Here is a 288358-nt window from a genome sequence, read left to right as displayed (position 1 = left end):
TATTTTGCTGAAGCAGAGGTGGGTGTTGTAGTTCCTGGTATGGCTCCTTTCAGAAAGTCCCTGGTAATTCACTTGAATATAATCAAAACACACACAGTCTGAATCAAATGTGTTTATTTAAAACACGAGGACTGGAATACCCACTCTGAGAATGGTATTATTTAATGCAGAACCTACCTCACACAATAGACAAGAACAGTGGTCGGTGACCATTTCAGGGGTTTTTTTTCACACTGACACATCGCATTCAATGAAGATTTGATTTGATTTAACTCCACATCTCTGATCTTGGAAAGACTTAAGCACTTGCCTGACATTAGACACCTGTTCTCTGAGCATCCAGGTACTGTGGTCTTGGGGGCCCTTCTGTTACCTACCTACGCTTACTTCAATAAGACCACTCATGTAGGTAAAGTTAAGCAGAGGCAATCCCATGTTGGTGCCTGTCCTAATAAAGCACACATCCTATCCCCAAATTCTGCTGTTGTATTTATGTTGATTCAAGTTCAAAACAAAACCAAAAATAACCCAACCCAGCAACCTTGATTCTAGGGGCTGTTATTTCAAATTACAATCTATGAACCAAGAAAACCATGCAACCTACCATAATGTTTAAATAAATTTCTGGCCAGTGATTTTAACAGCCCAATACACACACACACACACACACCATCCCACCCAACCACTCAGCTGTCCCCAAACCTCCAACACCTGCTACCCACAGCCAGTTTGTGTTCTGTACGTTTATAATTGAGACTGAAGCCAGGACATATTTGCTCAACTGGATAAGATGCTGGTATGGAACAGTGACCTCTACCATGCAGTGCTCAAGGTCACCTCTGAAAATTAGGGGCCTATGTTTATTTTAGGTTTCAGTTTGTGTGGGAGATCTGGGAATAAATGGGTGTTCCGTTGAAAGCATTAGAGGGCATCTTTAAATGTAAACCATTGCTTTTAAAAATAGCAACAGACTCATCTGACAAGGAAGGGCCCGATCTTGTGAACACACCTGAGTCCACTCGTCCAAGGGCATGACTCAGGTGTGTACAGTTAACTAGGTGCTTATGTGATTGTGGAGGGGGGGTGACTCTTGAATAGCGCCCCCCCCCCCGGGGCGGGTGGGGGGAGTTAAATAAGGACTCCAAAAGCCATTTCAGTGAAAGTGCTATCATTTTGCATAATGAACTTTGCTGCTGCAGGAGAGTGAAATGTCGGGTAATTACAGGGCTGGTTTAAGTGAGTTTGTTGCACACCTGGGTTCAAGCAGCGAATTACCCTCCGCTCATTCTGTGATGACCTTTTGCTCAGCAGAAATTTACACACATGAAAAGGAAAAAAAGCATCGTCATGAAAATGCAGCTTCTCAGGACTTTACTGCCTGGCTCAGGGTTTTTGCCTATCCTGCTCTTTGGCAGGAGGCTGTTTTTACCAGACTTCTTCTTGTTGTCGTCGGGGGTGGGGGGCTGCAGAAGAGATTTCATGCAGAGCCGAACAGCGAGGGGCCTGCCTGACATTCCCTTTGGGCTAAGAGCTAATCCCGCGGTGCTTGGGGTCGCTGCAGGCAATGGGACCAGCCCTGCTGACAGCTAGACCGGCTCCCAAGCCGGCTGAGGGCGAGGGCGTTGAGCCGGGCTGGCTGTAAAATCAAGCCCGAGCCCTGTTAAGCCCCGGGGGGAAGGACGGGTCCCTCCCAGATCAGCTGAAGCACCCAGACTCTGCCAGGCGGCTGTGAGCTCGCTCCCCCCTTGGAGCCGGAGGAAAACGCGTGTGGGCTCTTGCGGGAGCCTCGCTCCAGGCTGGCAGAGAGCGGCTGGAGCAGGAGTTTGCGGGGGACTCAGACTCGCCCAGCCCGGGGCAGAGAGGAGGGGCTGCGGGCGGGCGGGCTCCGCGGTTCTTTGTTCCCGCTCCCTGCTGCCAGGGACGGGGAAAGGGAGAGAAACGGACCCAGCCGAGCCCGTTGTTTTCGGGCAAAGGGGTGAAACCCGTAGGCTTCCTAGCGGCTGCAATTTGCATGCTGGGTGAGCCCAGGCTCTGACTCCGCCGCGCCGGGGGTAGCCCCGGGGAGCAGGGCGGGAGGGGGCCGGGCTAGTGACACGCTGTGTCAACCCCCTTTTCCCGGTGTGATTTCGGGGTTTCGGATTCTGCCGCCCCCGCGGCTCGAGCTAGAAAGTCGCTGCCGGCGCCTGCGAGGACGCGGGGCTCGCTCCAGGGACCAGGTGCTCGGCGCGGTCCAGGCCAGCGGGGAGCCCTGCCCGGGAGGCGGGAGTCCCGCGCGCGGATGCTCTAGGACCTTCCCGCGGCTGCCGCTGCGCGGAGCGGGGCCGATGGCTGCCCGGGGGCTGCTGCTGCTGCTGCTGCTTCTCCGGGGGACCCAGGCGGCGCCCCCGCAGGTAGGGTAGCTGCCCCGGGGCTCCTGCCGGGCGTGGGGCTGTGCCGGGGGGGGGCGTGGGGCTGTGCCGGGGGGGGGTTGGGGGGTTCCGGTCTCCCCCCGAACCAATAGCGCTGGGCCGGGGGGCACGGGGGACCCAGCGCGCCTATAGGCTCAGAGAAGCTGGGGGCAACTCACGGGGCTGCTTCCCCAGGGGGATCACGCCCCGGGGTGGGGTGGGCTCTCCCCGTTGGAGAGGAAGGTGCTACGGACGGGCGGGAAGCGTGGGGGGCCCGCCCCGGAGCGGCCTGATGCCTGCCCCGGAGAGCTGGCAGACAAGAGCAAAGGATCCGGATTTATTTATCGGTTGGCTTCTTGCGTTATTAACTTCAAACCACAGACGCCCTTGGCTCGTCAGCTGGCACCCGATGTTCTGGGGAAAGCAAGCTCGCCCCGGGTCCTCCTTATGCCGTCCCAAGAAGCCTTGCCACGTACCCGGGGATTGTGGGGAATCTGTCTGGCCCAGGCTCGGTTGCAAGCTGAGAAACTCGGGCTTGACTTAGATCTCCCCAAAGTGTAAAAAGAAAACTGCTCCTTCATTGGACCATCCATCCCCTTTCTGCAGTAACTTATTCATGAATGGGCTGTGGCTTCTGCATTGAATGAAATTCAAAAAGATATCATCTGTGTCTCTGCCCCCCCCAACTGATCCGTGGTTTCAGACTGTTAAAGCTCTTGATTTCAGCCCAGGAGACCTAGACTCTCTGCTCAGTTAATATTGGTCCTGGGTACCATGTTATAATGGGATAACAGGTATCTGGGTACAGGGTTCGCTTGGTGCAATTCCCAACAATTGCCCTCATCCTGTGCACGCTTATAAATGTGTGTCATGCATGGGAGTAAGATCATGGAGGCTGTGCACCGCTTTGCCTGGGTGAAGTCAAGCCTATGGGTGATTGCATTGCAGGAATGAGGGCCCCAAGTTGACCTCCTAATGATTTTCCCCTGCCAATGGAAATATTAGAGAAACCCAAACAGTCCCATGTGAATGAGTCATTTGTATGTATGCTGTGCCTGTCATTGCAAATTACGGAGAAATGTTTCAGCAGAACTTTGTGGGCCTGGAGATCTTTAAAGAGAGATCAAAGCCAGATCTAAAGCCTGTGGGCCTTCTGGATCAGACCTTTAAGAACACTTATTCCTGCCTATTGTGCACTGATGTTAGCAGATCCTCAGGGCCCTTTTGATAAAAGTAGGGGTTTGCCCTGTGGCCCTGAGCTGTAATTTCCCCTCCCACACTCACACAACTTACTGTACCATGGTGATCTGGCTCCCATCCTCTCATCCTTAAGGTGGAGTGATTCCTATACATATAGGTCCTGATCCTACAATCCCTACTCACCCGGGCAATCTTTGGGGCTACTCACCTAAGGATTGCAGGATTGGCCTGATGGTCTGCAGTCTGATTTGGGGGGGAGGGGGGGTGCAAGGTGCTATATCAGTGCACAATGATTATTTTATTGCAAGAGAGAGAGAGTGCATTTGCTTTTCTAATATTCAGTATCAATATTCAGACTTAGGTCCCAGCCATTACTTATCCCATGCCTGTTAAAACCTGGAGTCACAGAGCTTATGGTTGCTTTGGTCCAAGAATAGTCTTTTTACTGTGTTTCTGTGTGATGACTCTTGCTGGCAGCCTGAGGCACTACTGGAATTCATATGCTCCTGTTTAGTGTCTGGCAGTTCATAGCCTATTTATATTTTAAATTGTTTTTCTGGTCTTTAGTTTACATCCAGTTAACAGTTATTATTGATCTTTTTTTCCACATGCCCCATGAGACAGATGAAGTTTATCTGGTTGCACTCGTAGGCTTGGGCAGGATTCTTTTCGGTGTTCTCAGCCTTTGGGTAGGAGCCCAAGAAGGAGGCAGTTGTGTTGCTGGAATGGTTCTGTAGACAGTTCCAGAGCAGCTAGTGCTGGTAGATGATCATTTTTTGTATTTTTTTTTTTACTGTAATATACTTTTCGTTCTGATGTACTACTCATCTGTAGCAAACTGATTTCTCATCTCCCTGATTCACCACCACACTTTTTTTTTTCTGTGAGCTCAAATGAATGTTAACTAATGAGTTCAGTCAGCGCAAGACGCAAATGCAGCATAACCCCCTGAGATCTGCTCTACCTCGGGAAGGAGCCTCGCTTCCACGGGATAGCTCACGTGCCTGCAGGCATTGGAAGAGTGAAGGCGAGGAACAAACCTTGATGCTCTCGAACAAACGTATTATCCACCTGATATCCAAAGGGCTCGGTCTTCCCAGGCAGAAGATGTGCTCGTTTTCAAAGAGTCATAGAAATGTGGGTCCGGAAGGGTTCGCTAGTCCATCCCCTGCCACTGTCCCCCCCCTCCCCTCTCCCAGCAGAGGCAGGATTAAATAAATCTAGACCACCCCGACAGGTGTTTGTCTAATCCAGTGGTTCCCAAACTTTAACAATCCGCGAACCCTTTTCACGAAAATGTCAAGTCTGGTGAACCCCCTCCTAAAAATGAATATTTCCAAGGATTTTCTCCCTGACCTCAGCATAAATTATAAAAGCAGTAATCCTGGAAATATAAAATGTGTTTTTTATGACATGCTTATTACACACTATTTATTCATTATGATTTATCATCACCATATTTTTATTACATTATGAAAACAGCAACACTCTTCCAAGATCTCACTTGTGGAGCTTGTATCACTTTTGATTAAGCCTGTTAGAAGACAAGGCTCCTATCAGAGGTGCCAGTAGAAAAAACAGGGTGTAGAGGCAAAGCCCCTGTGTACCCCAGGGCCTGGGAGGGCACTGCCAGAAATGTGGGGGGGCCCTGCTGGGGAAAAAAGGGGAGGGACCTGTGGGGGGGGCGTGCTAATGGGGGGGACAGCATGTGACCCTCATCACCCCCCTTACTGGTGCTTCTGGCTCCTATGTTTCATCAAGGAGTATCAGATGTGGAACAGTAGGAAGGGATGTAAGAAGCCAACTCAGAGTTCTCCTACACAAGCATTCAGGTCTTGAGCAGTCCAGGCAAACAACCCACATTACAACAAAGCTTCAACTTGTTCTTCATAATAATTTAAAAACAACACCAGCCGCCCATTTAATTTTAAAAGCAGCAGAAAATATCCACCTCCCTTTCCATTTCGTATACGGAAGCTTGAAGTTTCAATCTCCTCAGTGTGATAGATATGCTTGCTTTGATCTGCTTAGCTCTTGGAAGTCCCCAAAGCTCTGGGCTACTGGCTTCCCAGGGACCCTAGAGACAGCTCTTTCTGCCATTAGGGAATTTTTTTCCGTGAACCCCCAGGGATTCACAAACCCCAGTTTGGGAACCACTGGTCTAATCTGTTCTGAACCTCCAGTAGAAGGGGTTCCTGCTGAGGGTTAGGGTTAGCCTAACCCTGCTGCAGTAATCTGTGTCAGGGCTTAATTATCCTCATTGCTACAGAGTTTGTCCTAATATCCAACTGTGAGGCTTTGGGGCTCAACCCAGACCAGAAAGGGGCTCTGTCACCCCTTGACCTGCAACTCTGGGTGCCTTAAATGCTATGCTGCTGTGACTCACAGCCCAGACATCAACAGCCTGCATACAAGCCTGTAGGTCCCGCCCTGGCTTCCACCACCCACTTATTGTTTGCGGAGTCACCCCACAGCGCCTCCTCCCGAATTTCCTTCAAACCAGCTAACAGTGTGACAGGCTGCTGGGGTTCCTAGAACTGAGTCACCACCTTACCCCTCTCTGCTTCAGTGATGGAGGGTTTTGCTGCTGTTAAACTGTGTGGCAGCTTCTGACACATCAGCTTGTCTGTCTTGCCAGCAAACCCTTCAGGACTGGGCCAGTCCAGTCCTTGTCTTGCAGGTAAGAGACACTGAAGCCTGACTCCCGAGTTCCCCAGAGCCATCTTCCTGCAGTGCCCAGCCCTGTCACTGAACACTCTCAGAGGTTATTATGTTCATTGCTACTTTAAAGAGATAATACACTGCAGCTCATTAATTTAACTGGGGCTTGACAAACGCGCTCTTATTTGAATCACAGCCCTGAACTGGTTTACAGTAAAAGTAGAACAAATTTATTAAACAGAAAGTTTAAGTGATACCGAACCTTAGGAGTAAAGATAGAAGGGGTTACAAAGAAACAAAAGCAAAAATACGCTTATAAGATTAAAACTTAATTTTAGCGAGTTACAATCTTTGCCTAAGTTCAGCCTCCCTGGTTGAAGGACGCAGCGTTCTGTGATTTCAAGAGCTCTGGCCCCTTGAATCCTCCAAGTGAGGGACAACTATGGGGAGTTGTCCAGTTGGAGTCCAGTAAACCTCAGAAATTTCTTCTTTGAAAAAAGAAAAGGAGTACTTGTGGCACCTTAGAGACAAACCAATTTATTTGAGTTAGTCTCTAAGGTGCCACAAGTACTCCTTTTCTTTTTGCGAATACAGACTAACACGGCTGTTACTCTGAAACCTTCTTTGAAAAGTCAGCCCTGCCTCTCCTGCCTGGTGGGGAGGGGGGATGCAGATACCAGGCTGTCTTCTCAAAATTCATTGATCCTGTTTCAAGAAGCAGGAAGGTCTCCTGCTGTACCTCCCATCTTCCTGCTGATTTGTATGTAAATGGGGCTTCCATTGTTTTGATTCCACAATGCTTAATTTACATTGGAGAGAGGAAGACAGCTGCCTTCCCTTCTCACTGGGAGAAAATCTGTTTCTCCCTGTGTTGGTTACAGACTTTAAAGCATAACGTCAGTGAGATTCCGTAATTCCTCATGTAGCGTTAATGCATACGTTGCACCATAATCTTAACCACCAGCAGGCTACAGGCTATCATAAAAGATCTTACTGGATACACTTTTATAGTAGCGTCCGTTGATTCCGTTGTTTGTGTGGGGTACAAATCTCTGTCTTTATAATTAAGAGGCTATCTCCCTCACTCCCTAGACTGAGGGCTTTGTTTACCTTTTTATATAGATGTACATCAGGTGAAGACAAAGATGATACAAGACAAGCAAATACATCTCCCTTTGTCTAAGGCTCACTGGGCTTAAGCATCTCTTGCCAAGCACATTTTAAGACCATAATTCTAGCACATATCCATAACTCTTTGTATCTACATACACCACACAAGAATATTAATGATCAGTGAAAAGAAAAGGAGGACTTGTGGCACCTTAGAGACTAACCAATTTATTTGAGCATAAGCTTTCATGAGCTACAGCTCACTTCATCGGATGCATACTGTTGAAGTGAGCTGTAGCTCATGAAAGCTTATGCTCAAATAAATTGGTTAGTCTCTAAGGTGCCACAAGTACTCCTGTTCTTTTTGCGAATACAGACTAACACAGCTGTTACTCTGAAAAATGATCAGTGAGTTATTAGTTTTCCAGTGATGTATTGCATGCCACCTTGTGGGTATATATTGTGATGACAGTGTGTTAGTATGTCAGGCCTGAGGAGTTGCTGACACAGAATAGTGCACCTCTGTGTCATACCAACCTAAATCTCCCTTGCTGCAGATTAAACCCATTACTGCTTGTCCTGCTCTTGGTGGACATGGAGAACAGTTGATTGCTGTCCTCTTTATGACAACCTCTAACGTATTTGAAGACAGTTATGTCCTCCCTCAGCTTTCTCTTCTCTAGATTAAACATGCCCAGTTCCTTCAACCTTTCCTTCTAGGGCAGGTTTTCTAAACCATTTAGCATTTTTGTTGCTCTCCTCTGGACTCTTCAGCTTGTTCACATCTTGCTTATAGTGTGGTGCCCAAAACTGGATGCCGTACCCCAGCTGAGGGCCCACCACTGCTGATCAGAGTGAGACGGTTACCTCCCCTGTCTTACATGTGACAACACATCCCAGAGTGACCTTTGCCTTTTTCACAATACCGGCACACTGTTGGTTTAGATTCAGTCTGTGACCCCCAGTACTGCTGCCTCCCCTGTTATTCCCCATTTTGTATTGGTGCATTTTGATTTTTCCCTCCATTTTATTTCATTGGTCTTTATTATCTTGCCGCTGAAAATAGGATCTGGTTCTGTTTACAAGGGAGGTAATCTTCAAGATCCATCAAACTTACTGCCCAGGGGAACCGCTGAGTTCTGGGTACCCTCTAATATTCAGGATGGTCTCAAATTTATTAGGGAATTGTGGGTTCTATTGCTCTACTGGGGCCTCATCCTGCTCCCACTGAAGTGATAAAACTTTCTTTGGCTACACTGGGGGCGGGATTGGGCCCTACGCGCAGTGGTCCACTAGCTGAGTCCAGTCTCTGTGTGCTCTCTGCTAGTCCACTGGGTGGGGAAAAACCACCTCCATCCTGCTCACAACCCCATCCAGAGATAAGGAAGAGCCACTATTCAGACTCCTCCCAGCTTCTGACCCTAAAACATGGTGGTGGCATGTGTATACTTGAACTTTTAGTCATGCTGTAACATGACTAACACAATGGCATATTCTGCCCACACGAGAATTTACAAAGTGTTGTTAGTTGTGTTTAACCCTAGGCTGCGGTTGAAGAATACTGGAAACTGTATAACTTAATATATTTTTCTCTTTCGGAGTTGGTCAGTCTTGTTTGTCACTGAGATAAAATTGGAACTTTTTCATTTGGATTGGCTGGCCCTTTGGCTAGGGAAATGCACAATTTAATTCTCCTCCTCCCTCTTCCTGCCTTCAGGAACAGCTGTGATACCCAAGCTTGGGTGATGGTTGCTACTGATGTTGACTTGCCTGCAGGAATTGGAACGGCTCTTTGGATTCACCTGACCAAAGATGCTGAGTTCAATTTGCTCCCAGTTGAGGTTCAGAGATGGCAATGGGGGAAGGAAACACAGTCAAAAGACGAAAGGGGAGAGATGCGCTGGAGATTAAAAAGAGTCTGAGGTTACCATGTTTTCATTCTGTACCTTTCACAGATGAGGGAAGCAGCTGCATTTGGCTTTTGAGGCTCACAAGAGGTTTCCCTGATAAAGCCAGCCCACATGCTGTGTTGAAAATGAATACTAATTATGTTACACTGCACTCTTAAATGTGTCTAGATATTCACAGGCGAGAAGGGGGGAGTGGGGCAGAAGTGAAAGTTCTCATACAGAGGTTGTTCTTTATGACCTAAGCAACAAAGGGTAAAAATTATGAAGTGAATCTTCTCCAGCTGACTAATCAACAACCAAAGTCTGCAAGATCATTTGGTCCATGAAGAATGAATGATCCAAGTTTGGGGAGAGATGGAGTGGTTCCCTGGAATGTTTTTGCAGTCCTAGCTTTCTTCTTAGGGGTCCCCTAAACAGAGGTTCTAGAGTAACAGGAGTGTGTGAGGGGTAGATCCCCCTGCATCGATGGCAGCAGCTGCTTTGCAAGAAGGTGATAGTTTTGAGGTTTGTAGAGTTTGGCTGACACCTTAGATTTCCCCTCCCTCCCCACCCCATTCACTTCATTTCAAGAGCTAAATATGAGCAATGGGGCCAGCTAAGTCAAATCTTTACCTTCAGTTTTTGGCTAACAAAGCGTCTTTATTGAATGAGACCATCTTCGTTCTGAAATAATCGTTATTCGTGATATTAATAACATCCGATGAAGTGAGCTGTAGCTCACGAAAGCTTATGCTCAAATAAATTGGTTAATCTCTAAGGTGCCACAAGTCCTCCTTTTCTTTTTGCGAATACAGACTAACACGGCTGCTACTCTGAAACCTGTCATTAATAACAGTGAGTCAGGACTGGATGAAACCCATCTCAGAACAGAATCTGTATTTGATGGTTCCCACACTCATTGTGTGACTTGTTTGTAAAGAGCTCTCTTTGACTTAAGGACAATATAACAAATGGGGAAATCCTCCTCCTCAGCAGACTTGGAAAGGGGAATGAGAGAAGGACCAACGTATCTCCAGAAAGAATAATTGGCAAAGGGCCTTTTTTCCTTTCTGTGATCATAACTAGCTCTTATAAAGTGATTGTCATCTGTTAGTCTCAAAGTGCCTTGCAAAGGAGGTCAGTGCCATTACCAGTGTCCCCATTACAGATGTGGAAACTGAGGCACAGAGCAATGGCGTGACTTGACCAAGCTCTCTAGATCAACTGCCTTCTGCTATGCTGTAATTAAATCTTCTTATCCTACTCTGCCAAGTCATAGAATTCAAGACCACAAGGGATGACCAGATCATCCGGTCCAACTTCCTGTATATCAGCACCCGTGCACTCAACCCAACAATGAAATAGACCCAAGTATTTCAGCTCACAGGAGACTGAACTATTATATGACAGGCAGAGAATGTGAGGGACTGAAGTGCACCAATGGCAGGGAATTGATTAAGTGAGACTCACCCAGGTGAACCTGGAGGTGACTGCCTGAAGCATGAGATTTTAGGGATATCTGACATGAACCAGAAGGGACCCTCAGGGCTGCCGAGCCTTGTCAGCCACCATCACAAGCCACTCTATCATACAATCCCATTCATCAATTTGTTCAGCTTGCTCTTAAAACTAATTAAGTTGTTTGCCTCCACAACTTCTGTTGGGCAGCTGTTACAGGACTTTAGTCCTCTGATGGTTAGAAACCTTCTACTTTCCATCTTGAATTTTTTCACGGCCAATTTATCCCCATTTGTTCTTGCGTCAACATTGTCCTTTAGCTTAAATAGCTTCACTGTCCCTGGTGTTTACCACCTGTTGTAGTTCTAGAGGGCAATCGGATCCTCTCTCAGCCTTCACTGTGCTAAGCTAAACCCACCAAGCTCTTCCAGTTTCCTCTCATAAGAGAGGCCCTCCATTCCCCTGATCATCTAAGTAGCTCTTCTCTGCACTTGTTCCAGTTTGAACTCCTCTTTCTTCAAAATGGGAGGCCAGAATTATACAGTTTACCACATGAGGTCCTACCAGTAGCTTGTACAATGGCATTAATACTTCCCTATCTCTGCTAGAAATGTCTCGCCTGATAACAGCAAATGCAAACCTAGGCTGTTTCGTAGACGCATCACATTGGTGGTTCATAGTCCTCCTATGATCAACGCTAACATGCAGGTTGGTCTCTCCTCCTCTCACTCTCAACTGATGAGCTCATAGCTTATAGCAACAATTCTTCTGCTTAGACTGTAGGTACGTGACTTTACACTTTGTACTGTTGAATTGTATTGCATTTCTGTCACACCAATCTTCAAGCTCATCCAGATCTTCCAGTGTAATATTCTGACCCTCCTCTGTATCATCAGCAAATTTCATGAGCGCACGCTGACTTTTTGTGCCAAGGTCATTAATAAAAGTACTGAATAAGATTGGTCCCAAGACAAGTCCGTGAGGAACTCCACTAGTAACCTCCCTTCAGGCTGGTAATTCACCTTTCAGCACAAACCCAGTGCCTTCTCCCCTTTAGCCGGTTTCTGACCCACCTTGCCATTGTTATACTAATCCCCATCTTCTCTAATTTAGCTAAGTTCCTACTATGTCCAATGCTTTGCTGAGGTCCAAGTATATTAGATCTACTGCATTTCCCAAGTTTCTTACTAACTATTTTACAAGATGCATGTTTCCCCCCATGTTTGGACCCTTTAATACCTATAAGGACATGAGGGATTATTTGCCTTGAGATCCTACCTGCAATGGATGCATTAGAAACTTGTGTAACTAGGGTATTCATTTGCACTGTCGATCGCTCTTCCCCCTGCAGGAATTATTTTTCTTTAGCCCTTGTACAAATAGGGCCTTAGCTTGCATGTGAATGATCACCTGTGATTCCCTCCCCTCTGGCAGATGATCATTGAGCTGTCTAGGACTTAGCTCACATTAGTGCGGGGGGGGGCAGGGGAATCCTACTGTTGGTTCCCAGTGATGCCACTGAACAGGTCTTAGGGAAAGCAGACAGGGCTCCCGCGGCTGCGACCGCTGTCAACACATCTCACGTAACCTAGCTCAGACCAGTTCTAAGTGACACAGTGTATCCAGGACGATCAATGATGCTGCTATTGGGGGGAAATTTGCCCTGTCTACATGAGGAAAATTCTGAGAAGAGTGATGCAATCCACCGCCAGACAGTCACAAAGCCGTAAATTATTACCTTGGCCCCTGGTATCTTTGGCCAAGGATACCATATTAGCACCCCTTTAGCAGGTTGGGCTTAGATCTGGTAGGGTTTTTTTTTCTTTTTGTTTTTTTTTTTCCTGGCAAGGTGCTAAAACAGCTTCCCTGGACAAAGTTCCTGTCTGCTTTAGGAAATTGACCCTTTGCTGACCGTGGATGCTCCCCCTGCACTGGTGCTGAAAAATTTTACTGCTAGTGCAGACAAGACCCAAGCATCTCCAGTGCCCGCTGTCAAAACTTTATCAAGACTCGGTGGAACCAAGCAATCTGTTCTTCGTGGAGCAGAGAGAAGAGGTCCTTTTTAGCTGTTGCATGTATCGGCACAGTGCAGCTGTATTTGCAGGTGATTGCCCTCTGTGCCAGAGGAGTAGCTTGGCTTCACACGATCAGTAAGAAGGCCAGAAACGTGTACAGGGATAAAATAATTTTGTAATGGGTATTTTGGCTATACGGGCAACATGTGCCATGCCCTGATATCATAAGCTTTAACACACATGCAATGCTTGTTAACTTCAAAACGCTGTAGAAACACTAAGTAATGAATCCTTACCACTGCCCCAGGGGGAAGCAATTGCCACCATACAAATAAAAATAAGAAGACACTTCTTTTTTAAGGGGTAAACTGAATCACAGAGCTCTTAAGTTACTCGCCTATTGTCACAAAGTGATAGAACCAAGAGGGTGGATTGATTTAAATCACCCTTTTTTATCATGATTTATATAAGGAAACAGGAAACCTTGGTTTAAGACTTTGATTTTAATCTTGTTTTGCATTTGTACTTTTTGGTTATTTTTCCTAAAGAAAGGTTGTTTCTTATGGGTTGGTATAGTTTGGTAATTCTTTTTGCTAAGCAGGAGGATCTACTATATTTATTTAAGTAAATATAATGCCTTAACATATGTATGTCATATTTTTTATTTTTTTTGAATTACATTAGGAAATGGTGAATGATGCATTTCTTATTTAGTAGGCAATGATTAATTTTTAAACTGTAATTTGTCACAAACTGCATTTGGATGGAAGTTAGAATTTGATTAAAAATGCTCAAAAATGGCATTTAAAAATTATTTAAATAAAACTACATTTGTGCTGAATACATAAGCAAAGAAAGTAAGTATGTCAAAACATGTTTGCATTTAAAATTAACTTCATTAAACAAAAGAAGTATTATCTGTAGTTAGTGAACTGAACTGATCATGACTGATCGCCATGGCCTTCAAGATTTAGAACCCGTAGATCTCATCCTCTCACACTTTGTTTTTATTCGAAAAGGAAAACAAGCTTTCCTGCTTTTTCAACTCCCAATCAGTTTCTCAACTTTGCACAAACTAGCTGAATAAACTGAAATGAAGAAAATTCTCTCTGTACCAGCAGTCAAAAGGCTACTGCAGGCTATAGCTGGTTGTTTAGCACGTCAGCAAACTCTGGTTCCACTCTTTCCCAGTGATTTCCCCTAGTTCATGGGCTGACTTTTTTTAAAACTTTGGCAGTGCATGTGGGCTGCTTGAGTGTTTGGTTTTTTTTAATCTAAATTTAATTTAAATGATTTTTAAATGTTTAGGCCTTAAAGTAGGTTGTCATAAATTCACATTTAATTTTAAATAGGTTTAATTTTTTATCAAGAAAAATGTATTTAAATAAAGAAATCTAACTTATTTAGAAACGCCCCTTTTTAATTTATTAAAAAATAAATAAAATAGCCAGGAATAGAACTTACAAGACATGGGGGATAGAAATCACAGGCCTTTTATGCCCCCACACCTGTGCAGTTTGCACTATGAAAGTAACAGTTGTGTGTGGATGGTACGAGAAGGAGTCGAAGGAGTTCAGTTCTCTGCTGGAACTGCTAGATTGCATAGCCCTCTCCTCCCCAGTGATTCAAAATTGACTTGTGGAATTAACCTTTTGCATTGTTATTATGTCCCACTCATTATCTGGGCAGGGATTCCTCTTCACCCCCACATTTTGACTGCAGTATTTAGGCAGCCACTTTGCAAAACACTCATGCTTGCTAGTGAGAACAGAGATGGCCTCAGACAAAGTTATTTTCCGAAGAAGTCACTCAAAACAGCTTTATAATCTTCTTTGTGATTCCATGAAGCCTGGAGGCTGCGGCCAGCATTTTGAAATATCTCTGCTGTTTTAAATAAGTCTTTCTTAATCTGCATTGCAAACATTTCATGATTCAGGGTCTGGCATGAGACACTCCATCCCAGGGCAGCAGAGGAGCTGGGGACATTATGCAAGAAAATGCCTTGCAGTCCCAAGGCTGCACTGGAGGGATCCTGCAGGAGCAGTGTCCAGCCTTCCTTAATCAGAAAGTGAGGGGCTGCTACCTGGCCCTCAGGATAAAAGGGAAAAAGTAGTACCGGGGGTAGTCTCCAGAAAACCCACCTTGGAATAGGGGAAATAACATACAAGTTGACTATTTGCATATAATGGACAATGGTCCAATATAATAGTCAAATCAGGAGAGCACATGAAATGTCACTTGATTATATTGGTATTAGAATTTTGATTTTATTTTTTTTAACTGGGGGTTAGGCTAAAAGGTAGAATTGTCAGCACTACCCTCCATGATGCTCTCTAATAGGCATTGTGATGCAGTGGGCAGACCATGGGGCTGGGAGTCAGGAAATCTGAGTTCTACACCTGGCTCTGTCATTGGCTTGCTCACCTCTCTGTGCCTCAGTTTCCCCACTTATAAAATGAGGGTAATGATGCTAAATCACCAAAGTAAAATGCTTTGAGATCCACAGGTGAAAAGTACGGTGTGAGAGCAAAGTATTATTGTTAACCTGAAACTTATCCTTCCGCACAAACACACCCATGATCTATAAAACTGATTGGATTAGAAAAGCCAGAAAGGTGGCTCCTTAACTAGCATTTTCTGAGCTGCAGTGAGGATATGAATTTTCCCACCTGTATCGTGTTGCCTCTCTCTTTCTTCCATGCATAAGTTCTCATGAAAGGATGGTAAAAATTAGAGCTGTTTGGAATTTGTTTCTTTCTCTGAAGAAAATTTTGACGACAAATGGAAAAAAAAAAACATTTTTGTGCGTGGAGAACTTTGACTTTTCCTCAAAAACTCAAATATATTTTTTTGCCAGATACTGTTCGATTTTTAGTTTTTACAACAAAACAATCAAACATTTTTTGACGAAAGCCGTCATTTTCGATGAACATTAGTTCAGTTGAAAACCCAATTTTCTGCCAAAAATAAGTCTTGATGGAAAATTTTTGACCAGCCCTTATGAACACGTAACTTATAGGCAGTACTTGTGCTAGAATAGCTTCAGAACAGAGTCTGAGAGTGGCACTGGGAGGGGTGAGGGTGGCTAAGAAATAAGGTATGATGAATTCTGCCCTCTGATGTGGGACTGCACCTTCCATTGATATTGATGGAAATCTGGCTTCTAGTTTTGCTTGGAAAGCAGAAGTTTAAACACTGGCCTTGATTTCATTTGCGGAGCCAGTGCTTTCAATTTACAGCTTTGGAAACGTCCGAGTCAATGAGAGACGTTGGTTTACTATCTATGACTATTAACACCAACAAATCTTTGCTCTGTTCCTTTGGCAGGTGTAGCAGGGCCTCAGTAGGTTTCTGGGCCATGTTTCAAATTATACGGACTAAGGGGGTTGGGCTTTAAAACCTAGAACAGCGATACTCAGACTGAGGCTCACGAGCTGCAGGTGGCTCTTTACTGTGTCTCTTGCGACTTTTTGCCACACGTGATATTAAAACACTGTGTGATTTTAATTATTAACCAGTCAGGATGTGTTTGCTATGTTAACCGATTATAGTTGATAAAATAATACTTGGCCAGTCACTTTGCTTTGAAAATAGTAGTTCTATAATTTCCCATCGTAGTGTTTAAGTATGAATAGTACTATAGTAAATGAAACAATGGATTCACGCAACTGTGACTCTTTTGCATAATGCTGATCGCTAATTTGGCTCCTGAACCACTGAGCTCTGAGTATCACTGACCTCGAGAGAGCATTTCTAGCAGCACCTTGGATCCTGCCTCCTCTGCTCTTTGGATTCCCCCAGAGAATCACTTCCCTTTAAACTGGTTGGGCAAAGTAATTCAGCTTCATTGTCTGTTCTCTGTGATCTATCTCTCTTCTGCTCTCTCAAAGCACTGAGGTTTATTTCTAGGCCACTCACCCTGGCTGAAAACACTGAACTCGTTTTAAAAAAAAAAAAAAAAAAATCAAACCAACCAAGCCTTTAATGTACAGTAGAATCCGGTCCGTAATCAGAGCAAATGCATAGGGGGGTTGAAAGTGACACATGGGTATGCCTGGTTAAAGGCGGCTAAAATGAGGTAATTCACACTTTCTGTCCCTGAGTGTGTTACATCAGTTAGATCCTCTTATACGCCATCCTTCCTGCCTGTAATTCCCATGTATAACTTTGAGCCCCACATTCCCCAAGCATTCAGTTCGCACATGTACCCAGTTGGCCTTATAATTTTTAACATGCCGCTCTCAACCCCAAATGCCTTCACGCTACGCGGCCCGCCAGTCGGTTTTGGATACACTTTTGCCTTCGTGCCACACAACCTTGTGGTTGTCACTTTACATTTTTGACATCAGAAGTGTGAAATTCTGAAACCGAGGTTATAGAAAACCTGGTACATATTAAAGAAGCGAAGCCCACATCATTTCCCTGCTGTCAGTTGTGCTTATATAATTCATTTTCGGCCTTGATCAGGCATTAATGGTTTGCTGCTACTGCAGGGTCTGCGGATGTGGGGCAAAATGCACAGCTAATTCTAGTGCCCCATTTGTCACTTCTCAAGAGCCCTTGTTCATTCATCACAGGTCACAGAACTCGACCGTCCTGCACTGCTGTTGACTGATTGAGCTAGGAACGAATAGTTGAGGGAATGAAAAGGGGAGGCTGACAAAGGCCCCAGTCAGAAATGTGGTATCTGCTGCCACTGAGCGGACAGTGGAAAGAGCTTGATGAGTAAAGTTCATCCTCATGACACAGCGTAAGTGATAAACTCTCAGTGAGGCTTGGTGGATGGCCAAGAAACAGGAAAGCTGGGTCAGCAGAAGGAGACGTTCCACGGTTGAGAAACCGTGCCTTGATTTTAAGGAAGCATTTTACAAAGTTTTCTACGGGCTCGGAGCACTTCGGGATTTTGCTTAGAGGATAATAAAGGCAGTAACGCTACTATGCCAGCTGCAGTGTGGTAATGGTGAGTGGAGTGCGTGTTACTGCTGTGTCATTTTCAGACCTGGCCTTGGCAGCGGATCAATCTGCCAGGCTGTGGATTTCAAGCAGTGAATAAGTGATAAGCTGGCAGGCAGCTGCCCTCTTGTGGGAAAATGATGCATTAAGTAATTGAGTCACATTTTGTTTGCAGATGTGCAATAATTTATCACGGGTTTCAGAGTAACAGCCGTGTTAGTCTGTATTTGCAAAAAGAACAGGAGGACTTGTGGCACCTTAGAGACTAACCAATTTATTTGAGCATAAGCTTTTGTGAGCTACAACTCACTTCATCGGAGGCATTCAGTGGAAAATACAATGGGGAGATTTATATACATAGAGAACACGAAACAATGGGTGTTACCATACACAACAAGTGATCAAGTGATCACTGGTTACAGTCTGTATGGTAACGCGCATTGTTTCATGTTCTCTATGTATATAAATCTCCCCACTGTATTTTCCACTGAATGCCTCCGATGAAGTGAGTTGTAGCTCACAAAAGCTTATGCTCAAATAAATTGGTTAGTCTCTAAGGTGCCACAAGTCCTCCTTTTAATTTATCACAGTCGTTATTTGGCTGTGGGCCAGATTCTTCTCTCAGTCAAATCTGGAATAAGTCCACACTGCAGATTTATGTAATGGTAACTATGAGCCAAATCTGGTCCTGTATGTTCAATATGTTAAACTTTGTAAAAACCCTTGCATTTAATTAAATGATGAAAATCTCCTATGTTTTTTCCAGAAAATTCAGTGGAAGAAGCTGAATGTTGTATCAATCATTTAAAGCGACATAGCTCAACTTGATCTCATGCTGACCATCCCTTACAGCCCAAAGTCGGATCTCATCGGAGAGCCAGGAAAGAAGCGCTGCCCTTGTCAGTGACTTTCCAGAGAAGTTACAGAAAAGCTGGCCCAGCAGGACTTAGATATGGCCACTGACTGTGGTTTCTAAATTTGTCTTTTTAAAACTGGGTAGAAAAACTGGGCTTAGTTCTAATCCCCTTCACAGTACAATGTCTTAGTTGAAACAGTCTAGGGTGACCTCTGAGGGACCTGTCTCTCTAAATGACTGATTTAATAACGTCACCTCCTGCTGCTTAAATGAGTCTTAGAACGGTTGGCTAGTTAAGGTGCTTCTGCAGGAGAGACGAGGAGATCCCCCTTCCTCAGGTAGCCTCTTGAGTCTGTTTGAAGTGTCAGGATCCTTGGTTCGATTACTGTCTCTAGAAGGTAGTGTGTGCTAGTGGTTAGAGAGGTTCTATTTCCAATTCTGATACTAATTTGCCATTTGACTCCATTCCAGTGGGTGTGTCTATCCTGCAACTAGTCACCCGCAGCTGCATGATTCAGGCTCATGAAGTCCACCCATTTGGGCTTGGGCTGCAGCCCGAGCTCTGTGACCCTCCCAGAGCCTAGGTTCCAGCTAGATCCGCAGTTAAATGGCCCCTTAGCCCGAGCCCCTTGAGCCCGAGTCAGCTGGCATGGACCAGCCACGGGTTTTAAATTGCAGGGCAGACATACCCTTCCAGGCTTTCCTATCGTTCTGCTGTAGGGCACCAGATTCCTCATCCATAGAAAAGAGAGAGAGCTTCAGAGGCTGGGTGTGAAGTTAGTGGATGAATGCTGGTAAAGCTCAGTGAGACTCTGCACTGTCTACAGAAGGCATTGTAGAAAGGTGAAGCGTTATGCTGAAGGACTGGGGGAAATTCTCCCGCAGAAGCCAAGAGGATGCTGATCTGCTGTGGATTTCCTGAGGTCCTTGTTACCTGTCAAAGCGCTAACAAGAGGCATGGTCTATGGTGGATCTCCTGGTTCCATCTCTTTCTGAGACAAGTTGCTGTTTCAGACAATTTTACACTTTCCACCAGTTGCTGAAAATGGAATTCGGAGAACGGGGTGGGGAGCGGTTTTAATGGGAGACTGCCAAGTTCAAATGATCTCATCAGAAAACTTGTACAAGTGAAATTTCCCAGTATGTGCTTCAGATTGCTCTAAGCAAGGCGCTGAAGCTGCTGAGCAGAGGTGCCTGCCGGTTTATTTCCTTCTTGAGACAATTCCCAACTGAGTCTTTTTATCTAAGGAAGGTCAGAGCAGAGGCCACTCCTGAAAACCTTTTACGCACAAGAGAAGCTTCACTGAAGACAGTGGGACTGGGCATGGGAGTAAGGGTTTGCAGGCTCTCCCCTTGGGCCAAACTGCTACTGATGTTGCTGCAGGTTCTGTCCCCATGTTACCAGTGAAACAATTGAATCGCAAGCAGGTCTTTGGGTTGGATTATATCCAGTTACACAATTGAACACGGCTATATATTTACTACACTGATACATGGGAGAGGAGACTGCTGGACCCCGTTAACAAACAGGAGCTTAACAAAATGGCAGAACTGCAACAAGGTAGTTTCAAGCATCTTTGAGAAGGATGGCATGCACCTGTTGCGAGTGGCCCAGGTCACCGGATGCCTGGAAATAACGCACAAAACTGATGATTAATGTAGAGAGTTTTATTTATCATGTCCATTCTGGCTGGATAGCTACATAGCCCTGACTATGACCCAAAGTCTAGCATCCTTTGCATAGTTTTAGCATATACTTGTATATGCTAAAGGGTTATACTCTTAGCATAGTCCGGTCTAAAACCTGATATGGATTCCTTCGGGAGTCTACGTTGGTTATTCCCAAGTTCTGGTCTGGAGTGGACAGGGGGTCATTCTAGGACAGTACTGCAGTCCATGGAGTTGCGTTTGTCACCGTAGGCTTTTGAGCACTGAAATGGCAGATGGGCGGGTTGCAATGCAGCTTCCCATTCCCACGCGCCACTCGTCTACTCGCGCACAGGGAAGAGCTGCACAAAGCTGGGCTTTTCTGCGGTTTGGACGGGGGGCATAGTGGGTAATTACGACGTGCTGTACATTGAATGCTGCTGCTTCACTCCTGAGCTTTACTGCGATCTTTGGTCTCTTTGATTTTCTAGACATCGATTCCCTCACCTCAGTCCTGTGATGTGCGAGAGAACTGGCTCTATGATGAAACTTCACAACGCTGCTGCTACCAATGTCCCTCAGGTCTGTATGTTTGTAACGCGGTAACAGTTAACAGGCAAACATGACGGCGCATCTTACTGGTGCAAATGAACTAGGCAACGTGCAGTGGTGGGGGGAGTTCTTTCTGTTCCCTGCATAGGTGTGCAGTGCGCGGTTTTATGAATGAGCAACAGGTCTGGATCCAGATCCCCTCCCCTCAAACGTCCCAGTGATCTGCAGGATGAAGGGCATAACCCCCTGCTCGTTTTTAGGCATTGACCATTTAGGCCTGGTCTACACTTAAAATTTAGGTCAAAGTAGCTATGTTGGTTGGGGGTGACAAATCCAAACCACCGCTGCCCCCTCCTCCACACCCCCCCCCCCAATAAGTGTAGCTTTGCAGACCTAACCCTCAGCACAGAGGCAGCTATGCTGACGGAAGGATGCTTCCATCGACCTAGCTACTGTCGTTGGGGGAGGTGTTGGTTCCTACACTGATGCAACAACCCCTTCCATCAGTGTAGGCAGTGTCTCTATTACGGGGTTATGCCAGCATAGCTACAATGGAATAGCAATGCCAATATGGTCTCCAGGGTGTAAACATACCCTGTGGACTTGGTCTGGCAAGGAGTTGTGCCTCTAGCAATAAGGCCCTCAGCACCTCATTGGAGGTGCTCAGAGCCTCGCAAAATTGGGTCCTTAATTTGCATCCCGCTGAATTTGAGTCTGCACGGCCCTGCACTTTGCGTCGTCACGTCCATCTGTGTGCAGCGTGTGGACAGAAGGTGTAAAACGCTGCCATAGTGATTTGCGGGTGTTTTGCACTCACTCTGCACTGCTGCGAGTGACTGCCCAAGAATCGGACCCACAGATTTGCTGCTGCAGGGTTTCAGACTGTCCAGTAAAACTGTGAAGCTCAATTTGCATCCGATCGCAGGCCATAAAAATAGCAAACGGCACAGGGGAAACTCTGTTGCTTTCTTCAGAGTCAAAACAGTTCAGAAAGTGTTCCAGAGGAGATGGAGGTGGGCAGCTTGTTTTCAGCGCCGGCAGCAGGCCGCTCGGAAGCTAGCCATGACTCATAAAGACTAACGAGCCTTGTGGTCAGAAACAGGAAATGGCTTAGTGAGACTGAGTCCTGGAAATGCCTGAAGCTAGCCCCATTGGCCAGAGTAGTTCAGTGGGCGGGGCATTTTGTGGCATTTCCCTCTTTGTAAAAACATTTTTCTTTTTTTTTTTCCTCAAAAGGAAATTTTTGACATTTATTTGTTAGGCTGATAGCGCGCGGGGGTACTGTGCTTGGCTGAGAGTATTTGCATGAAGTTGGATTGGGTCAGTAGCAGGGCATCCTTCCTGAGCTGTGGCCATGTGATGTCACGACTATGCCGGGGCTCGTGAGAGACCCACCCTGGTGTGTGTGGCCAGCTGAGACCTTACAAATTAGGAAGAAGGGGACTGCTTCCAGTAAAACAAGAAATTAGGGCTGAGGAAGCTGCTTTTACCCAGTTTGGAACCTACTCAAATGGATGGATAGCCATCTGTCTTGTTGTGTCTATACCATCCAAATCCTGCATCTTGGCAGGGGATTAGACTAGTGACCCTTGTGGTCCCTTCTAACCCCATGGTTCTATGATCCTCAACTGGTGTACGTCAGAGTGGCTTCATTGCCTTCAGAGGGGCTTCCCCATTTTTATAGAGGCTGGGAGTTGTACCAGAAGGATGTTGGCTTATTGTTCTGCTTAAGGAAGACTGTGGGTTAAAGAGGAGCAGAGAGAGAGAGAGAGAGGAGAAAAGGGGAGGGGGGAAATCTAGGGGGAGAAGAGCATTAAAAAAGGATCAGGGAGAGGAACATTCCCTGGACAAATAGATACTATACTACATTAAAAGAATATTCAGGTTGCAAAATCAAGCCCTCAAAAGTTAGGAAATGGCAGAATTAAGGTTGTCTGTGCCGTCCTCCCTTAGCTGCTCACCCTAGTCCCACTCCACCAACCACAGCTGCACACCTGCATCCCTGAACCTGTCCACTAGACTAGACCATCATTCCTCCGAGCACAATCCCAGAGAAGGCCAGCAGTGTTTACTCCATGGGCTGCCAGTCATCTGATCCACAGCCACACTCAGCCGGCTCTCTGCAGGGCATTATTTCAGCCTCAGTTCCTGACACAGCTGGTTGCTAAAGGAAATAGCTTTTTTTTTTTTTTTTTTTAAAGGACCGTGTGGCAGGCCTGAGCACGGGCATTGCAGCAGTCCCCGCCCTAGTGAGCCTGGCTCCAGACAGTGGGAGGTGGGAGCCACGTAGCTGGGAGATGTCTGGTGGCCTTTAGTCACCTAAATATAGCACTGATGCTGTCACCTGCACCGCCCACGCTGGGCTTGCCAGAATGGTTAGCGAGTGTGTCGTTTTCCTCCGAGGCGTTGGCATTGTGCAGAAAGAGGTGGGCCGTGTCCCTGGATTCTTTCTCTCCCACCCTGTGCCCCATTCCCGGGCTGCTGCTGGGATTTCTCCTTGAGTGCATGATGCTGCTACTGTGCCTTCCTCGCTGGTCGTGGTTAGACCGCGTACCCAGCTGCTTAGACTACTGACCTTTTAGAGGTGCCTCTGGCCCAGCCACCCCTGCTCCCCACAGGAGCTGCCCCAGAGAGGCTCCAGCCTGGCCTCCTTCCACTCCCCTGCACAGCTTTTGAGGGTGCAGCTCTGCCCCTTCGAGCTCCCATTTGCACCAGCCTCCCCGAGATGCTGGCAGCAGTTGAGAGGAAAGCGGATATCTAGGGCAGTAAAATGTTTAGCACCAGCCCTGCGTGTTGCTACCAGAGACCTGAAGGAGCCAGTGAGGAGCAATTGTCTGAGGAATCTGCCTGGCAATGGGGCACTGCCCTGCAGACCTGCCAGCCCCCTCTATCTTCCCATTTGTAACCTCCCGGCGGCATTTGTGGAGAGAAGATCCATCCTAGTGTTGTGTGGGAGGTGGTCTGAGGAGCCTTCAGACATATAACGGGGCGACTGTCCCCTAAAGGCTAGTAATCACCAGTGGTCAGTCAACACCTGCTCTGTGGTGTGTCCTTTGAAGTGCTGGGGCTTTTTAAGCATGGATGAAGACCCAGGGAAGGCAGTTTCTTTAAGGCCCTGGGATCAGGAGTTTTGTGGAGTGGGCGGGGCAGGATTCCTCTCTCAGCTAATCAGGACAAGCTCTAGGAGGGAAACATTATATATATAATAATAGATATATAGACATACACTCTCTCCTCCCTCAAAAGCAATGGAGACAGTGGCTGGAGGAATCCTCCTGGCAGGAGAGTGAAAGGACTGACTGGAGGAAGGAGCTAGCAGAGGCCCTACAGCAGGCCTCAATTACACCCCCAGCCCCAAGGAGGAGAGCCAGGGGCTGGAGCAGAAAGCAGGCTGCAGTGCAGTAGAAGACGACTCCGGCCAAGGAGGGCTGGGCAGGATGAAATTTGGACTCGGAGAACTTTGTTTTGATGGGAACCGTTTATGGTGAGGATAAAGCAGGGTGTTGCTGGAAGAGAAAAGCCTATTTGAAAAAGAAACTGAGACTTGGCCAGTAGAGGATGCTACCGGGCAGCACAGCATTTGACAGGATGGTTCTCGCCCTTGGCTTCTCTCCGAGCCCTTGGTAAGAGGCTTCTTATTGATTTTTGCTTCTCTCTTTCAGGCTACCATAAACAGAAAGAGTGTCCCACAGATCCAGGCCGGGACTGTGGGCAGTGTGAGCCTGAGCACTTCCTGAACAGGGAGCAAGGGAAGCCACACTGCAAGGCCTGCGTGTCATGCAAGCCAGGTATTTGTTTTGCTTATCTCCGGCACTTACATCATGCCGACACCTTCTCTGGGTTTGAGCTGGGCCAGTTTCATTGTATCTTGATTTCTTGCCTTTCCACTCCCTGTCTGGACTGGCGAGGGAAGCCGCCTCGTCTTAGTCCTTGATCCATCAGCTGCAGCACCGGGCTGATGTGAGTCCCCTTTCAGGTTAAGATGCACTGCAGTAAGGTATCCCCATTATGTGAAATGGGTCCCGTTTGTATATTTGGGTATCTCAGTAGGACATCCAAAGGCTGCATTTGGGGCCTGATCCAAATCCCACGGAAGTCAATGGAAAGACTCCACTGTCTTCGGTGGAATTTGAATCAGGCCCTTGGAGAGTGCATGTCTGGATATTTTACTTTCCCACTTTGTGCGCCTGCTTGAGCATCCAAATACTTGGCTTGGATGTTGGGTTCAGTTTCGAAAAGTCATCCCACCCTGTGACATAATGTTAGAGAGAGGAACGAACCAGGGAGCTTGGATCTGAATTCAGATTTGCATCTTGGTTCTTCCCATCTCTTGTGTCTTTCACCCCAGTGGATCCCAAAGAGTTTTGCAGATGCAGAACTGAAGTGCAAGCCTTACTGGGATTGCAGCTACCTCTGGGGTGACGCCCAGAGATGTTTATCAATGCACAACAACGCTACCCACCAGGTTAGAACAGGGAGGCTAGTGCCATGTTTAAGAGATGCTACCAGGAAAATTTAGGGGGATGGAACACAATTGCCTGAGCTAAAATTTAGCTCAGGCGGGAGAGTTAACACCCCGATCTTGCAGTGAGATCGTGACAGCCCACAAGTGGTTGGACCCCAGTAATGACATTTCATTCAGAATGGCATTTCCAGCAGCAAAATGGCCCCCTGTGCTGGCTCAGTACTTAGTGAGGTGGAATGCCACCTACTACCTCACAGTGCCACTTCCTAGGGGACCTGGGATTTCCCCAGAGGTCTCCCATTCAGCTATTGACCAAGCCTGATCCCTGCTTGGTTGATAAGACTCCAGCCCATTGGTCTGCAGACTTCTCCTGCTATTGTGACTTAAGTTGTCGCTGAACAGAACTCTCATTATCTCGTGTCCCGCCCTGCTTTCCAGGACACCTGGATTGAAATAGCTCAACTCTTCTCCTCTCCTGCATCTCCTCCATGCTAATTTTTTCTCACTCCCCCTTTCAGAATTCGACCTTGTGGAGAAAGTCCCTTGCTCCTTCAGTTCCAGAAGGGTGTGTGAGTGCCGAGCAGGGCTGTTTTGTAAGGTTGCAGTTCTGAACAGCTGTGCGAGATGCATTTCCCACACTGTCTGCAAGCCAGGATTTGGAGTCCTAGCCAGAGGTAAGCATCCCACCCATGCCAGCCAGTCTCCTCTGTCTTTGGCCATGGGATGGTGCTGGTGATACGGCTCACTCTGTCACGTATGGCTTGACGATCTTTTTTTTTTTCTGCAGGCACCTCAGAAGTTGATGTCTCCTGCAAAGAATGCCCTTCGGGTACCTTCTCTGAGCGGCACTCCAGCACCGAACACTGCAAGCCTCACACAGAGTAAGCCCAGCTTTTTGCTAGTGAGCAGAGATTTGAGAGCATCTCTATTTCTCTTATTGTTTGCACCAGACGCCATGGCCAGGGGGCGTTTTGAGTGGGGATGGACGAACCCCTCTAACCTCGAGCTCACTTGACTGGAGTGGGTTAGACTTGAACATGAATGTTAGATTTGTATCTGGCTTAAAGAGGGCAGGGGGAAGAGTAATGGGAAGGGATGAGCTTCTGGCTAAGGGCAGATGACACAAAAATGAGCAAGGGGGTGGTTATCATTCAGGTAACCTCTCTCCTGTCTTCCATTCCCCCAAGGATTCCTCATGCATTTTACTCTGTGACCCATAACCTCCGTGTTCTCCTTCCCCTTCCCAGCTGTGCCAAGCTAAACAAGATAGCAGTGGGCAGCGGAAATTCCACACACGACCAAGTCTGCATAGATCCGCCTCCCATGCACCTCACACCTGCCACTTTGTCTGGGAAATTCAGCAACGAGCCAAAGGATTCCAGCAAGGCAAGACCACCGCACCTGAGTGAGCAGCCAACTACCGTGGGAGGCCAGCATTCCCACACTGCCACAAAGCCAGTGACCAGGGCCAGCATCCTCACAAGTGACGCAGCCTCTGGCGATGCCAACTGGACCGCTACGGGAACCATCGATGGATCGGATACAAAACAGGCAGCTGGCACATCCCCTACCTCAGATATAGCTACAGAAAAGACCGCCAAGACAGGTAACAGCGCTGATAATGCACGTGATGAGTGCAGCCCAGGAAGGTGGGCTTGGGTCTGCGTGCGTGTTCTGGTGTGGGAACATCTTTCTCTCTCATAGTGCCTGTGGACCCCCCCCATACCTTTTAAAAAAAACCCCAAACCCAAGCTGGAGAACATGCAGCTTCATTAACGATACCCCTTATGCCCGCTCTGTGTTGCAGGTGATGGGAGCTTTGTTCCCTGGGGTGCGGTGGTTCTCTGCAGCATGGTGCTACTCGTTGGTATGCTGGCGGTTTGGCAAAGGAAGGTTTGCAAGCGGCGGATCTTCACTCTGAGTAGGAAGAGTGAGTTTCCTGAGCCCTCTAGCTGTTCATTAACCCGTAGCATGCTGGTAGTGTCACCTGTTCTCCCAGAGGTTTGGGTGGCCGCTGCATGTGTCGGGAAGAAGGGCCAAACCACCAGCCCTTGGGAGGCAGGCAGGGCTGGGTGAGGGTTCCAGGCAGATCCTGACCTCCCGGTTTTAAAGGTTCGAATTCTATAACAATTCGTGGAGGAAGAAAGAGATGGTGCTGCCATGAAACAAACGGGAGCTCACAGGCTGCGTGGGGAGTTTCTCAGAGGCTGTGGGAGAAATGGTAACAAAACGTCTCTCTACCCAGCACAGACCGGTGTCGTCCGGGGTCTGTTTTGTGCAGGAAGTGTGTTAGCTGGTATAGCCCCAAGTGGAGAGAGGGGAAGGGTAATCTTCATTGGTAATGATCAAATCTAGTTCTCCAGATGTTCCAGAGCTACTCTGGTGCTGAACATGGTGTCTCTTTATTTTCTCAGCTCCTGATCTGTATCCAGTCACTACAGCTAGACCCAGATCTGTACGTCAGGGTAGGTGACCGATAGAGGCTGGAGCCATCGTTCTGGTCTGTCTTGGAAGGTTTTCTAGCTGAATTTCAATCCATTTTTGTATTGATTCGGACAACTGTTACCGAGAAACGTTTTTACATTAGGAGACTTCTATGGCGGGTGCCCGTGAAAAGACATGGCATTGCTCTCTCCAGCACTATTAGAACGGTGCAACAGATGGCGCTCTTCCACCTGAATTGATGCCCTTGTGTAGTAAGTGGGGCCCAATGCTGCTGGAGGTGTGCTGTTTTTTAGATGCAACTTAAAACCACAGTCCCTGACCACTGAAGGCCTTGTGGCATGTGTTACAAGAGCGGAGAGGGCATTAACCACAGTACCCTAACCAAACTCGAGCCTGAGTCATTATTGTCATGCTGTCTGGAGTGGTTCAGGACCATGAGTGCCGACAGCAGGGCAGACGCTCCAAACTGGTGGTGTATTCTAGACAGGGGCTCTGGATTGGGGGGGGCCAGGTGGCCAGGGCCTTCTCACTTATTACCTGCAGTACGGACAAGTGACTGGGAGGGGTGAAGAGAAGTGAGCAGGGGGCGATGCCTTGGGGGAAGGGGCGCCGTTGGGGGTGTGTTTGTGTCGTGGTTCAGGTGCCTGGGGGGCGCCCCCTCCCCGTGCTTTTAGGGTACTTCCAACGCTCCTGGTTCTAGAAGTGGATTTCACCAAGCCAGTAACAAGGAATTCGCATTTGATCACCATACTAGCCTTACCACGGAGTTGCAGACGCTCTCCTTAGACTCTGCAGTCTGTCTTGCCATCCAGACAAACTGGACATTTGTTATAAATGATCACTTACACCAAAAAAATCACACCACATTCAGGTTGCTTCCAGTCCCAAGAGACCAGTCATTACCCCCAGATCAGTTAGCCCCCTAGCTCTTGCACCAACGACAACGCCTGTAGCTAATCCTGTAATAAACTAGCTAAAGGCTTATTAACTAGGAAAAAGAAATTGGAGAGTTATTTACGGATTAAAGTAAGCAAACCTATACACATGCATGAGTTACCTTCTAAATCGTCAGAGTGACAGTTGTAGTGTTTCAGAGTAGCAGCCGTGTTAGTCTGTATTCGCAAAAAGAAAAGGAGTACTTGTGGCACCTTAGAGACTACCCAATTTATTTGAGCATGAACTTTCGTGAGCTACAGTTGTAGTGATCGGTCAGTTCCAAGCGTCTTTCAGGGCAGACCCAGGAGGAAGCCCTTGGGGATCTCTGGCTTCAGTATAGGCTGTGTCTACACTTGCAGAGTTTTTGCGCTGTCAGTTTCACTGGTGATAGTGAACGGGTGAAAGAAAAGCACTGGTTTGTGTACTCACTTCCACAGGGCTCAGAGAGTGTTTACGTTTGCAGCACTTCCATTGCGGATCAAGGTAGCTATCCCACAGGGCAGCTCCTTGTGGGAAGGGGAGGGAGGGATGATCATGGGGCACCCTGGGTCCCTGCACGGCCCTCTCTCCCCAAACATTGATCAGCTCTAGTAGCTCAGCCTTGCTCCAAGCAGGGGATCGTTTGCTCCGTGGAGCAGTCAGCATCACCTGGCCAGCTGATAAGTGAGCACTTGCCAAGAAAACAGGAAGGGGAGTTTCAAAGTTCCCGGGCTTTACATGGGGAGGGGCGGACGTCTGTTTACCTGGCGTCAGAGCAACAGAGCTACTGGCCAGAGCGGCCACCTAGGCACTGTGGGGATCCTGCGGAGGCTAAAAGCTCTGTAAACAGGAAAAACGTGTCTTCACTTGCACATCCCCACAAAAGCATCACCGGTAAGGGCTGTACGTCTCTCGTGGAGGCGGTTTTCTTTTTGCGGTGAAACTTCTGAGTTTCACCGCAAAAAGTCATTGGCGAGTGTAGACGCTCCCACAGTCTTTGCGCAAAAAAGGGAATTTTCCCGCTTTAAATGGCAAGTGTAGACATGCCCTTCGAGTCTCTGGCACTTCAGAGTGCAAACAGCTAAAAAGTTGAACATTTTTCCTGTGGCTTTGTTTTATTTCCTTCATTCAGCTTCCAAGCCCACAGGAGGAGCTTCCTTCCACATAGCCTTTCACTCATGGATAGAGCCATTAACCAGTCCTTTGTATTGCAATGATTCTTGATGGCCCATCTGACCTTGAATTGATCGATGAAGTGAGCTGTAGCTCACGAAAGCTCATGATCAAATAAATTGGTTAGCCGCTAAGGTGCCACAAGTCCTCCTTTTCTTTTTGCGAATACAGACTAACACGGCTGCTACTGTGACATCTGACCTTGATAGCCCTTCTGAATGGGCGGAGGGAATGGGGGATGGTTCCCATGCTTGAGTTCACAAGTTCAGGGCAAACCTTTTTAAAGTTATAAAGCACAACTTACATATTGTCTTATAGACTGGAATACAGACATTACAAGTGAGATTCATGCAGGCAGCAACTTACAAGCATTTCATAAAATCTAAACACTAAATACATTCTGATAATAACCATCAGAGGAGTGAAGTTTTGGAAAAGCCTTCCAAGGGAAGCAGTGGGGGCAAAAGATCTATCTGGCTTTAAGATTAAACTCGATAAGTTTATGAAGCAGATGGTATGATGGGATAACATGGTTTTGGTAATTAAATATTCATGGTAAATAGGCCCAATAGCCTGTGATGGGATATTAGATGGGGTGGGATCTGAGTTACTACAGAGAATTCTTTCCTGGGTATCTGATTGGTGAATCTTGCCCATATGCTCAGCGTTTAGCTGATCGCCAGATTTGGGGTCGGGAAGGAATTTTCCTCCAGGGCAGATTGGAAGAGGCCCTGGAGGTTTTTCGCCTTCCTCTGTAGCATGGGGCCCGGGTCACTTGCTGGAGGATTCTCTGCTCCAAGTCTTTGAACCATGATTTGAGGACTTCAGTAGTGCAGCCATAGGTGAGAGGTTTATCGCAGGAGTGGGTGGGTGAGATTCTGTGGCCTGCGTTGTGCAGGAGGTCAGACTAGATGACCATAATGGTCCCTTCTGACCTTAATATCTATGAATAAGACTAAGCAAAACTACCTATTCTGAGCAAAACTAATGTACTGTTGACCTGGTCTGGTCTCCAGCTATGAGGTTGTCTGCTCCTAGCCAGTTCCTGCAGCCTGGGCAAGAGCGGCCATCTGGCCTGCCAGCCTCACAATTACATTTTGCCCAGCTAACCTCCCCTTGCGATTTCAATTGGATAGTCTGTTCTATCCGGCTTTTCTTCTGTTCTCGTTGCCCTCGTATCTAAATACATTCAGCGGGGCGTTAATCAACGTGACTAACATCTGGCATGTGTGGTTCATTCTTTATTGAATATGGGGTTCTCCTTTACTACTCTGCTTAAACTATTGGTTATATAAACAGCAGCTGCATTCGCTCCAAATGTGCCCGCATTTTAGTAGTAGGGAAGGAATGCAAAAGGTACGTCAGTTTGTAAAATAACTTAAAATCCCTCAGGGTAAAGGCTGCTGTACAAATACAAGACGAGGCATTGATAATTGATAATAACAATCTTGTGATTGTTAAATTAATATAAACTCACCCATGATATGTGATTTCCCCCCCCCCCCGCTTCTCATTGTAGGTTCTGATCTGATGAAGAACTGTGCCGTAAGTATGAAATAGATTCCCCAAATCACTCCTGTTTTCCCTGAAAGGGGCACAAATAATTAGTGGTATTTTATAATGTCCTTTTAAACCATCAGTGACAACCTTCTCAGGTCTACAGAACAGCCTTATATCAGTGTAACTACGTCACTCAGGGGTGTGAAAAATCCACACCCTTGAGCGAGGCAGTTTACCAACCTAACCCCCGTGTAGACAGTACTATGTCGGCAGGAGAGCTTCTTCCATCAACATGGCTACTCCCTCTTGCAGAGGTGGATTAACTACACCGACAGGAGACAGTCTCCCATCAGTATCTTCACCAAAGCATTTTAAGTGTAAACCTGCCCTTCAGTTTGCCCCTTCCCATTGTAACCTCTGATGTAAATGCACGTGGGGATGTATCCGTACTTATTTGGGGCCTGATCTTGGAAGCCTTCCGCTGGCAAAATTCCCATCTATGTCCTGCTGCTAATGGGGGTTTTGCTTTAGTGGGGAGTGCAGGCTCTGACCTGTTGTCATTAGATTGGGGGGGAACCGAAATCACAGATGCGAACGTGCCTGATCTTTTGGGAGCAGTTTGGATCTGAACTTTGCAGTTTCATCCCATCTCCACTTGTCACCCCCAATGAAATCATTGGGATTGAGCCCCCTCTGGTCTCCCCTTCCCTTTTCTGCAGGTGTGGGCAAGAGCACTTGTCCTAAAATGGGTGTTAAGAGGATATTATTTGCCGGGTGTGCCAGGCCTGGTGTAACAACGCCGACTGAAGCTGGTTAGCCAACATGACCCTCAGGAAATCATGCCCCCCCCATCTACAGTGTGGGGATATTCCCAGTTAATACAAAACAATGGTAATGATAAAGTAAGAATATCCCGGGCTGGAGGTGAATAAATCAAACGTAAACAAACACAGTAACATTAGAGCACAGATCCTGAGCTGCAGTAAATTGTCATGGCTCCATTGAAGTAAATGTCTTTTGTTGTAAATTTATTTGTCTGTCATCATTGAAGCCAACATGTATGCCGGGCTAGTGAGCTACGTCTTGCGATTGAGCTCTGTATTTTTAAAAGCATTTCATTCCACCTGTTAAAATGTTTTGAAACCTCCAATTGTAAAGAAACGTGGTTTTACAAACTTCTACCATCAGTTCAATATTTCACGGACAGCTGCTGCCGTCCATGAAGCTTCCTTTCGTACTTTTTCGTAGAAAATGAGTCAGACAGGTGCCAAGTGCTGGGAACTTCACACTTCAAACCCCTTGCTTGGTTTTTGCAGATCTAATCGTGTGCAAATAGCAGCAGAGCTAGGAACCATCAGCAGAATTTGGCTTTGTGACCCGAGAGCTATATAGCTTTGGTTAATTGGATCTGAGTTTCCTCTTTAAATAAATGAATAATAATTAACCCTGCCGGGGGAGCTCTTCTGACACAGGATTGCAGTGACTCCATGCGGCAGTTCTGTAATACCAATTCAAATCCTGTGCTTGCTTGACCTTCCACAAGAGGGCAAGAAATCAGAGGAAATGTGCATGCATTTGTTTTCCTTTCAATTCATTGCCCCTTGATCACCCAGCACTCCATAAGTTCATGCTGTGCTATTTGCTTAGCTTACTACTAAATACAGAGCAAGACCATCTTAACACCTGTCTAGCTTGAAGTTCTGCCTGAATACATCCATTAAAACAAAGTTCTTTGCCCTGGGATTTCTGTTTATTACATGTACAACACTCCCCTTGAGCAGGGGGTTCTCAAACTGTGGGTTGCGACCCCATTTTAATGGGGTCGCCATGGCTCGCGTTAGACTTGCTAGGGCCCGGGGCTAAAGCCCAAGCCCAAGCCCCACCGCCTGGGGCTGAAGCTGAAGCCCAAGGGTTTTAGTCCTGAGTGGCAGGGCTCAGGCTTCAGCTCCCGCCCTGGGTGGCGGGGCCCAGCTCACAGGCCTCCCCTGCCCAGGGTGGTGGGGCTTGGGCGGGCTCAGGCTTCGGTCCCCCATCCTAAGGTCATGTAGTAATTTTTGTTGTCCGAAGGGGGTCACGGTGCAACGAAGTTTGAGAACTGCGGCCCTAGAGCTTTGCAAATTCTATACTCCACCGCTGGAGTGCAGCTACCTCTAGGACAGCAACCACGGGTGCACAGCATGCCGTGCTACAGCTGGGGAGAGGACAGTTGTGGCCATGGATGCTACTTCCATGAAAATGCCACCAGACCATGCAGAGCAGAAACATCCATATGCTTAGACAGTGGAGGTCTGTAGCGCTGAATGTCCATGACCGCACTGTGCAGTATCTCGTAATGCCCCAGGATCATTACTGATCTGCTGCAGCCAGGTTAATCGCGGGCGACCACATGACCGCTGCCAGTCTGTGACTGGGCAGTGACCCTCCTGACCTCATAGTTGATCTTCAGAGTTCGATGTGCAGGGACTTTGCCTCTGAGTCCGGCAACGTGACCAAAAAGGGCAAGCTGGTGGAGGCCAATGATAACTTCTGTCCTCTTGAGGCCAGTTCTCAGTGATATATCCCCATTGCTGATTGTGTCATGCAGAGCAGGCAGGAGATATATATTTTTTAGGTCTCGTGTCACAAAGTTCATTGTATCCAATTTCTGTAGGACAGATGGTCTGTGTTTATGGGACAGGCCTGGGAATTTAGATTCTATCACTGGCTCTGCCAAAGACGCTCGCTTTCTCAGTTTGTGCCCTTGGACGAGTCATTTAACTTCCCCCTGCTTCAGTTTACTCCTCGATCAGATGAGGAGTGCTATGAGACTTAATTCACCTCTGTATTTCAAGTGCTTTAAGACAGAGTAAAATTTTCAAAAGCAGCTAGGGTCCCAACGTGCAAAGATATTTAGGGCCTAAAATTGCAGGTAGGAGTTTAACCTGCTTAGGCACTTTATAAATCCTGGTAAACACCTATCAGCATCATTAGTCACCTTCGTATCTTTGTAAATCTGGCCCTAAGGAACTAAGGTTCCTTTGAATTAGGCTCCTAAGCTCGGAAGTCATTTAGGCCCTCTTGAAAATTGTACCTCAACTGATGGAAGGTGTTCTGTGAATACGACTATTATTCTCCCTGATTCAGAGGGATGCGGTTGCTTCCAAAGCTACTGCGGTCCCTCCCTGTTTTGTTTCTCGTCATGTGAGCTATAGGTTCACTGCCCTATTCGTCTCCTCTTTATGTCGACAGAAGAGGTTCAGTATGCTGAAAGCTGACAAAGAGTCAGAAGAGAGGGAGTTACTAAACAGACTCCCCAACCCCATTGTGGAAACCAACAACAACTTCGTCTCCAGCTCAGAAAAAAATCCCAGTCCCGACTCAAGCCTGGCTGAGATGATCCAGAGCACTGGGAATGCCACCGACTACCCTGCTGATTCCCGAGTGAGGGACCACACTAATAACCGAATCGGTGAGTCTCGTGCACCTTTGTAGAATAGTGTGTGTGTTGGGGAGGAGGGAAGGAATTCATCCCATTTGTCTCATTACTGGAAGCTTTTTAAAGTTTTCATTTACTGTCAGTTGCATGACTTTGGCTCCAGACAGTTCCTCTAACAATCAACCAAGCAGCACAGACTCCTAACCCGGAGTGACTGCTGCCAAAGAAAACTGCTTAAAGGGAAATCAAGAGCTGCTGATATGGAGCAAAGGAGAAAATGAGCAAAGGCCATTTCCTGTGCAGCTGGGAGCATGCCCAGGGTGGGATTAAGCAGTACAGTGGGTGAAGCTTTAATGACTGAATATATTTTTTAAAAATATATTCAATCGCAACTCTTCTCCAGCCTGGCAAACTGTTTTAAAACGATGGTAATATTTTTCCCAGTGACATGTTTCACAGGCAGTTTCTGCAATGAGGCTGGAAGGGAAGATGCATTTGAGGGCCTCCTCTCCTCTGCAGAAAATCTTGAGTGATGGTCCAGATCCTCTGCTGGAGTAAATTGGCAGAAACTCCACTGGACCTAGGCAAATTGACACCAGCTGAGATCTGGCCCTATGTGTATATCTGAAGGAAGGACAAATCTCCACTGGAACTTGCTCTCAGTTACAGGGAGACAGATGAGTGAGCAGATTTGAGTTTGATGTTACGAAATGATTTGGTTTGAGAGCTTCCCTTTATTTAAGCACATTAGTGTAACGAGGAAGGGTCTTCCTTAGTGACCGGTGTCATTTCAAAGCCTGGTTGTCAGATGAACTGCAGAGTGACGAGATGAGGCGTGCTGCAGATTCTGTATTGCAGTGGCTCTCAACATTTCCCGACGACTGTACCCCTTTCAGGAGGCTGATTTGTCTTGCGTACCCCCAAGTTTCACCGCACTTAAAAACTACTTGCTTACAAAATCGGACATAAAAATACAAAAATAAAAATACACTTCACAGCACATTACTGAAAATTTGCTGACTTTCTCATTTTTACCATTTAATTATAGAATAAATCCATTGGAATATAAATATTATATATTTCAGTGTATAATATATAGAGCAGTATAAACAAGCCATTGTCTGCATGAAATTTTAGTTTGTACTGACTTCGCTAGCCCTTTTTATGTAGCTTGTTGTAAAACTAGGCGAATATCTAGATGAGTTGATGTAACCCCTGGAAGGCCTCTGCGTACTCCTAGTTGAGAACCACTGCTGTATTGTATGCAATCCACGCTCTCTTCATGCCTGGTGCAAATGCTGAGAAACACTTTTAAGTGAAGTTGACTAGAGGGCATGGTGTGGTCACGGCAGTAGGGTTTTTGGAACAGAGCTCCTGTACTGTGCTCCACCAGGAAAGGTTATCGTTAAAGTGCGGGCTTGTTGTGTGCCAGTTTTCAAACTGATTGTATGTTTGGACGTCATGGCATCCTGGCTTAGTTCTTCAAACAGTCTGAATTAACATTCCCCAGAGATCTTGGCTGCCTGGCCTATTTTACTTTTTCCAGTAGCATCTGCCAGGTCATGGTGTATGGTATTCCATGGAAGTCAGCTCCCAATCTGGGCTACCCTGTTCTCGTTAGTGCTGATCTTTCGGAACTAAGTGCCTTTCATAGGTCCTGCAAATGCACCAGAACCCTCCCACCCTGTGAGTGATGGACTTGTAACTTCTGCAGAAAAGGACCTGGAGATTACAGTGGATGAGAAGCTGGACATGAGTTAGCAGTGTGCCCTTGTTGCCAAGAAGGCAAACGGCATATTGGGCCGCATTAGTAGGAGAATTGCCAGCAGATCGAGGGAAGTGATTATTCCCCTCTATTAGGCATTGGTGAGGCCACATCTGGAGTATTGCTGTATTGGGCCCCCACTACAGCAAGGATGTGGACAAATTGGAGAGAGTCCAGCGAAGGGCAATGAAAATGACCATGACTTGGTCACATGACTTGCAAGGCACATGACTTGCAAGGCAAGGCTGAGGGAAATGGGCTTGTTTAGTCTGCGGAAGAGAAGAGTGAGGGGGGATTTGATAGCAGCCTTCAACTACCTGAAGGGGGGGTTCCAAAGAGGATGGAGTTCGACTGTTCTCAGTGGTGGCAGATGACGGAACAAGGAGCAATGGTCTCAAGTTGCAGTGGGGGAGGTCTAGGTTGGATATTAGGAAACACTTTTTCACTAGGAGGGTGGTGAAGCACTGGAATGCGTTACCTAGGGAGGTGGTGGAATCTCCATCATTAGAGGTTTTTAAGGCCTGGCTTGACAAAGCCCTGGCTGGGATGATTTAGTTGGTGTTGGTAGTGCTTTGAGCAGTGGGTTGGGCTAGATGACCTCCTGAGGTCTCTTCCAACCCTAATCTTCTGTGATTCTGTGATAACAATGTAAAGTCTGTCATCCCCAGGTACCGGCCCCTACCCACAGTACCACTGAACTTCAGTGACCTCTGGGGTGGAGTGTACCATTCAAGTCCTAATGAAGGCCTTGAATGACCTTTCCCATCAGGGCCAGGTTTAACGTGTTGGATACTACATTCATGTCCTACAAATCTGTCCTAAAATACCCTTTCCAGTGTAGCTGATCCTGCATTGCCTGATCCCAAGTCTCCTGTGCAAGACCTAAAAACAGAGTTCAGTTATCCCTCTTGTCACAGCTATCTGAGTTTCCTCTCAATTGAAAACTTTGCTTAAAGGCAGCCTTTTCGTGCCGCTATTGGTGTCGCTGTAGACTGAAGCAAAAACCACCTAGAGCGTATTCCCTATGGTCGTAGAAGACTCTGGCATTCTGGTAGCTGGTGTTATTAATTTCTCTGGTCCTTGCAGAAGGGCCAGAGCCTTGATCATTGTTAAGCAGCAAACACATCTTTCTGTTAGAGAAGAACTTCAAGCATAGTTTATGCTGCTGGGTGAAGGGAAGGTGGTTCAGTAATCACAGATGAGATTTGCAGGAGAAGTGAACAAATATTGACCCCAAACATTTTATATGATCCAAAAAAATTGGAAATTTTATAGTATGAAATATCCAGATCTCTCTTGCACGTGGCCTTTCCGTGCCCTCCCTTTCATTCACTGTGTTCAGTACTTAGATTCCAAATGAAAGGTGCCTTATGAATATCCAAGACTGACTATTCAGAACTAGTGGGACGCATATCAAAGGCCGGCACGGCTGTAACCATTTATTATAGAGGGGAATTATGCTCGAGATGGGCCAGATCTGCACACCTCTGAACTTTGGGAAACCTCAGCTTGGCATCCAAGCGTTGCAACAGAGGAAACAGTCTCTGTCTAGCACCAGAAATGATCATTAGTAATGCTCAGGATTGATTCCTATCTGCTTCCTTTCGCAGACAAAATATACATAATGAAAGCCGACACTGTGATTGTGGGGTCCATTTCAGAAGTGCCCGTCAGCAAGAACTGCGCGGTTAGAGGATATGAAAATGATGCCGAGCCCCAAGAAAACACGGAGGAAAAAGAACTTGTAATGCATTATCCGCAGCAGGAGACAGAATCGTTTCCAGGAGGTGATGTAATGATTCCAGTAGAGGAGGAGGGCAAGGAATTTCATCACCCTACCACTGCCACTGAGAAGTGATGTCTTGCAGAGCAGATCTTGAAGACTAAAGCTACAGAGATGCCCATAGTGCGAGTGATATCCAGTGCACTGGGGAGCCATGAATGCCTTATTGTCTCAGGTGCTGGAAGAATGGTTGGGGGGTCATGGGAGAACTTTGGTATAAGGTGTCATAGAATTGATTTCATCCAGGAAACAAGAGAATCGTCAATAGTAACAAGAAGAATTTGCAATTATGGATCACATCAAATATTTTTCTCCACTCCTCCTCTCCACATCCAGTTACAGATGGGACTGAATCAAAACCCCGGGTTTGAACACTCCAAAACTCTGAGGACTTTTGGATCCTGATCCAAACCCCACAGTTGCCCCATCTTCATAACTGAATGGAATAAAATCTATTTCCAAGCACCTCCATTGTGAAAATTCAAGTCAGGATCCAAAGACTGAATATTGGAGCCTATATCTATATTACAGTAGTTGTCCCATTCCTATCATTGTTACCAACTCTTGGGATTTTATTGCTATACTCACATGTTTTTTTCTGAAAGTACCAGCTCCTGGAGTCATGTGATCACATGGGAATCTCAGCATTGTTTTTTTTCATTTTTAAATAAAAGTTTCTAGCCCTGATGATTGAGGAGAAAAGCTTGGAAACATGACTTAAGTGTGCCCTCAAGGCACAGAAACTAGACTGTAAATAAAAACAAATCCGACATTTATTCAAGATTTTTTTTTTTAAGCCAATCTCATGAATAGTTTGAAGCTGGACTCAAGGAGGATTTCCATGATTTACTTTTTTAAAATGATTTTGATAATGAAAACAGACAATGAAAAGATCAAAAAGGTAAACGACTTATAGCTTGTATATATTTCCCAATACTGCATGCTTCACGGGACCTTCAATGCAGTTATGCCGTTTTATAACCCATCAAAGCTGCAAGATCGTACAATACAAAACCAGGCACTACGAGATAGACATAACATGCTAGAAATAAAATAGGAGAAGACGTACATAAATAGGGAGAAGAGGGACGAGGCGTCCAAGAGGAAGGGAAAAAGAGAATGGAGGTCCGGCATTCTTTGAGCCCTTTCTACAGCTGTTTTATCCAAATGTATCAAAAAAAAAAGTATCATGTTTCTTTCAATTCAGACTCCAAGATTTTGATGTTTGGGATTGGCAGTGCTGCTACATCATGGCCTTCTCCAGAAAAAGCCAAAGGCTTTTGAATATTTAGATGTTGTACAGAAAGTGAACTTTGCCTCCGAGTCTGAATTAAGCAGGCCTGGTGAATATGGATATAGTCTTATAAGGAAAACAAAGGAAAAACACTGATTTCACAAAACAAAGAGAGGGTTTTTTTTATTTTTATTTTTTTTAAATATAAAGGCCACATTGCTCATTTTCATTTTGTCAGTTTCTGCTGCTTTTGGAAGAAGTGCAGGAGGTGATCTCGGAAGCACTTATTTACATATTGTTTAAAAAAAAAAAAACCTCTCGATTTGTCATCAAATTATACAAGATGCTAACCTCTCACGCTGCTAAATCTATAACTGTAAATGTAATGCATCCATGCTGACTGCGCTTTTGCACGATTATGGAAAATGAGCTACATGACATACCGATCAAAATCTTGATAGGTTTTTTTTTAAGAGGAACCACAGAATTACTACCGGCTCAGTAGTTTTTATATTGGACAGAATACAGTGACGGATAATTATGCTTCTCTAGTGTATTCATAAGAACAGTCATACTGCATGAGACAAATGGTCCAGCTAATCCAGTATCCTGTCTCTGATAGTGGCCAGTGCTGGATGCTTCAGAGGGAATGAGCAGAACAGGGTAACTTCAAATGATCCATCCCCTGTCAGCCAGTCCCAGCTTCTGGAAGTTAGAGGTTTAGGGATACCCGGAGGTTGGGGTTGCATCCCTGATCATCTTGACTAACAGCCATTTATGGACCTATCTCCCATGAACTTACCCAAGTCTTTTTTGAACCCAGTTATACTTTTGGCCTTCACAACATCCCCCCGCAATGCATTCCCTCGGCTGACTGTGCATTGTGTGGAGAAGTACTTCCTTATGCAGGGCTTAATTTGTGCCAGGGCTGAGCCCCAACCCCTCTCGGCTCGGCAGTTCAGAGCCGTATCACCTCTGGGCTTGCCGTGTCAGTTATGAAAGTAAAAAATTTGCTTGAGACTCTGGCATCTCGTTTGTTACACAAGCCCTGCCCTGATGTTAGTTTTCAACTGGCCTTTTATCTGAGACTCTCAGTGCACTTTACAAACCTCAGTGAAGCCTGATGGAGGGAAGAACTATGTTATGGGGTGGGACCAGAGGCACAGAGTGTGACATTCCGAGGATGCAGTAAGGCAGAGCAAGCCGGAGAATCCCAGCAGCCAGACTCGCTGTCTCTAATTCGTTTGCAAAACGATGCTGGGTCCAACGTGGGCACTCCCTTCACTCATTCCTTCTTGAATTCTCCTTTCCTCTCCATAAAGCTTCTGAGCTGCTCAGCACGCAGTTTCTACTGCTGCTGCATGTGTCTTTGGCTCCTCTGCAGTGTTAAAGAAACCTCTTGTGTGTGCCTTCTCTGTTGTACTTGTTTGTTACATGCAGAAGACCTGCTGCTCCTAAAACCAAAAGGCAACAGTCTGGATCTCTATTATTGTCTGTGCTCTTCAGTGGAAGTTGCACGTGGTAAAGACGGAAGCAAATTGAAATAACGTTTCTCACTAAAACTTCTTGATATTGTGCAGCAGAAGGTCAGCTCACCGAATACTGTCTTTAACTAAGAAGGAAGTGAAACCACAAAGGACAAATTTGCCCAGACTTTCTTCATGTTAACCACGGGTGCCTCGTTGTTTCCCAGGGCTCAGCATGGGTTATGGAGAAATGACTCTTCTTTCAGCTATGAACACCAACGCGGTTTTGTGAATAACAATGCTCATGTGATTGTGATTGTAAGGGTTTTCCACAATAATGGAATTAGTTATAGAGGTGTGTGCCCTGTGCATATATGAATCTTGTTAAAACAACAGTTTTTTCAAGGGGGATCAAATGCATTTTCTTGCGAGATCTAATGTAGTTGGTTAAAATTACAATTTTGCTAACTTTTACGATGAAAAAATTAAATGTGGTTTAGCCTGTGGGCACACTTTTTTTCTTTTTGATATTCTTGAAACTTTGTATAAAGTGCCCTGTAATTATGCAAGTGTTAGAGAATCAGATCGGTCCCAGGAAAATGAAAAGGTGGGTTTTTTTTTTCTTATTTCAAAGACCAAACAATTTTAACATTTAAGAAAGCAGTTTAGCACCTGCAGGTTCCCTCTTCACCAGGGAATGCAATTCACGGTCCAAAGGGTCCAATTCTCATTCCCATTAAGGCTTATTTACAGCATTCGGCAATGTGGAAAGAAGCCTTCATCTGGGTGTCAATAAACTTCAGTGTAAATTAAATTCAGGCTCAGAACTGAAAGTTCCTATTTCTAATTAGAACAGAAGAGCAGAAATATCCACAGAGATGATACATGTGCTAAAATGTATTGCTTGCCGCAGAGCTGATGTATAAAATATAGCTAGTGTTGGGAGAGGAGGGAGTAAAGGTAAATTCTGGGCACCATAATCATCTTCTTCACAAGGGCTGAGATATTAGATTGAGGGAAATTACCTATTTCCTCCCCCCGCCCCCAAGTTCAAACCTGTGTATGTGTGTGCCTAAGAAAAAAGAGAGCAAGGCTGGCCCTGGGTTAATGCTATGTTTTATTATAATTAGGGTGAGATGGAGAAAGGACAAAGGCCACTGCAGCCACTGGGAGTCTTTCTATTGACTGGACTTGGCTTTGGATCAGGCACACCCATTCCTTCTTCCCCCTTCCCTTTGGCAGGTGTTTATATAAACTTTCATTCTCTCCTTCCCCTATAGCAGGTCCTCCATTCTAGCTCTGTGGCAGGTGCTCTGTGTGAACCTTCGTTTCCTCCTTGTCCACCATGCCAGCAATCCCCTTTCCCCCCATACAGGGAGACCCCGATATGCCTCCTTGTCAGGGGCTGTGCACAGTTCCCTGAGATAGGAGTGCTGGATTGAAGAGCTGTGGCCTGGAGCCCAGATACTCAAATGAGTTCTGAAGTTGGAACCAAATTTAACCTTCATGGAGTATGAGATTACATCATAGGTTAAGATGATCAGTCCTCACCTTGACTCCACTGGAATGTGTGGAGGAAAGAGGGCTGGATAATAGCTGATTTATTAGCCTGCAAGCAACCCCTGAAGCAGTTTCACAGATGTTTGTACAGTGACTGTGTGGGTTGCTTGGAGTGTGATTTCCATCCCCCCTAATATCACGCGTTTAGAAAGCGTATTTGGTGGAGGATGAAGCTGTAGAAGGGACTGGAAAAAGCTGAAGTGTTAACAAAGGCAAAATAGCAGCTCAGAGAAATAAATAATGAAGGGGAAACAGAAAAGGAACCACCTAGATAGAAACGTTCCTGCTGAGACTACACTACCCATCCCCACTCCACCCTGCTGTGTAGTTCCTGTCTTCCCCCCTCCCTCTAATTGGTGTTGCCCTAATCTATCCAGATACTTTTATGGTTCACATCATTGCTGCATCTGAACCCCCACCTTCTCTCCCTTCCCAAGAGTTGACTTGAAGCCAGTGGGACTATTTCCACAAGTAAGGGAAGTAGTGTTTGGCCCATAAAACATGACAGTTTTTGCTACAGAGTAAATTCAGACAAGGAAACTTTTTTTATAGTCATAGTCTGTGTCTACAATGGGAAAACGTATCTTGATGTCAAACATGACAGCAGCCAATGTAGAGCAGGACAAGCCTGTGTAAAAACTTCTTAGCTGGTCATGGTTTTCCCCATTCCCACACAGGGATCATGTTACTCAGTCATGGTTAACTCTGGAGAGGACCAGGGCATTAACCACAATCCGCTAACATGTTTTTAAACAAGCCTTGTCCCTGTCTACACTAGGTGCTAAGTCATGTTTACTATCATATTTTAAAGCCAGTTAGCTGGTCATAGTTAACCTTGGAAAGGTACCCTAGGGTTAATCACAAGTAGCAGACCTGTTCTTAAACACAATTTTCTTTGTCTGCACTAAAGACATGAGTCACGTCCCAGTGTACACAAGGCCTCAGGGAATAGATTCCAATTGGACAGGTGCAGCTGCTTGTACTGCAGGCCATGGGTGCAGTGCAGGAAGGGGAAAAACGTGTCATTTGCCCTGGAGGAATATGTCTAATCCATCACACTTGGATCAGCCCCGCCGGGCAGTAGTGACGCTAGGTATGAGCAAAGGAAGGGCTTGTCTACACTTACAGCACAGCAGATGCACCACTGTAGTGCTTAGTGAAGATCCTACCTACTCCCAACGGGGGAGCTTCTCCCATTAGCATAAATCAGGGGTTCTCAAACTGGGGGTTGGGACCCCTCAGGGGGTCGCAAGGTTATTACATGGGGGGGGTCACAAACTGTCAGCCTCCACCACAAACCCCGCTTTGCCTCCTGCATTTATAATTGAGTTAAATATATGTAAAAGTGTTTTTAATTTATAAGAGGGGGTCGCACTCAGAGGCTTGTTATGTGAAAGGGGTCACCAGTACAAAAGTTTGAGAATCACTGGCGTAGTTAATCCACCTTCCTGAGAGGTGGTAGCTATATCAACGGGAGAAGGCTTCTTGTCGACCAGGAGTTTGGTCCACTCGGGCTAACTGTGTCGCTGAGCAAACCGGAGTTATAGCCACATAGGTTTGTAGTGTAGAGCAGGGCGCGTAAGGCATTTCTCAGGGCCCCAAGCGGGGGAAAGGGCCTCAGTTTAGTATTGCCCTCCAAATCCCCTTCATCTCATTGAATGAGGCCTTTTTACCCCCTGCATTAGTGGAGCTTGGGGTGGGATATTTTTGGTTTGTGGAAACAAGGCCAGGCAAGCAGTCGCCCTTAGCGGCCGCAAAAATATTCTTGCCTCGGGCCCCCAGCGGGGGGAGCTCCTGGGGGGAGCCCCCTTTGCCCTGTCCCAAGCCCAAGGCACGTGCGACCCATCCTGCGCCGTGCACAGCTGGGACTGACCTTTGGGGGTGGGGACTGGATCCGCCTCCCGCAAGCTGCCTTATTCCCTGGGATCCCTCCCCTCGGATATTTGTTTCCCACCCTGCAGGGCCACACTCCAGGCGAGGCAAGGAGAGCTGTGGGGGGGGGCAGCAGCCGCCCCCACGCCTTAGCCGGCGGCCCGGGACAGAGGGCGGGCAGCGGCCGGCTTCCGCTCAGCCCTGCGCGGGGCGGGGGGACGTCCCGGAGCCGGCGCCGCCCCGCTCCACCCCTCGGCCGGCTCCGGGTTTCAGTCTCGGCGCCGCGGGGTCTGCTGGGCGAGCGGCGCGGCAGGATGGGGCCCGGCTGGCTGGTGGGCGCGCTGCTGCTGCTGCTGCTGCACGTGGGGGGCTCGCTGCCCGGCAAGGTGGGTGAGCGCGGCCCGGGCCCCCGCCGCTGGACCCGGGCCCCCGCCGCTGGACCCGGGCCCGGCCGGGCTCCGGCCCTTTCCCGGAACGGCTCCCACGGACTCCGGACGGGGCGGCCGCTGGGAACCCGCGGGTGCGGGGAGCCGGCTGGGCGCCCATTCTCTGATCTAACCCGTGTGTGTGTGTGTGGGGGGGGGCCCGCTCCCCCGATTGCTTCTGCCTTAGCCCCCCGCCGCCGCCGCCTCCTCTCCTTAGGGCTTGATTCAGTTCACCGCTTCCCCTCCCCTGCCTTCACCCCGCGAGCCCAGTTTCCAGAGGTGGGGAGACCCTACGAGGAAGCCCAGATTCCGCAGCTGGGTGCCGTCATCCGTGGCACAAAAGCGGCCCCCGCCCGCCCCTCTTCAGCGCGCCGAGGTTTGGGTGCCTGCAGCCGATTCTGATTGTGTTGATTATGTGCGTTGCGGTGCGGCCCAGAGGTTGCGTGCTGAGCAGAGCCCGTGTCTGCGCCCGAGAGACGATGACATCTGGTGCCTCTGCTCTGAATGAGAGAGAGAACGAATTGCTCATTGGTTTCCTGCTAGGACTACTTGTCATTCCCCAGCGGCCTCTGCTTGTGCCCTCTGAGTTCTGCAGACCCTCCGATCCCAGCCAAGTGTTAACCCTTCGCAGCCTTACAAATTTCACTACTTTAAAAAAAAAAAAAAACGTTCGCCAAAAGACCAGGAGGACTTGTGGCACCTTAGAGACTAACCAGTTTAATTGAGCAGGAGTTTTCGTGAGCTACAGCTCACGTCATCGGACGCATTCAGACATTGTCACGCTCCATGGGTTCCCTCTTTGTGGAATCCGCTTTAGCCCTACAGTATATCCGCTTCCTTAGCCTGTTCGCGTGTTTTGTACAGGCTAATTGCACCCTGGCAAGTGCAGAATAAAAATCTGTGTGCATTAAACAGGAACCTTTGGTTGTTCTTGATAAGACTTGAAAATCTGCCCTTATATACATAGAAAAGTCCTTTGATTTAGATCTACAGCATGATTTGGAGCTACAGCTGGGACCCTTCCACTATGTTTCTGTCTAACAGAGCACATACCTTGTCAAGTGAGAGAGGCCATTTTGGAAAGGCCATTTTTGACTTTGAATGTTGTGTTTACGCACTGTATTGATTTATTCGTGGAGTGGATTTTTGCAAGGATAAATACAATAAAGGTGGTGACTACTCAACTACTGTGCAAGGGAGACCATATAAATACTTTAGATAAGTGATACTCAGATCTCAGTGGTTCAGGAGTGAAATTAACAATCAACATTACCCAAAAGAGCTGGAGTAGTGTGAATTTGTTGTTTCATTTACTGTAGTACTATTCATATTTAAACCGTATGACGGGAAATATTTTAGTGTTTATATATATATATATATATACACACACACAATTCCTATAGCAAATAAGTTGTTAATTTAACTTAATTAGTTAATAACATACTAAAAGCATCCTGACTGGTTAATGATTTAATTAAATTACCCAGTGTTTTAATATCAGGTACTGCAAAGAGCCACTTGTGGCTCATGAATTTCATTCTGAGCATCACTGCTTTAGAAAGAGAGTTTCAGTGAAGCTTTGTATGGACCTCGTCTTGTGTTCCTTGCACACCCCGATCTCCCATAGCCTGGGATGTGCAGAGAATCCAAGATTTTGCTCATTGATGCTTGTTTATAGCAAATGTAGAAGTCTGGAGACCAGAATGACGTTAGTGAACAGGACTAGGAATCTGGAGAAAAGAACACCAGAAAAATTGAGATATTCAAAGAGCTGAAAATAGCTTTCAAGTAAATGAATGTAGTAGGGGAGGGACCTGGATAACAGGTGAGATAGTGAAGGTGAGATAGTCAGGGGTGAGCCACAGTAAAGATGAAATAGTCAGGGGTGAGCCACAGGACCTTGACACTGATCTGCATGCTCAGTACAGTAATGAGGGATCTGAGGTGTCATTTGCCTTTCTGATATTTAGGGCGAAGTGATTTTGTAATAGTTTGTGACCACATGTTTAAAATATCTGTACACTGTAACAAACACTTTATATAGGCTAAAGCATCTTGGGTGATGTTATCTGAGTAGGTACAGAATTGGAAATTCATAATTTACCTCCATCATACTGATATGTACATTTGTCTTATTTATTTCAAGATCTAAAATATTTCCCATGTAGGGGAAGCTTTGCTAGCATGTGCAATTTATTTATGTATTTATTTAGGGTTTACAGGATGAAAAGCTAAAGTGACCAGACAATCTGTGTGTGTGTGTATATATATGTATGTGTGTGTGTGTGTATAGATAAAAACACACATGGAGTTACACAGTGGTATTTTAGAGGGACTGGATACCTTGGTGGATTGGTAACAGTTTAGCAAGCTTTTCAGCTATAGTCTTCCAGTTTGAGTCTAGCCCAGGTAAGTAGTGGCTAAAAGCTGTTAGCATTTGTTTGCCTGCTTTGTGTCTTAGTCTCGTGGTGCGTCTCATCACCCAAACCCTCACAATTAGCCCTGCTTGTGCCCCTTGCTGGCAGCTTCAGCGAGGCCAAAGATTGACCGGGTTGTGGACAGTGAACTCCTTTCTCACTCCTACACGTGGTCCCATACTGGTGGCGGAGAACTGGGGAAGCTTTCACCATCACTGTCCATGCTGTACCCATTCTGTTGACAAATAGGGGTATTTGGTCTTTTGGGGCTGTGAATCTTGCACCTTTCACCAGCAAAAAAAAAAAAAAAAAAAAAATCATGTGCAGATTGAAAAACAAAATGGTCGCTTCAAAAATGTTGCAGCCACCGTAGTGATGTGGAAAAAAGAGATCTCCTGCCCATTATTGCAAAATGTGATCAGTTTAAAGAACCGGCGCATAGTGGGTCTAATGAAAGCTCAGCATTTTATTTGCTGGCAGGAGTGTTCAGTCAGGGGAAACTAGCAAAGCAAATCGCTCTTGAATGACACACTTTTTCTTGGTTTGTTTTTCTCATTCATTCTGAGTGACTTGAAAGATTCTTGTCAAAGTCGGCACTTACCCACAGGAACTGAGCCTAAATCTTGCCATTTAGAACATTTCAGTCACCCAGAATATTTCGGTGTTTTTAATAAAAGTGGTTTCAGCAGCCCACAAGGGCTCATGTCTTTCATTTGCAAACTGAGTGCCTCTGGTCTCTCCCCGGTGACCCATCCTGTAAATAATAACTGGTTTCCAAGGAGTTTCAATCTAGATCTTGGCAGGATGAGTGATGACCATGATACAAGGCCTGGGCTGCTGAGGGATGGGAATGGGGGAGAGGTTGTTAAAAACCCAAAGCAAGAGGCTTAGGATAACAGTGCTGATTTCCCCAGCTCGTCTCACCATTAGGTCTAGGGGCTATGTGCCAGTTCTATCTGGTTGTTGCACACATTTTCATTTGTGCTGCGATGATGAAGGAGTTCTGTGGCTAAGAGACTGTAAACAGAGCTGTGCAAAGCCATTAGTGACACAGGGAAAACAGGAGGGTCATGCTAGAGGGCAATACAAGAGACAATGGGTTCAAACTGCAGCATAGCAAATTTAGATTAAATTTCAGGAAAAACCTCCTAGGAGAATGGCACAGACTGCCTGGGGAGGTTGTGGAAGTTCCTTCACTGGAGGTTTTCAAAAGGAGGCTGGAGAGCCATCTGTCTTGGGTGGTTTAGACACAACAAATCCTGCATCTTGGCAGGGGGTTAGACTGACCCTTGTGGTCTCTCTTCTAACCCTGTGATTCTGTGTTCAACATACTGGCAAAAAATGTCACTCTATAATGTTTGCAGTTTGTTTGGTCCATAAGTCATTTTTTTTCCAGTGGCAGGTATGGGAATGTTGAGAATACCAGGCCTGCTGTTAGTTGGGTTCTTTGTACAGCGTCATTTTCGGAATTCCTTGCATCTAGAGATGGGCCCAAGTTTGGAACCGTCTCTGAATTTTTCCCAGGGCCATGGACACAGGGTTTGGGTATGTCTAGATTACAATTAAAACCCTGTGGCTGGCCCATGCCAGCTGACTCAGGCTTCTGAGGCTTGGGCTAATCATCATCATGTTCCTATTACGCCTCTGACGTTTAGGGCAGTGACTTCCTTCGCTCCTGTCTGTTTCTGGTAGATCTTTCAGTGGTTCCCCAGCTGTGCCCCAGGTTTTTCAGCTCGGCTTCCACAGCTCTTCGCCATGTTGTTTTCTGGCGGCCTCGTTTTCATTTGCCTTCAGGTGTCCATCATCTTGCTACTCTGGTGATGGAATTAGTTTCCATCCGAAGCACATGACTGATCCATCTCCAACGCCTCCTGGCAGTGGTGGTTCTCATATCCTCTTGGCTGCACTGTGTCAATAGATCTTGGTTTGAGATTGTTCTGGGCCAAAAGATACGGAGGGTTTTTCTGAGGCAGGTTGTGTGGAATGAAGACAGTTTGGACATGTCAGACTTTCTCATTCCCCAGCATTCTGCACTCTAAAGTAGTGTTGTAAGTATGCAGCTCTGATAAATCTTGAGTTTGGTTTTGGCATTGTGTTTATGATTTCCAGACTGTATTTAAGCTCCTGAAGGCGTACCTGGCTTTACTGATTTTGTTCAGGATGTCCTGGCTTGTTCCACTGTCCTGGCTGAAGGTGCTGCCCAAGTATGTGACTGTTTCTACGTTGGTGAGAACATAATCCTCTCTCCATACTGGTGATGGTGAGGCAATATTAAAGGTTATGGTATCTGTCTTATTGCGGTTGATTTTCAGTCCAATTTGCTGGCTGAATGCATTGATTTGAGTTGTTTTTTCTTGTATATGGTGTTGGGTATGTGATAGGAAAGCGACATCGTCTGCGAAGTCCAGGTCTTCAAGGGATGAGAAGAGCGTTCATTTAATGCCTCTTGGCATGTCTTCTGTTGTACGCTGCATTGCAGTGTTAAAGAGGATTGCAGACATGGCACACCCCAACATACTCCTGTTTTGACTTCAAAACTGAGCTCTCTTTGATCAACACTGCATGTAAAGTTGAAATAGAAGCTTTTGATGACATTGATTATACGGAAAGGAGTTCCATAGGCTCGCAGAATGCGCCATAGGCTGGTCCCGTGAATGCTATCAAAAGCCTTCTCAAAGTCCATGAAGTTTATGTAGAGTTGCTGTTGCCATTCTAAGCACTATTCTATTATGTTTCATAGAGTGAAGATCTGGTCTGTGCATCCACGCCCTTTCCAAAAACCAGCTTGCTCTTTTCTGAGAATGCTATCAATTGCCTCTGATATAAGATGGACTATGATCTTACACACTACTTTGGTTGGCGCAGTTAAAAGTGTGATACCATGCCAGTTATTACAGTCACTGAGAGTTCCTTGTGAGCTGTAGCTCACGAAAGCTTAGGCTCAAATAAATTGGTTAGTCTCTAAGGTGCCACAAGTCCTCCTTTTCTTTTTTTGGTAATTTCATTATAACCCCATTGGTCCACTCATCTGGCACTCTTCCCCTTTCCCAGACTGATGTAAATAGAGGGGCCAGGATAGATGCTGGCTGCTTGTTTAGGATTTACCTTGAACAATTCTGCGTTCAAGTTATCCTTGCCAGGAGCTTTCCCATATTTTAGATGTGTGGGCTTGGTGTGGCACTCGGGCTCTAGGGGGAGGGGAGGGATAGGATACAGAAGGACCTAGACAAATTGGAGGATTGGGCCAAAAGAAATCTGATGAGGTTCAATAAGGACAAGTGCAGGGTCCTGCACTTAGGATGGAAGAACCCAATGCACAGCTACAGACTAGGGACCGAATGGCTCGGCAGCAGTTCTGCGGAAAAGGACCTAGGGGTGACAGTGGACGAGAAGCTGGATATGAGTCAGCAGTGTGCCCTTGTTGCCAAGAAGGCCAATGGCATTTTGGGATGTATAAGTAGGGGTATAGCCAGCAAATCGAGGGACGTGATCGTTCCCCTCTATTTGACATTGGTGAGGCCTCATCTGGAGTGCTGTGTCCAGTTTTGGGCCCCACACTACAAGAAGGATGTGGATAAATTGGAGAGAGTCCAGCGAAGGGCAACAAAAATGATTAGGGGTCTAGAACACATGAGTTATGAGGAGAGGCTGAGGGAGCTGGGATTGTTTAGTCTGCAGAAGAGAAGAATGAGGGGGGATTTGATAGCTGCTTTCAACTACCTGAAAGGGGGTTCCAAAGAGGATGGCTCTAGACTGTTCTCAATGGTAGCAGATGACAGAACGAGGAGTAATGGTCTCAAGTTGCAGTGGGGGAGGTTTAGATTGGATATTCGGAAAAACTTTTTCACTAAGAGGGTGGTGAAACACTGGAATGCGTTACCTAGGAGGTGGTAGAATCTCCTTCCTTAGAGGTTTTTAAGGTCAGGCTTGACAAAGCCCTGGCTGGGATGATTTAACTGGGAATTGGTCCTGCTTCGAGCAGGGGGTTGGACTAGATGACCTTCAGGGGTCCCTTCCAACCCTGATTTTCTATGATTCTATGACCCTGTGTAGTGCAGCCTGAGCCCAAATATCTGTACCACAATTCAACAGCCCCTTAGCTTGAGTCCCTTAGCTCGAACAACTGGCACAGATCACCTGAGGTTGTCTAATTGCAGTGTAGACATACCCTTAGAGAGAACCAGCTGCAAAATTCAGATCCAGATCCCATTTTCCCCAAAGGACAGGACTATTAGGATCTGGGTTTTACTTTTGGCCCATCTCTTCTTATATTATTTCCTCTTAGTTTCCTTGGTTGACATCAGGGTGTGGGTATTATGCAGAGAAACTGTAGTCTCAGAAGGAGCACAGTGCAGAAAATGCAAGAGGAAGGAGACCAGGCAATGACGGAGAATTATGCACAAATGCCCTTTGTATGATTCACAATCCAGATTATATTAAGCAGGAGTTAAGGTTGTAAGGGAGAAAATCTAAATAGGACATTGTAGTTTAAAATACACAAACACTGCAGAGCCAGGAAATTCTATATTAGAAATCCCCCAAATGCCACATTTCAAGAAGCCTTTACAAATATTTCCCCTTAATTTTATATAACCAGAACTTCTCCTTTTACGCCCTCTCTCAGAGTGATCTCGTCTCCTCACATGATTCCGTCTGCTATCTTTATGCGGGTGACTTTCCCGTTGTCTTTTCCACTCCCACTCTGCCCCTCTTCATCCAGTTTTACATCTCCGCCTGTCTCAGATACCTCTTCCTGGATGTCTCATAAACAATTTATACTTAATATGCGCAAATCTGCTTCCTTGTTTTTTTTCCCTCTGGAACTTTCTCCGACCTTCTCTGCCAGTGTTGACACCACCATTCTCCATGTGCTTCATGCTTTTTAATCTGATGGTCATCTCTGATTTCTCCCTCTCCCTTACTCTGCACAAAATGGCAACTTTGTATAATATCTACCCTCTTTTCTCATGACCCTTGTTGTCTTACGTTGTAAGATTCTAGATGAGGGACCATGTCTCCATATTTGTTTGTACAGTTCCTGTCATCTTGGGTTCCAGATCTTGGTCCAGGCCTCTGGACACCTAGTATAAAATATTAAATAATAAAAGACAAGAAAACTTGATGGGTTGATTACTCGGGGCGTGTCTACATTGAGGGCATGGCTACAGTGGAAACGAAGTGCGAGTGTGGTTGAGCACGAGCGCTGGGAGCGAGCTCTCCCAGCGCTCCTGGTAATCCACCTCCAGGAGGGGATTGGCTCCCAGTGCTCGGAGCCTGTCTACACTCGCGCTTTAAAGCGCTCTGGCTTGCTGCGCTCAGGGGGGTGATTTTTCACGCCCCTGAGCCAGCAAGTTAGAGCGCTATAAAATGTAAGAGTAGCCAAGCCTTTAGAGTGCTGCTGTACCGCTTAGGGAAGACGCTACCTACGCCGATGAGAGAGCTTCTCCCATCGGCACAGTAACTGCCTACGGGAGAAGGTGGCAGCTATGTCGCAGGAGAAGCCCTCCTGTTGACACAGCGCTGTCTATGCCGGGAGTTCGGTCGGCATAACTGCTTCATTCAGGGGTGTGGATTTTCCACGCCTGAGCGACATAGTTATACTAGCCTGAGTTTGTAGTGTAGACCGGGGCCTGGTCAGTGAAATACTGTTATATCAGCACATGCACAGATATCTCCCCATCGGAGAGTCGTGAAACTTTAAGGTGCCCACTAGTATCAGAATTAGAGGAAAAGTAATACAATTTCATAACTGTTCTTATAAAATTCCACATAGGTGGTGGTAATGTTTGCTGTGAGCCTGCATATACCAACTTTCTGTGTATGTATGCCCTAAAGCAGTATAAGTCTTAGTTAATATACACCAGTGATGGTTAGCAGAGCAAAGTCATAGAAAATGAACAGGATATGTGACTAAAATCTCAAAAGTATGATTCTCACCTTCAACATATTGTTGAATGTTGGTATTAGAAGATGTATCATCAAAAGTAAACCAAAGTAGCTATCAGCAACAAATCAGAAAGCCACTGACAGCTGTGGTCTCTTAAGCATCTGTCTCTGGATCTGATACTACATGCTAGATTAAGGTACAGTATTCTAGACAAGGACCAGTAAAGAAAATGAGATGGCTCATAGGATTTATTAAGTATTGTTGACTGGATTCTGATTTTGTCTGTCAGAATAGCTCTACCCATTTGGGGTTACATCAGATTTACATCAGCATGGCAGCGATCAGATTCTGGCCCTGTATCTTCAAGCCAGAGTGTGGGCCAGATATTGTTGGACACTTACGTTATTTTTGTGCATTATAAATGAGTTCCGTGCATAATAAAGTTTCCTGCTTTCCCAGTTTATGCTGGGAAAAATGTGCTCGGATACTATGGTGATGGGTGGCAGTATAAAACTCTAAGATAAGCTAGGAAAAAAAAATCCATAGTCATAAGAAAGGAAATACAGAAGATTTTGAGGTTTGGGGGGCTGATGATCAGGGAAGGAGAGTTGTACTGTCCATTGCTATCAGAATATGCCAAGCTCCTAGCTTATAGGGTGAAATTCACCCTTGTGCAGAAGACCCACATTATATAGTTGACAGGCCTTGTTCTGGCCCTCTTTACTTCTAGAGAGTACAAGATAGGTGAACTATTCATACAGTGGACCCATAAACTTGTCTTTGGGCAATGATGGCAGTAAGTGATTTTGAAGAGCTCAATGCTTTGAGTGTAGGTCTTAGGGCCTGGTTCTGATCTCAGGTACACGGGCATAGCACCCCTTGACTTCAGTGACAGTTGCCAGCATCTGAGGGCAGCATTTGCCCCTGACAGTATTTGTCCTCCAAATGACCAGATCAGGTATTTTAAATAAAGCTCTGTATTTTCCCCTCTTGCAGTAGATCTTGCTGCTGAACAAATTGCATCTCTGAACCACATAAGTCTTTTCCATAGCAACAGGTTCTGATGTCAGAGGGTTCGATGACTTCGTTGTGGTTAACAAACAGGAGGCAGTTCCTGTTTAAAATCCTCCGCTTGACCCCTTGAATTTGGAGATGGCATTTTAGTGAAATGTTACCAGCTTGTGCTGTGTAATCACCCCAAGGGCTGCAGTGTAGAAGTTCCTGGCTAGCCGCAGAGCGAAAAGGGACACTTGCCTGTCGGGCAGGATTTAGAGAAAGTCAGCATCATGCTAGTAATACCTAGTACCTGTGAAGTGCTTCACCTTGTCGCAGCACAGTGCAAATCTGGCAGTGGCCTGGGGGCAACCCCCCCCCCGAATGTTGGGGAGGACCCTTCTCTGAACTTCTGAGCTGGTCAGTCCTTTCTGTTACATGGAGCCCACTCGGTGCCTCTGTCCCAAGCCCCTCATGCTTTGGGGAAGTGTGATTCCCAATCTGGATTTGAACTTTATGAGCCAGGTCCACCTCTAATATGAACATTAGGGGCTGGATTGTGATTGGGCGTGTGGGGAGAGTGAGTCTCTTCCCATCGGGCCCAGCAGAGAGGACAAGCGCAGTTGCAGTCCCTGCACGCCATGGAAGGCAGAGAAGCTCTGTACGAATGTATCCCCCCTGGGGTGCTAATCCCCCAAAACGGGCAGGGAGGAGGTGGCTCAGCTCCATTCTGGGAATCGTTGAGCACAGGTGTGTTGTAGATGTGTGTTTTGATGAGCTACCAGCTGCGGCCCTGGTTTGTTACAGAGGCTCCCTCATAAGCATGCGATAGGTTAGACCAGGGGCCGCCAACCTGAGCCTGAGAAGGAGCCAGAATTTACCCAGGCACATTGCCAAAGAGCCCCCGTAATACGTCATCAGCCCCCCATCCGCTCCCTCCACTCCAACCTGCAGCGCCTCCTGCCCACCAGCAGCCCCACCAATCGGTGCCTGCCGCTCCCTCCCCACGCCTCTCGCCCGCCGCGATCAGCTGTTTCACGGTGTGCAGGAGGCTCCGGGGGGGAGCGAGGGCATGGCAGGCTTGGGGGCAGGGTCTGGGGCAGAGCCAGAGGTTGAGCAGTGAGCACCACCCCCCTCCCCGCCCCCCGACACATTGGAAAGTTGGCACCTGTAGCTCCAGCCCCGGAGTCGGTGCCTCGACAAGGAGCCGCAGGTTGGCCACCCCTGGGTTAGACCATCTGGTTGCTGGGAGTCTGTAATACACCTTGCAGAGTGGGATGCGCTGTAAACGTTTGCGTTTTTAACGCCATAGGGGTAGAGTCCTGGGTGTCTGCCTTGCGTGTAACCTCTCGTGCACTGCCTAATGTCCTGGGCATTGCCGACTATGCTTCCCATCCCTGAGCTGCCCTGTGTGCTAGGCTTGTTCCCGTTTGTCCTGCTGATATCCCAGCACAAAGTAGCAATATGCCAAAGTATGCTCAGGTAATGTACAGAGGTTACAGTAGAAAACCGTTATAAAAGGGTGAATCCAAATCTCTGGTGTAAGTGTCTCTGCCTGCTCTTGGGAAATGAGTTTGCTTCCATTGACATCATTCAGATGTTTCCATTCTGTTTGTACAAATCTCTGAAAAGTCTTTCCTCCTTACATGCTACTGTCTAGTCTGAGCAATTCTGAAGTTGACCCTAAGTTTTCGGTGCAAGGTTCTTCTCAGATTTGTTTTGTGACTCTGGGTTATGTTTACCTTTAATCTGGGATCAGATTTTATTCCTGAGTGATGGTATGAGTCACATCAGCCCATAAAAGGGTTTCAGATTTACAGCATTCTTTTTCAAGTGAAGAGTTTATTTTCATAATACGAGTTAGGTGCCGTAATTAGAGGTACAAATTAAAGCAGAGGGAGAGATGAGTTGCACAGAAAATCGGGTAGAATTGAAAAATTTTAGGCCAGATGCTGGCCCCTGCTGCACCTGTGTTCTGTCACTATCCCAGACGTCCAGTGGATCTGGATGTCTGAGGATTCGCCTGGCATAACAGCTTCTGTGCTCATCCTCTTCTGGCCCCTGGCATAGGGGGCAGGAGTGGGAAAAGGGGAATCATCCTGTGGCCAAGTAAGTTAGCTTTAGGACAGCTGTCGTTCTGCCCTTGCATAGCAGATCTGACTGACTGACTTTGACTGCACTCTTGCTTACTCCAGGGTAAATAAGAATTAATTCCATGGAAGTTTTAACAGTGAGTTTAGAATCCGGGCCATTGTATCCAGCCGAGAATTCAAGTCCAAAGTGGTAAGATTCTTTTTTAGTGTCTTATAATGCACTTTAGTTTCGGATTAATTGACAATTTCTTAACAGTTAGTCAGCAACAGCCACCAGTAATCAGATCAACTTGGTGTGATCGTATCAGTCAATAGACGCGCCCTGTCAAGCAAAATTTCTGAAAGGCGGATGTGAACCCATTGAGCAAGAGGTTTTCCTGTCTCTTCAACGCTTCCAGGACAGTATTTGCAACATCTAAAAGACAGTGCAGAAAATGAGACAAGAATGTATCTTGCCGGGAAGCCTCACCAGCAGGATAATTTATGATGTGGTTTGTTTCATCTGTGTGTGTGTGTGTGTGTTTTTGAAGTGAAGGTTTAAGATTTAAAAGTTCCTTAGGTCTGTTTGACTTAATGCTGTTCAACATGACCTGGCTGGAGAACTGCAGCTACTGCATTTGATCAGCCTCCTCTTAATAAACAGGCGAAGAGTTTTGACTAAAAATAATTTGGCCAGCAGCAGAGCCTTCAGAAACTATTTTATTTTGTTAGCTTTTGCAGCAGAAGTGCTGTCAGCGCACATTTGCAAATGCTGTGGTTTCTCTATTACTTGTTACTCTTCCTGTGAGACTACTATAGCAAGCCCAGCATGAACAATGATCACTGAACCTAGAAGTTTTTGAAAATATTTTTTTCCTTTTTATATAAACTAGAATCATGATAAATAAGAATTAATCAAACCTCCTGCTGGTGAATAGGACTGCATTGTCTGCCTGAGAGTGCCCAGCCCTTGACTGTAGTACGGTAAAGGGAACGTGCTCAGGAGCTGCAGACCATGCTGGCTTTCGGAGCCTATTATAGCTGGAATGTGTCTCCTTTAAAACCGGCTTTGTTCTCCTAGAATATCAGGTTTGGAAGGGACCCCAGAAGGTCCTCTAGTCCAACCCCCTACTCAAAGCAGGACCAATCCCCAATTTTTGCCCCAGATCCCTAAATGGTCCCCTCAAGGATTGAACTCACAACCCTGGGTTAAGCAGGCCAATGCTCAAACCGCTGAGTTATCCCTCCCCCAATGCACCTTACCCCGGGGTAAGCTACAAAACTTGAAAAATATTCTGTGCACCCAGCAGCCAGGCCTGACCAAACCTATTGTCCAGGAACTGAGAGATATGAAGTGCAATATCCTAGTGAAAAACCCAGCGCTCTCAGCTGCTGAGAAGGTGAGATTCCTACCAGAGCACTGCTCAGGAACTCCACTTCTGTATCAGCCTCTGGGGTGTAAGTATCTAATACATTTGAAGACCTTCTGTGGCTACTGAAAGGGAGAAAGGGGCTTCCTGTCTGCCTTCTCCACCCAATCCTGGAGCCTCGAGGATGTTGAAGGGTCTATGCTATTCTATGCTTCCCCCGAGAAGCCTGTGTGCTGTAAGCTGTATTTGTACATGGTTGGGTGCTGTTATAGGGGTGGGGACAGTGCTTCTCTATTCGTCCTTCAGCCTCTAGTTTTGGATCCCCACTGCTCCCAGTGAATGTGCACGTTGGTTCAAAGGTGCCACAAGTAACTGGAGATTGAAAGTGTCTTGATTCTGGTCAGTTTCACAGTGACCCACAAGGTCCACAGTATTTTGGAGAGCAGGTGTGAAACTGACCAGAGTTTTGTCAATGTCACTTTCCGGTGGACCCAGGAAGGCCTTGTACTGTTGGTTTACATTCAGTAGATTTTCTTCACAACCACCATAAGTAAGCTACGATTTAGTCATGGGTATTTTTTGTAAAAGCCATGGACAGATCATGGGCAGTAACCAAAAATTCATGGCCTGTGACCTGTCCATTACTTGTACTGTATACCTCTGACTAAATCTTAGCTGGGGGGCAGGGCAGGGGCCGACTCTCTGGGGGGGCAGGAGGGGGTGGTGCTTGGGGGGAGGGGCTGCGGCCAGGGGGCCATCAAGACCAGCTGCCGGGGTCCCCCAGAGCCGCCCACCTGCTGTTGCTCCCGCCGCCCTTAGGGCCGCTGCTCAGGTGGTCCCAGAGCCAGCCACACCAGTGGCTGCTCCGGTGGTCCCTAGGGCCCGCTACCCGGGGCCACCCAAGCAGCTGCCACGGGGCTGACGGAGCGCTTCCACAACCGGCTGCACCAGCTGGTGCAGAAGTCATGGAAAGTCACAGAATCTGTGACTTCCGAGATAGACATGGAGCCCTAATCATTAGTGTCAGAAACTCTTTTTTTTTTTTAAGTGAATGCTTACATTTGACCCACCTTCACTTGACAGGGAAAGTTCTTCCAGTGGCTCGCGTATTCCTACTTAGGGATATTGCACTGTCTAATGGTGCTGAACTGTCTCCAAGCAGCGTCTTGAGGATGGGGCTATATAAGGGGGGGGGGGCGCAGTGCCCTCTACCACTGCGGTTCCTTCCAACTGCTGTGCCAGATGGAAGAGAACCACTCCAGTCTGTTCGGATCCGGGGCTTTCTCCATTCCTGGGGCTTGTCTATGTGCGTGCGTGTGTGTGTGTGTGTGTGAATGCGAAGCTCGTTGCGCTGCATCTGGTAAAGCGCTGTAGGTGAGTGGCACCGATAGTGTGCACGTGGGACTCCTGTTTCTCGGTTTGTGTCATGTGTATGCACAGTGGTGGCTTGCTGTGAACCAAAGGGGTTGCCTTCTCGGTGTGATCCTTAGCTTCACTGCACCACACTGGACCTCCTGGGATGCTATGAATTGTGGGAAGCCAGGGGGCTTCGGATTTTTGAGAAATCCCAGGCCTCTGCCCTCCTGTGCCGGCTAGCGCCATTTTTGAATTGCTGTCGGCCAGTGTGGGCCCAGCAATGCTCTGCTCCGCTGTGGTGGCAGCTGTGATCACACAGAGTCTCTTTGGGGTGTATTTCAGCACTCACAGCTGGACAGATTTGGCTTTGGAGACCACCTGTCGCATTGCCAAACAAATGATGTGGCCGTAGCAGCAGGAGACTGAGCAGTGGTGGAAGCAGGATGGGAGCGTGGAGAAAGAGAGCAATGGGGGAAGCAGTTGGTACTAGAGGACCGATTCCTGGATCAGTTACAGACCATGCAGCGCTATTTCTGGGCCCAGGAGACCAGTGTGGATTGGTGCGAAGGGACTGTTCTCCGGGCCTGGGATGACCGGCACTGGCGAGAGAATTTCAGGATGGGATTTTTTAACTTTTTTTCTGACTGCAGAGTTGCAGAGCCAGTATGCCAATCTGTGCTCCCCCATACCTGGGTGGTCATTGTCATCTGGAAGCTAGCTACTCCGGAGTGCCACCAGTACGTGGCCAACCAATTTGGTGTGGGGAGATCGACTGTTGGGGCCACTGTCATACAGGTCTGTCATGCCTTGGAAAAGATACTGTTGCACCAGGTTATAAAGCTGGGTAATGCTTGGAAAATTATTGAGGTTTTGACCACTGGGGTTCCCAAACTGTATTAGGCGCATGGGTTCCCTCAGTTGCCCCCTGTACTAGGGCATAGAAAGGGGCATTTCCGCAATGGTGTTCCTAGGACTGGCTGACTGCCGTGGCAGGTTTACAGACATAAATGTAGGGTGGCCAGGAAGGGGCTGTGGTGATACAGCTGAGCTCTGAGAGATCCTATTTCAGGGGCGGCCAACCTGAGCCTGAGAAGGAGCCAGAATTTACCAATGTACATTGCCAAAGAACCACAGTAATACATCAGCAACCCCCCATCCGCTCCCCCCAGCACCTCCCGCCCACCGGCAGCCTCGCTGATCAGCGCCTCCCTCCCCGCCCCTCCCAATCAGCTGTTTTGGGGCATGCAAGAGGCTCAGAGGGGGAGAGGGAGGAGCGAGGGCATAGCAGGTTCAGGGGAAGGGGTGGAGTGGGGACAAAGCCAGGGATTGAGCAGTGAGCAGCCCCTGGCACATCGGAAAGTTGGTGCCTGTACAAAGAGCCACATATTTACTTCTGAAGAGCCGCGTGTGGCTTCGGAGACTCAGGTTGACCACCCCCTATTTGCATTAGTGGAGAAAGGATGTTTACCCTCAGGAACCCTAAGGACACTAATGGTGGTAAGGTTTCTTTGGTTATTCCCTGACTTATCCCCTGGTTAACGACACCATTCATTGGCCTAGTGGACAAAAGGAAGGAATTTGCAGAATGGAAGTGGAGAGCACAGTTGGCCAGTGGAAAGGGCGAGGGTGCTATTTGTGGAATAGGTTAAAAAGCTGCTGAAAAAAACTGGCACTGCTCATTTATAGCAGTAGGTTGCATTCTGCGCGATATTTGTTGGACGAAGGGAGAAACCCTGCAAGATGAGTGGGAGTCCGAGGTGCAGACATTTGCTTGGCACTTTAAGCAGCCACTGAAAATAGAAAATGGAAACACCTAGGGGATGTTGTTAGGGATGCCTGTCGTTCTCAAGTCTCATGCCTGAAAATGTTTCAGCGTGGCAGCCGTGTTAGTCTGTATCAGCAAAAAGAACGAGGAGGACTGGTGGCACCTCAGAGACTAACACATTTATTTGAGCATAAGCTTTCGTGGGCTAAACCCCACTTCATCGGATGCATGCAGTGGAAAATACAGTAGAAAGAGATATATATATATATATATATATATATATATAGACACACAGAGAACATGAAACAATGGGTGTTGCCATACCACTATAACAAGAGTGATCAGTTAAGGTGAGCTATTATCAGCAGGAGAAAAAAAAACCTTTTGTACTGATAATCAGGGTGGCCCATTTCCAACAGTTGACAAGAACAGTGGGGAAGGGGGGAATAAACATGGGGAAATAGTTTTACTTCGTGTAATGACCCATCCATTCCCAGCCTTTATTCAAGCCTAATTTAATGGTGTCCAGGCACAGGCAGGGTCCAATACAGCCATGACAGGATACCATCTTGTTGCCCGGACAAATTTCCTGTTTCTTCTCCTGGCTTAAATAGCATGGTTGGACCAATTGGTGGAGCCGGGCGATCCTCCAATCCGCTCCCGTGGGTGGTGCCTTGGCTGGGGTTACAGTCCTAGTAGTTTCTCAGCCCACCAGATTTTAGTAGGCTTTGGGTGTTGGCCAGGCTATCTTGAGACTCCTAAGCCTGGGTTCAAGACCAGGGATGTTGCGTAGTGGACATCTGCTTGGCAGTGTCTACAAACAGGTTTTTATGCTGGTGGCAGGCCACAAGAGCTTACTACACTGATTACTTCTTCCCAGATGGCAATGAGCTCCAGGATCTTAATATGGCTCCAAGCAGCAGGCCCAGGTGTGTTGTGGGAGTTGTAGAGTAGAATTGCTGTAGTATCGCAAGAATGCTGATACACTTGAATCCAGGAGCAAATGGGCAAAATCTGGCTCCGTGCCAGCTTTTAAATGGGGGAGGGTTTGTCCTGGGAACTTTGACACCAGAGCAGGGGAGGGCACAGGATGTAAGCAGGTGAATAATGGTCGACTGAAAAGCCATGTGGGATAGCTATTGGAGGCACGCAGTGATGCCAGCTGTTGCTTGCACACGAACAACAGTGCAAACGAATTCAGTTCTCCACAAACGTAGTCCACTTTGCAAGAGGACTCCAGATTTCAGGTTAAGTGCAGAGTTAATGCACTGCGATGCGTTGCATCATGGGTAGGGCTCGTGTTTTAGAAGCGGATTAACTCTATTTGTATGGTTCAAAACCCCCATGTAGACAAGCCCTTAGTGTCTTGATATTGTTTAGTGTAGTTACAGTTGAGCGATCCGTACAGGTAGTTAAGTGAGGTAGTTAGCTCGGTTCCATGTTATGGTGGCACTGAAGAAAAGGAAGTAGTCGGGATTCAAGAGATGTGCTTTGTGTATGTTAAGTGCCTTCCGGATGTTCTGTCCGCTGGACTTTTTGCGCCCAGAGCTCCCGAGGAGAGGCAGAATGGATTGCCGGTGCTTTTCCTTAAGAGGCCCTTGAGGCTAAATCTACCCAGTTCTGGGCACAGGCTGGATCCAAGGTCCAAGAAGTCAGTCTTGCTGGTGATTGCCACTGGCTGAGTGGATTTTCCGAGCCGTATTCTCAAACACTGCTAAAAATAAGGGCAAAACATTTCTACCAGCTAGAAGAAAAACAGTGGGGTTCCCTTTAAATGAAAGTGGGAAGTGGATATCTCTGTCAGACCCTGAAGAGGAGACACAATGGAATGTGAACGCTGTTTTTTGGCAAGGAGGAAGGATATTCTCGTTGCCGGTCTTCAAACAGCTTGTTCCTGCTTTGATTTCTCTTTTTATCCATATTTTAAGGCACGTCTCCAAGTTTATATACATCTTACAATAACAATTGTGTTAATGAGGTTTCTGAGTCTGATGGAGAGGTCTTTTTTACTCTTCACTGAATTAATGATTGTTAAGTGCTTTCTGAGCTGTGCCCTGTTAATGAATCAGGAAACTCCTACGCTTTTGCTGCCCAATGAAAAGCTTTCCTTTATTATTATTTTTAAAGGCACAGTGAACTTCTTGTGGTTGCTTTGAGAATAAAGGGCCATATTTTCAGACATTTGTCCTTTGAAGTAACTGACCTATGCCAATTTATGCCAGCTGAAGATCTGGTCCAGAGTGTTTTGTGATTGTTCTGTATTCATCTGACCTGCCATATAGGCTTTAAAAAAGAAAGAGACTCACAGCCAGCCGCTTTCTGTTAGAAGAGGCATCAGTGTTGTAAGAGGCATCATTTCTGAATTTTATTTTGATCAGGTTTTAAACCAAGAGGTTTCTGAAGTCCGCAATGGTATCACAAAGTACTGACAATGATAAAACCAGTTCCTGCTTTCATCTGGCAGCATGGGTTTGATGGCACCGGTTCTTTGCCAGGAGGGACAGAGTCTCTTGCCTGCACTGGTGTTGCTTGGATGTAATTAAGGGCTGCAGAGGAGTGAATGAGACCCTAAATTCCTATGTCTGTTGAAATCGATGGAAAGATTCCTATCCATTTCAGTGGTGCTGGAGCAGGCCCACAGTTAATTCTGTTGACGATGTACGGGCGAGAACATAATCCGTCTCCCTCTCCCCCCCGCAGTGATGGCTCACAAAGCCTGATAGGAGTAAAAAGTTGTAAAATCGTACCTTTGTTTTAAAAAAAAATAAACGAAGTTGGGGGTTATGACTCTGAATGCATACAGGGAGCAGAACTGCGGAGTAAGAAGGTGCCGTCGTCACATAATTCGCTTTTAAACACTAGAACCACGTGTCAGGTGGTGCTTAGGGCCTGCTGCTTGGGGCTGGATTTTATTCCCTGAACTGCAATTAAGGTCATTTGGATCACAGCTGATTTTGATGGACTGCAGGTTTTTGACCAGGAGTGTTGATGATCAGATGGTTTGTTGTGCTATGAAATTACAAGGGAAAAATTGCAGAGCAGTGGCTTACAAGCTACAGAATTTATTTTTGTGTGTAGTGATTTGTCACTAGAAAGTGAACGGTCCACAAACTGCAGGTCTAGTTAAATGCAAAGTCGTCATGAAAATAAGGAAGAAGGCCCAGTTCCTTCAATCTATAAATGTACTGTGGTTTTGTTGAGTGTCCCTCACCAGTCTGATGATGAAAATGTTAGAACTGTAACATGCAAAACACGTTCTCCTTTTGATTACGCAGCGTTGCCAATGCTTACGATTTTTATTGCCAGTCTTGTGATTTTTGTTGAAACCCCAGGTACTGGACTCAAGAGACTGCGTGTGAATCTCAGATCTCATTTTTTAAAGAATTACATTTCTAGCCTTCTTGGATATGAAGGTAGTTAGATAATATGAAGCAAGTGCAGCTCAAAGGCTTAGAAATCAGAAGGCAATTGAAAAGAACTCCCAAAATGTGTATTGTAAAAAATCTCTTGATTTGTATTTTATGATTTTTTGGGTGTCTGATTCCTGATATTTGAATGCTTGCAATTGGTAATACTGATTGTTAAACAGAAGAGATGGGGTCAAACTGTAAAGTTTGGAACTGGATTCAGATCAAATCTCAAACTTTCCCAGTGTTTGTGGTTGTTTTATATTTTTGTTTCCGGTTTGAGGCATTACAGAGATAGTCCTGACTTATGATGTTTGGATTACCCAAATCTGAACTTTCCCAACATCTAGGATGGGAGGTGTGGATGTTTGCAGCCTTTTGCCATAACATGGAGGGCGTAAACATTGATGTTAATTGGGTCAGGATTTGACCAGGAAATTTCAGTGGCATTTGGAGCCTCTTTTGCAAAGGTTTTGAGGTTTAGTGGGGGAAAAAAATCTCTCTCTCTTTTACAAATAGCCTCTACTGTAATATTACTTTTTAGCAACCCATAAGAGAAAGCAAGTTGTTATTAATATACACAAGGGCAAGGGATAATGAGGATACAGAGATAAGATACGTAAACATGCCTGAAATGACTGGATTTAACTTCTGTTCAAGAACTACAACATGCATCTGCTAAAACGTAGGACAAGTTTCTGCCCTGGCTGCAACTCAGTGGGATGTAAGTCAGGGCAAACTTTGGCCCATGCTACTCCACAGACAGAGATGGCCTCAGCTTCCTCTCTTTACTGGGTCATGCATACAACAGCAGATTGAAAAGAAAGCTGGCTGCAAAGACGTTGATTCTCTAGGACTATCTCTTCAATTTCTACTTTATTATTTATTTGTTTTGAGCTTCCAGCTAGAAGCCCCAGTTAGGGGTCTGTACACACATACAATGAAATGACATTCCCTGTCTCAAACAGCTGTTAAATAAAGGAAAAATAAAAGGTTAAACCCAAAACACACCAGCAACATTAAGGGTCATAGTATGCTTGCCTCTGATAACTTTACCTTTCTTTTTCCTAGGGCTCTTCGTTGACTTATGCGCAGAAGATCGCGGCGTGCAAAGACCCACACGCTGAATACTTTGAAGAAAACATTAATAAATGTTGTAGCAAATGCCCTCCAGGTAATGGATTTAGGTTATTTCTGACTGTTACGGTGCAAGGCTAAATCCATCTGGTTTCTGAATAAATGTAGTGTGCCTGCATTATTGAGAGAGCCAGAGGAGCCGCCGATTTTTCAGGCTTTAATGTACTCCCAGCCATGAGACCGTGTATTGTTGATCCTGGGACCGTAAGAAAGGTTTACCGCAGGGCCTGGAGCCAGTTGCCTGAATTACTTGTGGCCAGGGCTTACCAAAGGGTGCTCCTGGTTGGCTGAACCTTCGAAGGAGTCTGGCGCCAAAGTCTTATCTGGCAGGATTTGGATCCTGTGCCAGGTGCAGTGTGGCCGATTCATCTGTTTCGTGGTGAGGCTTTGGGGTTTCTTGGGAATTTGCTGGGTTCTTAAAAGTGAACAGATGCAGCTTTACCTGCCAATTTTTTGAGCATAATCCTTTTATTTTAAATATTTGTAAAAATGTATTTCCATACAAGGAAAATAACATATAAAACTAATTTAAACCGCCAGCACCGAATCCTTGCCTCCAGTGTAACATTATTATCCAATGTCAGCCTGAGTACAGTAATAGCAAAACCACTGTTTTTTTGTACCCCACTGGTCTGGGGTACAATTTAGTATTTACACAATCTTATTAGGTACAATCTAGCTCTAGGTAGATTCAGTTATTCTGTAATTGTTCATTATGGAGTCAAGTGCCTTTTTCCTATGAAGCATCTGGTGCTGACTGCTTTCAAAACCAGAATGCTAGTCCAGTGGTTCTCAAAGCAGGGCCGCTGCTTGTGCAGGGAAAGCCCCGGGCGCGCCGGGCCGGTTTGTTTACCTGCCGCGTCTGCAGGTTCGGCCGATCGCAGCTCCCACTGGCCGCGGTTCGCTGCTCCAAGCCAATGTGGGCTGCAGAAAGGGCAGCCAACACATCCCTCGGCCCGCGCTGCTTCCCGCAGCCCCCATTGGCCTGGAGCGGTGAACCGCGGCCAGCGGGAGCCGCGATTGGCCGAACCTGCAGACGCGGCAGGTAAAAAAATTGGCCTGGCTCGCCAGGGGCTGTCCCTGAACAAGCGGCTGCCCTAGTTTGAGAACCACTGTGCTAGACTACATGGACCACTGATCTGATTTGCAATGGCATTTCCTACTGTTTCCAGTAATGCCTACTAACAAATGAGGCAAGTTACTAATGTCAGGCCAGGCCTACACCTATTCTCCAATGATATCTAGTAGTGACATCTTCTTGGTAAGTATTTATTGAGCACAGAAAGCTTTCTTTTGGTTGCAGGTGAAGACATTTTAGTTGCTGGTTGTTGTAATTACCCACCAAGTATTTGGATCATATAGATATAAAGCCCAGAAAGAGCTCAGAACTTTGGCGGGTACATTGTCATCAAGGAGACAAGCCATCAGAGTTGTTATTACTCCCCTGGCATTTACCTCACAACTTGCTGAGCAAATGCTCTTTGTCTCTGTAAGTGCAAAGTTCCTGTCACAGAGATTTGGATGATTAAGCAGGAAACAAGCCTCTGCTGAAGCAGCCTGAGTGGCTCGAGTTGACCAAAAATGTCAAGACCGAACGTTTGGGTTTCCGGTGTTAGAAATGCAATGGAGGCAAATGTAATGATTCATAATTAAACCTTCACACTCGGGCAGTAATAGCGATCAAGCTTCAGTGCCACCCTCTCCCCTTTTATTATAATATTTCACAATAACAAGCCCAGGATTTGAACCTATGCAGAGGAAACTGAAAGTCTCTGTAGTTGTTGATATTTGTGAAGTTGAACAGAAGGGTTTTTCATGTTGATGTATAAAAAAGCCCAGCTTTTTAAAGGTCTTATAGTCACTTTTGCCACCCGCATTGCAAAGCCTAGGTGATTTAGGACCCCAGGCCACTTTTTTTCCAAAAGGGATTGAGGCACTTAGGAGTCAAAATCCCATGAGTTGTCAATGAGATGTAGGTTCCTAAATCAGTAAGGTGTTACAACCCTGAGTGCAGTGGTGTCTCTAAATACCTTTTAAAAATCGGGGCTTAAATCATCAACAGGATGCATGGAGCTGAATTAGAAATTGTAGAGAAAATATATTTGAAAACCAAATATTTGGAAATCATTTCCTGTGTTACTTAACTGCCGGGGCTTGACTTCATGGTTCCCTGTGTCTCCAGTACATGACTAATCCCTAAAATGGAGATTCTCAAAGGTGGGGCCACAACTTGCTATGAAGGCTTTCTTGGCAGGGCCTCATTGTTCCTCTCGTTGAGCAACCATGTCCTCCAGCGTGTTCCTGTATGTCGTGCTCCTATGCCAGATATGGACCGGCTACAGAGCTTCCTTGTGAGCGATACACACCATATGTGTTCAGTGTCAAATCCTTCAGTCCTCTGCCTGTATGGCTGAGTTTAGCTGAAGTAAGGTACCCTAGAGCCTCGAACTGCCCAGTCAACCACACGCCTCATATGGAACCAGAAGTACACATTCAGGCAGCAGCTGAGAGAACAAAGCAAATACAGCAGGGTACAGCGTTAAACGTAAATTACTAAAAAAAAAAAAAATAAAGGGAAAGCTTAAAACAGAGATTTGACACAGAAAGGAAACGTTCTGTGCTTGTTTCATTTTAATTAAGACGGTTAAAAGCAGCATTTTTCTTCTGCCTAAACAAGGAGGAGGCCTTGTGGCACCTTAGAGACTGACGCATTTATTTGGGCATAAGCTTTTGTGGGCTAAAGCCCACTTCATCGAGTGAAAAATAAAGTTTCAAAGCTGTATTAAATCAATGCTCAGTCTTACCACCTCCATTCCTGAGGCGGTGGTAATACTGCGGGTCTACTGTGTGTCACACACAGCGCCACCTAGTGGCTGACTGGTATAATGCAACTTAGCGTTTCATTTCATCTCCCTTTAAGTTCTACATTCCTACCATTTTACAAAATTTACACTATCCTACTGGTTTTGAAGTTCAATATGGAACAACTTGTTAAGTGTCTCTGAGTTGTTCTGGGTTTCTAATTACTGGTCCTGAACGCATGGCAACTTTGTCATCTGGCGATTCATTAGCTGCAATGACTGGCTGCGGTCTGTTCGGAGTCCTTGAGTCGTCTTGTTCTGCATCTGCCATCTGTAGAGTTGGCTCTGTTGATGGTTCTTTCTGAGGAACAGACTGTAGATGTCAACAGTTTCTGTTGAACTCTCCACTGTTGGACGGTCTTGATTACATGTGATCTGACCTGATTTTTTTTTCTTTTCGACAGCTGGAGTTGTCCATTCCCCCTCCCCCACCGTCCTCCCAGTTTGACGGGAATGCGGTTTCCAGGTTCTAGACTTGGCAGCTCTCTAATGAGAGACATCTGTTATAAAAGTGTTTGCAAGCTCTCTTAGCCTTTTGTTTCCAATTTCACTACCTCTTCATGTCTGGCCACTTTGGAGATGGATTCTTTCCCAAAGTTGGAACAGTAGTTCTGAGCTGTCTTCCCATCAGGAGTTGTGCTGGACTATATGCAGTAGCAGCTCTTGGTGTTGATCTGTAGCTCAGAAAAGCAAGGAATGAATCTTCCCGCTGTAGGATTTTTTTGGCCATCTGTACAGCTCTCTCAGCCTCTCCATTTGTTTGTGGGTAATGTGGGCTGCTAGTAATATGATCAAAATCCTATTTTGTTTGGAATGACTTACATTCTGCTGCAGCGAATTGTGATCCGTTTCCCATGACGAGTTGTTCTGGACTACCAAAGTGAGCAAAAGTGCCCTTTAGTTTTCTCAACAGCACTGCAACATGTTATGTCTTTCAAGTACGTTATTTCTATTGGAAAAATAGTCCATGATGACCAGGTCATGATGTCCTCTGAATTCACATAAATCTGCAGCTAGTCTCTTCCAAGATCTCTCTGGTAGAGGTTGTGTTGTTAAAGGTTCTTTGTGCTGTGTTGGTGTGTGTGTTCTACAATGTTCGCATGCACATACTTCTTTCTTTATCCTTGCTAATGCCCAACCACCGTACCATGTGGTTAGCTGGTTACAGTATTGAATCTAATTACCTGTCCTGAATCCGTAATGTCCTTCATGGATGAGATGTAGGATTTCTCCTTTAATATCGTTTAGAATTATGATGCAATTGCCTTTATTCATGTGTCCATTTGACTTGCTTAATTGTCTATGCACTGCAATGTAGTCTCTCTTGTCATTTCTTTAGCGTCCTTTAGATACTTGGGCGAGCCAGCTGTGATGTAACTTAGAACTTCCTAAACTTGCAGGTCTGCCAAGGTTGGTTTTTGTAGCTGGTGTAGTCTCTTTTCTGATGCTGGTCTGTATGTGTCCATAGCTTCCATGTACGCCATTACAACATCTTTAAACTCATGGGTAGTTGAGTGCAATGATGCATTCCATGACGAAGCGTTCTGCAACTACCAGATTTTTCTCCAGAACTTATTAGCAATTGGGTTAAATCTCATTAACCTTATCAAAAGACGTTAGCATCTTAATGGTGCTTGATCCAGGACTTTTCCGCTGGTGAGGGTTACAGCAGTTTGGATTTGTTTACACTGATGACGAACCATAATCCACACCGGTATCTGCAAAAGTTCTCACGTGTCCATACATTTCCCAGGCACTCCTTTTCAATTGGGGCATATTTTTTCTGCTTCTGTAAGCGTGCAAGAGTAAAATGCAACTGGCTTCCACTCAGAGCCATGTTGTTGCAACAATACTGCACCTAGGCCATGCTGCCTGCATTGGCACTGACCCCCATTGTGTGTTTGTACTCTTTGTAGTACTTGAGAACTGGAGCTGTTGAGATCATTTCTCTTACCTTGTTGAAGGCAATGTCTTGATTTTTTTTTTTCCCCCCCTCCTCCTTCCGGTACCAAGATGCGTTGGACTTTAACAGTTCATTCAGTGGCTTTGTCACCGTAGAAAGGTCTTGCAGGTTTTGACTAAGGTAATTTACCACCCCCGGTACATGTTTCTTTCTGGTATGTTCACAGGTGCATTCAGTTCTTGAATTGCTTGTACTTTCTCAGGGCTAGGACTGATTCCATCTTTGTTTGTTGTCTGTCCCGAAAACTCCATTTAGGGTAGGTGGAAAACATGTGTCCAGACTGACTTATTAGTCCATAGGACTTTGTTGATGGTTTTGTTGTATTCTTCCATCGAAGAGCCATACATCGAAATATCATCCATGAAAACTACAACTCCATTTGTGTTCCTTAACTGTTCTGCCATCTTTCTTTGGAAAATGTCAGGTGCACTGGTAATCCCCAAAGGTCATCTTTTGAAAGCAAAATCTCCCAAAGGGTATGCTAAATGTAGTTGGTTTAGCACTTTCTCTGGCTAAAGGGATTTGCCAGAATCCTCTCAAGGCATCCAGCTTGGAGAGTATTGTAGTTCCTTTCACTTTGGAGAGAGAGACATCCAGTGTTGAGAGGATATGTTCTCCCACAACTGCTCCATTAAGTCTTTTAAGTTCCACGCAGATTTGTATTCTCCCATTTTTCTTTATAACTGGTTCCACTGGGGCACACCTTGCTGTTGGCTCAGAGATTGTCTCCATTATGCCAATCTGCTGCGTTCTCATTAACTCAGTTTCCGCTTTATGAAGTAATGGGCTAGGAATCCTGCGAGGTGTATGTACACGCTGTATGGTTCAGCATTGTCTCTTACGGTTATTTGTACTGGATCTCCTTTCAGAAGTCCAGTGTCACCAAATATTCCATCAAGTTCTTCCACCTCTCTCACATGGATGCCATGCTACAGCTGAGAAGGCTGTTGGTCTGTGATCTTTTTGATCACACGCACTCTGAATGCAAAGCTTTTGTCTTGGCTTAAATTCTTTGCTAAATCAGTGCCTTCATATTTTTAAGGTGTTCTGAGATCCTTAAAAGGTACCAAATATTTGTGTTACACAGCATAGATCATCAAACTCTGCCCTGGAGTAAATGTTTGCAACTCCTACTTAAATCAATGGGACTTGAGTACATATATACCTGTGAATCTGTGGTAATTCTAAGATACTTATCAGCTTGGTATCCAAGTGCCATACAAAAATAAGAAGTATCGTAGGTCAGAATTTGGTACAATATATATTGCAATATTTAGGAACAAGAGGATGAGGAGTTGAGGTTGCTGTGGCATTTCTTCGCCTATATTCTTTAATGTCTCAGTCTCACCATTATTTTAACATCTATGTTGTGGTTATCAAAACTTCATGTTTCCTTTAATCAACCAGCAAACAGGATGATGATGAAGGGAAATCGGTACCACAGCTATGAACGAAACTTACCAGATGCAATTCCTACTGAGTCATTCCAAGCAGACCTTTTCTTTGCTTGTTTTGTAGGTTACCATGTGCTTCAAAGCTGCAATCGCAGTTCTGACACCGAATGCGCGCCGTGCGAGAGAAACACGTATACAGCGCTCTGGAACAGAGCTCGGCGCTGCCTTGGCTGCTCACCCCGCTGCGAAGCCGGTATGCCAGAGTCCTTGCCTGGGAGGCTTATCCCTTTGCCAGCTCTGTTTTGTTTTAGTGATGCTGCGAAGGAAAAGATAGATCTAAATTATGCTCCAGAGGTGAAACTTGCCTCTGTGTTGAGAGCCTACCCAGAGATGCCTGTGCACCTCTTTAAGTCTCACTTCAGCTCTGTTGTGAAGACAGCAGTGGTGCGTGGGCAGCTGCTCAGGGGTGAAGTTCATTCTAGATGAATACCACAATCCAGAAGGAATTTATTGCCTGGAAACGGTACTAGTGGTCTGCTCCTAGGTTTGGTTTGGTTTAACGTGCTTTTCTATCTTCTGAATAATATGGTGGGTTTTGTCTTTCTGTCACCTGGCTATATTCCCAGTGCAAATTTTCATTATACGACAGTTTAAATATAAATAGCATCCTAGAAATCAGCGAGGGAAAAGATTTCTAGGTCACTTATTTATCCCTGTCAGATTTTTTATTCTTAATAATTTGGCATCAGACTGAGATTCCTGGAGACTGAACTTCTCTGCTAGCCACAAAATTGGTACCACATGGTAGCAGCGTCACTTTCTCCTTACACTGCTCAGTCAATATTGCTAGAACCCTGACTTGAAGGGGCCGCCTGAGCAGGTGAGGGGATACTTCAGGTCCCATGGTCCATTCATTTCTTGGCCTCCAATAATTAGCACCAGCTGTGGGGGTGACTTGTGATGTTCTTGTATTGTTTTTGTTAGTTTCATTTGCTCTGTAGTTCAGGCACCAGAAGGATATTCACAGAATCATAGAATATCAGGGTTGGAAGGGACCTCAGGAGGTCATCTAGTCCAACCCCCTGCTCAAAGCAGGACCGATCCCCAACTAAATCATCCCAGCCAGGGCTTTGTCAAGCCTGACCTTAAAAACTTCTAAGGAAGGAGATTCCGCCACCTCCCTAGGCAACGCATTCCAGTGTTTCACCACCCTCCTAGTGAAAAAGTTTTTCCTAATATCTAACCTAAACCTCCCCCACTGCAACTTGAGACCATTACTCCTTGTCCTGTCCTCTTCTACCACTGAGAATAGTCTAGAATCATCCTCTCTGGAACCACCTCTCAGGTAGTTGAAAGCAGCTATCAAATCCCCCCTCATTCTTCTCTTCTGCAGACTAAACAATCCCAGTTCCCTCAGTCTCTCCTCATACATCATGTGTTCCAGTCCCCTAATCATTTTTGTTGCCCTCCACTGGACTCTTTCCAATTTTTCCACATCCTCCTTGTAGTGTGGGGCCCAATATTGGCTCAATCCATCACAGGGTGCAGTGTGTAACACAACGTAATCGCTGGTGACTGTAGATTGGAACAACAGAGTCTGTTCTCCTATTGCATGTGACCCCTAGTAGGGGTAGTGGGAAAAAGTAATGTTCTCATTCACTTCCCTCACAATTAGGAGGGAGGGGAAGCATCCTAAAGAATAAAGGGCCTGGTGCAAAGCTTATGTCAATGGGAGTCATTGATGTCCGTGAGCTTTGGATTAAAGGGGGCAGACAAAACTGGCTAATTGCAGATGTCTGCAGTGTGATCTGTGATCAGGCTCACGTTCAGTCTAGATGGATTGTCCTGTGAGGCTCCAGGTCCCAGCATAGCTCTCAGATACCGTAGTGATGGGCAGGTAGATAGAGACTGATGGGATGCAGTGCTGCTTCGCGATCCACTTGGATGCAGATGAAGCATTGTGTTTTGGGAGCTATAGTCTACATAGGCCTCATCTCCATAATAAAAAATGAGGGCATTTGCAATTTGCTTCATATTATGTGAATGAAGTGCAGCTCTTGGGTCCCTGGCAAGTGGCCAGTATGATCCTTGGGCAAAATGTGGGCAGCCCCTGGCCTGAGCCGATGTCCATAGGACCAAAGCACGAGTGGTGCCCGCAGCTGTTTGCACATTACGCACAGCACGTACCACTGGCAGGGGCGCCCAGGGGTCGGGCTGCTGGAAGTATGGCGAGCCCTCGTGCTGCACTAGGATCATCGGAGCAGAGCCTCGAGGCCCCTCCTGAACAGCACTGTGACCCCCAGTGCCACAGGTTTCAAGGCCCCTCACTCAGTCCCCGCCTCCCCCCTACCTCCCAACTCCTGCCCCGGCTGCTCAATGGCGGTGCTGAGGAGAAGCAGCACTGCCCACTCAGGTTTGGCTCCACGGCCCCTCCATCATGATCGGCGGGGCCAAAACCGAGTGAGTGGCATTGCCACCTGGTGCACAGGGGTTGCGGTGCTGATCAGGAAGGGCGGTGGGGCCGTGTGCCCGCTCCCAACCCGAGTGGGCCGTGGGGCAGCCGGCGCTTCTCCTCCTTGCCGCTGCTGGGAGGCCAGCTCCTACACCAGGGCTCCTCGCTGCGGGCCTGCCCCGCCTCGTCCCACTCCCACAACTGCCGAACCCTCAGGACTTGCTCAGTGCAACCTCAAGACCTGCTACAACTATGGGGAGCTGTGGTGAGGTCCCACGCAGGGGAGCCAGCCAGGAGAGGGGTGGTGGGGAGCCCTGGTGAAGGATGGGGGGAAGGACATGAGGGGGTTCAGCCGTGTGTACCATGTGAAAAATGTCTGGGGGCTCCCATTCAAAGTACCATGTTAAATGGTATATTTTCCTCTCACTGTGAGGTATATTTTCAGCTATTCTGGGTCCTATCCTCTCTTTGTATTGAAAACTGGGTAATCAGAGGCACAAGAGCTTAGGTTTATGGCTGCAGTTCAACTGTGGGAATCCAAATCTAAGTGCAAATTTTGCAAATGCAAATTGTGCCTGTACAAGAGAGGTCACTCTTCAGAAAATGTGTGCGCAAAGGCAAAACCCATTGCAAAACCTTTCCCTTTGAAGAGGAATCTAAGCCTGCTAGTCACCTGCTGCAAAATAATTGACCTTCACTTCCATTCTGTACTAACAGTAGTGAGGACTGTCGCTTTAATTCTTCCTTATGTCGTGACAACTTTCTTTCTTGTTTTTTGGAATTAGGATTAGTGCAGACTCAAGAATGCACAGGAACCCATGACAGAATCTGCAGCTGCTCAGCCAACACTTACTGTACTACAAAACAAAGTCACGGTCGCTGCCTGTTTTGTAAAGCACACAAGACGTGTAGAAAAGGCTATGGCGTTTCCAAACTAGGTAAATTAAGTTTGAGGTGAGCAGGTTCCATGTACAAAGAATTATGGGATGAAGTGTGAGTATTTTTGCGACTTGTCTGCCCATAAAAATAATGGCTGATCCACCCTGCACACTATACATTACAGAAATGTTTTCCTCTGATCTCCTAAATTACTTTCTTAGGTATTTCTAGGGCACCCAACATAACAGTATCTATGCACCAAATACAGCATAAAGAGTCACAATAGAGTTGTCTGGGGGGTGGGGAAAGGATATATGGTCCCCTCTTCGCACAGTTGCGTGTTTCAGTAAAGCTCTCCTTATCTCTCTCCACTCTTTTTGCTTTATTATTTTGCTCTGTTTTGCGATTTGTTCCATATGTGTCACTCATAGAACCATAGAACTGGAAGGGACCTCGAGAGGTCATCTAGCCCAGTCCCCTGCACTCAAGGCAGGACTAAGTACTATCTAGACCATCTCTGACAGGTGTTCGTTTAACCTGCTCTTAAAAATCCCAATGATGGAGATTCCACAACCTCCCTAGGCAGTTTATTCCAGTGCTTAACCACCCTGACAGCTAGGAAGTTTTTCCTAATGTCCATCCTAAACCTCCTTTGCTGCAATTTAAGCCCATTGCTTCTTGTCCTATCCTCAGAGGTTAAGAAAAACAATTTTTCTTCCTCTTCCTAGTAACAACCTTTTATCGTGTCCCCCCTGTCTTCTTTTCTAGACTAAACAAACCCAATATTTTCAATCTTCCCTCACAGGTCATGTTTTCTAGACCTTTAATATTTTCATTGCTCTCCTCTGGACTTTTGCCAATTTGTCCACATCCTTCCTGAAATGTGGCGCCCAGAACTGGACACAATACTCCAGTTGAGGCCTAATCAGCACGGAATAGAGTGGAAGAATACTTCTTGTGTCTTGCTTACAATACTCCTGCTAATACATCCCAGAATGATGTTTGCTTTTTTTGCAACAGCGTCACACTGTTGACTCATATTTAGCTTGTGGTCCACTATGACCCCCAGTTCCCTTTCCTCAGTACTCCTTCCTAGGCAGTCATTTCTCATTTTGTATGTGGGCAACTGATTGTTCCTTCCTAAGTGGAGTACTTTGCATTTGTCCTTATTTAATTTCATCCTCTTTACTTCAGACCATTTCTCCAGTTTGTCCAGATCATTTTGAATTTTAATCGTCTCCTTCAAAGCATTTGCAACCCCTCCCAGCTTAATATTATCCACAGACTTTGTAAGTGTACTCTATATGCCATTCTCTAAGTCATTGATGAAGACATTGAACAGAACCGGACCCAGAACTGATTCCTGCGGGACCCCACTCGTTATGCCCTTTCAGCATGACTGTGAACCACTGATAACTACTCTCTGGGAACGGTTTTCCAAACCAGTTTTGCACCCACCTTATAGTAGCTCCATCTAGATTGCATTTCCCTAATTTGTTTATGAGAAGGTCATGCGAGACAGTATCAAAAGCTTTACTAAAGTCAAGATATACCACGTCTACCGCTTCCTCCCCCCCCTCCCCAAGGCTTGTTACCCAGTCAAAGAAAGCTATTAGGTTGGTTTGACACGATTTGTTTTTGACAAATCCATGCTGACTGTTACTTATCACCTTCTTCTTATCTTCTAGATGTTTGCAAATTGATTGCTTAATTATTTGTTCAATTATCTTTCCAGTTACAGAAGTTAAGCTGACGGGGCTGTAATTCCCAGGGTTGTTCTTATTTCCATTTGTATAGATGGGCACTATATTTGCCCTTTTCCAGTCTTCTGGAATCTCTTCTGTCTTCCATGACTTTTCAAAGATAATTGCTAATGGCTCAGATATATCTCCTCAGTCAGCTCCTTGAGTAATCTAGGATTTCATCAGGCCCTGGTGACTTGAAGACATCTAACTTGTCTAAGTAATTTTCAACTTGTTCTTTCCCTATTTTAGTCTTTTCTAATCCTACCTCATTTTCACTGGTATTCACTATGTTACACATCCAGTCGCCACAAACCTTCTTGGTGGAAACCGAAACCTGTCCACATTTTCTGTTATCATAGTGTGCAGTGGGCCACCACAAGTGAATTTCACCCTGCTGTAGATGGTACTGCGTTTTCCAAGGACCCTATGACAGTGTAGCTGTCTCAGGATGGCTTAAAAATCTCAGAACAGGTGGATTTATTTCTGCAGTCCTGTTTTCAGTGGGAGTTCTTCCTGAATAAGGGTGGAGTAAAAATGACAATATTGTCACCCATCAGTAAAATGCAGCCACATCTTGAGTGGAAGATGGCAGTCACAACAGTTGTTACCATGGTAATGTGCACTTTATAAATAAATGTATCTGCAAAGCAACCCTACCCTGTGGTTCAGGACAAAAGGTGACGAATACCTAACATGATGATAAATTCAGGGGAAATTTTAGATGAGCAGACTGTAATTACTGAGGAGAAGTAATATGGCCAGGACTCTGGGGCTAACACACTTTATTTTGTCAAAGCTTCTGTGGGATCTTTAATGAACCCAACCTGAGAGATGGCACATCCAACAGCATAGTGCCCCTAAAACCATATTGGATATTTTATTTTTCTTTTAGGGTGAAGTTCATCGCTATGCAGAGGGCCAGCTTAAGGCCTATTAATTACTTAAGTCCTGTTTTGAATGATTAAGTGATATGTGAGCCTTGTGCTGTCTCTGCCCAGGGAAGAAATTTCATTCTTAATGATCGAAACATTTAATGTTTCTAGAATGGAGACATTCATTATTTTTAATAGTGGCTTGAACTATGGTGCCTTCGGTGTCTGCTGTGTATTGCTGCGGGCTGTATTGTTTTAAGTGGCCTTGAAGTGTGACTGTGGGATGTAGTATGACTCTTAAAGTGTACGTTCCCCAGCAGCTTTGTGTTGCAGAGCTTTCGTTTCATTCTGTAATCTTCCTTCCTCATGCCACGCAGTGGAAAAGGCTTGTTGTTATGATCCTGTCTCTACTTGCGAAATACGCGTTCTCCGTTTCGGTCATTCATGCTTGCTGAACGTTGTTCGGATTGCATCAAGGTTTAGACTGTATTTTAAATTTTGTGCCTACCTCAATTGGCCCCAGAATGGTGGTGAATGTACTGATGTGAAGAAAAAGCATCATACCCAGAGGCTGCTGGGGAAGGGGGACTAATTTTTTATGGCTGCCAAATGCTGCAGTCCTTACTCAAGTAAAACTCTGTTGACTGGGTTAGGAGTTTTGCCTGATTAAGGTTTGGCAAAGACTGCAGGGTTTGGCTTTTAATGACGTGTTTTAACTGTTCCAGTTGATTCTAAGTAACCCTTTGAAAAATACCATAGCCCTCAAGGGCATAGAGATGACAGCCCAGTTAATCTTTCCTTCTGTATCTGGGATTCTGTCTTTTTTTTCTTTTTGTCCTTATCAAGAGCAGCATGTGGGATGCTTGGCTGGGAGGCTGTCAAAGCTTGCGCTTTTGTTTACTGTCTTCGTAACATTTCCAGGATCTGTATGACCAACTAGAACTTTATGATTCATTTGGCGTTTCTCAACAAGTGACTAACTGGCAACATTTGGAAATATATATTTAAAGGAACGGACGTTACGAATACAGACTGTTCCCCCTGCCCCCCCGGCACTTTTTCAGATGAAGACTCCTCAACTGCCTCCTGCAAACCACACAGAGTGTAAGTCACCGATTTGCCCTTTCTAATTTAACAAGACATCAGGCTGTAATTGTGTCCGGGGGGTGGTTTTGTTTTTAAACCCTCCTCTTGTTTCTTGCAGCTGTCAGTCAGTGTCTGTTGAAGGAAGTAGCACAAGTGACACAGTCTGCAGTGATTCCGAGGTAGACGTTGCTGTCATAGCAACATCTCCTCCTCATGCCACCATGCCCAGCACTGGCCAGCTTACAGCAGAAAGCTCCGTTTTTGGAACCAAAGAAATAAAAACCAAAGCTGTCCATCAAGTCCCTTCTCCTGATGTCTCTCAGACCATTGGTGAGCTATTGATTAAGTTCACTTTTTTTTTTTTTTCTGTTCAGGAAGTGAGGGGATGCATAGGTGTTTCTTTGCTGATCGCTTATGAAATCATTTGCAAATGCAAACTCACAATGCTTGCATTCCATTGGATGAGTTCAAAAAGCCTTGCTTGGACTGGTTTGTACCCCCCCCCCCCAAAAAAGTACCCAGCTCTAGTACATGGCAAATTTCCTCCGGGGCCCAGGGCCAGATTATGAGAGATGCAGCCCAGGAGGAGCAAGTGCAAAGGTATAATGTCTAGAATCTGGGCTGCTATAGGGCCAAAATGGCCTCTGGCTCAACAAGCCTCCTGGGAGTCATTCTGATGTATGGCAGTCTTAGCCAGGTTGCCTCTGAGCAGCACAGCATCTCCATAGTATTGAACACTGTGGGGATGCTATCTCCTTCTCCTGGCATACGTTTTATGCTGAGGCCTGTGTGTGTATAAGGGGCAACATAGGGTTCCTTATGTCAGCCCTATGCTTCTCCTGCACCTGGGGAATTTTCCTCTTGGCCGGCCTAGTGTGGCTCTCTGATGGGTGGTGTGTGGGCCAGAATCGATCCCGCCACAGTGTGTGGGCCAGAATCCATTCCATAGTTTTCAAAACTATGGGAAAGTCCAATTTAATGAGACAAGTGAGATCAAAATAAGATCTTTTGTATCTATCAACCAAAACCAACGCTCACTGTTAAACTTAGATGCATAACTGATTTGTGTGATATTTAAATTTATAGCAAAGGAGAACAAAAAAAAATAAAAATCACCAGTTTTTACCAGTACAGCTTAGTTCTGTCGGCCAAATTATTTCTCTTTTGTTTTCTGTAGGTATAATAGTAGGATTGACGTTTCTAGCACTCATCGTATTTGCAGGGGTTGCCTGTTTCATTGTTTATAGAAAAAAAGGTAAGATTCATGGAGTGAAAATAACACATGAAATTAAATGAATAATAAACTTAGATATAGAAATGCTAGTCTCCTATCCACAATATTCAATATGTATTTGGGGTGAAATTCTTCCCTGCATGGAAGGCTGGCATGAGACCTGTGCACCGCTGAAGCCTCATATAATCCCTCGTATCTGAGACACGGGCCTATAAGCCTCCAGCGTTCCCATGAAGTCAAGCACCTGTGCAACAAAAACTCCCACTGCAGTTTGTAAAGTGTTTTGTGCTTCATAATAGAATTACACAACATTATTAATTGTTGTTTTACTTAATTATTATGGCCATGATTTTGATTGTGATCAGCACTCTTTGTCCTTTCCGCTAGAGTGCGCTGATTATTTAATTCAATTGATTTTTGAGAATCCCCTTTGTCCACTGCATCTGTCCCAGACTCTAGGCACATTGCAGAGTGAATATAAAGCAAATGTTTGATAACATTTTAAAACAGGGTACACAGCCAGGTCTGCTCCACCCACAGATGATACAAGAACAAAATAAAATGCAGACTCTTGCAGACCACATCTCCCCGTTCAGTTAAAGTGCAGCTCTTTGTAATTGCTAGTACTTGGTGTTTTTGTTTTTAATTGTCACTTTCTTTTCTCACTTGCAACATGATTTGGTTCTTGTCCAATTGAAGCTCCAGATTTGGTGAGTATCCGTTCTTTCCTTCTTCCCTGCCGCCTCTTTTCATTCATTAATGTTATATAAATTCATGCAAGATCAATATCTGTTAAAAATATAATAAAAATGAATAGCTGAAAAATATAGCTGGAGAGATAAGGGGGATGGGTTGCCCCCTGAACAAGTTAGAGCCTCAGATGCAACAGTTTGCAATGGCCTCGTAGTGGTCAGTATGCCAGTGGGGTCACCAGGAGACCGTTAAAGGTTTCTTCCGGCCCCTAAGTACAGACCTAGGACATAAAGGGTCAGACCATTACCTGGTGTAAATTGTTGTGGCTCCATTGACATCAGTGAAACTATGCCAGTCAACAACAGTTGCAGATCTGACCCAACCAGTGAAATAAAGCCCCAGGCTTTATTTCAACCTAATATCTTCTTTTCTTGTTAAAAGTCTCACAAAGTTTGACCTTTTTGCCATTTACTGTAACCGTCCCAACCCTTCTTGTGTCCTCAGAAGCAGCCTGACAAAAGGCAACGAGATGCAGGAGCACAGAGCACCAGTGGTCCTCAGCAGGAGGAGCAGCACCTCTTAGAAACTCCTGGGTCAAGCAGCAGCTCTTTGGACAACACAGCTTCAAGAATCAGTGGAATAAGTATTAAGAACACAGAAAAGAAAGAAACAGAGAGAACTCAGCAGAGACGTATGACCTCAGAAGGTTGTAATCATCACGGTGGAGCCAGGCCCAGCTCTGCAAGCTCAGGTAAGAGTCTATCGAAAGGTGAACACCAGAGCCCTCCAGGATTTTATTATCATTATTTCTTTGACATAGAGCGTGCCACAAATGTCAATAGAATGTTAAGTTACAAGACAAGTGGTGGGAGTGTGTGGAGACAGCTGATGAGAAGGAGGGAGGAGTGACTGCTTGAAGAAATAGGAAAAATCATGGAGCATGTCCTCAAGGAATCAATTCTGAAGCACTTAGAGGAGAGGAAAGTGATCAGGAACAGTAGGCATGGATTCACCAAGGGAAAGTCATGCCTGACTAACCTAATTGCCTTCTATGATGAGATAACTAGTTCTGTGGACGAAGGGAAAGCAGTGGACATGTTATTCCTCGACTTTAGCAAAGCTTTTGACACGGTCTCCCACAGTATTCTTGTCAGCAAGTTAAAGAAGTATGGGCTGGATGGATGCACTACAAGGTGGGTAGAAAGTTGGCTAAATTGTCGGGCTCAACGGGTAGTGATCAATGGATCCATGTCTAGTTGGCAGCCGGTATCTAGCGGAGTGCCCCAAGGGTCGGTCCTGGGGCCGGTTTTGTTCAATATCTTCATAAATGATCTGGAGGATGGTGTGGATTGCACTCTCAGCAAATTTGCGGATGATACTAAACTGGGAGGAGTGGTAGATACGCTGGAGGGGAGGGATAGAATACAGAGGGACCTAGACAAATTGGAGGATTGGGCCAAAAGAAATCTGATGAGGTTCAATAAGGATAAGTGCAGGGTCCTGCACTTAGGACGGAAGAACCCAATGCACAGCTACAGACTAGGGACCGAATGGCTAGGCAGCAGTTCTGCAGAGAAGGACCTAGGGGTGACAGTGGACGAGAAGCTGGATATGAGTCAACAGTGTGCCCTTGTTGCCAAGAAGGCCAATGGCATTTTGGGGTGTATAAGTAGGGGCATTGCCAGCAGATTGAGGGACGTGATCGTTCCCCTCTATTCGACATTGGTGAAGCCTCATCTGGAGTACTGTGTCCAGTTTTGGGCCCCACACTACAAGAAGGATGTGGAGACATTGGAAAGAGTCCAGCGGAGGGCAACAAAAATGATTAGGGGTCTGGAACACATGACTTATGAGGAGAGGCTGAGGGGACTGGGATTGTTTAGTCTACGGAAGAGAAGAATGAGGGGGGATTTGATAGCTGCTTTCAACTATCTGAAAGGTGGATCCAAAGAGGATGGATCTAGACTATTCTCAGTGATAGCAGATGACAGGACAAGGAGTAATGGTCTCAAGTTGCAGTGGGGGAGATTTAGGTTGGATATTAGGAAAAACGTTTTCACTAGGAGGGTGGTGAAACACTGGAATGCGTTACCTAGGGAGGTGGTGGAATCCCCTTCCTTAGAAGTTTTTAAGGTCAGGCTTGACAAAGCTCCGGCTGGGATGATTTAGTTGGGATTGGTCCTGCTCTGGGCAGGGGGTTGGACTAGATGACCTCCAGAGGTCCCTTCCAACTCTGATATTTTATGATTCTATGATTGGGAGAGTAGCGATGCTGGACGGGTGTGGACACAATGTTGTAGGCTGTTGCCCCTTTGGCCTGAGCAGTTAGCCAATATCTGGGGCCCTTGCAGGGTTGTTTCTGTTAGGAAGAGAAATTGATGATATGAGCCAGTGTTTTCTTTGATGCAATCCTGTTTGTTGACGAAGAATGTACATAAAGTCCTGTCTCCCTGAACACACTAGGACCAAACAATAGGCAGTTTCCTTGTTCACTATTTCAAGTCTGCCCCTTCAGCCATTTCCGTGCCCAACAAGTTCTGTCCCTGTTCCCTCTCAGGGCCATGCTCACAGCCGCTTCCCTCACTGTCTGAAGCTGTGTGTGTGTATGTATGTATGTATGTATTTAGGAGAAAGCCAGCAATCAATATTCTAGCAGGGAACCCCTCAGATCACATGGCTTAGCTAAGAGACTAACCAATTTATTTGAGCATAAGCTTTCGTGAGCTACAGCTCACTTCATCGGATGCATACTGTGGAAACTGCAGAAGACATTATGTACACAGAGACCATGAAACAATACCTCCTCCCACCCCACTCTCCTGCTGGCAATAGCTCATCCAAACTGACCACTCTCCTTACAATGTGCATGATAATCAAGGTGGGCCATTTCCAGCATAAATCCAAGTTTAACCAGAACATCTGGGGGGGGAGGGGGGAGTAGGAAAAAACAAGGGGAAATAGGCCTATTTCCCCTTGTTTTTTCCTACTCCCCCCTCCCACCCCAGACGTTCTGGTTAAACTTGGATTTATGCTGGAAATGGCCCACCTTGATTATCATGCACATTGTAAGGAGATTGGTCAGTTTGGATGAGCTATTGCCAGCAGGAGAGTGAGTTTGTGTGTGTGGTTTTTGGAAGGAAAAAAAAAAGGGGGGGGGGGTGAGAGAACCTGGATTTGTGCTGGAAATGGCCCACCTTGATTATCATACACATTGTAAGGAGAGTGATCACTTTAGATAAGCTATTACCAGCAGGAGAGTGGGGTGGGAGGAGGTATTGTTTCATGGTCTCTGTGTATATAATGTCTTCTGCAGTTTCCCCAGTATGCATCCGATGAAGTGAGCTGTAGCTCACGAAAGCTTATGCTCAAATAAATTGGTTAGTCTCTAAGGTGCCACAAATACTCCTTTTCTTTTTGCGAATACAGACTAACACGGCTGTTACTCTGAAACATGGCTTAGCTAATCAGGCTTTGCCATGTGGCCTAGTGCCTTGGGTGGTAACCTCCTATTGTTTCCAGCTATCACTACATAAAGAGACATTTAATTGCTCCTTCCATTTAGCTTGAAAGAAGGGGGCCCATTAGCTTTTAACCATGTCCTTGGTTGTTTATATGTCAAAGTGCGGCTTTTTGGCAGCCGTTAACATCTTCCAGAAAAAACACGGGCAAAGGGGGCAGCATAATTATAAGTATTAAACTAAGAGTGGGAAAAGGAGACAAGGGGGCAATAAAGCAAGAAAACTGGGAAGAGTGTAGGGAATGAGATGGGGAGTAAGGAGAAAAAAAAAAGTCAACAAATATCCAGGGAGTCAAAAATGATCCAATGACTCGGAATGGTTTTTGTTGCCCCAATGTCTTTACGGATTACATCCAAAGAATCCATGTTAAAAGAATGTTAAGGTTGCAAGGGCAAGCACTCAACAGTTAGAAAATTCCAGAATTAAGGTTGCTTGTGCAGAATTAAGGTTTCTGTAACCTAATTATTGAAAACAGCTGGACTTTCTTAGCTGAAATTTTCCCCAAAAATTCAGCCTGGGGCAGACACTTGGCATAAAAATTTTAGTCCAGACAGGTCGAGTTTGGCAAAGCTATAAGCCACTGAAAACAGGCGCTTATAGTGGAAAGTGTTTTGGTAACCTTAACTCTAGGGGTATGTCTACACAGCAATTTAACACTCTCGGCTGATCTGTGCCAGCTGACTTGGGTTTAGGAACGGTTTAACTGCTGTGTAGCTGTACAGGCTGGGACTGCAGCCCGGGCTCTAGGACCCTGCAAGGTGGGAAGGTCCCAGAGCTCGGGTGGAGCCTGAACATCTCCACTGCAATTAAGCAGACTCTTAGCTTGAGCCCTGCAAGTCTAATTCAACTGGCTTGGGCCAGCCTCGGGTATTTAGTTGCAGTGTAGATGTACCCTAACTGGTGCTACCAACTCTGCCTATAGTAAGAGAAGGAAGGAGATTTCATCTACTTAGTTTGTTTTACAACTTATAATTGTTTCTTAAGTCATTAAACTGGATAAAGAATCTTATCATCCTGCTGTAGGTTTCACTCTTCCACTTTTAATTTGTTTTGTTTTCTGTTTGTTTCACAGAGCATTCTGGTAGTGGAGGAACGCAGGTGAATGTAACTTGTATTGTTAACGTGTGTAATTCAAACCACAACCCACAATTTCCAGAACCGACCACTTCAACCACTACGGATTATGAAAATGTTCCCTACTGCACTCCAACAGAGGAAGAAATTCCCCTTTCTAAAGAAGAAAGCCCCTTGAAAAGAGAATCTGAAATTCAAATCTCAGTGGAAGCTGCAGATAGTTTGCCTCCAAGCTTACCATTTCCAGAAGAAAAGCCATTTCCTCTTAGTGTTCAAGATGCAGGGATGAAAAATAGCTAAAGAAGATGACAGATCAGATACTGACCAATAAAACTCTAAGCAGCTTCTGATCTGCTAAAATAAACAATGCGTGAAGAATAGCATTCTTATGGAGACTTAAAATCTAAAATGTATCTAGTTATGGAGGGATGCAGAGCCTTTTAAAAATGTTTTAACCCTCTGATATGTAATGGCTTTAAAAGTTGAAGGAAGATCTTTGCAGAAGTCGGTGTTATTTTTAAAAGCATTCTTTTTCTTTTCAATTTAGTAGTTTGTTTATCCATCAGATTGTCACATGCAAGCTTCCTTCTGTCATGTATTTACCACGTGTCTTGATCCTGGCCAAGAGGGATCTCCTCTGCAGCTGAAAAGGAAGTGTATTCAGTCTTCGTGCTTGTTCAGTCATTGACCTATCTGCTGAGTCTGCCTCCAGGATGCCATTTAGGGATAATGATGGGATTTTTGATTCACGCATCCCATTGGCTAAGAACTGGACTAAGACCAGCGTTCCATGAGAAATGAGTTGATGACCAGCCATCCAATGCTATTGATTTAGCCACATGTTTTTATGGCATCAAATTATACCATTTCCCATCTGATCCACCCACCTCTCAAAATATTCACTTTTTTTTAAGGGAGGTATGCTTCAGATCTTTCCTTCTGTCCTTGATATTTTTTGCTGCTGTTTTCTCTTTTTCTCTCTCATACCGTGGAGGCATATCTGTTCTCTAAGATTTGTGTGTATTGGAGGGTAAAATCTTCTACATGAGCTTTTATACTAGATTACAACTATTCCATTCAACAATAGCAAAAAATGCACTTATTTTTGTCAGCTGTACATATTTAATATATTTTTTAAAAAAGAAAATATATATAAGTAGAACTTGTTACATTGAAGTAGGTAATTGTCCTCTTTGTGCCATGGTTGATTCTTACGTCGTTTCTTGAGGTCTGTCAGAGAGAACTACGTGTGCCAAATGTTTTCCTCTACGTTTCAGTTAATAATGGTGAAGACCCAGGCAAATAGGTGTCTCATACAGCTCATCCTGGTTGACCCCAGGAAACGGTGAAAGGCTGAATGAAATGAAACCTCAGAACCACAAAATCAGCTGTTTGGGATTATGTTATCCTCTAGTAGATTGTACTCCCTACTGACAATTAATGGAGACTTTTCTTTAGCGCTGGTGACAGAAGTCTGTGCTTTTGAAGCTCAGGTTCTGGGATTGTACTTTTCATGATCATGTTGCACATGTGTGCCTTCACCAGCAACTGTGGTGTCTGCATTCAAACAAATTTGTTACAAAATGCCTGAGTAAGATTCAGGCAAAGTCAAACTGGAGTCTGAATTCTGTCCTTATTAAAACACCTGCAAATCCTATTGGAGCTGCTCAAGAGTAACAGAAAGCCAAATTTATTCCGGAGGCTTTAGGCTGAAGAAGAATGCCTTTACGTAGCATTCATTCAACAGCTGCTGAAGAGCAAGTATGCTTTACACTTTCACCTAAACTTTCAGGATTATCCTTTGTGGCTGTGGAGGTTAGAGGTGAAACATGCTGAAGTATATTTTAACTTGTATTTGAGAGTATGCTCTGAAATGACTTAGCGTATAGAAACTCTGAAATTTATCCAAAACCACAGAATTTACGCTTACATAGGACTTGATTGTACAGCAGGCTGTTTCCAGCAATGTGCTGAACATCTGTATCTGTTGCTCAACACTTCCAAGAACTGGGTCCGTATTGAAACAGCAGCCCAAAGGAAAAATCAGGGGTTCAACCATGGCAGTTAATTTTATGGGCTCTTCATATTATTCAGCTGCATGGTGGAAGAAAAATCCTATGTATTCATGTAGATAATAGTGAAGCATTTTTAAAATCTGTTCATAGATGTGTATAAAAAAGTAAAAATCTGTTTTTATTTTTATAATTTATGTATGACTTGAACTTTCCTGTTCTTTGTATTAAACAAAATGCCTTTGCATTTTCTTTGTTTTAAAAAAATTAAAAAACCTACCATTTGTTGATTTCATTTGCATCCCCTTAATTTCTGTATCCAAAACATTACTTTGGGCTCTTTTTTATCATTATTGCCTAATTCAAGCAGGTTTGATCAGGTTCAGTCTCATGTACCACTTTCTAAATGTTGGCACTAGTTTAAAATTAAGTTAGGATGTAGTAAAAAGCCATTCATCTTGAATTTCAGAGAAGATGAGTGAAGCCGCGATCCTACAATCTGCTCTGTGCCCTATTCCTATGAATTCCCATTGACTTCAGTGGTGTAGGTGGGTGGAACTCATTTCAGGATGAGGGGCCTTAGTGATTATATAAAAAGATACAGTGTATGGAGTGGTACACAAAAATCCCAGTGTCCTGTACTGCATGTAAACAGGCCTATATAAATATTTATTACATCCAACCCTTGATGACTGACCTACAAAGAGGCTGCAAACCCTTATGCTACTGCCACCTAGTGGAGGATCTCCTTTTATCGCAGTGGTTCTCAAACTTTTGTACTGGTGACCCCTTTTACATAGCAAGCCTCTGTGTGTGTGGACTCCCCCCATAAGTTGAAAATGCATTTTGATATATTTAACACCATTATAAATGCTGGAGGTGAAGCGGAGTTTGGAGTGGAGGCTGACAGTCTGCAACCCATGTAATAACCTCGTGACCCCCTGAAGGCTCCCGCCCCCAGTTTGAGAACCTGTTTTATCTCCTGTTGGAGAGGTCTGTGGTTTTACAGGTTGAAGAACCAGAATTCTATTTCCTTCTTCTCACAACACTGATATACAGAAAGTTGTCCCTCTGTATATGGCCACAACAGAGTGCTACAAAGGGTCACTGCACCTGTAAGACTGATTTATCTGTAAATTACTTAAGAGTGTCATAAAGAGTGACTTACTGTATTTTATCTGAAATTGAAATTTATTTTCAGGAGTTACCAGTCAGGCTATGGGTTACTCTTTTAAGATTCAGTCCTGCAAAGTGCGGAGCAATATTGCCTGATTCAGTAAAGTACGTTTAACTATAGGCTCACGAGCAGTCTCACTGAAAATAGTGGGAGTGTCTGTTGTCTTCAGCAGGCATTGAATAATTCCCTTAGTGTCTGGGGGATGATGGAGGAAATATCCTTTCACCATGAAGCCATGCTAAAGTAGGGTTTCAACCATTATTAGATACTAACTTTTTGTTTCCTTGAGGAAACATTTATTATGTCTAAAACACGTGCTTTATGTGGCATCTATTAGCTCATGACCATTATCAAATCAAAAGCTATTAAGGAACATTTTATCATACTGAAAATGTTTTGAAGCAAAAAGCATAGTTTCACACACTTTTTAAATTGTATCACATTGTGTGGTGGCCTCCCTTACAAATAAAATGTACCTTGCATTTTCCATAGGTATCCTTTGTCCTTGAAATGTAGGTGGTTCCGCTGGTACACTCATTGATGAACATTTCTATTACACACACAATGATATACTCACGTGATATGGGTATATGCCTCTGGTACATACTTAGTGGTTGTACTGGGTGTGTTCCTATTGTGTGGGTGTGCAGCTCCTACCAGAGTTGCTGCCTCCTGATTTAATCACAAGTCTTGCAATATTTATTAATTTTCTCTAATGTGCCAGCTGCTGGAGTCATAGAACTGGAAGGGACCTCGAGAAGTCATCTAGTCCAGTCCTTGCACTCAAGGCAGGACTAAGTACTATCTAGACCATCTCTGACAGGTGTTCGTTTAACCTGCTCTTAAAAATCCCCGATGATGGAGATTCCACAACCTCCTTATGCAATTTATTCCAGTGTTTAGCCACCCTGACAGGAAGTTTTCACTAATGTCCACCCTAAACCACCCTTGCTTCAATTTAAGCCCATTGCTGCTTGTCCTATCCTCAGAGGTTAAGAACAATTTTTTTCCCTTCTTGTAACAACCTTTTATGTACTTGAAAACTGTTATCATGTTTCCTCTCAGTCTTCTCTTCTCCAGACTAAGCAAACTCAATTTTGTCAATCTTCCCTCAGACGTCATGTTTTCTAGACCTTTTATCATTTTTGTTGCTGTTCTCTGGACTTTCTCCAATTTGTCCACACCTTTCCTGAAATGTGGTGCCCAGAACTGGACACAATACTCCAGTTGAGGCTTAATCAGCAGGGAGTAGAGCGGAAGAATTACTTCTTGTGTCATGTTTACAATACTCCTGCTAACACATCCCAGAGTGATGTTTGCTTTTTTTGCAACAGTGTCACACTGTTGACTCTCATTTAGCCTATGATCCACTATGACCCCGAGATCCCTTTCCACCGTACTCCTTCCTAGGCAGTCATTTCCCATTTTCATGTGATAACATCAGACTCTTGAGCTTTCACTTAAAAATAAGAGCATTGTTACCCTTCTGGTTGGGAGACAAGCTTGAAAATGGGAAACGGTAGGGCTCAAAACCCAAAGAGAAAATAAATCAACCACCCACGCTATTATGGTCTAAAGTCTCATTATTTTGAAGCCAGTCTGATGATGAGGGTGGTGGTGGGGGGGGGGGGGTGTGGTTGACTCTATGATGTCTGAATGCTTGGTGGTGGCACTGTAGTGGGTGCCCACCTGTGGGCTGCACCCCCCCCCCCCCCACCCTTGCTGCAGTGCAGGGTGGTGTGTGGCCAGGGCGAGGCAGGAGGCTCATTGGAAAGCTGCTTGGCTCCAAGGTGTTTCTTTACTGGGCCCTACCTGGGCTCAAAAGGGGGGAGGGATAGCTCAGTGGTTTGAGCATTGCCCTGCTAAACGCAGCGTTGCCAGTTCAATCCTTGAGGGGGCCATTTAGGGATCTGAGGCAAAAATTGGGGACTGGTCCTGCTTTGAGCGGGGGTGGGCCTAGATGACCTCCTGAGGTGCCTCCCAACCCTGATCTTCTATGCAAAGTTCTGCCCGGCCCGGGGGTGGGGACGACGATCGATTGCTCGGCACTCTACAGGCAGGCGGCCCCATCCGTTAGCTCCGGCTCGATTGGCGCAGGCTCCGGCTCGCTCACTCGCAGGCCCTGCCCCGAGAGCGCCATTGAGGGGACAGGGAGCGAGGCAGGTACTTGGGGGGAGGCGCCGCTAACGGCTTCGGGGAGCGGGTCGCGGGGGCCGCTGCCTGCCTGGGCTCCTGTCCCTGTGAGTGACCCCCCCCAGGCTCCTGGTCCTCAGAGCGTGACCCCGCCTAACCCGGGTCCCCGCCCTCAGAGCGTGACCCCCCCACACCCCGGGGGCCTGGCCCTCACAGAGTGACCCCCCCACCCCTGCTCCCCGGGGGCCTGGCCCTCACAGAGTGACCTCCCCGGGGGCTTGGCCCTCACAGAGTGACCCCCTTCCCCCACCCCTCCCCCCCGCGGGGTCTGGCCCTGGCTGTGATTTTCTGGCTCCCTTGCTAGGGCCCTGGCACCCCTGCCCCCTCTTACACCCTCCCTCCAGCTGCCCCCCCCTCACCCCCAAGCGCCCTTACGGGGACCCCCGCCTCCTGGGGCAGCCCCAGCTGTGCTCTTAGCAAGGTGACCTTTCCCTGCCTCCTGCCAGTAGCGCCCCTCTTTTCCTAGGGGTTTACTTCTGCCTGCTCCCCAGGCAATGACCCCACCCACCATCCCCCTCGGACTGTATGGCCGGAGTCCAGCAAGGTGTCAGCCCCCCCCCCCGGTAATCCCTGGACCCTGCACTAAGACCACCTTTCCCGTGGGCCTGCTTTACCGGGGGGCCGGCTCTGCCAGCCCACTCACGACAGTCATCCTCCCCTGCAGGGCCTGTGGCACTGGTTTAAAAGCCCCCTTCTCTCCAAAGAGTCATCGTGAGGTTTATGAGATTTCTTGACACCTCCTCCCATCCTTTCTTAGTCCAGCCCTTCCTGATAAATGTTTACTCACTCTTGTTTATACAAGTAAGATTGTATATCTCCCACAGGGTAATTTAAACTAAGGTCAGAATTTACTTGAGTTAAACTCAAGTATGATGCCTTGCAGAAATGTGTCTTTTCCTTTTCATGTGATCCTGTTTTTTTTGATAACATATCCAGTTCATCTTACTGCTGTCTCAAGGTTTTCATCTTGATTTTGCATCCACAATTCCCTCTGAAGGGTGGGGTGGAAAGGACAGGGATATTGTTTACATGTTGGTTCAAACTTTTACTTTGTTAGTCGTAGCTGCAATTTCAATCTCAACTAAAAGTGAAAGGTGGATGCCAGTATCTGCTGTGTGAAAGACAAGACTTAAGTTTGTGGAGTGTAGCTAGCATTCCCTGTGGAAACTATTAAAGGCACTTTAAGTCAAAAGATCAGATAATTTTAAATAATGAACTGCTTGACTTTTAATATTTTTCATTTTAATAGTTTGTTACTTTGCATTATTTTAAGATGTTTTGTGTTTAACTTTTAGTTCTAGTCAGTTTCACTTTTCAGCCTTAGCACAACTCTGTGTTTGGGTTTTTAATGCTCAAGAGAAATTGAATCTTTGGGGACACAGTTTAATAGAAGAAAGGTTTCATTGATATTTTAAAAATGGAAACATTCCTGTTGCAACCATCAGTCAAGTAAAACTCATATTAGCTATGGAAAAACCCTGAATTTTAATATAAAAATTACAATATGGTCCTCAAATTAATCATTTCCTTTTATTGTCCTGCTTTTTTATGAAAAGTATCTTTTTCACTTTCTACCACCTGCAACTCCATGTTTTAAAAAATTGATTCATGTTGCCTTGAGGAAAATGATGTGCCCCCAGACACCCAATTAATAAAGCAGGGGTATGTATAGTATTTTTCCACATCACACTGTGTATTCACCCTTTGTTTGCCAATGTTTAGGTAAGTGTTTGGTCCTGCTCCCATTGAAGTTAATGAGAGTTCTACAGTTGACTTCAATGACAGCACAGTGAGGCATAAATTACAATTTGCCTTTTTATTTTCTGGCAACAGCACGGATTGAAATAGAAATGTTTGGTAAAGATTGTGAGGGTAAAAAATGTAAGTGGCAAAGAGTCCTCTGGCACCTTATAGACTAACAGATGTATTGGAGCATAAACTTTTGTGGGTGAATACGACATGCATCAGATGAAGTGGGTATTCACCCACGAAAGCTTATGCTCCAATACGTCTATTAGTCTGGATCGGTAAAAGCAGCAAAGAGTCCTGTGGCACCTTATAGACTAACATGGCTACCCCTTTGATAATTGTCAAAGTATGTGTATTTTATCTTTAGAATCTTGACAGTATCCCTTTAAAAACTGTAAAATCATGCTAGCTGTCAGTATTATCTGAGCTTATGGAACCTGAGCAGACAAGAAATTAAAACTAAGTAACTTGTTTTGCAAGTATTTATAAGAGTGCCACAAAGAAATAGAATTAAAGGCCCTGTCCTGGAAGCTGATCCACAGAGGTAGATCTCTACTGGTTCATTGTACCCATTGACTTCACGGGGTGTGAGGATCCTCCGACATGAATCAACTTGTAGAATTGGGGCCTTTGTTAGCAAAAGTTGAGTTAAGCTTTCCATGCATACACACTACTCTTTCAATTCACGTCCAATGGCACTAGATTCTTTTCAGCAATGGCTGCTGGCATCCCAGCATGGTCAAGTGGCTTCTTATTTTATGACCATGATTACATGTTAGTCAGAGAGCTTAAAAGACTGACAAAATAAATACAACATAAATTTTTCAGACTGAAACTACTAAAGGTGTATAATGTATCGTTTTTTTAGGGTATAAATATGTAGTGTATAGGAGTGTGCTGAAAGAAGGCACATGCTTATATTTGCATCCTGTGCACAGAGTAAAAAGTAAAAGTTAGGATGAAATTACCCATTTTTTCCTGTTCTGGGGCCAGATTGCCTTCTACAAAAGTAACTGCTTTTTAGGGGACAGGAAATCCATCAGTTTTCACTGATGGAGTTTCCAGTGCACTCTTCTTTCAGGGAGCTTGGGTTTCACTCTTCCTATAATGGAAAGGGCTGGAAGTTTGGCTCACTTCTTTTCCCAGAAAACCTGATCTGTAGAGTCACAGAATGTGGGCATTGGCCCCTCCCAGTCATTTCCAGCCTCTTCACAGAGCAGTGCTGCAAAGACTTCCCTTGCTAGCTGCTGTTCCTGGGAATCTTGTTCAGGGGGTCTTACACTGAATGGAGTGGGGATAGCAAGTAATATTGACCAGATCAACATTAATGTGAACTAAAATAAGTTTTGGGGTAGGTATGTGCGTAGGTATGTGCATGCATGTACACTCAGATAGCAGTGATAGACATGGTATGAAGCCGTACATAAAAACTGGAGAGAGAACACTGTCACAGAGTGTGGCCACCCTCCACTCCAGACCATAATTTCCAAAGATGGAGAGTCCAGACCTTATGGAGTACCAGTGGAGGGGTTTCCTGTGGGAACTGAGGAAGAGGTACAAGGCTACAGAGACAGCACATTAACCTGCATCCAGAACTGCTTATTTTCAGTCTCCTTCCTCCCTGAAGACAGAAAGAGCAATGTGGTACCTTGTCTTTTATTGCTTCAGAATAGGACAGTGCTACAATATGAAAGATGCAAAGATTAATTTTTGTATGATGATTCTATGAGTAGAGGGTATACTTCCATAATATGGTCTTATATAATGCTTTGATCATTAGATCTCAAAGCGCTTTAAGAGACAGGTCAGTATCATTATTCCCATTTCACAGATGGGGAAGCTAAGGCACAGAGAAGTGAAGTGATTTGCTCAAGATCACTCGGCAGGCTAGCGGCAGAGATCGGAATAAAACCCAAGTCTCCTGAATTGTGGTCCAGTGCTCTATTCGCTAGGTCACTCTGCTTAGTGTTTTTAATCACTAAAGCACTACAAATCTCAGTGAGGAAAAGGTTTAACAAATGCAGTGCAGTCTACCGCAGTAAAGATTGCAGCAGGTGAGGTGGTATTATGGGAGTTCATACAGTCTAATATTGTATAAATAAAATCAGTTCAAATAGTAACTTCATTGCGCTATGCTCTGACCTAGGATTAACAGGATAATTAAAAGTAGCTGTACATAGCAAAATTCTTACATTTTTTTTTAAGCAGCTACTCTAGGAAAGCATCTTGTACTTAATATTAATTTTCCAGTGCCTTTGGGATGGGATGATTAAAGTGAAAATTGTTTGCAATTGCGTCTCAATTTCTGTATGTTGGAGGGTGGGAAATGGTTTGAGAACACATAGTGTATCTCTTAGACATGTTTCCCTTTTGCATTTAAAACAGAATACAACTGAACTATGGAACAGAGGATGACAACAGAGTCTTAGCCACCCCTTCCAGGATACAATCATGTTGGAGGGACTGGTAGCCTGGGTCCTCAACACCTATTTGGGCAAATATGTCAATAACCTGAACACAGACCAACTCTCAGTAGCTCTTCTGAAAGGTAAGGGTTATTAGTACTGTTTGATGTATCTCTGTTTTATATTTTAAGAATTGTATTGATAGAATGATTTTGTATTCACTGAAAGCCGGAATACATATATTGAATATATTTTACATTTGTCTTACTGATTAGCACTTATGTCCTTGTTCTTGTATTGTAGTAGTAAATTGATCTAAATAAAAATATACAATTAAAACAAAAATAGTGAGTAAATCTTCCTGCTTTCCAAGGAGAGATGTTCCTTAAAGGGTTAATGCCAGCTTAATTTTTTTTTAAATAGACTAATGAAAAAAATGATTTCCTGATAATGCACCCTATTAGTGTGTACTGAGGGTTTGTTTTTGAAATCTGTAATAAAATCTATATGGGTTTTCTGTTCTTCTCTACTCTTGATGTTTTGAAGGGTCCTCTGGGAACACCCCAGAACAACAGCTCCAAATGTGCTCAAGCACACCCTTTAATATGTGCACACACACTTGTTTGCTGCCTCTTTTGTTTCATTTTCAGTTTTGCTGCTGCTGTTATTAATAAGGAACCTCTTTCAGAGCCTTATGCACCATCCATGAACAGTGAAAGTGACAATGCACTTGACCACTGTGCATGTGTTTCAATAAAGAAGTTGACAAAATAGAAGGAAATAATATTTTGTTTAATCTATTTGTTACAGTAAGCATAGGGGTTGCTTGCAACAGTAGTAGATCTGATTTTTTTTTTTAAACTGGCGTTCCTTTAAATATCAAATGGCAATAGCGAGTATTTCAGGAAATCATTGTATTCTCAAGATATTTAGTAAAATATTTAAAGTATTTTTACAGAACATATATCAAAGAGCACACATGAGCCCAGCTGATGCTATGGGTTATTGGTTTAATTTTTGAAAATCAGTAAAGCAAACAGTGGCATGTGATCTCTCTATCTGGGGTGCTTTATGGAACAGGGATTTCAGGAGAATTTTGAAGGTGAGAAATAGTACTTAGCAAATGTTAATTGGTAAGTTGTATCAAGCAGATAGAGATGCTTTTGATAGCGTATTCAGGGTTAATGAGGGGAGAGATTTGGAGAGAAGCTTGGATGGAATATAGGCAGCTTAATAGTTGCTTTAGTTTTCAATATGTAGTTGCAGGGATAGTTTGTGTGTGCAGGTTTTGTGAAATTTCTTCTCGCACTTTAGAAGATACATAACAGGTAATGGTGAGAACTTATTTGGATACTCACTGATTCCCTCATGAAAGGTGGGGTAATAAGTCATGATTTAAAAAAGAAAAGTCTTGACTGAGTTACATAATGTAGTCCCTCACCTTCACTTGTTTTGAGAAGAAATTTTTTACACTGCAAGGAGCCAGTTTTGACTGTTGGTTACTTAAAGAAATAGTTCTAGGATGGAATTTTGGCTGACTATCAGTGTATAGTGTTAAGTTCCTTTTGACTCTTGGTTGGCCCAGCCTTGAGCTTTATTCTTATTATGAGGTACAGGGATAGGACTGGTGGGTGAGAAACAAATAGAAGTATGCATTAGATTGCCCGTTCCCTGAAGAGTTTTACAGAGTCCTCTTGCGTATTTGTACAGTGCTTAGCACAGGGTAGCCTTGATCCTGATTGGAGTTCTTGGGTGCTATGACAATAAAAATAATAAATATTAATAATATACCAAAGCAATAAAAATGTAGTCACATAAAGTTCCTTCGCTATATGAAGTATATTTCTTGACCATCAGAGACTAGAAACTTTAGGATTTCATGGAATAGATTCTTAGGGTCTTCCATTGAAACCCATGGGGAATTTCCATTTTCAAATGTGTCGGTGAGACATCTCCTGTAATTCTTCTCCTAACAAAAACCAAGATTTATATTCTGTAGTACCTACTGAAGTCAATGAACGTTGTGTGCATTTAACAGATTATGGGATTTGGCCTCAGGTTTTCAGTATGTGGCCACGTTTTCTTGTAAGGGCCCAGTCTTGTATTCCTCACTCAGATGAAACGCTACTGAAGCTAGAAGGAGTTTAATCTGAATAATGAATGTAAGGACCCAGGTTCTAAACAAGTTTCTCACAATGAATTTTCCATATGCCATTTTATCCTCCCGCTTCTTCATGACTTTCAAGCCATCATTTGTTCCTTCTCCTCTCCTTTGCTTCCTCTCCTTCATCCTGTTTATTTTTAATGCATTTCATTGTTGTTATTGCTAAAATCCTCCCCTTTCCTGAGTCTGAAACAACATTTCAAGAATCTGTTTTTCTTCCCTGTGTGACAGATAAATTTACATATTTGAAAGGGGCAGCCTTTCTTGAAATAGTAATTCAATGCTAAGGAGGAGGAAAGAGGCCACAGTTCTCATATGGGCCTACTGAAGCAATAAGGAATTGTAGATATGAAAGTGTAAAAATGAAATACGAGTTAAATATATCTACTGTATAAGACTTTTCATAAAAATATGATTGTCTGCTATGGAACTGTAGAGGCCAAGGGTGCTACAGTTTAAACTGTTGTTGCGTGTTGGGCATTTATATGTTTTCCTTTGCTATTGGAACTATTTTATTTATACCATGCTACTGTGGTATACTGTGGGTATGTTTACAAAAACTAAAAAATCAATTTTCATTCATCTGCTTGTTGTCCCACTTGTAATTTTAGCAGGGGACATTTTAGGACAACAATCCTATTTTTTCTTTTCTACATACTAATGTCAAAGTTTCTGTCTTGTTTTGAAAACATGTGTCCTTGTTTAAAATCATCTTGTGTGTGTATTTTTGTAATTTCCAGAAAACCTCTAATTGGTGTGTGTTTTTTTTTTTTTTTTTAAATTGCCTTCCAGATGCTTTGCTGTTGATGGAGAAGTTCAGATTAAGTACCTTGAAATATACCCAGTGACCATATCAAATAACTCCTGCAGATTGCATTTAAAAATCATTACAAAAGATTAAATATTACATCTAATTTCCCCATTCTTTAAAATGATAGATTTGCTTTGCTCATGAAATAGAATTTTTATCCCACCTCATTTATTTTTATTAGTTTTAAAGAAAAAACTTATTGGTATTAAGTTCATAATCCTCAGCCAAGCAGCCTGTAATGTAGTTTTGCTCAACAGATTGCTATTTCTCTTCCTCCTGCAGGAGCTGTTGAACTGGAAAACCTACCATTAAAGAAAGATGCCTTGAAGGAACTGGAGTTGCCATTTGAAGTAAAAGCAGGTATGTATTTGTGCCTGTGTGTGTGACAGGTGTTCTCTACAGGAATTATTCATTTTGTTATTTCCTGCTACAAGTATGAAGCGTTTCATACGCTGGTTAGTCTTTTAAGATCTCTTTTAGTAATAAGTCATAGCTGGAACTGACCTTAAAATAAGAGTTTGCAGCTAAGTGTCAAATTCTTGGACAAATTATGTAATCTGAATTTATGGCGAACAAATTCTGTTTTTATGTTGCAATAATTATGTCTTTTTCACTTTACATAGAGTATAACAGTGTACCTGTGTAGGATTCTAACAATGTTTTTTCTTGGTGAGTCTAGGTTTCATTGGCAAAATAACGCTCCAGATACCCTTTTATCGCCCACATGCGGATCCCTGGGTGATATCTATCTCAAAGCTCCACTTAATTGGTGCACCAGAAAAGCAAGAAGATTTTGATGAAGAAAGGGAGAAGTTGCTGGAAAGAGAACACAAGAAAGCTCTTCTTTTAGCACTGGAAGAAAAATGGAAAGTGAGTAACATAGGACTTATCTTTTTAAAATAAAGGAGTTGATTTTGTTTTTCTGTTACGGAAGATTGATCACCTTTAAACCTTCTACCAAATGTAAGTCTCTTTTTGAGTCAATATCCAGGAAACCGAGTTATGATTTGATCTGCAAGTGATAAGGCTGCATGGTCTTTGGCTTCCTCAGGAGGCTGAGGAAACCCACATCTATTTTATCATCACTTCAGATCACAATAATTTCACGGTAGCACTGTACCGCTACCTGGCCAGTGTTTCCCAGTTGATTAAAGATACTGGTTAAAGCTCAATCCAGACTATATGAAGTATTGGTGGTGTGCCGGGGATGTCTGGAGAATCTGCCTTGATCATTTAATGTGGTTTACCCTGGGAAGTTTGGTAAGCGTAACAACTTAGGTGTACATTTAAAAAAAAAATTATTTTTTTTTTTACTTTGAGCTGTATGTGGTAGCGTATGTTTTTTTTTTTTCCCTCCAAGATATTCACAAGTTTCCTTTTCTTTTGGATCCAGACTGTTCGAAAATGATCCATAGTTTGGCTAAGTTACAAATATGCTTTTTGTTTGGAATTTCCATGGACAGCCACTTTTGGTAGTTGCAGCCTGCATTATATAGCTACACAACTTCAAGAGCACTTATCTACAAGTATTGATTACTTTCATGCTTTAGGAACTGTACTGATTGCCTGTTGTTCCACAAGTGTGCTTTGAGATATGACTACTAATTTGCAAAATCTTAAATATAGGACGAGTCTACTGGAGGAACTGACTGCTGTCCAGTTTCCCGTTCCTGGCAGTTGCGATTGGCACATTCTCAGTTCTCAAAGGGATGGGAAGCAGGCTCTGCTCCACTGAGAGCCTGAAATTCTGGAATGCTCTCTTTCTAGATGTAGGAAAGAGTAAATGTGTAGCTCAAACATTTGTTTCTAGTTTTATTTGGTAGGAAGATGATGTGGGTGTTATGAAATCACACTTTGATTATTGCTGGCCCATGTTGTAATTTTGAGTGTGGGAGTATTTTCTATAGCACTTTTGAAAATTTCAGCTTTAATGTGTGTTTATTTTCATACATAATGTTAGGAACTCAGGGGCCTTTGACTATAACACGTTAATTATTGTGAATTACTGATAGAGTTCTATTAACCCATGCTTATGTTGATCTGAACCATAACCACAGATGCTATCGTTTCTAAGAACACGTACTATGTCGGTGATTGATGCTGTCATTGCAAGTGCTTTGGAACGTACTATGGGCTGCTGAATATAAATATTTAAAAAAAAAAATCTAAACTACAATCCAGTTTGGAGTAAGATACACATGAACAGTAGTAGAAAACTTAAGAGACTAAAGGAAGACAATACGTTCTTAAAGAGAGTTTTTAATAAAACAAAATAAGGAAAGAACTTGCTGGGGATTATTTGCTTTACATTTCTGCTAAAATCCTATCTTCCTAATAGTTGGCAAGTGGTCTGGGTAGGGGGATATTTCAGAATATCAAAATAGGGGTTAAACACCCCCCCCCCACACTTTAACCCCAAAATAATAGCAAATTATATAAACAGTAGCTAACTATAAATATTTTCTAATATATTTCTTGCTAACCGTGTTTTAGCTCAATATTACTACTGATAGTATGATATTAAGTACAGTAAGACAGTTCCTAACCTTATACTCATAACTAGTAGACAACTTGTAATTGTACTGGTAAAGAAACGCATCTGTTAACTATCTTCATCCTTGTGTGATGTGTAAATTATATTATAATTTTGTCTTAATACACACGTTCTATAACATTAACAAATTACCTCATATTGAATAGATTTTTGACTTAAAATACTTCTAATGCTCTTCCATCTTCCAAAAGATTGTTGTGTAGTTCATGCCCCAAATTGTTTTTTTTTTTAAAAATATTACCAAAGCTAATAGTAATAGTTTGAAAATGTCCTGAAAATGGACTATTTCAATTAAAATAGTCTTTTGTTTAGAAGTAAACATTCCCTACCAGTGTTTGCAATGCAAACATACTGCTAATGGAACAGAACCAGAACGTGAAGTTAATTAGCTTACTTTGTGTGCTTCATTTAACATAGCCATTGCAAATAAATAGCATCAATGATACAAAAGTGAAGTGGCATTTAAAAATTCTTTCTTTGTTATAATCTAAACTTTTGATAACACAAGTAAGTCATTGTTCGTTAAATAGGAGTTTTAACATGACAATCCCTTTCTAATATAGCGTCAGACTAGCAATTTCCTACATTATTTAGATTTTTTTCTTCTGGCTTTGTAAACATTAAAATTTATTTTCTAAACCTTATATTTAAAGAAAATACATTTTCTTTTTAATAGAATAGCTGTTCTGTCTCTCTCTCTTTCAGAAAGAACGACAGCAGAAAGGAGAATCTTACTGGTATTCAGTTACTGCATCTGCAGTCACAAGAATTGTAGAGAACATTGAAGTAAGTCTAATGGGACCCACAATCTTTCATTCTATTTACTAAAGAATACTTGGTTTGTATATGATATGCTTCTTGTTTATTTTCAGGAGACTCAACGTGTGTAAAATGGAGGTGAATACTTAGTAGAGAGAGGCCCCTTTCGGAGCTAGAATCTTTTTTCCTCTGAACTCTGAACCAAGCCAGAATTGGCAAAGTGAGGGGTTTATGGGGAGGAAGGAATCTTTCACTCTCCCAGTCCTTGGAGAAGTGTCATTCTTCCTTGATTTGTAGGGGTCGATAGATAATAGATCAATATAAAAGCTGTCTAGCTTTATGGTGGTTATCACCATAATATTGGAGTGTCTCCCAATTTATTAATACTTCCAATTTTAAAAGTTACAATGTATTACACCCAGGTTTATGTATAATGTTTTGAGTGTGACAAGTTTGGTGAGGTAATATCTTGTACTGGACCGACTTCTGTGTTTTGTTCTTCACATCTGCTTGGGAAGTAGATGTCGCTGTTAAGTTTGACTTCCTTCTTGATGTTGTGAAGTTTCCTTTTTAAATGGCAAAATTCATTATCTTCCAGTGTTGCTTGCTGTGTGGGTCCTAAGATGTGAGAGTAGCATTAAAGTATATAAAGAAGAAAATGTAAATACTGTTCTGAGATTCTGGAACTTTGACCTTTGCTTACTTCTGCTTATTTCTGGTGCATGAAGCTTGATGCTGCCTGAAAGACTGTTTAACATATACAAATAAAATGTATATGCAGTCTTCATCTAGCAATATTGGATAGACACTCAGCAGAAACCTTTTCTCCTTAGTTGCAAGCTCACTCAAAATTCTAGAGCCTGGGCTCTTTTACTTTCCTCTTTTAAAGTCGTAATAAAACTCATGATATTTTCACATTTATTTATTCTTAGCTACGTGTGCTAATTAAAATTTATAAGGATATCTGCATTATTAAAAAACTTGTGTCTAAAGAAACCAAAAAAATAAGCAACCCTCCCTGTAATATCTTATAAATCTGTTTATGCTAGCTGCCATGTAATGAATTTGTTCTTTTACTTCACCTATATGTAGAGGATATAGTCCGTGCTAACTCTGTATTGAGGGATCGCTTCCATGTACTGATGCTTATCTCATAACAGAAAACTGAGGTAACAGTCAGTTGTAAAAGGCTGTCATTAACAATAACTAGAAATAACTGGGGCCTTCCAGAGATGATACAGCATGTAGCGATGACGCAAATCAGATATTCTCAACGTGAGATCTTGGGCCGAGTATGACATTGTACAGTAAAACATGAAACAGCAAAATTCAGTTGGTTCCATGACCATTATGAGATTTTTGCCACATTTAAAATTAATTCAGGTCACCACTTCATGTTCTGCTAATGCAGCACTAGTTTTTATTCTAGTCTGCGTTGATTATTCTCTTGTGTTTTGAGCAACACGAGTTTCTGTATGACTACAGCAACTGTGGCCTGCAAGCAAGGGTAGTAGTAAAACAGCAGAGAAAAACAGACTGTTTTATGAAAATGGCAAATGACGTAGCTGGGGTTTTTAACATCTGGGGAGATGGGTAGACCAGAGTAAGAAATATGGAATGGAGCCTGTGGGAGTGCAGTCAGGAAATGGCAGGAGGGTCCCATCACAGAATAACCATTTAAATAAATTTTGTTTGTTTCTTGGAGATGTAAGTATTGAAACAGCTTGAATATAATTTATCAACATTGCAGTACGCTAAATCTGTTTCAAGCATAACACAATCTTTTTGCTCCCTGTCATGTTTTTCTCTCTCCTCAGTTAAAAATTCAAGATGTCCATTTGCGGTTTGAGGATGGCATCACAAATCCTTCACAGCCATTTGCCTTTGGAGTGTGCATCAAAAATGTATCAATGCAAAATGCTGTAAATGAGCCTGTGAGTATAGGTCAAAGTTAACACTGCATGAAGAAATGATACACGCTAAGATGTGATGTCACTTTTGTATGAGAATGATATAATTGTTTCCTGTTTTTAAAATGCAATACAATGGTTGCTATTAAATAATTACTGCAAATATTGTTTTATAATATAACAATTTCATCCTTAAGAATTATTGTAGATACCATGATAAAGTCAAAAACAGCTGCATGTTACACACTGAATATTTAATGGTGATCACAATACAGTCAGATTTAAAATAATTTGTCACATTTTGTTTGATGCATTGTGAGTGAGTTAAAATTTTTCACTTTAGGTAGAGAAGTTGATGCGGAAAAAGCAGTTGGATGTTGCTGACTTCAGTATTTATTGGGATACTTGTTGCACTTTATTGGGAGACCTGCCTCTTGGTGAGCTACAGGTATGAGATGAACATTTGGAAGGAATAATGTTTACTTGCATGTGAAGGGGGAAATCAAGACTTTCACGTTCTTCCACTGGTTTGTAATATAATGTAAAATTTTATAGTGCATTTAGGTCTAGGAATATTTAGAGCAACTGAAGCTATGTGGATTCATGATGTCATGGAAAGATTAGTACGGGACCAAGTAAAAACTGAAGTATGAACATCGCCTATTTAAATTATCCTCTTTAAAAGCCCTCCTTAAAACATGCTGCTTCCATGAGACCTGCCAATGGTACTACTAATATAGACTGTAAAATAGTAATTCAACCTATAAATATTAAACAAAAATAACCTAAGTCATAAACAAGAAACAAGCAAAATTAATCCACTCAGATGATGTGCTCTCAACATGATTATCTTCTCCTAAAAGCAGTGTTCCACTCTCTGTATTTACTGGTCTCTTTGTTCCACCTCTTCATTTGTAATGACGTCGTCTTGGTCTAATTTAGGACTCAGTATAGCTATTGGATCTTATATCTGTGTCCAGTTGCACTGAATTCAATGGGAGTCCATTCAGGATTCAAGAGTGTACCTGAGCGGATCTTACTGCTTTAGATTGTGGGTGCCAAAGGACAGAGGCTGGGTTTTTCTTTTCAGTTACTATGCAAAATATGGTTTTGTGGCTAAAAATTGGACCAGCATTTCCCCCAACTTCTGTATGATCTTTGGTAAATAATTTCATCTTTTTATGCCCCAGTGTATTTATCTATGCAATGGGGATATTTTCTTACCTCCATAGGAATGTTATTAGACCAAATTCATTCATTTTTATAAAGTGCTTTGAGAACCTCTGAAGACACTATAGAAATGTGAAATACCTTGCACAGTTGTGGCACTGTATAAATAATTTCCCCAAATATTATTTAAACAAGATTACCTTCTTGATAACAATTATTTCATGAGGAGAAAATCTGGTTAAAGGAGATGGAATTCCAGCAGTGTAATACACCTAGTAGAATCCTTATTAGCAGATTGTCATTTAGATAAATTGTGTATGTGTGTTATATGCAGTGACAGATTGAATTTGCTTGTAACTCACAGGAAGCAATGGACAAAAGTATGGAGAGCCGTGATCATAATTACATCATGGAGCCTGTATGTACTTCAGCTCTCCTCAAGAGAAACTGTTCTAAGGAGCCTTTAAGATCACGACATACACCACGGCTTGAGTGTGATATCCAGCTTGAGACAATACCATTAAAACTTTCACAGGTAAAATGGTTTCTCAGTGAATCGCTTCTCCAGATCATGCTTTAGATGTTTATTTTCAGTTGACCTACGAACATAAAATTGAGATTTAATCATTGTGCAGTAATTTAACAGAATACGTTAACACTGCCTAATTTATTTATATGCTGCTTTATTAAAAGATGCAGTATCAACAAATCGTGGGGTTCTTAAAGGAACTGGATCGAAAAGAGCGACAGCTAAAGTTCAGGAAATGGAAACCAAAGGTTACGATAGCTGACAAGTAAGTTTTTTATACTACTGATATTTTTATGTAATGATGTAAAATACCCTTTTATGCAGTCTTATGTTTGTTTTACACTTACCTGAACAACACTGTTTAGTCTAAAGTTAGGGCAAAAATCACAAAGGTGGTAGCTAGTGATTATGTGGTGCACAGAATTTAGCAATAAATTGAAATTATAGTTCTAATATTCTGTGCTCTACCAGCTGAATTATTGCTGTATATTTATTTAATTTAATTTGGATTTATACCTAAAATAAAAGTTGCTCTGATCCAAAGCTCTTAAGTGCTTCTGTCACAAGTTATAAGAATGAAATGATGAAACAATGAAAATAGCATAGGGGTTTTGTCCCCCTCCCCTTTGGAATGAGTTGGCTTTTTTTGGTTGAAGAGGTGGGGAATCCCACATGCTCAGTTCACAGATCTGTATTAAGAATAAAGGTCATAGGAGCTGATGAAATGAAGGTAGCGCTTCTTACTGCAGTAGTAGGACATGCTGGGTTGACGTGCCATTGAGGCTGTGGTGCCCATTTATTTCCTGGCTAGCGATCCTCTATTTTTCTCACTCAGCCTTTCCTCTGGATTGAGAATCAAACTAACTGGAAATGTATTCATTTGATGTGTTTTAGCTGCCGAGAATGGTGGATCTTTGCTTTGAACGCTAATCTTTCAGAAATCAGAGAGCAGAGGCAACATTCTACCTGGGACTTCGCATTACACCGGGCCCAAGATGCAGTGTCTTACACAGATATGTATTACAATCAGTTAAAAGGCATCCCGTTGTCTGTGGTGGAACAGGTATTGAAATTTGCAAGTACTGTACAGTATAGATATGTGACCCGAGCATCTTTTTAAAGTGAAACTAAATGCGTCTTGCTTATGTTCTTGTTTTAAAATTTACCTAAAATTTAACTGTAGAGTTATTTTAAATTTGCTAAACAATATGTTGTGTGGCAGCAAATTGTTTTTAGGACTTACAGAATCTCTTTGTAGTGTAACAGATGATCTTTCCTGGAGCCGTTACTTGTTTCTCGCAATTATCAATGGTGCTTTTTCACTAATTATTCATGCTGATCTCTTCATAGATGAAGGAGGAAACTTCTACCTGAAGTCTTTCAAAATGCAAAACTAGATAGTGTCCCAAGCCTTCCATACTGGGAGGTGGGAAGCATAGGAAAAGTAAATGTTTATGTTTAAGGTAATTCTTTCAAGATTCGGTTTTCCAATGGAAGACAGAATTGCTATTCAGTTTTCCTGCAATTTGCAGTGGTGTTTAGCTATTTAGAATTTTTGAGAGAAAGTTATGGTGTTCATGACAAGGGGTTCAATCCTTTAGACCTTTGTTCTCATGTATTCCCTACTTGCATTAGTAAAGAGGGATTATTCATATGAACAAAGAATGTAGAAATGGGCTTTGGAAATTTTTACAAACCCTGTTACTGAGGGAACTGGTAGTGATCCCTATATTTAGGCTTCCTAACACTTTCCTTTGTATAAGATTCCTGTGAACATTTTTTTACTGTCTAACACATATGTGGTTTGTGACAGGCCTCTGAAATTCATCAGGGAAGAAACCCTGGGGCTAGAGACATGCCTTTTGCTTGTTCCATGAAATTTCATACAGGTTTGGCTAAGCTGTAAACTTTTGGAAAATTGCCATTTAATTTGCAGCATGTCAAAGTAACTGAACACAAACATTTTAAAGAGCCAGGCCCATGGTGCTGCCAAAACAGCAGCAGCACATATTATATTGGGAACACTCTGGAGCTTCCAGAGCTGTTGCGGTGACAGGAGCAGAGGGAGAGAGCTGACCTTGGCTCCCCTTTGACCACCACCTGGCACAGGGCCCCAGTGGCCCATCTTCCCCCATGAGGCACGCATTCCCCTAGCTTCTGGGAGATGGGGACAGACATGGGTTGTGCTCTCCCCATCCACCTGATCAGACCCACCCCGTAGCCCCAGTAGTTCATCTCCACTCCATTCCCTCCTTCTCCCTTCCCGTCATCCCCGGGATTATATCCTCCTATAGCTGGCTAATGTAGTTAGTCCTTAGCTCAAGCTTTGCTGCAGGTTCAGGGCTGAAACCTTGCTGATGATGCATGATAGGTGGGTTGTTAGCTGTACAAAGCAGAATGTTTTTTTTAATTTCTTAAGAAAACTACTCACCTAGAAAATTTCATACAAAAAATTGTTAAAGGAATGTTATTTAGATTGCAAAATAAAGCACTTAAAAGTCAGCTATATGGTTGCCACCTGATGCAGCCTTCATTTTGGTTCTTTATGCCTATGCAGTTTGATACTATCTTTTAATTCCATTATAACACTTTTTCCATAGACCACTACCTCATTCAGTGCACAGAGAGGGCTTGACTTTGTAACCTAAATAACTTTTTAATGTAGTTTTTTAAAATGTCTATTTCACTAATTTTGTAAATTTTTACTTTGTATGATATCAAATTGTTTTCTTTGAAATTGGATTTGAGCATCTCTAGACCCTCTCACAAAGTTTGGAAACAATACTTAATAGGCAAGCCTTTTTCTGGCACTGAAAACCATCTTTGGTTTTTTATATATATATTTCTATTAGTAAGATCCCTCGAGCATCCAAGAAACAGCTCTTCTAGGGTTGCAAGTCCCTTTGTGCAACACCTCCCACCATCACACTCTCTCTCTCTCTCTCTCTCTCTCTCTCTCTCTCTCTCTCTCTCACACACACACACGCGCTTGGTGTTGTAGGCAATCCAAGTCCTCGCTTATCATGCAAGAGTTGGAACAGGACTACCAAGTACACTGTCTCTGATGCCTCGAGGAATGAATTCCCTTGACAGAAAGTAGTTTCATAGCTTTCCTTGTCCATTTTCGTTAATTGAATTCCAGTTTTGGCTCTTATGTGCCTGCAGCATAGATGCATGTTTGAACTCAGTTTAATTGTGTATCAAATGAACAAATTGCCGTTGATTCCGATTAAATGTCTGTGTTCCGGTATCTTCTGTAGAGATTTTCAAATTCATCTATGGGATTTAGGAGCAGATGTCCCAGTGAAAATCTGTGCATTTGTGCTGCTAAATCCCTTAGATGCTTGAAAGAATCTCCCTCTGAGTGTATTTTTTGAAGAGTAGAAAGCTTTAATTGCCTGTGAACCAGCACAGACATACCTTTTTGCTACTGCAGGAAGAAATGCATCGTATTGAAGAAGAGCAGACGTTTGAGGAGATGAAGATTTTACGTGAGATTGTTTATGACAAATTCCATGATGTAGCTGAGGTGAGTGACTTTCTGCACACTGGATAATATTGAGAATCTAAAGGTGCAGTATTACAAGAAATTGTATCGTCCTCATTGTAAAAGGTATTGTAGCATGTACAGTATATTCATGCTGAGCGGTGTGATGCCAGTGCTAAAACCACAATCATGCTCAGATTCTTCAGTTGTGATATGCTGAGTGCTATTATTAGGGTGCTTGAGCTCCATACTGGCAACTCGTCTTCCTCTTTAATATTAAAAGAGAGAACTAAGACTGAAACCTTATGGAATTTTCCTGGAATAAATAGTGCAGAGTTGGTCCTTTTTATAAATGTACAAACATTTGACCCCTTAAGGCTCATTTCATAAGAAGTAATGTTGACTACTGATTGTAATCCTGAGTGAGAGTTCAATGAAAAGTAAATGCTTATTGATCGAGCTATGGTTAGGGTGCATGACAAATGATTCTGGCAACAGTTAGGTTGATAGAGTAACTAAGAAAAATTAAACTGATCTGGATAAATCCAGAACTGTTAACTCATACATACGTCTAAAAATATGCAGAAGCTAACTGTGGTAATAAGTTTACAATGTATAAAACAAGATTCTGATGATAGTCGGTTTAGACAACACAGCAATATATTTGACAAGTGAAAACAGCATTGTATGGTATTTATGCTTAGGAATGTTCAGTAAATAAATAATAGATGGAATCATAGTAAGAAATAATACATTCTGGATTAAGACAAAGGTTCTTTTCTTTTATTTATCTTAATGTGTGTTTTTGATTTTTTTTTTATTTGGAACAGAGTCTTAAAGAGCCTTTGTCTGAGTCCCCTGGAGTGTCTCCTACTGTAGAGCCTGAACGTAGCAGTAGCAGAGGGATGCTGCAGTATCTTCAGTCTTGGTTTCCTGGGTGGGGGGGCTGGTATGGGTACGCTCAGCAGACATACGAAGGTGAACCTTTTGAGGGACTGCTACCAGAAACACAAGAACAGTGGAATCCAGAAGACATGCTGGGTATGGTAATATTTTTTTCTCAAAATTATCACCTTAGGGCATGTGCATACTGGAAAGAAAAAATGAGTTTCAGAGCCTGAGTCAACTAACTTGGGCTTGTGCTAAGGGGCTAAAAATATTAGTGTAAATTGCTTGGGTTGGATCCTGCACTCTAAAACCAGTGAGGGGCATGGGTTTCAGAGGCTGGGATCCAACCCGAATGGGAACATCTGTATTTCTATTTTTAGCCCTGGAGTGCAAGCCTCACAAGCCAAAGTCAGTTGACACAGGCTCGGCGGCTTGCTACCATTGGGCTTTTTTTTTTTTTCTCCCTCCTTCACTGTAGATGTTCCCTCAGTTAAATACTTGTTAAAGATGAACTGAAAGGATTTTTAAAATTCGTATCATTAAAAGGAGAGAGATGTAGACTTAAATTTCTAAATAAATATGTATAAAGGAGAAATATTTAAAAAATATCTTTTTCTTAATCACTGACTAAAACTAAATTAAAACTTCTGTGGGTTTTTTCTATTAGTTGATTGCTAATTTCTAAAGCAGCATAAAGGTTGCAGCTGGCTGTACTGTTTAAGTTGTTTGTAGTGATAACTATTGCAGGAGAAGTACAGACTTTTGAGCTCTGGTTGAACAGGTAATAAGCTGTTGTCTACTTGTTCATTCCTCCCATCCCCACCCCCATAGTTGGGCTATCTTTGTCCTTCATAGAAAATTAAGTCTCAAGTTTTTGCTCACTAGTTGTCTTGTAGCTTGTTTGTTAAACTCACCTTGTTCTCCTTTTTAAATTAGTTGCTGATGAATTTTTTGATCCAGCTGCCGATGCCTCCAGTATGAACACATTTACAAAGAGAGATCATGTGTTTGCTAAATTAAATCTCCAGTTGCACGGTGGCACTGTTACCTTGTTGCATAAGGAGAAGAGGACTCCCTGTACAAATGAAAGTGCTTTCATGCAGCTGGAATTTTCAGGTAACATATTTCAAATTTTGATAGTTGTCATACCTAAAATAGGACAAGAGCTTTCCCTGCTTTATAAACAATACTGTATAGCCACTCATGACTGAGCTAATGTTATGGAACGGTACTGAAACCATTCAAGTTCAGGTCTCGCTTCCCTTGGTAAGCCCATGTTTCATTAGTATATACCTTGACAGTTTTAATTATTTTAGGATTGAAGTAGGTAATTGAGGATTGTGAATACGAAAGTAATTTGTTGAACTTTCATTTGTTTTATTATGTATAGAGTGGTGGTAAATCTTTTTACTTCTTTACTTTTTACTTTCAGATATTTGAATAGTTTCACAGTAATATAATTCTATAAATTGAGTTTTTTTTCTGGTATTTAGTCCTTAGTTCAGATAATACATTTGTAGAAATACATGTGCAACAATTCTGTTCATCTATCCCAAAATGCATTTTTTCAACATTTTGATGCAAATATTTGCAGACACTTCTAACCATATTACTTGCAAAAATAAATAAATAAATATAAAATAAAAATCCCCTTATGGGGCAAGAGCTTTAATTCTTCAATTTGAGGAAACCTTAGCAATGAGAAACTGATGGTTTAAAAGGCTGTCAATGAAGCATAACTAACCAGTCTTAGCTCTTGTCTTGTTTCTTAGCTTGCTTATGAATATGTAAGATGACACTTGTATCTGTCATCCATAAATACATTTATTGTCATGTATTCTCTCTAGAATTCAATACAGCCACTTATGTCTTTATTTTCCAGGTGTAAAGATCTTAGCAGAATCCCTTCCCCGCAAAAATTCTTCCCTTCTCACAGTTCAACTGGGTGGCCTTTTTCTGCGAGATTTAGCAACAGAAGGGACCATATTTCCTGTTCTTGTCTTCCCAAATCCTGTATGTAAAAGAATGCAATTACATCTTGATATAGTACTGTTGCCATTTCAGGATTGATATTTAAATTAAAAAAAACCCCTCAAAATATGAGTATAAAAATACTAATGTTAATCTTCTTATGTATCTTAGTATGAAGCATTTGCATCATAAGCACAGAAGAAAACCTATAATCTGGAAAATGTCTGAATGAACTTTGGCTTTTTTTTCTCTGCAAGGATCCTCCATAAAGCTCTTCCTGTTTTTAATCTTTGGGACTGTTGTTCTGTATATTACTATACAGAGCCAGTTGTTGGACTGAATTTAGTTTTGGAATAATAAGTGCTGCTGCTTAATTAGCTAAAGAGTTTGTTTTTTGCTTTATTTACCAACTCTCCCCTTCTCCCCTCCCCAAAAAGCCTTGGTTCCCATGGAGGACTTTCTTCAATTGCATTTAGTTCAAGACTACAAACGTACAATCCAGGAACTTTTTTCTAGTATTGTTACTGAAGAATTTAAGTGTTTCTACCAGAGAGGGATGAAAGATTTGATTTTGCTTTAGCCTTGAAGACTTGAAGTCTATTAACTATAACGTTCTGACATTTGTAGAAATGTGATTTGCTACTTACAATCAGCTTGTTGACTAAGAAAGATAGCTTTTCCTCCTTATATGTTCACATGCAAATTGTTTTTCTTTCTTTCATTATTGGTTATATGAAGAAAAAATACATGGCATAATGGCATAATTATTATAAATCACATTGCATTCTAAAATTAACAACAAATAAAATAAGGAAAAACACAACTTAAATTTGGGTATGTACACTAAATGGCTTATTTTCATATTCAGTTTGATGGTCTTCAATTTTTTTTTTTTTCCTAATTAGCAAAAAGAGGTTGGCTGCGTCTCCTCCTTTGGTCTCCAAACTTCATCTTCAGAAATGACTAATAGGAGCACTGGTAATATTTTCATTACTATGCCTGATCTGAGCATGCAACCAGATTATGCATTTGAAAAAGATATTAGTGAAATACTTAGGCTAAAAAATTTCAAATGTAGGTGCCTGATGTTAGGCTCCGAAATCCATATTTAGGCTCTGGACTTGCGTAGAGAAACTTGCAGGATATCTCCCACGCTGAAGTCAATGGGGCTTTGCATGGGTTCAGAGATCCACCTTTGCAAAGCAAATTTGCAAGATTGGGTTGTTGTGCAAGTAAACAAATGGCCTGATTTTGACAAACTGAACTCAGTAGGAACTGCAGATACTCATCTTTGAAAATGAGATTGCTGCTCGAGTTAGGAACCTAACTTTAGGCACCCAGTTCTGAAAATTTTAGTCGTTTAATTGTAGACAAATACTAATTGCCATATTTGGGGTCGGGAAGGAATTTCCCCCTAGGTCAGATTGGCAGAGACTTTGGGGGGGTTTTCGCCTTTCTCTGCAGCATAGGGCGAGGGTCACTTGCTGGTTTCAACTAGAGTGGATTGTCTGTAACTTGAAGTCTTTAAATCATGATTTGAGGACTTCACTAACTCAGCCAGATGTTAGGGGTATACTACAGGAGTGGGTGGGTGAGGTTCTGGGGCCAGCAGTATGCAGGAGGTCAGAAAATATGATCATGATGGTCTCTTTTGGCCTTAGTCTATGAATGTTAATTTTTAAATTGAGCTGCTTTTGATGCATATCCATTGTATTTTAAAAAATTTAAATACTATAGTCTGAATGAACATCAGATATTAACTACCCCCATGCAAACAAAAAATTGATTTTTATACCCTCCGTACTCCTACTTTAGACAGAATTGCTTTTATATTCTTTTGTTATCTTGATTCAGATGCAGACCCCGATGCACCAGTATTTGAGATGCTGTATGAGAGAAACCCAGCCCACAGCAATTTTGAGAGACGCCTGGAAGTCAGTACCAGACCTCTAAATATTATTTACAATCCACAAGCCATTAAGAAAGTAGCCGATTTCTTCTACAAGGGAAGGGTTCATACCTCAGGTTAACCTTTTTGTTTGATATTTTTTTCATGTCTTATTTATTTTCTCAAATTTGATTGATTTCTCATATTTACTCCGGTAAAGCGGCAATAAAAGTTTCCATTGTAAATTCAAATCAAGAAAAAGTGAGGGCTTCTCTTGATTTCTGAAGCAGAAAGGGCATGCCTTCAGGATATCTCCCTACACTTCCACCTTTAATTGACTAATCTTGTAGATGCCACATTATCACAATCTGTCCCTCTCTCAAGTCTGTCGTTGCCACTCTTGGATTTGTCAGAGGGAGTGTCTTCCTTTTTACAGTTGCTGTGTCTCTTCCATAAGGATAGAGCTTCACTGAACTAATCCTTGCTTGACCTGGGGGCTTAAGACCTGAGCTTGAACTTTCATGTCAGCTGCCTTTAGAACTTCAGCTCTGTATGTTGCTTCTGAGGGCAGAAAGGGTGAGAATAAGGAACAATAAATGATTCTTTTTGAATCCTTAGTATTTGAATACTAAGAGTTTGATAGCAGCAAGATATGGCACAGACCTAGTATAGAAATAGTTTTCCTTCCTTTTTACAAGATCAGAATGTTCCTCAAGGGACATGGATACAATTAGGAAGGATTTTGGCTGCCTCATAGCCCTTCCTTAAATTCCCTTGAGTACATTTAGTCAGATTTTGTTCAGGAAATTAAAATGGAAGGTGTGACCCACCATAATGATCACACAAGGATTTAAGAAATCCTTTGTTTGCTTAAAAGCTCTGTTTTTGCCGAATAATCATTTGTAATACAGTTAGTGTTTAGGGCTGTTATTGGGAATGGTCACTTCAGCCTCTAGATGCAATTTTTGGCCATCTGTTGTTATGCAGTTTCCTGGAAAAAACAACAACATAGTTTACATTTTTATAAATCACAGTAAATAAATTCTCATTACTACTTTCTGATTCAGCGATATGTGAACAAAATTATGCAACTCAGATTTGTATATTTCCTGCAGGCTTTGGATATCAGTCTGAGCTAGAGGTGAGAGTGGCTGAAGCAGCTAGAAGACAGTACAACAAACTAAAAATGCAGACAAAAGCTGAAATCAGGCAAACGATTGATCGTTTACTAGTGGGAGATTTCATTGTAAGTTTCTTTTTCTCAGAAATGTGTTTTGTTTCCTTGCCTTTTATATTAGTTCTGAAACATGGAAGGGATCCACAAAGTTTCCCAAATTTCAAGTTCCCATTGAAATCAATAGGAGCTGTTGAGTGTTGAGCTTTTTTGAAAAATTCTCTCCAAGTATGTAGTAATCATCTTTCAACTGATCTTGGAAACTACTTTGCCCTTCCTAAAAATTGAAGGATAATTGTATTAGTAATGTACATGTCATAAGTAGCTGTTATAACAAGAGAAAAAATTAAAAGATCTTTTCTCTGAGAAGGAAATATTTGGGCTCTGATACTTTTTCATAAAACATTGTCAAATGCATGTTATGCTTATACAGGTACCTTAGTATCAGTGGAGAATTTATAATTTGGATAGGATTGATTCTTGCATTTGTTTTGTGAATGGGAAGAAAATATTTTTATTTTGTTTTCAGGAAAACAGCAAACGTTGGACAGTGTGCCTTGATATTTCTGCCCCTCAGGTGATCTTTCCTGATGACTTCAAATTTGTGGACCCAGTGTTAGTAGTGTTGGATCTGGGGAGAATATTACTAACTAATTCTCAAGGTATGGCCTGGAAATAAACTGTATCTATTTTTACATGTATATGGTAGGACCCCCCAGCATTCTTCTATTTGCCTGGGCACACATACAGTTTTACTAGTATTAACACCATATTTATTGTGGGAGGATGGGTCGGGGTAAACTTTAGTCCAGGGATGGCCTTACCTCTACAGGACCTAGTATGAAATCTGAAGTCTGCGTATGGCCATTCACATCTGTAACCTGTGTGTCTGGCACATTTGAGCAGACTGGGGATTCTTGTCTCAGAGAATCAGAAAGGCTTAGAGTCTGAGACAGCTGTTCCAGAGAAAGCATGTTTTGAAAATGGTCTCCAAAATGTGAAGCCCTGTGAGGCTGTACTCTTGGCATTTGCCAAGGGCTAGCTGGCAAGAGTGAAAGGAATTTTTTTTTTAACTATCCAATAAATAAAACAATTACTTTTATAACTAAGCCAAGCCACAGTGCTGGTAGTAATGTATAAAAACTGAAAAGGAAACTCAAACACAATAAAAAAAAATTAAGCTTTTAGATAAAACCAAATCTGCTTAAAATGCAGTATATCTAAGTAACAGTTATTATTACATTGGATTTCTCTATTTAATACTTGTTTTTGAAAAGGAAGATATCTAACCTTAAAAGAAATAGTATGATGCTGATAAACTCTACAGTCCTGTGTAAAATCCTGATCCCACTGATGCCAATGGGAGTTTTGCCAGGCTTTCACCCTCAAGGTCCTTAGACATACCATTCTACCTCTTTCTAGCATATCGACAAACCATTTTCTGCAAGGTCTTCACAGCCTTTTTTAGTAACTGCTACGTTATGGTTTGAACTGAGCAAACTGAGTAAACTATTTTCACAACATCCATTTGGGTTCTCTAGTAAGGTTTAAAGAGGAATTAGATTCTTTTGAGTGGCATGATTTTTCTCTCCTCTCATGCTGCATTTAAACCACACAGAAACAAAGGTGGAAATTGCAAGATTAGTCTTTTACGGATTCTCTTCTATGGACAGTAAAGTTGATTAGACACAGAAGAGTTGATCCCATTGAAGTCAATTTAGTCTTGAATTAGCTGACTTCAGTGGCCCTTGAATCAGGCCCAATGTGTTGTCAAATGCATCACATCGACATAGGAAAAAATATTTTTCTCTAATCTCCTTCAGTAATTGTAGTAATGTAATTACAATATATAATAATATATTTTAATAGTTAAAAATTCACAAGTGTAATTTTTAAAATGGATTTTTTAAAATATGTTACATCTGTCACTTACGTGACAGAAATATAGTGGTTACTTTTCTTTTTGTTTTCTTACTGTTATCAAATCTAGCGATAAGAGATCAGGTACTACATGAGTATTGCACTTGACAATTTCTTGACCTTTTGTTTAAAATTAAAACATACAACAAGATCAATATTTTAGAAGTGTTCAAAGGAAAAGAATGTATGATTTTGATGAGTCCATCCTTTTTAAATCTACAGATGAGTCTAAAAAGAAGGGTGCAGGTGGTTTGTCATCAGAGGTCAAAGAACTGAGTGATGATGAATATAAAACACCTCTTGCAACTCCTCCCAATACCCCACCTTCTGAGGCTACCACCAGTAGTGGAATCAAAACATCTGAATTGACTTGCTTAGAAATCAGTGAAGAGCAACTACAGGCACACTTAATGAGTAAAAAGATGTATGAGAGGTACACGTTGTCATTTATGGATCTTCAGATCATGGTTGGACGAGTGAAAGATAACTGGAAACATGTTCAGGATAGTGATGTGGGTCCAACTCATGTGGTAGAAAAATTCAATGTTCATTTGCAGTTGGAGCGCAGATTGATATACACCTCTGATCCGAAATACCCAGGAGCTGTCCTATCTGGGAATTTACCAGACCTGAAAATACATATCAATGAGGATAAAATATCAGCTTTGAAGAATTGTTTTGCAAGGCTGAGTACATCTGAAACTAAGTCCCCAGATGCTTTACACATAGGGAAAGAGAAGATTTTCACAGAAGTAGACCAGCGTGGAAGTTTGCATGATTCTGTAATGAATTTAACACAGAGTGTTATGATGGTTGAACAACACACTAGGGAGGTACTTGTAGAGTCTCAACTTCTTTTAGCTGAATTTAAAGTTAACTGTATGCAGCTAGGTGTTGAAAGCAATGGGCGATACATCTCTGTACTCAAGGTTTTTGGCACCAATGCCCATTTTGTGAAGAGGCCTTATGATGCAGAAGTGTCACTAACTGTTCATGGCTTATTACTGGTTGACACTATGCAAACATACGGCTCTGATTTTGATCTTTTGATGGCTTCTCACAAGAATCTTAGTTTTGATGTTCCAACAGGAAGTCTTCGAGATAGTAGGGCACAGTCTCCTATTTATGGACCAAATGAAGCCTGTCCAGTTGATGTGGCCAGTTTGACAGAGAAATGTGCAGCAGCCTCAAATGTTTCATCTGGTAATTATGCAAAAGATCAAGAATCTTTGATTAAACTGGAATATCAATTTGTGAGTGCAGAGTGCCCATCAATGAATTTGGACAGCACGCTCCAAGTGATATCAGTGCAGGTGAACAACTTGGATATCATTCTTAACCCAGAGACAATTGTTGAGCTGATCGGGTTTCTCCAGAAATCCTTCCCAAAGAAAAAAGAAGATTCTAGCCCTCAGCCTTTAATGACTGACTTGGAAAGAAATTTCAGGGAGCAGGAAACCTTTCAGTCTACCCATGCACGAAATATAGAAGTAGCAGTGGACATTCATTGGCTAAATATACTCCTCCTTAGGACACTTGGAATGACAAATGGAGAAAAATATGGCAGAAAAATTGCAACAGCGAGCATTGGTGGCACCAAAGTTAACGTCTCCATGTGTAGCAAGTTGGATGTAAATGGCTCTCTTGGCTGCTTGCACCTTATGGATCTGACGCAAGATAACGTTAAGAACCAGTATGTTGTCAGCATAGGGAATACAGTAAGGTATGAAAATCTCATCAATAATATTGGCTACTTTGAATCTGTATTTGTCAGGCTCGATGAGGAAAGTAGCCTCCCAGATGCTTTGAGCTTCAATTTTGTAGAGCAGTCGAAAGAAGAATGCTCCCTGAACCTCAAAATGGCTTCTTTACATTACAACCACTCGGCTAAATTTCTGAAAGAACTAACTTTATCCATGGATGAATTGGAAGAGAATTTCCGCAGCATGCTGAAGACAGCAGCAACAAAAGTTACCTCTGTCCTGGCAACTAAAACTGCTGAATACAGTGAAATGGTTTCTCTGTTTGATACAACACCACGATCAAGAGACCCTTTCAATTTAGAAGATAATGAAGAAGATGGATTTGGACCATCATCTCTCAAAACTGATACTATTAAGCTTATCTTAAATGTAAATGTTGAGTCACCAATTGTATCAATACCTCGCAAGCCAGGTAGCCCTGAACTGCTTGTAGGGCATCTAGGACAAATATCTATTCAGAATTTTGTGCCAGGAGAAGATGAGTCTAGAAGTGACAGACTGCAAGTTGAAATTAAAGATATTAAAATGTATTCTTTAAATAGCAACCAGTTTATTGTCAGGAAAGAGTCTGCCAGTGAGATGACTCAGGGGTTACACCCTCCTTCAGGTACTTCCAGTGTTACTATCCAGGAGGAATCCAACTTTACTCGTCATGATTTTTTTGAATCATTACATAAAGGTCATGGTAAGTATCATGAAAAACTCTGGTTTATTTCTTTTAACTAACAAGTAGTATTACAACCCGAGCGTATTTAAATAAATATCTGTTTAAATTCCTCAAGCAGCACGTTTTATGAAAAGCCTCTTTTTAATTACAATGTGGACAAATTCACATTTATTTGTATCCAGATTTTGCATTCCTAATCTGAAAACTGAATAGTTGCCTCCATGCACAGCTTTGCTAAAATGCAATCAAAACTACAATTTAAAAAAAAAAAATTTTTTTTAGAGCAACCGAAAGAGTCAGAATTAGATCAGCAAAAGCAGAATTATGTTGTCTTTTCTGGGCTGTGCTTATTCAGTCCCATATGAAAAGAGAGCCAGTTTCAGTCTCCAGGTAATTATATATTCCATGGTGATGTAATTTTTGCCTTTATTTTAATTTGACACATTTCAGTATGATGTGATTTAGTATTTCATACTGTAGATGTTGGGGATAAAAAATGTATGTATGTCTTTTAATAACAGCTTTCCACATTCTGAACAACACCACTATACAATTTAAATTGGAGAAGATCCCAATAGACAGAGATTTAGATTTGACGTTCCCTTTGAATAATGAAGACTTTGGAATATCAAGCATTATGAGAATCGAGGGGAAATTTGTCAACCCTCTTCAGGTATAATAATTTAATATTTACCAGCATTAATATAGATGTTTTACTCCACAGTTGAATAGAGCAATTTTTTTTTTATTAAAAATCCTTTTTTGATGATATAGAAGAACAATGTCAGGGACTGGGTTGCTTAGGGAACTGGAAAATGGAATACAGAATTCTACCTCTATATTGCCAGTTCAAATCTAACCCAGGGCAATGTCCAGAAGTTAGTATCATAAGGCATTTTGGTAGTCTGCTTGAAATGAGTTGACGGTCTTTCATTCCTAATCATCCTCCGTCCACACCACCGAGAACCCCCACTACCATTGTCCTAATTGGCATGCTTGTTAGGAATCTCAACAAAGATCGATTCAATCAGGTAACAGGGTTCACGTCCTGCCCCTCTTCCTGGGGCCCACTTGCTTCCCCCAATAAGGCTCAGAGAGGCTTCAGGGTTGTGCAACACCTGTGTCTTTATTTACTTAAAGTTATCCCACCACCAGTGTCTGTCTATAGACAAGCTTTACAGGATTAGTTACCTCCTTTACAGGCAGAGTCAGCATTCAGCTAGGAGACCTCCAGTTCCCTCCCTGAGTGACTTCTCCCTGGCTGCTCCCTTGCCTGCTGGCTCCCTCCCGGCCTTTATAGCCCTTGGCTTGTGAGGCCAGCAGGTGTTTCCAATCCTCAGGCCGGCATCAGGCCTTTTCCATTATCCCCAATCTGTTTCCCCTGATGGGAGCTGACTGGGCAGGGGCTAATTAGGTGCTTTTGCACCAGCACACTGCTACAAATAACAGTAGAAAGTTGGCTTCCCTCTCATCCTAGAAGTGTTTCCTCAAGGTCAAGTTGTTTCGGATGGTGTTGGGAAGCTTATACTGTCTCTGCTCATGCTGTACTTGTTCTGTGGATAAACAGAAGAATTAACGCTTCAGAGCTGTCATTCTGGTAATTTTCACCAGCATTAATTTAAAAAAAATCCAATTCCTGCAAAAACTATGGCATGAAGTGGCATTTAGAAGATGAAATTGTTTCTGTAATTGAACACAAAGTTATCATTGATCCAAAAAATTGTATTTTTCCTCCTTGGGATTGAATCCCCTGATTTTTAGTTTGGTGTTTCCAACACAAGCTTTGTGCTACTGGAGATGTTGAAATCTTCAATTTGTGGAACAGTTCAGTTTGTGTACCAGCTTCTGTGCTGTAGGCAGGATCTCTCTAGTCAGGCCTATGCTGGCTTCAGTCTGAAACAGAATGTAGTGTATTTCAAACATTCACCATTAATTGAGCCAGGATTGTTTTTTAAAAGACTAATCCTCTGCCTGTGACATTGGTTAGTTGTTGTGGAAATTATGATGGCTTGACATGGCAGATTATGACTTCATGTGAAGAAGCAGCTGTAGAATAGATGAAATGTTAAGAATTTAAATGCCTTTTTCATGTGAATGTTCTTAAAAATCGAGTAACAATGGTGGAGGTGGTGAATGGAGGGAAGCAGATACACCTAAGCAGTATTGATTCTGAGTAGAATGTTTTTCAAGATTTGCTACATGATGTTTTCAGAACTTTCATGCAAGTTAATTGTTGGGGCTGAGTGTACTTGAAACAATGATATTTTAACAGTAAGAAAATATTGAGGTGTTTTTTACACACTTGCTGAGCTTGGAAAATATTAATAGATACTAGACTTATGACTGTTTATTTTTAAATGCAGGTGGTCTTAGCAAAACACGTATATGAGCAAGTTTTGCAAACCCTTGACAATTTAATTTACAATGAAGATTTGAATAAATTTGCATCCAGTTCTACATCTTCAACTTGTCCTAGTTCTCCTTCAGTATCGCTTCGCAGTGTAGGCTCAGAGTTCTCGAATGAACGGAAGGAGAATGGATTGTTCAGCCATTCAAGCTTTTCTGCTGTTCCAAACAAGTCAATGCCTATTAGGGAAACAAAATCTTTTACCCAGATTCAAGCAAACTTTCATATTTCAGAACTCCAAGTTCAGTTATGTGGAGATCTTACACTTGGAGCACAAGGTCTGGTCAGCGTAAAGTTTCAGGATTTTGATGTTGAATTCTCTAAGGATCATCCACATACTTTATCCATTCAGATTACTTTGCGTTCTCTGCTGATGGAAGACCTGTTGGAAAAAAGTCCAGACTCTATGCACAAGAACCTCATGGTGTCCCGTGGAGCACCCAAACCATCTGGTTTAGTGCACAAGGAATATCTTTCCCAATCTTGCCCTTCGGTATCCAATGTAGAATATCCAGACATGCCACGTTCCCTCCCTTCCCACATGGAAGAAGCACCAAATGTCTTTCAGTTTTACCAAAGACCAACTTGTGCCTCCCGTAAAACACAAAAAGAAGATGCTGACTCTGAATATCCTTTGACCCCCCCACCTTCTCCAACATTAAACAAGTCCAAGGTGCCTTCTGGAAAAAATAACTTTGATGATTCATTGGTTCATATCAATATATTCCTAGTGGACAAGAAACATTCTGAATTTTCTTCTCGCTATAACAAAATTAACCGTAGTGTGGATGTTGATTTCAACTGTCTAGACGTTTTAATAACTTTGCAAACCTGGGTGGTGATATTGGATTTTTTTGGGATTGGATCCACTGCTGATAACCATGCTATGAAGCTGCCGCCTGAGGATATTCAGCAGATGGTGAAGTCGGAAGCAAGTATCTTATCAACTTCTGAAGTTCAGGATCCTGTAAACACCAAGCTGAACCTTAAGGTACTAGAGATAGAGATACTGGACATTGACCACGTGTGTTTCCATAACACATTGTTTTATGCAAATTTTAGTTGTGTTTTAATTCAAGTTAACATTTTATATTTACAGTGGTGGTCATTCATATGTATCCTACACACAATATATATAAAACCTATATGGTAACTCCCAATTATACAAAAGTCTTTGGAAGAAAATACAAAATCTTTGCAAAATAGGGGTTAATAATAATGAATTTGCATTTTTTGAGAATTGGGATAAGGGAACAGATCTGACTTTTAGAGAAAAGAGTTTTGGATAGCCAGTGTTTTGGAATACTGGAGTTTGCCTGTTCTTAATCAGAGTAAGAGACTGTCAGCTCACGGAAGCTTATGCTCAAATAAATTTGTTAGTCTCTAAGGTGCCACAAGTACTCCTTTTCTTTTTACTCTGTAGTAGGAGAGTAGTCAGTGCCTCAAACCCGTTCTCACCTTTGCAAGCCTTATGGGACACACCAAGACGGCTTCCTACTCCCTGCCAACCTTATCTGGCTGACTGGACCCCCAATAACTCATCACCCCCAGCCATCTCAGATAGCTGCTTATGCTCGGCAGAATCTGATGGACTCCTAAATAGGGTCATCCTCCCATGTCATGGATAAACAAGCCTCATAGGGCCTCTGGGGAGAGGTTGGCTTTGTTGGGTCCCCAAAGAGCATCCTGAGAATCACTGATGGAACCATGTCCCTCTTGAGGCTTGTATATTCCATGCAAGTGGGCAGGTTTGAGGGCCCCTGCCAAGCCTCAGGAGGCTTGCCTGGGTTAGGGATTAAGAAGGCCCCAATGAATCTCCTGACACTTTGTGAAGGATGATTGTTTGGGAGACCTCTGAAGAACCCTCCTAAGGAAGATGGGTGGGGGTTAAGCAATGGTCCTCAAGGCTCAGTGGAGCCCACAATCCTAGAGCTAATGTGGGAGGTTGATTGAAAATCTTAAGATCCCTAAGGTACAGCGGGTGCTCAACCAGCTCCCTAAGACTCGCACTCAGTTGGGGTTGAGAGGCCCCCAATGAGTCTTATAAGACTAATCAGGTAGTTGTTGCACCCATCTAGGTCCCAAAGGCCCCAGTCAAAATTGGGGCTTCATTATGCTAGGCACTGTATAGACACATAGGAATACAGTTTTTTCTCCAAGGGTCTTGCAGTCTAATTGTGACAAGGCAAAAACGTTAAGAGGGAAAGGGAAGGAGGACGAAGGTAATCGTAATATGTCCTTGTGGTTACAAAGGATAACCGAGTGTACAACTTGAGGGGTTTCAAATAATTTGAATGTTTGTTTTTTTTAATGTAAATAAATGTCTATTAAAAAGGATGACACCCACCTCCTGACCTACCCATTGTTAGTGGATTGATTTAATTTAGGAGTCACAGTAGAAGTGTGTCTTGAAAAGGCATATGGAGGAGGATAGGGTAGTGGACTTAGAGATTAGTTCAGTTGGACGTTAAATGTATAATGGGTACTTGGAGGAAAGTGTAAAGGCAGCTGTGGGAGAAATGGGTGGTTAAGACTGTTGTTTGAAGAGTGAACAATGCAGTAAGAGACTAGCAGTTGTGGAAGGATGGGCAGAGTTGTGAAGGACCTTGAGAGTAAGGACAAAAACCTTGAACTTTATGCAATGGAGAAATGAGTGACAATGAGGGATTCCAAGACGGGGCTCAGATCATCAGAAAGACAGGCGAGGAAGATAGTCTTGTTGTGTGGAGGTTGTGAAGGGGATGATATGGGTGTTAAAGGCAAAAGTTCTCACTCTTAAAATTGAGGTTTTGTTTTCAATAACAGAGAGAACACTTCTTTAGATCAGTTCAGAGTTGGTTCCAGTTAAGTGATCGTATTACATACTACTAATCTATTTCTTTTTGCTTGACCAGGTTCATTCCCTATCCTTAGTGTTGAATCAGACGACCAGTGAGCTAGCTAAAGCTAATGTGTCAAAACTTGTCACATATCTGGAAATGATTGGTGAGTATAGGTGGTAGTTAACATTTTAAAAATGCATACAATTTAGAATGAGAGGAATCACTGCGTTGGAATAGGTTTCAGAATAGCAGCCGTGTTAGTCTGTATTCGCAAAAAGAAAAGGAGTACTTGTGGCACCTTAGAGACTATCAAATTTATTTGAGCATAAGCTTTCGAAGTGAGCTGTAGCTAACGAAAGCTTATGCTCAAATAAATTGGTTAGTCTCAAAGGTGCCACAAGTACTCCTTTTCTTTTTGCGTTGGAATAGTGTCTTGAACTGGTTTTCCTTTACTGGGAGCTTGTTTTTGCTTGTTAGGTCAGGCAAATTTTAATGCAGACTTTCAGTGGTTAATTGGTATTGATTGAATCATTGCATCGGGTAGCTTTCAGTGTTTTTCCACACATGACTTGTCCTGTGTCACACGGGTGTTCCTTGCAAACACTGAAATAGGAATACCCTCTTAAGAGTGAAAACTATAGGGCTTACTGTTTCAAATCAAAGGGTTTAGAGATTAAGTAACTCCCAGTAGTTGGAGGTTCCACAAGTGTATAGAACCGGTTCGTTTTCTGTAAATGACCATTTATATCCTGCCAGTCTAGTTTTTTTTATAAACCTTTATATAAATGAAAGATGGTTGTTGTGCACAACTATTCTGTTTTAAACAGTCTTGCAGCCGTTCTTTTCCAGTCTTATAAATTAACCCCATCCAGACATGTGTATTGTCATATTTTAAAGTTAACTTCCAGCACTTCGTGCAGCATTGGGTGCTAGGTTTGGAGGATTAATCTCACAACAACCTCTTTTTGGAACTTTTGCATCACTTGTAGCATGCTGAACGCTTAATTCTTGGTGCTGAGATCAGCTAAGATCTAAATCTGTTTAGTTTTTGAAACCTTTTTTGTTCTGTTTTATAAAAAGTGACTGATTTTCTCAATGAGAGAGATCTTTTTCAAATCTATAAAATGTTTAGTTTTCAGAAGGTATATACATCTCAATTTTTAGGCATGAGGTTGAAATGTAATTATTAGACTACATATGCAAACCTTATTTTTGGCAACATAAATTGTTTAGATTAGTACAATCTTTTTGTTACTTGGAGTGATTTGCTTTGATTTTGGAATGTGAGATTTTGTGTTTTCCCATCTCTTTTGTTCAATAATCTGTTAAAGGTCTAGGTTATCCCAGTAAAGGTAAGCCCGTTCTACAGTAACAAGGGATTTACTACAGAGAGTTAATTAATATTAATATCCTCTAAGATAAATAATAAATGGTCTTTCTTTTGTTTTTTAGATGGAGATTTAGCCCTACAGGGAAGCATTGGAAGCCTGTCCCTAAGTGATCTTACCTCTCATGGAGAGTTTTACAGAGAACGTTTCACTACCAGTGGTGAAGAGGCGCTCATTTTCCAAATTTACAAGTATGAAATGGAACATTTTCTTGTTGCACAATGTTTAGCGGGTTATTAAAACAAAACATCAAAAAACATTTGAATGTTCAGTTTATAAAGTGCTCTATCTTGAAAGCCTGTGATGTTAAAAATGTACTCTTGTATCTGTTGCAAACTTTTTTTAGGGGGTTTGACTGGTAATTTTAATTGATGCTGGGTGTCTGTCAACACACAGCAGTGAAGGAATTTTTTTTGAAATGTTGCTTATGGTTCTGTCAAGCGTGATTTGAAAAACAAAGAATGTTGACCTTTCCCTAAATAAAATAGAACTTGTTTTTTTAAACTGAATAGTTTTCATTTGATACAACTAATGTTAAACAAAGATATTATTATTATTATTATTATTATTAGAGCAAAAGTTAACTTTAAAACTTTAGAAAGCAGCACGTTGTGTAGAAAAACACACTAGACTGCATCATGAGTTCTTTACAAAAACAAAGCTCCCATTGACATACTGGGCAAAATTCTCATTTTAAGGAACTCCGCATCAGACCCATGAAAAGTATATACAGGCAATCCCATGGTCCTCTTTAGGTTTAGCCTAGGGCTCTATGTGTGGTGCCCTCTAAAGGATGGAATATTTTTGTAGTGGCAGGCTACAGAGCATATGGAAGTGAGGAGGGAAGATATATGGGAGAGAGGGGACCTCCTTCAGTGTCACAATTCCAGCAGGCCTTGACCCTTCAGGGGGATCAGCTAGTGTTATGATAAAAATCTGAACTATTCTAATGACATTTGGGTTTTTTTGTGTCCTCAAAACTTCCCATTCAGTATAAATTATACCTCTGGTACTGTTTGTGAACTGCAGCAAGTTCGTTTCCACTGGTCTCACTTACATTTTAGACTTCGGCTTTTTCAATATTATGTACTTCCTAAAGCTGTTGTGCTCAGTGTAAATGCCATTTTGTGCTATGTTTTCGGATGTTTCAATCTTAAGTATCTTTTCTTCATATTCTGTCATTAGAAAATAAGTAGATTTAAAAATTGTTCAGACAGCATTAAGATTAACTTAAACCGACAGAACACATTGAAATTCAGAGTTGAATGTTCTTCTCTTTTTTTTACTGTCACTTATGACCTAAGTATTGTAACACATAATACTGTATTTGAGAGATAAAATATCACGGTTCTGGATATCTGTTGAATGTAGGCATGACCTACTAAGTTAAAGATAGAGTAGCAATCAAAACTCAGACTTTCATTTTTTTTTTTTACTAGCTTAATTTAATTACAGTGGTATTTATACCTGCAAAATAAGTTAGGATTTAGTTAAGAATTTATTCTTTCAAATTGTGCTCTAAGTTCATTTTTTAATTGTGCAAATGTAAGGTACTGTTAAAGTTAAAATTGTCACTTCATTGAAACAGAAATTTGCAAATGTTGCTGCTCAATTGTGGGTGAATTTAAAACTGTAGGAGTCTTTAATTTTTGTATGATCTTAATATTTTATTTTTTATCACAGGTACGGGCAACCTGATCCTTTGCTACAACGAGAGTGTGATATTCGTGTCAGCTTGCGGATGGCATCAGTTCAGTATGTGCATACTCAACGCTTTCAGGCGGAGGTGGTGTCTTTCATTCAACATTTCACTCAGCTTCAGGATGTCCTAGGGCGCCAGAGAGCAGCAATTGAAGGACAAATAGTATGTTTTTTTTAACATTCATTCTTAGTACAGTGTAGACATTCCTTGCCGTTGAAATACAGCATGCACTTTGTTTTACCGGATCACCTCATAGTAACTTGAGAAGTATTAGGCTGTAATGAGATCTGATTTCCAAGGATTGCAGGAGATGCATAACACTGTTAACATATTGGATGTTATGAGGGATCTAATTTACTGGAAACCATTTCTGATTTCCCCCCCAAAATTCCATTTTAAATGGGCATGTGGCAGTGTACATTAGTCAGGCATGTTAGTGGTTGCTAGTCCCTGTGATATGATGGCATATAACCTGTTGCAATCTTGACCCATATTGTGCGACTGGGACCAAGAAATAAAGATCAATCAGTCTGTTATCAGCTATCTTTTGTGTCGCACCTGTATTATGATAAATAAAATCATGCATATCTTGTGGAAATTCTACTTGGTGAATTTATCAGGAAAATGTATCCCAGCTTTACAGGGGAATGGATTTGATGATCTAATTGATCTTTTCAATTTGTAACATATGAAATCCTAAATTGTTCTCACGCTAACCAATGAAAGTTAATCCTTACTGTATCTGAATCTTATTTACTAGGTGACTGAATATTATTTTAGTAATATAAATATTTTTTCAGAAATGTAATGGACTAATACTCTGAAAATATACAAACGTCTTGGAGTTCTGTTGGAAGAAACAACAGCCATTTTCATAGCACATCTTCTTTTGATTATGAAAAATATATGAGAATTTTGGACTTTTATAAAGAATTTCTCATGGCTTCTTATTTGGCACTTTTATACATTTATTTGTGGAGCTTATTTATTTGTGTCAGGAAATAAAGAGATATTACATATGGTTAATTTGTTTTTCACTGGCCTCTGTGAGGAAGGGGATTGATTATAGTGTGCTTTTGTCTGACTGTAAGGGTAAACTCTGAAGGTGAAACAGTAAATACTGGCTCAGATTCCCTGTTTTCTGAATTTAGATTAGTACTTCTGTGTGTTGCAAAGAATGCCTGATTCTTTCTGGAATCCTTCATCCTAGTTGGTTTAAATAGGCTGATTTGAAGTAGACCGGTAAAAACTCTTTCATTTGCTGATCAAATTTCAGCCTAATCTGCTTTCACTAATAAAGAGCTGATGAAAAGTGTTGTCAACTATAATGATTTACAGACGTGATTATTTACTTCCTTTCAATCTGGGATGACTGTAAACAACAATTTGTAGCTAAACTGAAATTTAGATTTTTTTTATATAGTTCAATTTTACTTCAGTGTACCGTATTAATACATACTTGAGTTTGACTGGGACAGTAAAATGTTTTATGCTTTACTCTTGTCTTCCACATGACTTCTGGCTTGTTTTCAGTGTTTGTCACAGCCCTTTCTTTCCAAACCAGTCATCTGTTTCTCTATAGTTTAAACAAGAATTCACTATTGTAGGTGGGGAGAAAATTTATAGTTTCTCAGATTTCTGTCCATCTGTATATAGTTATTTGGTCTTAAATTAATATAAATGTTAGCTGTTATCAGCATTTGTCAGTAAACTAGCCATTTTTTAATTGGACTACCTCTGAATGTATTTTAATAATATAACGGTCAAGAAACATCATAAGAGGCTAGAAGCAGTAGAAAATAAATCTTACCTTTAAAAAGGTTATATAAAGAGAGATTACAAAAATGCCTAGTCGTGTTACAGGATTACCAAAAATGATTGCATCCTGGTAAATTATTCTGTGGCACGTGAAAGTATATTTTAAATTGGATGTTTATTCCACCAGGTGAGAGATCAGGCGCAGCGAACCTCCCGAGTTTTTCTTGACATTGAAGCTGGTGCTCCTGTCCTGCTCATCCCCGAAAGCTCCAAGTCTAACTATCTTATTGTGGCTAATCTTGGGAAACTAAAAGTCAAGAACAGGTTTCTCTTTGCAGACAGCCCAGGTACCTTCTCATTAAAAGACAAGGTAGGAACAATTTTGTATATTATCTTTTTGAATTGAAAGAATATCTACTATTGATGTGGTTTTTTTAATGCATCAATCTTAGCTCTCTATCTAAATGTGGAAAGGTCCTTTGAAGTTTCAAGAGAATTTTCTTTAGTTCTCCATACCCACAGACTATTACATCACAACACACTCTAGAGGATAAAATGGAAAACAGTACTTTAATCGACCGCATGTTTTTCTTTTGAAGGTCAGTGTAATGACTTTGAGCTCTGGTTCCCACCTCCAACAAGTTTTTCCCATCTCCATCAAGTTTTCTTTTTCTATATTTTGCATTACAATCTTAGCTATTTTGCTGCTAATAAAATTAATTGTGTCAGAATACTGAATGAGATGAGCAAAAAGTCCTTCAGCTCCTTTGCGCGGCTGCCAGTCCTCTTCCAATAGTTAGTCATTAATGTCAGGATCCGAGCCAGCCATCGTAAGTCAGAAAAAATTCCCATTGGGTCAGTAGAGACAAGTAGGGCTAGATCTCCAAGAATAACTATAATATGCTTGGTTTCAGAGTAACAGCCGTGTTAGTCTGTATTCGCAAAAAGAAAAGGAGTACTTGTGGCTCCTTAGAGACTAACCAATTTATTTGAGCATAAGCCTTAAAGTGAGCTGTAGCTCACGAAAGCTTATGCTCAAATAAATTGGTTAGTCTCTAAGGTGCCACAAGTACTCCTTTTCTTTTTATAATATGCTTGATAAGCCAGGATTTTGAGAGCCGAAGTGGTGTGATGTATTTTCTCCTTCCTCCCCATCCCCCTTAACAAAGCCAAGCTATGTTCTTTGGTGGGGAGCAAAATTAAGCGAGACTGATATTGAGAAGGGCAGCAGTGTAATTTTTGTGTGAGGGAATGTATGTGGAACCCTCCTATTCCATCTCTACCTCCGAAGTAGGTTGTTTGGGATCAGTTACTTATAGAAAGCAGCATTTGGCAGGAGAAATGGAAAAGGGCTGACAGACTGTGATTGCAGCATAAAAATGAGCTGTTGGTAGCCGGTGTCAAACACTGTTCCCCCTTCTACTGATGTTCAAAAATGTTTTTCCACTGGTTTGGACAGTGGACTTGTAGCAAACTGAGACAGATCCCTTGCTTTCGGGATGCTTGGTGCCTCTGATCCTTTATCCTCATTTCTTCCCCCAACTGTGGCTGAGATGGCCAGCAGGGAATGTGAGGAGTGTCTACTACAAGGTGATAATGGAATTCTAATGGTGAAATGACATGCTGCAATGTTGCTGCATTAACAGATTAAAATAGGATTTACATTAATATTTGGGGATTCAGGAGAAGCTGTGTGGCTATCAATCACTTTAACCCTTTACATAAGCAGTTGTATTAATAAAGGTTAAATAATAGAAGATGTGTGTATCATTTGGGGTCTTTAATTGAAATTTTTTTCCCCTGCCCCTCATTTGTTTTTGAGGATTTGATTTTGCAAAGCAGTGCATATGAGGATCCCATTTTACGTGAGGTACTAATACATCTTTGCAGAGGTGTTAGGTGTTCGTTTAAAGAAAAAAGATCATTGTGGAATTCAGCACTTATTAGTTAGTTTATATATTAAAAAAGGCGCATTTCTTTTGTTTCAGTGATTTTGTAGAATTCCATAAGGATTGGATTTGAGTTTATTTTGCAGTGTTCTTACACTTATTTCTCCTTTAAGTTTTTCACACATGCCTGAAGATGACCATGTTTGGATTCTTTTTTACATAACTTTGTGGATTCATGGGTGTTGTGATATGATTTTTCGATTGCATGTTCTTTCTTTAACTTTTTTTATTAATTAGGGATATGATGAAAGTTGCATATGAAGAATCCTGTCCAAAAATGCCTTAAACTTTACAGCTAGAAAAATTCCTAATTTAGAGCTAAAAGGAAGGTTTTGAGGGAAAATTTAAAGATATGAAAATTACCTAATGGCTTATGAGAGGGGGTAGCATTCTGTAACGTCTCAAATACAGTGCAAAAGTGAAAGAGCAAATTCTAGAGGTAGCACTGTAAGGGCAGGAAAGTGAGAAATCCAACACTGCTGAAACAAATGGGGAAAATAGGTGGTAATTAGCTCAGGCAGGTGAAATGTAGTTAAATCTAAGAGGTGTGTTTTTTTAAAAAAAAACAACAAAACAAAACCCCAGACCTACAAAGATAACTTTGAATTGGATTTGGGGTATACAGAAGGTATGTAACCCCCAGTAGTGTTCAGTGAGAGCTATTGAAGCATTAAATGGGGGAAATAGACCCCATAACGTTAACATATTTTTAGTTCATTTCCCACTGTTCAGAAAACCCAGATAAATTAAAAAACAACCAACCAACCTTTCATGTAGGTTTGAACTAGTAAGGTCCCTTGCAGCCCTCTGATGTTAGATTTTGTCTTTTGAAGATGGAAAACTCTAGTGCATGAAACTTTTACAATCTGAGTGAAGCAGAAAAGGTACAATACTAAACACAAACATAAACAAAGCTCCTCTTCTTTCTGGGGAATTGTAATTGTAAAGATGGGAAATTATTCTGAAGCAAAGAGATTTGGGTTTTGAAGGTGTTTATTAGTGGGGAGTTATCTTAAATTGTTTTGCTGCACGTAAGATGCATTTTTGTCATGTCAAAGGTGCCTAGAGCATATAGAAAGGCACCATTTTAAATGTTACATGAATGAGTAAATTATTATTTTTGTAGTAATTTGCTGTTCACAGTATTCCTCATCTAGGAATATGATTATGAAGAGTAGTTACTATGCTGTAAAAAAAAAAAAAAAAAATCTTTGAATCTACAGCAGTCATCATTTTTACCCAAGTGATCAAAGGCCTGAAAATAATTAGCACAAAATTGATCATAAAATGTATGCAGTCTGACCCTTCCAGCTATATCAGAAATATCCAAAATGCACCCCCCTTAATAATAATTTTTAATGAAATATTTTTCTGAAATTTTAAAAAACATTAATATCTGTGTAGATTTTTTTACTCCTATTTTTCTAAATGTATTATACTGTAAATCTTGTTCTAGTGAAAAATTGTTGAGGTTTTTTAAAAGCGGGGCAAAGAGCTCATATGTGATCATATGACTTCATTTTGGAACTGTTTATAATATTTAAGGTGGGCCACAATTCTGAGTGACACTTTGTTTTTCAAATAGATGACTTTGTTTATGGTTAGTGGTTATATCACAGCTTCCACCCTTTATACTTTTTAGAAAATTACTTCATGTATTAATCTCTTTTAAAATTAGAAGTCCAATCTCTGTTGTAACTCACTGTATTCCTTTCATTAGCAGGGTTCTGTTCCATTTTCTTCACCACTGGGAACCCCAAAACACAGCATAAAGAAAACAACAAGTGCAGATGAATCGAAGGGGGTCATGAGCCTGAAAGAAGGGTTATTCATGAAATCATCTTCTGGAACAAATATTATGAATCTGAAAAGTGAGTCTGAACTGAGTACATTGACTAAGCAGCAAGGACACACACCAAAATCACCTGTTGCACAAATCCCTCACAGTCCAGGTATGTGAGAGATAATAGAACGGCCTACTTAACTCTTCCTCCTTTTAATATCAATTATTCATTTTAGTTTAGGAGATACCTTATATGGCATGGTTACTTCATGATTTTAGGGTTGACCTTTCTGTCTGCTACTGTTCATGTGAAGGGTGTAGGAATGTCTGTCCTTCCTTTTTGTACAGTTTGTAATTAAATTTCATTTCATTGTAGCATAATATCATTGATAACAGAAGCCTGGGAACAGAAGAGGAAAGGCATTTGAGTGCCATGGTGAAAAAAACCTAGATAGATTTCCCTATCCACTGCTTGCTCACAGAGTTGTACTTCAAAATTGAAGGTTTCGTTTAAGATTTAAAAAAATTAAAAATGTGTCCAGTACTTTCGGTCCTATGTTGTTTGTTTTGATATTCAAGTTATTGTATGCCCTCCCATATTTTCAGGCCACAGATTTTTGTATTGGCAGGACATAACTGCATTATAGAGGAAGCTGAAGGTTTGGGCGGCAGAATAGTGGACATTTGGGATTTTGATTTCTAGGAATGAGTAATAAGCAGTTGAGATTTGTGGGCATGAGAGAGTTAACGGTGTCCAATCCAACTCCCATTGAAGTCAATGGAAGCATTTCTGTTGTCTTCAGTGGGAATTAGGTTGGGCTTTAAATGATCAGCAGTGATAAAATTAACAATGTTGAGATTTGTACGTTTGTTCTAGGTTTCAGAATTAACAACTCATTGAGAAGAGTGGGGAAGTTTACAATTCCCTTCCTCCCTTCCCCCATTCTGTCTGGAAACTCAAAGATGTTACTACATGATTCATGTTTTTAAGGTTATGTTTGCACTCACAAGGATTAGAAACATAACTTTTGCCTAAACATGAAAGTTAAATTCTGGTGCACAATTTTGCTGCATGAAGTGGATTCCATGACACATTCTGCACCCACATAATTGAGGAATTCATGGTATAATATCTATGAGTTAATGCTTATGTGCATCAAATGCTACGGTGTTGGATGCAGCAGCATAAACAGAACGGAATTATTTCCATAATAAAGTCAACTTTCTTCTGCAGTAAAGTAGGTGGTTTCATTAGTTGAGAATGTTTTAATCTTGCTTGATATATGAATCTTGTGTACTCTTACAGAGGATCATATCTGCCTGTTAGACTGCATTGTGGTTGATCTGCAGAACATGGACATCTTTGCTGCAGAGAGATACTCTAGAGAGTATTCTAAGGCTATGGAGGACACCAGTGCAGATCTGACCTTCCCTTCCTACTTTGTCAGGCAGACAGGAGGAAGTCTCTTAACGGAACCTTTTGGATTGAAGCTGCAAGTAGAGAGAAACTTAGACAAGTGAGTTATAGTTATCTGGATAATTTCTTACTCTGTATACTGTGGTTTAATGTATATTGTTAACTTCACAACAGATTATATAGTTTAGATTTCCCCCCTATTTTTACTGATATTTTGAAATACTGTTACCCATGTTACACAGCCCAGCAGTTTGTAAGTAAATATGATAAGAAGCACTTCACACTATAGTTTTTGACATATATTTGAAAATAAGGACAAAAAAAATCAAATTTAGGTGACTAGGATTAAATACTTACATTCATATTGAACAACCTAAGTATGTTCCTTGATTTTCAGAGGTGCTGAGTACCTTTATCTGGCACTGACTTCAGTTGGAATCATTGAATGCTTAGTATCTCTGAAAAACAGACCACTGCTCACAAAAGGCTCCATGCTCCACTTAAGAGCTCTTAGGCTGAGTTATATTGTCTTTTACTGAAGTTTCTAACTTGCCCAGTAAACCCTTCTCCCACTCCTCTCCTGTTTTTTTTCCCCCTCTCCTTTCCCCATCAGCGGATACTCCACTTCCTTCTTAACTAACTTTCCTTCCTACTGCAGAAGTGGTTTTAATTACCCTTACACACACACACACACACACACACACACACACACACACACACACACACACACACACACACACACACACACACACACACACACACACACACACACACACACACACGGTTCCACTTTGACCTCCTATTTGTTTCTCCAGGCCTATTCTTCCAGTGCACTCTGCTTTCCATCAGCTGGTTCTAAGCGTGAGTGGAAGGAGTTAGAGGATATTTCAGAGAAACCTCCCAGCAGTGGAGAGGCAGGGCCAATTAGGAATTATTCCAAACAAGAATCCTCACTCAGCTCTAATCATCTGATGGTCAGAAACCCATTCTTACAGTCACAAGGCTCTTAGCAAATCCCCCCACCCCCCCAAACCATGGAAGCGGGCCAATGTGCAAAGTACTAAACACTTGAAGGTGAGGAGGGGGGTAGTATTAAGCCTTAACATGTTGGGTTTTTTAATAAGTGTTTTTTAAAAAAAAAAAAAAAAAAGCTTTAAGCATTTTCTTGAATGTCTATAATTCTTTTAATTATTTTATATTTATCTAGAAAGTAATCAAGAACTTTGGTAATTTTTAGGCTTACAGTAAAATTTTCAAAAGCCCTTAAGTGACTTAGGTGCTTCAGTCAGACCCATTGACTTTCAATGAGACTTCAGCACTTAAGTCCTTTAGGTGCTTTTGAAAATTTTACCTTAAAACACTTAAACACAATAATGAGCCTATGATTTGTCACTTAAATTGGTGATATGTCTTAGATGGAAGAATATCTGCCATCTTCTCATATACTGTTGAAACCCATAGCTGGATGAGAGATGCTGCAGTTCAGTCAGGGAGGTGGAACTCTTTCTGTGGAACTGTTTTCTTTTTGTTTATTTTTCCCCATCAGTAGGCATTTCAATTGAAGGTTTTATGACAAGACATTGATTCTTTCTCTTTTGTAGGGAGATGAGTCATATAGTTCCAGACATATCAATTCATGGCAATCTGTCATCAGTCCATTGCTCTCTGGATCTGAGTAAATATAAACTGATTCGAGGACTATTGGAGAATAACCTTGGGGAACCTGTAGAAGAGTTTATGCGACCTTATGATCTGCAGGATCCAAGAATTCATGTGAGAGAAACTTTGAGTTCTGTTAGGTTAAAAACATGCGCAAAAAAGTTCTGTCTAGAGTTTGTTAAAAGACACTATTTCACTGGTAGGTAAAAATTTTAGTTGAAGAACAATGGCGGTTGTGAAGCTCTCTGTTTGTTTGAATGTGTTTGGGAATTGTCTGTCTCAGGAGCAATTCAAGGAATAAAGGGGAGCATGTGTGTCATTTCTATCATAACCTGCTATTGTCACTGCTTGTTTCGGAATTGTTTTGAAAAGAGATTATGAACAGTAGTAATTGTCCATGGATGATAGTGGCATTTAAACAGGCATGCTGATTATTATTATTATTATTATTATTTTTTAAAGTGTTCACTATTATAACAAACATGAAAACTGTGAGTTTTAGTGAAAACTCTAGTATGGTTTTTCTTGGATGCCTTGCAGCAGAGTCCTGAATGTCCCCTACTCATTAGGCACAGGATCAAATACCATCCTTCCAGAAAGACCCGACAGCACACCATCTGGAATGAATCCGTGTTCGTCGTTAGTTAGATGGAAGGAGGAGCTGAATAACAAATTTAATCTTTGTACCTTGTGGGGATCCCGAGTACTGTCTCCACAGCACACCGAACCCCTGTCTACCATGGAAGCAAATTTACATTTTTGAAAATTTACCAAAAACACACAGGGTTCCCCAAAGATTTTAGACAGGATTACGTGAATCCTTCCTAGTACTAATATGTGCACAATATAAGTGTTTGTTTTTAAAAAGCACTTCCTTCACTAGTTAATTATTTGATTAGTACTTGAGATGAAATTTAAAGCTTCCATGGAAGGGAATTAATTGGAATTGAAAATGTAATTGGGTTGCTGTTTCCTGTAGAGCTTTGGTGAAAAGCCTGGCATGGAGAGTACATTTAAAATAAATAAATAAATGAAATTGTTTCTCAGGCAACAAAATTATGTTCATTATAGAAGGAATTTGAAATTTTTCTTTTTTTATAAAACCAATATAACAGGTTAGTTGACGTTACTGTGGAACTGAATTACATTTATTCTAGTTTGTGGTTACAATTGTTCTAAAATTTAATTTTTCTGAAGTATGTTAATCAAGTTTAGCTGGGAAAACACTGTATATGACCTCATAAATGTTTGCTTATTTCGCTCATTAGAAAATTCTTAAATCAAGGATCTGAAATAACCAAGGTGTTTTATAAGGAATCTTGGTGTTTTCCATTTGCAGACTGTGTTGAGTGGAGAAGTGTATACCTGTATGTCTTTCCTTATTGACATGGTTAATGTGAGTCTGGAACTGGTTGAACCTAAAGGAAAGGATGGACTCAGCTCGTTAGCCAGGTATGGCTTTGACTTCTGCTTTTAGTCTGAATTAATGTTTATTAATGTTATGATATGAACGAAATAAAGTATGCTGATTTATTATACAAATTGATTCTTAAATATCTGTACAGAATGCATAAGCTAGATGGAGTCTGAATTAGATGGTTTGATGGGAAAGTATTGTATTACTCTAAACCTCTTCATTTCCTCGCCTCTCCCAAGTTGTATTTTGGAATAAGAACAGTCACTTAATAGTTGAGCTTTGCATGGAAAAACCCAAGGGTTCAAATTCCAGATGGGTTGACTCTGCCCTTTATCCTTCCAAGACAGATGGGATTCCATGCAGTTTGTGAGTTGAAGGGCTTTCAGGTTAATCTTTTAAAAACAGAAGTCCTGTCCGCATTTCATGGACACTTAAGAGTCCATGGCTCTTCTTTTTTGTAGGCGTATATGTTGAAAGAGTCTTAACAATTAATTATTTTTCTTTTCATTTGAACCTACCAGGTTTGACTTTAAGAAATCCAAGTTGCTTTTTGAGAGTTTCTCAAATCAAACAAAATCGGTTAACTTGGTTTCACATTCTATGATGGCATTTGACACTCGTTATGCTGGGCAGAAGACAACCCTAGGCATGCCCAATGTGTTCAACTGCATCTTTCAGTCATCAAAGAACAGCAGTAATAAAGGAGCAATACAGATTGAGTTGCATTTCAGGTAGGTGAATCCAGAAGCTCTTTTCTTTATATCATATTGACGTATGAATTAATAGTGTTGTTGTAGTGATGTCAGTCAACAAGAGAGATAAGGTGGGTGAGGTCATATCTTTTATTGGACCAACTTCTGTTGGTGAGAGAGACGAGCTTTTGAGCTTACACAGAGCTCTACTTCAAGTCTGGGAAACTTACTCAGAGTGTCACAGCTAAAGACAAGATGGGACAGATTGTTTAGCGTAAGTAGTTAACATATTTCAAGGGGCAATTCAGGGTGAAGTGGCTTTTATAATCAGATAACATCAGTATTTCTTCATCATAAACTCTTCTTTATCCTTACATTTTATAACTTTTTAAAAAAATTACCTGCCTACAAATGAAGTCTTTATTACATACATACATATCATATGTATTTAAATTATGGAATTTTTATTCAAAGGGATTATGCACCTGCAGTTAAAATAACTTTCCAGTAGATGTCATCCTTTACTTTTTTGGGGAGTTAGATAAATCCAGAAATGGCTCCTCATCTACATAACCTATTTTAACAATAAATCCCCATGCTACCTCATGTAAGTGGGCATTGATCTTTCACTTGCTGTCTTTGTTCATATAGTTCTCTTGGAATACTTGAAAGCATCAGAAGTTTGAGTTTTGTCCAGTTCTAATTATATGTTTGAAATGTAAGGTACCTCATGATAATGTAATCATGTAAGGGAAAAAGCATGTATTTTGCACATAGCAACATTTAGAGTTCTAAATGAGACCTCTTTTTATTATTTTTTTATGAGTGGGTGTGTGTTGTCTTGTTGGTTAAAGGAAGGGAGAGGGAAGTAAGACTCTTGTGATGTATTCCGAGTCCTGGCACAGATTCGCTGACTGAGCTGAGACAAGTCATTTGACCTCTAATTCTTTCACACTTCGAAAAATTAGTGTGATACCTCATAGTGTTCTTGTGCAGCTCAATTAATGTTTGCAAAATGCTTTGAGCTCTTCTTATGAATGTCACTAGAGAACGCAGACTGATACCAGTTTTTGTGGTATTTACAGTATTTTTGTAGCATTAACAGTTCATCATACATAAGCTTTTTGAAGGCCTGTATCTTATGACTGTAACAGGTACCTGTGTAAATATAAATATTTGTTACATAGGGTCAAGGAATATATTGTACTGTAACTGTGTAGAATAAAGTGGATCAGGAACATTTGATGTCTTTGTCTATTTCAGTGGCTTTCAATCTTTCCAGACTACTGTACCCCTTTCAGGAGTCTAATTTGCCTTGCATACCCCTAAGTTTCCCCTCTCTTAAAAACTACGTGCTTACAAAATCAGACATAAAAATACAAAACTATCCCAGCACACTTCTTTTACTGAAAAATTGCTTACTTTCTCATTTTTACCATGTAATTATAAAATAAATAAATTGGAATATAAATATTGTACATACATTTCAGTGTATAGCATACAGAGCATTATAAACAAGTCATATTAAATTTTAGTTTGTACTGACTTTGCTAGTGCTTTTTATATGGTTTGTTGTAAAATTCGTCAAATGTCTAGATGACTTGATGTACCCCCTGGTACACCTCTGCTTCTTCGAGGGTACACTGGTCTATTTGGACTAACTTAGAATAGCTACAGATGTTTAGCAAGAACAATTATGGTTATGCTGGAGATTTTCAAATGTAGGGCTTCATATAATCATATGAAATGATTGTGACTGACCCTGGTATTTTTGTAAAAGGGGAGTTAGTTTGAACATTAAAGATTGTAGCTTTGTTGAGATCACATCATATGAAGTATAGTTACTAATCATATGCACTATTTATTTTTACTTTTTCATTGCTGAGTATCTCCTTGGCACTAGATAAAAAGTTTTGCAGGGTTTCGTGATAGTCTTACCCTGGCTCTTGCCTTAGGAAATATTCCAGAGAACCAGTGAGGGTGAAAGGATTTTACTGTTACAGGCTGGGCATGTGTGTCACTTCTCAAACAGGAATTATGATTCTTTAGGGACTGTACAGTTTAGAATGTGTCAGAAAATAGATTCTTGGGTATTTAAATACCTGAAATATTTTCCAGTTAACATGACCAGACATAATTGACATTCTAGATAATTAAGTCAAATTTTCTGTCCATCAAGAAGGGATATTCAAAATGTGGTACTAAAAAGTTCAGTTAGGGTAGCATTTTTTCGGAATGACAAAGAAGCTGCCTGTGCTACAAAATGTGGTCAGAGTGTGAGAGGAGACAAATTGATCTCTAATCTTTTTAAGAGGCGCTGAGCCAGGTTTAAATTTCTCACACACTACATCAGAAGTGATACCGAACAGATGTCAAAAATAACATTTAAAATTTAAAAGTTGACATTGTACAAAAAACTTTCATTGTGATAAAGATGGTTGTATAAGTTAATTTATAATTACATGAAGCCCCCTATTTATACCATTGTTCCTTGTTTATTTTGTTTTCATAAGTTTTGATGATTTTTGATTTGTTAGGTTTACATGCACACAGCAAGCTCACAAACTTAGGCTGATGTAAAAAACAGACTTTTCTGGAACTCTATTAGAGATTTTTAAAAACTACATGTTTCAGAGTAGCAGCTGTGTTAGTCTGTAGCCGCAAAAAGAAAAGGAGGACTTGTGGCACCTTAGAGACTAACAGATTTATTTGAGCATAAGCTTTTGTGAGCTACGTTGAGCTGAAGCTCACGAAAACTTATGCTCAAATGAATTTGTTAGTCTCTAAGGTGCCACAAATCCTCCTTTTCTTTTTGAGAAAACTACATGTAAGCTGATTACATTCACATAAAATCCACTATATTACTTATTCACCTGATACATAGATCCTTAATATCAAAATTAATTCCAAGGTGGAAAGTCAGATGCTAGAACTAAAGAACAGATTTTATGGCATGTGAAATTGATATGATACAAGCTCTTCTTTTTTTTTTTATTAGATCTACTAAGGATTCCTCCTGTTTCACAGTTGTTCTGAATAACCTTCGTGTATTTTTAATATTTGACTGGCTGCTGCTTGTTCATGACTTTCTACATACTCCCAGTGATGTTAAAAAGCAAGATAATCTGACTTTTTCCCGACAACGCAGTTACAGCAGTGAAACAACTGTAGTTCCTAAAACAGTGAAGAGTGGAATAGTTACAAAACGTTCTTCTCTCCAGGTGACTACAGAAAAACAACTGGAAGTCAAGATTAATGTAACGGGTAAATATATATTGTTTTATGCTTACACAAATGAGCATAGACTGTTTGTTTGTCTTTAGGAGCTGTCACGTTTACATTCCTCAGAATAATGCTGAAGCAGAGTAAATCAGGTGCCTGGGGGATGGATAATTAAGAATCCTCGACTAAAAATTTTAAAAACAGTATAAATGAAGTTGTCAAGTTTCACAATTAAGTGTGTTTTATTTATTTTGGTCAGGTACTGAATTTGTGGTAGTTGAAGACATGTCTTGTTTTGATACCAATGCAATTATTCTGAAAGGAACCACTGTCCTCACGTACAAGCCCAAATTGGTGGATCATCCTTTCTCTGGTAGTTTGTTTGGCATTGAGGTAAGATGGAACTTTTTGGATTTTATAAGCATTTATTCTAGTGTTGGGTTAAGATGCTATACTATTAAACCTTCAGTTGAAATGCTGTGACAAACAGAATATATTAAAAATTGTCTCTGGAGTGCTTTGTTACCGTAGCCTGTTAATATCCTTATCAAATGTTCTCAACCCATTGCAGTATAAAGGCCATTTCTGCACTGCTTCTGCCACAGTGTTAAAGTATTTGGCTGGAAACTCACCAAACTGTCAGTCAGATACATCTTCTCAATGGCCTAACCTTTAAACTTGAATTTGCAAAGGACTGTTGTCTGCAATGGTATTGCTCGGATATTTTTTTCAGGTATTCAGTGATTTTATATATGTGTCTTTGATTTTTATGTTAAGCTTTGTTCATATAAACCTGTGGAAATTTCACTTCTGAACACCTATGTATAGTATGAAGTAGGGAACTCTTGTATCTTTAATTTGTATATATTTAGTTTGCATACTAGCTTTGGAGTGGTTGGGGGATGTTGCTAACCTTGCAATAGCACTGATTCCAACTGTTTACCACAGAATAAAATATAACTTTTGTATTTGAAGCTAGTTGATCTGAGTTTTGATTCCTCAGATACATGAGGGTTATAAATTTCTGATTCCTCTTTAAAAATATTATATATAAAATTCTTGCATTTAAGACCTAGAAATGTTATCTGATAACATATTTGAGATTCCTTGCCGGCTTGGGATTTGGAAGGTTTTGCCAATCTAATAGTATCATTATGACAAAAGAAACTGCAATTGAAACACTTTTACTTAACTGTTGGGTGGATATAAGAGCCTTTCTCATCTAGACAGGTTTCAGAGTAACAGCCGTGTTAGTCTGTCTTCACAAAAAGAAAAGGAGTACTTGTGGCACCTTAGAGACTAACCAATTTATTTGAGCATAAGCTTTCGTGAGCTACAGCTCACTTCATCGGATGCATACCGTGGAAACTGCAGAAGACAATGTCTCTGTGTGTATATAATGTCTTCTGCAGTTTCCACGGTATGCATCCGATGAAGTGAGCTGTAGCTCACGAAAGCTTATGCTCAAATAAATTGGTTAGTCTCTAAGGTGCCACAAGTACTCCTTTTTCTTTTTTCTCATCTAGGTCACCAGTTCAAATCCAGGTCATGTGAGGCATGACGGTTAGTTATCTGATGGCTGTTGGTGGCATACTTGAAACTATCTGTTAGTCTATAAGGTGCCACAGGACTTTTTGCCGCTTTTACAGATCCAGACTAACACGGCTACCCCTCTGATGCTTGAAATTGTTTGGTTTCAATCTGCTTTGCAGTAGGTAAATGTCCATGTGAAAAAATCACCACTGCAATCAACGCTAATTGGCCAGTTTGATATTTTCAGCAAAGACCAAGGATTGAATGAGCCATGAAGACTGAGCCAGTTTCTTGCCTACCCCCCACCTACCGAAAGTGGCTCCTATAGATCTGGCATTTTGATAGGGCATTGTGGGGGAAGCTTGCCTTGCCTTTGTCTTTGTCATGTTTTGTGGATGACATAGATTACTCCCGTGTCAGGAGGCCTTAATTCAGCCCCCTTTCATAAGCCCTAAATTCAGACAAAAATCTTTAAAATAATAATCCTCTTGAGCTTTTAGCTTACATAGTTTCTGTATGAAATGGTGTCCGTGAATTTAAGAATGAAAGTAAAAGGGAAAGACTTCCTTAAAAATAGATTTGATAAAACCTATCTGCTCCCTCTACAGACAAAAAGGGGAGTTGAGAGCTTCATTCTGGCAGCTGAGAGCAGAAACAAAATTTGCATGAGCTATACGTAGCCATGCATTTTGATTTGCACTCATTTCAATCATTTAGGTTTTTTCATGCCGACTGGGAAATGAGCAGGACACAGCACTGTCCATCATTGATCCTGTACATATTCAAATGGAACTTGTAGGGAATTCATCCTACCCTCGTGGCTCAGGACTGTTGGATGCATTCAATAGTGAAGATTTCCCACCCATTCTAGAGGTAAGATCAAAGAAAGTAACTGAAGCAAATTTTATGGGCATTGTCGTAATAATCTAGAATACTTTATACTGGTACATCACATTTGGGAATTCAGAATAATGCTTTGTCATATACATAAGAAAAGAATAAGACCAAATTGTTTTTCAAGATAAAATGAAGAGGCAGACAAGCCAGAAACATACTTTTAGTGGTAAGGATAGTGATTTCTGGTGGTATTTTTAGGGGTATTCAATACATTTATTTCAGACATCAATAGGGAAAAAAAAACTTGTGACAGAAAGCACGAGATGTCACACTATAACTTTTGGCTCTTGGCCATAAGTTTTTAGTAAAAGAATAACTTTATTTTTCTGTAGATCATCTTCTTAACATTTGTTTGTAGGAAATACATTTAGAGTTCCCCCCCCAGCCCCTTGAAATCCAAACAGAAATTCCTCTCCTGATCGGGGATTTTGATTAATCCCTTTCTGGACAGGAACATACTAATATCTAGGGTTCTTCAGCATGTTCAGATGGTTTATCCTGTAGTTGGATATTTAAAATTACTATATTATTGGTTAATGACAGAAACTTGGCATTTTTAGTATGAAGGCTTTGAAACCAGTATAAACATCTGATTTTGATATGGTTATTCTTATCTTCATCCTGGCAGTGTGTTGCTACAATATATAACATGCAAAAGAGAAATTAATGGAAAAACTGTCAATTTAAAAGCTTTAATCATTTTGGATTTTTAAATTTCATTTAGATTCAGTTACAAGCACTGGACATCAGACTGTCCTATAATGATGTTCAGCTGTTTTTGGCCATTGCAAAGTCCATCCCTGGGCAGACCAGTGCTGCTGTGCCTGAATCCTGTGTCTTGGAGCCCGACACTGCTGCTAATAATCTTTCCAGTTCATCTTGGGAAAATGAGACCTCATCATCAACATCTGAAAACAGAGACACATCTAAACACATATTGGATCCTGTTCTTGGTATGCATTCCACTATTAGACTAAAGCCATTTTCCATGCCTTAAGGAGGCTTCTGCAGAGTAAAGCCAGATGTAATTTTTAGCAAAACAGATGGTTGTAGCTTGATTATATAAAATGTGATATGGCGATGGATGCCATCAAGTAGTGATGAAACTTTCATTCTTCTTGTAATGTGAAAATAGAACAGTCAGTTAGTCTTCAGTCAATTTTAATCAGTAATTTGCCTTCCTAATTCAGCAGAATGCAGTAATGCTTAGGTTGCAATCACTGCAGGAGAATACTGTATTTTTAAATTGTTTATATTGAGAATTATAATTAAAAATAAGCATCACCAGCCTCTCCCTCCCTGCTAGCAACATTTCACTGTTAGGCTTTGTTAAAGTTTTGTTTCTAAAATTTGAGTGTAGTTAGGAGTATAACTTTATGAAAACAAGGAAATAGACTCTGTCTTCTCTACTACGGTACTTAGGCATTATGGGGGAGATGTGAAAGTAGATGAGGAATGCCCCACAGCATAGAAGGATTTGATGTATGGATCCAGGAATTGTTAGTACAGAATTAAATTAAGTGCATACACTAAAATTACCCTACTGGAATTGAAATCTAGCTTGGGCTCTAACTCACAAACATTAAACAAAATACAACGTTTGGCCTAAAACATCCCTGAATCCTAATGCTTTGTTGTTGTTTTTTAAGTAGAAATCACTTATTTTTTCAGAATTGATCCACTTGTAGAGGGAAACTAATTTTTGAACAATAATAATTTTCATTTTAACAAAAAACCAAAAACAAAAAAGAAAAGCAACTAATTCACCTGGGGACAAATGTTTGGCTAAAAGTTTCTCTAATTACAGAGGTACAGCTGGCTCGACTTCAGGAACTGGGATTTGGTATGGATGATTGTCGTAAAGCCCTTTTGATTTGCCAAGGTAATTCCAAATAATTTTTCTATTACTTGCAATTATAGTTTTGGTAAATGAGAGCCTGGCTCTTAATACATCAAAACATACAAATTAGCAGTCACTTGATATATAGACAAAATAGAAAGTAGCAATTTTCCATCTTGCAGTCATCAAAAAATAGTTGTCTTAACTAGATCCTTTAAATATTTTCATTCTCTTACTACTAGTTCTTCCCTGTCTCCTAAATATTCTTTTCTTTTGAGTTTGTCTCTGAATGACATATCTTACTTTAAAAGACACTATGGTAATATATTTATTCAAATTACCACTTAGCGTGATGTCAGTTTCTCTGTAGCTGTTACATGAATCAAGTATATTTTCTCCCACCACATCCTAAAATTCTTTTTTATCTAGAAATTCTCATCAGTTTCTACATTGCTTGTGTTTCTCACTTGCACCTACTTCTTCCCTGTTACACACACTGACCTTCATGCTCTTCATTTCTTCTTGTTAAATGGTTTGCTTTCTTTCCTCATTTTTACACACAAAACCTGGAAAAGAAATTTAAAGTTTAAGGCACAAAATTCTCTTTTGGTTTGTTTCTTCAACGTTGTCATTCTCCTTCTCATGTATAGTCAGTCACGTTTTAATCCAACAAAATACTTTGTTGCTTCTCAGTATGACACGTTAAAAGATCACTTTGTATTGATAAAAAAGAGTGCCATTATATTTCCTAACCTTAATCTCCCTTGTTTTTCTTAAATGAAACAAACCTTATACCACTTCTACATTTTGCTATAACTTTTTGGTTTTGTTGGGAATTCATTTGATTCCTTTTCAGGGTTATTTTGTATGAATATGTTCTATTGAAATAATGTGCATAGCAAATGTCATGATTGTTTGCTGATCTCTTTTTAGGCCAGTTGAAAAAAGCAGCAAGTTGGTTGTTTAAGAATGCCGAACCTTTGAAATCCCTTTCGCTAGCCTCTGGTCGTCGAGATAGCCAGGGGACTGTGCCAGTTCAACTGATCTCTGGAGTGGAGATTAAAGCAGAAAGCATATGCATTTGTTTCATTGATGACTGCATGGACTGTGATGTTCCCCTAGCTGAGTTAACCTTTTCACGTGAGTATTTTTCTTAATTGTCCTCTAATGACTTCCCTAAATTGAAGAATTCCTCTACTTATGTTTATAGCTTGGGTTTCCCTTTGTTAGGGCCAGATAAGATTTTTGAAACTGTTTGTGTATGTGATTTCCACAAAGGAATATGTGAGAGCAGATGTCAGTGCACAGCACAACAATAAAGTGGCGTTGATTAAGTTATTTTAAAATTGCATAGCGGTGGTGTTGCTATTCATTTGTATTGTGGTAGTGCCTAAAAGCAATAACTTAGATTAGTGCTCTGCTTTAAGTACTGAACAAAATCATAGGAAGATGCTGCGCCCATCCTCCTTCCTCCTTACTTGGGAGTAAACAGAGAGCCTATAGGGAATGGAAAAAAGGGTTGATCAGCAAAGAAAGCTACATCATGAAGGTGAGGAAGAATGTAGGAATAAAGAGACGTTTTTAAAAAGTCAAGCTGAATTAGGTCTTGTCAAGGAAATTAAAATAAAAGAATGACGTTTTTTAGCTCTCTAAATAAAAAGAGAATAAGGAAGGATGCGGTGGAGCCACTCTGGAGTGTGGATGGAAAAGAGATTAAAGATAATCTAGGTGTGACCTCAAAACTAAATGAATAAACTTCGTTTCAGTTTTCAGTAGGGATGATAATATGGAATAGGTGCATGAAGGCAGTAGAGCTGATAGAAATGAGTGTCTAGAAATGGAAATTACCACATCTGAGGTGGAAGAAAAACTTGAAGAGCTTAGTGCACTCGGATCAGGGGGACCAGATGATTTCCATCTAAGAATACTGAAATAACTGGCTCATGAGATTGCGAGCCTGGTAGCAAGGTAGTATCCTATGATTGGCGAATAGCTAATGTTTTCTATCTATGTTTTAGAAAGGGGAAAAAGTGATCTTGGCATTTGCAAACCTGTCAGTCTGACCTCAGTAGTATGCAAGGCTTTAGAACAAATGGTGAAGGAAAGGATAGTTAAATGGTAAGGGATATGTAATGCAAGATGGGTTTACCAAAGGTAGATTGTAGCCTAACCCGATTTCCTTCTTTGAGAAAATAATTGATTTTTTTAGATAAGGGAAGTGCAGTGATCTAATATATTTGGACTTGAGTAAAGAATTTGACAAGGTACCACGTGGGAAATTATTAGTTAAATTGCAAAAGGTGTGGGGATCAGTACAAAAACGGTAATATGGATAAGGACCTGGCTAAAGGGGAGAAGGCAATGGTTTGTGCTGAAGGATAAACTGTCAGACTGGAGCGTGGTTACTAGTAGAGTTTCTCAAGGATCGGTCTTGAGATCATTCTTATTCAATATTTTTATTAATGACCTTGGCACAAAAAGTAGGCATGTTTAATGAAATTTGCTGCTGATACAAAGTTTGGAGGTATCGTCAATACAGAGGAGGATTGGAATATTATACAGGAAGATCTGGATGGACTTTGAAGACCAAGTGACATAAATTGGATGAAATTCAGTTGTACAGAGTGCAAGGTCATGCACTTAGTCTAATAATAATTTCTGCTACAAGCTGTGGACTCATAGTTTGGCAGTGAAAGAGAAGAGAACTCGGTGTGTTGGTAATCGTCCTCTGATCAATGAGTCACCACTGTGATGTGGCTATGGAAAAAGCAAATGCGATCCTAGGATGTATGAGGCGAAGCATTTTCAGTTGTGATATAGAAGTGTTAATGCCTTTGTACAAAGCACCGGTAGAACCTCATTTGGAATAGTGTGTGCAGTTCTGGTCACTCATATTCACGTAAGATGAACTCAAATTGGAAAAGGTGCAGGAAGGAGCTACTAGGATGATCAGGGGAATGGAGGGCCTCTCTTATGAGAAGAGACATGAAGAGCTTGGCTCGTTTAGCAGAAAGAAGGCTGACAGGGGATGTGATTGTTCTCTAGAAATACGTGGGAGTAATTAAATACTAGGAATGGTGAGGAGCTATTTAAGTTGAAGGACAATGTTGGCACAAGAACAAATGGGGATAAACTGGCCATGAATAAATTAAGGCCAATAGGAGTTGTGTGGGGCTAATCAACTTAATTTTGTTTTAAGAAAGAGCTGTATAAATTTGAGTGGGATTGTATGACAGAGTTACTTGTGATGAATGGTAGGGGGCAGGGCGCTCAGGAGCCCTGGGGCTCGCTTCCAGTTTGTCACATGTTCCGAAAAGCTCATGCTTCAGGGTTTCAGCTGACCACGTGCAGATGTCAGGATAGGATTCCCCTCCCCCCAATATATTCTGTTTTTTTTGTAAGTTTCTGTCCCTCTGAAGCACCAGGGATGGCCATTGCTGGAGATGGGATAATGGATGGGGTAGGTCAGGACTCTGAGATGGCACTGAGTGTTTTCTCTGACAGGTTCTTGGCTCGCTGGTTCTTGCTCATATTCTCAGGGTCTAACTGATCGCCGTATGTGGGGTTGGGAAAGAATTTTTCCCCCAGGTCAGATTGGCAATGACCTGGTTATATATATGCCTGACTTTGCAGCATAGGGGTGCTGGTCACTTGCCAGGATTAACTGGATATATCTCACTTAATCATTTTCCCATGGCTGCTGTGGCCTCAGGCACTGGTGCCCATCGGTCTGTCCTATTCTGAGCCAGTGCAAATAATAGTATAGTATGCTATGGGCTGCAATGCTTTGGTCTAATTTCAGTGGCTGGGTTTAGTGTGCGGATTCTTGAGGGTAGTGGTAGCGGCCTGTGATATAGAGAGGATCAGACTAGATGACCCAGTGTCCCTTCTGGCTTTAGTCTATGACTTGTGATTTCAAAATGCTTTCTTTGTGGTAGAATAGATTCTTTTTTTCATTAAAGAGAGCCTACATTTCTTTTATCAAAAGAAATCCGAATGGTTTAAGTGTGGAGTTTTCTTTTGCATCCTTAATATTTTTCATTTTATTTTACTGTGTACCCTTGGCTATAAAATCTGACTGAAGGTTGTGGGAGGCTGTGTTCCATTAAGAAGTAGATAATTATGCTTTTTATTAAGGAAGGAAGCTAAATAAATGTCTGTCTTGACCTCTGGCAAAAGTGACTCAAAGTGTTTTTTTGCATAGATATCACACACAGGAAAAGAAAGGAACATTTCCTCCATTAAAGTAACCTATAATTACGTCTTCTGGCAGATTATCTCGCAGTGCTCATAACGTTTACTTTTTTTCTGATCGCTGTTCCAGGACAAAGCTTGGGAAGTTTATTGGTCCTGGTAGTATTTGTACTAGTCTCTTGAAATGTTTCTTACTAGCTCTTGACGTTTATGAGGTATTGGACCTCGAAATGCTATCATGCTGACTACCGTTTTGCTGTTTTCTCCCCACCTCAATTGCAACAGGATTCCAGCACCAACTATCTCACAGGTTGCTAAAGATAGAGATGAATGCTTTACACTGATTAAATCTTGTATTCCTAGATACTTGCAGATAGTATTTAGTAATGGTGTTTAGTTTTAATAGCTATCGAGATACCAGCTGCTAACTTCATGTTTAGTTGAAATGTGAAGCAAAAAGATGGTAATCAGATGTTCGCTATTTTTTAAAAACTAGGATTGTTTTTTGGGCGATTTGGGAATGCTACCAATCAGCGCACTTTCAATGTTTACCAGTTGTATGCAGCATTTATTTCTAGTCTTGTTAGTTCTCAAGGACTGAGGACCATCTGTTAAGCCCTCAAAAATAGCTGTGGTGTTTGACACTGATTCAGAACCTGTGTGACTGTACTGTAGTGGGTTTTGTTTTGGTGCCTTCTGCCATATTATATTTGGAGAAGTGACCCTTGTAGTTTTTGGCACTTTTTTTACGTCAGATTGAACAATCTGTGAAAATTTGAGGAGTCTCTTAATGAGATTCAGTGGAGCAGCCTGCTGTGTTAGAATAGATTAAATATATCTGAGAAACTATGACAATCACGAGGGTTTTGTTCTGGTATTGGGACGGGAGGCAGTAGTATCAGAGGCAGTTTACAAACTGTGTAACTCGGACTGTGTCCACCTCGGTTTGTACAGCACATAGAACAGTAGGGCCCCTGTCCTGATGTGGGCCCTTGGGTGCAATAACGCTATAAACCTTAATTATCTGTACATCACATTGATTGAAAGAAAATTGTCAAGCGTGTTGCTTTGTACTGTTCGGTATTTTTTATAAAATTCTTCATTGCTTAAGGCAACTTTAAATTAAGGACTCAGTCGTATTTTTCCTGTATTAGTACAATGTTTACTTTCATTACAGGTTTGAATGTTCTCCAACATGTGAGAGCCAGTCCTGAAGGCTATGCTCATTTTACGCTCTCTGGAGATTATTATAACCGTGAGCTTTCGGGTAAATATAAAATGCGTACGTTGTTGTAGGAGTTGGAAAGCAGTCTTGCATGCTTTAGCAGTCTGGAGTTCACTCAACATAAATTTTACATAAGGGGTCGGGAGGGCTGCTGTGTCAGCAAGTTGTCTGCAAATGGAAGAAAAGGGTTTCCTTATACACCATGATGAAAAACAAATTTATAGAGACACTGTCAACATTAAAATCAAATATATTTTAAAAATCCTTACATGTATTATTAATTACATCCTAAATAAATTTATTTCTTGTTATTTTATACTCCCTTTCCTTTTTGGTATTTTATTCTCTTGTTCCAGCCTACTTAATCTTTCTTATACAAGAACTGTAAAGAAGATATCCAATTAAATTTTAAATCCAACATATTTAGAGCTGATAAATGGCAAATAGGATTAGACATTTTATATGGACAATGAGAACATCACAATTACTTTAGATAAGATTTTTTTTTTTTTAAGGGTACAAACTCTCATGGCTCAGGGTATAAATCAACCACTAAGCGAGGGAGGAACAACTCAATTTTTGCTAGTTTACAATGTTCCTACAATTTATATAAAAAAAACTCCAGACTTATTAAATGTTAACAATGAAGAAATCTTCAGAAATAATCTGTCAATGATGAAGTAATTAGCTACACTAGCTAGACAGAATGAGTAATTTGTTTACTGGTTTTGGGATGTATTTCATATCCTCTTGTTTCATGATATCATGTAGTAGACATCAATTCACAGCCAAATTTTCTGCAATTCTGTGAAATTCTGCTTATTTATACACGGGAGCATTTGGTATTCAGTCATACCACTAATTAGTATTCATTCGAGGCTATAGTTTCTTCTAGGACCTGTCATGACTAGATAAGAATATCAGGGTATATTTGTCATGGTTCCTATTTGAACAACTTCATACAGTCTGGAAATTTCCTCGACTGTTGAATATAAAAGTTCATCTGGAACAGTGTTTGAAAGTAGGAGGCCTTTTCACCAAGGTTTGTCTTTACTGGACACTTACATATGTAAACAGCTTTCCAACATGAACTTAAGATGTCTGTCTAATGGAGGTAACATTTCTTGTGTTCTCTCAGGCTGGGAGCCATTTATTGAGCCATGGCCATGCTCAGTATCTTGGCAACAACAGGCAGCCAGCCGCCTCCACCCTTCTCGTCTGAAGCTGGAAGCAAAGGCTAAACATCGTCTGGATATCAATATTACCTCTATGTTAACTGGTGTGTATGAGAACACTCGTAGAATATTATCCAATATAGCACACGATACTGACATTAGATATTGCTAACTGAGTCCCATCAGTGTCCTCTGACATAAGCCTTAGTATAAGTTTCTTTAGATTCTTCAGATTGTTGTTGTAGGCAAGTGCTGATTCAGACATTCTATGTTTTATCAGAGTTGGTAAAAATTCATACCCTAGCAGTAATTTATATTTAATGAAAAGCAGGCTTTCATTAAAAACGTCCCACATTTCAAGAATTTAAAAATATTTTAGTATGTTTATCAGTTTTCAGCAAGCTGATATAAAATGACTGCTCATTTAGTCCAGTAATGATATGTGTCGATATTCTTATGAGAAGACTGAGTCATGAAGCTCTCGCTTTTGATTCCACTTTAAAATCTCACAGTGACTCCTGGCCGAAGTAATAAAAAATGCCCTGTTTCACCGTCACCTGACCCTTGAGATATGAGTTCTCGTAGCTAAACAGAATGTTTGCCTTAGTTTTTTTCTGCATCGATAGTGGAGAGGTGGCTACTATACACATTTCCTGTTCTGATCGAGGTTCCAGATATCCATGGTACAACAGTACAAGAGTAAACTATAAAGAACAAAACATCAACAGTTTGCATTTAGCTGCCTTATTCATGAGTTTAATGAGCCAGCTAAGGAACTTTGGTTTACTCTAGGCTTGATCGCAATGAGAAAGAAGGCTTATTGTCTCCTTCAAATACCACCGCAGGAATTCAAGTATTTCTTAAATTGTCCTGCTCCAAGTGGTGCAGGCAGATCAGAGGGAGCCAGCATGGGGGTCGGGGGGAGTGGAATCATCTTAGTCCACACTTTTTATTTTTGCTGGGCACTCTATTAAAATTTGTGAGTGCCAGCAAACTGGTATGATTAATGTTACTTTGATTATTCTTCCCTATGCATGTTTATATAATATGAAAGAGTCCTTTCAAAACCATTACAAACTGTGCCTGAAGCTGATCTAGTAAATAAGATGAATTTCCCCTTTTAAATTGTGATATTACCCCCCAAGAACATTTTAAGAAAATGAACATTATCAAAGTATCACAACAACAGTCATAGGAAGATAACATAGGTAAGCTCAGTACATGAGTGTAGCTGAAGTTGGTTGTTTTGAGCAGACTGCTGTGATTTTGCAAAAAGAAAAGGAGTACTTGTGGCACCTTAGAGACTAACCAATTTATTTGAGCATGAGCTTTCGTGAGCTACAGCTCACTTCATCGGATGCATCCGATGAAGTGAGCTGTAGCTCACGAAAGCTCATGCTCAAATAAATTGGTTAGTCTCTAAGGTGCCACAAGTACTCCTTTTCTTTTTGCGAATACAGACTAACACGGCTGTTACTCTGAAACCTGCTGTGATTTTGTGAGCTGTGGCTTGAAATTAACCTATAAAAGTGGCCTATTGCAACTAGCAGCTAAAATAATGTTGAGATAAATTATTAGTCACTTCAGTGTGGAAGAGTAATTTTAGTCCTATGACTTTAACATACATTTATTTAGTTAGCTGGTACTTTGTTCAACTGTCATCTCAACAGACATTTAACATTTGTCCTTATTCTTATGATCTTTTTATTTATATCCCTCTAGAACAGTACAGGAGTACCAAGCAGTCATGGATGGCAGATTACTGTAAACAGGAGAAAGTGGACACAGTCAAATCAGAAGATTGGATGGGATCTTCTGTGGACCCACCATCCTTCGGACAGAGTATGACATTCCTTCATCATGTATTTCTCTATATGGATATCCTGACATATGCAACCATTTCACTCATAACACTACAAGCTCAAAATTTGGTATTTATCAATACACAGTGCATTTTAACGAATTCAGGACAAGAAGAAGTTAGTTTTTGTTGTACTGCAATAATCCCTATAAGAGCATTTTCTGTTTTAGGCTGCTTGGCTTTGAATTAAGAATATGCTCTACTAATTTTACACCCATATATCTGTCAGATGCTCTCAGTGAATGGAAAACTATCTAATAACATTACTATATAAAAGAACAAATAAGCTGAGTATAACAGTAGCAGTACGTTCAACTCTGGGGAGGTTTTGTGCCTAATGTTGCTCAGTGCTCTTTTGCTTGCTATGGGGTAGTGTTAATGATCTCCAAAATAAGATCATTCCAGTTTTCTTTGTACCAAGGCTTATTTCTCTAAGGCCTTTGAGAACTGGAGAACTCTTTGCTGGACAACTGACTCGCTTCTAGTTGTCACATGACTTATTGTGATCTTTCTGAAGTTCTATGAGTCTTAGCAGTTTTTCTAGTTTCTTTGGAGAATTCCGGTATTGTCTTGACTCCACATTTCCAGCGAGAGCTTCAGAAATGTCTCCTCCATTCAGTAAACATTTCATTGCCAAATAAAAACGCTCTACACCTAAAATTTCTCTCCTCCTGATGCGCAAAGTTACTCTGTTTGTTTGGTTTTTACAGCTAAAAAAGAGAGAACAGGGAAATAAGAAGAAACAACAAAAAGCATCAATTTTTGTATTTTTTTGGCTCCTCTTCCATAGGATTCTGAGATTCTTTCAGGAGTCAATTTTAAAAAGAAAAACGCTGGTCTGTCCCACTCTCACTGGGCTGCAGTAATTCACCTATGAGCAGGGCTTTGGAGCTGTGCTCCAGCTCTGGTCCAGCTCCAGGCAAAAACCTGCAGCTCCACCGCTCCGGAGCAGCTCTGCTCCAAAGCCCTGCCTATGAGGTATTTTTTGCCAATAATACAGAAGATAAGTTTCCCCTCCTCAGTGAACAGATGATAAAGTTTCAGGAAGTTCTGAAATCCTTGGACAATGTCAGTTCTCTGAGTTGCAAGGCAAATGGTTAGTTTGGCAATCCAAATGCCACTTGATTGCTGCACAGTCAGCTCCTGCAGAAACATGACTTTTCAAAACAATACCTCTCCTGGTATAATAAAGGAAATACATGCCTCTTTTGATTTACTGATGTTTTTTTCTTGGTATTGTAGCAAATTTAATCCTGAGACTTTTTCTGTATCAGTGTCAGCTTTCACAGTGAAACTGTAATAGCAATGGTCTTCCCAGCATGAAGAGCCAATTAATTTAATATTCCAGCAGGGTTTACAGTGTTGTTACACTAACTGTAATTTGGCCTGACTGTATTAGTTTTACTTAACAATATGCATTGAACATGAATAATAAAATATCCCCATCAAAGAGCAAATATGATCCTCATAATCTGTTTTTTGGGTTTTTAAAGCAGTTGAGAAATAAACATTGAAGCTTTCCCTGATTTAAATCCATGTCTCTCACATCAACCAGGAGATATTAAGGTTAACCAGTTTAACAACTGAATTTCTGAATGAAACTCTCTTAAACCTGGCTAAACATTTTGCTTTGAATGTTCATCTTAATTCTAAGAGAGCATTGCATGTGGGAGTTCTTGACTTGCCCTTCTCCCCTATGTGGTGGTTGGAACTTTTTTCCAGAAGAAGTAGAAATTCTCAAATTGTAGTTAAGCACTAGAAAATGGATAGTGCCCATTTACTGATTGCATGATGCCAACAGTCTGTGTAACTTTCCTTATTCTTGTATACATACTAGAGAAGCATCTGCCTGTATATCTGCATTTTTCCTTACCTGCTAACTTTGTCTTTCCTGTCTGCCAGGCCTTCCCCTTGTCTACCTTAGAACTAGGAGTACAGCCAGTCTGACTAATCTAGAACATCAGATCTATACTAGAGGTACTGTACTTCAGAGAGAGAGAGATGCTTTGCTTTTTCAAAGAAATGTCTTGTACAACAAATACTGCACTGTATAAGTGACCTGCCTATAAATCAAGCCTCTAATTCCCCTATATATAAAAGCTAACATGCCATACATATGAGTTGTTCATTCCTGTCGTGCACCCTGTCTACCCCAGCATTTCCCATTTCTTATATTTCTGGATCTGTCAGCAGGGAAGGAAGTGGAGCAGCTAGTCCTATCTAGGAAAGCTATCTCCTCGAGGGAATGAAAGCGGAATCATATCCTGCTCTGAGTCGATTTCCTAGGCAATAGGGTTGAAGTTTGGTAGAAATTCCTCAGTGTATAGATAAAGTGCTGTAAATACTTAAATGCCAAGATCTAATACACTGATTACAGCAGGAGTATTCAACAGATTATTAAAAATTGGATGATTTGAAAAGCATATTTATCTGTTTTCAATGAACATCAGAAAGTAAAACATTTTTAATAAATGAAATATTAATTTATGTGCTATATGTTTAACTTCTACTGTCTTTTTGACAAAGTTTTCCTATTTAAAATAACAGGTTATTTTCAATTTGAGTCATTATGGAAAAGTAAATAAGTTTGACGTACGTCATTTCCCATGTAAAAAGGTTAACAAGTGGTTGGGGGAAAAGCCTGAAATAAAACTACATTTGAAGTCTCTTTATATCGCACTTCATAAATGTTTTACTTTTGGTGCACAGATAATTCATAGAATCAAAAACAAGCTTAAAATATAAGAGCTATATGGGGATTTAATTTTTTGAGAAGTCGGGTAGTTTGCTTATACCCTTTAATGAGTTTTTGTACTAAAATGATATGCACACAGATACAATCAGTATATTGTATACTGTATATTGTATGGCTGGTTTTGTTCAATGTCTTCATTAATGATCTAGAGGATGGTGTGGACTGCACCCTCAGCAAGTTTGCAGATGACACTAAACTGGGAGGAGAGGTGGATACGCTGGAGGGTAGGGATAGGATACAGAGGGCCCTAGACAAATGGGAGGATTGGGCCAAAAGAAATCTGATGAGGTTCAACAAGGACAAGTGCAGAGTCCTGCACTTAGACGGAAGAATCCCATGCACTGCTACAGACTAGGGACCGAATGGCTATGCAGCAGTTCTGCAGAGAAGGACCTAGGGGTTGCAGTGGACGAGAAGCTGGATATGAGTCAACAATGTGCTCTTGTTGCCAAGAAGGCCAATGGCATTTTGGGGTGTATAAGTAGGGGCATTGCCAGCAGATCAAGGGACGTGATCGTTCCCCCCATTTGACATTGGTGAGGCCTCATCTGGAGTACTGTGTCTAGTTTTGGGCCCCACACTACAAGAAGGATGTGGAAAAATTGGAAAGAGTCCAGCGGAGGGCAACAAAAATTATTAGGGGACTGGAACACATGACTTATGAGGAGAGGCTGAGGGAACTGGGATTGTTTAGTCTGCAGAAGAGGAGAATGAGGGGGGATTTGATAGCTGCTTTCACTACCTGAAAGGGGGTTCCAAAGAGGATGACTCTAGACTGTTCTCAGTGGTAGCAGATGACAGAACGAGGAGTAATGGTCTCAAGTTGCAGTGCGGGAGGTTTTGGTTGGATATAGGAAAAACTTTTTCACCAGGAGGGTGGTGAAACACTGGAATGCGTTGCCTAGGGAGGTGGTAGAATCTCCTTCCTTAGATATTTTTAAGGTCATGCTTGACAAAGCCCTGGCTGGGATGATTTAGTTGGGGATTGATCCTGCTTTGAGCAGGGGGTTGGACTAGATGACCTCCTGAGGTCCCTTCCAACCCTGATATTCTATGATTGAATGTAAAAGTAAAAACCTTGCCTAATAAGAACTTCTGTGTTCATCGAAAATTTGATTACTGTAAGGCTAAATTACTGTATTTTACACTTTTACAATCGATTTTAATGAGAGTTGAAACAAAAGAAAATAACTTGTACAAAAAAATCCTTATTTCCCATTTCTTATATTTTAAATCAGCAGTTTGAGAAGTTGCAATCCGTACAGCATGTTTTATTTTGAAAATCATCATACCATAAAATTGACACAATCCAAAAATTTGTTTTGTAATTGCTCTTGAAAATATAAATCAACAACTGATTAAGTGCCGGATTAAAAGTTTTTCTTCTGCTCTGTAATCCTATATAACTGGAGGCAGCTATACAGTATTTTACTAAATCTAGCCCATTGTCGAAAGATGATTGCGAATCTGTGATTGGCAGAAGACAAAATTTTGATCTGGAAGAACTTGATCTTCCTGTCTTTGAAAGTACTAGAAATTTTGCCATCAATTTCTGTGGAGTCACCATTAAGTCATAACAAAACTTGTTAAGAATATAGATATCCTTTTTCATTCACTGTTTGGAATAAAGTTGAATCTGATGTTCAGTAACATATTAAAGAATGGACTGTTTTGGAACTTGTGGGTATGTGTATGAAGAAAGACATATTAAGGTGCTGTATTATATTTTTTAGACCTAGACTGTTGTACAGTTTTTACTGTTGGTAGCTTCATTAGGAGCTATGACAAGTTACACCCACTGAGGATCTGCCCCAGTAGGTACAGAAAACTAGAGACCTGCTTCAGGATACAAATAACTCCTGCTGAACTCAGTAACTACTGCCTGTATGTTGTGGTGGGAGAATAAGTCCTCAGAATATGAGAAATACTGAATTATGGAAGTACCTGTATTTATATGGATTTTCATCTTAAAGTAAAGGCAACGATTAACCATTAGAAACAATAATTTGTATTTGAAAATAGATAAATGATTGTCTATTATAATATTTAATTTCTATGCCGCCTTTTCATGAATCCATTCACCGCTGGAGGGCACAGAAAGGCAATAGTTAAAATATTGGGCTCTTTTTCTGACTTTCACATTTTAGAAAAATGTATGCTGAGCAATATGTTAGGCTTCATTCCTTTATATTTTTTAAAACCATTTTGTTCTAGTGATGTTTTCCTAATGATTAAATCTAGTGAGCCCCCACTTTATTTAAAAAAATAAAAAAATCTTTGAAGTTGACTATTTTGTTTTTGTCAGTCAGAACCAATATCCTGTTATGACAATAGCCTTAACTGACAGAATGCAATGTAATAGAAAATAGCAGGGTAGAATCTGCTCTTGTTAATAAAACATTCATAACATACACACTCTTTATTACATGAAAAAGGTCAAATATGATAGATGAAGTTCATTATTTAATGTTTTTGTAGCCTTCAGTTCTACATTTTAACAGTTCCTTTTTTTTTCTTTGGACACATTCAAGTTGAGTTTGTATTTGTTTACTTTATGATCTAAAATGACCTTAAGTTGTGCAGACAACATATTTCTGTCTTGCTGTCATTGTTAATGATTAAAAAATAACTTTTAGGAGGGTCCTGGATGGCTCAGTGGTCTGTAGTGAGTAATGCAGAGCTTTTCTTCTTTAGTTGATGGCTTAAATCCAACCCAGGTTAGTAGTAACTGTATGTGGTTACCATCTCATGAGTGTTTGGCCATATATGAAATGTGTTGGTGATCTCAGTCCAGTTCCTAGTTGGTCAGCTGTCAACATAATAATCACCGCCACTGTGGAGATACTTGTTTGACAGTCGTGGTAGAGGCACCAAAAGAATGAATGAATGTGGTGAATGAACTGACTTTTGATTCCTAAAGGGAGAGCCTCTGATATGGGGTTGGTGCAGATTGGTGAGACCGTGTGGGGAAAGCTTCCTTTGCTCACTGTATACCTGTGCTGTGAATATAGGACTTCAGTTTCCAGTGCTGACAGTTTGACACAAGGGAGTGGAGGGGTGGGTGTGGGGGTGTGTGTAAAAATGCTTTTATATCTCTCTTATGCTATATATTTCTATTTTTTTTCTCTTTCACTTTGTGCCAGGGTTGGTTCTCTAGACTTTGATTTATTATAACTGTGGCATCTCCACCAAGTTGTGTCAGTACCTAACATGTTTCTGTGAGATACATTTAATAAAGCCCTCTTTTATTCTTTTATAGCTGAAATGAAGACCCCAAAACGCAGACAGCCCTTTGTACCATTTGCGTTGCGGAATCACACCGGATGCACTCTATGGTTTGCTACCCTAACTACTACTCCTACCCGGTAAAGAACTGTTACGGTGTCATTCTAATAATATTTGTCATGCCTTTCTGTGATGCAGGTGCTGTGGGAAAGTAGATTTGTTTTCTATTGATGTATCTTGCCCTTCCTGGCAACTATTTTTTTTTTTTTAATTCAAAATTTTTTAAAATAAAGCCAAGAGGAAACATAGTGACATTTGCAATAAATTTTTTTTTTAAAAAAAACTTTCATTCATATTGGATCTAAATTTTTTAACAAAAGCTAAAATCTCTAATCCTGATGACCCTTTAATCACTTTGAAGCATTCTCAAGGTTGCCAGTACAATGTTTGATTTTCTTTTTAAACCTTTTAAAGACCATCTCCATGAAACAATTCTTTTTATTTATTTATTTATTTATTTGGCAGAGCCCTTAGTTTTCTCTCATAAGACAGGTTTTACCATATTGTGATGCTAAGTTGCCTTTTTGTTGAGGAATATGTACAAATTAAGAACAACAACTTAACTTATACCATAGAAGTCTTAGTCTGGTGTGATTCTGATTACAGTGCAGCGCTATCTCATAGTGGGAGTCCGGGTGTTGTTCCTGAGGAAAATGGAACATTTCTTGATGATGCACCCAATGTCAGTGAGTGGCGAGAAGTTCTCACTAGTGAGGAGATTCCATTCGAATTTGAAGCCAGAGGGAAACTAAGACACAGGTGAAGGAGAAAACCATCAGTTTTCCTTTGGAATTTATTCACACATTTATATACACATTCATGGGAACATACTTTTTGGAATGCTGTCCAGTAGACTTTTTTTTTTTTTTAAATATTTGGACATTTTTTAATCTTTCCTTAGTTTTTACATACTTGAAAATATATATCATCTGTGGCTAAATTCTGCCATTAGACAAGCGTGGATGTCAGTGGGAGTTGTGTATGAATGGTTTTTCTCATTTTAATTTTGTAAAAGTGGAGTTTCCTGTATTTCTAGAGAAATTTGTGGGGAAAAAAATTGTCAGTTTGTTTGACTGAGTGTGTGTGCACTCTGAAGAATATATGTTGGTTAGCAGTTGAATTTAAAATCAGAGGATACTAACAAATATTTAACAAGTTTATTTTTTGTTTTGCATGTACTGTATATGGGCTATAGTTTTATTTGTGTAGTTTGTATCAGCTGACATTGGATAATTGGCTCTTAAATTAAAAGCACATTTTTAAATCCTTGGAATAGAAAACTGTCTTTTTACATTTGAATAGTCAAGAATTAATCTTCTCTTAAAACAACAGATAAATCCAAACATATATTGGTTCTAATTATTGTCTTGGTTTTCCTTTGTGAGATGATGCCTTAATGATAATTTGACTTTAACTGAACTGACAGGCACACACATGATCTAAGAATTCATCAGCTGCAAGTGAGAGTAAGTGGATGGGAACAAGTCAGTCCAGTGTCGGTAGACAAAGTTGGAACCTTTTTCCGATATGCAGCACCTGACAAGAACACATCATCTTCTACTGTAAGTTCTGATTCTGAGTATATTTCAATTATATCTTTTTACAGAGTTTACTTGGGTAGTCTTTTCTTCAGAATTTTATTTCTAAAGCAGTGACTGTTCACTGATACAACCTTCTTTCTCTTCAGTCAGCTCAAAATGAGTCTTTAGTGATCTTGGGTCAGTTACCAGCTGACAGTATTACACATTGCAAAAATAACATACATTCTGTAGTCTTCAAAGTTAGTCTGTGCTCAACAGAGAATCGGAGCTTAGAATGACAGAAATAATTGCATTAGTAAAGGTGTCACGGATCCATTGATTAAAATTCTGCATCCCACCAACATTGTTTCTATGTCCTAGTCCTCTATTTCAGGCTTATTAGGTCTGCCTTCCGTGGTTAATTAATTGAAAATAAACTATATTGACAGTTTTGTATAATTCTGGGGTGGTGGTGCTTTGCAAAAATCTGTTTTGTGAATGAAAAAATTTAATTGGGCCAGCCCACAGGCTTGCATTCATGGTGGGGCCTAACGACAAAGCAAGCCTCTAGGCGTAAGGAGTAGATAATGAAACTGAAGGTCTCCAGGCTGCAAGTTGCAGCACCCCTAGGGAAATTAAAAGTTGTTGGTCTCTTGGCGTTAGGCAGGACTTGGCTCTAAATTTACAAAATTATTCAAAGGGCAAATCACTATTCAGCAGGGGTTTTGGGGGTGGAGGAACGTTAAATATTTTCAGTAGTCCTGACAGTTGCATATTCTAGCAAGCATAGTATCTCAATTTCCTTGCCATATATATTTTAAGATCTATTTTTGCTTATGTCAGGAAGATGATGTGGTTCCCTACTCTGTGGTAGAAATTACTCTGCATATATCTCTAATACTGACACATTTTCCGGTAACTCCCCTTTCTTCTTTGTTACAAAACGACAGAACTACAAACTACAGGAAACAATCACATTTTACTTTTTGGAACTAATCTTCCTGACCCCTCTCCAGAGCCATGGAGAGCATCAGGAAGACTATTGACTATAGTTTAGCTTTGCTTCTCACAAAGCAATGAGGTACTTTAGAAGGGACATTAGCAGTTTACAATGTGCTCTGATTGGTAAATTTTACTTTATTCTTGTCTAGGTTGGTAGCCCTATCAGCAGAACAAATATAATACATCCCCACGTCTATGTGAGTACATTTTTTCATTGTTCCTTTAGACCTGTGTTAAAGTAGAATAATTCTATGAGTGGAGTGATTGTTATTCTCTCTTTACAAACAGTTTGACAGACTTGGTACAAATTGTACCCATGCAATGATGATGATCTGATTATGGAAGTCACAGTGTTACTCCTGAGGGAATTCCAAAAAAAAAAAAAAATTCTGCACACAATATTTTAAAATTCTGCACATTTTATTTGTCAGTAAATAAATGTGGAGGCCCAGCATGGCAATGGGGAGCAAAGGCCACTGGCTGCATGGAGGTGGGAGATCACCCTGCAGCCCACCGTCCCACCCCCATTCTTCCCCGGGGACAGGGATTTGTGGTGAGGCTGCACCCAACCCTGACACAGCGCAAGGGCCGAGCTTGCCCCAGAAACACCCGGGGCCTTGCCCCTCTGAACCAGATGATGGCAGGTAGGCTCAGACCAGCAGGATCCAAGTATGGAGGGACTTAGTGTGGGGGGATCCAAGTATGGGATGAGAGGGTTCTGTGTAGGGCAGTTTGGGTGCAGGGTACTCAGTGAGGGGTCCAGGTGCAGGGGGATCTGGATGCATAGATGCTCGTTTCGGGGGGAGGTTCTGGGTGCAGTGGAAATGGGACTCGGATGGGGGGGCAGTGAAATTGGTTAGGACTTGTGGGGGGGTGTCATCTGTGTGTGGAAGGATGGGGCTCGGCAGGGGGGTCTGAGAGTGAAGGGCTCAGCGTGGGGTTCAGGTGCTGGGGGAGTGGGGCTTGGTAAGTTAAGGGTATGGGTGCAGCTGATTTGAATCTCAGTGGGATGAGGGTCTGGGTGCGGGGTGGGCTGATCAGGGTAGGGGTTCAATGTGTCTGCTTAACAGGGGTACCCCAGCTGCAACTATTGTTGAGGGGATGCTGCATGTAAGGATCCTGCTTCCCCCCCACCCCCACATTACCCTTCTCTTCCCCTGTCCCATCACTCCCACATCCCCTTGTCCAATCCCATCCCCTTTCCCTTCCCCACTGCCTCTTCCCACACTCCACCCTGTTAGCTCTGGCACTCACCATTGTACAGAAAACAGGATGGCTCCCAACACACACAAAAGGGGAGGAAAACCGGCACTAGGACCCAGGAGGCAGTGTCCAGCTGCAGAGTCAGCTAGCCTGAGCAGCACCCTCCCTCACCCGGGCTGCTCTGGCACATGACCACTCTTGCGGCTTCCTTTGCTTCCCCATCATTTTCTTCAGAGAAGCAAAGATGTCTGGGGGGAACATGAATTCTGTGCGCATGCAGTGACACAGAATTCCCCCAGGAGTACAATGTATTTGATATCTGATTCAATCACGCCTATTTCCTTGAACCTATTGTATGGTTACTTCCATTATTTCCTTTGCAAGGAAAGTTGTTGGTTTTTTCCATTCTGCCTCAAAAATAAGAGATCACAAAGGAATAACAACTTATTTCCTCCTTGCAGGACACCTTTCATAACACCAATGACCCTTACTCTTCTCTGTGACTTACCTCATTTCAAACTAATTTTGCAAGAGCACTAAACGTTGCTACTTCTCTGTCATCTCATCCAACGCTGGGTGGAACTAATCTGTTTGCACACTAGATTATTTATAAATAATTCTATTTCTGAAGGATTAGGGGTTCTGCACAGCAATAATAGTTATCTCGTAATAATTCAGGAGACCAAACAAAGCTGTTCATCGTTCTTCAACATTCAAATGGAGAGTCACCAACATCAGCTCTCCCACATTCCACAAGTGTGTATAGCTGTTTTTATAACTTTAACTTACATCCTTTTTCATGTTGGCAGAGTCCACTAAGTTAGTAAAATAGCATTTTTGTGGGTTAGGGAGCATCTTGAACATCACTTCAATATTTCAAACAGGTCTCAAGAAACCCAGGCAATATACGCCTTTGTGTATATGTGAAATGAGTCCAGACTTCGTTTGGCGCTCTTGTCTAGGTTTTCCCCTTCTTTGATTCCGGTTTCGTATCCTGTTGATCCTGTTCCTTTCAGCCTTCTTCCTCTTTCACTTTCCTTTTTGACCCAGAAATATTCTCCTTTCTTTCAATGCAGATATCCCTGTGTCCTCTTGTTTGCTGCTTTGTTCTGACTATGCTCAATGCTACCTCATCCTCCAGATGTTATTTCTTAAGGGTGTGCACTTTAATAGGTTGACACCATAGACCTCACTCTCTGCTGCCTTGGGTCATCAGTTACACATTTATGAGGTGAATATAAAATCCTACCAAATCAGAATGTTAACACTTAATACCACTAGTCATTCTATCCCAGATGTAAATAATTACATAAGGTGCAAGGGTTTTGGAGAATAAGACCACAGTAGTTTGCAGGATGACTGAGCACTTGTTAAATGTTACTGTCCAGAACTGTAACTAGTTCGCTCTGGCACTGACTTTGTTAAATATGGAAGAGGATCTGCAGACTTTTAGAGCAGCTAAGAGGAAAAAAGAATAATGGGCGCATCTGGTAGAGTTTTCTTGGAATAGATTCATAGGCATTGATATGGTACCTGCAAAGGTAGAAGGGATGGGTAAGTGGGTAGTTTATTTAAATTTCTGAATGTTTTAATAATCTTTTTGAGAACTGACCACTCATAGAGTTTAAGGTCAGAAGGGACCATCATGATCATCTAGTCTGGCCTTCTGCACATTGCAGGCCACAGAATCTCACTTACTCACTCGTTTAATAGACCCCTAACGTCTGGCTATGTTACTGAAGTCCTCAAATCATGATTTAAAGACTTCATGTTACAGAGAATCCACAATTTACACTAGTTTAAACTTGCAAGTGACCTGGGCCACATGCGGCAGAGGAAGGCGAAAACTTCCCAGGGTCTCTGACAATCTGACCTGGGAGAAAATTCCTTCCCAACCCCAAATATGGCAATCAGTTAGACCCTGAGCAGGTGTGCAAGACTCACCAGCTAGACACATGGGAAAGAATTCTCTGTAGTAACTCTGAGCCCGCCCCATCTAGTGTCCCATCATCAGCCATTGAAGATAGTTGCAGCTACTAGTCGTAGATCAGCTACATGCCATTGTACGCAGTCTCATATCATCCCCTCCATAAACTTATCAAGCTCAGTCTTGAAGCCAGGCTTTTTGCCCCACCGCTCCCCTTGGAAGGCTGGTCCAGAACTGCCACTAATCACGAAAAGGCTTTAGGAACCATTGCAGTTTGTTGTCTCAGCTCTGTTCTCATCTACTTTGACACTCTAATCTGCACCAAACTAAAAAAGGAAAATCTTTTACAAGCTGGCACTGCTCGACATGTTTGCCCCTATGCAAAGGAAGCATAAGAAGAAAAGGCTGCTTGCTATATAGGACACGTTACTCTTTCTCTAACTCTGACCTATTTATTTATTTATTTATTTTGTACTGTGGTAGCACCTAAACTTTGGATTGTTCTAGGTACTGCGCACACATAACAAAAAGGTCCCTAACCCACCGAGCTTACTGTCTCAGTAGGACACTGGTTCTGGGCACATCTTCACACCATAAAACTCTTTAAAAACTGATATATTTAGTGCTCACAATTAAGTATGCGGGAAGACTGAGGCATAAGCAAACTGAATGGAAATTCCAGTTGATACATTTACCTTAATAGAAAATCCAAAGCCCATTGAAATTAGTGGAAATTCTCTCTTGCTTTACAATGAGTTTTGGAGCATGTCTTTAATTCCTTTGAGGATTGTATCCTGTGGGGCTTAAAATATGGCATTTTAGGAAAGGAAGAGTAAGGCTTCTCCTATACTGCATAAACCTTTGATTTAAATATTGCAAGAAGTATTCAGTATTGTAGTAATATGAGCTACCTGCAATAGAAGGGAACATTGGTAAAAAACCCACACTGGCCAGATTATCAAAAATCAATCTGCACAAGTAGCAGAATGACAAACTCTATTTTTGATAGAAGAGTACTGTCTCCTCAAACACTATCATTGAATGACTCTTGGACAGAGTCACTAATTCCAGGAAAAAGAAGTGTTAGTTTCTCCCTGCCAGAATTTTTGTTTATTATGGAATCAATTTTAAAACAACAATCCTAAATGGTGAAGCTAAGATATCTTGGCACTGCTGCTCATCTCCTGCTGCTGTTGTCGTCCGCAACGCTGGGAGCACAAGGTTAAATGCAGAACTATTTATCTTCCACCTTAACTGAGTTCAGAGTTCACCAGAAATATTTAATAGCAAAACTTTAAGAAATAAATAAATACTATAACATGATAGCAAGATTATATTAGTTAATACTTCTTTTCAAAATCTTTAGAATTCTTCTTTAAGGACATAATATTTTGAAATAGAAAATCTCAAGTAAATTGCTAACTCCATAACTAAGGTTAGTATTGTGAGTTGCTTTCCTTGGATGGTGAGTTTAGTTGAGGTGTCTAGTTTTATTTAAAATCTTGTGAACTTTGTACCCGGAACTGGGGCTGTGTTTAAAAAAACAAAATACTTCTGTGTTTTTCCTTATGATCTTAGACTTGCTGAATGTGCTGCTGGCAAGTTTCAGCAAAACTATGTACATTTCATTGTGTTATATTTGTTTTTTCTACGTTGTTTTAATAAAGTTTTTGGCAGTTCAAAATCCTGGACTGACTGTCCGTTCTTTCTCAAATACAAGAACATTGTCAGCATGTTCTGGGCACAGTCTCTTAAAATAATAGTTACTGTAGCAATTTTTCTTTGGGTCCATATACAGTATGGATTTTTTATGTTTCTGTAGTGTGAAGGGAAAAATGAATTGTTTTAAAGTTTATAATGTCACTAAGGATTTTGTGATAATGCGTTGTGTGTGTGTGTATGTATGTATGTATGTGTTTAATATTTGTTAATCTAGCTATCTGAGGATATTTTTCTGACTGTGTACACAGAAGGGCAGTGACTGTGAAAGGAGTGGGAAGCACTGAGGAAAATGAGAATGAACAGAACCTTGATTTATCGCAGGCTGTTTTGAAATTTTTTGAAACCATGAAACATACTAATAAAAATCTTTAGCATAAACAATGCTCTTAACATTCTAGCTCAGGAATGCCCAGGATGCAGCCATTTTCCTGTTTGCTACCATATATAGGGAGCTGCAGTTCATAAAGAGCAATGATTATAGCAGGCCAAATCTGCTCTTCCTTTCTAGTGGGTTCCTTGTGTTTTTATTTTCATTCCTTTTTCCCTGTAGGTTGAGAAGCCCAAATTATGAGCTCATGTTTATCAAACGTGATATAAGCACAAGACAAAACTATGGGTATTTTAAAAAATATATGAAATGTGTAAATTAGGTGTGGCCCTTGGGTTACTGGCAAGCTGCAGTTACTGCAAAGTTTGGGCATTCCTTTGCTATTTATCATCATTGCATTTTCTGATACCTAAACTTTTAAAATGGCTTTGCAGTTTTCTTCATTGCCTCCAGTTCGTGTGGTATTTGAAGTTACCATGGAAGGTAGCGCTCGGAAGGTGATTACTGTGCGGTCTGCGTTGATTGTGAAAAACAGGCTGGAAACACCAATGGAATTAAGGCTGGATAGCCCTTCCGCTCCTGACAGTAAGTCTCAGAATGCTATCGCTACGCTGCCCCGCTACATATCAGTGAGAAAAACCTTATCTGGCAGAACGATTTATGATGGCCCCAGTTTTTGGTTGTTGCAAAATTTTTCCTGTCCTATTCTCCAGTAAAAATGAATGTCTAGAAGATGCCATCAAAAGATTCAAAGTATAAAAGCAAGTAAGACCTCCCAAAAAATCTTATGTAGAGATTTTTCCTGTGGATAAAGTACGAAATCTCAAGCAACAACAAGAATTTTGTGTTAGGCTATTGTCAAGTTTAGTGTGACATTCCTGTCCCCAGCTTCTTTCAAAGCAGAAGAAAGGAATGCTTAAAGTATTGTGCTTTGTTTACTTATCTTCAGTTTAGAAGAGTCAAACTTCTTTTATTTCTTTGCCTTAAGTCAAAATTACATAAGCTTGTTTTCTACAATAGATTCTTTATCCAACGTCTAGGATTTTCATCGTCTTACAAACAGCTTGCGAGTTCTATTAACAAGTGCATTTGAAAGACTTTACAGTATATTTGTGTCATATGAGACAGGGCTTGCTTCTTTTTCTTTAACTGCAGCTATGTGACAGTCACCTTTCACCTGAGCAAGGAAAACGCTAGTACTGGCAAAGAAGTGAATTCTGTACTTGGGAGAATTCTGTACTTGGGAGTATTTCATTGCAGATTTGACGCACTGGGATATAGTGGTGTCGCACCCACACTCTTGAACAGTTTTTAACCCAAATTATCTTTTTGTGTCCACCACAATGGCAGAAGAACTGATTACCCCAATGAAGTTTGATTCCTGGAACTGCAGTTCTGAAAAACACCTGAATTTGTTTTTTCTTGGAGGGGGTGAGGGGACTGAGGAGAAGAGCGGCGGTGGGAGGATGGGGGAACCTTACAGATTTCAACACTACTTGTGTTGACAAAAGATAGCCCTAACTAGGGGGGAAATGGTCAACAAGCTAAACTGAAGGAACCAAAGGGAGTTTCAATTTGCTGCTTAGGTGAATTGGAGGAGATGCGGATGAAAGAGGGCCACATCTCCTTATGAGTCTATGTCTAGAACATGCCACAGATGAGATGAAGTCCTTGTGTCCTCCAACAGTCAGAATTTGGCAGAGGGTTTCGGTCTTTGGCGTTGTGTGCAGACGTAATTCAAGATTGTGGATCTATTTTGACAATTTACTTGAACTCTAGTAATAGATGAGTAACTTTTCTTTCCACACCCACTTAAAATGGTACTTTTAACTAAGGCAACCAGAGAAACAAAGTTAGAACTCCAGATAATTTTTTTTTAATCCATTCCCAATTTGTCTGGAATCAGCCCTCTGGTTCTATAAGCAGCACTTTCTTGACTCGCTATTAGGGGCACTTTAAACAACAGCTTGGCATTTGGACCGGATGAACTACGTCTAATGGGAAATGTACTGCTTCTTTCATTAAATGTGTTGTCCAGAGTTTATAACTGAAGAAATTATTCATAGTTTGACCAAAGGATGCAACCTGAAGCATGTGTTTTCTTTGTGATTTGGTTGCAGAACCGGTAGTGCTTCCAGCAGTAATGCCAGGGGATTCCTTTGCTATTCCATTACACCTTACATCTTGGCGATTGCAGGCCAGGCCAAAAGGAATGGGAGTCTTTTTCTGTAAGACTCCCATTCATTGGACTAATGTTCAGAAGGCAGCAGAGGTATGTAGCAGCAAACGAGAGTGCCATTCGATGGAGTCTGAAAACAGCCGATTTTTCAGGTAATTAAGACTTTATAAGGCTAAATATTTTGCTATAACTTACCAGTTATTGATAGGTGAATTAATGTGAAAGTAAGTAGTACTAGAAAAAGCTAAAGTGGAATGGGAAAGAGATTGTTCCGAGATAAAACCTTTGTAGTGTTGTTTTTGTTTGACACCTTATGTATAATACGAGATGTTTAAGTGTGACTATACTGTAATTTATACAAGGAAGATTAGATGGGATATAAGGTCAAATCCATCAGGGTATTTAAAAATAGAAAATAGACCCTGCCATCATGGCTAGATGGAAGAGCGTCCCAATCCCATAAGCTGTAGCTGGATGTAGAAGGGTAGGGAACCACAAATCACTCTCCCAATTTCCTTTGATAAACAGCCACTACAGGAGCAGGAAGCAAAAATTAACATTAGTTTGTCTGTGACACTTTCTTCTTTGCTGACATCGGAAGGGTACAGAATCTTCTTAGGAACCAGAAAACAGTAAAGCATTAGAGGCTTTTTAAAGTTTCTGTCATACGACCAAAATGGTTCTTATACCAGTTCTTGACCTATATAGCAAAAGTGTAAAATTACAAAACAACCACTCTATTAACCTTTAATGTAATAAAATCAAATAATAGAAATTAGAGATGGGAATTAGGTTACCTAGTCTGTCCTTCTGCCAGTGCAGGATTGTTACTTATGGTCCAAGTGCGTTGTCCAAAACATTAAGCTCTCTGTTTTAATTCCCATAATGTCAACACGTAATGAACACTGCATGGTATCTCATAATTCCTTAGTTTGATACAGATAGGGATGCCATCAACTTGTTTGGCCTTTCCCAGACCTAAAGAAGAGCTCTGTGTGGCTCAAAAGCTTCTCTCATCATCAGAAGTTGGTCCACTAAAAGATATTACATCACCCACCTTGTCTCTTGAGGCTTTATATATGACATTCCTAAAAAATAGTTGAGGGAAATGACCTTTGCTTAGTGAATAGTTATCATTTCATAAAGCTAGTGGTTTATAGTTCAGATTTTTTAAAAATATATACTGTTTTGAGGTCATTACTGTAGGATGCTAAACAATTTTTATAAGATGTGAGTACCTCTCTAAAGAACATGTTACCTGAAGAAGTGTTGTTGTTTTACTTCCTCATTTGATTGTCTAATTTAAATCCTAAAAGATAGTATGGTCTAGTGGTTAGAGCAGGGGGGACAAGAAAAACAAAAATACAGTTGCATTATACAGAGTAATTTTAATTTATTTTGGCAAGTATAATTTAGTTTTAAATAATCAATACTTCATAGCGTACCAGTAAATGTACTGTAATATATTTTGTAAAAGTAAAAGTTTAGTAGTTTAGAGACCACTTTGCTATTAAGTATGTGTTGAGAAGTGTAATGGGATTTTTTTGTGAGGATAATCATTTTGTAGATTAAGGAAGATTCTACTATAATTATGTGTGGTAGTTCACAGATTTGTTATGAGGTGTAATTGTTTGTAAACTGTTTTGAGAGTATCAGATGAGTCAATATAAGTGCAAAATATTTGGAATATTTTACAGTCAAGTTTAAAATGTTTATTATGGAGAGTTAATTCTAAATGCTGTATGGGTTTTGAATTGTGTAAATTGCACTGTGGCATGAGATTCAAGTCCTAACGAAGCCAAAGTACAGCTATTCCATTCAGTCCATTGCTCTCTTTTCACACGCATCTGTCTTTCTTCATAGGTTTTGTGTGGCTATAAAGAAAGAGAATTATCCAGATTACATGCCCTCAAACATATTTTCTGACCGTGCTAAACAGATTTTCAGACAGCCTGGGCATACCATTTATCTCCTGCCAACTGTGGGAATCTGTAACTTGCTACCTTGTGAACTCGAATTTTATGTTAAAGGGATGCCGATTAACGGGACACTAAAACCTGGCAAGGAGGCAGCACTGCACACAGCGGATACATCTCAGAACATTGAGCTTGGTAAGGCATTATAGAGGTATTATTATTTGTGGCTACTACAAGAGCAGCTCAGAGTGACTGCATGTTTTGTTATACAAACAGCTATGGCACCAAAAAGAAAAATAAGCTTTTTAACAATGTGATGTTTTAATCATAGAATCATAGAATATCAGGGTTGGAAGGGACCCCAGAAGGTCATCTAGTCCAACCCCCTGCTCAAAGCAGGACCAATTCCCAGTTAAATTCCCAGTTTTCATTGGGTTGCAGCCTTTATGAAATTGTTCATCTCTCTCTCTCTCTCACTCCCACACACCCCCCCCCCCTTTAGAAAAAAAAATTAATAATCGGAACGTCTGATAGAAATCTGAGTTGCTCCCCTTTTCCCTCACCTCTTTCCCTTTTTGTTCCCCATACGCAGCGAAAATAATGCCAGAAAGGAGCCAAACAAGAGTCTCTAGTGGCTTGAGTTGGTGTAGTTTAATTTCGGTCAGAGATTCAAAATGGTATCTTGTCATGGACAAGTCTAGGTGTTATCAAGCACAGTGTAAAACATCTGTGGGCTTTCTTGTAGTCTCCATGCAACATCCTGGAGTGTTAGGATATGTCTACACAGCAGTTAGACAACCATGGCTGGCCTATGCCAGCCAATTTGGGCTCAGGGTGCAGGGCTGTTTCATTGCTGTGTAGACTTACAGGATCGGGCTGGAGCCTGGGCTCTAGCACCCTGTGATGTGGGAGGGTCCCAGAGCCTGGGCTCCAGCCCAAGTCTGGAAGGCTGCACAGCAATGAAACAGCCCTGCAGCACAAGCCCAAGTCATAGAATCATAGAATATCAGGGTTGGAAGGGACCTCAGGAGGTCATCTAGTCCAACCCCCTCCTCCAAAGCAGGACCAAGTCAGCTGGCATGGGCCAGCCACTGGTGTCTAGTTGCTGTGTAGACACATCCTTAAAGGCTCTGTCAAATGAGTAGGTTATGTCAGTTTGTGGGCACTTGTCACCAGGAGGATTTGATAGGGTTTGAGTAGCTGGGATGATTAGTGTACCTCTCACTGGTAGGGGTTTGAAGACTTTCAGAGCATACAAAACTCAAAGGGGAGGCATTAGTAGAGAGTCATCTGGTCCCCACATTAGTCTTGCAAGGTAGAAGTAATTGTTTTGGGCCAACAAACTATGGAGGTCTTGGAGAAATACTGGTGGTAGGAGGAAACTGATGCTGATATTTTCAGAGGTGCAGTGTAGACTTCATTTGATGTATCTATAAGTTTATCTCTGATCTTGAGATACTACAGTTGAAAGAAATTGTCTCTTTAATTACAGGTTTCAGAGTAACAGCCGTGTTAGTCTGTATTTGAGAAAAGAAAAGGAGTACTTGTGGCACCTTAGAGACTAACCAATTTATTTGAGCATAAGCTTTCGTGAGCTACAGCTCACTTCATTGGATGCATACTGTGGAAAGTGTAGAAGATCTTTTTATATACACACAAAGCATGAAAAAATACCTCCTCCCACCCCACTCTCCTGTTGTTAATAGCTTATCTAAAGTGATCACTCTCCTTACAATGTGTATGATAATCAAGGTGGGCCATTTCCAGCACAAATCCAGGGTTTAACAAGAACGTCCGAAGGGGTGGGGGGGTAGGAAAAAAACAAGGGAAAATAGGTTACCTTGCATAATGACTTAGCCACTCCCAGTCTCTATTCAAGCCTAAGTTAATTGTATCCAATTTGCAAATGAATTTCAATTCAGCAGTCTCTCGCTGGAGTCTGGATTTGAAGTTTTTTGTTGTAGTATCGCAACTTTCATGTCTGTAATCGCGTGACCAGAGAGATTGAAGTGTTCTCCGACTGGTTTATGAATGTTATAATTCTTGACATCTGATTTGTGTCCATTTATTCTTTTACGTAGAGACTGTCCAGTTTGCCCAATGTACATGGCAGAGGGGCATTGCTGGCACATGATGGCATATATCACATTGGTGGATGTGCAGGTGAACGAGCCTCTGATAGTGTGGCTGATGTGATTAGGCCCTGTGATGGTGTCCCCTGAATAGATATGTGGGCACAGTTGGCAACGGGCTTTGTTGCAAGGATAGGTTCCTGGGTTAGTGGTTCTGTTGTGTGGTATGTGGTTGCTGGTGAGTATTTGCTTCAGGTTGGGGGGCTGTCTGTAGGCAAGGACTGGCTTGTCTCCCAAGATTTGTGAGAGTGTTGGGTCATCCTTCAGGATAGGTTGTAGATCCTTAATAATGCGTTGGAGGGGTTTTAGTTGGGGGCTGAAGGTGACGGCTAGTGGCGTTCTGTTATTTTCTTTGTTAGGCCTGTCCTGTAGTAGGTGACTTCTGGGAACTCTTCTGGCTCTATCAATCTGTTTCTTCACTTCTGCAGGTGGGTATTGTAGTTGTAAGAATGCTTGATAGAGATCTTGTAGGTGTTTGTCTCTGTCTGAGGGGTTGGAGCAAATGCGGTTGTATCGCAGAGCTTGGCTGTGGACGATGGATCGTGTGGTGTGGTCAGGGTGAAAGCTGGAGGCATGTAGGTAGGAATAACGGTCAATAGGTTTCCAGTATAGGGTGGTGTTTATGTGACCATCGTTTATTAGCACTGTAGTGTCCAGGAAGTGGATCTCTTGTGTGGTCTGGACCAGGCTGAGGTTGATGGTGGGATGGAAATTGTTGAAATCATGATGGAATTCCTCAAGGGCTTCTTTTCCATGAGTCCAGATGATGAAGATGTCATCAATATAGCGCAAGTAGAGTAGGGGCATTAGGGGACAAGAGCTGAGGAAGCGTTGTTCTAAATCAGCCATAAAAATGTTGGCATACTGTGGGGCCATGCGGGTACCCATAGCAGTACCGCTGATCTGAAGGTATACATTGTCCCCAAATGTAAAATAGTTATGGGTAAGGACAAAGTCACAAAGTTCAACCACCAGGTTAGCTGTGACATTATTGGGGATAGCGTTCTTGACGGCTTGTAGTCCATCTTTGTATGGAATGTTGGTGTAGAGGGCTTCTACATCCATAGTGGCCAGGATGGTGTTATCAGGAAGATCACCGATGGATTGTAGTTTCTTCAGGAAGCCAGTGGTGTCTCGAAGGTAGCTGGGAGCGCTGGTAGCGTAGGGCCTGAGGAGGGAGTCTACATAGCCAGACAATCCTGCTGTCAGGGTGCCAATGCCTGAGATGATGGGGCGCCCAGGGTTTCCAGGTTTATGGATCTTGGGTGGTAGTAGAATATCCCAGGTCAGGGTTCCAGGGCTGTGTCTGTGCGGATTTGATCTTGTGCTTTTTCAGGGAGTTTCTTGAGCAAATGCTGTAGTTTCTTTTGGTAACTCTCAGTGGGATCAGAGGGTAGTGGCTTGTAGAAAATGGTGTTGGAGAGCTGCCGAGCAGCCTCTTGTTCATATTCCGACCTATTCATGATGACAACAGCACCTCCTTTGTCAGCAGGAGAGTGGGTTTGTGTGTGGGGGTGGGGGGGTGAGAGAACCTGGATTTGTGCTGGAAATGGCCCAACTTGATTATCATACACATTGTAAGGAGAGTGATCACTTTAGATAAGCTATTAGCAGCAGGAGAGTGGGGTGGGAGGAGGTATTTTTTCATGCTTTGTGTGTATATAAGATGATCTTCTACACTTTCCACAGTATGCATCCGATGAGGTGAGCTGTAGCTCACGAAAGCTTATGCTCAAATAAATTGGTTAGTCTCTAAGGTGCCACAAGTACTCCTTTTCTCTTTAATGAGAGTCAGTAGCTTCTCCTTGTCCAGTGTTTGCAGCAAAATATGATTGTCCTTCTCTACACTCAAGTTTTAACCTGTCTTATTGAACTCTAAACTGAAAAGAAAAATGCATCTCTCTTATTAGATATCCTATACAGAATTCAGTCAGGAAGGGGCCTGGTCATGGCTAACTGTGAAATGCTGTGAAAGACCAGAGACAGATGTAATGTGAAGTGCAATATGTACATACATATCCCAACCATTCTGTTTCTGATATTTGCAGTATTGGCAACCCTAAGCATTCAAAAATGATGAGCCAGGCCCACAAAATCAGGAAATTGGCTTTAAAATCATGTTTTTTTTTTTAAAAAGTAATTATTTTGGGGTTCTTTTTCTTTACTTTCTGGTTTCTATGCCTTTATGGTACACTCGGGTCACATTTGTAAGACTTTTTTCAATAGAACCATCAGGTCTAGAAGCTTATTTCTCCCCCTTCCTCCCTTAATTAAAGCTGAGTGTCTCACAAAATCACTTCATTCCAGGAGCTGGGTCTTAAAGAAGAATACCTAATGTTGCAAAACTTGCAGTAAAATCGCAAGACGGTAACACTGTATTTGTAATATGTTAAATTTCCAAGTTAGGATAGTTTCAGATTTTAGTGTACTGAGAGGGCTTGGCTGTACAAAAACTTAGTTCACAGCAAGCTGGGGTATATATCTGCCTCATGCTAGCCTGCTCCGCCTTAACTGTCTATGTGGACCTCATGGCTGTGCATTGAAAGGTTCAGTAGTGTGCTTTGATCAAAGTGCACTAGGGAATTCTCAGTGCTCAGCTGCAGTATCCACACAGATAGTTAATGCACATCAGGCTGGTATGAGGTAGTTCTTCTCTGAGTAGTGTCCGTGTGAGTGTTAGAAATACTGATATTGAAGGAAGATAGTGAGATATGACAGAATTATTTTTTTCAACACTGGCTGAGCTGTGAGAATATTCTCAACAGGTGAAATTTGCCCTTATGCAGAGGGCCTGCCCAAGGCATATATATCATTTTGAGATTTAGTTTGAGGACTGTGATGACAGTAGCTTCTTAGCTCATGTTCAAAAGTTAAACAGGTAGTTTTAAAAGGAAGTAAAATCATAGAAAGCTGTACGAAATATTCCAGGAAGACTTGACTCTTTCTCCGAACAGTCAGGAGAACATGTTTTTTTGTGTGTGTGTTTGTTTTTTAGGCGTGTCATTGGAAAACTTTCCACTATGCAAGGAGCTGTTGATTCCTCCTGGGACACAAAACTATATGGTCCGAATGCGATTGTACGATGTCAACAAGCGACAACTAAACCTAACCATAAGGATTGTATGTCGAGCTGAAGGGTCTCTAAAAATATACATTTCTGCGCCATATTGGCTGATTAACAAAACCGGTATGTTTAACTTAGCCTTTCATAACCGTTAATGACCGTCACTCACCTGGAAGTGAGGATGCTGTTTAGTATTGATTTGCTATGCAGCCATGCACAACTTTTGAAAATGGATTAAAGAAAATGAATTTGCAGAAAATAGGCTGTATCAAGTAGCAAATATCCGTTCTCATTGTGAAGGTATCTCATAAACCATGAAATGACTGAGTTGCTGCAATGAAGATTTTAAATCTTGGTAGTTTATGCATTTTTAAATGTAGTAAGGTGCCGAAGTTAGAGTCTTGGTTAGGCTCTGTGTACATCAAAATAAAATGTTAGAATTTGTTTTTCAAACACTTCAAGAACCTTCATCAAGTCACAGAAGTCTAAAGCAATAATTGTATTGTGATAATGCCATCTTGGCCAATATACAAAGGTATAAAGCAGAGAACTCTAGAGTTGAAAGCATCAGACTCTGCAGCTTGATCTAAAAAGCCAGGTTGTGTAGCTTGGAGTTGTAACAATCTCATATCCTGGGGGGATCAGACACAGAGTTGAATATGCTGACCAGTGGGTTACATACTACATAAAAATTTAAAATTGTTCTGAAACTTGTTCCCATTTTCACAACTAATAATATAGACCCTGGTCCTGAATGAAGTATATTTTTGTTTTAAATTTGAGTGTAAATTAAAGTTTCATTTATGATTTTTTTTTTTTCAAAGGGTTACCACTGATCTTCAGACAGGACAATGCAAAGGCAGATGCTGCAGGTCAGTTTGAAGAACATGAGCTTGCTAGAAGCCTGAGCCCACTTCTCTTCTGTTATGCTGATAAAGAACAGGCAAACTTGTAAGTAATGTTGATGGGAAGGAAAAATGCTTACAAAGAATGAAAATTAATTAGTGAGAGAATCTGGTGCTGATATTTAAGTATGAATATCCTGTAGGAAAAAGCCTTTGTTGGCAGGATGACCTGGTAAGGTGTTTAGTTTGAGATACTGAAATGAGCTTACTCACTATTTAGACATTTGATACTGAAAATTAACTATTTGGTTGGCTAGTTTTATTGTAAAAGCAGTCTGCTGTGTTGTTTTTTTTTTATTTTACATGTATGGAAATCATGCTTCTTTTCATAACTTGGTAAAGCAAGAAAATCTAGACTGCTCACTCTGATAATGTCCTTACTACAACTAAAATAATTTGACTAGCATAAAAAGACATCAAGTAATAGGCACATAGGATAAACATCAAACAATTACTCAAAACGTGTGTTTAAAAAAAGTCTACCTTTTTGAGTTTGAATTTAATTGACTGAACTCGTCAAAAACATGGACGGTTTTAAATGATATATATATATGTACACACATGCATATATATTTATAAAAATACTAATTTAAATATATTGAAAGTATTTAACAGCAAAAAAGGAAAATTGAGGCATCTTTGTAATTTGTGGTGGCTTATTACTGCTTCAGTGACTCATTGCTCAGTTCTTTGCTGATTTTCCCACCTATTTTGACTTATTATTCTGAACATATCCATTAGCCTCAAAAACTGTCCCAAACTACCCATTTCATATATGAGTTAACTACTACTTGCAGCAGAACTGCTATGTTTCTGATGCACAAGGGAATGACAGGATTTTGGAGTCGTTTAACCCTGGTGCATCATGAAGTTTATCTCAGCACAGGCTTCCTGCCTAGCTATACCCAGTTGTTCTTTGGGAGAATCTGCTACTCCATGGATCCACTGATCATCAATCCCCATGTATGGTTGCAAGGAATGCTATAGATACAGCAGTCTGTCAGGAGATTTCTTAATGGATTGCCCTCTGGAAACATGATTCACTCTTTAATGATCATTCTTAATCATTGGTGAAAATGTATATTGAAAAAAATCAAGACTTTAAAAAAAAAAATCCAGTTTGGTAAATGAAAAAGTCTCTCCAAGCCTATTTTAATTCCTAGGCCCTTCTGTTGAGATTGTCAGAAAGATAATGGACACTGCCAATTGTGATGCTGATTTTTGTGATGTGGTCTGAGAAATAATATTAAGTTGAACCTAATCTGAGGAAGAAAAATTGGCAACATTTTACTGAGCACATCACAGTTTCTTCAAGTGCTTTGAGTTCAGCTAATGAATAGTGCTGTATAAAACCTTGGTAGTTGTGGTGGTGATTATTATTATTGAAAGGAAACCTAGATTTGTTGATTATTAAGAGGTTTAACTGGTCTGCCATGGAAAAAAAAATTGAAAACAGAAGGTAAAAATACTAAGTTGGTTGCTAATTTTAGGAAAATGTGATTTGAAATTTGTTTATAGTCACACAGATATTTTACTTCTGAAAAAAACTATTCAAATCACTGGCCTCTCCTTGCCTCAGTTTACCCACCTGAAAAATAGTGTTGTTAATGCCTGCCTCCTGTGGCCATTGAGTTTTCATTAATGTTTGCAAGATGCTTAAAGAATTTTAGATAAAACATGCTAAAATATGTAATGTATTATTACTAGGCAAGAGATTTTGCTTTTAGTTTGTAATAGTTTTGATACTATATACAGTCTGAATACATCTAGGTTCAGCAGAAAAACTGCCAAAGTATTGTTCTGATACTTATCCCATTATTTAGATGAGTTAATCAGCATGTTTTTTCGTTACCCATAGTTGTACAATGCGAATTGGAAAAGGAATCCATCCCAAAGGTATGCCTGGCTGGTGTCAGGGATTCTCACTGGATGGAGGCAGCGGTGTCCGAGCCCTTAAAGTGATCCAGCAGGGAAACCGACCTGGCCTGATTTATAACATTGGTATGTAATCATGGATCAATTTGTTAAATATTACAGAAATGGTGCAACCACCTTTGCCTCTGTATAACAGTAAGAAATAAAATTTTTCCCTCTACCTCTCCAAACAAAACCACACATACATACTCTCGGTCTCTCAAATACTGCAGTGACTATAAAGACTTTTGGGGAGCAAGCTTCCCTGCATTTAACTTCATTTATAACTTCGTTATTCAGTGAAAAGGGAATTCCTAACGTGAATTGCTATGTCAAGTGTTTTCCATTGAATTATGCAGTGCTCTTATGATGGAGACAGATTTAGGCTACTAAACTCATTATACCCGTGGCATAATTGGATATAAAAACAAGTCTCTAACTGGGAAAGGTTAATATAATAAGACAGTGGTAAAATCTCAACACAGGGACCAGGGGCCTGGAATACCTGTGTTCTAATCCTAACTGTAACATGGATATCTTTTGTGGCCTTGAGCAATAGCTTAAACTTTACCTGAGTTTCCCTATCGGTAAAATGATAATAACTACTGTACTTACCCCTCAAGAGTGTTGTAAGAATAAAGAGGGTAAAGTGCTTTAAAATATTATGTGGTGTTACTTATAATTACCACGGTCAGGTTTTCAAAAAAACTCAGCACCCAAACCCAGCAGCTTCCATTTTTCTTCATAGCCTCTTTTCTGATTAATTCTCATCTAACCTATCTGAAAAACATCCACGTATGTCTGAAAACATAGAATTATGTGATTTGTTAGTTAATGTGTAAAAATGAATGGTCAGGTAATCCACTTCAAGTTTTGAAGAGAATTTAAACTGCTTACATTTGCCAGAGGAATAAATGAATTTTATAGATATATTCATTCAAATACCAATTTAAAAAAAGTCTTAAAAAAAAAACCTGAAGGAAATGCATCCCCCATCTCTCCTTTCCTTCAGCAGTCTAAGGGTGCTTTCATAGGACTGGAGAGAAATTTAATTGAGCTCTTTCTCTAGGCCTAAGGCTCCTGCTCCATTATTTTAACATTAGTGGAAATTTTTGTTTTATTTGATTTTTCTGTAAAGATCATTTCTGACTAGCCTCTTTCTAAACATCATAATCCCAGCAACTTGATTGTAATCATTTCTGTTAATAAATGTTGCACGGAAACACTCCAAATCCTACCAAAGAAGGCTCAGCTTCTGACCTTTTGTTAAGAATGTAGAACTAAAGTAACGTCTTCTGGGTCTGATCCTTGGCCCCTGTGACATACGAGATGGAAATCTCCATTAACACTTCGAGGTTTCTAGTATGAACAGACTGCAATACTACTGAAATGCAATCTGAGCGGCTGCATAAACCTTGCTGACACTGTGTGTGTAATAGAAAGTAATCCATCTTGATCTGACCCTAAAATTTGGGGTGTGTCAGTTTTTCCTTTTCATTAAAAGATGTTTGCCCCACCCTCTGAATAGAGAGGTTTTTCTCTCTGAGGCCATGTTTCAGGTTCAGAACTTCATTTGTTGCAGCTTGTGAAGCAAGACAGCACAGGTCATATTTTAACAAGGCGGGGCTGTTCAGGAATATTATTTCAGTTAATGGAAAACGTAACAGGCTGGTACATTTCCCAAAGCAGTTGTCTTTAAAAGATCATTGAGTGAAACTGTGGTGGTAGTTTTGCATTGCAAATAACATATCCTTGAAGTATAAATCTTATGTTATTTGGGCCTTTTCTCCTGATGCATTGTAGGAATCTTGTTGCAATGTTAAGTACTAAGGCATGAGACAAATTACCCATGCCTTGGTGTCAAAACAAGCTGTCACAAATTGTAATTGATTGTGTAAATTTACCATTGTCACTTCTACACGTTTAGTCTAATACACAGGGGGGAAAAGTAAATAGCTAAAATTTTGGCTTCATTTCACTTTTGGGTCCTTAATACAAAAACAAGCTTCGCCAGTATGTCGGTTTTTTGCGTTTCTCTTAAAATAACTTGGAACTTTTATATGAATGTTGCAGTTAACCTGATATACATGTGTGCTGTCAAATTGAGTGAGAGAATATAGATTAAATTAGTCCATATTTCAAATTTTTAGTACATTATTTGCTTGCATCAGGTTTGTTGATTCTAGCCTAAGGAAGTGCACCACTGGCTACAATGTTTTCTGATTCAGTGTACGTGAAGGATTTTCATAGAAGCATGTTAGCACATGCTGCTATTGATAGTGATAGAAGCGGAAATCCTAAGGAAAATAAAGGAAGCAAAAGCTCTTACAGTTTTCTGGGGTGTAGCAGAAAAGAATTGAATCATGTAGTATTGAAAAGAAGTTCAATAGGAATACTTGAATTATTTGGAATAGCAACTATAGTAATTAAAATATGTTCTCCAAGCAATGACAGTGTGAGTTATCTGAGCTATTTTTTATTTTGTATTTCCTCAGTGCTCTTCGAGTTTCTGTGACCTCTGTTTGCAAACTGTCCTTTAAGGCTTCCTATGTTTACATATTTACACTTATGTAGTAGTTTTCAAAGCACCATTTTGACAGTCGCTAAAGGCACTGTTGCATACTTCCTGAATTTCTTTTGGATGTCTCTACTATAGCTTCTATGCCATATACTGCCTTGGTGTTTTTCATGTTGGGTATTTATAGGTGCTTTTGTTTCCAGACCTCTCTCCTGTCTTCTTTTTTTTCCCCCCTTTTCATTTTATTCCATGTCTGTTTCCAGGGTGTTTCTCCTTTCTCGTGTTGTTCATATAATTTTTCACTTTTTCCTAAAGGCATTTTTACCTTCTGGAATAAGCAGGGGTGGAATATTGGATGGAAGGGAAGAACCACTAAAGCAGCTGTTTGAAAGAAAAAGACAGATAATTTACAAAAGGGAGGGAGGCCCAAAGGTGTTAGAACTCAGTAATCAGCAATTTGGATATAATGCTTCATGTTTTTGGTGCCTAAGGGCCAAGCAACCCACTGAATTTTATGGGATGAAAATTTTATTTTAGGAATTGGTTGTTAGGCACTGCTTTGACTCACTGTCCTTCACCCATATCCTTTAATGCCTTGTTCAAACATGATTCTGGCTCACCTAGTTTGAACTGCAGTGTAGTCTCATTTTACCCATCTCTAAGAAATTGCTGCACAGCAACCTAGGTAAGCCAGTAAAAGGGATGGGAGAGCATGACTACTCACTTCTCTGTCAGTGCCCCAAGGACACAGTTATTCCTCTTTCAGAACACTACCATTCATTGAAACCTCAGGCTGAATTTTCACAATGAAGTGCTTTTTCCCGCAATGTGTTTTGAGGAACTTCTGGGGTGTTTGTTTGCCTATCAGTGTTCATGTACCTGGTTTTCATGATTTGAGGAGCTCATGGTAACTTACTTCACATCTCTAAGACTCCAACTGAAGATGGTTTGGACCCTTCTTTTGAAGAGGAAAATAAATGTAACTTCTGAAAAGGACCCCAAGGCACATGCTATTGTGCCATCTATAATGCTGACAAGACTAAACTACTACATTCCACTTTATAGACAATAAAAAAATATAGCAAGTGGCATTATATAAACCAGATTTTGTTTACTATTTCTGTTTGAAATCTGTGCAAGCTGTAGAACATATGCATTGCGTCTGAGAAACATTATTTTAAAAGTTTACATTTCTTATACTAAATATTTTTTTCAGACAGTAGATATTTTTATTTTTAACAGACTTTCTTCTTCTTAGGTATTGATGTTAAGAAGGGCAGAGGTCGTTATATTGACACTTGCGTGGTAACATTTGCACCCCGTTACCTATTAGATAATAAATCATCACACAAGCTTGCCTTTGCTCAACGGGAATTTGCCAGAGGTCAGGTAAGACTACCTTTCTACTAGCAAATATTTGCTATTTTTTAATAGCATAAACATATTTCATAGAAGATTATCTTTAAAGAAGGGGAAGTGTAATTATCATAAGGTAAAATCCCAATAGTGTTGACTCTGCCTTTCTGAATTAGATATATCTGAGTTTCTTGTAAGGCTGTTGGATCAGACCTTGAAAAATGAGCTCCTATATAATTTGTATGCACATTAAAGATCCTGTGACCCTTTTTAAAGAAATAGGGGTTTGTACGTGTGCCCTTTCCCAAAATATCCCCTCCCCCTATCATTGCGCAACACGTTCTGTGAAGACAGGTTCTGGTCCCCTCCATCCAGGAAGTGATGCCATTGCGATGTTTATATATAATGGTAAATTATTTGGAGATGCTTCAGGATGAAAGTTGGTGTGAAAAATATAAACTACTATTAATACTTGGTTATGAGAATATATTTTCCTGTGTATCCAGTTGCCACCATTCATTTCATGAAAAAATTGCTTCATTCAAATTTCACGGTCTGTATAGATTATTTATAGTGTGTTGTTTTTAAGGTAGTGGTGATGTTACCGCCTGTCTTTTTGTTATTAGGGTACGTCAAATCCTGATGGCTATATCTCCACTCTTCCTGGTTCCAGCGTTGTGTTCCACTGGCCACGTAACGATTATGATCAATTATTATGTGTACGGCTAATGGAGGTTCCAAACTGCGTTTGGTCTGGGGGTTTTGAAGTCAACAAAAATAGCTCCTTCCATATCAATATGAGGTAGTTGCTGTACATGGATGATATATATTTAAAGTTGTCTTCTGTGTCTGCTAAAGAGGCAAATGTCTAAACTTGTGACTACAGTAACATGTCAGATGTCTGCTTCTCTTGTGTTTGACCTGTTTTTCTTTGGTTTAACGTGAAAAGCAGATACTTTCTGACTGGTGGACTGTTAAGTATCTTAATTAAAAGAGCTGTGAATGCTTGTGTACATTTGCTGTGAAATAGTCTACGTATGTGTGAGAGAGAGAAATGTACTACAGTGTTAAAGTCCAAGGATTTTATCAGCATGGAGATGATTTAGCTTACACATACCATGGTGATGGGCACAATTTAACAATCGAAACAGAATTGCATAAAAGAAATAATGAATTATTGCACTTACCTTGGGGAAGTCCTGCCCAAGCCAGTTGTATAGCTGGAGGATTAGATTACATTTTTTTTCTACTGTACCTTTTTAATATATGCCTAAGCTGTTCCAGAAATTGTTTGACTAATTGATGCAGCATTGGTTACACAATGCTGACCTAGGAACTAGTTTATAGCTCCAGTTTATGAATGCTTTAAATGTATTGTGCTGTTTTGTTGTTGTTCTGCAGAGACACTCTCGGAAAATGTTACTTTTTACGAGTTGAAATTACCCTTCGAGGAGCCACGTACCGCATTTCATTTGGTGACACTGATCAGTTACCTCCTCCTTTTCGCATAGACAATTTTTCTAAGGTAAAGAGCTATAGATCCATTGAAAAGTAAAAACCATTTTAATTGTGTGTACTTGATGTATTCTCAACTATTCTGTAAAAGAGCTGCACCGGTTTGCCTAGTGAAGTGATTGGAAAGTTCACATCATGAGAAGCATTTGTATATGTCAGCATTAAAATCTTTTTAGTTTTCAGAACAAGTTAGTGTTACTGAGCTTCTTACTAGAAAGCATCATCTTACTGAATTATCTATCTATTTATTTATTTATTTATTTACCGTCATCTATACATGAAAAACATGCACGTGTTTTTTCATATATAGATCTCAAAGCTCTTTTACAAAGGAGGATCGGTATCATTACTGTCACAAATGAGGAAACGGAGGTGTTAGATGATTTATGACTTGTTCTGTATCATACAGCACATTAATAGCATAGCTGGGAATAGAGTCCAGGCCTCCTGATTCTCAGTCCTATACCCTATCCACTGGAGATGCCTAAAGTGAGGCATTATTTAAGTTCCATGCCAGCAATTGCAATTTTTATCCTACAAAGAAGTATGTCTTTTGTGTTTAGAATAGGAGACTGAGATTCAGGGCTACCCAGTTCTATTTTAGGCTTTGATGCTGAATTGTTGTGACCCTCGCAAGTCATCTAACTTAGCTATACCTCAGCTTGCTTATATATAAAATAATATCTCCCAGAGGACTGAAGGCATTGGGAGCTTTGGATGGAAGATACTCTACAAGTGCAAAGTATTTTAACATTCATCATCAGACAAACTTTAATGGTGAGACTTGTATGGAGGAATAAAATTTCTTAAACCATAAGAAGGAAGCAAAAATTGAAATGGCATGGAATAATTTTTTGTCAAATCAGGGAAATAACATATGACCTATAAAATGCAACTAACGTGCTGAAAAACTAGAAAATCACAACCCTGAACTACACTGGCAATAGCAGCTGACTCCTGACTCACTTACACCTACCATTTTCTAAAGTCTTCTTTCATTATTATAGGTCCCAGTTGTTTTTACTCAGCATGGTGTTGCAGAGCCCAGACTCTGCACTGAAGTGAAGCCAATGACTTCTTTGGACTATGCATGGGATGAACCCACCCTGCCACCTTTTATCATGCTGACAGTTAAAGGGGCAGGCTCCTCAGAAATTACCTGCAGCATGAATGACTTTCAAGACGGCAAACAGCTTTATTATGAAAATTTCATTTATATTGCTGCTACGTATACTTTCTCAGGGTAAATCCTTTTCATATTATATTGAAAATAGCCTTTGAAAGCAAGTGGTGAATATTCAGCCGTCAGTGGAAGCTGTTCTTTTTTAAAACTGTTGCTGTTATACAGTGCTTATCTGTGTAAGGATTTCACATACCGATAAACTTACGCTGGCTACAGGGTCAACAAGAGGAGACTCTTAGTTAGAAAAGAAGACTGGGAGTCAGGATTCCAGGGTTGCATTTCTTGCTCTGCCACTGACTTTTTCTGAGAACCTGGGCAAATAACTTTGCCTCACAATGTCTCAGTTCGCTTGTCTGTAAATTTGGTAATATGATGCTTATCTTGCATGGTCTTGTGATACTTAATTTTTTTATGTATTGCCAAACAAATTAATACTTACGGCACATAAACTGAGAGAGTAGCTCGTGTACTGCACGAGGGATGCTTCTTACATGATTAAATTTTTCTGTCAGAATGAATCTCTACTTTTAATTAGTTCTGGTCTTTCAGTTCTTTTAACCTCAGGCTGTCATTAATAGTAGAGCATTGAGTCTTTTCTGGTATTACAAAGACAGAGTTATAGTACTGTCAGCCAGAGAAGCAGTGGAAGAAAGAAAGATCTGGTTCCATACCAGATTAGATCATGGTGGAAAACATGGGTGGGAGGTAGGTTAGTAATGGGACCCACTGGAAGATAGGGGTGGGGGACTGATTTCTGAGAAAAGTGAGATGAGGACCTGGTGTCTTCAGCTAGGATATCTGCTCTTTGTGATGTCTCCAGTTGAATTGAGGATCACTGAATATCTCAAAGAGAGGGGAGTTGATCTTTGAGCGAGGGCTTCTTATAACATCTTTGTTACTGTAGATTATGGTGGAAGATGTTGCTACACGTATATGTTGCTTATTGTCATGACTGAGCCAAGATTAGTTAAAATGTAAACTAAATATTAAATGGATTTTAAGATGTTCACATGTGCATGTACAGAGCACGTTGTCTACCAGTTCTTCTGGATATGATTTCTTTTGATCAGTATCTCCTCTGTATAACCAATTGTTGAAAGATGAGGAGCTAAGCATTATTAATTTCACGTAGTGGCCCCTTAGGGATTTAACTTACTGCATCCACAGTTACCACAATATCTGCTATCCAAGGGAACGAACGATCAGGACATGTATCGAAAACTTGATCTTACCCATGGTGGTTCAGAGCACTGCCACAGGGCAACTATTGCTTGTAACTTACTAGTTGCATTTCAGTCCAGATACACTTGTGTAACTGAGCTATAGAACACTGAAGATAGCTTTTGATGAAAATGCTGATTCTGCCTTACCAATATTAATGTAAGCAATGGAAGCATTAATCTGCTTATCAAATTGAACTCCGAGTTGGACTTTTAGCTCCTATTACTAATTCTAGACACACAACACTTTTAATAATATAAATACCATGCTGATGGTTTACCCTCGTGATTCCAAAAATGGGGGGAAATAGTGTCATGGGTAACCTGACTTAAATTTGCATAACGTCTAGCGAAGGACCAGCATAAGTTGTCCTGTTAATAGTTAGGTATGGTTCTGACTCAGTATTCAGAAGAGACAGACACTTTTTATAGGAATGTATCTGAATGCATGTTGGATTTTCTCGCAATTCTAGTTTGCAAGAGGGAACTGGAAGGCCAGTTGCTTCAAATAAAGATGTTGCTTATGCAGAGCTTGTCCTGGATGTTTCTCCAAAGACACAGAGAGTCATACTAAAGAAGAAGGTATGAGACTCCAGTGAGGGTTCAGAAACAGTATTTTGCTAAGAATGTTGTTGCGGTATGATCCTAGTCACACAGACACTTTAGAACGCTGCTCTAAATATTACCTAATTATATATAGTTTGTTTTAGTTGTGTATTTAGTATTACAAGACATTTTCTTTTCTGTTAAAAAAGCATGCCATGTCCATAATATAATAGACTGACTATAAAAGAGTGAGCTGGGGTAAGTGCTGAAGGGAGTTGGGAGAAGGAAACAGAGGAAATGTTGTGTTTTAGGTTTGGATTTGTAACGGTTAATAGCCTCTGTAAGATGGAGAACAGAGAGAATCTGTTATAGGTGAAATAAGTCATTAAAGATCCTTTCATTATGATAGTAATGATACTTAGCACTTATATAGCACTTTTTAATTATTTAATAGTGAAGGAGGAGGAGATCAGAGTAGCTCAGACCCAGCAGAATAAAAGAGAGCACAGGGAGGAGGAGTAGTGTGTGGTAGGTCCAGAGAGTGAGAGGAGCCAAAGCTGTTGAAAGATTTGAAAATAGTTGGTTGATACGAAGTTTGTATTCACTGGGAGAAGGGAATTGATAAAGGTCAATAAAGACTAAGTGAGGTGATCACGCTTATAAACTGGAGGAATGATAGTCTGGAGAGGAGATTGTTGGATGCCAACAATACAGTAGTGGCAATGATCCAATGAGGGGTTTAAGGAAAATGATTGCAGACTGCTAGATCAAAGGAAGAATGAAGTGGATAGTAACAGATGTGGATATGGGTCTTGCAGATATTTTTGCTCTGAGAAAAGCATAGAAGAGCAGAGGTTTCTGGGAAGCCAGGTATGGAAATTAAGAGGGTGGATAGAGAAAAAAAGGTGAGCGTATTTGAGGAAAAGAAACTAGAGATCTTCTGTTGAAGAAAATTCAAGTAGCTTCATGTACTGATGCAGGAGAGAGATGAAGGTCAGAGATAGAGAAAGGAGTAATCAGAATAAAAGTAGTAAGAAACGTTACATTTAGAGGTGAGATGCCTCTAGGGTTATAGTGAAGAGTAAAGGACCAAGAGAGAAGTTAGAGGTGGTGATGAAGTTGCAGACAAAAAGTCCTTTTGTTGTAAAAGAAGATGGCAATGTAAATAAGCCAATCATTTCTTTACAAATTTTTTAAGAAGTGTATGTAAATAAAAGCACATGTTTTGAAAATAGAAGCATTATTGAACAGTATTGTTTGTTTGTGTAGCCTAATAGCCTCAGAGTTACCAATATGTGTGGGATTTATGCACATTTGATATCAAAGTATTCTCATTGGCTATTGATAATTGCAGTAGACTTTAATAGGTACTATTAGCACCGAATTTTATATCGGGTCCGTGAACATGAATATGTAAAAGTCATTCCAAATACCGTCACTTACTGAATTCAGTAATTTAAATATAAATATATATTGTTTGCTCTGCATTATTTATGATCAACTTAATCTTTTATGCATATGCTACAGGAGCCAGGGAAGCGATCCCAACTTTGGAGAATGACTGGCACCGGCATGCTTTGCCATGAAGGTTCCTCAGTTCCTCATAACCCCAATAAGCCTTCTTCGCCTCGATCTGTTGAGTCCTCCATGATTTTAGATATTGCCGGCCTGGCTGCAGTCACAGATAACAGGTCTCTGGATAGGAATTCTATTTACTTGTTACAGATTAAAAACAAAAAAAGAGTACAACTATAAAAAGTTACAAAAGTTAAATAGTCTAAGATGTTTAAATTAGATTATTGGATGGCTTGAGGGATCAGTAATTGTATTCATAGCCTGCCATTGCTATATCACCAGTTTGAATCCAGTCAGAGCTGGTAAAACCCAAAAGTTACCATCTTGTAAGTGTTTTGTCACAGAACAATTCCTTGAGAAGGAGTGTCTACATCACCAAAACTACCACCTCCACAAGTGGCACTGACTGGCTGCCCTGGAACAGCAGGAAGGCTAAATATTAAAAGGGCACATGGATTGAATTATCCCCCCACTCCCAAAATTGCTCTTTTCAGGTCATGGTAGAGATACATCTAACACTACTTGGGCTATCTGTCCCTTTGGATAAATAGAGTGCTTCATTCTTAAAGACTGTCAACCTTACAGAGGCACTAAATACTATTTGTCTTCATATGTGTATTGTATCTCTTTTGTTGGTTGCCTTTGCCCTTAAATAAATGGACAGTTAATGCAATGCAGCCGGGAGCAAATTGAAATAATACTTTTAAGAGCTACGGGTGAGGAAGCCAGAATAGAACAAAATAGGGAAGCGTGACTAATTTAAAAACTTCCCAACAATGGAATCTAAACGTGGAAATTTTTGGGGTCTCACTTCTCCCCCCCCCCTTCCCCCCCAGGTATGAGCCCCTGATGCTGAGAAAGCCGGATCGACGGCGCAGTACTACTCAGACGTGGAGTTTTCGAGATGGCAAGTTAACCTGTGGTATGCATGGCCTCGTTGTGCAGGTCAGTATTAATTCTGCATCTGACTTGTTTTGGTTGCTGGCTGAGGTGATTGGTGTCCAAATCAGACGGGCTAGTGGTATTACAAACTTTGTTTAAAAGACCAAACCTTGAAAGAGGTGGGGGGAAAACCCAAAGATTCCACTAGGAATTCACATGATGTAAATTTAATTGTCTTCACATATTTTTATTGGTAAAATTAATTAAACATGAGGCAACCTATCTTTGTGGATTTGCAAACAAAGGGATTGGAAAACTGAAACCAGAGTTTTTAGTCTTGGGTACCACAGTTAGGCACTTAAATCCACTGAAAGTTCATATAAGCCAGAATTGTACATCACTGCTAAAAATCAGACCAACATTTTAGATGCTAAATAGAGTTATAAATAAATAGAGTGCCCTAACTTAAGGCACCCCAATCTGAAAATTTTGGCCTAAGGGCCTGATTTTCAGAGATGCAGAGCACCTACAGCTCTCTGTTGTCAGTTGGAGTTGTGTGTGCTCATACTTCTGACAATCAGGACATATGACTTTCATACCTCAACTTTGTTTCCAGTCATGCATGCTTTATTACGTTCTGTGTGACACTTGTACGTGTACTTTTCAAACAGCTAACACATACATTTGCGTCTGATAAATTTTGATGCCTGCATGCAGGGTATGTGCTCAGAAATGTGAGACATTGTTTTGAAACTCTGGCCCTGAAAGTTAAAGACTGTTGATATTTATGATCTCTTGTAGCTGTTACTATGTGTTTGTGTTTTACTCATACTTATCTGTATCTTGTTTACAAAGTTTATTAGAAGATATATTCTGTGTACATATACTACCTCTTGCAGTAGAAAACAGGATTTGATTTTTGTGATAAATATGATTGTGATGAGTTGATATTTTATAATAGGATGTTCAAAGACACTGTGTTGTGCAAGCTATACCAATAAAAATCAACCCTGACTTAGTGTAAAGAGGGACTATGGTATTTGCTATGTGAGCCCTTTGATCAAAGACTGACTGTTACATTATGCATCTGGAATGGATTTGTAAGTTACAGGATAATAGCATCACTATTCAGAATTCCGTGGTTAAAGGGACACTGTCAAGATTTGTGAGCCCTATATTTGACCTGCCTTTTTTTCTTGTTTCTAAATTCCATGTAATTTTTATGTGCTGTTTTTTCCAAAACAATTGCTTCAGTTATGTTTGTTCATTCAAAACAAAACACCAGCAGTTCTGCCATGCTGATGACTAATCCTATAATAACAAAACAGCATGTACATGCAATGGAGGAGGAAATATTCCGTCAAGATCCAGTTTCAAGCCTGAGACAAATCTCTTTTTTGTTACAAGCAGAGAGGATAAAAATTAAGGAAAATATTTTTAATGTGTTTTAAGACGATCTGCAGTTCTGTTCTGGTGAAGCTTATGTGAATGCTATGCTTGTAAGGTGCAAGGTTGAGAATCTTGGAGATTGAAGTCCTCTATCTCTAGGGGAGAGAGAGAGAAAGGACAGCAGTGGTGAAACACTCCCACGTTGCCCCTGCCAATGTGATTCAATCCTGATCTTAAGAGATTTTTCTTGAGATAAAAGTGTAACTCAGTCTCGGTGTTCATTCACTTCTTAGCCTCTCGGCTGAGACCACCAACAAGAATGCCAGTCTCTCAATCTGATATATTTATGATGTGGAGGTGTGTCCTTTGGGAGCTAGACTGAAAGCATCAAATTGATTTCCTTTTGGCCATCAAGCGGTTTGTGATGAGTTTCAGCCACTATTAATCTGTCTTTCATTAGAAGGCTCTATAGACCATAGTCAGTCCCCTTTGCCATCCATTTTCCTGTTGCTTTCCTTATAAACCAAACTCGGGTAACAAAATTTTCATTGTGCTGAAACTTGTGCAAGTTTGCAATCCAAGAGCACATATTCAAAACTATTTTTTAAACTGGAGAAATCTTTTTTTAAAACCATATGAATTAACCCTGTGTTTACAGGTTTCTGGACTTTCTTGTTTTTATGACTCCACTAACTTTGTTTAATAACTAAAAAAAAAAATTAGCAAGCCGTCAATCCTCAGTATGGTCTTATTGTTTTTTTGTCTTCTTCAGGGGAAAAAAACACATACAATCTGGCAAGATACTAAATTTCAAAATGTTATTTCCACAACGTTATATTGACTTTCCATGTGCATTGTGGCATGCCTGTAATATATACATGCAAGTTGTATACATCCTTCATGTGGTGTATTTATGCAGTACATTGGAATTGCTTTGATGTAACATCTGTGTATACTGTGGAAACCGAGAAGCTAGGACATTCCTCTTATAGTGGACAATCCAGCCTTAGCTGCATATTGGTGGTGGTAGCATGTTCCTCTCTTGACAGTTTGACGTAACCAAAGAAATAGAGGTTCCACTATTAAGACTTAACTCATAGTGATGTCAGTCTCTTTTTAACAAGTGACGGTCATAGTGTACTTGGCTTAACTCTGGATCTATTATAAAAGATGAGAAAATAGATCCGAGAACATTTCTGTTCCTCTGCAGAATACCTTTTAAGAAGAACTTTCACTCACTTTGAGCAGGGCTTTGATCCCATTCTCAGGTCTGAAGATGCAAGGTGAATGTTTAATCATGGACCCAGACAACTTTTTTTAACCATGCCAATTGTTGACATTCACTTACCAGAAACTCTAGTAACATAAAATACAACTTCTGTGGCAGCCTTCCTCTCTTACACCTGTGCTGTCTGAATCTTACAGTTGGCCTAACTGCCCATCTGCTCAAATCAATTGTGGATTCTTTTCTCCAGCTGCATAAATAGAGAGAGAAAAAAATTAAATACATTTTCAGTTGATTGAAATAGCTTGAGCTATAGAAGAGAAGTGATTTTGAAATACATTTTAAAATTAAAGTATTCACACACCATTATCTGTGCCCTTCTGTATCATTTCAGTGTTTCGACTTTGTGCTTTTAATTTATTTTTTTTTCTAGGCAAAAGGGGGAATATCAGGTTTGTGTGATGGAGCTGAAGTGGTTCTTGGTCCTGATACGTCTCTAGAGCTTTTGGGGCCCATTCCGCCTGAACAGCAGTTTATAAACCAGAAGATGAGGCCTGGGTCAGGAGTACTGGCAGTCAGAGTTGTCCCAGATGGGCCAACTCGGGTTCTTCAGGTGAAAGTTATTCATAAATTCTGGATGCAGTGTCATCATTAATTTTCGTTCTGATGTTTCTATAATGTATGGAATATTTTGGATGATTTAAAAATGCAGCTGTAAATTCTTATGCAAAAGAAAGGTAGAGGAGCATAGTATTAATTTGTAATAGCATGAAGGGGAAAAAAATCTCATGTAATATAGAATTGGTTTCAGATTTGATCAGAAGTGTTGCCATTGTATTTTTTAGTTTAAAGCTTATGTCCTGCCATATATAGGCAATGTACACTTGATTTTTTTTCTTGTACATAAATAAGAAAAAGCTTCTTAGTAGTTCATTTTGTTTTAGATAACAGATTTTAACCAACGTAGAAATGATCGTTTATCGTGTGAAGGAGGTGAACTTCCAGTTACGGAACAAGATCTGCGCAAGTTAAAAAATCCAGACACAGATCAGGAATTGGAAGTAAGATAATAAAACTGATAGGCCTTTATTTTTTACCGTGAAGGAGGGGTGCGTACAATATTGTCCTTTATAAATCTTTATCACTGTTCAGACCTCTTACTCTGTTTTTTTTCCCGTGTTACAACCCCAAATTCTAAACTGAATTTCAGCAGTTAAAATAGCAAGTCATTCAGCTTGTCACACAAGCTTGTATAGTTTAGGACCTCTGTATGTATTTGAAGACTTGGCTAGCAATGAGAATATTTTTAAAACAGTTAAGTAAATGCATTGGCCAACAGAGTGAGTGTGTGTGTCTAGAATTTTTTTAAATTGTTTTTGTGTTTTCAGGTGCTAGTGAAATTAGAAGGTGGAATAGGATTATCTTTAGTTAACAAAATCCCTGAAGAGCTGGTATTTGCAAGCCTCACTGGAATTAATGTTCACTACACACAATTATCAACCAGTCAGGTGCTTGAGCTCAGTATACAGGATGTACAGGTAATTATTTTTGGAACAAATTTGTGCATTTATTTTCATAACTTATGTAAGGATGCAAAGGATGTTTGTGTCTATACGTAATAAAGTTCTGTCTATACGTAATAAAGTAAAATAAACAAATAAGTGATTTGTTGTGCAGTTTACAATGCTTAGGGACAGGTGATGTGTTTCAGATGAAACAATAAAAGCCCAGGTCTGGTCTGCAGCATATCAACATTAAAGGTGTCATGGTCACCTTCTTATAAGAGAAGAATTTTGCTCTAATACCTGATCAAAATGTCTGTTCACTACCCTAAATCAATCAGGTAAAACATTAGCATTCAGTCTAATCTTTCCTCTTTTTTTGTTTGATTGCAGATCCAGAGGTAATGTTTTGCACCTGTGCTTTTTCATTGTCCTCTGTCATATACCTGTAGTTGAGACACTAATCTAGTTATTGCTTTAGTCTTTCCATTCCTTTTTAATTTTCGCTGTTGTATAAGTCAAAATCTTTGTAATGTGCATAAACGTTGCAAAAAACTTCCTCCCCATTCTGTTCACTATTCTACAAAAATCATCAGGTGCTGTAGCTGAATAATCAAGCACTGAAGATGGTAGCAGTGGTACGTATAGTACCATACATAGGTCAGTGTAGGACAGAAGCTTAGAGACATTCTTGCAGTTTCTATTCAGATGGTGTTTTGCCTGAGTGGGGGGGAATTTAGGGCTTGGCCTTTAGGGGGTGCCACTTTACTACTCGTCCATTGTGGTGTTTCATATTCATGGCTCAGAAACCAATCTGTCCAATTTGGCCTCATTTTTGAGAAAATGAAACCCTTCCAAGTATTTCTAAGCCCATTTGTAAGATGTAAGTTCTCTTAATGACAACTGTGTTTTTGTAGAATATCATATGTAAATTGAAAAAGGGTGGGTATCATAAGCAGACTTAAAATTGGGAAGCAATTTAATTCTGCATATCTTTTTGTCAATAAATGCTTTATGATTTATGCCTTTAAAAATTCAGATCAAACTTGTTGAGCTTTTTAAGGATCCATTTTCTACTACCTAATGGTGTCTAGCATTTCAAGATACTCATGCACATTTGTATATGTTGCTAGTTGTAACAACACTGGTAAAGGAGAGGTATTTTTGAACACTTGTGGAAGGATTTTAATGAGTAAGAAAAATAAAATGTGCATAGTGTGTTCTGTGTGTCTGCTATTCGCGAGACATAAACAACCCCACCCCTTTTGCAAACTTTTATCTTTCAATTTAAAAAGAGAGCCTAGATTTCATTATCTATGCTGAAGAGTTGTCACATTCTTCTGCTTTCTTGTTAATTCTGCAGGTGGATAATCAGCTCATTGGCACAACACAGCCTTTCATGCTCTTTCTGACCCCCCAAATCAGTGAAAATGAAGCAATTGAGACAGGCCCTGCAGTGCAATTAAATGCAATGAAATTTCCCAGTAAGAATGCACTAACTGATATATACAAGGTAATCAAGTTTGACTGTAGCATTCAAATGTCATAGTGTTTATTAAGAGTGTTTGTTTTTACCTATTCCTAGTTTTTAATCTGTAAGTAGTCTAAATTAAATCAAATGTGCAGATGTACTAGCTTTTTGTGGCTGAGAGGACCTTTCTCATTCAGACCTTTGATGCTCTAAGTATCCTAAAGTACATTGCGGTTGACGACAGTGTGGTGACAGTATGGGCAAATGTGGGAGCCATTTAACTTTCTTTAATAGTTCTCTGTTAAATTTTAGAAGCTGATTTATTAAGGGAGAAAATACTGACCAGGACCCTAGGATTATCTTCTGCTAGTCTCCAAAAAAAAAGTTAATATCTTTAAATTCCACCCCGACACCATCAAGAATGACAATAAGGTCCTGAATTTAATTAGTCATCTGAAGAATATTGCATATTATAACAGTACATGGAATTGCAGAAGTTGCCAAATTAGACCAAACCTTTAGTGCTTCAAGTCTAGGAATCTAGCCTTCAGGCCCACTAGCTGTTGCCTCAGAGAACTGAGAGACCCCACCTACCATAATGAATGGGCAGGATCAACTGTTCCATGCTTTACATAATGTATATAACGTGAATTTTTTTTCCCGTGGTCCTTGTGATGAACAGCTTCCACCTTGTAGCATCAATCCTAATTTAGAAGCATAACTACAAATGTTAATAGTTATATATAACATTATTTACTAATCCTAGCCTACACAGCAGTAAGAAAACTAGGTTGGTTCTTAAGGCCCAGTATGAAACTTAAACCTTCAAAGTAAGTCTGTATTAATTTGGACATATTTGAAAAATAGCTGATTGCAATGTCAGAGTTCCTTGGACGGTAATAACTCTGCAATTTTAACATTTCGTAATTAAGCACAGATAGTTACAAGAACTAACCAAATACAATTTACTGCAGATTTCTTGTAACTGTAGGGGGAGGGGGGAAGGGCCCAAGACATTTTGACAATGGGAATTGTATTATGAAACCCTATGAATAAAAGAACTGTGTCAAGTTACAATAGATTTTTTATTGTTAATGAGAGTAGATGGAGAATTATTTCTGTTGTTCACAAAGTAAATTGAGATATATTTATCTCTGTAGCATCTGATGATCACAGCTCGGAGGTTCACAATCCAAATTGAGGAGAAACTACTCCTGAAACTATTGAGTTTCTTTGGCTATGATCACTCGGAATCAGGTACAGTATAAAGTTACAAGGTCAGTTCCACAGTATGCAGGTTTTATTGTATCCCTGTTGTCTGCATACAAAATTAGTTCAAAATGCCTGGCAATTTCCACTGTTAACTTGAAAGCCTTTGACAGCCTGAAAACTTCCACTGTAAAAAGCTGGAAAGCTAAGATGTGTCAATAGCAGCTTACATACTGTGCAGTGTTTGTTCCAAGATTTGGGGAATGACTCATAGAACATTTTATTGTCCCGTGCACAGTTGAGCTGAGTCCCTATGGGAAGAAGTTTAATATTCCTCTTCAGTTCCTGTATCTGGATTCAGCTGAACTAGGGTAAAAGAAATGTTGTTATTTAGCCAACCACTTTGTTTGGCAATTTTGTTTATTAAACAAACTCAAGGCTAGCGACTGGATCTCCATTCATTTGTTCCTGCGACACTTCCTCTTAGTTAATTCAGAAAACTTTTTGGCTGCCCCGACCTCTTAACTTGTGACATCCATACCCATGGCTTTAAGTGGAATAAAAAGGTTTCTTGCTCTTAGTTGAAGCAAAACAGACCTTGGAATGTTTTAATCTCTTAGGAGGGTTAGAGAGGCATCTATCTATTTTGAGGCTTATCAACATTTGGAAATTTGCTGAAATAGCAGTTCTGGAATAATTATTTTGGTATAATCTGGAATAATTAATTTGGGATAAATCCCTGTGTGGATACACTTCTACAAACATATCAAAACAACTATTCCAGAATAGCTATTTCTGTAAATTTCCAAGTGCAGACAAGCCCACTCTAGTAGCTGAGTGCCTCACAATCTTGAATGTAATTCTACCTGTGAGATAGGGCAATGTTGTTATCCCCTGTTTACAGATGGGGAACCGAGGCACAAAAAGACTGAATGACTTTGCCTGGAGTCATATGGGAAGCCTCTGGTAGAGCAAAGAATTAAAACTTGGTCTCCTAGCTCTCAAGCTAGTACCCTAACAACTGGACTGTCCTTCCTCTCAGTTTACTGCATTGCTTGTGCTCTCTCTTGTTTCCTTGTTTCTCATTGGTTCTTTGCTGTAAAGAGATCACAGTCTGCATACAAACTAGATCTCACTAAGAGACATTAAAGGTGCAGACAAAATGTGGTTAAACTTGGTAAGTGCTTAAATGTATATGACAAAACAATTAGAAATGCTTTATGATTTATAAAGATGGTCTCATGAGCTCTAGAAAGAAAGAAAGAAAGAAGCAGCTTGTATCATTTGTATTTGAAATACTGGAAATTGTTCTCTTTTCTGGAGGTCCGAAGAAGATCTTTAGAGGTTCTAATAGTCACTTGAGGGGGTAACTGAGCTGTTTCTCACCTCCTGTCTTCCCCAAACTGAAGTGAGGGAGGCAAAGACTGAAACTGTATCCTTTTCCCCCTCAGCTTGAGGGTGGAAGAAATTGAAGCTAAGGATACTGCCTTATTTTATACCACAGTTGAGGTCCTCCAAAAAGTTTGTCTGTATCCTCCAGAAATAAGAGGGAGGATACATTTATTCCAGATGTGAAGTATTATTTCCATTTGGGGAAAAAAGAAAAGTCTTTGAGGTCATCTTGATTCATTGTAAGGAATCCATAAAGGGGAACAAAAAGTCTCTGCAGTTTGCTTTTCAGCCTGCTTGGTATTTACATATTGCATATGTCAACATGCTATAGAAATTTCTTCCAGAGCAAAAAGGAGATTCTCTTTCCAAAGTAACAAATTTCACCGCAATCTGTCCCAGAATTCCCCTGAGACAATCAATGTAACTGAGGTCAGGAGCGATTCTGAACTATGGAAAAGAAACCTATTTCTTGCTGGAGCTACTTAAATTATTTTTGTTGGTTGGCAAACTAATCATAGAATATCAGGGTTGGAAGGGACCTGAGGAGGTTATCTTGTCCAACCCCCTGCTCAAAGCAGGACCAATCCACAACTAAATCATCCCAGCCAGGGCTTTGTCAAGCCTGACCTTGAAAACCTCTAAGGAAGAAGATTCCACCACCTCCCTAGGTAACGCATTCCAGTGCTTCACCACCCTCCTAGTGAAAAAGTTTTTCCTAATTTCCAACCAAAACCTCCCACACTGCAACTTGAGACCATTACTCCTTGTTCTGTTATCTGCTACCACTGAGAACAGTCTAGATCCATCCTCTTTGGAACCCCCTTTCAGGTAGTTGAAAGCAGCTATCAAATCCCCCCTCATCCTTCTCTTCTGCAGACTAAACAGTCCCAGTTTCCTCAGCCTCTCCTCATAAGTCATGTGTTCCAGTCCCCTAATCATTTTTGTTGCCGTCCACTGGATGCTTTCCAATTTTTCCACATCCTTCTTGTAGTGTGGGGCCCAAAACTGGACACAGCACTCCAGATGAGGCCTCACCAATGTCGAATAGAGGGGAATGATCAAGTCCCTCGATCTGCTGGCAGTGCCCCTACTTATACAGCCCAAAATGCCATTAGTCTTCTTGGCAACAAGGGCATACTTAATCTCCTTTAGTTCTAGTAATCTTCCTTTGTTATTTTGGGAATCTTTTTCTTGTTTGATGCTTTAAACAAGCTGTGTAATATTTGTGGAAGCTCAGTGAGTCACACTGACTTTGCTAATCATTTGAATCAGTTGGCGTATATTCTCTGGAGTTTTGATTTTATTTTCATTTTCCCACATGATCCATTTAACACATCTCTGCCTGAGGGCTTGTCTACACTGGCAGGTTTCTGTACAGTAAAGCAGCTCTTTGTGCTCACACTGCCAAGCCACTTTGTGCGCAGAAACTCCTCAGTTGCAGCGCTGCAAAAAAAACACCTCGACGAGAGTCGTAAGACTATTTGCACAGACACTCCGGTGCTCTATTACCGGTGTAGACACTTGATTGCTTTCTGCACTGTAATTGGCCTCCAGAGCTGTCCCATAATGCCTCAAGTGACCACTCTGCTCATTGTTTTGAACTCTGCTGCCCTGGAGACATGTGCCCCTCCCCTTTCAAAGGACTGTTTCTGACAGCCTTTGTGTGGTGTGCTGATCTGCTCCGGGACACACAGCAAACCATTCATGTGGAATGCTCGTGCTGTTGATCAGAGGCAGGTGTGTGTGTATATGTGTGAGTGTGAGGGAGTGCTGTGGAGAGAGCCCAGGGAGGGAGGCGGGGGCTGATGTCGGGGTTTCCCCTTCCCCCTGCCTCAGCACTGAATATATTAGCCTGTAGCTATCACTGTCTGTTCCCCAGTATTTTCATATAAGGGGTTTTTTAAATAGAAAATTATTTCTTTGCCCCCTCACCATACTCTGGTAATAGCTAGTCTATTGACAGAACCGGACAAGGTGCTATTTGAGACAGGTTTTAATATTTTTTGTAGAGATTTTCTCAATTTCCATTCTAGTTGGGGCAAGAAGCCTAAACTCATTATCAATGTCAAGTACTTAATACATTATTTCAAAACGTCGACATATAAGAAAGTATGAAGGAAGCAAAAAGAACAGATTTATTTGACTGCCAAACTTCATATTTACTTTTCTAAATGTAGCTCCCTTAATAGACTGTGTCTCAAAACGCACAGGGAAGGTTGTGTAGTTATAAGATATTTGTGTACTACTTTGTCTTCCTCAGTACACACAAATTAGAAGTGGCAGCAAACCTACTGACTGAAGACTAAGGTATGAGGTCACAAGTTAGGTGTCTGAGTGCCATAATTTGTATTAACTAGCTACAAGTAAGGAATCAAGGTTTGAGATGAAAGCACTAAACTGTGAGGTTTCTCCTCCATCAGAGGCAGATTTATTGAGTAGAGATGAGTCCACATGAACACTCTAGGTTGAAATGCCACCGATCATGGGAAAGTCTCGATTCAAACATTACAAGCTGAATCCCTTTGTAATCTTCAGCTAAGAAAGCTCAGAACTATTTATAAAATACACATTCATAGTTTTGTATACTTTCGTAATTACCTGATTTTTATTCCTATGTTATGCTTTGATAGCAGAGGTTGAAAAGTATGATGAAAACCTCCATGAAAAGACCGTTGATCAAGGTGGGGCCCAGAAGCGATACTACTTTGAAAATCTTAAAATCAGTGTGCCACAGATAAAGTTGAGTGTCTTCACGTCCAACAAACTGCCTCTAGACCTCAAGGTAAGCCAGTGCACACAACACCTCATTAGATCTGTCTTTCTAACTAGATAGATTTACTTTGGGAGAAAAAGGTATGTACATTTTAACTTGCTGCTCTCTGTTTCTGCTTATGCAGCATCTTCCTAGATTGCAACATCTTGTACAAGCTTTCCTATAGCAGTAGACTCAGAGGCTCATTGTTCGAACACCACATATTAACTTCTTGATGCATCAGCCTAAAGTTTGGAGGTTTAAAGCTCCCTGGTTATAGTAAGAAGCATAGGCGTGCCTTCTTCACTATATTATCAATAGAAAAATACCTGTTGCACACATTTAAATGCATTGTTGTCATCAGTAGTCAAAACAAGATATATGTACATAGGGATCAAGTGGTAGCAACTAGGGTTGAGTGAATAACGTCGTCTGAGTGAAATGCTTTATAATATTAACGGGAGTGTGTGTTCTCCATGAAATTCTCTCTCTCACAGGCAGACAGATAGACAGACACACAAGCTCAAAAACTAAAAAGCAATAACACAGGGTAACTAAAAATGGATAAATCCTAGCCTTAGATTGAAGGCCAACACAAGTAACACCAGCATACACTGGAATTTAAAGCTAGTGCCTTTATTTCACAGAAGTTGATTTATGAAAGGACATTCAGTTGCAATAAATAGCATAGCCACATCTCAGAGGATTTTGAAGGAGTTTCCTCTGTCTTTCCTGGATGTCTATGACATGATGGTCCATAAAACCATTGGATTCTTCTAGAGATAAGACGTACAACCAATGCAAGTAATATGCAGTCTGACGCAAAAAGATGATATTCGTACTAACTAGTTTTTAACATCTGTGTGAGTCATGATGCTTTAATAAGTTTTTGGAATGTCACTAGGAAATGCCAGTTCACCAATAGGAATAAGAATTCAGATAGTTCTCTTCTTCTTTTTCAGGCTCTTTGCCTCCACACTTTACGCAGGTTTAAAGGAGAACAAGTGATTAATATTGCTCAGATTCGCTTTTCATGCAGTTCTTCATTAGCATAGAACTTACCAAATCCAGCTAATCGAATTCAAGAGAAGGTGTATTGTCAGAGTCTTAAGAATCCACATGCATAGTAATCTCACCGTCTGGGATTTCAAGCCACTCCGAAGTTCTTGCCATATAGTCTGCCCTTAAATTCTTTAAAGTCCTGAGGAAAATCATTAAATGAGCAGTAGATCTCTGTGTCAGCCATTATTGCATCCATTTGACATCTATGTAAAATGTCTGTACCTAAAACGGAGAGTTATATGAAGCTCTGAAATAGTTTCTTGTAGCTCATCTTTTGCTTACTGCAATGATTAGATCTGTGAGCTTCTTTAATTCAGAGTAAGGTAGCAGCTCCGGTATGAGGCAGGCCCCAGGGTCAACTGGCTCATATCGCTCTGGAGGTATCTTGAGCTGGTGGGGTGGGGGGAGGGAATGCTGTTGCCAATTGTGCCTTTTCCTGCTAAGCATTTTGCAGTGTCTGCTTCAAGAGGCTTGTAGAATTTTTGCTTGCGCAGAAGGCAGAAAATTTCCAGCAGAAGGGAAAGCAAACCCGCAGGAGCTCAACTATGTCTATGAGCTGCTTGATTCTCAGAGGAGAATTCTGCTCTGTTACACTGATGGGAAGGACCCCATTGTCTTTAATTATAGAATCAGTGTTAATGTGGTAACACAGCATCTAACTAACTGAACTAACTAACTTCTTTAATTCAAAATGGGCTCTTAATGATAGAGAATGTCAAGCTAATGTCATACGCTAAAGAGATGGCAGGAAAGGAATAGTCTGTGTCTGGAGGGAATGGGGCATATAGAATGAACAAGGCAAGCTCCTCAACTGTAGAGAGCAGCACGTGGATAAGTACAGGAGAATCACAGGAGAGTGACTGTAATATGAGAATGCAGAGAGATGTTAGAGAACTGGTTGCTAGTGCTGGTCATACACTTTTTGACTACATTTTTGGGGGGGTCAAAAACTGCCACTTTGTCATCTAAAACATGTAGGGAAAACAAAAGTTGATGGAAAAATTTCACAGGTTCAGGATGGATCAGAGAGAGATTGAAAACCCAACTTTTTACTCTAAAAACAGACATTTCATCACAATTTCATTTTGCAAAACCCAGTGCACAATGAAAACAAATGTCTAAACCTTGAAAGTTGTCATGAAACAAATGTCATTCCCTGACCAGCTTTACTGGCCTCCTGAAGTGAGGGGGAAGGCTAACCTTTCCACCGTTAACCCTTTTTGTGCACATCACCATAAAATTAAAGTAAGGGGAGGGAGCTCATACAATCTGATTAAAACTAAAAAACCTGAAACCATTTCTACCAGAAATGCCAACAATTTGCAGAAAATAAATTAATGAATGCTTTGAAAATAATATCAGTAACAAATTAATTCAAAATTGGCTTTGTTTTTAAACGGATACAAAATGAAATTAAATAATAAAAATAAGAGATGAGAAAACCTGTTTAGATCATTTACTGTTTTCACCCCACTAATACAAACACTGCTAAAAAGCACCCATTTAAAAAATGTTTTCTTTTGTGAGGTGTTACCATGGAATTCCATGGAGAACTCAGCCATGGGAAATAAAATGAGATTCATCTCCACACACTCAGACTGTTTTTAACAATGGTTCTGTGAACAAGGACAAGTCAAGAACACGTTACCGGCACTCTTTGTGGTTTAACCCAGGATGCAAAATGTGTTTGGTTTTTTGTTTGTTTTTTTTAAAATTGTTTTCTATTGGCACAAGAGAATGCTCCTCATCCAGATCTGCTTGAGGGTAAGGAAGAGGAGGGAAGTAGTAGTGTGTAGGACTGCCTGACCGGCCAGACAGGTTTATAAGACAAGTTGTTTTAGAGACATGCGCTTTTCAAACAAAGGCAGCATTTAGCTAGAGCGTTAAATGTATTTTCACAGATCTTAAATACTTTTGCTGGAATTTTTTTGACCCTACTACAGTCTCGCTTGCCTTTTTTTTTTTTTTTTTTTTATTTGAAAGAAACTGGTATTGTTAACTGTGAAAAAAGATACGTCCCGGTAGCTGCCAGCATTGTCTCAAGAGAAAACTGGGCATATAAATTTTTTTCTTATAAAAACAGTCAGTGGCTATGTAACATGTATGAATTTTTCAGAGAAGGGAGTTCCAGTCCTGTGTGGTACAGAATAGTTTGGGAGAAAGAGTATTTACAGTACAGTTTTATATCAAAGTTATTTTTTATACTATTGATAGATAGTTTCCCTACCTCCTCAAATGTTTTTAAGCCTTTGACACAATTTAGTGCCCATGTCAGTGCAGATGGATCATTTATTTTTATTAGTTACCTGTATCAACAGACCTGCTTTATGTAACATCTAACGATCATGGACAGGAAACTGCTTGCTACTTGTGCAAATAAGTGACAGGTTTGTACACTATTCCATTTGTTTAGTTACTCAGTTACTGCATGAATAGTTTCTAGTTTATCCTGCCCCCAACACACACACCTATACCAGCTGTGCAACATAATTTAGTGGCCTGCAGATGGCAGAATAACTCACTTTGCCTGATTTAACTTTACATTTTAACATGGGTTTAATAATGATTAATGTAGAAAGATAGAACACAAATGCCAAAGATTTCTTGATACCTTAGAGTTTCAATGGATTAGGTATTTGGTGTGAATTTTGAAGTTAGTGAATGCTTCAACCGCTAATGCCACTTAGGAAATGAAAAAAGTGAATTTTAATCTTCATTCTCTTTCTGCATTTTCTTCTAATAATTTTAGTTTTCTTGTTAAAAGGAAATAAAAGGTAAAGAGTTCCTCAGATGCTTTTCATCTCATTTTCTGTTGTATTTGACGACATACCTCAATTCTGTGATGTTAAAATATATTTTAATTTTAAAAATCCCCACCTCCAAAAGATCTAAAATACTAAATTTTCAAATATAGAACTAAGGTTTTTCAAACTAAGTGTTATCGCCGTTTCTTTTCATTTTTTTCTTTTCATTTCTTTTCCTGAATTCACTTGTCCACAATTGTTATGCCATGCTTGTCTCTTGGGCGACATTCAGTATTGGAGACCAAGTGACACTGGCTTCATGGAACCCCACTCTCTTGCAGATATAACATTTAGTGACACTGATAGCAATAACATCACGGATGCCATCACTCATTTCAGTCATAAATCATCTAGAGTTAAAGTTCATGAATAGAAAAAGTTCTGCCAAAGATGGTTTCTGTTCACAGGTAGGAAAGGTTCTGCCAAAGCTTGTCTTCATCTAAGAGTAAGTTTTTCAGAATGAGTGCTATGAATTAAACAGAAATTTAGTATTCTCATTGCTGGCACAATTCCCTTCTTTCACAGTGTTGTTTGCAGTATCCCAACAATGGTTGTCTGGGTAAAACCAGACACTAACTATACTGTTGAATGAACTCTCACAGAAAAATAACAGACAAAAAACACCCTATCACCTGTGGGCAAACATTTACCACAAAAAGAAATGGGGTACTTGTGGCACCTTAGAGACTAACAAATTTATTTGAGCATAAGCTTTCGTGAGCTATAGCTTCCTTCATCGGATGCATCCTTTTATTTTTGCGAAGACAGACTAACACGGCTGCTACTCAGAAACTTACCACAAAGCAATTGTCCCATATTTGTCCTATGAGTCCTCTTTCTCAAGGGAAACCTGCTAAACACCTTCAAAAGAGGAGCTTGGGAACTTAAATTAATACCTCTGCTAGACACTAGAAATCATGGTCTCAACAGAGACGCTGTTTTTATGGATCATTACAACAATTTGTAATCTTCTAACCCTCCTTTGTCATATGACTGTAAAGGTATTAATTGCCCACTTCATTTTAAGTGGTTTCTTGCAACATGTGTTAACGCCTTACACTTAACAATGTGCCCCACCTTGTATTTAACTATGACACTCTGGTAACCTTTTCCGGACCTGAAGAGCAGCTTTGTAAAGCTCTAAAGCTTGTCTCTTCCTCCAACAGAAGTTGGGCCAATAAAAGATATTACCTTACCCACCTCATTTCCTTCACAATGTTAATTTGAAAGGCAATTGTAAGTGAATTGCACTAAACACAGATAATGATGAGAGATGAGACTGAGGTACGTTAATGCCTGTGGCCTCCAGGAAATTGTGTACGTAATATCACTTCATCTTAACACAGTGGTTCTCAAACTTTTGTACTGGTGACCCCCTTCGCACAGCAAGCCTCTGAGTGTGCCCCCCCCCCTTCTATATTAAAAACACTTTCTTATATATTTAACACCATGTCGTGGGGCAATGACTCACCGCTGCGGCACCTCCTGCTGGTCGTCCAGGGAGTTAGCTCTTTTCAGCTAGAAGTGCCCTCTGCTGGTCGGTGTCTTGCCTGCTGCTGGCCCCATGCCCCTCCCGGATCCCGGTGCCCTTCTAGTTTAGGGTTCTGCCCCCTGGCAGTACCCCCTCAGTCTGGGTCTCCCCTCCCAGGGGAACCCCCAACCCTCTATTCCTTCCTTGCCTCAGTGGCTACTGTCAGTCATCATCTAGCCCCCGCTCCCTGGGGCAGACTGCAGTCTGTACCACTCATGAACGGCAAGTGGGGTCAGACCAGCTGCCTCTGTCTAGATCTGGGTTGCTCCTCTTCAGCCTTAGTACCCTTTCGTGGGCCTTTACCTTGGTCTGCAGCCTGGGGCTCTGCTAAGCTGGAGCTCCCCAGCTCCCTCTGTCCTTCCCCAGCACTGCTCTGCGCTAGGTACCTTCCTCAGCTTCCCAGGCAGCCAGGTCCTCTTCTCTCCATGTAGCTAGAGAGCATGTCTGTCTCAGCTTCTGGCTAACAGCCCTCTTATAAGGCCAGCTGTGGCCTGAATGGGGCGTGGCCCCACCTTTGGCTACTTCCCCCAATCAGCCCAGCTTTCCTCCAGCTACAGCCCTCTCTTAGGGCTGTTTTAAGCCCTTTGAGGCATGATGGTGTGACCATCCCACCACACACCATTATAAATGCTGGATGCAAAGCTGGGTTTGGGGTGGATCCTGACAGCTTGCGACCCCTCATGTAAGAACCTCACGACCCCCTGTGGGGTCCCGCCCTCCAGTGGAGAACCCCTGTCCTAACACATCCAGAAGAGTGGAAAACCTCTAATGTGCCATCCAATATGTATGGAGGGAAAATTCCCAAACTTTGGGTTCTGTTTAATTCTGTGTATTTGAACAAGTATCAGAATAATTAAGTAACTGACACAAAATTAAGCACAGGATCTTAGAAATAAGTTTAAAAAACATATTCTTTTGAAACTAAAATCCTGTCAAGTTGTTGGAAGATTTGTTACATCAAGAGGTGTACTTAATTACTCTCTAACCAGTGGACAAATAGGGTTCAAACAATTTATCAATTGTCAGTATATTGGCAATGTCGAAAATTGCCATAATTACAAAGTGATTACTGTATGTTCCCCAATTATCCAAATAATGTGGGGGATTCAGATTTTTATCTCAATAATCAGGAATTTGGATAGCCAAGAGTGCAGGAGTCATTCAGCAGCAGGGTGCCTCCTCGAGTCCCCACCCCCGCTCATCCTTCCCTGGCCTGGTCTGCAAAGAGGAGGAAATCTCTGCTCTGCCCCTTTCACTCATTCCCATGTCAGTGGGGCTGCAGGGGGCTCCTTGCACTGCCCCTAGGGTGACTGACACTGGATCCCTGCAAATGCAAGTGCTGGAGTGAGGCTGCAGTCCTGGTGGGGCAGAGCAGGGACTCCTGGCCAGTACTCTCCTCTGCCCTGCTAGGATCGCAGCCTTCCCTGCACCTTGTGCCTGCAGAGAGATCCAGTGTCACAGGCCCTGCAGCAGCACAGGGAGCCCTCTGCAGCTCCGCGGTCATACCCCACTAGCTCGCTGACTCCTGTGACAGCAGGGCTGCGGAGGGCGCTGCTGCGTGAGCCATTCAGAAGCAGGGTGGCCTCCCGGTAGGGGATTTATCTTCATCCTCTTCCTTTACAGCTGTGACTGGGGATCTCTGCTTTATTATCCAAACCTCCTCATTATCCACGTCCCTTCCTTGTCCCCCAGCAACGAAGGGATTCAGATAATGCGGAGGTTCAGATAATAGGGTTTTGGATAAATGCGAATATACTGTTTCAGGAACAAGTTGTTATAGCTGCTAGATAAATTTGATTTGTTGCCTGCTTGGAAATCAATTAATTCAGACATCATGGAGGAGAAATACAGATGAACATAAAAATCGTAATTCCAGTTTTTATTTCATTAGGCACTGAAAAGCACACTGGGATTTCCTCTAATCCGATTTGAAGATGCAGTGATTAACCTGGATCCATTCACTAGGGTCCACCCATATGAGACAAAGGAGTTTATCATTAATGATATCCTTAAGCACTTTCAAGAGGTGAGTGTCAGATAAATCATATTGTGACATCCAAAAAAAGTCTAAAACTTTTCTGTTTTAGTAGCTCTTTATCAAATATTAAATTCCTTTCCCTGTTTTAATGAGTAAATACGTAACTCTTAATCATTTTGTGTGTTTATATAAATACTCTTTAAACATACTGAATGTTAGGGGCCAGATACTCTGCTGGAGTCTACCAATGTAGCTCCGCTGAAATCATTAACTTCTGGCTCCTCCATCTTTAAAGTTCTGGTATACTTTTTACTTTGAGGGGAATTCGCCTCTCCAGAACGAAATAGTTAAACTGTGTTCCCATTTTTCAAATTGATCAACAGACAGATTGGTAGGCAGACATCATATTAGATAGTTTTACCAATCAGAACATTGTACAAAGTACAAGTGGTGTTGACCATGTCTCTTACGATAACATTTTGACTTTTGCATGTTTTTGTTCTTTCCAGGAGTCAAATGTTAATGTGTTGTAGTTTTTAAAATACTATTAGCCCTGCTGACCATGAAATCTGATGTGTAGATAATGTTTTTCATTTAACTGTGTTTTATAGGAGCTGCTTAGTCAGGCAGCAAGGATTTTGGGCTCGGTGGATTTCCTTGGCAACCCTATGGGTCTCCTGAATGATGTTTCAGAAGGTGTCACAGGACTAATAAAATATGGAAATGTTGGTGGCCTTATAAGAAATGTCACACATGGAGTATCAAACTCTGCTGCAAAGGTAATTGTTGTTACATGAAATAATCTGTAGATAACGTGCAAGTTAACACACTAAAAAGACAAGTTGCGTATTTATAGATACATTAGAACTAATTAGTTAATCACTAAGATGTATTTAATTATAAACAGATCATCCTTGAATTTTAATTTCCATAGGTCTTTCCTGAGGAATAAAACCTGTGTTTGGGGTCCAGGCCTAGCAAACACTTCTGCACCTTGGTTAACTTTAAGCATGTGAGAAGCCCCACCAAAGTCAATGGAATTACTTAGGTGCTTAGAGTTACTCATTTGCAAAAGTGTTTGGAGATTCAAGGCCCCAGTTAGTAACGTAATAATTCTCCATCATGGTTAAAACATGAGTCTTCCTGTGTACATGAATAGAACTGTATATTAACTCTGTTATAGAATCCTCCTGAAATTCTAGGATATATACAGGGCTTTTGGATGTTCCGGTTTAATTCTTCACTTGGAATTTAATCAATTAATATGATGTGCATATAAAGATTATTGTGAACCTGGAGTTGAAGGATTTGCCAGCACTACCCTGGATGCTACCTTTTCTATGCCACATAGTAGCAAGTTTTATTTTACTAGGTTTTAAAGTTGGTTTGCTTGTTTTGAAAATGTCATTTATTCAAAAAAAAGTATTACTGTGTACAGCTTTCCAGTTTTGTGCCTTTTTGATACTCTGATAAAACAAAAGTGTTTGATTTAAATTTAGCTAATAAGTAATTCTATGCTGTGGTGAAAATGCTTTTGTTCTTCTGAGGAGAGCGAAGGTAAGTTGATTAGGAGGCTCTAGTGCACTAGTACTGTAACTGTTTTAAAATCTCATGAATGATTTTGTGCCTAAGAAAGAGGTATGGTCTGAGCACAGGACTTAGAGCTAGGAACTCCATGAATTATTTTATTATTGGTATTGCGGTAGCTCCTAAGAACCGCAATCATAAACCAGGAGCCCATTTTACTAGGTACTGTACAAACATGTCTTGGTTTTGGCAATGACTCCCTTTGTGGTCTTGGGCAAATTACTTAACCTCTCCTCCTCAGGTTCTTTATATGTAAAGTTGGAATAATACCTTCCTCACGTGCGGACTTTTTGGTGGAGAAAGGGAGCTCTATTTAAGAACTTACTATATTATTATTAATAAAGCATATTTCCATCATAGATCATGGTGGATCCTAAAGATATGTTCTATCAATTTGGGAACTAGAGAGTCTGAAATAGAACTGAAAGTCCATGATAGTTAGTTGGGAATTTAGGTTATAGAGAAAGTAATATACATAATGGTTTTAACCGTCTGAATATCAGTCGCTTTTGAGAGTTCCATAATGTTGCTCTTCCTTCTTTGTGGGTGGATGGGGTTAAGGCATCTACAGATGAACAAAACCCAGTCGTAACAGGGTTATTACATGGTGAAGAGCAGTTATTTGTTCAAGGTTTAAGATTTCTGGAGCAGACTATTTTTGGGGTTGGGAGGTGTAGGAGAAAGAGAGAGATTAAACAAGTAATATATTCCTATTTGTGGGAAAGAAAGTATTCTCCTATTGGTAGTCTCTGACAGATGTGGGCTTGCATCTCTTCCTCTGGTTCTGGAAGCTTGCTTTCTTGATTGGAGGTATGTGGAAGTTGGGCAATCAGTTTACACTGGAGAGCAAGGGTAGTCAATAGGCGGACCGCAGGCCAAATCTGGACTGGCAGCCACTTTTGAACAGACTCTGAAATACTTGTATTTACTTACTATCATGATTGTTATTATTTCTATTATTATTTCCTCTGGAGTCTGGACCTTGACTGTACCTTGAGCAAGAAATATGGACCTTGACAAAGAAAACAAATTGACTACCCCTGCTGGAGAGGCTGTGGTTACTGTCACAGCTTAGCTTCACGGAGCACAGTATGTACAGAGCATCTTCCTTGAGGGGCAAAGTACTGTAAACTATACTCCCAGAATTATCCTTGTGCTTTTTTCTTAGGAAAATCCCAAACATGGGCTGTCTGTGATAGGATCATGGAGAGAATCCTTTTTTCTTCTTAACTTAGAGTGGCAGCAAAGATGCAAGGAGAGTGATCACCAGGGCAATAAGGCTATATCAAGATCTTCCTTATAAAAATGACCTATGTTAATTACAAAAAACTGTTTGTCAACTTCTCAGTCACAATGTGTATGAGATAAAACAGATCAGGGTTAGTTATAAGGCATGTCAAATGTCCAGTGTCAGTTGATATGAGGGGACAGTCCATGTTTCAAGCACAAAGATTTCTAATAAACCGAATTCCGTTCTGGAAGATCATTCACCTAGGATTGAGGTAGACAAGAGAAGGGCCACAGTCTTTCTGACACAGGAAAACAGTCATCATGATCCAGTTTCTAATTTCCAAAGTATCGTGGAACTGGGTGATATTGTTATACCAATAAAATAAAAACCAGCAGGATCTTATTAAAGGGAAAAAGGCAAAATACCACATTTATTGTGAATAAAGAAAGAATCATAGTAAGCAGTTAGTTATAGTTACAACATTCCATTCAATCTCATATTTATACACACACACACACACAGAGGTTCTGGAAGGTTGTTATCATAGTTACCAGCCTTAGAGTTGCTCATGCCAAGACACTGGCCAGGTGGCCTGGACATGAGGAGGGAGCAGGGCCTTGTCAGATGCTCATCTGATGCTCCTGGAAGTTGGTTTGCAGAATCAGACCCCAAAGTTCTCACTTTTTAAAGTCTATTTTTATAGGAATTTCTTCCTATGCCAGTCTATGGGAATTGCTTCATCATGCTGTTGCTGAATCAATCAACAGATAGCACATTCCTGAGAGCTCCAAGATGTTATCTTGTTCTTTGGTTCTCCCGTTCTTGAGGCTGTTGGGTGGACTCCAGTCTGCCCTCCGGGGGGTCCTTTGGTTATTTCCACTTGATGCTTTCTTCAGCCGACGGACACTGGATTCTTAGGCTGGCACCTCCCTGATCATTCAGTTATTATCCACACCAAGCATCCATCCACATACATCCTCTATCTCTATTTTAATCACAATTGTTAATACAACAAAAGGGCGGGGAGTCTCTGGGTGCTGTTTCTGTTGTTAGAGTATTGCTTTGAGTCTCTCTCTGTGTGAATTGCTTTGAGAACAGACTCTGTCTTAGAATGTACTAACACAATTAGCAGCTTGCAAGTTTCACACATAGAGGGAGAGAAACAGTACCAAAAACCAAGAGACCTCTTAATTAGTAATACCCTGGAATTTAAACTCTGGGGAATCAAACTCATTTGTGATTTTAATACAGAACTTCTTTAATATGATCCAACAATATCAATCCTCCTTTACCTGAAGCTTCTGTCTCTTCTAGTCTCCTGCATGGAGATTACTCCAATGATAAGACAACACATGTGAGAGTTTCAGAGATTGTTAAACTGGCATAGAGTAATCCCCAACAGGAAATGTAAAGGAAAGTGAAAATACCATTCAAGAGGGATCCACTGTCTTATGTAAGGATTCTCCTTTCACAATCTGATCCCCAAACCCCTGGCCTTTATATATGGGAAGCACATTCAGGACTCACAAGGAACACGGTCAAGGTATGAAAGTCTTCACAGTGTTAACTTTTGCTAAAGATAAGTGGTCAGGTTGGCCCTTTAAGACTTGGCAGAGCACCTGAGGAAAGAGCACCTCCTGACCCATTTGGGCAACCAGACAACTGCAGCATACATAAACCAGAAAATGGAATGCAAAAGGTTGATCTAAATACAGGAGCTTTATGGATGCTGCCTTGGACAGAAGATCACTTAGTTTCTATCGCTCCACATAAAAGGAAGCACACTGAATGCAAAAGCAGATAGACAATGCTGTGCAGTCTCTGCACCATGGAACATTGTCGCTGCTATGCAGGGACCTATGTTCTCCCCAGGTGGAGATGTTCCCATCCAGTAAAAATTTTAGAAGAAGGCTGCTCTTCACTAGGGAAGAAGACAAGAGGTCAATAGGAGCAGAGGCTGTGACCCAAACATGGCCAAATCTACTTTTAGACACTTTTTCCCTTTCTCCCACTAATAGGAAGAGCAATTCAAAAGGTCAAAAATGTAGTAGTATTGGGCATTCTCATAACCCCAGATAAGCAAAGACCAGGGTTTTCATACCTAGCAAATCTGCCACAAAGCTCTTCAATAGGTCTTCCCAGTAAACAAAGAATCTTCAAAGTTTGTGGCTGTATCCTAACCCAAGTTATCTGAGTCTTAACACCTTGTCTATTGAGCAGCAGCAAGTCTTAACCAAGAACGCATACTGCTTCTCAAATGTGATAAATACCCCACTTGTTCCCAGCAAGGTTTCCACCCTTTGGGTCTTCGCAAACGTATGAACCAAATCTCATGCTGGTGTTAAGATGGGAGAATTGGCACCAGTATTCAGGGTGTTCCATCTCCTTTAGATTTCTTACAGGGCAATCTAAACCTGCAGCTGAGATCTCCCATCATATCATCTATGTCCAAGCACTACCAGTGTCACAAATACAGGCCTATCCAAGTCTCTGGTAGATCACTTAATGACATGGAGCTTCCTTAGAGCTGTCCATTTGTCCAAACGAACACTTATGCCCACGTTCTATGCTTACAGTGCTGCATGCTCTTATGATCCATCCGTTCCAGCCATTGATATCTATTTCTTTTGTATTTCCTTTCCATACAGATTTGTTTCCTGGTTGCAATCACATCTGCAGTAAGAGTCTCATAAATCTCTGCCTTTAAAGGCACAAGCCTTACTGCATTTTCCACAAGGGCAAGGTCAGTCTTTGAACTTCAGTCATTTGTAACTAAGGTTTCTGTTGGAGAGATTTTCAAAGACACGGTGGGCAGTTAGACGCCAAACTCCCATTGAAACTGAACGCGAGTTGAGCAACCAACAGTCTCCTTCTCAAAAAGGGCTTCTCTCAGCAGAGTGATAATCCCCCTGTTTATGGGGCTTGGGTGAGCAAGACACTTGTGATGAAGGTGAAGGCTCCTCCCCAACTAGTTGTACTGCTTTTGGACAACTAGATATAGCCCTGGAATGCCAATATAACTCAAAACTGATATTTCAAGTATAACTTGTGAAATGCCATAACTGCTACCATGAGTAAAATTAATTAAAACCTGCTTTCTCTTTAAAAAAAATAAATATATACAGTGTATATATATAACTGTACGTCGCATAGGTACCATTTTAATTTTTGTTAAGTATAAGAAGGAAAAACTCAAATCTGACCCTAACTGCAACACAAAACATGACCTGGCCGACAGATCATGTTCATGTTGCTCCTCCGGTGCCGTCTGTAGAGACAGTATGATGAATTAGTGTCTGCTCTCACTACCAGGGGTTTCACCTGATTCAGCGGTGCCAGAAATTGTTCCTTTTCGTCAATGCAGCCAATTCTGTAGAGCTGGCAAAGCAGCCAAAACTTGATGAACTGTCCTCCATATCTAATAATTACCAGCCACAAGCTGGAAAAACTTTCACAAATCTTATTTGTTTTTCAGTTACCTAGTGTCTTATAAGATCTGTTAATAAAATTTATATTAAATTTTAAGGTGAGTTGGAGGCTGTAAATAGGACTAGATCTGTTCTGTTCATACAACCATGTCAGGCTAAACTTTAATCATCACTTTAAAAGAAATCTATACAGAGAGAGTGCCTATATGAACTGAAAAGTAAGTTGTTTATGAGTTGTATCTGTTTTTGTCATTTTATGGCTTTTCTGTTTTACAGTGTTATTGATTATTCCTGTAATGGCTTCTCCATGCATCTCAGAACACACAGTGGGTAAATGCCTTCTTTCAAGTAGGAGAAGTTCAGTGTATTTAAGTTGGCACAAAACCTTAGGTTAAATAAAGTTCATTTCAGACAGTTTTATAGTTTTTATCCCTTGGAGGCTACAAGTTTTGTATTTTAAAAAGTACTTTGATCCTAAATATAGGCACCTGAGGGAATTTGATTCCCTCTGCATGGAGGCTCCTACAGTGGCCATATGCACAGAAATGACTCAAATTCTTGGCATGCAAACTTTTTTCTTTTTTGTTTTCCGCCTTAGGCATGATACTACTAAAACCTAAAATTATTACTCTTTCAGAGACTTCTCAGTCAGAAATGCATGTTAGATGCTGACCTAATACCAAAATAAATTAAAGCCCTGTTTTGACTCTGTACTCTCTTCTGACTTGAAGTCTTTGTTTCATTGTACCCATTACTAGTAAATAGATATTGTGCCGAGATAATGCAACTCCTGGTGCAAAATGATTACAAAGTTTAATATACTTTATAATTGCTGTGTGCTATTTTTGTGTGAGAATCAACTTTTCAGATACTGTACGTGATTTGTCTAAGATTTGCAATCCGTCTAGGAACCCATCCTATGGGTATACATACGTTACAGCCACTGGTGTGAATAGAATCTCATGTAGATGTACTCGCACTAGCTGTGTTCAAGCTAGCTTGCTAAAAATAGAAGTGAGCAGCAGGAGCCCTGACCACCCTGTATACCTTCTCACTTGTGCAGCCAGCGCTGAAGCCCGTACCACAGTGTCCTTACTTTTCTTTATGGCGAGCTAGCTACAGCACAACTAGTGCCACAACATCTCCCCGGGCTGCCATTCATCCATTTACATGCCTGGCTTCAGTGTAATGTATCCTAAATCATTGGTATGTGATGGAAAAGCTGCGCTCCATTTCTGCATACAAATATTTGATGGAAAAATGTTTTAAAATAAATAAAGGCAACACTGGAAACAAAACTATACTATAAAGCTTTCTGACCTTGAAAATTCCACCTGACAGCTTTGCCAATGTACCTCAGTTTCCATGGTTTTCAAATTGTAGGTCTCTTGAACCCTGAATGCCAATTGTGGACATAAACAGACAAGAACTAGTATGAATCCATTAATCATTTTTACTTGAGTTAAATAAGGAGGTGAAAGGCTTGAGCCCTGAGTCTACTGTGCCTTACATTCAGCCAAACCAAAAAAGGGCCTGTCCAGGACTGTCTGCATTACAAATACAACCATGTCAGGGTTCCCAATTATAACAGGATTGCTCCTTTGTTTGCACTACAGATTTGTAGTTGGCTAAGCTTTACAGTGTTCTGTAACCTGCCTAAAAACTCGGTCATGTCCCAGGCTTTAGCCTGCTTATGGCAAAAGGTTAAGATCCTAGGTTTACTTCAAATGAGAACTAGGTCTATTGACATGATTCCTTTTGTAGCAGAAAAGTCTCTTTTGTAACTATCCGTCAATATAATACTAAACATTTAAATCAAAGGAAAAAAATCATAAGTTTTTGCAAAGGGATAATAAAGATTCTGAAAGCTATAGATATAAGCAACATAAAAGGATAAAACTCATAAAAGAGATCTCATATTTTCTGGTAAAGTTTGGTGTTTTCTGAAGGAGGTTTTATTTTGCTTCCTTAAGCAGTTGCCAGCTGGTGGCTGGGTTTTTGTAGGTGTACTTTTTGCACTAGTTCTTAGTTTTCCAACTCTGGAGTAAAAGAAAACAAAAAAAATCCAGGTAAAGGAGAATTTCTTTCATATAAAATCAGGGAGAATTCAGAGGTATGACAAAGCAGTTTATAAACTGACAGACTTTTAGTTGCTTCCTGTGCAAACTAAATATAAGCAAGATTTGACGACCTATTATTTATACAATGTCCATGAAGCAGATTAAAGCTGTAGAACATTTCATTGTGTGAACAGTTGACAGTGATTACTTATGAACTATTTGCTAATAGCCATCTTCCTTTAAATGTATATATAAAAAGCCAATTTACTTCCTGAACTTTGCTACTTAAAGAATCTATAACCAATCAGGATGTCACTTTTTAAATAATATTTGGTTTTCAGCACAGAGCACAGCTGGGAGATGCGTATTTTAAAAAACACATTAACATAAGATTAGGGAGGGATTCTGTCCTGTATCTTTGATCCTTATGACACATCGCCCATCCTTTGTTCTGTACAAGAGAGTTCTTATCTCTGAATTTTTACCAGATTTGCTTTTCTTACTGAATTGTCAATGCAACATTTTTAGATTTGTCCGATAGGTCTTGGTAGGGTTTAAATCAGTGATCCGTAGACTGAGGCTCCGGAGCTGCAGGTGGCTCTTTAATGTGTTTCTGCAGCTCTTTGCATCACATGATATTAAAAACACTGTGATTAATTATTAACCAGTCAGGATGCTCTTACTTTATAGGTATACATGTCTATATAGTAAATGGAACAATGAATTCACAGTGCTATGGCTTTTTTGGGTAATGTTGATCGCTAACTTCGTTCCTGAACCGCTGAGGTCTGAGTATTGCCAGTTTAAATGAACACTTAAAAAAGAATCTTTAGAATGGCATTTCAGCCCATGAATAAGTATTTTATTAACTGTTTCCCTGTTTCCCTGTCAAAGTCTTTGTGACATTCCTACTTCACTAAAATAGTAAGTCTGCATTGTTGAAGAGAACATCCTCTTTTTTTATATATACACCGGACCCTCGCTAGAACACGGGATTTGGGATCCATGCGTGGTACTGCATTAACGTGGGGACCACGATAAAATGAATTCCAATTAAAGAAATTAAATTTGGGATTCATGGCCACGACCGCACTATATAGATGCGTGTTCTAGCGAGGGTCCGGTGTATATATCCATTGTTCTGTTTTGTGGTTTTCCACCATAGAAGGAACTAGCTTCTCTGATCCTTGATGTTTCTCATCCCCATTGTGACTGAGCAATACTGCCAGTTAGTTGACAGTTCTTTTAGTCTTGTGCCACTACATGAATCTTGTTTGATGGTATTAGGGAAGAACACTGGCTGCACAGCCAACAAAGGCAAGACAAGTTTCCATGTATATATTAGGACTTCCTTCGCTGTTTATCTGACGCTTTGAATCATTCTTTTGGGGCAGATATTTGGAAACATTTAGTGGGATATATTCATACTGCACAAGACACCTTCACTGAGCCAGAGGCCTAGCCCATTTTTTCAGAGCTCATCATAATTGTATGTAAAGTTTTAGAGCACCAGAGGTTTGCATGGAGCTTTTTAGAGAGAATAAATACTGTCTTGAGGACATTACTCACTGTGTTAGATATGATACGACAGCATAAAAGAAAATTGACATCATGCAAGGCAGATGGAAGAAGGTTTATCAAATAAGGATAGAGTGTTTCTTGTTTTCGTAAGGTATGCATAACGTTAGTTCCAACTTTTAAAATTTAAATGTTGCCGTAGGAGCGTGAGTCCTTGTTAGAGATGTGGAAAGAGGTGGGATTTTGAAGCCAAGTAAGGAGGCTACATTAAAATATAGGTATGGGAAGGATATTCCAGGAATTTGGAGGACACGCAGGCATTTGTGGGCAGGGGAAGCAAAGACAACATGAAGGACAGTAGAATTGGCAGAGCACGTGATCCTAATAGGAGACTGACAGGAAACAAGAGATGAGATGATAGGCCGTGGTAGAGCTGTGACGAGGGGATATGAATTTGAAGTGGAAAGTGATTGGGAGTAATGGAGGCTGCAAAAAGGGAGTAACGTGGACAAGTATTGGCAGAGGAAGATGAGTTTGTCAATGCCATTTTAGTCAGGCTGAAGGGATGTAAGAAGGGAGTCATGTATCCCAGAAAGAAGAAGAATGCCATAATCTAAGCAGTTTACTACCAAGGTGTGGATAGCTGTCTGTAAAATAAACAGCGAGTTAAAATTTTTCATCCCTTGACTTATACAGTCAACCATTCTCATTTAAGATACTTATATTCAGAAGCTAAGACAGTTAATGCACGTCCATCATTGGAAATGTTTTGTCTGAGCAACTCCAGGATCATTTTGACAGAATGGAATTGTAAATAGCTGAAATAAAAGTCATCCTGCTGTAAATTTTATTCAGTAGTGATGGGAAATTTCTCATCATCAAGAACCTTCACACATGAAGTTTAGGAGGTAACTTTTCTCACCATTCTTCTCTTGTGTATATGTAAAGCTGCCTAGACAAATGATGATGTGGTATGATCTTCATTGTCATCAATTCTTTATATGGTTGTGTCCCTAGGTTGTGGCACTTTCATCTTGGCACCACTCTGCTGTCTGTCCAAGACTAATGAGTGGATGTGACAGCTGGTTTAGGTTCAAACTAGCCAAATAAGAAAAGGCTGTGGACACCTAATTGATTGAGTTTTAGTTTTGCCCAGGCAAATTGTTAGGTGTCGTTTTGGATAGCGAGCTGAATATGGAATTGGAGGTTCAACATTCATTTTTTTTCATTTCCAGAATTTTAACATTATGTTGCGTACAGGCTTATGTGCAAGAAGCCTTCTGTATTCTTAATTGTGAGCTGACAATGGAGCTAATGTGGCCTCTGTGCTGTAATCATTTTCTGCTGTTTTGAAGTGGTAATCTCTTTCAGTGATTGAGCTTTTGACAGCATATCTGCTTTTGCTGCATCAGAAATCAACAAAGTTGGAACTGAGGACAATGATAGGATATTCCAGTTACTATAAGAACAAATGGAAAATTATAGACCAACTGTCTGGCCAAAATAATAATCAGAATTGGTGATTTAGTACTGTTTAGTACTGTGCAGACAAACAAGGTGTATAGTCAGGTTGCTTAATACAGTAGTGAAAGGCAGTCAGATACAATGGTGATGAATGCAGTGTAAGAATCTACGTAGCGAGATACAGAATATACAGGAAACCTGGGTTTAGTTTTCAATCTCTTGCTCCCTCAATTGGAGGGGAAAGGCTGTAGAAGCAGACCACTCAGATCCTTGGGGGCAGCGTAAAAGGGAAGTGCCTCCTTTTAGAAGACAGTGATCCCACTGACTAATGGGGTGACAATCGAAAACCATGAAAAATGTCACTCCTCCTTCATATGATAAGGAAGATCTGGCATCCATGACCACTGTATCTTGAGAGAGATTGGTATAAATCTGTACAAAGATAAGGCAAGTCTAAGAGTTTTAAAGGATCACTGAATCTTTCTTTGTTCCCATATTCCCTACCCCCACCACCTTAATCCTCATGTTTTATTAAAGAAAATTAATAGATAAATAAATAAATAGGCCCTTGTGGTCCCCATGATTCTGTTGTGGCCACAGTCGTAGCTGAGGGAAAATGCCATTACGCAAGAGCGTGTGTTTTGTTAAACAGCTACATATACACTGGTGTCCTGCTTTACCTTGCCTGCGAGTCCAAATGAAATTGATGACGTGCTCTGTTGAAAAAACTGTTTGATCTGGACTTGGTGTCTCTTTTAATAAGAATGCATTCAGAAGCAAACTGACATGCGTTTGGCAGCTTTATACCAAGCTTTTTCCAAGCAAAATTATGTGGTAGGCAAAAGGCATCAGTTCATTAACGGTGAAATAAATAGCTTAGCCATTTATTGAATTTTAAAGTGTGTTAAGTTATAATCTAGACAGTTTCAAAAACCAAGTTTAAAGAGCTTCAGTTTCTACACCTGCTTTAGATCCCCACCAGCTTGAGTTTTTACAAGCCATTATTATTACTTTTCTTAGTTTTTCTGTCTGTTTTTCTGTGTGACTGACTCCAAGTGGGGGAAACTAACTGTGCAGAGGAAATAGTAAAATATCATATACACAAAGTGCTGCCAAATACACAAAATAAACAAATACACTGAAGAGAGAAAATTGTTTTTCTTCTATCTTTAGTTTACAGTAATTTTAGGTATTGTGTAAATATGTACTAGGTTAAAAAAATTATCCTGAAGTGTGATGTGTAAGTTGCTGGAGTTCTTTTTAAGGAAACAGTGATCTGTGTTCAAAGTTCTCATTTTTAGTTTTTGATAGGTGAAAAGGGTAGAGTCTCAATTGTTTGTGAGTTGGGGTTAGTCAGATTTTAGTGACTTTTGTGTCAGCCTAAACAGGCCTCCCAACTATTATTTGGATACAGACAATATAGAAAGCTTTGTGGAAAATTTAAAATAGATATATACAAAGCCTTAATGAGAATGAAATCTGTTGGCTAATAAAATGTGTTTTATTTTTGAAGATAAGGTGAATACACAGGTTTTTTTGTTTTTAAAGGGATGCTACAAGATAGTTTTGGCCACACATTTAGGCTTCATTTTAAACTTTAAAGCACTACAGAAAGTACAAGTGTCTTCAGTTAATTAAAAAAAAAAAAAAAGAAAAGAAAAGAGAGAGAAAAACAGAATTCTTTGTTTTAAATATTCTCCAGCAGTTTATTACAAAATGAACTTGATAATAGTGTATCAGCCAGAGAAAGTGAAACTGACCTGGAAACAGAAAGTGAAAGTGACTAGTCTGTTTTCCCAAGCAGAATGAAGTTCAGAATGTAAACAAATAGCACAGATGGTAAAATGAAATTATATTGTTTTGCTCATCTAAGTTATAAACATAAGATAAAGACATTTTATTTTTAAGAAGACTTTTAAGTTGACAAAGTTCTTTAAGTACATTTAGGCTTGGAAGGATTAGCTTTTGATCGCTAAGTGTCGGTAAGCGTAAATTTCACCACACACACACACACACATACACTAAAAAAAATCCATGAATAGTAAAATATATTTACAGATAGTCAAAGCAGGAAAAATGCTGCTTGAGAACTTATTAGAGTTTGATTTAAGGATATTTTTGTTTTGTGTGTTTTGACATGAGGTGTTGTCAATTTGGATTTTAACAGTTATAAAGCTTTCACTTTTTGAATCTCAAAGTCTACTGTCATAAAATAATTGTCTGACCCCCTCCTTATAATTTTCTTTAATTTTGAAAAATTAAATCAATGAACATTGAAAAATGCCTAAAAATAGATCTGTCAGATTATTTAAAAAAATAAAAATTGAATTGTGCCAAGATATTTTTATTACATATTAACTCAAAGAACTAGAAAGGGACTTTAAAAGTACTATAGAGTTTATAATACATGCCATTACACTGTGTAAAAAAACTTAGAGAAGATTTGAAAGAGTTAATATTTTTTCCTTCTGAAAGTTATCTGTTAAGAGTATTAGTTGTTTAATAAAGCATAGCTGCCCTCCAGATGAACCCGCCAGTGATTCTGCAGTTGGGGTCATTCCAAGTTCATGCTGTGGACTTTTGACTGCCTTCTGTGTATGTGAAAACAGCTGGCAGTTCCTGCAGGGATCACTCATTCAGCCCTGTAACACAAAACTATTGCCAATGGGCACCTGCTGATGCAGCATCACAGGAGGTCCTTGGGGGAAGCTACCCAACTCATCAGGCATCTGTGGAGATAAAAAACAGCGGGGGGCTCCCCTGGGATACCCAGCTAATCAGGCATCCATACAGACAACTCATCAGGGGGCTTCACAGATTACCCAGCCAACATGCTGTTGTCAGAATGTATTAGGAAGCTTAGTTAACGATGGGATGTGAGCTAATTAAAGGTTCTTTACTTTGATTGTGTGACATAAGTGGGGGTGGGGAAAATGTCTCTGGAATTTCCAAAAAGGTATCATGTGTGTTCAGTGTTGAATGCAGCTGGCTTCTTTTTTGTTCTTCTGTTGATCAATAACTAAGGGCAGAAAGGAGTCAGAGTCTATATGCATTTTGTATATGATACCACCATAATTTCTGCATTTGTAGAAATTCAGTATAGTACTATCTAATTTAAGCTTAAATCAATTCTGTCACTATATTTAATGTTCTGTCAGTATTTCCATTATAAATCACTGTCTTCAGAGGTTTGTAACTTGGTCATAAACATTTTGTTCTTGGCTTAAGCTTTCTCATACACTTTCTCTGCTAGGCCCACTTTTTTTTTTTAGATCAGTTTGGTTTGGTTTATGCTCTCTAAGAGAGAATATATATTAAATGATTTTTAGAAATGCTCTTGTGCTTGAACAAGAGAGCTATGGTGTGTGTGTGTTTTTTTTTTTGGCGGGGGGGGTAGGAGAGTGTTAATGACAAGTGATATGATCTTGCCGTTTCCAGTACTTTCCGAATCAATTTTAAATGACTGCGGCTTTTAATTTGGAGAAGTAGCTCCTGCCACGTGTATACAGTAAGTTTTCAAAGACCACAAGTATTTTTATTATTCATATTTCAGGCCCAGGATAACACACAGTTGACAAATGTGTAGTTGTTTATAAGTGGGGGAAATGACTTCTTGCCTTTCTGCTAAATAATGTATGGGTTTTTTTTTAAATTGTTTAAATATGTAGTATTTATACAATCCATCTAATAACAGTGCCCTTTTTTTTTTTAAAAAAAAAAGCCAGCTCAATGTGATTTGCATAGTAAAGAGGTTTGTCTGTTGTGTGAGTAATTTCTAGTATATTTCTATTAAAGGTTTTTTAGGCTTTAACAAGAGACGCAGACGCATTAAACATTAACCTGTGACACCTCAACAAAAGGAAGGAAATCTATAGTATTTTCCACTGAATGCATCCGATGAAGTGAGCTGTAGCTCACGAAAGCTTACGCTCAAATAAATTGGTTAGTCTCTAAGGTGCCACAAGTCCTCCTTTTCTTTTTATAGTAAAGGATTGGCCACACATGCTTAATTCACTCATTGTACCTAGGTGTTATAGCTATCGATCTAACATAACTCTGCATGATCTTCCTTGTTGTATGTGCTTATAATAGCTTAGTACAACAGCATGAGTTGAGGATAGATTGCCAGTGTTAACTCCTTGTTTCCTTGCTTTTCACTAACACTAACCGTCTGTCCTTGGTGCATGTCATTGTGCTTAGCTACAGCAGCATGTTCCTTCAGCAAGATCATCCAGTGTATTTAAGTTTGGGGAACAGCTACACACAGTGAAATAAATAAATGATGCTTTTCCTTTGAATTTCTTTGCATTTCGTTGTGAGAGGTTTAATTAGTGTAAAATCTTTTTTTAACTAACTAAATTTTAGATTTTCTTTTGTAAATCCTGTAACTGACTCATGAAAACACTCAATGAACTAATTGTGGAAATAGCTTGATTAAAAACAAGGCAAATAACTTCAAGGGACTAAAACATTTTGACTTCTGTTAGCTGAAACCTATTGTATTGTCCATTAAATTAATCACTGGTAGAGACTTGTCTGAACAATATTATTACAACATATATATTCAATGGTGAACTTGGAAAAACGGGTTCAAAGTGTTATTAATATGACTCTCTTACTACAGTATGTATTATAAATACAAATCTGTGGGCATGGTTCTTACAAACAGGAACTTGTAGCACAGGTGATGACTTTTCAAAGTGCTGGGGGTGCTAGACCCCGGCTCCACCCCAGGCCCGCCCCCACTTCATCTCTTCCCCCAAGGCCCCACCCCCACTCTTCCTGCCCTGTTCCGTCCCCAAATGCACCACGTCTTCACTCCTCCGCTCTTCCCCTCCTCCTGCATGCCACGAAACGCCGATCTGCCGGGGGAGGGGGAGCAGATAAGGGGGCTGCCGGTGGGTGCTCAGCGCTCACCATTTCCCCCCAGTGGGTGCTCCAGCCCCAGAGCACCCATGGAGTTGGCGCCGATGACTCATAGTGCTTTTTTTTTTTTCTAATTCTTGAGCCTTCTATTCTGTCGCTGTCATGACAGTGGCAAAGAAACTTTTCTCCTTTGTATGAAGAAGTTTAAGATACGTTTGGGTGATGATAAAGGATAACTTGATCAGATTTTGTACTACATAAGCTAAAAGAATACATTTCTCAGTAATGTTTTTCTAAGTTTCTCAAATGATTTTTTAAATATATGTTTAAACCTTTGGTTCCCATGACAAACAGGTGCTAGGTTATTTCAAGCCCAAGCTGTGTGTGGATGTGAGATTTAACTTTGTCAATAACACTTAAAGGAAGTAAATGTTAAGATGGTAGCAGAAAAAAGAAAGTTTTCAAACCCTGCATTCCTGCTTAGGATAGCCTTCTTTGCTTCTATGATAGGGAACGGGTGCATTTGACGAAAACTCTGGAAATCTTAACGCTAACCTCTCCAAAGGGTGCTGGTGCCTGTTCATGGCTTTCCTATCGCTCTGTTTGCTGCTAGTGGAGGCCTTGCGTCCTGTAATGAACCGCTCTTCCTCTGCGTCTAGACACAAAGGAGTCTGTTTAGGATTTGCTGTTGTGATGTCAGAACGACTCTCCAGACGACATGATCAGGGATTTTCCTGTTGCATAATCCAAAAGTGTGAGAACTAGATTTTTTCAATTTCTAACTCTGATCAGTTCGCACTTAAATTATAATTATAAGAACAGTCTATAATGGCCGCTCATCATTGGCAAAGGGGTTGGACCAGCTGCCTCTGTAGGCCTTCAACAAGGCCTGCAGCCTGGGGTTTTACCGGGCTGGAGCAGCACTGCTCCAGTTCAGGTACCTTCCTCTCAGGCAGCTAGCCCTTCTCCCTCTGGGGCTAAAGTGAGACTCCTTTCAGCTTTTGGCCCACAGCCTTCTTATCAGGGCCAGCTGGGCCCTATTTGAGCTGGCCAGACCTGTGGTCAGCTACTCCCTCAGCTGCCCTCACTTCCTACTTCCCACACGCAGCCCTCTGCAGGGCTGCTTTTAACCCTTGTTCTACCGGAGTGGGGCAGCTGCCCCAGTACAGTGCACTGCAAAACAAAATTAAAAACTGAGTTACACTGAGGCTTTGTCTACACTGGCACTTCGTCGGCAAAACTTTTGTCGTTCAGGGGTGTTTTTAAAAAAAAAAAAAAAAAAAAAAGCCACCTCAGAACGACCAAAGTTTTACCGACGACACGTGCCAGCGTGAACAGCACTTTGTCGGCAGGAGCGATATCTTTCTAACAAAGCCCCTGCTGTTCGTTGGGGGTGGACGTTTTTTGTCAGCAGGAGAACTCTCTTCTGCCGACAAACAGCAGCTACACTGCGCGGCTTTTAACCGCACGGTTGCAGCAGCACAGCTGTGTCACTAAAAGCCCCATAGTGTAGGCATAGCCTAAGATTTCCTAAATTCTCACCAGCTGGAATCTATGTGTGTGTTGAAGGTGGGATAAATTATAACTGACCTTTATTTAATTCTTCTCTCCCCCCCCCCCGCCCCGAAATCCATCTTGTCATGTCTTGTTTTGCTAAAGGATACCCCTGAATGTATTATTCTGTAACATTTTATGCAGTGTATGGATTACAATGAGTCTTAGGTATGTAGTGTCTGTTTGTGACATCTTCAGTGAACAAGGAAGTACTGAAAGGATTTACAGAGGATAAAAAGACATTTTTAAAAGTTAGTTAAAACGGATTCCTGTGCTGAATGCCTCACACGGTCTGATTAGGGGGAACATTCAGTACAGAAATTTGGGCTTAACTCCATTTTTATTTGCTTTGCAGTTCCTTCTGTGTCAGATAAGCTTATTATTTTGCAAAAAGAAAAGGAGGACTTGTGGCACTTTAGAGACTAACACATTTATTTGAGCATAAGCTTTCGTGAGCTACAGCTCACTTCATCGGATGCATTCAGTGGAAAATACAGTGAGGAGATTTATATATACAGAGAACATGAAACAATGGGTGTTACTCTGAAACCTCTCCTTACAGTGTTATAGTAACAGCCGTGTTAATCTGTATTGGCAAAAAGAAAAGGAGTACTTGTGGCACCTTAGAGACTAACCAATTTATTTTAGCATAAGCTTTGGTGAGCTACAGCTCACTTCATCGGATGCATACTGTGGAAAGTGTAGAAGATCTTTTATACACACAAAGCATGAAAAAATACCTCCCCTCACCCCACTCTCCTGCTGGCAATAGCTTATCTAAAGTGATCACTCTCCTTACAATGTGTATGATAATCAAGTTGGGCCATTTCCAGCACAAATCCAGGGTTTAACAAGAACGTCTGGGGGGGGGGGGTGTTAGGAAAAAACAAGGGGAAATAGGTTACCTTGCATAATGACTTAGCCACTCCCAGTCTCTATTCAAGCCTAAGTTAATTGTATCCAATTTGCAAATGAATTCCAATTCAACAGTTTCTCACTGGAGTCTGGATTTGAAGTTTTTTTGTTGAAGAATTGCAACTTTCATGTCTGTAATTGCGTGACCAGAGAGATTGAAGTGTTCTCTGACTGGTTTATGAATGTTATAATTCTTGACATCTGATTTGTGTCCAACAGTGCACAGCAACACTGCATACGTTTAAGATGGGAAAGTACTAATACTCTTCATGAAACTCTAGAAAATTTAGCTAGGTAGAGCGTAATTACCCAAATAGGAATTTGGCTAGGACACAGCAGCCAACACACACCTAGTCCTGCAGAAAATGCCATGAAATCTTTAATGATCACAAGGTCTCAGAGCAGTTTTACATCTCATCTAAAACATGGCATCTCTGGCAGCATAGTGCTCACTAACATTGAATACGATTCAAAAGGGAAGTGTACAAGCCACTGATTGAAAATCTCCAAAGTGGACAATCAGGTTACAGCAAGTTGGGTACTGAGTTCAGCTGGTAGAGGAAAATGCAGACCAGTTTAGTTTTTAGAGATTTTAATTAACTGATAGCTAAACTCAGAGGTTTGAAGTCATGATTCTTGGGATACAAACCTAGGCTGTATCTTTACTAGGGAAGAATGTGTGGTAACTTGAGTTACCAAACTTGAGTTAAGAACGCACCTAATTTTTCTGCTGGCCTCAGGGAGGAGGCCTCATGTCATAGAGAGCTGGTGAGGAATCATGGGCCAGATTCTGTTTTCACACAGTTTACCAATGTAACTCCATAGATTCGAGTGAATCACTTACACTGTCATAAATAAGTGAAGTGAGATCAGAATCTGGGCTCCAGTGCCTCTGGAGTGGAGGGTCAGAGAGAAGTTCATTGCCCATTCATGGAGAAGGGAACTGGAAGATATAGTCCCTTTGGAAGGGAGATCAAAGAACACAAGTGACAGTTGGCAGGAAGAATGTGTGAGACTTGTGGGTGTTTTTTTTGTTTTGTTTTGTTTTTTTTGCAGAGCTTCCAAAATATTTAATTCATGCTTCTTCTGTCCAGGAACGGGGAACAAGGCAAAGAATCAGATGTTATATTCTCAAATATGCTTGAACTTTTTTTCCCCAGTCATTTGAGTGATGTCCCTGGATCCGGTTCTGTTCAATATCTTCATCAGTGATTTAGGGTATGTCTTCACTAGCAATGTTAAAGCGCTGCCTCAGCATAGCATGGGGAGAGAGCTCTCCCAGCGCTCTGAAAAAAACGCTTCCACGAGGGTGTCGCTGAAATTTACAGAGCTCAGGGGGAGGTTTCGACCCCTGAGCGAGAAAGTTGCAGCGCTGTAAAGTGCCAATGTAGACAAGCCCTTAGATAATGGCATATATAGTCCGCTTATAAAGTTTGCAGATGATACCAAGCAGGGAGAGGTTGCAAGTGCTTTGGAGGAGAGAGTTAAAATTCAAAATGATCTGGAACAAACTGTAGAAATGGTCTGAAGTAAATAGGATGAAATTCAATAAGGACAAATGCAAAGTACTGTACTTACAAAGGAAAAATCATTTGCACACATACAAAATGGGAAATGACTACCTAGGAAGGAGTACTGTGGAAAGGGATCTGGAGGTTCTAGTGGATTTTATAAGTTAAATATGATTTAACAGTATAACACTGTTGTGCGCGCACATACACACGCACAGCAAACATAATTTTGGGATGTATTAGCAGGAGTGTTGCAAGCAAGACATAAAAAGTAATTCTGCTCCTGTACTCCACGCTGTTCTCAGCTGGAGTATTGTGTCCAGTTCCTGGGAACCACATTTCAGGAAAGATGTGGACAAATTGGAGCAAATCCAGAGGAGAGTAACAAAAATGATTCAAGATCTAGAAAACATGACCTATGAGGAAAGATTGAAAAATTGTTTAGTCTGGAGAAGAAAAGATTGTGGAGGGGACATAACAGGTTTTTAGTGCACAAAAAGTTGTTACAAGGAGGAGGGAGAAAAATGATCCTCGTTAACCTCTGAGGATCTGACCAAAAGAAATGAGCTTAAATTGCAGCAACAATGATTTAGGTTGGAGATTAGGAAAAGCTTCCTGTCAGGGTAGGTATGCACTGAAATAAATTGCCTATAGAGGTGGTAGAATCTCCGTCATTGGAGATTTTTAAGAGGTTAGACAGTTACCGGTCAGGAATAGTCTAGATCAGTGGTTCTCAAACTTCTGTAGTGGTGACCCCTTTCACACAGCAAGCCTCTGAGTGCGACCCCCACTTATAAATTAAAAACATTTTTTAAAAATATTTAACACTATTATAAATGCTGGAGGTGAAGCAGGGTTTGGGGTGGAGGCTGACAGCTCACGATCCCCCAGGTCATAACCTCGCAACCCCCTGAGGGGTCCTGACCCCCAGTTTGAGAACCTCTGGTCTAGATAATACTGAGTCCTGTCTTGAGTGCAGAGGACTGGACTAGATGACCTCTCAAGGTCCCTTCCAGTCTTACGATTCTATGACATCTAATTAGCGATCTGGAAGATCCAAGCTTTAGCTGGATTTGGGCTTCCAGCTCTTAGATCTATGAGAAGCTAGGCATTTTGAGTCTGTCGTGGTAAGGTGTAGCCTGCTTCATTCAACATCATGCCTGCTGATTATTAGTTGCTAAAGAAGGCATGTGACCACTCTGAGCAGGAGTTGAGGTGCTATGTTACAAGTCACTGTAGCAAAAGGAAAGTTTGGGTAATACAAAGAACATAAAAGGCCAGAGTAATACTTTCTTTTTGATATGGTGTAGGCAAAGAGTCTATTCTGGAAAATTTAAGGATGGAAGGGATCAGGTTTTGTTCTAAGAAGTGCCTTGATTCGAGCTGCAAGTTTGTTTATTCCTTAGTAACATTAGCATTTAAATGGTCCTAACTAGACTTTGAAGTTAACACCTCATTGAGGAAAATAAGGGGGGTAACAGTGGATCATGCTTTTGTTGCCATTGTTGTTTAGCTATAGGCTGTTTTCTGCATGACTAGATAAACAGTGCAATAAGCCATCAATTATATTGTCAGGTTTCAGAGTAGCAACCGTGTTAGTCTGTATTTGAGAAAAGAAAAGGAGTACTTGTGGCACCTTAGAGACTAACCAATTTATTTGAGCATAAGCTTTCGTGAGCTACAGCTCACTTCATCGGATGTATCCGATGAACTTATGCTCAAATAAATTTGTTCGTCTCTAAGGTGCCCCAAGTACTCCTTTTCTTTTTGCAATTATATTGTGACTGCTATTTCACAAGGGAAGAGCCAGATACCGTCATTTTTAAAAGGAGGAGGCATCAAAAAGTGAGACACCCAAGTTTTCTTTTTGTGTGGACTTCCTTGGAGTTCCCTTTGCAATACTTTTCTTAAGCCTTGATTATGATACACATTGTAAGGAGAGTGATCACTTTAGATAAGTTTCAGAGTAACAGCCGTGTTAGTCTGTATTCGCAAAAAGAACAGGAGTACTTGTGGCACCTTAGAGACTAACCAATTTATTAGAGCATAAGCTTTCGTGAGCTACAGCTTACTTCCTCAGATGCATATCGTGGAAACTGCAGCAGGTAAGCTATTACCAGCAGGTAAGATAAGCTATTATAGATAATATAATTACCTGCTGGTAATAGATAAGCTATTACCAGCAGGAGAGTGGGGTGGGGGGAGAGAAAACCTTTTGTAGTGGTAAACACCCATTTTTTCATGCTTTGTGCATATAAAAAGACCTTCTATACGTTCCACAGTATGCATCCGATGAAGTGAGCTGTAGCTCACGAAAGCTTATGCTCAAATAATTGGTTAGTCTCTAAGGTGCCACAAGTACTCCTTTTCTTTCTTCTTAAGCCAGGCACAAATGTGGGTGAATTTCTTGTGGGCTCCTGTCTACTCAGAAAAATTCACTGGTGATGGAAATGATTTTCAAGATCTGTTCTGAAAAAACATTTCAGGTAACATGGTTGTACTGGTTTGTTGGAAACCATTTTTTGGGGTTTTTTGTTTTGTTTTTTTGCTCATGGGGCAGTCACAAATGTATTATCTGAGATACAGTTGAAAACCATTTCAGAGTTGGGTATTTGGGGATTGTATGGGAGAAGGTTGGAGGGAAAAGGAGTCAAAAATACCTGTGGTCATGACCTTATTTCATTTTGTTATTAGGCCTTATCTACCCTACATCCATGAGAACCAGGGGATCTCATTGGCTCACGGTGTCCATAAACCAAATTAATCACTTGGACTGTTTAAGATATTAATCAGGTTATGGACATGGTTAGGTCTACACTACACCTTCTAACTATTTTGTAATTAAGGCCTCCTCTTCATTGCAAAAAAAGAGGGGTGTTGCTAACTTGAGGTAAAATCCTAGTGAAGACAAGGCAGTTTGTTGGTTTCACACAAGTTAGCTGGTCCTGTCAAAGCCTATGAGGGAGCTTAGGCTTTAACTCAAACTGCCAACTCATGTGAAAATAACAAACTGCCTTGTCTTCACTACGATTGTAGCTCAAGTTAGCTAATTTGAGTGAACAACACACTTTTTTTTTTTTTCCTCCTCAGTGAAGGCAACAGTTAAGTTTGGGATTGACTATGTTGTCACTGAATCTCCTGGCTTGGTTACAGTTACACTGTAGCATGGTTATTGTGATTTGCAGGTTGAAAAGATGTGCACCGATTTCACTATGAAATGTTTCAGTTCATATTAAGAATACTGTTGCTGTAAGAACAGTTTAAGATTGCTGTGCTTCAAAATAAAGGAATTACAGTTCTCTGGTCTACTCTTCACTCAGATTGTTACTGTTTGCCACACCCAATCCATTACACCCCATCATTGACACCCACAAGCAGAACCTTATTTGAAGACTTTTCCCTACTCCCCATAAACTGAAATAGTTTGCAAAGCTTTAGGCTTTTTTACACAAACACTTAGCTTGTAGCAAGTGGAGGTTGGAATCCACCCTGCACTAGCCTGCTGCACACTAACTGTCTGTGTGAGCCCTGCAGATGTACACTAGATCACAGCACACTAGGGAGCCATTAGTGCGTGGCAGCAGAGTCCACAAAGACAAGTTAACATGGGGTAGATTTACACCCCATCTTGCAATGAACTGTTGGGATAGACATGCCTTAAGATATTCTGTGCCTTATCTAAATATTCACTTTGTTTTCCCATACATTTGTTCTTCTAAAACATATCAAGGAAATTGACATGCCGCTGGAAAAGAACGGGTAACTGGAAATGCGTACCACAAATAATATATGCTGGTGTTTGTGTAAGTGGTGACTCGGCTGTTGCAGATCATTTTGGCACCCTACCTGCTAAAAGGCATTGGAGAATGTAGTCCTAAGAGAGGGTGTCGGATTGGCAGACATGAAAATCAAAGTCCTCTATATAGCTGCAAAACTGAATACATCTTGAGCAATGGTACTGCACTACTCATGTGCCCTCAACTCTAACCTGTGCTAGTGATAAAGGGCATTCAGCTTCCATACTCAGCTAGTCCATGGCACCTCTGAATAGTTGTGGCCTAGAGAAACTGGGAACTGGACTGACATTGTCAACTCATTTTACATAGATCAGCTGTCAGATTGCAACCATTTTTGGTCGCTACCCATCCACTTAAGTGCTCTAATAACATAGTGATGGGTGCTGTATAAAAGCCCAGAAAGATTACCAAAAACAAGGAGGTGCCATCTATTTCTTTAGTAGGGAAGATGGGTGCCTGCCACACATTTTCTGTGATAACCTATTCTTTTCCAGTAACCTCTTGTGGATTGGTTTGTAACATGGTTAAATAATACAATAAAGCAAATACTGGTAAAGGCATTTAACATTAAAATTTAGTGTTTTGTGGTTAAAATCTGGATTTTAAGAATTTGAAGAATTTGGATTACGTCACTTGAGGCAGGACGTCCGGGGAAAAAACATTTCTAAGTGCATTAAAATCCTTATGGTCTAACTATGGAACAAATGTCTGTCTTTGGGCACTTGGTGCTATTTGCTACAACACGCAAATCAAAGTATCTCTGTTTAACCTTGTTTTTCTTTCTTCGTGGAGAGAGTATGAAAATTGCCATGTGATGACAAGATGAACTTTTAACCAGTCCATTTATGAATTTTTTTTCTCTTACGGCTTTACTAAGAAAACAATTCTCATATCGAGGTATTAAAACAGGAATTGCTATTGACTAACACAGATGGTGGACTCCTTTCATCGGAGGGGGAAAATGTGAGGAGAGAACACACAAGCCTTATTTATTCAGAAAAATTTGATTGTTGTGCTGGCCATTCTGGACTGGGCAAAAACTTTCCCCAGACAGCTGTTATGAAAGCCCGGTCATTTCATTAATAATAATTTATAATTTGTCCTATTCACATTGGCTGGCACCAACCATCACAACCAAGCTAACTAATTTGGCATTCAGGGTCAGTTCTTGACAACTGTTCCATGGCACATTTTTCGGTGTGGGCTGAAAATCTAGAGCCAGCAGAAAATCTGCCTGCTCCCACCTATATACACATTTCATGTGTGAGCCTTTAATCCTTATAGTAACTCTTCTAATCCCTGTAAAAACAAACTGTTACCCTTTAGAGGAACACCCAGTTATGGAATAGTTTCAATTCTATTTGTATTTCTAGACCAATCAAAAATAGCATCTACATTAAGTTCAGAAAGGGGTTAAAAATAATTCAGCCAGTGAACTGGGTGCTCTGTTTTGAGTCCATATGGTTAAGTCATAAGAACAGTCATGAGATTTAATTTTCATTCATATGATTAAAATCTGCTTGTTGAGATAATGGATCATGCTTTGAATAGTTTGCATTTCTTAGCAAGAAAGGAGGAGCTGTGGCTGAGTAATCTTATAGCGAGCAAAAAATTGCACAGCCTTTAAAAACATTGCAGATGTAAGTAGAAGAAAAAATTGCATCAGACACATCACATAACTAAATTTTCTTTCTTATTTTGAGTTTTTACCTTATTATAACAAAGATCTCAGGCATATTTCCAAACTACAGTTTACAGAATAATGACATGGACATGCTCTTTGGTCAATTTTTATATTGATAGCATGTATGTACACATAATTTGTATGTAATTACTAGAATTGGGGGACTAGGGGGAGACATGGAATTGATGCTCTTGCCCCCATTGATGGCTGCTGATCAAAACACCTTGAGGAAAGGTCATTTTTTAAAAAGAATAAACATTTGACATCTTTGTCATCCATCAACATGTGATTTAATATAGTTATACTTTCACTTCTCTGCTAAACTTGGTACAGATTTCCTTTTTAATATAGTCAGTGTATAATATTGGAATATCCAGCTATTCTGAATGATCTTGTTATAACATGAAAATGTTAATCTAAATATGGATTGTTGTACTGTATTTGCATCTGTGCATAAGGGCCTGAAGACTTGGGCCCTAATCCTTACATTAGGTTTCAGAGTAGCAGCCGTGTTAGTCTGTATCCGCAAAAAGAAAAGGAGGACTTGTGGCACCTTAGAGACTAACAAATTTATTTGAGCATAAGCTTTGGTGAGCTACAGCTCACTTCATCGGATGCATTCGGTGATGAAGTGAGCTGTAGCGCACGAAAGCTTATGCTCAAATAAATTTGTTAGTCTCTAAGGTGCCACAAATCCTCCTTTTCTCCTTATATTAGGTTTATTCTTGTGTAGATGGCTCTTCTGCCAAGGGCATGTAGACTCGGGTCTGACTTTATAAATTAAGGATATGTAAGATTATTCTTTCTAATACGTGCACACTTTGCTCCACATCAGTGTTCTGTGTCTAAGGGCTTGTCTACGCTACCCCCTGGATTGGCGGGCAGCGATCGATCCAGCGGGGGTCGATTTATTGCATCTAGTATAAATGGTCTAGTCTAGTACAGACGCGACAAATCGATCTCTGAGCACTCTCCCATCTCCGGTGCTCCACCAAAATGAGGAGCGCAAGCCCGGAGTAGACGGGAAAGCGTCATCTGTCGACTTACTGCAGTGAAGACACCACGGTAAGTAGATCTAAGTATGTCAACTTCAGCTATGCTATTCACAAAGCTGAAGTTGCGTACCTTAGATTGACTCTGCGCAGTAGTGTAGACAAGCCCTAAGGCACGACAGGGTGTTGAAGTTACTACCTTTCTGAGTTATAGGATGGAGCAAAGGTTATCAAAGGAAATTTCCATGAAAGAATTACCAATGAAGGAACTACCAAGAGGGAATTCCATGCTAGAATCCTGTTACACTGGCAGAGCACCATTCATGTCACATACAGGACAGATGAGAATTCTAAACTATTCAAGAAGGAATTTTCAGGCTCTCTTGTTTCTCCTCATCAGTGTAAGGTTTCATGAAGCATCTCTAGGCATTTTACAAAGGCCTGGTCTACACTACAGAGTAAGGTTGACTAGCTGCCTTGTGTCAACCTGGTTGTACGTGTGTCTACCCTTAAATTTGTCTCCCACCGATGTAAGTGCCCCGTTACAGCGATGCAGCAACACCTCCTCCCTGAATGGGGTTGAGCTGTGGTGGATGTACTGAGGTTGATGCAGCACAAATGCCGGCACCATGTCCTTATGTCCACCCTAACAATCCTCCAGCTCCTTATGTCCATCCTAACAGTCCTCCAGCTGCTGTCCCACAATGCCTGACGCTGACTGCTCTGGTCATAATTGTGAACTCCAGTGCCCAGGGATCACGGAGACTGCAAGGCCCTCCCTTCTCTTTAAAGCCCCACAAATTTTTGAAATACCTTTTCCTGATTGTCCAGTTCGGCAAGCACACTGAACAGCTCTCCATTGTTCTGTGCAACTGCCCAGCTGACGGTGCCGGCTCCATGCTCCAGTTGCACTCCAGCTTGGAGTGGACTGGAGACATTGGATCTCTGGGGCCTATGGGGAGAAGAGGCACAACTACAGACCAAAAGCACAAGCAACTGTCATTCTGCATCTGCCAATCTGGTAACTGAATCTTTCCTTGGGGCTGTAGAGGTGGCCAGCGTATGGCTTCATGAGCAAGGGGTAGGCTGGGTCCTCCACAATCATTATTGGCATTCCGATATCACCAATGGTAACCTGCCGATCAGGAGGAAAAGTCCCAGCTTGTAGCTTTTTGAACCCTCTTGTGTTCTTAAAGATGCGAGCGTCATGCATCTTCGCTGGCCAGTCAGCACTGATGTCGGTGATCCACCAATTCTTGCATCACCATAGAAAAGTCACCCTTTCTGTTGATGTACTGTGTGGCCAGGTGATCTGGTGCCAAAATAAGGTATATATATGCTGCCTATCTCTCCACTGCAGTTTGGGACCCCGTTGCTGCAAATCCATCCACTGTGTCCTGTACAGTGCCCAGAGTCACAGTCCTGCATTGTAGGACACCATTAATGGCCCTGCACACTTGCATGACAGCGGTCCCCACACTGAATTTCCAAAATGATTTCTCACTGACTGGTAGCAGTCCGGCGTTGCAAGTTTCCACACAGTGATCACTACGCTCTTCTCCACTGTAAGTGAAGCTCTCATTTGGGGGTCCCTGCACTAGAAGGCGGGGGTTTGCACTGCGCACAGATCCAGGAATATGGCCTTGCACATACGAAAGTTCTGCAGGCACTGCTCGTTGTCCCAAGCCTGCATAATGACGCAATCCCACCAGTCAGTGCTCATTTCTCTGGCCCAGAAGTGGCGCTACACCAGGGGTCCCCAAAGCGGTGCCCGTGGGTGCAATGGCACCCGCCGGGGCAGTTGCGTGCACCCGCAGGACACCGCGCTGCCGAAATGCCACCGAGACGCGTTGCCATTTTTCGGCAGGGGGCGGGGGTGTCAGGCGCCCTCCACAGTCTTCTGGGAATGGGAATATGCTATTCCCACAAAAAGGTTGGGGACCACTGCGCTACACCATTTGCAGCAGCTCTTTGAATACCAGAGTCCCTGTTAGGTATCCGTTGATAACCGTTCTCAATTAGAGGTAGGGGTGTGGGATTGTTTTGTTTTGTGTTTGGCTTAACTTTGGGATGTGATCTTATCTAAAGTGGCTAAAGAATGAATAGAGCACTGGGACTGTGAGCTACCCTTTGCTCTAGCTGGTGTTTTTTCAGTATCTTCATTCAGTAATGGTCAGTGTTTTCATAACTCCTGCTCGTATTAGAGGTGTGTCTTAGCCCTTCATTTATAACATAAAAGGTATATAATTAGGAAAGAGGTCAGTAATTTTATAATGGTTCTGCACGTGTCTTCATTACAGTCATTGAGATTTCCCTTAGATTAGTTCAAACTTTCGTTCTGTGCTGCAGTACACATGTGTCTGTCAACACAGCCATCATCTACCTCTGGATCATTCTGCACCTTTCCCTAAACATGGCATGCTACCCTACCAGCTGTAAAATAAATCCACTTTAAAACCCCATTACTCAAATGTATTTAAATAGCTTCTTAACTTGCTAGAAAATGTAAAGTACACTAGTACAAGAATATTTCTGGGAGTGTTTGCCTTGAAGGCTTTCACATATCTCTGCAAAAGGATAGGTGTATGTCTAAATAACATTCCAGTGAGTTTTCTGAAAGGTTACACTAGGGTCACTGGCATTTAACTACTTGTTTTGGGAGAGGTTTCACCAGAAAGTTAATTTATATTTAGCAGTTTTTTCGTTTTTTATTTGTTCACTTGACTACAATTGTTAGGCATAGATGTGATTTCTTATTTACTGTCAGTCTAGAACTTTTCAAATTGCATAATGACAAAACACAAGTGAATGTTCTTTCTCAATCCTTTTCTGATAAAATATCTACAGTGAGAGTTCATGCTTATCCATAAGAACCTCTCCTGATTTGTGCCAGCAAACATACTTTAACTCCATTTGACCAGAATATATGTTGGCTATGTATTGTTGAATATTTTTTTAATGAAATGACTAATTTACTTTATATGCTATACAGCTCAGTTTGGTGTATATATAAAGCAACGTTGAGTTAGTGCATTTGGCTGGGGGAAAATAGCTTGACCTATTTTGCTGCCTATGTAAAAAGATAGTGTAAACATAGCCACAGGATTCAACCTTGCTCTTGCTAAAGTCAATGGCAACACTCTGTTGACTTTGACAGGAGCAAGATTGGACCCTAAACCATTTAGCATTCCAAAGGAGAAAAACTGGATGACTTCTGCAAATATTTATTTTTAAAAAGTACACTGAAATACTTAACAAAATCAAATATCATTTGTAGAAATTTGTATAGTTGATGCAAGTTGTTATTGTACTACTTAAAAAATTTCCTCTAATTCCAGACCATTGGAGTAACACTTTTCTTAAAACTTCCCACCACTGTGCTGCCATTGGTGCGGATCCACTGATGGTTGTAATGAGTGAAACTCTGGTGTGGAATAGCCAACGATGTTTTAACCAACATGGGCTAAATAACATTAAGATACAAGTGGCTGGCCTTACACTGGTGCTACTTCTAGTGGAATGATAACTGTGGGGCAGTATTAAGGAAAATACTAATGCAGATAAGGCCTTTCTGACTATAAGACATAGTGATTATGGGATTAGGCTGTGGATGCATACCTTCAAACAACGAAAAATTCTCTTTTCATGCTGCCATGTAAGTGTGACATGCAGATATTGAGAACTGGACAAATTCTGGTCTTTAGCACTATAGTAATATTTAAAATAAAGCAATAAAAAGGAGAGTTTAAAAATTAAACACAGATCTTGTTTCAACAAATCTTGATAATTTAGAATTCTGGGGGTTGTTTTTGTTTGTTTTTTTTAAATTTCCCATTGTTTCTCTTACTGTAGTTTGCTGGAACTTTATCAGATGGTTTGGGAAAGACGATGGATAACCGACATCAAACTGAACGAGAGTACATTCGATACCATGGCGCAACCAGTGGAGAACATCTCATAGCTGGGATCCATGGACTTGCTCATGGTAATTTGTGCATCAATAGATTACGCTACTGTAATATCAGTTGCTTTATGTCTGTCACTGTGGTTCCAAAGTGGTAGGATTCAGAAAAACAATGCAGTTCAATTTAAACCACTCCACACTGGTTGGTTACATGTGGCTTAACGTAATGGAGCAATTGCTGGCTTTCCTTTTAATTTAATTGTGTTTTTCATTTTGGCAGAGGCACCTAGATTTGAGAATGACCTATTTAATTGTACTATTGGATATCAAAACTAAATTTAGGAAAGAGATCAGCCAAATTTTCTAATTTCTTCATAGGTTCATAAATATGCTTACAAACAATCTCTTTGTAAGTGACAAATAATAAGATAATATTCAGCCAGTGGTACAAATGAATGAATGAGTGTATCGCTCTTGCACTCAGTTCCCACAGATTCCAGTTTTCTTGCACAATCCGGCCCTTAGCTTGTCTGTGTTCAAAGTTGCACCTGTTTAACTTTCAACTGTCTTAAAAAACAGTTTATTTAAACTGGTGCAAAAGACAGTGTGGACAGTCTTAATTTGATTGAAGACAGGCTAATGTCAATTTAGCTTGAGTTGATTCTCTGCTGATTAAGCTAAATCGATATAAGCCAGGCTTAAATCATTTGAATATTCATACTGTATTTTATATCAGTTTCTTAAAATTTGTTTAAAATTGCACCATTAGTTAAACTGGTGCAATTTCAAATGCAGTCTGTATGATTATCAAAAAGTCTCGTACTTAAGAAATGTACAATTAGGGGAAATGTGTTTATTCAGTCTCCAGGATTAGTCTGAAATAGTATTCTAGGTAGTTGAAGCCCCATCACTTGAGATAGGTGATGGCCCAAAAATGGAAAAGGTTCATTTCTGTAAGTTCTTTCCATATCTAACTCTTGTAGTTCACTTAGTGCAGGGATAAAAAAATTTCTATTAAAAAGAAAGCAGTGAAGTTCTAAATGGATCACGTTAGACTTCCCTTTGAATGCAAAGCATTTTGGTTATTCCAGTTACAGAACATTAGTATGTTCTAAAATCAGGTATAAATTATGTTGCTAGCAACATGTGAAATCTGAAATATAGACTGTTTAATGAAGAGTCAGTTAGAAACATTCATTAGCTGATTAGCTTCTTTGACTTGAATCTTTTTGTTTGTTTTTGGTTTTTTAATGTTTTTGATTTTCATTTCTTCGACGAAGCAGTTGACTCTTAAATTCTATCTGTTGAACTGTAGTTTTCCCAAATACTCCACTGTATGGCAAAGTTACCCAAATGAAACAATTAAACATAGCATATGCTATATGCTTCTCGACTCCAGAACTTACGTACCAACAATACTGTTTGAACCTCCAACATCACAATGTTTACTGTCTTTTGGCTGTGATGTAAAATCTGTAGGGCAGTCAAAGAAGTCAGTGGAGCTATGTCAGTTGATACCAGCTGAGGATCTCCCTTTTAAGTTCCTAACCCCTTGTGGGCCAGGTTCTCATGGACATTAATGTTTTGCAAGAATGAGATGCCTGTCCCCAGTGTCCTGGTCAAAATTCCACTTTGGGTAATTACGCTTTGCCTGCTTAAATTTCTCTTTGTATTTCCAACTGAACACAGTATTTTTCATTTCCTGTCCTAAGCTGTTGTGTGATATTTTGTGTTCTGTTAAATCCTTGTCACACTGTTGGAGATGGCTTCACTTGAGCAGTAGACAAAATACTTTTGTGTATGTATAGCTTCAGGATAAAATGCCCTATACAAATATAAGACTATATTATTAGATTAATAAAAAACATCCATTCATAATCGGACTTTTCATGTGCTGCATTAAGTGGGTAGCATGCTTTCACTCGGTCAAGAACTTTCAAAAAAGTAAATCATTTAACATGGTCAGCTGTAATAACATCCTGTCGTTTTATTTTTAGTGGCAAAGCAGTTGGTCCACTTACAGGTTTTGTTGTCTTTGCTAGGTATCATTGGTGGATTAACAAGTGTCATAACCTCAACAGTAGAAGGTGTCAAAACTGAAGGAGGAGTCAGTGGTTTCATATCAGGCCTTGGGAAAGGGCTGGTTGGCACAGTAACCAAACCAATGGCCGGTGCCCTTGATTTTGCTTCTGAAACAGCGCAGGCAGTGAGAGACACTGCAAGTCTTAGTGGCCCCAGGTCAGTGAACACTTTACATTTCTTATCAATAAACTGTCTACAAAGCCATATTGCAAAACCTTCTGCAATTTTATCCTGGTTTTGTCTCCTAGCCCAAAGGCACTGTAATTTTGTAAAATTGACTGTGTATTATTAGTGTTGCCTCTAGTTTATTTAATTACCTCCTTTTTGAAATACTGCATTTGTAGACTCACTAATGTAGCCTTGTGTACTAGTAAAATTGGTACAAAAAAGCTACAGTGTAATATAGGAGATTCTCATTACTGAGAACATAAGAATGGCCATACTGGGTCAGACCAAAGGTCCATCTAGCCCAGTATCCTGTCTTCTGACAGTGGCCAATGCCAGGTGCCTCAGAGGGAATGAACAGAATAGGTAATCATCAAGTGATCCATCCCCTGTCGCCCATTCCCAGCATCTGGCAGACAGAAGCTAGCAACTCCATCCCTGCCCATCCTGGTTAATAGCCATTGATGGACCTATCCTCCATGAATTTATCTAGTTCTTTTTTGAACACTGTTATAGTCTTGGCCTTCACAACATCTTCTGGCAAGGAGTTCCACGGGTTGACGTGTGTTGTGTGAAAAAATACTTCCTTTTTTGTTTGTTAACCTACTGCCTATTAATTTCATTTGAAGTCCCCTAGCTCTTGTGTTATGAGAAGGCGTAAATAACATTCTTATTTACTTTCTGCACACCAGTCATGATTTTATAGACCTCTATCATATCCCCCTTAGTTGTCTCTTTTCCAAGCTGAAAAGTCCTAGTCTTATTAATCTCTCCTCATATGGAAGCCATTCCATACCCCTAATAATTTTTGTTGCCCTTTTCTAAACCTTTTCCAATTCGAATATATCTTTTTTGAGATGGGGCGACCACATCTGCGTGCAGTATTACTACATTATATTAGAATAAATCAGGAAAAAGAGAGTCTGAAGAGCTTAAATATAATAAAAAAGAAATTGCCATCTTGGTGTCCTGATGCAGAATGGAACTAAAAATGTTCTTCTTTAGGTTTCAATTAAGAATTCATAGGAAAACAGGTGTTTTAAAGAAGCTGAAGAGTTCTGAAGATAATGTAATAGTGACATCCCTTCTATTTTTCTTTTGCAAAATCAGTTTTTACTAAGAATATGTATGTGTGAGAGATTGTGCATGTGCACACATTACTCCTGGAGGAATTCCGTGTCAAAAAAATTAAAAATTCTGTGCACAATATTTTACAGTTCTGCAAAATTATGCATATTTTATTTATCAAAATAACACAATATAATCAAGCCAGTTTCAGTTATTTTGGTAATTTATTCCAAAATGTCTGTCAGAAAGTATGTCTGTCGCAATACGGATAGCAATAAAGATTCCCCCAGGAGTAAAGAGTTAAAGAAACCCGTACAACAACCCAGTTCCTGTTTCTCTGTTATGCTTTTACTGGGTGCCTCCGTCTAGGTGTGTCACATGTGCCAGCTGGGTACGTTTTGGGGGAAAACTCTGCCCCTGTGGTCTCAGACACCCGCCCTTCACCCCTGAGCCCAGTCATGGGGCATCCTTCCAGCCCAGACATCTGCAGCCCCTAACCCCAGAGCCCAGCTGCGGGGCAACCCCCAGCCCAGACACTCTAACCCCAGAGCCCAGCTGCATGTACCCCCCATTTACTTCTCTTTCCATATCAGGATCCTCCGTTCTCCCCATGTGCCAGCAGTTCTGTCTGCCCTTCCCCATGCCCTCCATTCCTCCCTTCCTCTCTAAGCCAGGGACTCAGTGTGCACCGATTCCCACCTCCCCCCAAACCAAGGGTTCTCTGTCCCCCCTCCTTTTTACCTTCCTGCCATAGCAAGGGCGCTGTTTGTGTGTCCACCGTTCCCGCCTCCACCGCTCCAGGATCACCTTTATTCCTTTGGCAGGGGCTCTGTATGCCTTCTGTTGGGGAGACACTATGCCTTTCTGTGTGTGTTCAGTGGCTTGCATGTTGCGGGCACTACCAGAAATCAATATTTAATTATATTAAACATGTTTAAGATAAATGTTTTACAAAACTGATGAAAATAATAATGGCAAAGTAAATGAGGAAAAGGGGAAAGAATAGGAGAGGTCCAGAGAGTTGGATCTAAGAGAATAAACATTTTATTTCCAGTGGTTAAGTAGCATTCAGTTCCTGTGTGTTGATGCTGTGCTGTGTTACTGTATGCCTTAGAACTCTGTCTGTTGTACAAGATCCTGCACAACAGGGGGTTTAAAAAATCCAGGTATATTTACTTTGTGATTTTCAGAATGGTTTTTTTTTTTTAGTCTTTCCATTTGGTTTTTCCATTTCCTCCATTTTATTATGCCACACTCAGAATCCTGATGTGTCTGCCACCACTATTTCAGTAAGGAACAATAAGCTTGATGAAGTGTGAGTGAGGTGCAGGAAACTCGTAAGAATTCAAACCTAGACATACTTTGTTGTGGAAGTAGGAAGTGTTCCAAATGCACCAGGCTTTTTAACTGCCGATGAATGTAATAAATATAAAAAGAATTAATGTTAAGACTCATAAGATTCAGTTAGCCCATCTTTTGTCGGTAATGATGAATTTTTGTATAATAGGGCCCCACACTTTACCTGCATCAAATGTAACAGTAAATTTGAGCCACGACTAAATGAGCATGTTGGGGGCTGGGAAGGGAATGGGAGGAGCTAGCATATAGTTTTATGCACTTGGGACTTAGTTTCATGTGTAGAATTGAAATGCCAGGGACCATAGTTTGGATAAGTAAAGAGGGATTTAAAGAAAAAACCCATCTAGAGTATGATTAGAAATGTTCTATCTCAGACGGGGAGGTTGGGGACACATTCAAGCAAAATAACTGATGTGTTAACCTAAGCAGTCTCAGAGTGCATTTTAAGAAAACATGGCTATACTCTTTTTTTTTTTAAATAAATTATTATGAAGGTTGCACTGTTTTATGAAAATAAGTATATCATGATGTGCATGCATGCATACAATGTGTGCATTAAATTGAAATACATATCTGCATTCATGAATTTCAAATAGTGATGAGGTTGCGTGACAGATGAGAAAATAGACTGCAGGCAAAAGCTAGCTTTATCCACCTGCCATGTGCCTGTGTAGCACAGTGCCCTCCTGCTGATGGCTGTTGACTGAGTACAGATTAGGAAATTTCTATGAGTCGAACCAGAGCTGAGCTTCCACCGAGTTTGGAATAACTTTTGTTTGTCATGGACCTACAGCAGCATGAGGTGAAGTTCATCTTCATGCAATTTGCAATCCTTGGCAAATGAAAAAAATCCTAGTTTAGTTGCATAGTAAATGAATATCAGAAACCATATAAGGCATCTAAATATAATGAGTGCAGGACAAAAATGTGTCCAGTACACAGAAATCTTGTATTGTTGCAACAGTCCTGTGACTATCCACTGACCCATAAACCTTTCTTAAAGAAAAAAATATTTCTAGTAATTAATTTAGGAAGCCTCTTTACACAGGTGTGACTGTATTTGTTTTTCACAAAAAGATTTTAATCACAGATGTATAGACCTTATACATTAAAATACACTCAACTACACTTATGTTGCAAAAGTTCATAAAAGAACCCCCCACCCACTTTTCTTTCTGATTCTCATATATAATCAAGCAACTAAATTGTTCATTGGAGGACAGGGAGAAGAACAACAAAGGATTTGGACTTGTTTTGACTGTTGTGTACCAATAGCCCCCTGTTGCATTTGTTAACTGTTCAGCTATGTGTGGTTTGGAATCAAAATAAAATGCTGTTCCAAGCTGAATCTGCTGGCTCAGATTGCACTTTCTGCTCTACGTGTGCTGGGCCATGACTGTTCCGAGTTAAGAAGTATACAGAAATAAAAATGCTCAAGCTGATCTGATTAGTGTTGTTTAACCTTGCAAAGTATGAATTAAAGTAAGTTTACTGTCATGGATGGACTCAGTCTGTGGCTGACACTATTCCAGTGCTGAGATCCCATTCTGATCTCAGATGCAGGGGGGGCACACATGGCCAGATACCTAGAAAAATCTTCTGTAGAATCTCAATAGCTGATTTTAAGTATATAAGGTGAATTGCTGCTATGAGTAAAAGAGCATTTTTTAGAACTTCCATCTGTTGTCATTTTTGTGATGTAGGAGTGGGGAGTTATGTCTTCAGTATGCTATTAGTGTAATAGGAAATTTTCTGTCAAGTATGTCTGACAGTAAATGAGGTTGTAGTTGGTACAAGCTGTGCGTGATCAGGAATCAAGCATTCTAGTTTTTGTGGTACCTAAAAGTTGGAACTGTTTGTTATTCTTCAAGTGATTGCTTATATCAATTCCAATTAGGTGATGGAATTAATGTGGCTTGGGTATCTTAACTGTGAGCTTACACATGAATGGGTTAACCTTAATCTTAAATTTCCTGCCTTTTAATGGTTGTGCACAGGAGTGGGGCTACACCTTGGGTAAGTGCGTGCATCTGACAAACCTTTGAGGTCCCTCCCTTAACCTTCCAAGCCTTATGGGCCTCCTGCATTCTCCACTCCCTATAAGCTGTAAGAGGAGTTAGTGGGCAGCTCTTCTGCAAGCCACTGGGTACTTTTCAGTGGCCTGCCCTCTTCCTGTTTATCTTAATAGGCTTATCAGTCCGCAACAAACCAAAATAAGCTGTTCAGGAAGTACCACGCTCAGGAAGGCACGTGTGGCCTATGGTTGCCAGCCCTCCTGGTTTTGCCAAGAGTCTCCCTGAATCAGTCCCTGTCTCCCGGAGGCTACTGAAGCCAAACGGGGGGATTTTAGGTGCTAAAAGTCCGGCAGCACAGTGGGGCTAAGGCAGACTTCCTGCCTGCCCTGGCCCTGCGCCACTCCTGGAATCGGCTGGTATGTCCCTGGTGCCCCTGGGAGGGAGAGGGGTCTCTGCGCTATGCCCGTGCCCCAAGCACTGACTCCGTAGCTCCCGTTGGCTGAGAACTGCGGCCAATGGGACCTATCGGGGCGGTGCTGTGCACAGAGCCCTCTGACACACCCTCCCCCACCCCCCTCAGGGGCCGCAGGGATGTGCTGGCTGCTTCTGGGAGTGGCGTGTGGAGGGGGCAGCACACCAAGTCCCCTGGCCCTGCTTACTTCGGGTGGCTCCCAGTCGGTGGCACAGCAGGGCTAAAGCAGGCTCTGTTCCCGCAGCTCCCATTGGCCGCAGTTCCTGGGCAATGGGAGCTGCAAAGTCGGTGCTCAGGCAGCGCGTAGAGACCCCAGCACTGGGATGTGCCGGCCACTTCCAGGAGCAGCACAGAGCCAGGGCAGGCAGGGAGCCTGACTTACCCCACTGTGCCACCGACCGGGAGCCGCCTGAGGAAAGTGCCGCCCGGCCGGAGCCCACACCCCAACCCCAGGCCTGAGCCCCCTCCTGCACCCAAACTCCCTCTCAGAGCCCTCGCCCCCTCCCGAACCCCAAACCCCCGCCCCAGGGTCAGCCTGGAGCCCCCTTTCACACTCCAAACCCCTCGTCCCCAGCCCAGAGCCCACACCCCCTCCTGCACCCTAAACCCCTGCCACAGCTCGGTGAAAGTGAGTGAGGGTGGGGGAGGGCAAGCGACAGAGGGAGGGGAAGCAGCCTCTGAAGAGGGCAGGGCAAGGGTGTTTGCCTTTGTGTGATTAGACATTGGCAACCCTAGTACGGCCCCCAGCTAGATTCCTAAGTCATGTTGAGGATTGGAGAAGGAGGGAGCTGAAGAGCCTTCTACATTCCATATGGGGTCTGCTATGTCTCATAAGCTGCCAGCAGGAAATGGGCAAATGCCCCTCACCATCTCTCTCTTCCCCCAAGCAGACTTGCTAAGTGTCTGCTGTAGTAGTAGAGATCTTTTGCTGCTGGCCTTCCATGGTTCACAGAGGTGTGAGGACTTCTGCTCCTCCCCAGTGTCTATGTAGCAGACCTGGATGAAACGTGTCACCTCTCCCCCCTCAGTTCACAACACTAAATTAGCTTGTCCAAAAAATAAAAGCTGACTTATGCTTTAAAATGCTAAATGTATGTAAAAGTATACTCTTTTTTTATTCTGTGCTCTAGAAAGTACAGTAAATGATGATTTATCTCTCTCCTTCTCATCAACATTATTATTATTGGCTATAAAAATTCATTAAAATTATTTTTGAACTCTTTGTACCTCCCTTCTTTGGGTGTCATTCATGAATGCTTTGTCCAACTGAACTCCAGTTTGGCAGAAAAATCTAACTAAGCTACAAACTTAGCCCCCCAGTTTCAAGGTGGATATCCCTTTATTTGCAGATTTAAGAGAGGGAACCAAAATAAAACTTCTTAGAATGGAAATTCAGTCACCTCCTACACAAAGTGTGTACTAGATGGCTGGTTTTATGATTGCTGCTTATGGTCACAAAATATTTTGAAAAGCAACTGAAACATCACTGCCGCCCTCTTAAGTATAGCTAAGCCTCCACCACAGCACAGAAAATTGTATTCCAAGTGATGTCTTTTTTTCCTTCTGTTTGGCTGAACTCTAAATAATCCCTAATTCTCAGAAGCCTAAAACAGTACATTGCTCATTATAGTGCAGCTTATGTAAGGCTCTTACCAGTTCCTGAGAAATTATAAAAAAAAATATTTTCTGTAAATAAAGTTGTGAAAGTGCAGGCTTCGTTTTCTATTAGACTGTCTGATGGGAAAAAAATACCCATTTCTTGGTCATGGTAGTTTAATATCGTTGCTGGAAATGAGACATACTTTTTCCCTTCACCATTTGGCTCTAAATTACCATGACTGGTTTAATGGAAACTGCTAGATATCAGTTAGTATGGTATTGCTATTAGTATAGCAATGCTAGCTAACCTGGAGGGAGACAAGTGTAATGAATGAATCAACTTTAAGAAGTATAGTTTTGAACAACATATTTATTGGCCTGCATGGTCACAGAACCTCATTTGTGAGAAGTATCACTTTTAAGGCTGGAATTTCCTGTAGTGATCTTAATGTTATCCCAACATACCTCTAAGTCAATTGGGTGTTGGGAGTGAGTTGAGTGGGTCAGGCATTACATTTCCTCTTCTCTTAAAAGTGACACGTGCTACATCGCAATAAATTACTAAAAGTTCCCTTACAAAAGATCTGTGCAAAATGAGAACTGTAAAGTTAAGTGTTAAATCTGCCAAATATTTAAGGATGGGAGGACATTCCATTTCCGAACCCCTAAAGCAGCAATACTCAGACTGAGGCTCACAAGCCGCAAGTGGCTCTTTAACGTGTGTCCTGCGGCTCTTTGCAGCACACAATATTAAAACACTGTGTGATTTAATTATTAACCAGTCAGGATGCTTTTACTATGTTATCACCAATTGTAGTTGATAAAATAATATACTTGGTCAGTCATTTTTGCTGTGAGAATTATATAGTAAATGAAACAATTCATACTAGTGTGGCTCTTTTGGGTAATTCTGATTGCTAATTTGACTCCTGAATCACTGAGCTCTGAGTATCACTGCCCTAAAATAATGCTGTCTTTTTCTGTTCCTCTCTGGCACCATAGCAAGCATATAAAATCCAATAGCTAGAAGTTGAAGCTAAAATATTCAAACTGGAAATAAGGTGCACATTTTCTATAGAGTGGGTAATGAACCATTGGAACAGTTTACCACTGGATGTGGTAGACTCATCACTCAAAGTCTTTAATCAAGATTGCATGCCTCTCTAAAACACACACTCTAGTTTCAGCACAAGTTATTGAGTTCCAAGCAGAAATTACTGGATGAACTTCTATGGTCGTGTTATGCAGGTGGTCAGACTAACTGATCATAATGGGAAAGGAGGACTTGTGGCACCTTAGAGACTAACCAATTTATTAGAGCATAAGCTTTCGTGAGCTACAGCTCACTTCTTCAGATGCATATCGTGGAAACTGCAGCAGGCTTTATATATACACAGAGAATATGAAACAATACCTATTCCCACCCCACTGTCCTGCTGGTAATAGCTTATCTAAAGTGATTTCCAGCACAAATCCAGGTTTTCTCACCCTCCACCCCCCCACACAAATTCACTCTCCTGCTGGTGATAGCCCATCCAAAGTGATAAGCCTGCTGCAGTTTCCACGATATGCATCTGAAGAAGTGAGCTGTAGCTCACGAAAGCTTATGCTCTAATAAATTGGTTAGTCTCTAAGGTGCCACAAGTCCTCCTTTTCTTTTTGCGAATACAGACTAACACGGCTGTTACTCTGAAAACTGATCATAATGGGTCTCTTCTGCCTTTAAAATCCATTAATCTATGTTGTGACACACCCAGCTAGCACAAACTGTGGTGAGAGCATGAAGCCAAACCATGGAGGCTAGGATAAGTGGTGGTTTTTATAGCATATGGTGCCAGTTTAAAAATGTACTTTTAGCAGGTTGTATTTAAAAAGCCTGACCTCCTGATGAACTTCTTCAGAAGAAAGAAACGCTATAATTGCATAAGCTGTCTGAACTTCTGAAGCATAAACTCATTTAATTTGTGAAGAAAAACAAACTTAATTATTGTTTTGCTGGAGATAAACTTAACATTAATTCTGTTCTTTATGAAACAAGAAAGGACAGCTGGCTTAATTTTTTAAAATGTCAGAGCACTGGGAAGATATTAAAAGAAAATCTATCTTGACAGTACAGCATACATTTAATTTATTAGCAACTAATGTGTATGATTTGATATTTTATTTTGAGTGGGTTTTATATTTTCTTCTAAGTACTGCAGTGTCACATACAGCGGTTCTGATTATTTCCACATTTGTGTTGTATACTGCCAAAAAACTCGATCCAAAACAAGAAAACTATCCTGTAATTGAATAGATATATTCAGAAAGCTATCTTCTAAAAATCTGCTTTAGTGCTTGCTACAGTACTTTTGTTAGTTAAGAAAACATGCATTAAAACTTTTTCCTGTAATTCACAGGGTAGTAAAAGGAATTTTCTGATATTTAGTAATCTTGGATACATGCCTGTGGCCTTTTGGAGATCTTCATTTGAAATCCCTTTTTCTACCACAACCACATGCAATACAGGAAATGGCCATTATGGCTTTTGCTCAGACTTCTGCCAAAGCAGCTTAACTCTGACCAGAGACTTTTCCTTAGTTATTGAACTGTTGTTTTTTTAATATCAGCAACGTGAGACTGAAAATAAAGAATTCACTTTCTGAAATGTCAGTAGAAGCAAAGGACTACTTCATGGGGTTACCCAGTTCTAACAGGACTGTTGTTGGACTGTGTTAAGTTGGGAGCACTTTAGTTATGGCTAGCCTTAATGTGTAGTAGAAAATTCTCTTATGGATATGTATTGGGTTCTATCCCAGAAGAGAGGCAAGTAATTAAAATTCTCCATTTTGTCATTTTAATGCCAGTGCTCTGTAGCTGTGCAGTAAGATCTTGGTTCTTAGACAATGTCAGTGAGTGACCCAATGGCCTTTAAAATGGAAAAAAAAATTATATGTCTTTGCCTTCTCCGCTACCCCTTTTTGTGTCAGCCAGTAGGACTGTAACGTTCAAACTGTCGATAAAGAGGCATAGGTGGAGAAGAGGGAGTAGTTATCTCTGATGTGTCCATCTCATTGTTCAGCTCTGCAGTTCTTCATCATGCAACAGCAGCAGAATTAAAAGAGCGCATGGGAGTAGAAATAGAAGGAAAGAGGAAGAGTGTGCACATAATACCACATAGCGTATAAAGCCCGTGGGAAGGGGAGCAATGGCGTATTGTCACCTCGGCCGACAAATTTGCAGGGGTGGCAAATTTATAATAGCAGCATTTTTGTAACCGCGGCATTTTTTGCACAAGCCCCACTGTCTGTCGGAGGCCTGTGTCGTCATTTGTTCATATTGTAACTGTGCACCAAACCGAACCATCAGTGACGCCGCGATTCTACCAATCAGCGCGTGTATTGAAACCACCAAGGACGGCGCGACGCCATTTAGTAAACATACTCGCGACAATTCTAAACGTTAATATGGTGATCGGAAGGAAGAAATTAAGCGGTTCTCAGTTTAAAAAGAAATGCCATACAAAAGAAAGAAAGGGAAAATGAAACGACAGCAAAAATGTGCAAAATAGACTCCTTTGTTGTATCAGTTAGTGCTGTTCACAAGTTCATATGGGGGCAGCAATTATTTCAGGGCCTAGGGGTGGCAAAATCATTAATCTGCTACAGAAGGGGAGAGCTCATTTAAGATTCTGTCAGGAGTGTCCCTACGTGCCCCTTGTTTTAATCTAAAGTTGTCATGCTTGTTTATGAGTTAATAATTAATGTTCAGAGAGAGTACTCCCTTACTAGGGCACTTGTCCCTGAAACAAGTCATTTTGTTTGGCATTCTGCCTGTGTCCTGACTGAGCAGGAGATAAACTTGTTTACCTATATACCTATCTAACTTGCTCCCTCTTAATGATTTCTTTTATGTTGACCCTTATGCCTGGAAATCCTTCCCTAACCTGGGGCCTGATTCAAAGCCCATTGAAATCAACAAGAGTTTTTCCATTGATTTCAGTGGGCTTCGGCTCAGGTCCCTTTATGAGATCTTATCCATCATCTGCTCTTTTAAACCCCACCCAAAAATTCACCTAGAAACTAGAGGTGAAACCGATTTATGAGCTAATACCCAGTCTCTTGTGCCAATGAGGAATTGTTGCTTACAGTATATTCTTGACTACTTCAGCAGTGTGCTTTGTAAATGACTCAGGCAATGGGATTTCTTTCCTTTGCGTTCCCTTGAGGTTAATAACCTTTGTTATGATATATTTTCTCATAATCAATCTAACTAGAGAGGGACACACGTCATAGCTTCTGTAGGCCAAGCACATGGCACACACCAGGGCTCTGGACATTCCATCCTGCACAAGCCCTGATCTGTGCCACCCTCCCATCTCACTATATTTTAGGGACTCTGTACATCTTCCCCCAATCTCCCACCTGCCAGGGATTCTGTGTGCCCACCAGTCACACTCCCCTCATGGCAAGAGCTCTGTGTGCACTCCTACCACCATACCAGATGCCTCCAGTCTCTCACCTCCCTGGGTTCTGCACCCACCCCAATCCTCCTCCTTCCCCCCCCCCGCTTCACAATCTTCCATTCTTCCCCCATGTGGCTGGGAGGCTCTGTGTGCACCATCATTCCCCTCTTCCCCTGTGCCAAAGGCATCATGGATCCTCCTCCCAATATCAGGATCTGCCATTCTCCCTCCACACCCCCGATGTTAGGGGCTCTGTGCATGCCTCCAATGTCTCTTCTTCACATGCCTCCATATTCCTCCTTCCCCTCCCCACCATAATGTATGTGGGGAGTGAGTCATTCAGGGTATTAACATGTTAAACTCTGTTGGGAGGATGGTCAGGGATATTGTTATGCTGGAATGCATTAATGCAGTGGTCCCCAAACTGTGGGGCACGCCCCCTAGGGGAGCACAGAGGAGTATTCGATGGGGCACAGTGGGGCCTGGGCCTGGGCCGGCCTCCTTCCCCTCCCCTGGGGGAAAGAAGGGAGCACCATCCAGCCCCGCTCTACCCCCAGCCGCAGTTGTGGCCTCAGCTTCCAGCTCCACTCCTGGCCGTAGCACTGACCACAGCCTTGCTCCCAGTCCTGACCATGGCCCCGCTCCCAGCCCCGGCTGCCGATCGTGGCTCAGGGGTGCGTGATCAAAAAAAGTTTGGGGACCACTGCATTAATGGGTACCATAACTAAATTGTTTTATCTGCAGACATTTGCAGAAGTGCTTGAAGCTGTGTCACCCATCTTTTCCCCATTAGGTTTTCAGGTTTCCCCCCAAAATCGGTATGGTTCTCGTCTTCGATGCCTAGGACACTCGTTGAAATTTTGGAATTGATCAGAGACCTCATTTAAAAGTTAATGTGTTAGAGACAGACAGACAAACACAGAAATGTCATCAAGTTGAGCGTAGGGCCTTTGCACGCTCAGCCAACTTTTCCCTTGTGCAAGTTTGTTCCCGTTACTTCTTGTGAAACCCTGTTGGGCTGCTCAAAACAATTGCTGTTCCTCATTGATGTTCATGTCTCCCCTGCCTTCAGTCAGCGTTAGGCCAGATTTTGCAGGTTTAAACTCCTCTCCTGCAGTCAGCTATCCAAACTCCCTCATCATTTTTATTGCTTATCTTTGAATTTCCTCTAGTATAACCTCTCCGTGAATTGTAAGTAGCATCTCATCAGCACTGTGTGAAAACGGACCATCATCTCCCTGTTCTGTGACATCATGCATTGCCTGTGCAAGGAATCCAAAATTGTATAGTCTGGTTTTGCTACCATATTTCATTGCAAACTCGTATCCAATTTTCTGTTCACTCTTATCCCGAGGGTTGAGGTGGGAGATTGGCTTGACTGCTTTACAAATGTCTCCTCATCAATAAATATCTGTGTTGTGGGTTATTTTTCCCTAGATATATTGGGTTGCAGTTTTCCAGGTTGAATCTCATTTCATTTCCTGCCATATTTCTAACCTCTTTAGGTTCCTTAGTGTTTCCTCCCCTCACTGGTGTTTTAAACACCTCATAGTTTAATGTCATCTACAAATGTACTTTCTATGCCTTTTTTACCAGAGCCTTAAAATGAAGTTAAGTAAGCCTGGGTTCAGTTGCACACCCTGAAGCACCTCACTAGACATTTCTCCCTGGTTAACTAGATATATTTCTGTATATCATTGCCATTTGTTCAAGCTAGATTTTAATCTATGTGACAAGGTTGATATCCAGGACACCTATATTATCCAGCCCAAATTTGGAAGATCCTGCTAAATTCCAGGGAATCGTCTACTCTTGGTGTTACACAAGTGGTGGTGTGGAAAAACTCCAATTACATCCCCTTCGTCTTCGGTTCAGAACACTTTGATATCAGATTCTGGGATATCCTCCCTAAAAGAGCATCACTTAGCCATTTCAGTTAATCATCTAGAAACAGACCGCAGGAGTGTTTAATCACCCTATAGTGAAACACCTTCTGAAAGGACTGGTGAGTTTATTCCCTGTGCCGAGGAACCCAGCATCATCCCCTTGAGATGTAAATTTAGTCCTCAGAGGCTTCTGAAACCCTTTTAGAGCCCATGGAAGACTGGTTTCTGTTCGGTTTATGCATTAAAACAGTTTTCTTTATTGCTATGAGTTTGATTCTTATGGCTGGTCATCCTTTTACAGTTTACCATAAGGATAAAGTGGTCCTACACCCTCACTCAAAATTACTTCCCAAATAATGACTAATTACCATATAATCAGATCAGATAATAAACTGCCAGTATTCTTTCCTAGACCACACTTCCATCATGGGGGATATAAGTTGCATAAATCAGATATTGAGAAGGCATTAATTTCTACCTAAGTAGGTTAAAATATACAGAAAATCACCCTAACATTTCATTGCCTATAGGGATAACCACAAGGGAAAGAGTATCACTACCCAACATCTGCGCAAGTTGATCAGGCTCTGTATTGAAGTGTAGTAAGTTAGTAAATATTCCTATAGCAGTTGGACTTGGGGCTTATTCCATAAGGGCTGATATGACTTCTGTGGTATGCCTTAGACATATATCTCTATAGCTGAAATTTGTTGAGTTGCATCTTGAAGCTCAATACGTACTTTGACTAAGCAATCTTTAGACTTAGCTTCAAAATCTGATGCAAAGTCTGTAACACTCCCTGCCAATAGTGGGAAAGTGCAGAAACCACTCAAGAAATGAAGATTACTTACCAATAGCTGGAGTTCTTTGAGATGATTCTCTGCACATTCCTACTACCCACCCACCTTCCTTGCTAGCTCAGAGAACTGTTGTCCAGCAAATTTCTGAGGCTTTGGTGGGAAGGACTGAGGTGGTTGACACATCTCACATTCCATGCCCGGCTCTATGCCAGCTCTAACACAGCAACTGGAAGAGAGGCATATTACACTAAGTTCTACTTTTTTCACGCCAGCAGTGACAGGCTGGACATCGCACAGTTTTTTCTTTTTTCAGACAAACAGCTGTGGTGTGATTACTCAAAAGCTCAATCTGTGTCAGTCCTTACAATAAAACAGCATTTGCTATGCCTGGTTGCAGAGAAAAAGCTTGACAAATGTAGTTTCTCTGATGTGTCTTTCTTCTGTAGAATACAATAGACAGTAAAAAGATGATGAAGCTTGTAAAAATGCCAGTTGCTTCTGTTTTATTTTATTGTGATGTCTGAAATTATGCAGCCCCATGTATAGATCCACTTCATGTCTAGAGAAGAAAAATGCAATTTTTAAAAAATGTATCATTCATACTGATATTGTCCCGTTCGCTGCTTGGATGCTAAACAAAGCCTAACTGATTCAGAGATGTACTAAAACCTATATAAGGTATCCATCCCCTTTGAAGGTGTGAATAAAGAGGGTCATAAATTTGGACCACCCAGGAATTAGCAAAATCTAGACCACCCCATCTTTTTACGCATTTCTCTCATGCTGCCATTAATGTACGCCTAAGAGGGTGTTTACTAGATATTTGAATGCACTCTAAAGGGAATAGTTGTGAAAAGTCACAGTAACCATTACAGTTGATGGTGGCTTTGTGATTTCATTGGGAGTTTACTCTCATTCAGTGACTGATGTCAGTTTTAATCATGTGGAGAAAAAAGGGGGATTGTTTTTGTGCTTTGTGATGGACCTGAGGCTGCTCTGTGATCAGCTCTGTATGGTAATCTGGTTATTAGGTCTGGTTATTAGGTTTATGACAGCTTGATTGTCATGCACATTGTGTAAAGAGTTGTCACTTTGGATGGGCTATCACCAGCAGGAGAGTGAATTTGTGTGGGGGGGTGGAGGGTGAGAAAACCTGGATTTGTGCTGGAAATCACTTTAGATAAGCTATTACCAGCAGGACAGTGGGGTGGGAATAGGTATTGTTTCATATTCTCTGTGTATATATAAAGCCTGCTGCAGTTTCCACGATATGCATCTGAGGAAGTGAGCTGTAGCTCACGAAAGCTTATGCTCTAATAAATTGGTTAGTCTCTAAGGTGCCACAAGTCCTCCTTTTCTTTTTGCGAATACAGACTAACACGGCTGTTACTCTGAAAACTGGTTATTAGGGAGTTTACATTATTAATATGTTGATTTAGCTGTTTAATAGCAGGCTATTGGGGGGAAAAAGGCAAAAAAAGTGACTTGAGAGAGCCCTTCTATCTGACAAAACTTTAGGGGTGATGCAAGAGCGTTTTGCTTTGATGTACTGCCTCCAACCCCTTGTGGAACTCACCAAACTGGTTTTGGGCAATAAGGTCCAAGCTGGGGAGACTGAGGAGAACAAAAACCCCAACTCATTTTAAAGGTCAGTGCCTCAAGCAGTGGGGAGACAGTTCAGGGAAGCAGAATGACAGACGCGCAACTGGTGTGTCTGAAGTTTGGCTTTCCTATGCTTCATGAGATACATTTCTATATATAAAGGTAAGCCTTTAGGACATTCATGTAGTCCCTTTTGTTCTTCTAAAACCCTTTTTCTCTTCTGTTATGCTCTGTTCCGACTGGTTTAAGGCTGTCTGGGCAGTGTATTCACCACATGTCATAGACTTTCAAAGGGAAGAACTGCTAGATAAGCATGGTCAGTAGACAGTGTACTTCAGTCGGGACCTCTTCTCAGAGGGAAATTCACATGATTCCACTCCAGGAAAGGTAAAGGCACAAGTCCCGATCTGTGGTGTGTGTGCTCAGAGAGACCAGAGTGGGATTTAAGGGGCATCTAGAGCCCATAACTATAATTTGCTCCTATACATTTTTGAGGAGCATTAAGTACTCAGGGAAGCTTTGTTAGTCTCTAAGGTGCCACAAGTACTCCTTTTCTTTTTTAGGGAAGCTTTGGTAGCTCATGAAATAGCACTTGTATCTTTTCAATGGATATGACCTTGGATTCTTTGGTCTTCCAGCTTTGATTTCCCACTGATGTATTTGTGCAAACATTGGTGGAGACTTTCTTCTGAATAAGAATGTTGCAGGTTGTTTCCTCTTATCAAGTAGATAATTTTTCTTTAGTTAGTTTCCTTCGCTGGCAACATACTGCAAATAGAATCCCATTGTTCATTGTCTCTTTACCTTTCTGGAGTGTAGAATTGGAAACGTATCGGTACCCACCTGAAAAACTAACCAGAATTTGAATCCTGTATGGCTTAGGAACTTGCTTTTTTAGAGGCTTCAGTTTTTAGGCCACATCCATTGTTGTTGGAATTTCACTTCTGTACTTGCTTATTGGCATTTTGATGCTTCTCATCTGCTTTGCTTTGTATGGAAAATATATTATTTGTTTTGAAAACGGAAATAGTGTAGTTCTTCTAGCTCCTTCCTTCAATGCAAGTTTGTTACGGTCTTGTTTTCTACTGCTTGTCTAATTTTACATAACAAGGCTTCCAGCACTTACCCTGGAAAGACTATTTCATTGTCTTATAGAACTCACCATTAGAAAGTTTAAAATGGCATTGAAGACGTAAACATTTATTTATGGAGAGGAGTTAAAAATTATGAGGGGAAATTCACACTGAAGCCAGATTTTTTTTGTTTTTGTTTTGTTTAAAAAATTAGTTATAGTTCTACCAGTAAACCACCCATATGTCACCTCTGATCTCACCTCTTTGTATTTGTATATTTTAAAGAAGCTTTTTGTAGATGGCTCTTGTCAATCCAAGACTGCAACATGAAAGAAGGAGCGTACAACCCATTAGTGATGGGGTGCTATCACGACTACCACTTGTTTAAGTGTTGTAAAAGATATTTCAAGGGAGCCTTGAAATTCTTAGTACTGATGTTCATTTTATAGTTTAGAACTAAGGTTGTTGAAGGTTTTCTTATCTTGACGTTCGAGGGCAGGGAGGTCAGTCTTCAATACCTCAGAACAAAAGGAGCAAGAGCAGTGGAATTTAGCACTAAAATCTTAGATCCTTTACCAGTCCTGGAAAAAAATAAGAAAGGAGAATGGTTGAATATAAATAGAGAAAATTAAAACTAAAAATACTGGAAGGGGTTTGTGAAGTTTGCAGTCATTCTCTATAATTCGGTTCCCCCCATTTATAGTGTAGTTGCAATTAGTTTTGAAAAGATTAATCACTACAATATATAATTCTTACTGGGATTGTCCCTGCAAAAGTAAAATGTTGATATCTCAAGAGAAGGTTTAATTTAAGGTATCATTGACTGGATGAAATGACATCAAACAAAACTCCTAAAATTCCCACGTTACACAAGAAGGTACCCAGGCCACTTCTGGGTTCTGAACAGGAACTAGATTAAACTTAATATCATTGTGTACAAGCACTGAATTGAAAAAGGTGTGTGGGGACATGAACTCACTTTGAACCCTCTTGTCTTAAGCAGGTGATCAGAGCATTATTGTTAGTGTCTATTGTAAGTGATATGCCTCTGGGTTCAAGCAGAGTTCAGCCAAGAGTCCCACATCATATTGAAACCTGCCCTTGAACGAAGGTTTGCTGGTAAAAGTTATGTGGCAAATGCCTTTAGGGGTCAGCATCTACAGTATGCAGGGGCAGTGCCATTTGTTACAAAAATGGGATTAAATAAATGACCGTTCAGTGACTGGAGCTGCCCTAGTTCTGTAGCTAAACTATCTGTGTTTGAATAAACAGCTTTTAGAGGCGGCAGCTTTGCTGAAAACGTTTATTAAAAATGGTTATATTTTCAACAAGCGTGACACTTAATTGTTCTTCTGACATGCAAGAATTGGAAATAGTTGAACAAGATTCATTGAGATATAGTAACCAACATTTTAATCCATTCATATTTGATACATTATTAGTAGTAATAGAATATAGGCCTGATACCGTCTATCAGAAAAAGTTAATCAATTACCTAAACAGTTTTGAAAAAGAGAGCCAACACATCCCTTATCAGTTTTTATGGAGTCCATTACCTCACCAACTAAACCCAGTTGTTATCGTGTGAATTCTTCATAATTAAAATTGTGTCACTTAAGATTACAAAATGAACTTTTAATAAAAAAAATTAAATGAACTTCCAAAGTAGAAATGGTATGCATAGTTAATTATCTCAACTACAGTTCAGATGCCAAATGTATATAGTAGAGTCCTATTTGTGTTTAATCTATATTGGGATCTGAGCTCATGGCTCTCAATATATTAACACAATAAACAGATTTTATATATAATATATACATTTAATATCACTATGCCAAACAAGTTCTCTTAATAAGAAGATGGAACTAATAATCAGGCCTGAGCAAAGTTACTGCTTTTCCTTGCAATTAATTTTTATGGTGAAATTAACAGAAATATTTCACAAATGTTACAAGGCTTTGACACATGGGTTTATTTCATCTGACCCACATTACATTCCTAAGTGACGGTCCTAGCAGAAGGAGAACCAAGTTTGTTCCCCAAAATGAAATCCACATATGGGCTGCCCAGTTCAGTACACTTTTGTGAACTGAATCCCCTTTTTATTTTATTCATGTAGATATGTATTGGTTAACCTAAAGTTACTGAATGGAATACAGTTACAAGAGAATAAAGAGAGATTTGCACAGTTCCAAAATCTTGCATATTTTGTCCTAATTTTTTATCAAATGTTTTTAGACACTAGCAAGTCTTAGCAAAGTAATACCTTATGCACCGTGTGCATTTCTCTCCTGGTGTTTATCTAAACATTACAATTCTTTTTTTATCCTTTTTTCCCACGGAAGTCCTTTAGCTTCCTGATGTATCTGTTATGGTGTATCTAAATAATAATCTTGTTACAAAAATATTTACAAAAGGATGTAGATTTAAGTAGTCCAAGGGGATACAAATAGTGAGGGAGAATTTGTCTCAGAAAGGTACTGTAGATAGTTTGGAATGGAAGCTCATACATTAACATTAGCAGAATAAATTGAAAAGTCGACAACGATCATGGAATAAAGTATTCACAATTTCCATTCACAAATTTACTTATTACTCAGAATTAGGCGGAATAACTTAAAGCGTCTACACCCCAGGAATGAACAAAAGCTTTATTCAAAACAGACGTCTGTTGGAATGTACCAGGAAAAACCATCAGACTGCATTAAACCAGTCGGACTGGATCTCCAGTATTGAAAACATTGACTGCAGTTCCAGTGGTTTTTATAACTTTTGGCCCCCTGTCTAGTATTTTCAGTTTATAAAAGAATTGAAAAGATTAAACTAGTGTTTAATGCAACAGGAAAACAATTTTAAAAAGAAAAGCATAAAAGCGATCAACCACTTGCCAGTGCAGTGGCTTTATGATGTAATGTCCAGAAATATCTTCTTTCTGTGCCAAGGGGTTCAAGTCTGGTACAGCATGTCTAGGGTAACTTCTTGAAGTTAGCTTTACGAATCTTGTACCAATAAAAGTTTTAAAAAAAAAAAGTAGAAAATATGTGAGTAGCTTTCAGATTTATTGTGTATAACATAACGATGTAGATTATAGACTCTGATCGAGATAGGTAATGTATGTGGGGGACACATAAGCCACTTTGAACTGTAACAGTGTCCGTAAGCCATAAAAAGGGATAATCAGATGTCTGATAGTTTTTAGTCCTTGTGTTTTTCTTTCTTTTACATTTTTGCTTCTGTGTGAGCATTTGGAGCTTACAGCCTCCACCTTTTTTTTTTTTCCCCATTTACTTAAACTTGAATTATTTTGCTTGAGGTTAGTTGTGAGCATCTTAAAGGCTTCTCCGTACGCTATACCTCACGTCCTTTTTCAGGGAGCGTCTTTTAACTCCAGCAATAATAAAGCTTTTACTTGAAAAAGCATCTGAGAGTATCCAGGCATGCTTTTCCTTTCTTTTTTGTTCTCCCCTGCTTGGTGACCAGAAGACCACTATAAATCTGTTGGAGCTCTGGAAATATTTAGCATATGGTAAAGCCAAGCCCCCTTATCCTCTTGTAATCAGTATAGTAAGCCACCATGTTTACTTTTTAGCCTTCATGTTCAGTGTATGTAGAAAGATTATAGCTATCGATTTAGATGCACTGTCCGTAGAACTTACTGGCATATGTTTTGAATAACCTGATTTTATTTTGTTGTGTTTTGTTGTTGTTTTAGCTCTGCTATTTTCAACATGAAACTTGAAATTATACAAAAGGATATTTTTAAATTGACTTTAAGCACTGGGCAGAGATTTCGCTGGTAAGATTTGTAAAAATCAGAAAAGGTTTTAATGTTACGTTGGTTTGAAAGTTTTCCTGGTATTTCTGTAGCTGCACATATCTCCGAAATGTTTTGGCCTAGAATCGCCCTGTGTGCGTGTGTGTTTTTAATTGGACGTGGTGAAAGGAGGTGTGTCTTCACTTTGTTTTTCTTTGGGGGTGAATAGAAGGATGGCAGAATTGTGTTTATGTGTATAAAGAGCAGTGTTTAAGTCACTACTGCTACAATGGGTGTATATGGACTTCCATAATACAAACTGACCATCATCCAACTCCAGGCTTTGCTGTAGCAGCTCCTGGCCTGGGCCAGAGATTAGGGGCTAAGAACCCAAGGGCAATGTGATGGAGCAAGAGTCCAATATGATACATGGAGCGGGGAGCAGGACCAGGAAGGGACATGGAGTTTGGGAAGTGCAGGACTGGAGTATGTGAAAGGATGGCATGCAGCAGTGCTCCCTGGTCTCCGAATGAGACGGTAAGAGGTCAGGTGAGCAAGACAATGACAGGTCATGGAGTGGAATGAAAGCGTTGCTGGGGGTCCTGGGCACATGTATTGGAGCATGGACAGAGAGCGGGTCCAGGGAACTAGTATGTGGTGTAATGGATGTATGCGCAGGGAATCAGAAGTGGAGTGTACCTGGGGGAGCGTGGAAGGAAGTACACAGTACTACGGAGCAGAAAGAGGACAGGGATGGGGTTGGGGAACATGCAAATGAGACTAGGAACCCTGTCTGCCAACGTATGTACAGCACCTAGCACAAAGGGACCCAGATCTCGCTTGGAAACTTTGCATTCTAACATAATATAAATAATAACAAAGGATTTTATGGCAGTGGATCCTTTAACTGAATCCTTTAACTGTTCATTTCCAGATATTGTACCAGCTAGGGGCAGTTTATATGTTTGTTTTTATGTAAAGAAAATGTATCATTGTTTTTGAGGTGTTAGCTGGAGTCCACTAAAACAATCTTTCAAGCTTAACTCTTGATAAACTCCTAGTTTTTTGTACTGATCATGCAAATAAGATGAATGGGGTAAATACAGCTGAACAGAGCCTGAGTTCCCCACACAAGGAAAACATTCCCAAGTAACTCCCCTTTGCCATGTGGCAATTTCATATTTATTGTATTATTTCACATGAATAAAGAGAGTAGGTGCCCTGTATTTGCCCGGCATGTGAATAGTATTGCAGATATTATTTCTGCAGAGATAGGCATAAAGATTGTCACATCAGGTTCTCTGGAGCTCTTCCATAGCTTTAAAACTGGTCATTTAAAAACTATTAAATGTGGTGTTGGCCAGATGACAGTGTTTGTACTACATAGGTTTCATGTTCACGTTTAAAAGAAAGAAATTAGAGCAGTGCGTTAAAGATCATTTTCATGCTAATTAGTATATTATGCTGAATTATTCAAATTCATCTGTGTGCAGTAATATAGCTTTGGTTAAAGTTAAGTGGCAGTTTGGCAAGATATTGTGCTAACTTACTGGTTAGTCTGTTTAGCAGTTACTAGAATGAGATTTTTCCTTTCGTCATTAACAGCAAGTTTCTATGTTCCGTACTAGTCCAGAGTCTGTATATGGGATCCCAGAGCCTGCTGGGATAGGGTTTTACACTTGTGCTGTCCTTTTGCCCTTCCATTGAACTCTTTTCATTTCAGTCATGAGCAAACAGTCAGTGCCTGAACTAACAACCCTGCAACCCTCCAAAGCACGCCTTGCTTACAGTACCAAACAAAGGGAGGCCCGCGTGGGCCGGCCCAAGCCAAGGAATGCAGCTTTGGGGTTCTGCTCCATAAATTTAACCAGCACGACAAAAAGGAGATAATATGAGCCTTCGTGATGATCTGAAAGGGGGAGTTTTGTGTCCCATTGATTGCGGTCTGGCCCATTGCCAGGCCCCGAGCCTGACCGACAGTTGAACCATATCGTTAAGGCGTGTAATACAGCTCAAGTCTTGTACGGCAGCCAATGAGTACATATCCAGAGGGCAAAAGTTTATAAAGAGTTGAGGCTGTCCTATTTAACCCTCTCACACTGCTTGTAATATATACTGCTGCCATTCAAAATAGTCATACTGCTATTAAAAATGTAAACCTTCAATTTTTTTTCTTTACAGAAATAGGTGTCTGATCTCTAATATGCAGCAGATTTATAAAGTGATTTGAAAAAAAATAGTAAAACTGATCCTTCAAAAAAATTTCCAACCTACTCTCCTTTTTCAGTCGTTCTTTATCCAAAGTAACTTTGAGTGTTTTGTTTAGGTTTTTCTAGGTTGCCGTACAGGCTATTTCGTACAGACAGCGCTATTTCTTACCCTGATCTAACCTCATCTAGTATAAGTGTTGGTATATTTTATAGGTAATTTTTCCACCTGATAGGGCTGTTAACTTGTAGAAGGCCCCTTATTGTATTGCATGAGCTACCAGTTGGTTTAAAGTGTTCCTTGCAACTGTAAATTTTAAAAGTCACAGCCAACGTATTTAACATCTTTGCCCTTTTCTGTTTGTGTATCTTAGAGTTTTGTATAGCACCCATTGCTGTATCATCTGTAGCAGATTAAAAAATATGTACACCAGGATCTGGAGAAAAATACCATTACAGCTTTCTCGAGGACATCCATTTTGTATGGCCTTTTAATTATATACAATTTAGTTTTTAGGCCCGTTAGTTAGCTTCCTTTCTCAACAGGTGCTGCTTGCCCAAAGTATGAAGCTGCACGACAAAATAGCTTTCTTATTTAATGTAATTGAGTGATCACACGGCAGTTGTCATTACAAAGTGGCAAGTCTTGATACGTGCTAATTTTTTAATGGTGAGCACCGTAGCAATGGTCATACTGCAGAAGACATTTCTCCATCTAGTGCCGCATCTCCCCTCTGAAGCAGTCAATTCTAGAAGCTTCAGGAGTCAGGCTCCCACATTGCACCTTACAGTGAAATAGTGTGCTATGGAGCGGGATTTCTCTGGCTTCAGGGTGTCAGCTTGTGCCCTGAAGCACAGGCCATGTGATTTTTATCCTCGCTAAGGCAACTGCCGCACGTTTTATTCAAATACGTTCTAATCCTTTTTTTGACTGTTGGGAGTTAAAGGTAAAGCCTTGTGCTTGCATGCAGGAGAGCACCGAGCGATCTGACAGGAGTGACTCATCCTCTCAAGAATCGGGGCGCTGTGTGATTTGTTTTAAGCAACGTTTAAGAGTGAGACCACAGCTCTTTGCAATCAAAGGTGGGAGAGGAGTAGTTTTCTCAGGCAGCAGAAATCAGTGGTGGGTTTTGAATGAGGTCGTTGTCAAAGTCCATCTGACTTTTTTTAAATTGGGGTGAGTGAAAGAGTATTTTTCAGCATCTTAAAAAATATCCTAATGAAACAGCTACTGTGACATCAGCTATCCAGGCTGAAACTGGAAGCTAATAAAGGCAATAATATTTCCATTTATAACATTTTTTAAACTGTCAAGTCTGTTAAAAATGACATTGTTAGGCTAATACCATGGAACTAAATAGTCAAACAGGGCGTGTATGCATGTACAGGAATAGGGTATGAATTAAGTAGTTGCAAATGCATCCAGACAGGCGCACAGTTACCCAGTTTGCAAATGCAAGTTTTAGTTAGATTGTACAAATATCAGTTCTGGTGTGGGTGCCGCAGGTACCTCCATTCCTGTGAGCAGACCTGTTGCTTTCCTATTTTGAAAATTTGGCCCTCAGGAGCTGTCTTAAATTTATAAAGGCAAAATTTAAGTGCATTCACCTGACCCTTATTCGGTCTATTTTAATGATCAAAGTCAGGAGGCTTTACCTGGTGCCTGCATTAAAACACACAGGGCTCGTTTCTGATCTGATCTCAGATCAAAAATAAGTGGTGGAATGGCTACATCTTTGAGGAACTGGCAAGAGCAGCCTCCATAATAAACAGTTGCTTCCCCAGGACATTACAGTCCTCCAAAAAGCATATTAAGTCAGATAAAGGTCTTCCTCATCTGAGCTAGTAGATTCCCCAAAGGAGGAGTGACTTGACTGTAAGTGGGAGATGTTAGTCCTAGGCACTGTTTACCTTGCATGTTTTTGCCTGAAACTAGCATATTGGGAGCATATTTCACAAGTGCGATGCATTCCATGCATTTGCTGGAATAAACAACACATATGAACCTCCTTCAGTGTGTAGTCAGTAGAGAGCTGTCCGGCTGCATGTGATTTTACACACTTTTTCAGTTCACTCAGATATTCTAATGCCAAATCCAACATTGGATTTTGTGTGCATTTGTAACACACTTTAAAGGCATCTGTGACCCTGAACTGGTGAATGAGTTACATTGTAGAGCTGTGACAACTCATCAGTTTGTTTGCAGGAGTTCATACAATCTCTTCTGTGCTCCTTGTTGGGGTTTGCACCCCCTGATGCCAAAATTGGACAGGAGGCAGCTGTAACTGACCTTTAAACATTTAACACAAACTTCATCAGAACAGTCACATCCAGCCAGGAGCTTTAAATTAGAGTAGGACTGCGTGAAATTGGCCACAGTTGACAAGATTTTGATTCTTTCTCTCCGACTGAGTTTCTCTTCTCCAGACTCCCTCCAGTCCAGCTTCCACCCCTTGCACGTCACTGGAACCTCACTTGCCAAGGTCTTTAATGATCTTTTACTAGCTAAAAGCTCAGAACCTGTGCACCATCTTCAACCTCATTAACCAGTGAACCTCCTGTGATACCATCAACCATGCTCTTCTTGAAATCTTACCCTTCCTTGGCTTCCATGACTCTGTCCTCTCCCAGTTCTTCCTCTACCTCTCCAATCCCTTCTTCAGTATTATCCTTCAGAGGATCCTCTTCTAACTTTCTGGGAGGGTTCCACAGGGCTTTGTCCTTGGTCCCTTTCTCTTCTCCCTCTGCACCTCATTTCTGGGTAATCTCATTCACAGACACAAATTCAGTGCTCCTAATAAAGCCCAAGCCCTTCCCAATACCTCCTTTCTTATTCACTGTGGGTAACACCACCATCCTGCCTGTCACTCAGACCTGTAACCTGGGTGTTATCTTTAACTGGAACTTCTCTCTAGGCCCTCGCATCCAGGCTATGTCTAAATTTTGCCAATTCTTGTCTAGATGATGAGTTAGTGCACAGCAAGCTGTGTTTGTGTGTGGGGGGGAGGGAGGGGGTAAATCTACAGCGCTCCAGTGTGCCGCACATTGCCAGCCCATGTAGACCCTATTGCTGCACAGCAAAAGATCCTTATTGCATTTTGCATACTGCTGTTTCAAACCGCAGTCGGTCAGTGCGCACTAGGGAACTTTTGGTGCACAGCAGGAGAGTGTGTGTGGCATGTTGGGTCATAGTAGATTTACACCCCAGCTTGCCACATGCTAACTTGTCACTTAGGTGTGCCCTAAAATACAGCTTTTCTTATCCATCCACACAGCTAAAACTCTTGTCCAAGCTCTCATCATCTCACATCTGAATTAAGCCTCAACGAACATTTTCACAAGTTGTTACTGCCTCTATAAAATAAATGTTTTTAGCAGCTAATAATTCTATAATAATAATTCTAGCCTCCTGTCAGTTTAGCACTTTTCAGGGTGCTTTATACATTTCATTTATCCAACACCCATCTGTGATGTAAGTAAGAAATTATCCCCATTTTATGAATCATGGAAATAAGAGACATGGAGGTAAAGTGACTTGCCCAAGGCTACAGATGGAGTTAGCGTCACAGCTTTCAGTCTTGTGCTCAGACCACTATGCAGTCTGTCTCTCTAGTCACAGCATATTTTAAGAGAAAAGTTGAAAGTCGTCTTCCTCTTATCGTCAGAGATTCTGCCTCATCTGTTTTTTAAACACAGTAAAACACCTTTAGAAAAAGTACTTAATATGTTATGTGCACAAAACTCTTTCCACAGTTAAGTAGATCAACAAATGTAGTATTCTCTTTCTTCAAAATACCAGCAGTGATTGAGTTGTTTCATGGACAGATTACCTGCCAAATTTCCTTTGTTTAAACGGATGTTGTTTCATAATTATTTAAAGGAAAAAAAGAATTGTTCCCAGGCTGAAACTTTGCATGCCAAGTTACAGCCTGGAACAGACTTCTTACAGATGAATTCTATACAAACGTGGAAAACAGGATTTACAATGGAAACGTTGACAGAGCTTTAACTGTACCAGCACCAGTAAGTTACTGTTTTAATAGGGTACGGTGACTAGGCTGTTAAATTGGAAAACTGAAGCACCTTTCTTAACACTGATATTGGTGACAGTTGCTTGCAGTTCTGTTTTGGCAGCAAGGAATATATCTGGCTGAGGACATTTATTACTGGTGGGAGCATTGAAGAACTTGATGGCCTCAAAGAGAGCCAGGGTCTTGTTCTAAGTGTTCAGGGGAAGGGTGTGGTAATAGGGAGGACAGGTGGGGCTGAATAGGTTTGGTGATATGTCCATTCCTAACTTTCTGTAACTTCCAGAGCAGTTTATCTAGATGACTTTGTGGCTAACTGCCCCTGTGTGCTGGGTTTGGTGGTGTGCCATCCTCTTCTGACTGTGGATCCAATTCTGCATACAGCAGCATGTTCCAAGTCCAGAGTGTCTCAGATCATGTTCTGGGTTTTGGATGGCTCCAAACTGCATTATGTACTATTGCATGCACAATTCCATTAAGGGCCTGGCAGGTAAAGCACAAGTAGAACCCAGCACAGAGGTATCTGGGCTTTAAGCCACTTTATGATGAAGAGAAAGAGAAAGTGTGTCTGGAAATCTGATTGGTAAGATTGAAAACAAGATAGTCTGCCTCCTATCTTATCCCTTTCTGATATAAATTGGCAGAGGCAACCCCCCCAAAAACAGAAACAATCCTAGTGAATTTAATCTTCACCTTGTATACAAATATATAGTCCTTTTATGCAACCATATCTGTTTATCCATTTAACTGGTGAGCTAAGTGATTTTCACCTTAACGATATTAATGCATTCATTTAAGAATTGCAGTGAAGTCCTCTGGAAATGTGTAAAATTGATGTGTCCTCCAAGAGGAACTGTCGTCTTGAAAATACTTGAAAAGATTTTTCTTCTTGCAAAGGACTTGATGCTTTAGCATCTTAAGTACTGTACACAGTGCTTAAATATGCAGAGTTGGTGTCATTGCAGACTCTAAGTCACAAATGTTATTAAGATCAGTGAAACTAGTAATCTGAGAACATTTGTTGGATCTCTTTAAATCCTTCAGATAAACTTAGTTCCTAGGTTGTTCACTGAAATCCTTTTTTTAAAAAAAATACTATTGAACGGATCGGGATATTTTGGTATACCAAGGAAAAGATTATGATTTGTTGATTTAAAAATGTGTTTAACTGCTTTGAGTTTTTTAAATGGGACAATACGTGACAAGAATGGCGGCTTTCTTACCAGAAAGGCAGTTTTAGAAAATCTCACAAGCTTTTGTTTCTTAGGAAGACCACAACTTATAATGCAGTGTTCTGTTTCCTTCTTATGATGGAAAGAGATGGAATTTGATTTTCTTACAACTACTATGATACTTTGAATAACAACTCTTGATTGGGTGATGAGGAAATGGAAAGGTGCAATAGAAAAAACATGCAAAGACTAAATTCCACAGAGATTTTCTTTGCAGAGACTTCTCTGTTCATTTATTTTTGTTTGCCAAAATGATACTTTTCAGTCTGCCTTTTAAAGATTTATAATCCCAAACTAATTTGTATAAACCTTTTTAAATAATGTATTACAAATTTTGCCATCAAATATGTGTGTGCAACTTCTATTGACTTCAGTGAGTGTTGCACCTGTGTACCTGAGGGCGGAATTTGGCCATATATAATTTTAATAGTAAGTGTGCAGACAAACCTAGGGTATTACATGGGACAGAGGGCAAGAAAATATAATTTGTAGAAGTACTGAACAATTGATTATGATGGGTCTCATTTATTTTTGTTTTGCAACCCATTAGATATGCTGTAAAACAAGCTATGCTGTTTATCACCAAGTTCTTTAATAGCCCTCACCAGTGAGATATGTGAGTGCCTTGCTACAGCAACTGAGTCCTGATCTATTTGCTCACTAAACCTTTTTTAAAAAAACGTGAAGCCATTTTGGCTGACACACAAAAAAAGCTGCAGATTGTAAAGCAAAAGACAACCAATGAACACAGCTACAATAATACAAGCCTTACGGTTTTTAAACATGCGTATAACAAATTGAAATAAGAATCTCAAGTGTCAGGCTTTGTCTGAACAGTGAAGCACTGTACTATGTGCCTCAACCTTCTGACACCATTCACAATCTCTTTGTGTCTCCATTGAGCAGCCCTCTTTCCTGCTGTGACTAGTAGACATAAGGGCATTTCTCTCTTGTATTGCCTTTGTGTGCTTATTAAAAAAGAATCAGCAAATCTGTTGAGTGCATGTTTAATGTATCACAGATGTGGGCACACCACTGTTCATTCTGCTTTATAGATTTTCAGTTTTTTATATTTCATCGTTGGTGCTTTTTATTTACAGAACGTAACTTGAGACAGCAGAACAAATTGTAGATTTAAAAAAAACCAACCCAAGTAGTGAGGAATGTTTTTAGCTGTCCAGACCAAGCAAACCAGTTTGCCCAGGGCTGATGGACTAAGACAGGCAACACAATTAGTGTTAATATTAGTGGCACTTAATTAAAAGGCAGCTGACCTTCTTATCACCAAGAGGGGAATTACCTTTTACCACCAGGTCGAACATCTTAGCACCAAAAAAGAAATGAGGAACAGTAAAGAAATCAGCTTAGGGGAGACACTATACTCCTAATTTCTTCCAGACTAACTCATAAATTGCCAAGAGTCTTTCAGAAACACATTGCAATGCCAAGCACTTTTCTTCTGTTTCTCTGACCTGCTCCTAGGCCAGACATTGGAAACCAGCACTCTCTGATGTCCTGATTTCTGAAGAATAGTTATGATTAGAAGGACTTCTCTCCACTTCCCACAGCATTCTCACATGCTACCTTTCAGATGCCTCCAGATTCTGTCCTGCAGAAGAGAAGTTGACAAAATATTGTAAAAATGACATGATTGAGTGTTACTGGAAGAATATTTTATATTGAAAATTATTGGATACTTTGTTGCTCATTCCAGGGCAGGTGGATTAATGATCCATTATTCATTTCACTTTCCTGAATACATAATGGAACAGTCTTTCATTGAAAAGTTAATTATTGACCTGTAGCTTAAGTTTAAACCTTTTGTTAAGAGTAAGCCAGTCACTCCTTAAATCTGTCACTACGTAAGCATTTCTGAATCACTTGTCGCTACAGTATCTAGGTGCTGCAGAAAGATTTAAGAGCCAGTGAGGGCTGCCCAGAAACAATAATTTCTCTGTTGTTCTGCTCTATTAAATGTGGGATATTCAGACACCCTGCTTTTTCTTTGAGGAGTGTGTGACAGAGGTGGAACTAACAGCAAGATGGAAAGATAGTGAGGGTGGGACTCTGCTCCCTATTGTGGGAGTATGTTCTATAGCCTTCAAACATTTTGCATTTTCATTAAGAAAAACAAATTTTATTTAGTATTGTATTATAATTGTAGAAATTGGTGGTGATTTGCACATCTCATACAGACTTCATCCACAGATCTAGAAGTACTTAACAATTAAGCCAACTATACCCCTATGAAGTTTTATTATTCCTGTTCTACCTATAGGAAAACTGAGCGGCAAAAGTTATGTAACATGATCAAGATCACAGCGTGAGCCAGTAGCAGAGATGGGAATAGAACCCAGGATTCCTAGTGTCCTGTTCTAACCACAAGACCACAGTTCTTCCCCTTTCACATTGTCTTAACTGTCCACATATATGACACTTTTGAAGTTCTCCACCAATTTACCCTCTCATACTAGGCTCTTTAAGTAATTCTTCAGTAAATTAAAATCTTTGTTTAAGCAGTTTAGGTTGTGAATTCAATATGATCATTTAATACTCAGGCTACTCCACCTCAGACAGATGCTATTGATGAAAAATTTGCTTCAAACATTTTATTTCACTTCTCTTTATTTATAGATATAGATTATAGATATGAAAATACATGTTCAGACCTGCAGTAGATATCTCATACCATGCAGCCCTAAATCCTCACAGACCATTTCTGATTTAAATATGCATATTAATGCCATTTTAATGGAGATCTATATGAACTGAAACTGGCAAAAAGGTTCTTTCTGGATAGGTTCAGGGTGAAGTAAAGGACATCACTCTGTCATATACTAGCTTTCAACTTCTGAATAGGGATGGTTGGAATAATTAGCCCTTATATAGCATTTACATCTTAAAAATGCTGTACAGTCAGTCCTCTGAAAGTTATGTAAGATAGGTATGTCCGGGTAGAAGTATTGTGTGTTCTCAGATGGGGAAACTAAGACACAGAAGAGTGTACAGTGTGCTTGGTCCAAGGTCACACAGTGAGTTTGTGGCAGAGCCAAGATTAGATCGTAGGTGTTGTCTCCTAGTTCCCTACTCAGTCCACTTGATGATACTGCTTCTTAGTTTTTTATCTAGAGAAGTGATTCTTCATTCGCCAAAATCAAAAGCTGTGTGACAACAGGGCAGGAGAGACTGAAAATCAAATGTTGCTGGTAGAGGGTTTGTCTACACTAGAAACACTGCAGCAGTTCAGTGCAGACGCTTCGGCCTGGTCTACACTAAAAAGTTAGGTCGACCTAGCTACATCACTCAGGGGTGTGAAAAATCCACTCCCCTGAGCAGTGTAGTTAAACTGACCTACCCCTCCAACATAGACAGTGCTAGGTGACGGAAGAATTCTCCTGTCAACCTAGCAACCAAACCCTGAGGAAGGTAGATTACCTTCACTAACAGAAGAACTCTTCCCATCAATGATGGTCATGTCTCTACACTGAAGTGCTACAACTATAACGTTTCAAGTGTAGACAAGCCCTTACTCCAGCGATGGAAGGAATTCTTCTGTCACTTTAGTAAATCCACCTCCCCGAGAGGCAGCAGCGAGGTCAAAGAAAGAATTTCTTCTGTCGACCTAGTGCTGTCTGGCTTAGGTTGGCTTAACTACTTCTTTTAGGATTGTGGATTCTTTTCTTGATCTGAATTTTTGCAATTGTAAGTCTCTGGAAGGATGAGAGAGGCTGTACAGACTTGGGAAGCAGATAACATAAGACAATAACCAATTTGTACCCATTTTGTAATCGCTAATCTTCTCTTTCATATTCAACAATTCATTTTGTTTTGTAAAGTTGTGAAAACCTGCCTGTAAGTGTGTGGGTACAGGGTGTTAGAGCTGGGCCTTTAAAGATGTCGAGAACATGGTGCATGGAGAGAAGGAAAATTCACACAAGTAAGGTCCACAAGTAAAATGTTCTGAGAAGCTGATGGATATGTCGTGATTTCTGCTTAAACCTTTTATTTATTTAAGTTCTTTGGTTACAAACTAGCCTCCTTCACAGTATATTCCAGCTGCCTGGAAATAGGAGCATGCAAGAATTTTGATAAATGGATTAAAGTGCTGTCTAGTTTTACTTCTAAGTACCTGTCCCTTATGAAATGCTGTTTTATTACTTTACACCTTTTGTAATTCATCCCTGCACCCACCTCCAACACCAGCACGAGGGGGAATATTTTATCTTTTTTTCTGCAGTGCAGGAAAGACCACTGATGGGCACTAGTTAGCTACAGGTTTCTAAACCACATACAACACAGCAGTTCCTAGGTAAATTAGATACAGCAATGTTTTTAGACAGCTACTAATAACAAAACTGTGGGAATGTCAGCTAGCTGTAGAGGCAACACTGGAAATTTTTAAGGATGACAGTTGTGGCTACATTATACATTTGAGACATTTCAGGTTGCCATTTTGTATGCTCCTTCCGATGTTTGAATAGTACATCCTACAAATCTGACGTCTATCCTCTCTTTACCAGCACTTATTATTCCACCATTGCAGGTGCAGACTTAAAAGAATAGCTCAGAGGTAAAAATAAACAAACACAGCCTTCTACACGAGTCCATGGCATTTATGACAGTAGCCTGTTCTCTGCATTCCAAGGGACTGGGAAAGGGAGGTTTCCATTTCTTACTTCCACTGAGCCAGCTGAACGATACCGTGCCACGGAGGCTACAAGAAAATAAAGCACTGGAAGCAGCAATAGTCAAAGTGCTTAAAGTGAATTTAGTCACAATAAGTGACTCAATAAATAGACAGTTACGGCAAATAAAGCCATGAATCAAGTCAAAGGCAGCACATGAGGGACATATAGAAGATGACTTTTACTAGTAGCTGTAGCCAAGAAGAGTAGAGGCAGTAAAAATATAGTTTGCCATGATTAGAGTTAGTAGGCAGGGATGCCAAAAACCCAGAGGAAAGCAGAGTTTAAAAGTGTGTCTGTGTGTGTGTATGGGGATAGGGTTGATGAAAAGGAAAAGCACTAAAGAAGTAACAAGACTCCAGAGAAAACATCTGCAACAAGCAAAACTTAGCGGGCAAGTACTCTTGTGTGCTGTTGCCAAGCAGCTTAAAAAGTAAACTAATTGTTGTGGGATTTTCCCCCTCGTCAGATCAAAAGGACAACAGCCATTCATTCTGCAGTGTCTGTAGAGAACATTAAGCGGGGAAGTAGGGTTCAATAATCAAAAATACTGGGTTCGGCTGTCAGTAGCCTCTTGAAAAATTAATAGCACTCGCTTGAAAGAGAGCTCTGAACAGCAGGCAGCAGTCTCCAAGTGGTGGGATTGGGAAGAGGCAAAGAAAGAAGCAGGGGTAGGTATTCTGCAGCACAATTCTCCGCATGGTGATGGTGTCCAAAGGTTTAAAAGCATCCAGGATTTTTTTAAGTAAAGATTCACTATAGTACTGATGCAGATACCAGTGGGTCGAGCGTGAACATGTGCAGCGTACTTGTGGGTGTCTGTTACTTTTCAACTTATTGCCATCTTGTCCATCGACATGCAAGCTTCTACAACAAATGCAATAACTATATAGATACATCACACATGGATTCCTGTTTCTGGAAAAAAGGGTAAAAACCTTATGTAGTAATACATATTTTTATTAAAAATTTGCAGGCCGTTGTGCTTCACAGTGCTTTTCCACATCAATTTCACCTGCTTTCTTTTCAATTTCAAACCAGATTTCAATGGAAAATTGCAAAAAAGAAGCATAGAGATCTGTATCTACTAGAGAGACGCCCAGATAAAATAATATTGTATTTATACAAAGCAGATACCAACAGAGATCTAAAAACTTAATGGCTTTTTCATGCCAAACCTTGCTTATAATATGACTTCTTATATGGAGTAAAGTTTCCAAGGGAAACTTAAGTCACATTAAATCAGTTAATGTGTGTTTTGTATGTAGGACGCAGGCCGAGAGAGTGAGAAAGCCACGCTGTTGTAGAGGCCCTCAAGGACTATTGCCCCGGTATTCAGAAAGCCAGGCAGAAGGACAGGAGCAGCTATTCAAGCTGACAGACAACATCCAAGATGAGTTGTAAGTACTAACCCAGCAACTGCTGTGTTATAATATAATCATTATATGAAAATACATTGTGTCTTTGTAATAGCCACTAAAAGCTTTTTTTATCCACGTCACCTATTTCTCTTGTTTTTGATTTCTGGAGGATATTTTTGGTGTTTGAGAACTTCCATCATCCCCTCCCTTCCAAGTGTGTTCACATGGTTTATAAATATTGTTTGATGTAGCCTCACAAAACCCTAATAAGTTAACTCATTGTCATTATCTCGGTTTCACAGATAAGGAAAATTGAGGCAATAAGATATTAAGTAATTAGTCCAAGGTGAGTGTCTGTTTATGACAGACTCAAGATTAGAACCCATATCTCTTGATGTCAAGTCCTTTCCTCAATTACATGGCCAGGCTCTCTCCCTCCGCTCCCCCCCCCCCCCCATTTATGAAGAAGGAATCTGAGCAGTTAGGTTTCTAAATGGTGTAGCAGTCTTGTTTAACTGCATGTTATCAGTCTCATTACTCTCATTTTGCTTTGAAAGAATAAAACAGTAACATTTTCCAAGAAGGTGAGGTTCTAGAGAAATTATATCATTTGACATCTGGCCTTGTGCCTCAGGGTATCTAATTTGGTGGTACCATGACCTTCCCTGCCCTCTCAATTTTTGCATTCTTCCTACTACTATTCAAGTTGGGGGTCTAAGAGATTTGACAGCTGCTCTCCAGGAGCTGTGTGCGCACCAGGGTTTTCTTGTTGGCTGTGCACTAGAGATCACTGTGTCTCTCGTGGCAAGTTCTGTTGTTGCAGTGGCTCTGAAACACACACACTCCGTGGACAGATTTTCCACTGCCAGGGGCCATAATCTGGCTTCTGCTGGGAGAAAACTGGGAAAAATTTGAGCCCTGAGAGTTAAATTTTTTTTATAGAGATTTTCCAAATAAGACTTTTATGAGTGAGGGAAGGGGGTGTGTGCGTGCGCTACTAAATGAGTAAGTACATCAGTGAAATTATCAAAAATGTCTAACACAATTTCAGCTGTTGTATTGCTCATTCACTGTGACTTTCACCAACAGGAATATCACTCAACAAGAAAACGGTATCTCTTGTCATGGAAAACCAGTACAAAATTGTGCCTCTGACTTTTATCCTAGTATTGTAATTAAAACCAGATTTAAAGACCTGATTATTTGCATATTTTCCTTCAAAGTTTAATCCATAAAAGGGGGACATGGGTATAATACCTTGCTCTACTGTTCTAACTAAATGTTTCCACATTTTTTTCCAGTTAGGCTCACTGTTTCACTTCTGGAAAATATTGTGTAATTACTTCCTGATGTAGTTAAAGCCCCACAAATTCTCCAGAGATCTGGTTGCTTCTACTTTGTTCTACTGGATTGTGTTTCATTTAATTTTTCATTTTCTTTTATTTATTTGATTTTTTAAATCACAGAAATGTAGGAATATAGAAAAAAACAAAAGTAATATCTTAGTTTTCAGCTCTTCTGTTGAAACTTTAAGCACAAGAGGAGAGGATGTATGTTGTTGACAAAAGAAAACGCATGATGATGTGTGACTCAAACTTGGAACAAAATGTAAGGTTTAACTACAAATTTGCTAAAATATCAGTGCTTCACCAGGAAATCACTGCCCTTGGTTTCCATACCTCCGTTCCTCAAAATACATCCCTGACACCTTGAAGGAAAATTGATTAAGATTAAATCTGGCCTGTTGTAGAAAGCATAATAGAAATTAATCATCCAGTTTTCTGAAGTGCTGGGCCTGAGAACCTCAATGAACTCAAGGGAGCTCCATATGCTGAGCACATCTGAAGATCGGGGCTTAAATATTCAGTGAACTACAGCAAGAAAAAATAATTTCCTTTTATTGTCTGTTGGCAAGACTATTGTCTAAACTAAAGCAATTTGGTGGGATTTTTTCCCCTCTTTAAAATAATTTGATTTATGGAATGTAACTGTAATTGATCAAGAGAAACTGATAAAATGAAAGGTTTCAGAGTAGCAGTTGTGTTAGTCTGTATGCGCAAAAAGAAGAGGAGTACTTGTGGCACCTTAGAGACTAACAAATTTATTTGAGCATAAGCTTTGGTGAGCTACAGCTCACTTCATCGGATGCATACAGTGGATAATCAATTCAGTAGAGATAATCAAGGTGGGCCATTTCCAGCAGTTGACAAGAACGTCTGAGGAACAGTGGGGGGGGGAAGGGGGGAATAAACATGGGGCAATAGTTTTACTTTGTGTAATGACTCCCAGTCTTTATTCAAGCCTAAGTTAATTGTATCCAGTTAGCAAATCACTACAAAAGGTTCCCCCTTCCTCCCCGCGCCCCCCCCCCCCCCCCCCCGTTCTTCTGCTGGTAATAGCTCACCTTACCTGATCTCTCTCATTACAGTGTGTATGGTAACACCCATTGTTTCATGTTCTCTGTGTATATTTCTCCCCACTGTATTTTCCACTGAATGCATCCGATGAAGTGAGCTGTAGCTCACCAAAGCTTATGCTCAGATAAATTTTAGTCTCTAAGGTGCCACAAGTCCTTTTCTTTTTGCGGATATAGACTAACACGGCTGCTACTCTGAAACCAGTGATATAATAGTTTCTCATAGGGTGGGCCACATTTTAATAGAGGTTGTCTCATGATTATCTCCCCATGCCTTAGCAATTACACAGACCACCTCCTTTCCCATCTGAAATTTCATAACTTCTCTGTGGCAATTTCTTACGTAGAATAATAATACTACGAATTTGTCTGTCTATTACTTCTTTTAATGCAGTTTAGCAGCTGGGAACAAGGAAAACCAAAACCATTTGGCTAGTAAATTCTCTGTGGACCATCATTGGTCTATGAACCACAGTTTGGAAACTTCTGACTGAAGCCAGAGCACCTGACTGTGCCTCAGTTTACCTGTCTCTAAAATGGGTATAAAACATAGTACCTGTTTTGTCACAGTACTGTGTTGTGAGGAGAAATCCGTGTTCTGCCAGTCTCTAATATCTGTTTAAGTCTCCAGTATCAACTTAAAATTAAAATTCCCATCATACTCCTCAGAAAATAATGAGACAACTCTACTGTCTTAGCTGTGTTGTCCTCTTAAAAAACGAGATATGTAAATGTTTAACCATCTAAGGCTGTGAGAGCTACTGCTGTTGAACAGTATAGTACCGTGGTGGGCACCCTGCGGCCCACAGGCCACACGCGGCCTGTCAGGGTAATCCACTGGTGGGCCGCGAGACAGTTAGTTTACATTGATCATCCACAGGCACCCACCACTCGTATTGTAGTATAGCAGATAAATTAAAGTTGGGATTGTTAACTAGAAATAGTAAGTCAAACAAGCATCTGAGAAGTATGTTATCAGTTGGGCCCTGGGAACAGCAACATATAAACTGACACATAAACTGTTTATTTTATTTCATAACTGAATTGAGAGGCACTAGATCAGGGGAGACAGTTGTGTTTTTTAAAAAAAAGAAGTTTGTCAAGCACAGAGTGTTAAGAATAGAATGGCCTATGCATATATTACATAGTACTAAAGCAAGATGGATTTAATTTGATAACCTTTATTTTAATCAGACTAGTTTCAAAGGCCTTTACCTGTCTTCTAAATGGCACACCTGTAGTCCAAACAGTAGAATAGATACATATGATAACTAATGCAGTTAGTGTTTGAAACATTAAGAGCATAAAAAATCATTAACAAAAACAAACAAACCCTAAAGACAAGGTGTGGTGAGACTTCTCCTTAATTGTGCCATCTGGGTTTACAATGACAAGAGGCTCTATGAATTATCATGATTAGGTGAGACAAAGGCATGAGGGGAAAAGACAAAGAGTTAAGTGTACAATACAGAAGAACCCTCCTGGAGTAAGCTAGTAATAAAAAGAATTCGTTGAAGATTATTGGCATGATTCTTTTAATCAAAAACCGATGGTATTATTATTTGTGTTACCATAGCAGCTAGGAGCCCTAGTCATTTTATTGAGGGGTGAGGAGAAATCTGATTAACTGACCCTGCTGGATGTTTTGGTATTAAAATCCTATTTGATAACCAGTGGTTCAGTCAGATGTAGATTGGTATATTGCACAAAATGCTTCTCAAATGGTCGAGCTGATGAAAGTTTCGCAGCCAACAACTAAAGCTGATTAGTAACTGGATTTTCTGTTTCATGAAAGATTTTGAAATTTTGAAATGTTTTGCACTTTGTAGTAGGAAAAAAAATTTATCAGAATTTTTCCCAGAACAGCTGCCTGATTCCCTGGACACCAGGAGGGCATCACTGGGGAGCCAGACAGGCTGGGAATCCTCCACCTCGGTCCCTGGCTGTCTGTGGCAGCCTGCCAGATGAGCGGCCAGGGAGCCAGAGTTTGCCCAGCAGACTATCTCAGAGTCAGGGACCATGGAAGCCCTGGGAGCTCGGGCTGCCAGCGAGCTTGGGTGCCAGGGACTCCCAGGCTCTTGGCTCCCTGTCAGTCCATGTTGACAAGGAGCTGGGAGTTCTGGTTCCCTAGTAGGCTGCTGAGGAACCAGCAACCAGGTTTCAAAACCTGAGTAGCAGGCAGGGTTCCATGAGAAATCTGCCTGGTTTCTACCGGAATGTCATCAAAATCGACATGTTCCTGCGGAACGTTTCAATTCCGATGAATTGGCATTTTCCATACAAAAATTTCCACCCAGTTCTACCAATAACATTTATCAGACATTCAGGAACTCCTTCTACTGGCTGTGCCCTACAACCCCTTTGGTATTTCTCTCCTTACACTGAAGTCTGTGAAAGAAGATCTTCCAAGAACATGTAACTGTGACTTTCTCTGCATCTTCCTGCCGCTGCACATAATGGCAAGAGCTGCTTATTTGCTGGATCCTGTCCTGCAACGCTCCTTATGATCTGTGTCCCACTTTCCACTGCCATTAACAATTAACAAGACCTCTTAGCCTAGCCAAGCAACCTCCCAGCAGTGGGCTGCAATGAAAAGTGCCCAGTAAACAACTGCAGTTTTCACTTTTTAGTTTTAATATTGTGGATCTGTAATATGCCCTGCAAGTTGTCAGCTCAGAGGCAAATGCTTTCAACGATTCTCTCTTTATTTCTGTATTGGTGCAAAGGAGAAAGATTGGGGAGAGGGATTATGAAACAGTTAGGCAGACTTGCTGTATAAGCTATTACCAGCAGGAGAGTAGGGTGGGGGGAGAGAAAACCTTTTGTAGTGATAAACACCGATTTTTTTCATGGTTTGTGTGTATAAAAACATCTTCTGTATTTTCCACAGTATGCATCCGATGAAGTGAGCTGTAGCTCACGAAAGCTTATGCTCAAATAAATTGGTTAGTCTCTAAGGTGCCACAAGTACTCCTTTTCTTTTTGCGAATATAGACTAACATGGCTGTTACTCTGATACCAGCTTAGAAAACAGCATGTGGTTGTCGCATGTTGGCACACAGTTCGGATCTGCAGAAACACTGACTGCAGAGAACACTTAGTTGGTAAGGAAAATAGGACAGGTAACACAAAGTTGTCCGTTTCATTTGGATAGCAACTCTGAAAAATTTCAATAGACCTCTCAAGCTGTGACCATTTGGAAGAGGAAGATTTAAAAATAACATAGTGAGAATGTTAATTGTTGCTATGCAAAATAATTTTCAAACTGCCTAATAATTGATCTAAAGGAGTAGAATCTCCTTCCTGCAGGCGTGTTTCATACACTAGTGAATTACTGACAGTGCAGGAATAACACTAATAATTCCATTTAGCACACTCATAGTGTGAATAGAGAAACTAAATACATATTTAAATTTGTAAAATATGCCATTAGTGTTCAGGCTTGTATGGTGACTCAAAATGTTGTGTATATATAAAATATTTCACCTTTGAATTCTCTTTGTTTTTACATTGATCTTTTTCAGACGGTATAATTCTCTAAATCTCCTTAATTCACCCTATACTCCCTCCCATATTCATCACTCAAACTAACTAATCTCCCTGGGAAACCCTCCTGCTTGCTGCTTAACCTCTCACCCCCAATGTTAAACAGCTAATTTCTCTTCTCTAGCTACTGGTCAGGCAGCAGGTTAACATTGTTTTTGTTTGTTTGTTTTAAAGAAAAAAAAGTGAAGCATTGTAGTTTGTAATGTATCATGAGAGACATCAGAGTAGATTTACAAACAATTTCAATTTAAAGAATGAATGCATCCGATGAAGTGAGCTGTAGCTCATAAAAGCTAATGCTCAAATAAATTTGTTAGTCTCTAAGGTGCCACAAGTCCTCCTTTTCTTTTTACGGATACAGACTAACACGGCTGCTACTCTGAAATTTAAAGAATGTGTCAGCAATAAAATTGGCTTTAAATAAACAAACAAAAACACCCCGACTACGTCTCTGTGCTGGGGAAATTTGTTGTGTGGTTTGAAAGGTAGAGTAGTGACTCAGTCAAACTCCCCACTGAACAATATTTATTAATAGAATGATCCCAGCCACCTATGTCATGGGGTGATTGCATCTCGACCTTTTCCTCTCTTCTCTTATTCCTCTCCTACTGACATAAATATAAAAAAAATCATACCCCTAACCAACAAAGTGATGGCAGTAAAACTTGGTATGCTATCATGCTATCTCACTGCCTTGCTTTCTTATCTTTCTATTCCCTATCACTTCTAACTCTCTGCCTTTCTTTGGTGTTTGAGTGAGACTGTGGTATTCCCAATGTTTTGTTTGATCTAGAGTTAACCCTGTAACTCTGCCTATCTTGCATAATGACAGGTTTCAGAGTAGCAGCCGTGTTAGTCTATTTGCAAAAAGAACAGGAGGGCTTGTGGCACCTTAGAGACTAACCAATTTATTTGAGCATGAGCTTTCGTGAAGTGAGCTGTAGCTCACGAAAGCTTATGCTCAAATATATTGGTTAGTCTCTAACGTGCCACAAGTACTTCTGTTCTTTCTGCCTATCTTGTAGCCCTAATCTCCAAAGCTAGAAAGGCTACAAAATGGGCACTTTAATATTAATATTACACTTATTGTGCAAGGGTGATGGTTTGAGGCACACTTCAGTTTATTTTTGATGAACTAATAAAAACATTTGAATCCTAAGGTCACAGCGCTCTCTCTGCTGCAGTTCATTTTCCTGGTAGGTTTTCAGAGGTCACACAGAGAGTAGCAAGTACAAGAACAGAATAGTCTCCCTCCCAGCTCAGTGTTTTACAAATGAGACGATGTAAAAAACCACTGACTTATCTTTCCGGTTTTTGCAGTTTCATAGCAGTGGAGAACACAGACAGCTATTGTGTTCTCATTTCATCCAAAGCTGTTTATTTCCTGAAGAGTGGGGATTATGTAGACAGAGAGGCCATCTTCTTGGAAGTCAAATACGATCATCTCTACCACTGCCTCATTTCAAAGGACCATGGGAAGGTCTATGTGCAGCTGACCAAGAAAGCTGTCAGTACAAGTAGCGGTGTAGCAATGCCAGGCCCATCACAGCAGAGACCTATGGTGAGGACCCAGCACTTACTCTTCTGTTCATATTGTGGTTTTGTGCTCTCTATATTGCAATAGTCCAGTGCTTTGGCACCCTTGGTATACTGTCTTCTGTGCCATTGAATTATAACAATGCCATTCAGCTGACAGCGAAAGTAGACATTGTAGTCTTTTTTTTTTAATGGTGTTTTGCCTATCTGTGAGGGAGGCCTGGGTGCAGAAGTACTTTTCTGTAAACTTGGGAGAAAGATCAAGGGAAATTCCAGAGCTCCCTGAATAAGGGAAGGTATCACTGACATATATGGACTGTTCCACTTCCTGAGGACAAGAAATCCAATCAGAATGATAGGCGGGGCATTACCCAGGATGATATTACTAGGGGCGGAATCTAATTTAAAAAAAAAAACAAATTCAGAAGCCTGACCCAGTATTTGTTAGTTGAATGGAATAGCCATCAGGCTGTTTTACAGTGTTATGTCTGTGCTTTCTCACCTTGTAGTAGCAAAATATTCTCTCCAAACTCATGATATCTATTCCCTGTGTATAGTAAATTTAATCTTTGTAATGTAGATAGATCAAATATAGTAGAGCTCTCAGTTCTAAAGCAACTGGAGTTTGTACACTTACTAATGTAAGTATTAAAGTAGCACCTAGAGACGTGAACAGAGATCCGTGCCCCGTAAGAGGTTGACCATGCCCCAAAGCACTTACATTCTAAATAGAAAAAACACAGAAAAGATAAGAGGGGTAAAATGACTGGCCCCAAAGTACTTGTATGGCCCATCCCTCTCCTTCCAATAAAAATAACATACCTAATATCTCTAGTTGTCTGCCTGTCTGTTTCTTTGAGCCAAGGTCCATGTAAATAATTAAAATACTGTTTATCAGAGTATTTCAGAACCCTTTTACAAACATTAATTCACTCAACTTCAGCACTAAGCTAGGTAAGGAAATCTCTACTTCAGAGATAGGGAAAATAACGAGTAAGTGGCACACCTAAGAACAGAAACGGAGTCCCAATTTCTAGTTTTCTACTTAACACTAGATAGGACTACCCCTTAAAGTAACCAGCCTGGTCGTTGCAGTTAGATAACTGCAGGTAGTTACTTTAAGTGGATATTTTTATTTCTCTTCACAGTGGTATTACATTTTCCCACTACTTTTAATACTTCTGTATGTGTAATAAACTTTTATTTGTGCAGGTCCATGTGAAGTCTGAAGTCTTAGCAGTAAAGTTATCTCAAGAAATAAACTATGCAAAGAGCCTTTATTATGAGCAACAACTTATGCTAAGACTCAGTGAAAACCAAGAAGAATTGGAGGTGGACTCCTGAAACCATCCGACTTACTGCCAGACCGAATTTCCCTAACACCATTGCAAGTACTAATCCAGGGGATAAGGGTATTCTGTCTCCAAAATGAAAGAACAAAAATGGGTTGGTGGAAAGTGTATTCTGTAATTGAAGAACCCAGTGCACTGGAAACAAATGAATGCAATTAGAGTCTTTGCTGTATGAGATTATTTAGTTTGAGAGAACAATTTTTTTTAAAAGTGTTTATTGAATAACAAGACATTTGAAATGTTATGGGGGAAGTTCTGTATTTTGATAATATGTATATATGTACAACTGTTTGATGTAAATAAGGAAGTACAAACTAGTTTGTGGGTCTGTATAAAGGTCTGTTTACTGTAAAAAAAAATTAAAGAAAAGTTCTATTGAGTCATATTGCACTAATTGAAACTGTACATTCTCTCGAGAAAGCTATTCTTAAGAGTGGAGGAATGTAGATGTAATATAAAGACATTCATTTGTCTTCTGTGGAGTTGGGGTCCAGAACACAGAAGACCTGTACTGGTTAAAGAATCTTACCATAAGAGTGCACTTTGTCGATATTCAGGACCCTGGGTGCAATTGAAAGCAGATGCATAAAGTGCTCTGCCAGAAGTTCACTTCATTTTTTTTACACCAGATTCATAATGCTTTTGTGAATTTGTTCACTGGAGTAGAGTGGTAGGGCTTACTGGTTCACATAGTTTAACAGCAATCTTCAGTACTAAACAGAGAGATCATTTTTTGCAAAATGATTGTTTAGTTTTCAGAAAAATAACCACACCCTGTTCAGAGCTGTATTGAAGACAGATATAATCCAGTTGCTGGCACATTGGCAATATATTTTAAAAGGACAATACTTGAAATCTTAATTTACTGGTTTTACACACACTTCCTCCACCCTTTGATTTAATAAGTGTGATTTAATAAGTTAGTTTGTTATTGTAGGGTTGCTCATAAGTGTTAGGCTGCTGGCACGGATTTGGGTTGATTTGAAAAATCACTGTACCATTTGTTTTGGAATCGTAAAAAATGCATCTCCTAATTAAACTATTTTAATAGATACAGTATTGAGAGGCAGAGGTACTTTACGTCAAATGTTGGACTCATTAACCTTGACAGTGTTCCTTTACCAAAAGCAGAGTGTGATCTCATAGACATAGACTTGGAGGAAAGATGGTGGCTTGTCCCGTAACTCAAAGAAACTAGGAAAATTGACTTTATCTGTAATGGAGTTAAGTCTTATTTTGTAAGTTTTTTCAATTAAAAAAATATAAGGAATATCTTGCTGTTTACTTTTTTTTAATGGTGCTATTGGGCACTTTGTCTCTCTGAAAGTGGTTTACAATTGCAATGACTTCCTGCCTGCAACATGGCATCTGCTGTGTAAGTTTCATCATGGGGTATGCTATTGCCACAAAATTACTGAGTAACATGTTGCGGATTTCAGCAGGTTTTCCAAACATGCATACTTTTTTGTAAACTTTTGATTAGAAATAAGCAGAGGTCCATTAAAGTTTTACTCTTGAATTCACTTATTTGTCACGTTCTTAAATAAAGGCACACCATAAGGGTATTTTTAAATTTAAGGCTAGAGTAAAACAATTTGTAATGCTTGTAATACGTGAAAGGTAGAGGTTCAATGTATAAAGAGAAGCTGTGATGATCAGTTAATGTGTGTGGTCTAAGTGGTTAGAATTTGAAATCCATAAAGGTCCATTACACAAACTAAACTGAATGCTTCACTTTTGGTGTACATTTCTCTGCATATTGTATTTTTAAAGTAGGTTTTAGCAGTTCAGCCTGTGCATTGGCTCAATATTGCTTTAGGCTCACTGCTACTGTCCCATATAAAATTCATACTTGTTGCAGTGAGCATCTAGCTATTCAAGCTGGAAGGATTTTGTGGGAAGCAGCTAATCATATTGGATCACGCACAATCTAAAATAAGAAATAAATGTTGACAGTTCCCATCTTCATGCCAGTTCAGTGGCAAGAATCAAGTTACTACATGATGATTCATATATTGTTGAGCAGATATGTATTGGTAACTTAAAAAGCAAGAGACACCAACAGCTAAAAAGGTTGGTTACTGTACCCTGCATATAAATAGTGGCTCCCTAGGCTCAAATAACTATTTCTGTTTTAGTTTCAGAAACTAAATAACTATTTACCTGTTTATGATGGTAATGGCCATCCAGTAAGCAATGCCTATCGTTCTGATGTTAAAAGATTGTAACCCACCAACTGGACATGAATACAGTGCATTGTATTTGGCTTTAAACCATTCTAAGACCTGTCACCTCATGCCTTTGAAACAGTGAAGAAAGTTCTTTTACGAGGCCAAATTGTGTCCTTATGGGAGCATCCACCCTACTGTTTGCAAAGGGAGTGACACACACATAACCGAAGGCAGTAATTTACCTCACTTAACAATCTTGTGCTCAGTGGGTTTGAACGTTAAATATGTACCTTAAGTGACAGAGTGCAAGTGACATGAAGTTTTGTCACCAGAACCCAACTATTTTTGTATTATTTCAGTAAGAACTCTTACTGTGTGCTTCCTTGTGTATCATAGAATCTCAGGGGTTGGAAGGGACCTCAGGAGGTCATCTAGTCCAACCCCCTGCTCAAAGCAGGACCAATCCCCAATTTTTGCCCCAGATCCCTAAATGGCCCACTCAAGGATTGAGCTCACAACCCTGGGTTTAGCAGGCCAATGCTCAAACCACTGAGCTATCCCTCCCCCGCTGTTACCGACACTCCTAACCCATTGCTAACGTAGCTTTCAAGTGATGTTTTCTTCTTCGCCCCCCTTAGAAGATTCATAACAATTCAAACCAGCTGGAAGCAAACAAGGAGGACCAGTTGCTGCATTTCTTTAATTATACGGTTAGTAAATGCTATCACCAGAGCTTGAGCACCAAGAGGAAAATCTTGCGTTCCACCTTATGACAGTTGAATATGAATATTTATCAACAACAGAACAAATAGCTTAGCAGCCCCATCCTGCTGCTAGTGATGGCAGTGGGATTACTGCAGCTGACGACAACAGTGAGAGCAGATTCAGGCTTTAAATGATGGGCTTTGCCTATAAATGCAGTTGAACACCCAACTCCCTCACCCCGGACCCTTTAATATTGTAAATCAATCGAACAGCTAGAGACTCTAACCTGTGAAAAACTCTGAAATTAGCTTGTGAAGAATACAGTAAGGGTGACACTGGGTTCTTCTTCCTTTCACTCTATTATCCTCATAAAACATGATGCATACAAGTTTGATGAGCAAACCAACAATTGCTTCAGGCTTAACATGAAATTGTTCATCACTGCCTTACGTATCCATCCACCTTTATTTGAAAAAAATAAATAAATTGCACATTTAACAAAGATGCAAATGCCACATTGGCTTTAACAGTTGTATAAAAACAATAACCCAACAGGTATCAGGGTAGCCGTGTTAGTCTGTAGCCACAAAAACAACAAGGAGCCCAGTGGCACCTTAAAGACTAACAGATTTATTTGGGCATAAGCTTCCGTGGGTTAAAAAACGCACTTCTTCAGATGCTGGAGTGAAAATTTTACAGATGCAGGCATTATTATCCATGAAGAGAAGGGAGTTGCCTTACAAGTGGAGAACCAGTGTTGACAGGGCCAATTCAATCAGGGTGGATGTAGTCCACTCCCAATAATTGAGGAGGAGGTATCAATACCAAGAGAGGGAAAGTTGCCTTTATACCACTAAAGATGCTCTGGTTCTCGATGTTCTCTATTTTCTCTTCAGTTGAAAATCGTACAGCGTGTTCTCTGCCCATCTAGAACACTTCATTTTCATTCTTGTTTGAGCAGCTAATGCTTCAGCAGTCGGAGAACATTTATAATACTGACTGTGAAAGGGTAAAGTTATTTCAAAATGATTCTGAGGATCTAAAATAAATATTTGGTTCTACACTGTGTAAACAATGTGATCCTAAACCTTTTAAGGCACTGTCTTGCCCTTTATTATGTTACTCCTATTGAAATATTCCTCCCACATATGGAATAAAAATGGTATCTGCCTTATAGAATCTGAGAGGGACGAGGTGTGAAGCACGCTTTCAGAAGTCTTAAAAGAGCAACACTCTGATGCAGAAACTACAGAACCTGAACCACCGAAAAAGAAAATCAACCTTCTGCTGGAATCTGACTCATGATGAAAATGAACTTGCTTCAGTCTGCACTGCTTTGGATGGTTATCAAGTAGAACCCGTTATCAGCCGGGGCACATGTCCTCTGGAATGGTGGTTGAAGCATGAAGGGACATATGAATCTTTAGTGCACATAAATATCTTGCAACACCGGCTACCACCGTGCCGTGTGAATGCCTGTTCTCACTTTCAGGTGGTGATATAAAAAAGAAGCGGGCAGCAGTATCTCCCCTAAATCTAAACAAACTTGTTTGTCTGAGCAATTGGCCGAACAAGAAGTTTAAGTTTTACATTTGTTTTATTTTTGAATTTAGTTATTTTTTTATACTTAATTCTACATTTGTAAGTTCAACTTTCAAGATAAAGAGAGTGCACTACAGTACTTGTATTAGGTGAATTGAAAAATACGATTTCTTTTATTTTTTACAGTGCAAATATTTGTAATCAAAAATAATATAAAGTGAGCACTGTACAATTTGTATTCTGTGTTGTAATTGAAATCAATACATTTGAAAATGTAGAAACCACAAAAATATTTAAATAAGTGGTATTCTATTATTCTTTAACTGTGTGATTAAGCGTGGTGAATTTTTTTAAGCTCTGTACGAAGATCCAGGAATGTGGCCTTTCCCAGCTGGGAGTTCTGCAGCCACTGCTCATTGTGCCAGACTCACATCACGATGCGATCCCAACAGTCAGCGCTCAATTCTCAGGCCTGGCAGAGCTGAGCCACCGCATGTGGTTGCTCAGTGAATGCCAGCAGCAACCTGGCCTTTTTATTCACTGTGTCCATCGTCATCCAGTCATTGTCCTCAAACGTTTCCTCTTCCACAGGACACCACTAGTTGCCGCAGGACTCACTGAAGTCCTGCACTTGCAGGAGCCTCCTATGCTCTGTTTAGCAATGCTCATTAGAATTGCACTAAACTCTGTAGGGTCCATGCTTCTGCCAGCGAGAAGGCAGAGACCGACAAG

General features: G+C 40.9%; 3 protein-coding genes across 11 annotated transcripts; all 3 read left to right on the top strand.

Moving 5' to 3' along the window:
• Window positions 1-1704: 1704 nt before the first annotated feature.
• Window positions 1705-41616, top strand: TNFRSF8 (TNF receptor superfamily member 8). Its single transcript, XM_073316667.2, has 11 exons — window positions 1705-2390; window positions 20668-20758; window positions 24391-24516; window positions 25712-25867; window positions 25981-26074; window positions 26441-26799; window positions 27001-27123; window positions 27608-27658; window positions 31246-31271; window positions 34455-34674; window positions 38017-41616. Exons 1-11 carry the CDS (start codon window positions 2325-2327, stop codon window positions 38262-38264), a joined length of 1560 nt encoding a protein of 519 aa, XP_073172768.2. The 5' UTR covers window positions 1705-2324; the 3' UTR covers window positions 38265-41616.
• Window positions 41617-44543: 2927 nt separating this feature from the next.
• Window positions 44544-87208, top strand: TNFRSF1B (TNF receptor superfamily member 1B). The gene is made up of 10 exons (XM_073317204.2): window positions 44544-44707; window positions 65085-65187; window positions 71493-71621; window positions 74606-74758; window positions 78327-78420; window positions 78521-78732; window positions 79580-79657; window positions 80336-80346; window positions 80834-81080; window positions 84920-87208. Exons 1-10 carry the CDS (start codon window positions 44636-44638, stop codon window positions 85219-85221), a joined length of 1401 nt encoding a protein of 466 aa, XP_073173305.2. The 5' UTR covers window positions 44544-44635; the 3' UTR covers window positions 85222-87208.
• A 2977-nt stretch (window positions 87209-90185) lies between these two features.
• On the top strand, window positions 90186-287749 carry VPS13D (vacuolar protein sorting 13 homolog D). Of its 9 annotated transcripts, none has more exons than XR_012155549.2 (71): window positions 90186-90269; window positions 94438-94600; window positions 97715-97792; window positions 98112-98302; window positions 100692-100772; window positions 102563-102679; window positions 102999-103103; window positions 104190-104360; window positions 104519-104619; window positions 105249-105417; window positions 107791-107883; window positions 108672-108882; window positions 109666-109845; window positions 110612-110742; window positions 111606-111678; window positions 112555-112725; window positions 113704-113834; window positions 114292-114424; window positions 115905-118130; window positions 118634-118785; window positions 120476-121510; window positions 123414-123504; window positions 124794-124920; window positions 126413-126593; window positions 128377-128559; window positions 131859-132090; window positions 133228-133438; window positions 134940-135111; window positions 136337-136449; window positions 136936-137145; window positions 140105-140370; window positions 140588-140721; window positions 142579-142734; window positions 143483-143711; window positions 144566-144640; window positions 145532-145738; window positions 149970-150059; window positions 151156-151296; window positions 152915-153034; window positions 154956-155030; window positions 159068-159173; window positions 159700-159852; window positions 160520-160655; window positions 161765-161812; window positions 167230-167380; window positions 168916-169126; window positions 170838-171085; window positions 176018-176209; window positions 176911-177037; window positions 178850-178992; window positions 182682-182812; window positions 183406-183581; window positions 184181-184304; window positions 185302-185537; window positions 187171-187279; window positions 188771-188934; window positions 189655-189763; window positions 192748-192927; window positions 193259-193375; window positions 193703-193852; window positions 195180-195329; window positions 196448-196544; window positions 200519-200670; window positions 207929-208063; window positions 208627-208794; window positions 238475-238607; window positions 240569-240764; window positions 274266-274397; window positions 281641-281881; window positions 283069-286089; window positions 287262-287749. XR_012155549.2 is itself a non-coding variant. In XM_073316656.2 (70 exons), exons 2-70 carry the CDS (start codon window positions 94504-94506, stop codon window positions 283198-283200), a joined length of 13206 nt encoding a protein of 4401 aa, XP_073172757.2. In that variant the 5' UTR covers window positions 90192-90273; window positions 94438-94503; the 3' UTR covers window positions 283201-287243. The 9 variants fall into 9 exon arrangements, 3 of the variants coding, with proteins under 3 accessions (XP_073172757.2, XP_073172759.2, XP_073172760.2); XR_012155551.2 differs by lacking the exon at window positions 90186-90269 and adding an exon at window positions 90289-90350; XR_012155552.2 differs by lacking the exon at window positions 90186-90269 and adding an exon at window positions 91989-93606.
• The last annotated feature ends 609 nt before the right edge of the window (window positions 287750-288358 follow it).

The sequence above is a fragment of the Lepidochelys kempii genome, chromosome 18 (assembly GCF_965140285.1).
Source record: "Lepidochelys kempii isolate rLepKem1 chromosome 18, rLepKem1.hap1, whole genome shotgun sequence".
Taxonomy (NCBI): Eukaryota; Metazoa; Chordata; order Testudines; family Cheloniidae; genus Lepidochelys; species Lepidochelys kempii.
This window is presented reverse-complemented; position numbering and strand designations above follow the sequence as displayed.

What these genes read in the sequence shown, in the direction of transcription:
- TNFRSF8 (XM_073316667.2), top strand. Translation starts at nt 2,325, where the DNA reads ATGGCTGCCCGGGGGCTGCTGCTGCTGCTGCTGCTTCTCCGGGGGACC. An exon ending in AGAAAAGACCGCCAAGACAG is followed by an intron (nt 26,800 to 27,000) that starts GTAACAGCGCTG and finishes TCTGTGTTGCAG; the next exon opens with GTGATGGGAGCTTTGTTCCC. An exon ending in ACCCAGATCTGTACGTCAGG is followed by an intron (nt 27,659 to 31,245) that starts GTAGGTGACCGA and finishes TTCTCATTGTAG; the next exon opens with GTTCTGATCTGATGAAGAAC.
- TNFRSF1B (XM_073317204.2), top strand. Translation starts at nt 44,636, where the DNA reads ATGGGGCCCGGCTGGCTGGTGGGCGCGCTGCTGCTGCTGCTGCTGCAC. An exon ending in TTGTAGCAAATGCCCTCCAG is followed by an intron (nt 65,188 to 71,492) that starts GTAATGGATTTA and finishes CTTGTTTTGTAG; the next exon opens with GTTACCATGTGCTTCAAAGC. An exon ending in TCCTGCAAACCACACAGAGT is followed by an intron (nt 78,421 to 78,520) that starts GTAAGTCACCGA and finishes TGTTTCTTGCAG; the next exon opens with CTGTCAGTCAGTGTCTGTTG.
- VPS13D (XM_073316656.2), top strand. Translation starts at nt 94,504, where the DNA reads ATGTTGGAGGGACTGGTAGCCTGGGTCCTCAACACCTATTTGGGCAAA. An exon ending in TGCAGGATCCAAGAATTCAT is followed by an intron (nt 135,112 to 136,336) that starts GTGAGAGAAACT and finishes TTCCATTTGCAG; the next exon opens with ACTGTGTTGAGTGGAGAAGT. An exon ending in GAAAACAGCCGATTTTTCAG is followed by an intron (nt 169,127 to 170,837) that starts GTAATTAAGACT and finishes CTTTCTTCATAG; the next exon opens with GTTTTGTGTGGCTATAAAGA.